The 216,702-nt window shown below is 42.5% G+C and overlaps 2 protein-coding genes across 4 annotated transcripts; one reads left to right on the top strand and one right to left on the bottom strand.

Moving 5' to 3' along the window:
- The first annotated feature begins 13,554 nt into the window (after positions 1-13,554).
- Positions 13,555-26,572, top strand: LOC141415552 (sphingosine 1-phosphate receptor 3). Of its 2 annotated transcripts, XM_074052420.1 has the most exons (3): positions 13,578-13,691; positions 17,671-17,790; positions 23,023-26,572. In XM_074052420.1, exon 3 carries the CDS (start codon positions 23,167-23,169, stop codon positions 24,301-24,303), a length of 1,137 nt encoding a protein of 378 aa, XP_073908521.1. In that variant the 5' UTR covers positions 13,578-13,691; positions 17,671-17,790; positions 23,023-23,166; the 3' UTR covers positions 24,304-26,572. The 2 variants fall into 2 exon arrangements, with proteins under 2 accessions (XP_073908520.1, XP_073908521.1); XM_074052419.1 differs by lacking the exon at positions 17,671-17,790 and having other exon boundaries at positions 13,555-13,691.
- A 269-nt stretch (positions 26,573-26,841) lies between these two features.
- On the bottom strand, positions 26,842-196,763 carry LOC141415550 (SHC-transforming protein 3-like). Of its 2 annotated transcripts, none has more exons than XM_074052417.1 (11): positions 196,632-196,763; positions 106,073-106,136; positions 103,231-103,350; positions 100,279-100,332; positions 95,782-95,833; positions 82,775-82,901; positions 68,561-68,711; positions 67,427-67,514; positions 64,219-64,377; positions 61,054-61,361; positions 26,842-34,415 (listed from the first exon to the last, which is right to left on the bottom strand). In XM_074052417.1, the coding sequence occupies exons 1-11, from the start codon at positions 196,640-196,642 to the stop codon at positions 34,287-34,289; spliced, it is 1,263 nt and encodes a 420-aa protein (XP_073908518.1). In that variant the 5' UTR covers positions 196,643-196,763; the 3' UTR covers positions 26,842-34,286. The 2 variants fall into 2 exon arrangements, with proteins under 2 accessions (XP_073908518.1, XP_073908517.1); XM_074052416.1 differs by lacking the exon at positions 196,632-196,763 and adding an exon at positions 185,463-185,494.
- Positions 196,764-216,702: the final 19,939 nt, after the last annotated feature.

Below are 216,702 nucleotides of genomic sequence, written 5' to 3'. Positions count from 1 at the left end.
GAGTTCAAACCCCAGTACTGAGGAAAAAAAAAAAGAAGAACAAAGGTTTATTTTGGTTGGCAGTTTGGGAGGTTTCAGTCTATGGTTGATTGTCATCATTGCTTTTGGGTTTGTGACAATCACATCATGTCAGAGAGCACATGGTGAAGCAAAGTAACCCACCTCATGGCTCCATCAGGAGTGAAGAAAAGAAGGGCAGCCGAGGTCCCACAATCCTCTTCAAGAGCACCCCGCAACCTTGATCAGAAGACTTCCTACCAGGCCCCTCCTCTTAAAAGTTCCACCATCCAGATTGTGCCGAGCTGGGGACTGAGCCTGTAACTCATGGGCCTTTGGGGGACATTCCAGGACCACACTATAGCACTCAGTGCTGACCCACACTTGAACAAAGAGGCAAAGATCAACCAAGTCTGACAAAAACCTCCAGCCTGAAAGAGAACAAGGCTCACAAATGGCAAGGATGAAAAGCGGCGGGGACCACCGCACAAATAATACAATGCAGAGAAGAGACAGATAGATGATAGATAGATAGCCAGATGACTAGTAAATTAGATAGATAAATGATAGATGATTGGTAGATTAGATAGATAGATGATAGGCAGGCAGATAAATATATATTATACATACACATACACACACTTATGTATCGACACATAAAGTACTGAAATTTAACAAGTGCATCGGATGGGATTCTAAGTTAAAGTTCAAAAAAATATCTCCCAGGAATTAGAGTAAAAAGACAGAGTTTAAATAAGAAATAAGAAAAAATTATAGAATAAATCCAGAAAATCAGCCTTGCACAAGAGAACATAGAAAGTAAGAAATTTCTAAAACTGAAGATCACAAATTTCCAGACTGAAAAGACTCCCAGAGGCCCCCAAATATGACTGACAAAATGATTACCAACACATTTCAGCAGGGAGGGTAAAGGAAACACCCTAAATGGCCAGGCAGAAGAAGGACAGGGAGGTCCATACCAGGAAACAAGCCCTGAGCAGCATGGGCTCTGTCAGGGGTGGAGGCAGCAATGCCTTTACAAGTCCACAGGAAAAGTCTTTCACCCTGGAATTCTACACTAGCCAAACTATCCACCAAGCCTGAGGGTATTACAAAGATGATTTTAGACCATCCAAGGATGGAAAGACTTTACCTTTGATGTCCCTTTCTTGGGAAGTCACTTGAGAATGGGCATCAAAACTGGAGAGCAACTATGGGCCCTGAAGTCAAGAAACCCAAGCCAGGACCCCAGGACCACAAACCCCAGGATGCCTGAGAAGGAGTGAGGATGAGGCCAGTGACCAGCCCTGCTCTCCTCCTCCTTTCCACACCTGAAAAGCCTGTGCTAGGAGAGTGATCTTCCTCCAGCTTCTTGGCCTATGTCCAGTGCCATAATTTATGAACCACATCAAACATTGCTGTTTCCTGGGAACAGGTAAACATTGTAGTTGCTGGGGATGGAAGAAGTGCCACTGGCAGAGGCATGGTGGAGAAGAGGGGTGTAAGACGTAAGAAAGGGAAGAGGAAGGACATGCAGGGGGTCAGGCTGCACAGCCCAAGAATGTCTTAGACGGAACCAAGTGAGATGCCCACCCTCACCTTTTTACCCATTCACGTGGTCGTTGTGTGTAAGTCACGTTAATGAGATGATTACTAAGCAGCACAAAAGGTGTTCTGTGTAAATGTCCTCAGTCTTCCATAAACCAAGCACCGCTCCCTCCTTCCCTGTCCCCCTGGCTCCCTTGCTGTCCCTAACAACACAGGAAGAAGGAAAGTGACCCAAATTCTTCAGTCCCAGGGGTCCACGGTGGCTTCTGATCCCAGCTTCAAAACTGAAACTCTCTAAGTTAGGTAAAGCTACCCAAAACTTCCCAGATGCCTGGTTCTGTCGCCTTAGGCCCTTGCAAATAAAAGCAGAGGTGAGTCATAAACCAGAAAAGAACTACGCCTGCAAAGTTCTGTCAGAAGTCCCACCGGTAGCTAAGACTCCTCTCTATTACCCCAAAAAAGATCCCATTGTGCTAGAAGGACTCCATCTTGATTCGTAGAGTGGATTCCATTTAATGAGGGGCAAGGGGGAGAATTCACCAGGGTTTGATCGACCATAACGGCACACACAGGCTTTGGAACATTATGGTTTCTCATTAGTCGCTCAGGCTAACCAAGAGGAGGTAAGTGGATAAACTCAATTGGGAACCATGCAGTTATCTAAAAGATAGAGTCAAAGGCAACTTGAGAATCAGCAGGAACTGAATCTCAGGAGTCACCTGAACTCCTTAAAGCAGGAAGTGGCTACCCAGTTTGAGCACTGCTCTGTGGCACAGGCGGCCTTCAGTCCCACCAGCTTCCCTCCAGCTGACCTCAAGGTCCTGGGGTTTGCTGACTCAAGGTTTTCAGTTCTATGAAATCTACTGCATTGGCTGGAAGGAGCATACTTGGCAGGAGGGGTTCGTAAACATTTCTCATGGAGACCACAAGTGCCTGGAACAGCAACGTATTTGAAACCAAGTCCCTGGGATTTCCACATGTGGTTTTTAGCCACCCCACTGGCCCCATGAGAGCAACCCAGTTCAGTTCTTTCTCACTGGGGGGTCTACACCCAGTTCTGTACATGGTCATGAGAACACACACAGGCTCCCTTCGAATTTGCCAGTGGAACAGAGCGACATCACTTGTGAAATCTTTTGCCAGGAAAAAAATGGACTTTCTCATTTTTAATTACCTAAAATGTTAACTTTTACTATTATAGATTTATAGGAATTACAAGGAAAGTCTAGTACGGAGAGGACTCAAGTACTTTTCATATCCTATGTATTTTTAGTACATCACAAGCAGGAAATTGATATTTTACCGCGCTTATAGAACCAACCATTCCATGCGTAGATTTGTGCAGACCATGACCACAAAGGTCAGGCTCGTGCTACCTGTATGTTCACACCATCAGTCCCCAATCCGAGCCCCTGGCAGTCATTAATCTGCACTCTGTGTCCATTCGTGTTATAGAAATGGAACCATACAGAGTGTGACCAGTAGAGATTGGCTTTTCTCACTCCACATATCCTTGTGATCCATCCAGGTTGTTGTATTATCAACACGAATTCCTGTTTACTGCTGAGAAAACACCACAGTACCTGTGCCACCATTCCTTCCGTGGTTCACCTGCTGGGAACGTTTTGGTCATTTGCAGTTTGGGGTTATTACAAGCAAAGTTGCTGTGGTCAACCATGCACAGACTTTCTGTGGACATTCCATGGAATTCCACCAGGATGAGTTCAATTTTCAACCTACTGGGATGAGAGCCCAGGAGTGCAATTACTAGGTTGTTTGGTATTGCAAGTATAATTTTTTAAGAAACTATTTTCCAGAGGGACTGTACCATTCCACACACCCATTAGAGTGTTTCAACTTCTCTGCATCCTCATAAGCAGTTGGTTTGTGCCATACTTTTATTGTAGATGTTCTCACAGATGCGTGGTAAAATTTCATTGCGACTTTCTTTGCACTTATGTGATGGCCAGTCACGTATCTGTTCTCCATCACTGTGACTGCTTTCCATCTTCTGCCCCCGTGAGATTTGAATAGTTTGGATCTTTGCTTTTAAGGTTAAGTTTTAAGAGTTTTATATATACTAGCTATGAGCCCTTTGTCAGGTCTGTGATTTGCAAATATTTTACAAATATTTTTTTCCTGTCTCCAGCTTGTCCACTCACCCTCTTACCAGGTTGTTGTCTTTTTCTTTCTTTCTTTCTTTCTTTACTGCTGAGCAAACCTTTCCATTTTGATGAGGTCTTGTTTATTGACAGTTTTCTTTTGTGGATCATGGCTTGCTGTAATGTTGAATTACTCTTCCATCAAGCCCTAGGTTCCAAAGATGCTCTCCTATGTCATCTTATAAAAAGTTTATAGCTTTACACTTTACATTTAATTCTGTGATTTTGAGTTAGTTTTTGCATAGGTGTCAAGACACAGTTCTTGGGGACTGGTGGAGTAGCTCAAGTGGTAGAGTGCCTGCCTAGCAGGTGTGAGGCTCTGAGTTCAAACCCAAATACCACCAACAAAAGACACATTTCTTTGCTTATGGAAATCCAATTGCACCGGCACCACTGGCTAATAGCTGATCATTCTTTTATTGAACTGCTTTTTCAGCACAAAAAAAGACTGTATCCCTCATAAATATAGACATAAACACTTCTAAGAAAATAGTAGCAAATAGAATCTTTTCCAAAGAAACTTTTGTTCATATGATTCTGTCCCATTTCAACTAATTTCTGTTCTCTTTGTCACATCCTTCCTTTTGTTTGCATTGAGTTTATTTTGCTCTACCTTTTCTGATATCTTGAAATGAGACCTTACATTATTGATTTGAGGTTTTTCTTGCTTTTACCTCAGCTTTTAAATGTTTTTCTCATCAAAAACTAAGGGTCATGCATGGTTTCAATTCAACTAATATGGAAGGAAATTTGCATATGCTATAGATTGAGAGTGCTGACCCACAGAGGTTACATGGTTTCTAAGTTAATCAGGAGTGATGTGGGGGAGAACAGCAGTAGCTCAGCCTGTGCCCTTCGATCCTGTGGGTTCTCTTCAGTCTTCCCCAAAACCAATCTATGATGAGGAAATGTTGAGAGGTGGGGAGGAGCAAGATGGAGGGTCTGTAGTGGGTCCATCTTCCTCTTCTGCCCTCTTCACCTCTTTGCAAGTGCTCTAGGTCACCCATGGAGTGGTGTCGCCCAGTGTCTGCCAGGCAAGTTGCACCAACTGAAGATCCTGGCAGACGTTCAAGTAGCCAGGCCCAAACCACAGCTCTGCCACTTGCCAGCTGTGCAACTCCAGGAAAATTGATGAGGATCTCTGTGCCTTCCTTTCTCATCTGAAACACAGGATGGTATTGGTATTGATCGCCTATGGTTGTTCTGAGGGGGAATCACTTCATGCGTGCGGGAAGGAAAGGGAAGCTCCTGTAAGCAGCAGGCCAGTGTTTGCTGACATTTGCTCTTATGACCTCATGAAAGCATCAGTCTTTTCTGCTTGCAATCCCCAGCCTTTGATGTTGGAGGAGGGAGGAAATTGGCGATTACTATTTAGTTAGCCTACACCCTCTGTCTCCACCTCCACCACCAAGCAAACCATTTGGTCACCAAGAAAAAGCAAAGTTATTCAGGAACATTGTAGACACTGGTTCAAACACCCAGGGGCACAGCGGGAATGTACCAAACTAGTCTAAGCAGAATGCAGACAGGTTTTCATCCAGCCACCCTACCCCCATCGTGCTGTTTAGTGAATGAACACGACTGGGCTTTTGTTGTTGTTGTTGAACTACACAGTACGACCTTGCCCTAGGAACAGATTGCAAATGGACAGCACTTCATCAGTACGCCACGATTTCCCATGTGTGGTATCCATAGAGAGAGGACACTTGGGGGCGGGTGTGCGGTAAATCTGACCTGAGGCAACCAGGCTGTGGAAGGCTGCCAGACAGTGGAATTCAAATGCACGTCCCCGCCAGCCCTTAGGCGATTTTCCTGATCTAAACAGTGGAGTGGATCGAGATGGCCTCAGCCAACCGGGTATCCGCCAGCCTCGGTCTCTGCAGCACAGACGCCCACAGGCGGCCCGCGCAGGCGCAGACGCGAGCTCCCGCCTCCCCGCCGCGCGCGGGTCCCTAGCGCTGCCGAACCCCCCTCGCCCGGCCGCGGGGAGCCTCTCTCCCCCAGCCAGAAGTTGTGCCTTCCAAGACCCAAAGTGACGCTACAGTTAGCAAACTGAGCCGACCTGTGTCCCCGAGGGCGCAGCACGAATAAAGATGCTCCACGTGCAGCGATGCGCCATCCCGAGCAAATGGCGCCAGGCAACAATTTGCACCACATTTTGCCCCTCTGCCTTTAATGTGGCGCTGTCACCATCAAGACAGAGAGGAAACGGTCAGTGGGACGATGTGACAGTCCGTGGCTCTCCTACTCACGGCTGTGTAGGCTTTGAGTTCCTCTTTCTGAGCCTGGTTTTCTCATGTGCCAACCACAGTAAAAGGCTTGTTGCAGCAACGCCAGGCAAAATGGACCCAACCCCCAGCGAGCAGGCGCTGCGTGGAGCTCCTCCTCCGCCCCAGATGTCTGAGCCTCTCCCCAAGGCTGTGTCTAAGTTAAAGGGGCTACTGTTTCCTGCGCTTTGGGATCTTTTCCAGAAAACCATTGCCTGTACCAACGTCTCGAGTTTTCCCCCTGTGCCAACACATGTATGAAAAGATCACTATCCTTAACTATCAGGAAATGCAGATCAAAATGCAATGAGACGCCGCCTCGCTCCTGTTGCAATGGCTAGTATCAAAAATAAGTAAGTGTAAATGAGGATGTGGGGAACAGGAACTTTTTTTTTTCTCATTTTTAATAGGATATATCCATTGTTCAAGGGGGAGTCATCGTGACAATTCCGAATAGCCGTACATTGTACATTGGTTAGGTCGCCCCCACCATTCCCCTGGCTAGCCACTCCTCACCTCACTAAAAGCACTTGCAAGAGGGTTCATCATTCTATTTTGTATATGTATCTGAAGCCCATCAACCATATTCCCTCACCTTCATCTCCTCCACATATTTAGTGAGAATGAAAATTAGTGCAGCCACCAGGGAAGACAATATGGAGGTTCCTCAAAAAAGCTAAGAATATATCGAGCATATGATTCAGCTATCCCACTTCTGGGTATATATCCAAAGAGATAACTGCACACTCATGCTTACTGAGGCACTATTCACAATAGCCAAGATATGGATTCAGCCTAGGTGCCTAATGATGTATGAATGGATAAAGAAAATGTGGCATATGGCACAATGAAGTATTATGCAGCCATAAAGAATGAAATTCTGTCATCTGCAGCAAAACGGATGGAACTGAAGGACCATCCATTGTGTTAAGTGAAATAAGACATTCATAGAAAGACAAATACCACATGCTCTCTCTCATATGTGGAAACTTAAAAAGTAAACCTGGAAGTAGAATGGTGACTACCCGTGATGGGGAAGGGTGTGAGAGGGGAGGATGGGAGAAAGAAAAGTGGACCCTGTGTGCATGTGTGGAACTATGATACTGAACCCCATTAATATGCACAGCTAATACCTATTACCAGTAATAAAGAGCTAAGCCTACCATTTTCAGTTATGAAACTCATTTTACAAGGTTCTCCGTACAGTGAATTGTACAGAGATGGATGGATTGATTGTGGATGTGCTGATGTATTTTTGGTTTGGATTTAAATTTGGTGGTGATGTACGTTCTTTCGAGGTGACTTTCATTTCCTGTTTCATAATTGAGGAACACTTCTTCCTACTACATCATGGGTGGAAGTGAAGGGAGCCAAGTGACTCAAGGGATGGTTAATACCCATTCTGTCATCAGTCAGGGCAAAGGGACAATTTCACCCAGAAAAGAGCTGTAATAGGTTGAATTTACCTTTTGGTTATTAAAAGTCTTGATATGCTTTTCACCAACAAGGACTTAGGACCCCCAGAAGTCTGTGGACTTGGATGGAGTATGCACCTCCCGCTCAGATATGCTATTGAACTTGCACCTGACAATAACTCAGATGCTGCCTGGGTACCACGCAGCCCAGGAAAGGAAGAGGGAGAGGGAAGCAGATCAAGCAGAAAGCCACCCCGGGGACCACCAGGAGCCTCAAGCTCCTCCCTCTGCTGCTTGTCTTCTGTGTTCTCACGGTGCCTGGCAGGGGGGGGAAGGTACCATGGAGCATCCGAGGCAGAGAGAGAGTCAGGGCTCTGACCTCACTTTTGAAGATTGCCTTCCTCTGACATAGTTTTGTAGGAGCTCCTCCATCTGTGGCTCTCCCTCCAGCAGGTGACCACATGAATGTGGGTAGAAGCTTTCAGCTAAGGGAAGGCTTATGGTTCTCTGCGCTGCCCTGGTCTTCAGGTCCCTCCAAAGCCATTGAGGCAGAGCTGCTGCATGGAGCAGACCTACGGGGTGCTGGACAGGGTGTGAGCACAGCACAACAAAAATCAGGGAACAGTGTAACCTGAACATCTCTGCCCTGTTCAGAGCATCTGTGATAAGATAAAGCCTTCCAAATCAGTTTTCTTTAAATAAAGATCATATAGATAGACATAAGACAAAAGGGTGAAATTAGAAAGCAAGGAATAAAATAAAAGTGATTGGGCTGACAGAGTGGCTCAAGCAGTAGAGCACTTGCCTAGCAAGCATGAGGCCCTGAGTTCAAACCGTACTACTGCCAAAAAAAAAAAAAGTCATTCTGCCACACCACCTATTTCTAATAACATCCTCTAAATGTGGGCAGTCTTCAGAAACTCTCCTGTGCAGACCTATAGAATGATTTTAACAACTTTCATGAAATACAATTCAGACCGTGCAGTTCACCATGTAAACACTGGGATGGATTTTAGTATCTTCACAGGGGTACAATATCACCACAGTTTTAGATTATTTTTGTCAACCTCCAAAGACCTCTTGTATCCACAGACCTCTTGTATCCCTCTTAACCCACCCACGTCCCACACCTGGGTGTGGGTCTACTGCCTAGGCACTCCTCTACTTTCTGCCTGTCCACATCTGCTTATTTTAGACATTTCACATACAGTAAGCCCTCCATATCAGAGGGATCCCACATCTGCAGATGCAAGCATGAGGTCCTATTCACAATAGCCAAGATATGGATTCAGCCTAATATTTTCCTAGATTGAAAATATTAGGAAAAAATTATGTTCAGGTACAGATGTTTTTCTTCTCATTATTCTCTAAACAATACGGCATAACAACTGTTATTACATTTGCACTGTCTCAGGTACTGTAAGTGATCTGGAGAGGATTTAAAGTGTACAGGAGGGTGCGCTAGGTTATATGCAAGCAATGCTCCCTTTCATCTCAGGGACTCAAGCATCTACACATTGCGGTAACTGAGGGGTTCTGAAAACAATCCCTGTGGACACCGAAGCATCACACTCTATGACAGGTTCACACACATGCCGACACAAATGGGATTGCACCCTTCTTGCTGGTTTCAGTTGAAGGACTATCAAGTCATCTTATCTTGTGAGTATGTACAGAATCTGTCTCGTGGATTAAAATGCCTGCAGACACACTCAGCTCCAGCCAGTGGGTGATCAGATCATTCCTCTTGCCTCACGAGCAATACCTTAATTATCGTACTAAACTTTTTCAAGTATAGCACAAGGGAAATTCATTCCTACTGAAACAGCCAATGGGTGTGCCCAGTAAAAGCTGGGATGGTCACCCTGGAACTGTCCTGCACAAAGGTGCCACATGTTGGAGTCACATCAGGAGCCAGAGACACAAATGCCAAGAGCCAAGGAGGAAATAAGAAGTGGTCAAAGAATTAATGTCACCAAGGACTTTCAGTGAAGCATCCTGCAGATCCCCTCTGACTGACATCCCAGCATGGTAGAGAGGGAAATGGAGGAGCTGAGGCTGGGATGAGAGTGGCAGGCATCCCATGAGAGAAGCTGGATGTTCACTGTCTGCCTGGGACACGGTCTTCTCCTGCTGGCTGCCAGAAACATTTGGGTTGCAGATCCTGGGGCCATAGGGCATCTTTGTGGGCCCAGGTGGTTGTTTCCAACAACACATGCATCCCAACACCAGCCAGTCCTTTGGTTCTTCAAGGCCCTCTGAGTGTCCTACCACACAATTCTGACCCTGACTACCCAGAGTCAATGAGCACCCCACAGGTGAAGGGGTCTGTTGCTCAAGACTGCCCCTACCACTGTTCCCACTTCCACCCAGATAGATGCTAATCCAGGAGTTCTGCACAAAAGCAGAGCCTTCTTAGGTGTGACAATTTTCCTGAACAACTCACGGAACACTTTTTCTTAACTAGACTAGTGGTTGATTACAAGGATAGAATTCAGAAGCAGCCAGATGAAGACATGCATAGGGTAAGGTATGGGGAGGGACATGAAACTCGTGTGCCCTCTCTGGACACCTCCAAGTGCTCACACCTGGAAGCCCTCCACCTGTGACATGGAGGTTTTATGGAGTTTACACAGACGCATCATTGACCACTGATGGCAACTCTTACCTCTAGCCCCTCTCCCCTCTCTGGAGATCAAAGGCTGGAACCAAAAGTTCCAAGTCTCTAATCATACGGATGGCTTTTCTGGCCAGCTCTCCCCAACCTAAAACCAAGAGGGTCCCCAACCACCAGTCATCTCATCAGCATAAGAAAAGAGAAAATCCCAAGTACTTAGGAGATCTGTCAGCAGAACCGAACCCCAAAGGCCAAATATTGATTTCTTATTATACCTTAAGGTACTTGTATACATTTTCCTTGAAGGATCTGACACATTCCCTCCCTCCCCAGCACATACACACCCCACATATAACACACGCATGACAAACACACATCACATGCAACACATAGAGCACACATATCACAGGCATGCCACATGCCACCCTTCACACACACCACGTAAGTATTGGCACACATCACACACTTCTGGACTATACCCACACACGCCCACACTCTACACACACTAGAAACATCCTTATAAAATATGAAGTGTGGCAAGAATAGTTCCTGAAACTATTCTGGCCTCAAGGATGGAGACTGGAGACAGAGCAGGAGTGGGATGATGGGGACCAGGTGGTGTGGTCACTCAGCTTTAATAGACATCTCTGCCACCGAATGAGCTCTCTCCCTTGGAGGATTCTGGCAGTGAGTCACAGGCTTCCTTGGGTCCAAACAGGGCTATCATACATAGGATCAAGTTTCATTCTGCAAGTCCACATCTAGGTCATGATAAAGGTATTTCTCCCAGGGTCTTACAGAGAAAGCCAGCGGAGAGGAAGTGGCTTGGGGTTGTCTATCAAGTTGCAGAGTGACCACAAGACCTAAGTCACTTGCCGAAGGCTGCTTTCTACCACAGCGGCCCAATCTACGAAAAGGTCTGCCCTTTTCCTGGGGCCACTGTGGCAGGGCTCTGCAGAGAAACAGAGCAACAAGAGATACACAGGCATTCGCGCGTGGGCACACACACACACACATCTACTAAGGACTGGTTCACACAATTATGGAGGCTAATGGATCCAACATCTGTAGATCCAGTGCCCCAGCTGGAGTCTGAAGCAATCTACATTTCTGCAGAACCAGGAAGAGCCCCAGTCTGAAGAGAGTCAGCAGAAGAATCTGCTCTTACTGGGGGAGATTTGGCCTTTTGTCTTCACAAAGGTATATTCAGGCCTTTATCTGATTGGGTGAGACCCACTCACTCTGGGGAGGGCTTTCTACTTTACTCAGTCTACCAGTTCAAATGTTCATCTCATCTAAAAATACCTTCACATACACACTCAGAATAATGCTTGACTAAAAATATGGGTACCCTGTAACCCAGGCAAGTTGCTACACAAAAATTAACCATCACACCCACCAGATGTCTCCATGGAGAATGGAAAGCCTTTATCCTTTTCAAGTAAGCACCAGGTGATGAACCTGCACACTTCCACCTAAGGGCTTCACGCCCATGCACAGCCTGACTTGATCATTTCATTGATGGCTGCAGAAGGAGGACTTCCTCATTTCCCTGTTCCTTTTGTGCTTAGGGACTGACATTCATTCATCCAGTTGCTGCTGTCTCTCATGAACTACAGTCTAGCAGAAGTGAAGACTAGGCGTCACTGGGACTGTGAGAGAAGCAATGAGGGATGTCTGTCTTTAGGAGGTCTTTGTGGGCACAGAGCCCAGTTGCTAGGGTCCAGTGTCTGAGCTTTAAAATCCAGAGACAGGAGAGCAGACAGCAGTGGGCAAAGTCAGTGAGAGGTGTGAGGTGGGGATGAGGGTGAGGCAGGCGGGTAGAGGGGGGAGATGACAACTAGGAATTGTTGGGGAAAAGAAGCTTCATTGAAAGGGTTTCAAGGACACGTGGTCAAGGTCATGGGTCAACTCCTTGGTCCGTCTTAGCGGAACCTATAGGTAGGAGTAAAAAGCCCCATTATTTCTCAGGGCTTCTGGGGTGTGATTCCTGAGGCCAGTTTTAGAGCCATCACTGGGGAATTCATGGTCACCTTGTTATTTAAAGGTTACAGAGTTTCTCAGGAATTGGAGACTGGGTATCAGTCAAAACAAACTTTAGCCAATAGCCCAGCAATGACTGTTACATAGTAGGAAGCAACTGAATGAGCAGAATTGTCAATGATCCAACCGAGCGTCTTGGTAGGGTTAGAAACTGCTGTGTGCCACCTGGCCATGATGAGTGGCCACAGGAGCGTGTTCTCACCTCTCCTTTCCTTGACCTGATGCTGTAGAAGTCGAACAAATGAAGACCCAGTGGATCCCATTTGCAATTTGGGACAGAAATGGTTGCTCAGAGCTGTGCAACCACTGACACTCAGCAAATTTACGAGTAACTTTTCTTTTGTTTTGGTGGCTATGGGATTTGAACTCAGAGCTTCATGCTTGCTAGGTGGGGGCTCTACTACCATCCCATGTCACTCTGAGAAAATTTGGAAGGCTAGGCAAATAAGATTAAGTGAAATGACTGGGGACGTCCCGAGGTCAAGGGCACCACACTACCACTGAGGCAGACAGAGTCCTCTTCGTCTGGGCAGGGGTCATGTCCCTGAGAGCCTGAGTTTCTCACAAGGGAACAACACAGTAGGCCAAGGCTTGCACAGGATGCCTTAGTGTATGCCAGATGAATCCAATTCCCTCCTTCTTTTCCTTTTTCTCCTCACTTCTCCCCAAAGCCTATAGGATTGTTTCTGTGTTCAGGCACCAAAGGCCTGTGCTTTCTGACAATTTGGCAATTCTCTCCCAGGGATTCTTGTCTCTGAGGACTTCCCTGGTGTTATCTCATTTATCCTCACATAGGGGCCAATCCTTGAGCCGAGCGCAGGAGGGGGCCGTTCTGGGGAGGAGGGCGGTCTGAGCTCTGACGTGCTTCTCCCAAGCCCAAGGGTGGTCAGCATGCGCCTAGAGGATCCGAGCCCAGAGAAGGACGAGGCAGGCACGCGAGGGGAGAAGGCTGCCCAAGAAGAGAGACGTGCACAGGAAACGCTGGCGTCGCCACACGCTCACCTATAAGTTCTAGCCGGTGGTCAGTCAACTTCAGACGGAAATGGTCACGATCCTGACGCTGACCTTCGTTGCTGCCTGCTCGGCAGGTGCCCTCCCAAGCCCAGCCCGCTGACCCGGTTCAGTGTCTGTCCCTGCTAGGTCCCGGGGCTCACGGAGGCGACACATGGAGTTTGCCCGCCGTTCTGGGGAGTCGAGCGAGCCCCCATGTGGAGTGATGAATGGGGGTAGCATCCACGCGGGGTGAGGATCCTGCCCAGGTAAGATGGGCCGGACTGGGTGCTAGGCGGGCGGGGGCGCCCGGAGACTGGGGAGGGGGGGAAGGGACGGTGGGGAAGTGGGCGGGGCCGGGACGGGCAGAGGGGCGGGGCCGGGGCGGCGGAGGAGGGCGGACGGGGCCCCGCCCCCGCGGGCCGCTGGAAAAGTTTGCGCTGGGACTCGCGCGGGGGCAGAGACTGAGCCGGCCTCGACTCGAGCCCAGAACTGAGCGAGGAGGCAGGACGAGCCCCAAAGGGACCGCAGGCCAGGAGGGACCTCCCGAGCCCCGAGACTGGAGCCTGAGCCGAGGAAGCGGCACCCACCCCGGCACCGCCGTGCGCCCCCTGCCAGGATGCCTGTGGCCCGAATGCCCTTTCCAGACGAGGTGAGCCGGCGAGACTGGTCCTGGGGGTGCGCAAACACCGAGCACGCGTGGAGTGGGCTGGGGGCACCACTGGATCCACTTTTCAGACAAAATTCCAACCGACTCAGGGCGCGATAGTGACCTGGGCGCACGAGCGCGCTGCAGCCGCCAGGGCGCTCCACATCAGCATCCCCCCTCCCCCGCCCCGTCATCCACTCCAGTGACCCAGCCACCGCAGGGGCAGAGGGGCACAATTCCTTTTCAGCTACAACTGGAGATTTTTAAGCGATCTGAATCTGAAAAACCCGAATAATGTTAGATGGCTGGACATGGAGAAGTTCACGTTTTCCTTGGACAGTTAAACACTTAGGTGCCCTCCTAGGAGAAGTGGGACTGGGGGTCGGGGAGGGATGTGGCCTTTCTTCTTTTAGGTTATGTTAGCCACATTCCAGTTTTCTAGCAGTTCTCAAACAAGACAATTAGGGCTGTAAGGATTGGAGCTGGAAGACAAAGTCCCCGCAATTCAATAATGAGGTTCCCAGAGAACTGCTATCTTACAGTCAAAACAGATAAAGCCTAGGAAGGCACTTTGCAGATTGTAACTGCGGGGTCTCTGAACTTCTCCCCACCCCCTCCTCCCCTCTGGCTTCAGACACTCCCAATGGCATATTTCCTTGTGGTGTTTTTATATTTAGATGGAAGAGAGGGACTTCTTGTGGAACTTTAAAGGGAATGCACTTGATTTGAACATTACAATAAGGAAAGATAGTAGCACGAGCAAAGGCTCTCCCCTGTACCAGGTACCCGTCCCTAGCCAGAGCTCTGAGACCTCCTGAGTTCTGCATGTTTCTACAAGACAGACATTAGAAAGCTTGGCTGTTGTAGATAATCATATGCACGTAATTTACCCTTTCAATATTTTTTTTTCATAGATGGAAAAATCTTGCAGATAGGGTTAACAAAGCTATTATTCCTAGAACGTACAGTGGAGGATTATGTTTTGCAGGTAAATGACTGACAAGAATGGCCATAGCCAGAGCTGGTTCTCTAACAGGTATAAGTGGTGGTGGTGGTGATGGTGCATGTTGTGCCTGTGGAGTTGTGGAAGTGTCCAGGTCTATACATTTTCCTACTTGATGCAGAGCTCAATGCTGGGATAAATAATTTTATTGCCTTAGTAGAACCACACATTGGGTTTTCTCAACCGCAAACCAGCCAACATTCATATTGGGCCTACTAAGTGAATTATGGTGTACTTCAAAGAAGCATGTAACTGCTGTTCTAAAAGCAGCTTAGCTTACAAGGCTGAGAACATGGCACCATATTCCACCCTAAGAAGGAACTCTGTGATTGATACATGGCATCTGCTATGAACACTGTTCTCTGACACCAGAGATGTAACCTGCAAGCCAGCCCTTCACAGCTTCTCCTAAGATACAGTGAGAATGATGTCATAGCCAGTTTTCATCTCTGAAAAATACATTTTCCTCTTTACATCTGTGAATTTTTTGAAGTACAGGACTCTCATGATTTTCTACCTTATTTGGATGACAGAAACTCCCATTTCCTGTAAAAGAAGATCTAAGTATTGACATCATGACTGATTTCTCACAACTGAGGAACCAATTTTCCTCTTTCTAGAAATTAAAATACTTAATTCCATGGTATCACTTCCATCTTCTTCAACACCCACAGTTTATTTAAATATTTTTATGACAAAAATAATGAAAATTTGAACATGTCACAAATCTTGAAAAATATGGGGTTGCCTTGTGGTAGGAGCCCTTTTCCTCTGCCAAAGCCCAGGGGCCACTCTTTTTTTTTTTTCTTTTATTATTCATATGTGCATACAAGGCTTGGGTCATTTCTCTCCCCTGCCCCCACCCCTCCCTTACCACCCACTCCGCTCCCTCCTTCTCCCCCCCACCCCCTCAATACCCAGCAGAAACTATTTTGCCCTTATCTCTAATTTTGTTGTAGAGAGAGTATAAGCAATAATAGGAAGGAACAAGGGGTTTTGCTGGTTGAGATAAGGATAGCTATACAGGGCATTGACTCACATTGATTTCCTGTGCGTGTGTGTTACCTTCTAGGTTAATTCTTCTTGATCTCACCTTTTCTCTAGCTCCTGGTCCCCTTTTCCTATTGGCCTCAGTTGCTTTTAAGGTATCTGCTTTAGTTTCTCTCAGGGGCCACTCTTAAGAATTGCCCTACTGTGGTGTGTGTGTGGCCTGAGCCTTTCTGTGTCTTCACATCTAGCTTCATAACTCCTTTCTTAGCAATTTTGGATCCGGTTCATGTGATTCCTTTGCCATGCATTTTCTGTTGAATTGACTGCCTGAACAGATTTTCTATAGCTTTTGGAGATAATGTGATATTTGAAAAACAAAAACAAATATGGTGAATGGAATTCTATCTAACTTTAGTTTGTAATACATTTCAATTATTGGTTTTGTTGCTGCTATGGGGCAGAAAGTCTCCTTCTCTCCCCTCCCTCTGCATTCTTTTTATGAGTCCAGGCAATGGCCCTGGGATCAAGTCAGTGAAAAGTTTGTTCCATGGAGAATGAGGCATTAGTGGTGGGTGTCCCCTGTCCACAAGCTGTGCTGGTGTCAGCTGCACTGAGGCCATCAGTCAGTTGTCCATGCTCCTTGGCTTTGAAGGTTCTACCCCATTTCCCTGGCTTCAGACTTTTCCAAATATTTCAATAAAGCCCCTAGAATGGCATTCTAACATTTTGCTAGCATTGTAGCTAGATGTGATTGGGCTTAGAGCCTATTAGAGAAGCTCTCACCACCTCCTAGTTAAAGGACAAGGAGGAAGGTGACAGCCTGCCCTGATAGGGTGGGCTGGAACCAGATGACCTGGACATCCAGCTCAGCCAGGATTTGCCACTAAGGATGAATGCCCCTCCCCCAGTCTCAGTTTTCTCAGAAGGCATGTGCTGTTGTGGGGACTAGATGTGACCTGAGGGACCACAGATGGGCTTCTTGGGCAAGATGCCTCCTTTTAGCTGTATGTCTTTAACTTCCTTACAAAACCTATTTCTGCACACCCGCATTTGTTTTGTGGAAATCATGGTAGTAATTAAATCTGCCCCTTGCTGAGAGTGGGCAGAGTAGAGAAGGTTTGAAAAGATGCTGGAAAGTGGGGTGTAGGGTGTGGGGGGTGGGTGCAGCAAATTTGGTTGCCTTCCCATGGGTAAGTCTGGAAGACCAGGTGGACATTCGCAGGAAGATAGTTGGATAGATCTGTGCATAGAGCTGTGATGGCATAGATCTGTGATGGCATCTGAGACTTGTTTGCTAAAGAGAAGGACATGGGAAAAAGCCACCAGGATGCTGCAAGCCCCACTAGACAGGCAGGGTCATGTCCATGCTCTGAAGAAGAAAAAGTAAGCTATCAAGTCTCCACCTGACTTCACAGGTTGTCATTCACAGGGCGCTTCACTGAAGTGTCAAGTGCAGGAGGCTGTGCGTGCCAAGCCCTCATTTTGCCACAAACTGTCTCTGGAGGCAAAGCGAGTTCACCCAAGAAAACCAGAGCAGGGAAAAAGACTCATTAGCAAAGGAATTTTGCTGGAGTTGTGAAATGGCCAGCTCACTATTTGTTTTCTAAGTTCTGGTAAATGAATGAAGAAAGAAAAAAAGAAAGGAAGAGAAGAAAACAGAAAGAAGAGAGAGAGAGAGAGAGAGAGAGAGAGAGAGAGAGAGAGAGAGAGAAGGAAGGAAGGAAGGAAAGAAGGAAAGAAAGAGTAAAAGGGAGGAAAAGGACGGAGGGAAATACTTTCCAAGAAATTTTGCTTGTTTGTTGGCAAACATTTAATTTCATTTATTTGAACAGTGAAGTAGTTGGTCTCCCAGGGAGGACATGCCTTTTAAAAATACAGTGTCCTGAATCTGACCAAAGGAAATTTCTTTTTTGGGGAGTGGGGAGTGAAGGGGAAAGGCTATGCTTTGTAGAAATATTTTCTTTTTCCCCCTTTTTCTTCTTTTTATAGTTTGTTTACTTTTTAAACTGATGTGTGGAGAAAGTGAACCGTCAGTGTGGAAAGCACATCTGGAATCCATCTGGCTCCTCCCCACCTCCCCTGGGGATGCTCCTTTTGGCGTGGGGGAAGGTAGGCATCCCTAGCGCTGGCAAGGTCTAACTTGGGGTCATCCACTGTGAAATAATTTTCTAGAAGGCATCTTACTCCTTCTTGACAAAAGAAAACGTCTTGGTGCTAAGATGCCTTGGGGTAGGCTGTGTGACCTGAGCTTAATGAGGCCAACGTGGGTCCTAAGGGAAGTCCAGAAGTGACAGAGGCTCTCACTAAACAGAGTGACTGAGGATGCAGGTGCTGCCAACCATGAAATACTTCAGTCCCTGTCAAAGCCCAGGGAGGAGGGTGAGGAGTCTGCTCGGGCTGTCGGGGACCCATCAGTGCAGGACTTGGAAATGAGTACTGGATCCTTGCTCACCCTCCAGCAAGGATCTGTCAGGGAATCTGCATTGGTTAGACCACTGCGAGTGAGAGAGAGCATCTCTACCCTGGAGCTTGCCTGGACCTCTGCGTCTCCTGGAATGTGTTTCAGCTTTCCGAATGCAAACATCATCAGTCCGCACATAGCTGTATTTCTCAGAACTGGGGTCTCTTTTTAAATGTTCAGGAAGAGCTTAATTAGCAGTCAAACTTACAATGTCACTGCCAGCTCTGGACACTTACTCTTTCAAATAGAGTAAAATACAAGTCTCTCTACCGCATCAGTCTTCCCCTTAGTGGGGACGCTCTTGTCCCTCATGAACATCCATTTTGCAGGATGGACCGGACAAGTACTCACTTCCAGGAAGCCCAGCACCTCTGTGTCATGGTTAAGGCCTGCCTTAGATTCCAGCAGGCCAGTCAGAAAGCAAAGGTGACCTGCAAAAATTCAGGCATGTGATTGCAGAGAGAGTGGCTCAACCAATGCTAGCAGCACTACTCCCTGAGAAGCTGCAGAAGCAATTACCCATGTCCACAAGCTGGAATGAATAGTGGTATATGCAGCCACATGCTGGGTGGGAGAAAAAGGACTTGCTTGCACCCACAGGCATGACTCCCGGGAGCGTCCTGGTTAGAGAAGTGTACTAGGCAGCTGTCTCTGTGGGCTCCATTTATACAAAGGGAAGAAGCAAGCTGACCTCATCTGAGGAGAAGTCCACACCAGTCATCCTCAGGGGTGGTGGTGACCAGGAGAGGCACTAGGTAACCTGAGGAATGGGGCCCATCCTGCTGCTGATCTCACAGGTGTTAAGGTTGTCTGTGTGGCAGGCTGGCCTCCCAGTGTGATGTCCAGAGCTTCAGTGACCAGCAGTGGCAGTACTGAGATGTCCCCACCTTGCCCTTAGCAGATGAGGAGAGTGGCACAGTGAGAGGGGCAGAGCATTCTTCCCACAAACTCAAGGCTGGCACTCCACAAGACAGGAGGGGAGGGGAGAGGAGAACTTCTCCATGACATGATTTGCTTGTGTGCAATAACCACAAGCAAAATCAATCCAAAATCAATCTGGCCTTTGATTTTTAGCCTAGCATTTAACTCTCAGGGTGGGGCCACCTTTGTAAATATTACTAACCAGGGGAAATATACCTTTGGATTCCAAAGACAACCAGATATCTTCCAGTCATAGAGAATTCATATTTAACAAAAGCTATTCTGTAAAAGTAACGCTCCATGAGTGATTAATATTTCATTAAGAGAAACAAGAATTCAAGCATTAATGGGAAAGAATGTCCATGGTCTCAATGCATCTCTGGCACATCTTCCATTATTTTTACTGGGGTTATTGGGTTGCCGGTTACTTGTTTTTATTGTTTGCTTATTCTTCTTTTGCTCCGTTCATCCCTATAAACAGAGATCGGTGGGGGGTGGGGTGGAAAGAAGAAAAAGATAAGCGCTTGCAGAGTCTTGTGCTCTTTGTCCCTAACAGATCCTGTCGGACCTGGTCGATTTAAAGGGACTCACTTCCCTTCTGTTCACACTTTTGGCAACATCCAAGGTGTTCAAAACTTCCAAGGGAGTGATGGGGTGTATAAAGTGGGGTGTGGATTACAGTGGGAGAAAGTGGATACAGGAGACAAGCTGAGTCAGCAGAAGAACAGTCTGAATTATAAGCATACCCGCATCACCTGAAACGCTGAGAACGTGGTGTCATACTGAGTGGGAGGCAGGGCTTTAGGCGTTGACATCGGAGCCACAGTCTGTCTAAGCTTGCCAGCTTCTGGGACAGAAGCCCCTGATGGTGGAGCAGATAGCCCAGGGACATGTTGAGGTAAGCTGGCACAGTGGTGGCATAGATGGCACAGCTGACAGCCTGGCAGGGAGGGGACAGGGCATGGGACAGTCCCTCCAGCATCTATGCAGGTCCATTCAGCATCATGGTGAAAGCTGCAGCCCAACTGCTGTGGGGGGAACAGCGCCCACAGGACATGGCACTGGGTGTGCTCTTTGTCCTAGCAAACCCAGGAGTTGCCCATTTGGACATGGAAATAGTAATTCTCCAGTCACTGATCACAGATAAAGAAACATGTGGACAAGCGATAATAAAGCCACAAGCGTCTCTTGAGCATCTTTTAATGCTGGGACCGAGACTGTGAACTTCAGTGTGTAGGTGAGAGTGTAAAATAAGCTATCAGGCAGAGTCCACATGTTAGTGGGTTCATAGTCAGTGCTCAGAAAATTTCAGCTGCATATTAATTCTACTCTTTAAAAGAGAGCTTGCAATTTTTTTAAGTGACTTGCAGCCTCAGGGGAAATTCCCTGGGGGAGGAGGGCTGGCCTTATAGCAGAATCTGACTTGGGAGTTTGAAGGACAGACAAGAATTAAATAAAAATCAGGAGAGGCGAACATGGGAAGGGGCCAGTAAGAAAGCTGCCCACCAAGCTGTCCTGTCTGGGTCCAGGAAAACCTGCAGAGGCCCAAGGTCCTGGGCTGCTGGAGAGGTGTGCCACAGTACAGTGAGCTCAGAATGGCAGGGGAGGTCTGAGCAGGTGACTCCCTCCATCAGCAACCCAGCTTCAGAGCTGGGCTGCATTCCTTTTTGAAGTTAAAAGAGGACCTTGGCCAACATATAAAGGTTTCTGCCAGCATGTAGCATTCAAGCTGACTTTGACCTAAGCCCTCTGTGATGCCATGCAGACAGCTCTCCTGGAGGGACAGCGTGGGATAGTTCCAGGCAGAACGCAGATGGCACTTCAGACAGCAACCAGGGCTTCCAAAACTACCAGCCCCTCCTAGTTCTAGGACACTGGAAGAAATCTCTGCAAAGAAACCATGTCTGTCTTTTCCTAATCTTGGAAAATCCAAGATCTTCAGAGTGATGTGGGAAGGGAAGGGCTTGGATGGTGTCTGTGGTCTCAAGAGCTTCTCAGTCTCACAGCAAAGCCACCAGCAGGAGCCACTGTTATTCAAAGGCCTCACTGGACCTAAATTTATATGTGGAAAAGCTCATGGACAACAGAGGCCTTCAGATTCTGTTGGAGTTGGAGGCTTCTAGCAAGCACAAGGTCCTGAGTTCAAGCCCCAGTACTACCAGAAACAAAACAAAACAACTTCAGATTCTATTGAACCCCAAAATGCAGACCCCTACTTTGTTGCAGAGCAGTTCATCAGTCTCTGAACCAAATTTAGGGCTGCAGGTTAAACATTATGAGGGTAACCAAATCTTCACTGAATACAAATAGTGGAGTATTTTAAATTAACTTCATTTGGTCTTCATTAGGTATTTAAATATTCAAATAATTTTAATTTTAAAAATGTGAATCTATGGAGGAGATAAAGGTGAAGGAATATGTTTGATGGGTTCACATACTTACATGAAATAGAGTGATGAAACCTCTTGCAAGGGCTTTAGGTGGGATGGGGAGGAGGTTGTGAGGGAGATGGGTGGGCAATCTAACCGATGTACAATGTAAGGCCGTTTGTACTGGCACAATGACTCCCCCCAGTACAACAAATATATCCTAATAAAAATGGAAAAAATGTGAATCTAGAAAGATAGTTTTCAGTCACACATAGAAGCTAAAAAGTTGATTTCACAGAAGTAGAGGGAAGAACAGCGGTGTCTCGAGATTGGGTGGTGGGGAGGGCAGTGGAAGGAGGTTGGGTAAGGTGTGCAGAGTTTCAGTTGGGTACGGAATGAGTTCTAGTGTTCTATAGCAAGATGAGGTGGCTCTATAGCAATTTGTGATATGTCTTATAAAGAACCAGAAAAGAGGAGTTCAGAACTTCCCAATACAAAGAAATGATAAATGTGTAAAAAGGTGGAAATGCTAATTACCCTGATTTCGCCATTAGACATATTTATATATTGAATAACCACTCTGCACCCCACAAATATGTACGTATATTGCGTGGTAGTAAAAGTAAGACAGTCCACTGGAAACAACTTCCACCTTAATCGCTGGGTCAGCATCATCTGTATCACGGGAGGCTGATCAAGATTAGCACTGGGGTCAGGTGGACGCATCCAGGAAGTATCCCAGTCAAGACCCTGTTGACCGGGTGCTGGACTCACTGCCTTCAGGTCTCATAGGGCCCCCAGATACACTGTGTCCTCTGGCCTAGATGCATCGACGCAGTTATACTTAACAGTTAGGCCTCTGGTTTTTTTCATGGTGTTAGGGATAGAACCCAGGACCTTCTGGGCTCCATGCCCAGCCTGGACCTCTGCATTTAATCCATGCTCAAAGCTCAAAACTCACATGGCGTGCTTCACTTTCCTTTTCTTCCATTTGTACGGGTTTGTATTCCTTCCTCACTGAGCTCCAAGCTCAGCTTTGCACAGTGAAGTGGTCACATAGGCCATGCTTAGCCTCAGGCTGTCCTTCCTGCCATGGCTGCATGGTCAGGCCTCAGGGCTCTCTGATAGATAGACCAAAGGCCCATCCAGAGGAAGTATGGGCACCTCCTAGTATATCTCCCCCAAACTCATCAGGGTGGTCTCAGAAGTCCAGTGGGCACCATTCTGACTCTGTCCTGGGTTTTCTTGTTTTGTTTTGTCCTGAGACAATCCTGTTTGTCCCTGGATAACTAAGGGTAATGGTTTACCAGCTCCCTTGTGGTGGATGAGGGCTAACCCGTTAGCATTTCTTGGTGCTTCGAAATATCCAAGTGGAAGCTTTATTTGGGGCTCTGTGTGCCTTGATTACATGAATAAGTAATTCGTGCATTAAAACTCTACCCTGGTCTCTGTCAACCACTTACAAACTTGGCTTGTGTTTAAGATCCTGCTCTGCAGCCCTACCCAACCAATGCTTAAAGCACTGTTTTTTGCACGGCTCCTTATGTGTTCACTTTATCCACGGGTCCCACTCCTTTCATCTTGTTACAGGAGCCTGTTTTCATCATCCTTGCTGGAGTCGGGCCTGCACTTATTCCCAAAGCTACTGTGGCAGCACTGGCTGTCCTCTGAAATGAATGTTCCCTGGGCGCCCTCTTGTGGATTGTGGAGCTAACTGTCCGTCAATGCCAAGGGATGGCAACCACAGTCCGGCCACGCCCCCTGCCCATCTTGGGGAATGAGACTCTGCTGGCACATTACAACTACGTGGGTAAGCTGGAAGGCAGGCTGCGGGACCCCCCCAAGGGCAGCACACTCACCACCATCCTCTTCTTGGTCATCTGCAGCTTCATTGTCTTGGAGAACCTGATGGTTTTGATTGCCATCTGGAAAAATAATAAATTTCACAACCGCATGTACTTTTTCATTGGCAATTTGGCTCTCTGTGACCTGCTGGCAGGCATAGTGTACAAGGTCAACATTCTGATGTCAGGCAAAAAGACGTTTAGCCTGTCTCTGACGGTCTGGTTCCTCAGGGAGGGCAGTATGTTCGTGGCTCTCGGGGCATCCACCTGCAGCTTACTGGCCATCGCCATTGAGCGGCACTTGACAATGATCAAGATGAGACCCTATGACGCCAACAAGAAGCACCGTGTCTTCCTTCTGATTGGGATGTGTTGGCTCTTTGCGTTTTCGCTGGGCGCCCTGCCCATCCTGGGCTGGAATTGCTTGCAGAACTTCTCTGACTGCTCCACCATCTTGCCTCTCTACTCCAAGAAGTACATTGCCTTCTGTATCAGCATCTTTATAGCTATCCTGGTGACCATCGTTATCCTGTATGCACGCATCTATTTCCTGGTCAAGTCCAGCAGCCGCAAGGTGGCCAACCACAACAACTCAGAACGGTCCATGGCCCTGCTGCGAACGGTGGTGATTGTAGTGAGTGTGTTCATCGCTTGCTGGGCCCCCCTTTTCATCCTCTTCCTCATCGACGTGGCCTGCAGGGTGAAGGAGTGCTCTATATTGTTCAAGGATCAGTGGTTCATCATGTTGGCTGTCCTCAACTCTGCCATGAACCCTATCATCTACACGTTGGCTAGCAAGGAGATGCGGCGTGCCTTCTTCCGGCTGGTCTGCAGCTGCCTGGTCAGGAGCCAGGGGGCCCATAACTCGCCCATGCAACCTGCACTCGACCCAAGCAGAAGCAAATCGAGCACCAGCAACAACAGCAGCCACTCCCCAAAGATCAAGGAAGACCTGCCCCGTGCAGCCACCTCTCCCTGCATCACTGACAGAAACAGAATGCTTCAGAACGGGGTCGTGTGCAAGTGAACACCTTCATGAGGCCATCTCTACAGCCACACTCTTATTTATGGCACTTCCCTGTGCGCCCCTAAAGACTTTGACTTGGGGAATCTGCTTGATGTGGCCCAACAGCCTGCCCAGTGTGGATGTCTCCCGAGGAAGGGACACAAGGAGTTGCCATCTACTTTCAATATAGATGTGCCTTGTCTGTTTCCTGCCCCAGCATCTTCAGGATGTACTCAGCTGCTGACATTATCTCCTGCCTTCCACTGAATCCCAGACATCACTTTCCCTTGTTGAAGGAGAGGGAAGGTAGTGATGCAGGATACACATGATGATTTTTGATAACTTCACACTACATTTATTATGCATAGAATTGGTGCTCATATATTTATCCATGACCATATTGTATGGGATTTGTGTTCCAGGCGTTTGCCAAGTGGAGGCCACATAACTATCTATGTAACTGGTTCTACAGATGTGTTCTGACTACAGCACCAGGAACAAGGACATGGCATGATTAAGTGGACATGCCACTCCCTGCCTCCCTGGAGTGATCTGAGATCTCATGCTAGGCAAGGTTTTAAGGCTTCTATATTCATAGAAAGGTTTGTCCGAGGCCAGTTTAGATGTGTGGAGGCTCCACCAAGGAGCTGGGGCCGTGGGCAGTTTTGAGAGCAGACACTGTCCGTGACTGTGAGAGCCGTGAATTGTCAGAAAACATCATCTGCCTGTTGATGCATTACAGTTCAGAGAGCTGAACTGTGATGTTTCCCACATGATACCGAAAGATTTCATTGCAACATCAGCTGAGCCTATGTCACTCCGTTTACAAAGGAACTGCTCAGAAGACATCTTACACGCTCCTCGCCAAGGATTCCACACGCGGTACACAGATGAGGTGTGAACAGGTGTGTGGAGCTCGCATGTACACACCACTGCTGGGTGAAGTGCTTTGTAAAAACACCAACAAACACAATCGTCAAAAGGATTCTCACCTGCGGGAGCCTCATGAGCGTCCCCTAAAGTCTTGTAGGTTCAATGAGAATTGTGCCTTGTTAATAACTGAATGAGCAGTCTTAATGACTTTCTAGAAGAAATTTATGCGGGAATATCACCTGAGGCACGTACTCTTATTCGGGACTTTTCCATTGTCCACATGCTCACCAAAGACTCTTCCTTATAAGACGACATAGAATGTCATCTGAGAAAGGCAGTGCTCTGTGCAGCCATTCTTTTTGTTTTGTTTTGTGTTTTTGCTGTGTTCTCTACATCACTGAAAAATAGCTGGTTCTCTGGTCACATAGCCTGAGAAACTCCAGGGCACTCCAAAAAAAAGGAAATCATTAAGGCACCAGGTTTAGGGGAAAAATAAATAAATAATTGCATCTGGGAGCCAAAATGCATTTTCACATGGAAAATGAAATGACTTTAGGACTTGGTCTGTCCTAATTTTGAGTTGCTTTGGGGGTCTTGGATCTCTTGGGCAAACAACACTTTGCCCGTGATCCTGAGTATAAACGTCAGCTCTCATTCATTAGCCACACCCACTGTTCCCACTAGGAGGTGTCCATGCTTGTGGTGTGACCTAGGGTCCTTAGCGAAAACTCAAAACTTTTAAGCAATCAAAATTTAAAATATACTAAAAAAGTAATTTGCTCGTTTGATATATGCAAAACCCAATCACCTTTGATAGCCATACACACCTTCCTAACTGGCTAGCCAGCTGGAGATAATTTAGAAGCAGGGCATGTCAAAGCCTTCACCCTGAAGGATAGAAACAGGGTTTCAAATGCCATAACACAGAGAACCTATGCATCAGGTCTCATTGCCGTTAACCACCTTTACTATTTCCAATGTGTGTTTGTGAAATAAAACTGAAAGCCTTCATATAAGCCCATTCTTGAGAGTCCACGTGGTAGATTGTGCCCATGCTTTCACACAAGCTCTTCCTAATCACCTGGTACCTTTGTCCTTATTTGGGAAATAAACACTTAGCACCCCCAATCACCTTTTACCTTTATCCCTCCCCACTCTCATAGATGGTGTTTTATTGAAGCTTTGGTGTACTGGGCACTATTTGTACCAGCTTTGGAAGATCCCACTGTTTTGAAGAAAAGGACCAATACACAGCTATTTGATAGGAGGAATTTGTGAGAGCCGTTCCAACAGTACAGCCAAAGTCATGGGATCTCTGGTTCTGCTTCCATGGCTGTGATTTATGCAAGAGTTGTGGACAGGCAGAGCAGACCTTTGCTCTAGATTTCTCCTTCACAAATAAAAGTTTTAGCCTCTCTGTCCTGTGTCCTTTGAAAAGAGCATCTGGTGTTTGGCATAAATATATGTTCTGATGGTAACACTTACTACAACTGATTCACCAAAGAATGCAGCCGCCTGGCTCATCTGTCACTTCTGATCCTTGTCAAGGCCATGAATCCCCAAGGGTCCCTCCAGAGCACTCTACTAAGCTGCCACTTTCCTTCTGGGGAGTGCCTGAGAACACTTATTTTCTAGAAGAAAGTTTCAAACCTCTCTCCTCTGTTTTGTGAGACAGTGCAAGACCCGTTATCCAAATGAACGAGACTTTTCAAGACAGTCTTTATTGCCAACAGACTTACATCTATAGCCACTGAAACAATTAACTATTAAAAAATGGTCGTTTCTCTCAACCACTGAGCCATAGTTATTCTGAGCTGGTAAAGAGCCTTTCACAGAAGTGTAACAAGGTGCATTTTATAGAAAACATCTAATTACATTGCCAGTTCCATGCTTTTAAATTGTATCTAGAAGTGCAAAATCTCAACACCCAAGTGTTTTCAGTATCTAAGTCAAATATCTAAAGGGGGTGCTACGTAATCAGAAATGCACGTACCACTTTTCTGATGATAAAGGCACATTTTCCAATGACCAATTATAATGAGAAGTGCAGCATTACCTAAATAATGGCATCTGTCATTCCTGGGTCACGGTGATGACATGGAGATGCTATGTGCTACCTCCACCGGGCGATCCCAGAAGCACGGGGACGTGCCAGACCCACAGTGAAGGGCCCGCGAGTGGAAAGCACATCATTTCGTGAAGGAGTGAAATGGATTCCCTGAAGGGGCGGAAGGAGACTAAGCCAATTATCTTCACCTGTCTTTTCAGATGAGTCTCCAAGATGTGGCCAAATAAGTCAGCTTTCATCAAAGATAGAAAACTTGAAATCGGTGTTATACATCCACCCGAGGGATGTCCGAGAAGCCATTTCCATTCCAGTATGAAGGTAGAAAGGAGTGTATTGTGTACACCCACACAGACTTCTTCAGTAATTCTTCTGTGTTACAAAAGTCAATGGAAATGAAGCAAACACTTCAATCAGTAATCATTTATCAGTATGTATAATTTGCCACCCAAATGCTTTTAAAAAATTACTAAATATCTCATTATTACATATTTAGTTTTTACATGGCACTATCTCCAAATCCTGGGATTTAAACACCAAATGTTCAATTCTGAATACAAAGAAACAGTCATATACTTAATTTCACAATATTCCGGAACAAGTTATATTCAATAGTCAAATGAACAGAGAACATTCCGCTTGCAACTCACACATAGTTGTTACAAAAAAAAGGAACTCGTGTTCAGAGGTGGGTTTGTTGTTCGTTTCTATATTGTGAACTGTCACGCTTGATTTCAGTGGTTAGAAACTTTGTTGTGGTGAAAGTGTCTACTTGAGTGTCAATTCGTGGCCTCGAAGGCTTCAGGTCAGGCCACCCTCCAGGCATAGTTCTACAATAGCTCAAGGTGAGCCAACAAAATAGACATTTAAAGCTGTGGGGTTTTTTGTTTCCTATGGTTTCCCCTGTGAGGATGGTTCTTCCATCCCAGGGGGAGGAGCCTGTGTGTTTGGGGTCTCAGGGATTCACTTATTCGGGGCATCTGAGACAGCAGAGAGAAGGCTGGGAGCTGCTCCCTTCCCTCTGAGCATCCTACTGACCTGGTGCCTCCCAGGACCAGGTGAGTCCTGAGCCTGCCTCACCCAGTGTCTGTTCTGCCTCCTCTGCTGCTCCACATCACCAGCTACTGTGCAAAACTGGTGCCTAACCTCAGTGGTCGTATTGAACTTGAACACACCAGCACCATAAGGCTTGCCACACTCCAACCCCCTCGTGTGTGTGTGTGTGTGTGTGTGTGTGTGTGTGTGTGTGTTACTAGCTTATAAACTCAAGCAGAATTCTCAAAGTTTCACTGGAATTTTCATCCCAGGAACCCCAGTGCAGGGCCTGCCACATAGTAACTAACACACAAATATGACCAGGAAGGCTGGCTAGAAAAGCAAGAGGCTGTGTGGACCATATGCAGTACACCCAGGAAACACAATCACTAGCCCAAACACACCACAATGGAGACAGCCTCCTTTTCAGCACAAAAGTGCTGTGTGCTACTGGGTAGATAAAAATGTAAGTCTGCAGGTGTTTTCTCTTCCTTCTTCCTTCTTCCCACCTTTATCCTACCTGTAGGCCTTTTTTCCTTGTCTTCCCCTGCTGACTTCCCTCTTGTCCCTCTGTAATGGCCCACAGTGCCCCCTCACTGTCCTTGTGCCCAGTTCCTGCTCCTTTTATGCTGGGGTACTGCAACCTGCAGTATCCAGGGCCCTCCTGCCTATGTCTGCAGGTTCCAGGAGCTGTCAATCCCCAAATTCTCCATGCTTGCTTGAGTCCTACTTGTCCTTGTTAGTTACAAAACCCGAGGAGTCCCAAGGTGCTCAGCACAGAGCCTATCTGTGTGTGGACACACGCACACAGAGATGCATATCGCTCTGATCAATGGAAGTTATATATATATATATATATATATATATATATATATATATATATATATATAAACCACATTCACAAGTCCTGGAATCAAGTTGCAATTTTTTTCTGGCTGCTGTAAAATGTGCCAGTTTTAAAGCTACATTTGTTGCTTGCAAACTTATAAATATGTATAAACCCCATTATAAATAAATCGTGTCTGGCAGATGGCATTTTATTTGCCAGCAATGGGTGCATTGAGTTATAAGTGGTTATTAATCCTCCACTTTTAAATTCACAGATTGGGTCCTGGGATTTCTAACATGAAGTGGTGTGAAAATCACAAAATAGAGGGGAAAGATATCAATAAGAGTCAGGGAAGGGCTGGATACTGTCAGCAGTTGATGGTTCCCAAAGTCAAGACTCCTGACTGACAGCATCAGTATCATCTCAAAATGTTTTTGAAAGGCAAATTTCCAGGCTTCACTCCAAGCCCACTGAGTCAGGACCTCAGGGAACAGAGCCCTGCAATTTTTGGGTGAACCCACAAGAAGCCAGATGGTTCCGGTGGTTGCCCTCCACCTCAAGTCTACTCATTAGAAATGCCTGCCTGTAGCCAAGGAATTCCCAGCTTGCAGAGTATGCTGGGGGGTCCACAGGCAGTGAAAAATTATCCCAGGTCTATAGCTATACCACTCTGAATGCTCTCACGAGGCTAAGTCTGACCTCAAAAGCTAAGCAGGCTGGTCACTGGCTAGCACTTGGATGGGAGAAATTGCCCCTGGAAACAGCCTTCATGGATGATGGGCTTGGTGGAGAGTCCGACATTCTGCCTCAGCCCTGTCTCTCAGGGCTCCAGAGGGAACTGCCCTGGTCAGCAACCTCCTTTCCCAATTCTGGGATTATCACCAAATAACCAACACATGCTAAGATCCTCTTTCGTGTCTTCTTCTGGAAGATCCCCAGCTCGAACAGAGGAACTAGAAGCCCTGCCTCTCCCATCTGAATGACTCAGGCTTCCATGTGTTTTGAGATGGAATATGAATATAAATTTGAGAAGGATGGTGCCCTGTGCTATTTTCATGGGGTGAGCTTCTTGTGCAAGTCCTCAAGGAACTTAGTAAGTCCTGCACTCTTTCCCAGATTCAGCCATTGACCCTTGCCATCCCCTGGCAGGTCACTTGGCTCCAGTTTGCTCATCTGAAAAACAATGGTTCCTCCAGCTGAGGTGCTGTTAGGGTGCCTTGTAAAGCACCCTTCCCTGTTATCCCCTATGAAGACAACAGTTGTAGGTGTTCAGGATGTTCCAAGAAGGGTTTCTCTACTTTGGGTTTCTTAGAAAGCACACTACAAGTTCCACAAGAACCAGTGCTATATTGAAACCCACTGCAAAGACTTGTCTGGGTGCAATGATTTATTTTGTAATCTTTACACACTCCTCCCACCCACTTTCAATCTGGCTGTCACCATCTACAGGAAGGGGTTTACAGATAGCATGCAGTCTCAGAACCAGCGTGTGCTTTTGTGAATGAGGTATCCCAGGAAGTAACTGTTCATGCATTGCACGTGTTCATCATCCCCACCCTGCCCCCCACTGTGGGCATAGAGCAAGCCACAGCTCAAGAGAAACCCAGCAACCAGCCTGGTCACTCTGGCTGTGTTGGAGCTGTGGCTGGACAGAGGAGTCCTGTGCTGCTGGCACTGCCCCCACAGAGATCTGCAGTTCAGGCTTCTGCTCAACTCAGCCCAACAGGAAGAGAACATGGAACTGACCCTCAGGTAGTTTCTGAGGCAGAGGAAATGAGAACTAAAGCCTTACTCAGACAATGGAACAACAAAGTGATGCCACCAGGGAGAAAAACTTCACTTTAGGAGCTCAGGCCAACTTCAGGAGCCCAAGGATTGGCATGGAGCCTGGACACATGACAACTGTGGCCCGAAGCCCTTGGACCCTTTTGTGCCTTCTTCTCTCTGGGCCTATCCTTCCTTCCATGTTAGACCTTTACCCCCACTCATGGCTTATCAGCTTTCTGTCTTCATTCAAAATTGTCCACCACTCTCTCTGCCACTACTCAGGGGGACATTGGTCCATCTACCCAACATAGGAGATGGCCTGAACAAAGAGGTGCCCCTCAAAGCTGAGCAGGCACCCAGCTCCATGGTCCTTCAAATGTTAAAAGCTGCACCCTTGGTAGTTTAACCATAGGATTTAAAAGTGAATCATTTGGTCACGCTGTTTGTCAGACTGTCTACCTCATGCTACGGGAGACAATCAGTTGAACCTGGGTGGTTAAGAACCAAGGCTGACTAGACCACGATAAAAAACCCCAACGGGGTCCCAGCTATCCTCATAGGACACAGATGCCATTTGAAGAGTGGCTAATGTCCCTACAGGATAGAAGCAGGAGGGAGGGGCCATTGGTCAGTAGAGTCACTGTGAAAGGGCAATAAGAGGCTGTTTTAAGACTGCTGGACCCCATCTTATACTCCCAACAGAAGCAGAGTTCTGGATGGAGTGGTGGGGCGCCCACCATGGGAGGGGCAGCAGGGCCTGGGCATGCCCCACAGGCTCAGGGTGGCCCAGCCACTGTGCCCTGGGGATCGGAGCCCCTGAATGCACCTATAGTGCTGCTCTGCCTGGCTTGCTGTTCGGCAGTGCTCTGGCATCCAGCCAAAGATGCAGTCTGAGAGCCTTGGGGCAGCAGCCCAGGCCGGGTAGGAAGGAAGTCCTGTTGGACTTGCTTCCAAATCCTGAGCTGCAGGGTGGCACACGGCAGCACTCAGTTAATGTCGAGGGAGCAGGATAGCTCTGCTGCCAGCTGACCTCGTCACCTGGAGCGAGCCTCATTTTCCCCATATGTAAGTGAGGCTCGGGAGAATGCCCCATTGCGTGGGGCCAGAAGGAAGAGATGAGAGAGCTGTGTGCTCTAACACTTTACCAATAGAAGGGAACAGAGACTAGAAAATGGCTGCCATCTGCTATGTCTGACATCTGCTCTGACAGTGAAAAAGGAATGCCAATCTTTTCACTTGGCACTATTCCAATGTGATCAATCTTGTAATTGGAGATCAAAATGATGTATTTTGAATTAATATTGAAAATTTAAAAAAACTTGACTCAAATTCTCCCAATTTTCTACACTGATTCCCATGCAAAATATTATATAGAGAGAACTTACCAACCTAAAAATCAGCACTGACTTCAGAGCTACTACCACTATGGATTACTACCTCTGAATTTCCCTCAAGAGGAAAACAAGGTAGTGCAAACCTTACAGTGTACATGGTTCTTAACTTCTGCTTCCTACTTCGCCAGTGTTAATGTGAGCACCAGCATTTTGGCCTCACACAAGTGAGGAATCCAAGACTGTTGAAAGGAGGTATTTCATACATTCATATGTGTAGAGAACATCCACACACAAGAGGGTCAGACCTGTGTATATGTGCATGTATGGAGCACAGCCTTCTGGGGACAGGGGAATACAGTGATGCTTGCATGCATGCTGTGCCTGAAACCAACACCACTCAGGAAGCAGCGGGTGTTTACACTAGTGCCAGGCTCTCTTGAGTTTCAGTCCATCACTGAACATTCAAGAAGATATACTCCATTCTCAGCCTGGATTTATCAGAACTTTGAAAACTCCAAAGCAACCTCTGTGTGTGTGTAAAGCCTGGAATCTGCCCCAATCCATCCCTACCTATTAGCTCCACCCTGTCCTCCCAAAACAGGGTAGCCACACTTAGCATTATAACTTTGCAGAACTGTGACTCACTGCTTTTAAAGCATCCAGCTTATCACTATCCAACTCTCAAGTGTGTGCAGAATGTTCTTCTGTTCCACTGACAAGGGGTGCCACAAGCCATGGGATCTCACGGGGACCAGAGCTAAGGTTGCAGCTGTCTGAAGAGGTACCAACCAACAAATGAATCCACCATCTCTGCATCAAAAGCCGTAACATCTGTGTAACATCTGTTAAGTCACAGGGTAATCAAAGCCCAGATTTTTTTTAAAAAGTCATAAACACTGCTAATTTTTAATTCCACGTGATCCATCATGGAATGACAGCTTTTGATTTGAAAGGCAGAGAATGAACACAAAGAGTCTTTTCCATGGAGCACTGGGAAACCTTAGGAGGGGGAGCAAGGGATTCACCACCCCTCACTCCAGGGGCAAAACTTCTAATGATTCCAAAGACTCTAGAGCCAGGAGTATTGGGCAGTGTGTGTGTCTCCAGGACCGAACTCTGCACGACTGCCTGTATCTGCCTTTGCAGGGCTCTTACACGTGCTTTTTTTTGTCTATTGAATACAGGGGGAGGGGGAGAAATTTCAGTGACAGCCCACTGGCTAGAAAGGTACAGACCAAGAACTCACCTTAAGTACATTCTATGGATACTCATTTCATCTTTCAATGGGTGAAAACAGGGAAGCAGTTATCAACTAAGACCTTGATTGAGGAGCCTTATTTTGTGCCATATTTGGCTGCAAACAAATCCCAAAAACCCTCACAGGACTGGGGTGAAGGGTAACAGGTTCTCATGATCAGCATGACCCAGGGGAGGTAGGGTGCCACTTGCTCTTTAGTGAAGCCATGGTGAATTGGTTCAGAGGTGGAATCCTGGGCACAACAGCATGCAATGCAGAGCATAGGAGGATGGCTGAAGGAAGAAGCTGACTCCCCATCAGCCATCAGCAATGCAACCATATCTCAGAACCAGAGTTTACATGGTACTTTAAATGTAGGGCTACACATTGTCTGGCAGCACGCTGCCTTATTTTATCATGATTTATCGTGGCGCCTTTTGCTTTTCTCTTTTCCCCTGGTATTGTGCTTATTAGGTAAAACTTCAGGTTACACCTTCTAAGTGAAATTTTCCCAGTGGAATAGATCAAGTGAGTTAAATTTCTGCCTGGACAACTTCAGCCACACTTTTTTTTTTCATTAAAAACATACATCACAGAACATTAGTCTTACATCTTTCTTAATCTTAAAAAATATAAATATAGAGGGAAATTTTGTACAGGATGTATAGGTATATACACCTTTAATATGCATATGAGAAATCTGGAATAAGTTTATGAAACTTGAACTCGAAGGAAACCTTCCTTTGGGGGTTTTTGAAGAAGGTGCTGAGCCCACAGGCAGTTGCCTCAGTTCCCATAACTGGAGACTAATCAACCCCAGGACCTCCTGACCTGGTGCACAGCTTCAGGAGGAGGTGGGCCGGCTCACTGCTTCCTCTCCACTGGCTGCTGGAGGCAGAGCTCACTCCCAGCAGAGACAATGGGCAGTCTGCTCTCCAGGTGGTGGTTAATGAGATGGCTGATGTTGTCGAAGACCCTGTCCTTCGTCCGGATCTGTGGAGAACATGAAGGGGAGGTTAAGCATGTCCCACAGACAGAAAATAAAGAGAAGATACCATGCTCTACCATCTCAAAGTCAGCTGGATCATCTGAGTTGGCCTCCAAGGGCAAGGGGCCATGGGAGGGCTGTTTTCCTGGGGCCCAAGGGCCCATATCTTATCTCAGAGATGCTTTCTGCACAAACCCTAGCAAGTGACAGCTGTCCAGTTCAGACGTTTCATTTGTCCACACTCTAAGACTGACCCCTGGAATGTTCCATGGACCCACCTTTGTTATTCCTTCCCTCCATGACAACACTGGGACAGGGAACTGGAAGTCCCTGCATACAGTAAGATAAGTAAAGGAATAAAAGATACAAAGATAAAGAAAGAAGAAAAAAAACTGCCATTGTACATAGACTGCATGATTGTCTATGAAGAAAATCTGAATCAATAACAAAATACCTCCTTTAACTGATAAACAATTATGTAAGGTTCCAAGAAACAAAGTTAATAGACAAAATTCATCACTTTCATTTATACCAGCATTGAATACATGGAATTTGAAAGTTAAAACAATGCCAATTATATTAACATCTTCAAAAATTGAGTACTTATATTCAATGAAATACTTAGGTTTAAATCTAACAAAGTATGTAAAGGTCTATGTGAGGAAATCCGCAAAAGTCTGATTAAAAATAACTCAGTAAAAGGAGAAGATATTCCATGTTCATGAATAGGAAGACTCAATATTGTCGAGATGTCAGTTCTTCCCAAACTGATCTCTAGAGTGAAGACAATCCCAATCCTATTCTTTGCAGATTATGTTGTGGGTATCAACAAATGTTCTCTAAAGTTTATATGGAGAAGAAAGAGATACAGAGTAGCCAACATAATATTGAAAAAGGACAAATTTGGAGGTTGGCAACTACTAAACTTAATGACATACCACAAAGTTATAGCAATCAAGATGCTTTGGTATTAGTGGAAGAATAGACAATAGATCAATGCAAGAGAATATGGATTCCAGAAATAGATCCACACAAATACTGTCATCTGAACTTTAACAAGGAGCAATGAAGAGGAGATAACATTTTAACAGATGTTCCTGGAGCAACTGGGCATTCACATGAAAAAAAATCTACACAGAATCTTTATACCCTTTAAAAATTAGCTCAAAATGCATTACAGACTTAAATATAAAACAGGAAACTATAAAACTTTTAGAAAACAATATAGAAAAAAATCTAGACCACCTTGGGTTTGACAATGACTTCTTAGGTACAACACCAAAGGCACAATCCATGAAAGAAAGAATTGTTAACCTGGACTTCATTAAAATTTAAAAATTCTGTGCTGTGAAAGACACTCTCAAAAGAGATTGAGAAGACTAGCCATGGATTGGGAGAAAAATCTTTGTAAAAATACATCTGATAAGACACTGCTATCCAAAATACACAAAGAAATATTCAAACTAAGCAATGACAAAACAAATAATCCAGTAAAAATGACTCAAAGTCCAATACAGGGACCTCCACAAAGAAGATAGCCGTTGGGAAATAAGCATACGTAAAATCTTCTGCATCGTATGTCATCAGGGAAATGCAAATTAAAATCACAGTGGGATGCGAGTATACCACACCTATCAGAATGTCCAAAATCCAGGACACTGACAACACCAAACGCTGGGAAAGAGGCTGAGCAACAGGAAATCTCTCTCACTGCCTGGGGGATGCAAAATGGTATGGCTACGAGAGAGTTTGGTGGTTTTTCTTATAAGTAAACACATTCTTACCATGCAATCTACCTATGACACTCCTTGGTATTTACCTAAAGGAGTTGAAAACTGATGTCTGCGCAAAAACCCGCACACAGATGTTTATAACAGTTTTATTCTTCATCACACAAACTTGGAAGTAACAAAAATGTCTTCAGTAGGTCAACAGATAAAGTGTGGTACACCCAAGTAGTGCTGTAAAGAAAAGAGCCATCAAGCCATGGAAAGCCATGGAAGAAATTTAAATGCATATTACTAAGTGAAAGAAGCCAATCTGAAAGGTCAACATGCTGTTATGACTCCAACTATACCATGCTCTGAATTACAGAGAAAGTAAAAAGATCAATGATGACCAGGGTTTGGCGGGGAAGGAATGGGGAGGATTAGGGGGGTACAGAAGATTTTTAGGGCAATGAAACTACTGCTTGATACTGTAATAGTGGGTGCTTATCATCCACAGGTATGTATATATCCATGTCCAAACCCAAAGGATATATAATAGCAAGAGCAAACTCTACTGTAAACTATGGACTTTGGCTGATGATGCACCATTGTAACCAATAGACCACTTTGGCCGGGGATGTTGATAGTTGCGGGTAGGGAGGAGGTAGGGCATATATGGGAAACCTCTGGCTCTTTCACTCAGTTTTGTTGCAACCCTAACATTTCTCTTAAAAATTAAGTCTATTAAAAACAAAGAATAGACTCAATGAGCAACCTAAGAGTGTTGACTTCAGCTAGAACAGATGGAGGAGGTGGGTAAGATTTTACACAGAAGAGAAAACAATGTCTCCCTTGTTGGAACAAGGCTACTTCAGAGCCTCTGCAAATTTTCATGGTAAGGAATTTCTTCTTTGGTTTGATCTCTGGAGACCATTATTGCTAAAAAAAAAAAAAAATGCTATTATTTTAAATAGACTCCCAAGGTTCCAAAGTGATTAATTGAGCTAGCCTTTTCTGAGGCAGGGGCACACACACACAGCATCATGGACTGCAGTCAGCAGGCTTCTCTCCCAGTGTCACAACTGGGGAGGGCTGAGCTGGGGCTAGGGTCGGGGTGTTGGAGGCAGAAGACAGGCACAGGTTGCATGGCAGGTACATTCCTGTCAAACTCAGGTGTGGAGCCCCTGTGGCCCGCAGACAACCACAATCTGGCTTATCATTTGTGTCCTTCCTCCTGGAAACCTCTTATGGTTCCCCAGATGGCTGGTGAGAAGGCATGGAGTCCTCCTCTGGCCATGACCTATTTCCAGGCCTAAAGCAGGCACTGACAATGCCATGGGATAGAAAGAGGACCCTCACAGAAGTCCTTCCAGGGTTGGAGAAAAACAGCAGTCATGTGAGGTGGGAGGTACCTGTCTGAGAGGGGCACAGTGGACAGCCAACCTCAGGTAGCAGATTTTGTGAGAAGGACATAGAGGTCTAGGGTTGGGGACACAACCCAGACCCCCTCACTAACTCCTGCAGCTCTCCCTCAGCAATGACTAAGTCATGCATGGACACCCGTTGAGCTACATTAATGCATCAGGGTAGAACTCTGCTCTTTGGGCTCTGCACTTGGTGACTGTCAGAATTGCCTGGTGGTGGGAGCCTGAAGGGAAGCCTCCTGCCCTCTTGTTGGTACATCTGAGCCTTCTAGGACACTTGGGAATTGGGAAGATGCAGTGGTCCCTAAGCCACTGTGCTGCAGGCTTCATTGACCTCATATGGTCAGTTTGCACTGAACTTACATGCTCTTGTAAAAGCTGGAGGTGGCTAACCCAGCGCTTTGGAATGCTGGCAGTCCTGGGCTTATGTGCAGCTTTTGTTCTAATCGCATGGGAGGTACAGTCGTCCTTCAGAATCCCAGGGGATTGTTTCCAGGACCCCCTGCAGATACCCAAATCCAGGGATGCTCAATCTCCTTATATAAAATGGCATAGTATTCACATATAACCTACACAATCCTCCTCCTAGACTTTAAATAATCTCTAGATTATTCAATGTAAATGCTGTGTAAATAGTTATTATACTGTATTGTTCAGGGAACAGTGACAAGAAAAAGTCTGTGCATGTTTAGTACAGACATAATTTTCCCCCAGTTGGTTCCATGTCTGTAGGAAGCACAGATTCAGAGGGCTGACTGTCTACCTGTTGTTAGCATGGACTCTCACAGTCAATTCTACCTTCAAAATGATGTCTTAGGAGCTCTGTGGCTGGATAAAATAGCAGAGTCTCACCCCAGGAATATAACTCAGGGACTCCCCCTGTCCCTCAAAGCCCTTCTGTGATCCTAGCCCCACCCTTGGGAGCCTAGGCAATCTTGGAGGTGTGCTATCCCCAGGAGGCCTCCAGGATGCCATTTGAGGAGTCACTAGAAGAAACACAAGGAAATCCTTACTTTACTGCTCAAAGAGGGAGGTGGGGCCACCACACTCAATTTCTTTAATGCCATCTGCCCCAGAAACATCCTCAGTGACCAAGGACACCACCAAATCCATTCACAGAGGGGAACAGGAACGCAGCCTTCCCACAAAACAACCTCATACATTCATAAAACTCCACAAACCCAGAGCAAAGCTGGAGAAAAAGAGGAAGTGCAGGCAGGAAATGAGCAGCTGGCTTTCCCTACAGTCTGCCTGCGCCTAGGTGGGAAGCAGAGGCCCAGATGCTCACCTGCCTTGGGTACTCCTAGGGTGAGGCTCCTCCATCCCTTGTAAGGTGGAAACTGTGTGCTTCCATCGCCACCTTGTGGCCAGAAGAACACAATGGTGGGGAATTTGAATTTTTCCATTCAACGCTGGTGTCTGGAAACATTTTCTTAGTCAGGCAACAACTTGTCACCCAGAGCCCTGTGTGGATGCCCAAAATGTGTAACAGAAAGGAGGCAGGAGGGAGCAAGCTCCAGAGCACTCCCAGAAGTCCACTCTGCCCCTTGGGGTTGCCCAAAGCAGGACTGGAAGATGGTCCTTTCTAGCTAACACCTCCATGTGCTGGGGAAGTCACACAACTACCCAGAGCCATGGGTGACTCGATAATTATGGTCACACCATATTCTCTATTTCCAAGGCCCAGAATAGAAGTTGGCATGTCATCTACTAGACTGAGCAGAAGCCTCTTTCATTCTGCTGGGCAGATAGCCCTGCCTCACCCCACACACCAGTAGGGACCAACCATGATGTTGACAGAATTGGGTCCTCAGCAGAGAAGCTGGCAGGAACCTGCATAGCCTGAGGCACGGCTCAAGAGCATTGGCCATCCCCCAGGGGCCCAGAAGTCTGGAAGAAGATGAAAGGACCTCCAAGATGCAGGGAAAGGAGGAATCCTGCCCCACTGCCCAGCTTAGGACAGGGGGAGGTGGGGATTATGGTGCCCATGGCCTTCTCCAGGCCTGTTGCCCAAGCCTGGCTGCCATTACCTGTGGCACGGTGGGATTCTTGAGGCATGTGGTTGATTCGAGTGCAGAGGCTGCACCTGGCAGCATCTTCTTAGGGCAGGGGCAGGGGCAGGGACAGGCTTTCTCGGTGTGATGCAAACCATCTTAGAGTCAGATTTGCTTGGGGCCTCAGTCACACCCAACTCTGCTCTGTATGATGAGATCTGGTTGGCTGTCAGGTATGACCAACTTGATAAGGCTTATCAGTATGGTCTCTGGGCTGTTCATAATATTTTTATTTTTATTTTTGGTGGTACTTGGGTCTGAACTCGGTCTCACACTTGCTGGACAGTGCTCTACCACTTGAACCACTCCCCTAGCCCTTTTTCGCTGTAGTTGTTTTTCAGATAGGGTCTTGTGCTTTAGTCCAAGACTAGCCTTGAACCATGATCCTCCTACCTATGCCTCTTGCATAGCCGGAATTACAGACGCATGCCATCATGCCCAGTTTGTTGGTTGACATAGGGTTTCACTAGTTATTTGCCCAGGTTGGTCTCAAAGTGTGATCCTCCTGATCTCCAAATCCTGAAACTTACAGTATTTTTAGTCATTTGAGAAAGAGTTTGAAAGTAGAGGAGACTCAGGTCCCATGGACAAAAGGAAGTTCGGTGTAAAGGAAACAAGTTCCAGACATCCAGAAGGACTGGGCTTATGTGGGACCAGGAACGTCTAGGAACCTGAAAAACAACTCAAAAATGGGGTAAGGGGTAATCAAAATAATTAACAAATATGACATTTGTTCTAATTTTCCAAATCCATTATTTAAGATTATAACCATCTCTTTGTTTCTATTCTCCATCACAACCTCCAGAAAATTCGTTTGGTGTGAGGGAGGTAGAAATCCTTCCTGGTAATTTCTCTTTTTACTTTCTGTGTTAGTCAGCTTTCCACCACTGTGACAAAACAACTTAAGACAATCAACTTACAAAGAGGAAAGGTTTGCTGGGTGCTGGTGGCTCATACCTGTAATCCTAGCTACTCAGGAGGCAGAAATCAGGAGGATTGTGGTTTGAAGCCAGCCTGGACAAATAGTTTATGAGACCCTATCTTGTAAATACCCATTGCCAAAAAAAAAAAAAAGGACTGGTGGAGTGGCTTAAGGTATAGGCCCTGAGTTCAAGCCCCAGGACTGAAAAGACAGAAAGAGAGAGAGAGAGGATTATTTTGGCTCACAGTATCGGAGACTTCCATCCATGGTGGGTTGGCCCATACTTGGGAGCTGCTTGTGACAAAACAGCACATCATGGTGGGAGCAGGTAGGGAGCCAGGAAGCAAAAAAGAAAGAACAAAAGGGGCTGGGGTCCTAATATCCCTTTTGTCCCCAGTGATCTAACTTCCTCCCACTAGGCCCCACCTCCTAAAGATTCCACCATCTCTTAACAGTGCCAAGCTGAGGACCAAAGTTTTTAACCCATGGGCCTCTAGAGAACATTCCAGATCCAAACTACAGCACTTCCTGTTCTTATCTACCATGCAGAACTGAGGTAGAAGTTAAATTTTCAAGTTTGATTCACATCTAGATTATTTATTTGTGTTTCAGTGACCATGCAACCAGAACAGCATCAGAGGGAACTATCCAGCGGGGAAAGCTCACTGCTCAAGAAATCACCAGTCTTGGGTTCGAATCCTGCCTCTACTGCTAAGGTGCTGTGTTCTACTGCCAAGTTACCTCACATGTCCTTCCTCATCTTCACAAGATCCTGTGGACTAGACCCATGGATCTCAACTTGAATGGCGTCTAAAGCTCCCAGTGGGTTGATAAAAGCTCCCACTGCTGACCCCTTACCCAGGGTTTCCAACCAGAAGCAGGTAGCCTGAGAACCTGCATTTCTGTCCAAGTTCCAGGCGGTGCTAAGGCTGCTAGACATGGACCCTGAGAACAGCTGGGCTAGAACAAGGCTGGAAGTTGTGTTAGTGTACTTTGCATTGTTAAGTGGAATGAGCCATTTCTTCTCAGTTCCCTCAGCCTCTCCCATGATCCAAACAACAAAGTGATGCTCTCAAGTGGCCCCTTTGATATGTGAACAGCCCAGTGATCTCAAGCCCTTTCTCCCCAGATGCACAAAGCAGTTACCTAGGCCCTTGTACCTTGTTAAGTATTGTCAGGGGTACTGTCGTGCCTTTTACCCATGAAAAGAGAACTGGAGCAGTGACAAGAAGTTGGTTTTGTGCACCTGTCACGTGCCAGTCTGGCCCTCCTAACAGTGTCCCTGATGTCAAGGAACTGACCTCTCTTGTAAATGATCACAAGTCCTACCTCACAGCCCTGTTATTAGAATTAAATGATTAGTTTGCCGGAAGTGGTAAGTGCAGTGCATGGCCCCTTGGAAGGGCTCAGATGCATCACTATTGTGATTTTCTTACCATCCTGGGCTATCTATCCTCTCCCTGGAGGCAGCAGGCATCTGAGAATGATCTGTGCAGAGAAGTGACATCAGCAGAGTCCCCTGATGACAGGCAGGGGGAGTCACTAGAAGTCAGATAGGGAAAAGCAGCAGCTTTCAGAATTATTTTGGGCAGTTTGGTGAATCTTTGGAGAAGCAGGAGCAGTTCCTGAACTGGGCAGTAGAAAGGAACCCAGGAGATGGCTGGAGCCTGGAGGTACAGACCAGGAACTTTGCTGCAAACTATGGTGACTGTGTTGCCTAGGAAACATGTGAGTGGAGTTGCCTTGCATACAATTAGAAACACTGTTTCAAGATTCTTAAAAGTATACTCACCCTGAGGCAGCATAGATGAGAGAAATTGAAGCATGGGAAATAGCAGCCAGGAATTTACAAACAAGCATTGTACTAATGAACAGCTCAATTAAAAACACATAGATAACTGCTTTCTTTGCTCTAAGCCTTACACCTCCTCTAACAAGCTGCAACATTTAGTAAAAAGGGGGAAAAAAAAGGGTGGGGAAGAGCAGCTCTCTCCTCTGGACCTTGTCCCCTTGCCCAAAAATAATTATTGCACTCTAAGAACAGAGTAAGGATATTGTAAAGAAAGATACTCATCCGGGGAAAGAACTCTGAGAAAATGACTCCTCTGAGCATAAAAAGTATCTACTAGAAAAATACTTATCACAAGAATGGACACCTGTCCTGAAGGGAGCACCTGGCAGTACCCATCCTTTGTTCAAAGGGATGTTCAAACACCTATGTCAATAGTGACCCAAATTGAATGAGCAGATCAACCTTGAAATCTGGGCCTAATTGATGAGACCGTGTAGCAGCAAAAATAGTTATTTATACTAGAACAAAGGGGAGCACTTGTCCTAAGGTGAATTATAGCCAAAACCCATAACCCACCTTTCACACCATATACACCCCTGATGTCCAAACTGCTCAGGGGTCTCCTTTGGAGCACCCACACTCTACCTATTAGAGTGAGCCTTTGTTCTCTGTTGCTCGTTAATAAAGCTCTGCCAACTTTTCTTTACTATTATGACTTGTCCAAAATTTTTATTCTGTGATCAAAGTCAAGGACCTACAGCAAAGTTGGGGGTGGAGGGTCCCTAACTTAAAAGGAAATGTTGCAAACACCAGCCACCTGAAGCAAATCAATGATAGGTGATTTCATCTGGCCTTTCTAAAAGGTTATATTGGAATGGGCAAAGCCATCAGCCAAGATAAGTCCTAATTAAAAGTTGGGTTACATGGGAACAGTGTGCTGCTGCCCTTTGTCTACTGACTTCAGCTGGACCACTGGAAGTCCCCAAACCCACCCAAAGGTTCATTCCTGAATCTAACCTAAGCCAGGTGAGATATAAACCCAACCCAGAAATGCTGCCTGAGCTTCCACTAGGTCTGAAATGAAGACGTGATTCAGGTCCTTCTGAGAAGCAATGGTTGGATCACAGGGCTGTTGCTACAATGCCAGGAGCCAAGCTTAGGATTTTTTTATACCCACTGCTCACCCACCCGGAGTCCACCCCTATGCACACATGCACTAGTTTTTCACTCAAATGATGATCTTGACCCTGAATCTCTGCCCAGGTGGGGCCCTGGATATGTTGCCCCTCCCTGCTCCCTTGGTCTCCCTGACCAGCCATGTTCAGAAAAGGGCAAAACTGTAGGGCTCCCTTGGACCCTTTTAGTTCAGCCTCCTGGGCCCCATTCCTGGGTCAAACTTCCTTTCCTTCCTATCGTCAAGATACTGGAAAAACTATCATCCCCAAATTTGCCCAAGAGTAAGCAAAGCCTGTTCCTGAGAAGAGAAGAAAAAGAAAGGTAAAGAATTGACTGTGGTAACCAATAAAGAAATGCCTAGGGAATATCAGCAATCAGCACATTTTCAGAGCCATAGCGGAGTCATGGATACATTGTCTCCCAGTTCCCTGGGGTCAGGTGCTTCTGGCCATCTGCATAACTACAGAGAGAAGGAAGGAACATTCCCCATCCATTACCGAGTGAGGAGGATGCTAAAGAAACATACCTGTATGTTTCCATTTCTTTAATTTTGCTTGATTTTTAAATCGTCATAGAAAATAACTAGAGATGGGTGAAGCACTGATACACAAGGGGAAAAGAAAGAAGAAAAAGGCTATGTATATATGCATATAAGATCTATATCCCTCACATATAGAGAACACAAACTTTGTAACACAATTAAGAAAAACTCCCAGAACATAGAGCAAAAATTTAAAGAATAGGAAACTTGAGGGACTTGGGGGAAAGACAAGAGACAGCAGCTCAGTCCAAGAGGTCAACCTGCTCACCCAGGAATTCTGAAAGGAATGAATACACAAAGCAGGACATTACCAAAGAAGGCATATGTGAAAATTGCTCTGATTAAAGAAAAACACAAGTCTTCTGATTGAAAAAGGCTATCAACTCCCTAGAAAAGTGAGCGGAAAAGATCCACACTTAGATTCATGACTACATCATTGCAGATATAAAGGAAAAAGAAAAAGTTAACCCTTTCCAGAAACACATAACCACAAGGAATGAAGAATCAGACAGCTATACTATAACCAACTATTCTGTGAATGAAAAGTGATTTCAAAGCACATTTTCAAATATGTAAGGATAAGAAAGTTTCTTGCAGAAGCAACCCAGTAAGATGGGAGTGAGCGTCAAGAAAGAAGAAGATATGAGATACACAAAGGCTGAAACCCACGGGAGAGTTCAGTAAAATATGTCCCTAAGAAGATGGGCTTGCTTTAGAAGCCTTAGTCCTCTTCAGAAGCCCACATGTCATCATGTGTGTTCAGATAATAGTTGGAATGACCACAGTACTGAGTAACAGTGATGACATCATAAGGAAAACATAGCTTTTCTTATCTCAAGCTCATTTAGAAACTTCATAATTAATGGATTGAAAAAGCAATTTTATAAAAGAATACATATATGTTGCAATGTTGGATGTAAGGTATAGGAATATAACATATGTATGATATATTGACAACAACACAAAGGAGGTGGTGAGAGAAAAGCTACATTGGCTAAGACAACTTCAGATGTTGAGGTAATAGTTACACCAATGTATCATTGGGTTTATAACATTAGCAGTTATAGTATGTATGGCAATAATATCCCACAAAAGAAGGAAAGGGAACACAGAGTGCTCTATGGGAGTAATATTTCAATGCATCACAAGAATTAAGCTGGTTGTAATAGCTTGTTTTGATTGTCAACTTTGCTGAATTGAGACTTATCTAGGAGATTAGTAAAGCGCAACTCTGGGTATGTCTGGGAAGGTATTTCCAAAGACTACAAAATCATGAGGGCTCTAAGCTAACAAATGCATTACTTTCTTGATGGAGTCAAAATATGATGGTATTGCAGGGTGGTGAAAGATAGAAGGTGGGGCCTCATTGGAGGAAGCAGGTCACTGGAGGCATACCCTTAGAGGTTGTATCTTGCCCTGGCCCCTTTCCTGTGTGCCCATGTTCTGTTTCTTGACTCCATGATGAGAACTGCTCGGTTCTACCATGCCCTCCCTACTATGACGAGTTACATCTCTGAAACCATGAGCCAAAATAAATCCTTCCTCCCTTAAGTTGTTCCTTAAAGTGTTTTGGTCACAGTTACAATAAAACTGACTAATACAGTAGAGTAAATATGAAGCTGATTCTGTCAAATTAAAATACACATGGCAAACTGTGGAGGTACAGGGAAACTTCTCTCTCCTCTTGGCATTCAGTTACATGTGGGTATTCCTTTGTGAGCAGGCATTACAGGAAGACACAAGAAGGATTGGACCCTTTCTTCCTGAATGCTCACCAGAAAAGTCAGAGAGAGGAACATCTGAATCAGGGACCCAGAAAGCTCCACACAAAAACTGGTCTGAACCACCAAGTGTAAGCTGCTTCCTAGCAGAGCAGAGCTCCAGGAAGGGGAGGACTGGAGAATAGAGCATGTGGACTGGAACATTCTCCCTCAGTGGTGAATCTTCATGGCTTCCCCATCATAGGACCAGATAATTAAAAGGTCCAGAGATTCCGGCCTGTGAACAGTTTACAAGTGATCCCATCAACTTCTCTTACCATATCACCTACCTCCTAGTTCCTAGGGAACAACACAAGGAAAACAGGAAGCCAAGACAGTACATGCCTGGTAGCTGACCACTGATTTTAAGTTTCTTTTTGTCATCAGGCAGATCAGTTCTCTCTCTCCCTTTCTCTCCTTCTTCTTCTTTCTCTATTTGCACCTTGTACAATTTGTTTTGGGTAGGTGTTTGTTTGCTAGATATTATTTTCTTTCTCACTATACCTTTAGCTGGATCTTTTCTGTGTATTTACTTCTTGCTTCTCATTCCCTCTTCTATTTACTTTAGCCTCTTATACTTCTATCTTTATTTCTCATTATATCTTGTACTATTCACTAGTGTTATCTCTCCTATTTTTTTTCCACTCTTACCTTTATTAACTGATACCTTCTTGTTCATGTAGTGTTATCTTTGCCTCTTTATTCCTCCAAGGATACTGGCCTTGTGGTGGTAGTTGTTCTTAAATAGTGGTTACTATATTTTCTTAGTGGGTGTGTTTATCAATTGTAATCACTTCTACAACTAGTCTTCTTCATGAGTGGTGCATGTGGTCAGGCCAAGTGTCTTGAGCACATTGGGCAAATGTTTGGCTATTAAGTCATATTCCCTACCCAGTGGCAAGAAACTGCACCACAACCCAGTCACTACTAGTCCTGCCTGACATTAAGAATACTTCATCTTAAAGAACACAGGAGATTAAAACCTCCAACCAAAAGTTTGTCCCCAAATGCATAAATCCCAGTGCAGAAATACAAGAAATATGAAAAACAAAGAAGGACATTTCCTCCAAAAGTCAATGGTTCCACAGCAATAGAACTCAATAATAGTGAAGTAGATGGAATCCTACACAAAGAATTCAAAATAATTATTATAAGAACAAGCTACAAAGTCAGAAGGCATGAACAAATGAATTGTAAATGAACTCAAAGAGTTCATTTCATTCAGCTCAAAGAGGAGCTGAATGAAATATGGAAGACAACAAAGAACATGAAGAGGAATTCAAAAAAGAAATTCTAAAAAAAATTTGAAATTTTGGAAATGAAAACCAAAGTCAAATAAAAATACGGTTGAAAGTTTCATCAACAGACTGGATCAAGAAGACAGAATTCTAGGACTTGGTGATTAGAACATTCAGACAATAATAAAGAAAGAAAACAAAGCATAAAAGATCCCTTGGGCATAATTAAAAGACAAAACCTATAAATTATGGGCATAGAATAAGGATAAGAGGTACAAACTAAAGGCATAGAAAACATATTTGATAAAATATCACAAAATATCCCAAATCAACAGAAGAAGATGGTCATCCAGGTACAGGAAGCCTTTAGAACACCAAACAAGACTAGAAATGACCCTCTCAACAACATATTATGGTCAAAACATCAAGTACTCAGAATAAGGAAAAATAACGAAAGCAGCAAAAGAAAGCATCAAGTCACATATAAAGGCAAACCCTTCAGAATAATAGCAGATTTCTCAACAGAAACTTTAAAATCCAGGAGGGTATGAAATGATGTATTTTAAGTCCTTTAAGAAAATAGCAGTCAACCTAGGTTACTGTACCTACCCGTCAAAGTTATCCCTCATAATTGAAGGAGAAATAAAAACCTTCCATGTAAACAAAAACTAAAGGAATTCATGACCACTAAGTTAGCACCACAGATCATACTTAAAGAAAGCCTACACACAGAAGAGGAAGATAAACAACAACCATAAAAATATGGGAAAGAATAAATCTCACTAGATAAGTAGATAAGCAAATGAGGACTAGGTAGGTGTCAATTAAACACTACAAAATGGCAGGAATTACTACATACCTTTTTTTTTTTTTTGGTGGCACTGGGGTTTGAACTCAGAGCCTCATTCTTGCTAGGCAGGCACTCTTACTGCTTGAGCCACACTTTCAGCCTTTTTGTGATGCATTTTTTTTTCAAGACAGGGTCTCACAAACTATTTGCCTAGTTCTGGCTCTAAACTGTGGTCCTCCTGATACTTGTCTTTTGGGTGGCTATGACTACAGGTGTGAGACACTGGTGCCCAGTACTACACACCTTTTAATAACTCTGAATGCTAATGGACTCAATTCTCTCATTAAAAGACATAGACTGGTGGACTGAATAAGTAAACAAGACCTAACCATATGCTGCAAAATAACCACAGGCTAAGTGAATGGATGGAAAAGGTATCCTAAGCAAAAACAAAACAAAAAACAAACAAAAACAAGCAGGAATAGCTACACTCACAGTTGACAAGCAGACTTCAACCCAAAATTAGTCAGAAGAGACAAAGGAGGTCACTTCACATTGAGAAAGGAGACATTCAATCAAAAGGATATCACAATTGATAAATGCACCAAACATCAGAAACATCAGGGTACCCAATTTCAAAAAACAAACACTGAAGAGCATTAAGGTATGGACAGAACCCATGCCCAACACAGTTGCAGTGTGTGCCTTCAATATTCACTCATACCAATGGATAAGTCATCCAGACCAAAAAAATCAGCAAAGAAACTTCAGAATTAAATGACACTATATCAAAGGGACTAAGCTGACATCTTACAGATCATTCCACCCAACAGCCACAAAATACATATTCTTCTAAGCATCCCATGGAACATTTTCCAAAATATATCACGTTTTAGGACATAAAGAAAATCTCAGGACTGGTGGAGTGGCTTAAGTGGTAGAGGGACCTGTCTGGCAAGTGTGAAACCCTGAGTTCAAACCCCAGTACCATCAAAAAAAAGAAAATCTCAACAAATACAAGAAAAGTGAAATAGCTTGTTGTATTTTATCAGCCCATGATGTAATAAAACTAGAAATCAACAGCAAAAGCAACTACAGAAAATATACAAACACATGGAGACTGAACAATACATTTAAAATTTTTTTATTTAATTGCTTTTACATTTACTCACATGTATATACATTGTTTGTGCCACTCCCGCCCCCTTCCAGGCAAAACCTATTCCACCCTCTTGTTCTCTAATTTTGTTGAGGAAAAAACATAAGAGATAATAAAAAAAAAAAGGCATAGTGTTTTGCTAGTTTGAGATGAAGAGAGCTATATAGAGAGATTCCTAGTGTTGCTTCCATGCACTTGTGTATTGCGACCCACATTGGTTCATCTCTGCCAGACTTCTTCACTACTTTCTGGTCACCTTCCCATGGTGGCCTCTGCCAGTTTAAGACTTTTACTTCTCTACAGTGAGCACATCAACCACAGTCAACTTTTAGGTTTCCTTCTCTTTCCCTATTCCTCCCGTGTGCATTTTCCCCTTAATGTGTGACCCATGTCCAATAATATTACTGCATTTGAACAATGCACTTTTGAATGACCAGTGGATCATCAAAGAAATAATGGGGAGAGGATTAAAAATTCCTAGAAGCAAATGAAAATGAAAATATAACTTAGCAGACCCTGTGGTATACAAAGAAAGCAGTTCTAAGAGGGAAGTTTTATAGTTACAATGCTTACATTAAAAAAATTGGAGATCTCAAATAAATAATGTAACAATGTACCTTAAGATCTTAGAAAAAAACAAGAACAAACTAACCCCAAAATTAGTAGAAGGAAAGAAATTATGAAGAGCTGAAATTAATGAAACAGAAAGTAAAAGAAGATCAATGAAACAAAGTGTTGGTTCTTTGAAAGGATAAACAAGGTAGACAAACCGCTAGCCAAACTCACCAAAAGAAAGAAAGAGAGATGCATATCAGCAAAAGCAAAAATAAAAAGGTGATCTTAAAACAGTTACCACTGAAATCCAGAGGATCATTAGGGAATATTTTGAAAATTTATACCCCAATAACTTGCAAATTCTAGAATAAATGAATAAATTTCTAGACACATAGGACCTGTAAAAAATGAACCAAGAAGATACAAACAACTTAAACAGTTCAATGACAAGCAATGAGTTTGAACAGTATTATAAAAAAAAAATCCTCCCCTCCCAACAAAGAAAAGCCCCAAACTGGATGGATTCTCTACTGAATTCTATAAGCCCTTTAAAGAACTAACACCAATGCTTCTAAAAATATTCTATGAAATACAAAGGGAAGCAACACTTCCAAACTCGTTCTATGAAGCCATTATTACCTGATACCAAAACCAGATAAGGAAACAACAAAGAAAGAAAACTATAGGCCAATTTCCTTGATGAACATAGATGCAAAAGTCCTAAAGAAAATATTTACAAATTGACTTCAACAACACATTAAGGAGACTATACACCATGATCAAGTTGGTTTCATTCCAAGAATGAAATGATGACTCAAAATACGCAAACACATGGAAACTAGCATCCATGTGTTAATATATTTTCTGTAGTTGTTTTTGCTGTTGATGTCTAGTTTTATTCCATCATGGGCTGATAAAATATAACAAGTTATTTCACTTTTCTTGTATTTGTTGAGATTTTCTTCCTTTTTTATCAATTTATTTTTGCTGGTACTGGGGTTTGAACTCATGGCCTCATGCTTGAAAGGATAAATAAATCTAATAAATATAAAGAAGCAAGGATGTTAGTCAAATAATCCCCTCAATAGATGCAGAAAAAGTCCTTGACAAAGTTTAGCATCCTTCATGAAAAAAGTCCTGAGGAAACTAGGAAAAGAAGGAACATACCTCAACATAATAAAGACCATATATGACATAAATATGTATATATATTACACACACATACATATATATATATCACACACACACACACAAAAAAAAATATATATATACATATAAAACCTATAACCAACATTGTACTAAATGGGAAGAAACTAAAAGAATTTCCTGTAAAATCAGGAATGAATAAGGGCGTCCATTATGACCACTTTTATTCAATATAGTGCTTGAATTCTTAGCCAGAGCCAAAAGGCAAGATAAAGAAATAAAAGGAATGCAAATAGGAAAGGAAGAAGTCAACCTATCCCTGTTTGCAGATGGTATGATCCTATACTTAAAAAATCCAAGATTCTTAGATGTGATAAACACTAAGTGGTGGATAAATGGCTTTTCTATACACCAACAATGAACTTACTGAAAAAGCCATCAGGAAAGCAACACCATTCACAGTTGCCGCAAGAAAACCTAGGTGTAAACATAACCAAAGATGATAAAGGTGTTTAATGAAAAGTATAAAGTACTGAAGAAAGAGATTGTAGAAGCCACTAGAAGATGGAAAGACATCTCATATTCATGAATAGGCAGAATAAATATTGCTAAAATGACCATACTACAAAAAGAATATACAAATTCAATGTAATCCCCATAAAATTCCATTGATATTGCTCACAGAAATAGAAAAAAACAATCCTAAAATTCATATGGAAACACAAAACACCCTGAATAGCCAAACCTACCCTGAACAAAACAAACAAAAAATAAAAACTGAAAAACAATCACAAACTTGACTTTATACTATAGAGACATGGTAACAAAACCAGCATGGTAGTGGCACAAAAACAGGCACATAAGCCATAGGAATAAAACAGAAGATCCATGAATAAGCCCAAATGGATTCTGCCATTTGATTTTTTACAAAGCCGCCAGAACATACATGGGAAAAAAATGCCTCTTTAACAAGTGGTGCTAGGAAAATTTGATCCACATGTAGAATACTGAAACTAGATCCCTGTCACTTACTCTGCACAAAAAAACGAACTCAGAATGGATCAAAGACCTTCATGTAGACTGGGACTTTGAAACTATGAGAGAAAAATGTTAGGGAAAGACTTGAAGATAAAATCACAGGTAAGGACTTTCTGAATAGTATTCCAATAGCTCAGGAAATAAGAGTGAGAATTGACAAATGGGATTGTATCAAAATAAAAATCCGCTCCACAATGAAAGAAAAAAAATAAACAGTGAAGAGACACCTGCAGAATAGGAGAAAGTCTTTGCCAAATATTCATCCAACAGGGAATTAATAGGTAGAGCACAAAAAAAAAGAACTCAAAAACTTAAACAGCGTAAAACCAAATAAGCCAATCAATAAACACGCAATGCAACTGAACAGAAACTTTCTAATGAAAAAGTACAAATGGCCAATAAATACATGAAAAATGTTCAACATCCTTACCCATAAAAGAAATGCCAATCAAAACCACATTGAGATTCTATCTTACTCCAATCAGAATGGCTGTCATCAAGAAAACAAACAACAACAAATGCTGGTAAAGATGCAGGGGAAAAGGAAATCTTATCCACTGCTAGTGGGAATGTAAATTAGTCCAGCTACTATGGAAATCAATATGAAGGTTCCTTAAAACTTCTAAAATAGAATTATAGTATGATCTAGCCACATCACTTAAGGTATACACCCAAAAGAATCAAAATCAGCTTACTATAGAGATACCTGAAATTCCCGTTTATTATGGCATTATTCACAATAGCCAAATATTTCCATATCTAGCCAAATATTTCAGCTATATGCCCATGAGTAGATGAATGGAAAAAGAGACCCAAGCCACGTGAGTAGAACGTACCCACCAGATGACAGATGAATAGGGGGTATTAGAGGCCAAGTAGAGTGTCAAGAAAGGCATCATCATCAGGGAGGAGGCTACACAGCCCAGTAGGGGAAGCCAGAGTCTGGGGAGGGGAGTGGACATCTAGGTGACAGGGTGGACCAGTGTGGGGTGTCAGAGCATGAGTAGGGTAAGGTAAGAAGCCATATGGGGATGATCAGCAGAAGGAGTAGGTGCCCAGACAAGGTAAGAAGGGTACCCATGATAGACAAGGAGAAGCAGCCAAGATGGGAGAAGGGTTACGTATGAGTGGTACTGGACAAGTAAGTGAAGATATTAAAGATAGTGGGAGTCAGGCTACTCATCATTGGAGAAGGGAGTTATACACGCCGAAAAGAGGAGACAACCGATAATCAATCTGTGATATTGGATTGGAATTGAAATTCATGGTTCCCAATATATACAGATAGATATGGAAATAAACATAGACAATAATGTATATGTGTGCATTATTGTGTGGAGGTGTGAGTGTGTGTATGTAGAGGCTGGTGTGTGTGTGTGTGTGTGTGTGGTGTGGCAGTGTGTGTGCCTGCTCTAACTAACCATTAAGAGGCCCAGGGACAGCAACACTCTTGTTAAGGTTTGGATAAGTGTCCCCTGAAGGTCCCTGTGTTAAAGGATTTGTCTCCAGCCTGTGATGCTACTGGTGGAATCTTTACAAGGTAGGGCATAGTTGGAAGTTTTCTGGTCCCTTAAGGGCATGCCTTTGAAAGGGATATTGGGACCTTAGCCTCTCTGTCCTTCCCCTTTCTCTCTCAATCTCTCTCTCTCTCTTTTTCTTCTCTTCTTGCTTCCTGGTTGACATGAGGTGAGCAGCTGCCTCCAGCAGTACCAAATGACCATGGACTGAAATATCTAAAAGCATGAGCCAAAAAGAAACTTTTCCTCCTTTCAAGTTGATTATCTCAGGAATTTTGTCACCATGGTAGGGAGCCAACACAATCCCAAAAAGCATAGCTTGTGCATGAGCTTAGTTTCTAGAGACCATTCCCCTTATGAAAGCTCCAGGTGTCCTTGGGAGAAAAGTCAGCTTGCAGGATTAGTGGTAGAGGATGAGGCTGTTACAGGGATGGAGGTGCTCAAAGAATGATGAGAACATATACAAAGGGCACAGAAGCCAGTTGAAGGAGCATCAGGATAAATACACTAACAGATTAGAATCCAATGAGTAAATTTGGGAATTATGAATTCTAACAAAAAGAATCAATATAACTGAAATTTTTACTAGCAACCAGAGTGTTTGGATAGTTCCACATACCTTCCACCCAATGTTTCTTAATTACAAAGGAAAGAGGAGAAAGTCTCCAGTGGGGAAGCCTGACAAATGCCTCCTGAATGAAGCCATCAAAGAGAACACTCAGTCATTTCCACCAGCAGATACCCTATGTCATTTCTGTGAAAGAGCAGCAAGATGCAGACCCAAAGAGTGAGAGTATCAGTCAGTGTTCTGGTGCTGTGACAAAAGTCCTGAGATAAATCAACTTTAAGGAGGGAAAGTTTACTTTGGCTCAAATTTAGAGGCTCCAGTCCATGGTCCTTTGCTCTGTTGCTTTGGACTTGTGACTGCACTGGTACATCATGGTGGAAGTGAGTGGCAGAGGAGGCTATCTACCTCCTGACAGCTGGGAAGCAAAGAGAAAAAAAGGGGCTGGGTTCCCAATATCTCTTTCAAGAGCAGGTACCCAATAACCTAACTTCCTCCCACCAGGCCCCACCTCCTAAAGGCTTGACCATTTCCGAAATAGCACTTAACACCTGGGTTTGGAAGACATTTAAGGATGCATCCGAAGCACCCAGTCCTCCAAATTGAGGACTGCTCCAGGTTGAAGGAGGCAGATGTGACAACAAAATGCACAATTCTGAGCAGGACTCTTGAAATAAAAGGCATTGTTAGATAATTGGAGAAACACAAATGGGCTCAGAAGATTAGACGGTAGCAATTTTGATTTCTTGGTGGTTTGAACAGGTGGACACAGAAGATGGACAGCACCTGGGTCCTGAGCCACCCAATAATCAGATGAGGCTGGGTACACACAGGGACTGGGCATGCGTCAGGACTGAAGTTCTACTGGGTGAAGCGTGAAGGAGTCAGGCTTTATTTGCTCCTGTAACACAGCCCAGACTGACTGATACAAATGAAATCTTACAATAACAAGGCATAGTAAGAGGAGGGGCTCGAGGGCCACCTTTTAAATGGACATACAATACTTGTACAAATGTAGGCCCAATGTGATGTGATACATGTATACATTGTGCAGTGATCAGGTCAGGGTAATTAGCATATCCATCACCTCACACATGTACCATTTCTTTGTGGTGAGAACACTCAATCTTCTCTTCTAGATTTTTGAAATACAGAATGCATTATTTTTAGCTATAATAACCCTACTGTTGACCTACTCTCCCAGTTCCCCTTTTCCCAGCCTCCCTGGCCTCTGATAATCACTATTTTACTCTCTACTTTTATGAAATAACTTTCATAGATTCCATGGTAAATGAGAGTGTGCAATATTTGCCTAGATTATTTCACTTAACCTAATGTTCTGCAGGTTCATGCGATGTTGTGACAAATGACAGGATTCCATCCTTTGGGGGCTAAGTAGTATTCCTGTGTGTGTATGTGTGTGTTAGGTTGATTCTGCTACTGTGACGAGTACTGCAGTAAACATGGGAGTGCAGGTGTATCTGTGACATATTGATTTCATTTTCTTTGGGCAGTGAGATTGATCATACATGTTCTACTTTAAATTTTTTGAAGGAAACTCCATACCGTTTTCCATAGCATCTGTACAATTTACCTTCCCACCCAGAGTGTGTAATGGCTCTCTTTCTGTGTGTTTACCAGTATTCATTATTTTGGTCTTTTTGATAACAGGCACAATAACTTGGTGAGGTGACATCGTGTGGTTTTGATTTGCATCTCCCTGGTGATAAGTGATGTTGAGCATTTTTTCCCAACCTGTTGGTCATTTGTAGGTCTTTTGAAAAATGTCTTTCTAGCTCTTTTGTCTAATTTTTTAATTGGACTTTTTCTATTGATTTGAATTTTTATATATTGTGGACACTATCCTCTTAGCAGATAAACACTTGGCAAATACTTTTTCCGATTCTTAGGTTGTTTCTTCACTCTGCTGATTGTTTCCTTTGCTATGTAGAAGCCTTTAAATTTGATGCAATCTCATTTTTCTATTTTGCCTTTATTGTCACAATTTTAGAGTCTTACCCAATTAAAAAAAGTCCTTTCTTCTTTTTTAAAGTTATTCTCAAGATAAAAGAAATAGCTAAGAAGTGTGGGAATATTGGAGTGTTGTCATTTCTTTGTGATTTAATGGGTAAACGCCCCAGTGTGTGCTCTGAAATGTGCAATAACCAGAGACCACATGAATGAAGGCCAGGGAGAACCCAGCCACTTGTGCAAGCTCACCCCACTGGGATGGTATTACAAAGCCAAATGATGAACCAATGATGAATGACTCAGGGCATAATTTCAAGCACACATAGGCCGACTGAGTGATTCAGAAGATGCTGAAAAGAAAAAACGGGTAGGGAGAGGAGGTTTCAGACTGCCTCTCTGAAGCCTAACTCTCAGACCCAGTCACTGCTCTTTCAGCTGTTATTTTAGGGTCTTTTATTTTCAGCACCTTACCAAGGAAGTGCAGAATCTGTCCCAAGTGGCCTTCTCACCTGGTTTCCAGTGACCTCAGCGCATGGTGGGAGGGCCTCAGAGGCATGCAGACTCTGGATTAAATTTAGATGCAGAACTGTTTTGCATCCTTCTTTCTGTGCGTAATCTGTTCTGCCAAGTTTTCCCCTTTATAGTCAGGGACCAGCCAATTACCATGAAAATCAGATGAATAAATATTGAATAGAATGTGTTCTGCGTCTATTTTGGTGTCCTCACAGCAAGGGAGCAACATACGTTTTTAATTAAGTCTTTCCTTTCCATTTTCTTTTCAGCTAAAGCTATCCTCCATCAGATCAATTAAACCAGATAATCAGATTCAGCTAAAAGCCCCCCAAAAGAATAGTCATTAGTAGGTATGACTTAACAAGTGTTCCCAACTGCACTGCAAATTTCTCCTCCAAACCTGAAATTATATGAACAGCACAGCTTTGGGATTGGCTTGTGTGGACAGAGTTTGACCATATTATTACAACCCTATTACCTCATTTTCTACACCATCTTGATACTGATTTGAATGTACAACATATATATTGTTAGTAGAGTATCTTTCTCTTTCAAAAGCATTCTTTGGTCTAAAAAGACTAAATGAACAGAAATGTAACCATCTTTGTTTTGTATGATGACATATTTAGCTAGATTTAGCCATATCATGTTTTTAAATAGCCCAGATTTCAACTGAAATATTTATATTCTCATAAAATTGCTTGATAATTTTCTCTCCTGTTTTCTTTTTATAAAACTACAAGTGAATTGGTGGACAGCTTATGCAAAGACAGAACTCTGGGCTGGTTCCATTTAGAAAACTTGGTTTGTGGTTCTGCAACTGCACACCACATCGAATGTGCTGCTATACTTAGTAGGGTATGATGTCCCCAGGTCATCTGTTTGGATTCTCAATTCCTAACCTGTAAGAGCCTGGGTTGGTCAAGCACTCATCGGTTGAACACCTCTGTGTGCCAGGTACTGGGCCCAAAGCAGAAAATTACTGCAAAAATAAGATTGCTACTCATACGGAGGTTATATTCTAGTGGAAGGGGGAATCAAATAATCAAATTAACAACTGAGCAAATGCTTGTTTGTGATAAGTGTATTAAAAAATAAGTCAGAATAAAGAAATAGAGTATCCAGGGGATACTCTGGTTTATCAGGGGATTCCCTGACAAGCCTTGTCTGATTTGAAATAAGCCCAGTTCATACTCACACTAAGCAGTGAGTATGACCATATCAACCTGATAGATACTCAAGTCAGATAAGCACTCACAAGCAAAGGCAGACTTCACTTATAACAGAGAGTCCAAAGAATCCTAAAGAAAAGAGTAAGTGTCCAAACCTAACAATTACTATACCAAGACAAAGTAGCATTTATGATGGGATCATGGCATCAGAAAAATCTACCTGTGTCGTTCTCCATATTGAAAGATTTAAGAAAAAATTATTAACTCAAAAGATGCTGAAGAAGCATGTGATAAAGTTCAGAGGCAATATATGATAAAAGTAATAGGTAAACATTCCACCAAAGAGGAGATTTTCTTTTAAAATTGGCTTACAGATGAATACCAGGTGTCCAAAATGATGTTCAGGTTTAGGAGGCACTCGGTGCATATTTACTGAATTAATTAACTAATTAATTAAGTCCCTTAGGTTGAGATGGACCATCTACCAAAAACTTACTGCAAATACTCTTCTTAATGGAACAAAATCTCAAAATAATTCCTTTCAGCGTGGGCCAGGCAATGGCGCCCCCTTCTGGTCAGCGCTCAAAGGCACAGCAGAGTGAGAACAGGTGTAATGATGAGCAGGAGGTGCGTTATCTATCAGTGCGTGCAAAGGTAGGACCCGGTTCCAGTAACACTCTGGATTCACAAAGATCACACCACACTCATCTTTCCATAGCAGTGCTTGTTGAGAAAGGTACCTAGCCACAAAACTTCACTTACAGCGGGGTCTAAACCTAGACACTCTGGGAAACCACCTAACAAAGGAAATGGAAGAACTTTCTGGAGAGAATTTTGAAACTTCACCAAGGATAACTGAGTGAATGGAGAGTTATGTCATGTTTGTGGATGTGATGATCTAAGATTTAAAAATGTTCCTTCTCCACCAAATTAATTTACACATTCAATGTGAGTCCTACCAAAATTCCTGCATGTATTTTTGGGGATCTGATAAACTGATTCAAAAATCAGAATAAATATGGGGTAATATGATCAAAGTGTGTTACGTGCATGCATGGAAATGTCCTAACAAAATCCATTATTTTGTACAATTAACATATGCTAATAAAAAGAAGTGACACAGTAAAAGTTAATCGTATGGTTTATAAAAAAATAAAGTCAGAATAAAGAATGGTAAATGTCTGAGAAGAGCAAATGAAGTTTGCATAAAGGAGAATCAAGAGGAAGGAGTCACATCACTAGATGTTAAGACAATTTTACAGCCATTATGATAAAATGTATAGTACCTACACAAGGAATAAGTAGATCAATAGAACAGAAGTAAGACTCCAGAAACAGATCCCAGCCCAGAATACAGTCAGAAGGAACATTGGTATGGCAGAGAAAATATGAATGATTTGGTAAAAGGTGTCAAAAATGAGCTTACTTTATGGAGGCTTTAAAAATAGGTATCTTCAGCTGGAACTAAAACTTAATTGTGAAAGCTAAAGTTAATAGAAGGAGACATAGAATGCAGTTTGTTTGTAACTTGTGGGTGAGGAAAAAATTTAAACTAAAAAATCATAAACCATAAACTGAAAAACTGATGGATTCAGCTACATTCTAAAGAAAAACCTCTTTTGATGGAGAACATCACAGACAAAATTATCAGATTAAAAAAAAAGAAAAGCAAGGGTTGGTGGCATGGCTTAAGTGGTAGTTTCTTGGCTAGCAAGCACAAGAGGCCCTGAATTCAAATGCCAGTACCATCAAAAAAAAAAAAAAAAAAAAAAGCAAAAGCTTTCACATGGAATTTCTATTGCTAAAAAACTCAACAAGAAAACCCAGTTTTAAAAAAGTCAAGCCTGGCAGAATGACTCAAATGGTAGAGCACCTACCTAGCAAGCATGAGGACCTGAGTTCAATCCCCAATACTGGAAAAAAATGAAGTCAAAAGAAAAATATGGGACAAGATAAAAGCATTAAAAAAATTACAGGAGATACCTGGCAAACTGCTAATGACATGTAATTAAAATTGAAAATTAGACTATGAGGTGTCCTTTTACTCTTTACTCCTACAGACTAGCAAAACTAGGGAGACGTCATCAAGGAAGAGCATGGGGGACCCCTTGCGGTCTGCTAGTGAGCCTCTCAGTGGTCCAGCTAATTGAAGAATGCAAATGCAATCCCTGGTGAAATTAAACACATGCATTTCCTCTGTCTAAAAGTTTCACTCCTGACACTTGCCCCAGAGAGACTCAGAGACTTTGTACCTTAGTACAGAGAAAAACATCCATGATGCTTTGTGGCAGCTTAGGTGCCCTTCTCCAGAGAGCCCAGTAAGTGACGTGCAGAATGTGTGTACGATGGACCCGAGGCAGCCCACCCAAGTATTGAGCCCATATACAGAAAGCACCATCAACATTTCTCAAAAACACCCTGGGATAAAAAATATGAAGGGAAAGGGGATTTATGGAACAGCATCATGTTTGCAAGTTTCTAAAAGGCACAAACATAAAAACTATATTTTCGTAGATGATGTACATGTAAAAAAATAGCTACTGTAGGTGGGCTGGAAGGAAGTGGTCACTTTCATTACAGTCCATCCTTGGGGAAGCGGTGGCCTTAGTGCAGAGGGCAAAGGGACTATGCAAAGACAGATGTTTTGAGAGCACCAGGAGCTGGGATGTGCTGGCATCTCAATCTGACTCCCTCAATCATCTCGGGTAGCCCCTCCCTGCTCCCACCCATGCATCCCATATGGTTAAATTGTGTGCAAGTTCAATGCTATTGATTGATTCAGACCTACTATCAATCATTGAAATAATTCTACTTAAATCATTCTACCTTGTGCTTTTTGTTTTCACAGCCTAAGAAGTTGTAAACAACAATCCTGGGAATACTCAATGGTTAAGTTGATTTAATTGCATTTATTAAACTTAACAATTATTGGGCTATACCGAGGGTAAAGGCAAATATATTCACTGATTGGGAGGTGGGTGATTCAGCCAAATGCACAGAATTTTTTAGACACACTGGTACCAACACCAGGTCACCAGGCATAACTTCTCTGAACAGGAAAACAAGAGACTAATTGGGGTAGGGGCGCCTACTGCTCAGCATTTTTACAGCCTCAGCAACTCAATATTTGAGATAAATATTAAAAATCCAAGAGCCTGTATATCCTTGTCCACTGTGAATGTATTTGGAAGAAAAACTTTCTTTTCATAGATTTATCTCTTCATAGTTCTCTTTACAGCTTTCTAGTTTTATCTTTCACATTTAGGTTTCAATTCCAACTGAAGTTACTTTAGAATATGATATGGAGTAGAGACTCAATGTTTTTTAAGTCTCTATATAGTAAGCTTAAAATTCTGTTTATTTATCTTAAAGGACATGGATTGGGGCTTTTAGCCGGGGCCATGGTAATTTCCCAAGTTCTATTACTCCCACAGGGCACTCACCCTGGACACCTCTCCTTTGGCTCTGACCAGAAGGCCTAAGTCCTCTGTCCCAGCCAGGCATGCACAGGTAGAGGAGACAGTGCGGTGGTTACCCCACCACACTGCTCAAGAAGTAGACATGGTTAAAGGTAGGTATGAGCTCACTGGAAGGCCCTTGCCTCATGCCTCACCGTGCCTTCAGGATCCACCAGCAGCAGGTGCTTGGCCTGGCCATTGTGCATGCCTGTGAGGACAAAGGAGCCAGGGTTGGTGGTACTCTTCCTGACAAGGAAGTCTCCATCTTTCGCCAGCAGTCCCTCTGCCTCCTTCCTGCTCATCTCTCCTTGGTACCAAGGCTCAGCATCCAGCTCTTCCAGCATCTTGGCGTCTGGGGCTCTGGGTGAGACGGGGCTGATGCACTCCACTGAGGCTGCTTTGTTCAACATGGGCCCCAAGGACTGGTTCTTGAGAGCGTCTTCAAAAGGTTCTGTCAACAACATTTTCCAGCAACAAGTCAATCCCAAGAAAGAATGATAAAAACATGGTGTGAGAGATGAAAATGCAAACACAACTTCTTGGGAGAGAGTGACTAGAGAAAAACAACTGGCTGGTAGTATAACAGGATTCATCACAAACGTTTAAAGCACATCCCAATTTTTGGCATGACTCACTCTGGTGAATCTGCTTTCCCCAGATAGCTGGGAGTTGTGCTTTGTGCCAAGGATTTAAGCACACTCTTTGTCTAGCTATTGGGAATGACTTCATTGTTACACGCTATACACATTTCATGCGACCTACTTTCCTTAGAAAATCAGACAGCCTCAACAAATTTGTACAAAAATTTGCCAATACCAAAGGAAAGACAACCTACAAAGCTTTGATTTCATGCAAAACCTAAGCCCAATCCACTGAAGGTTCATTTCAAAATCCTCGGGTGCCACTTGTGTGACCTACTCCAGGCTACAAGTTCTACTTTCCCTTCATTCATTTCTATAGCAAAAAGTTTTTATCTGGTGAGCCTGTCATCCCAAGTTATGTGGGAGGCTGAGCTTGGGAGAATCATAGTTTGAGGACAGCTCAGACAAAAAGTTAGCAAGACCCTATCACAACCGATAGCTGGGTGTGGTGGCATGTGACTATCATTCCAAGCTATGCAAGAGACTGAGATCAGGAGGATTGCAGTTCTAGGCTAGTCCAGGCAAAAAAGTTTGCAAGACCTCATCTCAATGGTAAAAAGTTGGGTGTAGTGGTGCATACCTGCCATCCCAGCAGAGGTGGGAAGCATAAACAGAATCAAGTCAGGTGGCCTGGACAAGAAGCAAGACCCTATCTCCAAAATACCCAGAGCAGAAGGGGCTGGAGGTGTGGCTTAAGTGGTAGAGTGCCTGCCTAGCAAGCATGAAGCTTGTACAAACCCCAGTACTGCCAAAAAATGTTTGTTTTTTATTTTATTTTTATTTTTAATATGGGTACCTGATACCACTCTTGGCTTGGTTTCCTTTGGAACACACTTCTTGCTCTAGAGGGACTGGTAAACTGCTGGTCTACAGCACCAAATACCAGTGCCAAAAGAAGTAGCCAATTAAATTTCAACATTCAGTTTTCCTGTAAAGTGATACGTACAACATCCCCAACATCATCACCATCGCTGCCACCCGTACTATTACTTAGCTCTAATGGTTCATGATCAACACCATACAGTATTGCCTTTACTTCCATCCATCTCAGTAGATACAACCCCCTTTAAGCCCTTTCTTCTTTCTGTCTCCTTCTCTGCCTTTGGGAGTAGGAGTAGAAGTTAACTGGAGAGAAGGATGCTCTGGTTCTCAGTGCTCTCAAAATCCAGCCCCACCTAACTCTCCTCAGGCTCTGAGGCCAGGAGTCACTGTTAAATTGACTAAATTAAACAGTAGAAATGATTTTCCTGGAAGTACAGCACTAGACCACAATAAAGAGAAACTGAAAGAACTGAACAGAGGCTGGAGGCTCTGCTCTGCTTTACAACTTGGGGAAGTGGCTTCATACTTCTCGGGCTGTTTTCACATTTTTTTTAAATGAAGGGATTGGATGGAGTGATCTGTAAGCTATCTTCAGGCAGTGACACTCAATAGTTCTTTGGGTTCAGGTGATTTTTGTCAAAGTGGGAGTTAGACTGGGAAGCCGCAATGGCTGAGGAAGAGTAAAGTGTGGGTATCGTGATGCTGCTTAGTCTTCAGAGCACTTAACCCAATCTTCACCCACATGAGATACCATGAGCAGCAAGTGTTGGACCAGCAAGGCTGTCTTTTACATGTGATGAGGTTACTTAACTTGTAGGATTCTCCATTTCCTCCCGATAAATTAGGGATAGTAACAGTAATAATAAAATCTATCTGTAGGGTAATTGAGAAAAATCAAACAAAATAGCAAGTGCCTAGCACAGAGTAGCAACTCATTCAGCCCTAGTCTCCTTTCCTGTCCTTTTCAGCTTGCTAAGTTCTCAAGGAATTAAAAAAGGAAAACTTTAAAGTATAAAGCTTTTTGTGAGCTTTGGAAACTCTTTCCAAATTCCTCAACAATAATTTCCACTTTCATCCCATCTAGGTTTGTGAATGACTTAGTTTTCCTAACCTGTACGACAAACAGGAAGTCCACATTGCCATGTGTGACAAGTTCCTGCCATTCTCCTCTCCCAGACCTATGGCCTGTAACTTGGGAGCCCTTCTCACCTGGCAATACATGCTTAGTTGTTTTTTAAGCCCCACCAGAGTAGGGGCTGTCTGTTTTGTTTTGTTAGATATCTTTAATAAGTAGAAAAGTATTTTACGTGTGTTAAGAACTCAATAAATTTTCGGAAGGAGTAGTTGGAAAGAAAGAGTGAGAATCAGAAGGATAAATAGGTGAACAAATGAGCAATGGAGAGAGAACACATGTAAGGGAGGCCCATTGCAATTTCTTGTTTGTATGCTGGTCTTGTTTAAAAGACTGAGACCTCTGAGAATGCAGGACATTTAATCTGTGCATCCTGAGTAAATAACACAATAGTTAGCAAAGAATGGCCAATTAATATTGAAATAAATAGATAAATGAACACATTGATTTGTGTATATCATTTGTCTCAATGCATGGACAAGTCTTCAAGAGCAAAGTCAGTTCCAAACAGGGGACAATTGGTTCTGCCTCTTGACTGCAGAAAGATTTTAGAATCCCAAAGTCTTAAAATGAGCCCAATCTGAGCCCAGAAAAGAGCCATTAATCAAAACCCTGCTTGCAGAAAATTCAATGATTAGATGTATAGTGAATAAAAAGCAGTGTAAAAAGCAACCTCAAAAGAGAAGAAAATGAGAGACCAATGGAAAACCTACTCATGTCAAAGAGGTCTTTCCGTGGGCTGCTCTCGGCACTGCTGGCTGCAGCTGGCAGAGCCTGTGGTGGGATGTGCCGGGTGTTGACATAAGTGGGTGCTTCTCCCACAGTGGCCACATGTCCTTTCCCTTCTGGCATGTTGTAAATGTCCAAGGACCCTGCAACAAGAAAATGAGCCCCTTATTTCTTAGGATGGCAACAAGGTTTGTGCCTCTGGTGTTGGGCTCCCCAGTATTCCAGAGAGGAGCTCCTGAAGCCAGTCAATGAGAACATTCTTCCTGCAGATGTCCTTGAGCTAAATTCTCCTCTTCTAAGCCCAATGCTGCTGTGTCCTGGCTAAGATGTCAAAAAGAGACCTGCTAGTCAATGTCAGGATAGGCACCATGATGGTCAGAGGAGGTGCCCCACTTTTCCTCTCCTTCACAAATGCTCTGATAGGAAATGGCTGAGCAGAACCACAAGCCTTAGTTTAACTGCTCTTTTTTTTAAGTGTCGGTGAACACTTTATGGATTATAAAGCTCCTCCTAACAAATAGAGTCCTTCCTTACAAAACAGGTGTTCCAGATCCACTCCTAGCCTGGGTCTATGGAGCAGGATTGAGAAACACTCCCTGCCACACTTCTGAGGCAGTCACACTGCATCAAAGGGACTTCCTAGTAGGCCAAGGGGTGCTGAGGCTGAGGCCAAGCCTGAGGGTCTTGGCTGTTCTGTCACTCAAGAATGCATGCTTGGGTCACTCTTTTCTGTGTATACCAGTCTCCAATCCACTCACACAAACTCATCCACAACAATGCCCTGGCATTCACATTTCTGTCCTATTCTGGGGTAGTGATGTATTAATGTTGGCTCAGTACCACTGGGAAGAGTCGGTTCAGGACTTTTTTTTCTTTTTGAGACAGGGTCTCACTATGTAATCCAGGTTGATCTAGATCTCACTAAGTGGTACATTCTGGTCCCAAATTTGTGATCCTCCTGTCTCTACCTCTTGAGTGCTGGGCTTACAGGTGAGTGCCATCACACCCAGCTCCAGTTCTGGGTTTTTTAAAAAGTTTTCCCAGTAACTGTTGACAGGTATTTTCCAGCACTCCACCATTGCCCAGGCTGTGCACGTGAGGATGCAGTGTTGTGCAAATATACACAAATAAATAATGGTCCTTCACTGGGGAACTGTGCCTGCAAGATCACAAGCCAAATTTCTGGCTTCTTATCCTTGTACATGATTTGTTTAGCAGGCTGTTCTTAGATTATGTATTCTTGCTCAGCAACCACCAAATAAGGTTTATATGATTGAATATATTACAAACAAATCAGTGATTAGAGAAAGAATTCTACAAACTAATTTTCAAAAAGGAAAAGATCAAAAGTTCCATGAATGCCTTCCTGACAGTCTTTCCAACTGCAGGTAACAGTAGTGGCTGAGCTGGGGCAGAGGGAAGCATGCCATAGTGGCATCTGGAATTAATGCTCACTTTGGAGGAATGCCGACTGGCAAATTAGTAAGTGTCATTCCTATTTGTTCTATGGGAAAAATGTGTCTATTATTCCAAATAAGACCTTGAAATTTATCAAGAACATGAGTCTCTGTTCCGATTGGGAGCTTATGTAAGGTTCATTTTTCCCTCATGCACCTGCTGTGTTCTGTACTGCTGTGTTCCTGGCTGGAATAGCAGAATATATTTTTTAAAAGATATATTTTAAAATAAATCTGACATATTTTACCATAAAGTAAATATCTAGAGGAACTAATGTACCTTCTTTAGTCTTTAACAGTTATACTTACAAATGCACATGCTATTTAAATGCATTTGAAATATTTGTGGGACAAAGCTCATAGTGAAAAAGAACCTCTGGCAAAATTACATCTTTGATTTGCTATATTCATTGCATTAGAGGCAGAGTCAGGTTGTTACTTCAGCAGGACTACTGTGTTTGGTTGGCTAGGCTAATACTATGAGTCTTTCTTCAGGTGAGACAGAAATGGAATTCTTACAGGAAAATTTAGAAAACTTATTGTTGCTTGTGCCCTGGCACAAATGGCTAGAATGAAGGGATAAGGCTTAATGTTAAACCAGTAAGTGGCTGAATTTATATTCATAAGGCATCAGTTATGTCCAGCTTCTTCAGACACTCTAGGCTTAGTAACAGGACATATTGAAAGAGTTGTGAAAAATTTTGAGAAGGGAAAAAAGTTAAAGTTGAAAGAAGTCTTTAAAGAATAGATTGGATAGATATATAGATGAGTGGATGGATGGAAGTAAATATAAATAGATAGATAGATAGATAGATATAGACAGAGATAGATTTAGATGAAAGAGATAGATGATAGATAAATAGACAGACAGGATGGAGAGAGAATACATATATATATATATACTATGTATATATAAATAACTATAGAAAGTAAAGATTTTTATGAGTAGTTAGTAGCTAGTTCTTAGTTAATGTAAATTATAGTTATATCTGGATATATCTAAATTAGATATCTACATTAGATATTTAGATATCTAGATTATACATACTTACATTAGATTAGATTTAGTTATAACTAAATTATTTTTAGCATGTGATATAAGCATGTGTTATTAGATTTGCTAAGACACGGACATGTCTTCTCAAAGTACCGGGGGCCTATGAGTGACTTACATCTGCAGTACCTCCTGTGCCATAAACCCCAGCCTCAAGCAGGTACCAACATTGCTCCTGAAGCTGCCCCTGAGTGGGGGGCATGAAGGGGAAGTGAGATGAGGAAGGACAAGAAATCACTGCAGGAGACACGGGCTCTCCCTTGCTGGGGAACACAGAGCTTTTTTGTAAATAAAATACATCTCAGAGGTTCTTCACTGACTACTGTTTGACATTGGTAAAGGTGTTCCTGGAATATCAATTCCTCAGCAGCCCTGGGCAACTAAGCTCTGGCCAGAGGAAGCCTGCCAGTGGCCAGTCTCCAAGGTACATAAAGACAGTGAGTGCTAGTGGGTCTGAGCTGGACCTGGGACTGCAGGGAGGCACCACAGGATTTGTGCCAGTGGACATGGGAGAAAGATGCTGCCCCTCTAAGGGGTCTGTAAGGAATTTGTAGCACTGCTCACAGCAAACCTTTGCAAGGCCTCACCCTGCTACTCCACAGGAAGTGATGACTCACTGGCGAGCCCCTGTTTGTTACCAGTGTGTTTCGTGTTTCTCACCTACCTTGCCCTGCCTCTCACCTTGCCTGATGGGAGTTCGCTGCCAGTCTTCACCAAACGTGTCTCCTAAGTGTCTTCCCTGGTAATAAGTTTGCTCTTTTCCTGAAAACTATAGACACATGTAAATACACAGAATGAAAGAATTATCCTCTCATTCCCCATCTTTGAAAGCCACAATGCAGTGGTAGGACTTTGATGGGTGGACTGCGCCCTCTGTTACATTCAGTTTTTCCTTCATGGCTCATGGATGGCATTTTGACAAATAAGTTTATGTGGGTGGTATACATGCACCCTGCTCATTTTTATGACTCCCACAGCGCACCTCCCCCACCAACTACAACTGTTATAGTGACCTCTTTCATGTGTGGTCATGTCATTCAATGTAACCTAAAATGAATTACAATTGGAGTATCTATGTGACATATACCACTTCCCACTAATTCAGAGGCCCACAATCATTCACATTTGGGGAAGTCTGCTCTGAAAATCAGGAAATTCCTCTGTCTTAGATCTTTGATTTCAATGTTAGATTGCCATTTTTATTGACACCATTCTCATTGACATAAGTAGGTAATGTTAAAATTTTCCAGGGCTGGGAGTGGTGGAGTATGTACTTAGCATTCACAAGGCTCTGGATTCAATCCCCAGCACCATAAAAAAGAGGAAGGGAAGTAATTTCCTATAACAAGATAGAAATATAATAACTCTAAAAAGCAGTTTTAAGTTAAAGGGGAAATTTGGGGCTGAAGGGGGAATGGATAAAATAGAAAATACATTAAAAATCTCATAATTTAAAGGCCTATACTCACTCTTTTTTCAGAGAACCCAGAGCACAATAAGACATTTAAAAAACCTTCAGTTCTGTCTCCTGCTCATTAAGATCACCATATGATGGGATTTGTCCTAGGATGGAGAGGACTCCCAGGCTCACATCTCAGGAATCACAATTTAATTGCAAGGCACTTGGCTAATGCACTGTGATATTAAGCAAAAACCTCTCTTTGTCACATGTTTTGTGAAGTGAAGTGAAAGAGTTCGTGAATGATCATGGCAAAAGCTAAATGCAACATCGATCTGAAATAAAACTGAAGAAAATGAAAAAAAAAAAAAAAAGGTCCAGTGAGCCTCTGTCCAAGGAGAAAGCATGAGACTCACCTGGGCTGTGTCAGGAGCATGGGGTCTGGTTTTCAGTCGTGCATCAACAAACCCTCCTGGAGGAGGCATCTTGCTGGGAATGCTGTTATAGTAAGGGTGGTCTGGACCATCTCCCTCCTCTTCTGTCCACGGCTCATCAAGACTCTGCATTCTGTCAAGAGATTTCCAAGGGCTTTTGCCAACACTTGAGCTTGAATGCAAGGCCAACAGATCTAATGTCAGTACCTACTATGGTTTGGATGTGGTTTAAGTGTGAACGCCCTCACCCAAATTTTTTTGTGTTGAAGGCTTTGTCTCCAGAGTGGTAGTGTTGTGAGGTACTGGGACCTTTAAGAGGCAGAGCCCAGTGGGATGAGGTCCACAGGTAATGGACGGCATGCCCTCCATCAGTGTGTTTCCAGACATTTAAGGAAATCTGTCTTCAATTGTTGGCAAAGTAACATAGGTAACCAAGTGGAGCCATCAGTGGGTATATATGACAAAAAATAGAGTTTTTATAGAATTAGTGAGGAAAAGTCACTAAAACAAACAGCAACAGTAACAAATCCTGAAAAAGAGAGAAATCTGATTACCAAAATTACTACACCATGTCATTTAAATTTCCATTCCAAAAAATATGAGGCATACAAAGAAACAAAAAAGGAAGAGCTCATATATAGGAAAAAATAAATAGTGGAAACTGTCTGTATAGAAACTCAGACTTTGGACTAAGTAAATAAAGACTCTAAATTAACTACTTTCAGTGTGTTCAAAGAACTGAAAGAAATCATGTGTAAAAAACTCAATAACAATGCCTCACAAAATAGGGCATCTCAATATAAATACAGAAATAAAAAAACAACCAAATTTAAAAAACTTGCTTGAAGGTCTTACGGTGGATTTGCACATGCAGAAGAATGACAGAACATAAAGATAGGTCAATTGAGATGAATAGGTCTGAGGAACAGAAACAAAAAAATAATTAAGAAAAATGGACAGAGCCTCAGAGATTTGTAGGACGTGCCATTAAGTATACCAACATATACATAGATAATGGAGTCCCCAAAGAAGAGAAGAGACTGAGAATGACAGAAAAAAAAAAAACTTGAAGACATAATAGTTAAAAATATCCCCAAATGTGGTAAAAGAAAGCATTGATCTATACATCTAAGAAGCTAAAAAAAAAAAAGACCTAAAAACCTCAAATTAAGATAAACTCAAAGAGATTCATACATCATAATCAAGTTATTTAAAGCCAAAGAGAAACAGAATCTTGAAAATCACAAAAGAAATGACTCATCCTATACAAGGGACCATCAGTAACGTCAACAGCTGATTCTTACCAGACCCAACAGAGGCAAGACAGGCAATAGAGTAACTGACTCCATGTGCTAAAAGACTGCCTACCAAGAACTCCATGTTCAATAAGATCAGAATGCAAAAATGTAACAGAAAAGATATTCCCAGCTTTTAAAAATGGAGAAAATTCATTGTTAACAAATCTTCTCTACAAGAAATATTAAAAGTACTTCAGATTGAAATGAAAGGACACTAAATCCATATTTACATAAAAAAGCAGAGAATAATGCAAAGTTAACAGACAAATATAGAAGACAATATAAATGTACTTTTTGCCTATAACTTTTATTCCTCCCCTCTAAAAGAAAACTGTATAAAACAATAATTGTATCTGTGTTGATGGGCCACATAAATAACAATGTAATTGGCATGACTATAACAAGACACTGGAGGGTGGAAAGATGGAGCTACACAGGAGCAAAGCTTCTGTGTACATAAAAATTAAGTTGCTTCATCTGAACTAAATTGTTATAAATTAAGATGCTAATTGAAATTCCTATAGCAACCAATGAGAAAATTACTTTTTTTCCCTTTTTTTGTTATTATTGTACTGGGGGGTGCACTGTGACATTTACAGAAGTTCTTACAATATATCACAGAAAATTACTTTTAAAAAACAGTAAAAGAAATGACAAATTAACAGGATACACTTGAAAAATATTTATTAACATAAAGGAAATAGTAATGGAAGAATAGGGGACAAAAATGACATAAAATGTATAGAATATAAATATCCAAATGTCAGAGGAGAGTTCTGAAATATCAGCAAATTGCATTAAATAAAAATGCATTAAACATTCTAATTAAAATCAGAGATTAGTGCAACTGATAAAAAATTATCTAACTATATGGTTTGTTTTTCTTTTTTGTTATTACAATTATTTTTTCTTTTTTTATTACCATATATTAATTGTACAAGGGATTTCACTGTGATATTTCCATATAATGGAAATACAATATGCATATAATGTATTTTGATCAAATTCGTGCCTTCAACTACTGTTTCTTATCCTCATACTCCCCTCTTTAAATAATTTAAATGGGTATAAGTATTCTGTTTTCATACATGCATACAAATTACTTTGATCATCTTCACCCCCCTTTCACCCTCTTCTTCTATCCTTCCCACTCCTGCTGGATCCCACCCTGACTCTACGTTTTCTATGAGAAACACACTTTAGAAAGAAAAACTGGAGGGGGAAATAGATAATACAACAATAACACTTGAAGCCACAAATATGACACTTTTTATAATAAATAAAACAACTGGACATAAGATTGGGAAATGGAAGTTTAAACAACATAAAATATCAACTTGAGACATCTATAGAACACTCCACTCAACAACACAGATCAAAATTTCTTTTCAAGTGTAAAAGGAACTTTCTCCAAGACAGACCATGTATGTGTTAAGGTAAGAAGTGAACCTCGAATATCTTAAAGGACTGAAAATATGCAAAGTATATTTTCATGTAATAATAGAATCAAAATAGAAATCAATAGCAGAAGGAATTACATAGGATTCACAAAATGTAGAAATTAATGTTCTTATAAACATGGATCAAAAAAGAGATCATAAGGCAAATGAGAAATTTCTTTGAGATTAATGAACAACATGTCAAAATTTTTGGGGTAAAGAAAAAGAAGTGCTTAGAGGGAAATAACTATATTATAAAACACTTAATGATAAAGAAAGATCTCAAATCAGTTACTGATCGTCTATCTTAAGAAACCAGAACAGGAAGAGCAAACTAAGCCCAAAGCAAGCAAAAGGAAGAAAGTATTATTAAGGCAAGCAAAAGGAAGAAAGTATTATTAAGGCAAAAATAAACAATAGAAAAATGATAAAGGAAATTAATGAAACGAAGAGTTAGATCTTGGAAAAATCACCAAAACTGTCAATTCTTTAGCTAGACTGACTAAGAATAAAAAGAGAGAAGACTCAAATGATAAAAATCAAGAACAAAAGAGGGCACGTTACTAAAAAAATGAGTAATTGTAAGGCAACAAATTAAACTACTTGGATAAAATGGAAACAGTCCTTAAAAGACTCCACTACCAAAACTGACTCAAGAAAATATTAAAAATCCGAATATATTTGTAAAAAGTAAAGAAATCGAATTAATCATTAAAAAAATTACTCTCCCAGAAAAGACCAGGATCATACAGCTTCCTAGTGAATTCTAACAATATTTAAAGTAAAATTAACAGCCATTCTTCACAAACTCTTCTGAAAAATAGTAGAGAAGGCAGCACCTCAAAACTCAACCTATGAAGCCAGTAATACCCTAATACAAAAACCATACAAAGATACCAAAAGAAAAGAAAATGGAACATCATTATCTCCTATGACTATGGATGGAAAAACCTCGATTGAATCCTAGCAGACTAAATCCACCAATATAGAAGGGGAATTATACGCCATGACCCAGAGGGATTTATCTTAGAAATATAAACTTGGTTCAACATATAAAAATCAGCTAATGTGATATATCCTATCAACAGAATAAAAACAAATGCCACATTATTACTTCAATATAGACACAAAAATAATTTGAAAAAAACCCAGTACCTTGCATTATAAAAACACTCAAAAAATTGGGAGGTATTTCTGATAAAGGCATCTATGAAAAGCTCACAATTAACAACTTAGATACCAGTGAAAGACAGGATGCTCTTCCCCTAAGATCAGGAACATGCCTCCTGTAGTCATTGTACTGGAGGTTCTAGCCAGAATAATAAGATAATACAAAGAAATCAAGGGCTTCCATATTAGAAACAAAGAAATAAAACTATCTCTATTTGCAGATAGCAGGGTCTTATAAATAGAAAATCCTAAGGTATGCACAAAAAAAAGCTATGAAAGCTAATAAAGAAGTTAAGAAAGGTTGATGGCTATAAGATCAATGTACAAAAATCAACTATATTTTACACATTAATAATGAAGAAATAAAAACAGAATTAACAAAGAAATCCATTTATCTTTGTTAGGAAAAATGCCACTCTCAAAGAAAGCTCACGAGAAAAGTCTCACGTCCATAGAGCAAAGTTTAATGGCAGGCCCAAACTGCCAGGCTGGCCCAGGAAAAGATGGTGCAGCCCTGAGTCTAGGCGAGCAGTGGCTTTTATAGAAGGGGGAGGGTAAGGAAGTTAGTGCATGTGCAGTAGTCTCTGGGTAGGGGTGGGGCTGTCTTAGAGCACAGGAATTTAAGGGCAGGGCTGCCATTTTGGCTGATTCACAAAATGGTGATATTATTGTTCTATCATTCCCCCATTTTTTCTTTAATAATGATGAGGATAGGGGCTGAGGATCAGGAATTGGGGCGAAGCATTGGTCTCTTTAGCTGCTTCCTGCTGGCAGGGGTCATTGTATGGGGCAAGATCCTCAGGCTCCTGTGTCCTGGTGGGGGCCCTCATAGCAGTCCTCTGGATGGTTTTGGAGAGGTTGGTATCTCTGGAGGTACAACTGGTTAAATTTTTTATTAGCAAGAGGGAGAGAGGAAGAGAGAGAGAGAGAGAGAGAGAGAGAGAGAGAGAAAAGTGGTTCATGCTGATTGGAGGTTGGGGCAGAAGGGGAATTCAAGCTAGACTTGAGGCAGGACGGTGACCCTGGGAAACAGAAACTTAAGGGTGCAGTAAGAACTGAAACCTATCGGCACCATTATTGCCAGCATTCCTCCTTTTTTGTTTGTTTAAGGAAGGGGGGCGTTGTGTTCACTCTGACTTCTTCAAGCTGGCAAGGGGCAGTGTAGGGGAAGGGAGGGTTAGTTGACAAACAGTGCTGGGGTGGTGAGTCTCATGATGGTGTACACCCAGGCTCCGTATGGTGGGTATTAACCATCCATCTTCATGTAGGGAGTCAAGGAAATGTAGCAGGCATTCTGTGAGGGGCTCATGATGCTTATAACCCGGTGTCCTGGTAGGGTCCATTGTAGGTGTCCTCTGGTTGTGCTATCAGGGGTTGGTATCCTTAGAGGAGAAGCTGGTTAAGTTTTTGATTGGCAATAGAGACACATAGTATGATACAAGGGAGGAAGATTAAGAATAGGAGAGCAAGAAGAAACACAGGCATTAGGATGGGCATTGGCCAGGAGAACCACTGTGAAATGTTGTTCCCTAGACAATTTCAAGAGTCTTCCAATTCTCTTCTCCATTTTTCTAATTGTTTCTTGAGAGGTGCCGCCATTGGGGGCGCCCATTGAGCTTGACAGCAGTGGGTGTCATGAGAATGACCAGATGAGGGCTGGTTCATTGAAGTCCCAATGGAGAGGGTAGAAGATCCTTTTTGGAGAACAAGATGCCCTGGCTTAACAGAAATTGTTATAGGGTGGGGCAGGATCTGGTTTGCATGCTCTCTGAGAAGTTCCCTGAGAAGGCAAGTAGTCAGCTAGAGGAGCAGAGTCTGTTGGAGGCAAGTTTTCTAAGAAAAATGGGTGACCATACATTATCTAAGACCCAAATAGGAATATTAGGAGGATCATAAAAAGGTGTCTGCTCAGAACTGCATACCTAGGGATCTAAACTCTGCAAAATCCTACAACTGCCAGGAAAGCTGTAAGCTGTCTTATGGTATGGGGGTTGGGAAATGGAAGATTGGGTTGATGCATTTATGACTCAGGGAGTGAGTCTGTCCCTTTAAGGCCACACCTAGGTAGGTGACCTCTGGGAGGCAGGGGCTGTCAGGATTTAAATGTAACAATCTTGGATAAAAGAGCGCTTTAGCTCATTATTTTATATAAATTGACTCTTTTAACTTTTTAAATGTTTGTACCATATTTAGATAAAGTATAACATAACACTGTTACAAGGTGGTCATTTAGGACACATAAGCAAATATGTAAATGAACTCTGATTTAGCAGTACTTAAAGCTTGACAAGATCAGCAGAAAACACAAATAATTTCTTTGATAAAATCTTTCTCTGTAATGGTTTTTTGTAGATGTTACTCAGAGCAGAACAATATTAAGATAACCTTGTTATTTTATAGACATAGAGGATTTGATTTTAGTTTGACATGACCCTAAAAATCTTTTAGGCAACTCTTAGATTATATTCAACTTTAACTTTATCACACACTGGTTTTTTATTATACACTTTTAAAACTTACTTAGACCTTTATATAACATACTAAACCCTTTGATGGCTTGTTTTTTCCCCTTCTATTTGAAACAATCTTTAGGATAAACCCTTTTTTACAAAATCCTTTCTCATCCAAAAACATGTCTTTTTCTTTTAACTTCTCAAAAAATACATTTATTACTTATCTATATCTTTTCCAGTTTACTTTGCAACTTGTATTTTAAAATTAACTTTTATAAGAATTTTAAATTTATTATAGGGGCTGGAGCAACTAATTAGTAGCCCTTGCTGTTTTAAGGAATTTATGATATGCATAAGGCCTCATCATCCCTCAGGCTTGAGGGGATGTTGTTTTGGGTGTAGAAACTGTGAGGGATTTTTGAGTTTTATTTGAATAGGGAGGGCCAGCCTGGCTCATGCTACACTCATCTCATCAGTCCACACTGTGGAATCTATTTGTTCCTGAAGGAGGGGGCAGCAGAGATAGCTGCCTGGGGGGAGGAGACTTTGAGCTTTTAATTGAGATAGTAAATCTTGTCCCAGCAGGGACACTGGAGTTCCAGGAACTATGAGGAAAGAGTGACAGAAGAGGAGGTCTCCCCAGGAGCAGGCCAGAGGCCAGGTAAACTAGCGCTCTAAGGGCTGGCCAGATTTGCCCTGAAAGATAACTTTTGTCATTGGACCGGGGACCAGGAGAAAAAGGTAAAACAGAGAAATAGGCTCCACTGTCTAGGAGGAAAATGATCTTTTGTTTTTCTGCCATTATGGCTCCTCAGCATTGATGCCAAGAAGTGAAGTGTGGACAGGAGGCTGGGACCCATCAATCCACAGGAGGTGGCACCTCGCCTTCCATCTGGTGATGGGGGCACTTAGACCTCCAGTGGTTACCCTTGCAGAGGGCAGGGTCCCGGTTGGGGGCGGGGCTGTCTCCCAGGATGTCCCCCCTTAAGCATTCTCTGCAGAAGTGCCCCTCATGTCCATCATGGTAGCAAGTTCAGGATACAGGACCCAGTTGGGTGGGGCTCTCTCTGAGGGCAGCAATGAGGCCATGGTGTCTCTTATGTTTTCTCTCCTGTTAGGAAGGTCCTGGACATACAGACATAGCTATAAATACAGACATGGCTAGCTGTATTACTTGGCTCAATGACTTCCCTTCAGCCACAGTCTGAGTTTTTTACGAATATCTGGGGCTGACTGTTAGAAATTTATCTTTGAGGAGAACCTCTCTCACCTGTGACTCTGAGTCCACTGTGGTATGCTTTCTGATGGCATCCTTAAGATGCTGTAGAAAGGTAAGAGGATTTTTTTTTAGATTGTTGCTGTAAAGTAAAGTTGTTATTTTACATTGACACCTGACACTCTGGAGAGCAGGTCTCTGAACTGTTCTGGGCCTCAGTTTCCTCACTTGAAAATGAGGGATTTGGTCTATGTTAAACTATGTTTTTCTGCTATGAGATGGCTGAAGTGACATTAATGCCACTTATCTTCTTACAGCTGTTTAGATGTTTTTAAATTTCCCTTAGATCTGTTAACTGGAAGGGGACATATGACTTGCCCTCTTCTTATCATTGCCTATTGAAGAGGGAAGCACTCGTTAGGAGGTTCTGAGTATTGGAGTGGCTTAGAAGGTAGAAATTGTATAGGGGACCTCAGTTTACTTTTTGTACTTTTATAGAAAAGGTCTAATTGGAGTATGGTATTGTAATTTAAGGAACCCTGTGAAGGCCACTTCTCTTGGTCACCCAAGGCTTACTGAGGCCAGGCCTCAGTACAAAGCTTCCAACATCTACAGGCCAGAAGTCTGGAAGCTGCAGGTCCCATCTAGAAAGAACAAAACATTAGGATCCTGTCTTTTAGCTAACAGCAAGCAGCCTCTTTAATAAAGCCTACCTTTTTAACAAAGAAATCATTTGTAAAGTTAGAGAATGGCATTCAGAGGGCATTTCAGGCCAATAACAGTACCATATGGGACAACTAGTGTTTATATTTGGAGGGAAAAATTTATGTTGAGGTATAGAAAATTCTAAGTGAGAAGATTAGAGACCACAGTAATGTCCATTTTGCTATTTCTGGAACTATAACCTTGAGCTAACAATTGGCTTACAAGGGCTGGGTCTGATGCCCCAAGGTGTGAGGTGGGGCTAGGAGCAGGACTTGTGCAAGGCGCCACTCCCTCCACACACACCTGGGACAAATGACCCTGGCTTCCTAGGCCTGATCCTGCGGCCTGTCACCCTTCCCCCCTTCCTGTGTACTCTGCGTGCGTTTATTCTAGGGGAAGTGGCGGAGGGCCACAACCATCACCACATGTGGCTGGTGGCCCAGGATGTACTGGGTCCTCTCTATGGATTTTCTTAGCTATGGCAGGCATTTTTGCTGTGTCCAGAAGCTGGCATCCTGTTCACAGGTGTGCCTGTTTTCTTTCCCTCCTCCCCTTGTGGGGGTGGAGTTATGGCATAAGCATGGCAGCTGCAGTTTTTTGTAAGCGCTTTTTGTAAAGCAGCTGATTTAAAGTTACTTTAGACTGAGAAGCCTGGCAAACTAGTTGGAATAACTTAAGTCATAAGGTACCATGCTACAGGTTTTTCATGGGAGGCAGGGTCCCAGTAAGCCCAGGCAGGGGAAGGCAGACAGAGACAAAGGACATGTGGTGAGACCATGGAGGAGGCAGAAAAGGTGTGCTGACATCTTACGTAAGGGAGGGGAAGGCAGAGCCTGGAGGCATGACACACGCCTATGGGATTAGCCATCACCTGTGTCTCTAGGTTGCTCCCATTGACTGGTACTAGCACTCTTTCAGCAAAACGAAACCTCCACTCTCTGGTCACTGTCTCAGGAAAAAGGGGCATTAGATGGTGGGGGCAGGGGAAGAAAAGCAGTCGTCAGATGCCATAATCAAACAGGACTCCACCAATGTAGCATGAGGCATACCCAAATAAATCCGGGGCTTGGTCTCAGCCCACAGGAAGGGAGCATGAGCTCTCCCAGAGCTGGAACCTCCTTGAGGCCAGAATTGGCAAGGAGTGGCTTGCTTAACTCCATGACGGGGAAAGTTTTTCAGGAAAATAGGAAGAGACAGGCATGGTAAGCAGTGCAAGAAGTCTGTTTACATGGGGAAGGAGGAGGTTTGGGAGAGGAATTGGCTGATTTAGAAACTGGTTTACAGGCTAATAGAATCTGCACAGGGGAACAGAAGGTCCAAAGGGAGGGTTTGAGGGCAAGAAGTACATGTTTTGGCTTGCAAGTGGTGCAGAAGGCTGGATTTAGGCAGAGGTATGAAAAAGCTTGGACATATGGAATCTCTCCCCATCATCCCTATTGCTCACAGTAGTTATAAGTCCCATAAAAGGTTGGGATCTAAAGACCCAAAAAGGGGCCAGTGACTTTGGTTGTCTAAAGGATAAGTGGGCCAGATTTGAGTGCAAAAGCGAATTAAATTTTTTGGTTTTATACCTGGGGTCAAACCCAAGGTGTCTAAATTATTGAGGAGGCATCTCAGTGGGGAGTCAGATGGAAAAGAGGAGGAGGCCCCCATGTTGGGACCTGGTCCCGAAACAAAAAAGGGATTGGGAGGATATTATGAATCGCGGGGCATCCCCATGCAGCTCAAATATCCGAGAATGGTACACGGTGCATGAGAAGCAGTTGCCACTGCATTCTAGTGGCTTGTAGGGTCAAAAGGCCAAGGGGGCTGTGGGTTACCTGGCGCTGGGATTTTCGGACGGGTGGTCTCTGAGACCAAGAACGACAGAAATAGACCCAAGCCAAGGCTGATTGGGAAAGAGGTCTTTCCTCTACCGCCTGAGCCCCAGAGATGATTGGAAAGGGGGGACACTGAAACCCCAGAGACACTGAAGGGAGAGACCGCAAAGGGAGCCCAATAAGGGTATGTGGACTCACCAAAGGATGTCCGGTGTTGGATGCGAGCGAGGGAGATCGGGAGGATGAGTCCTGGCCAGTCATGTCCTCAAGGTGGTCGTGGGGTGAGTCAGAATCGGGGTCCCACCAGGATTACTGGTGAAACCCGATCCGAGTCATGGCACCAAATGTAGGCCCCAAAGTGACCACGTGGAGAGGAACGATCTGGCCAAGAGATTCTTTATTGCTGCATGGGAGAGGGAGAGAGCAGAGAGAGAAAGAAAGAGGGGCAGGGGCTTAAATACCCCTCATGAGACTCGGCATGATCTGATTGGTTAGGATCTTATGGTTCATGCTGATTGGAGGTTGGGGCAGAAGGGGAGTTCAAGCTAGACTTGAGGCAGGACCGTAACCCTGGGAAACAGCAGCTTAAGGGTGCAATAAGAACCGAAACCTATCGGCACCATTATTGCCAACAATCATAGCATCAAAAAGAATAAAATATTTAAGAGAAAAAAATGCTGAAACAAGTAAGAGACTGTACACTGAAAATCACAAAGCATGTTGAAAAAACAGAACCCACAAAATGAGAGGAAACATTTGCCCTTCATATATCTACAAACATGTATCCAGAAAACATAAAGACTCCTATAACTCAATAATAAAAAGACAAATAACCCAATCTTTAAAAATGGGCTAAGTATTTGATGAGACATTTCTCCAATAACCAATAAGCGCATGAAAAGATGTTAAACATCATTAGTCATCAGGAGAGTGCAACTCAAAATCACAACCAGAGGCCACTTCATTTTCAGTAGGGTAGTTATAATCAAATGGACAATAACAAATGTTGATAAAGACATGAAGAAACTAGAACTCTCCTACATTGCTTATAGGAATGTAAAATGGTACAGCCATCTTGGAAAATTGCTTGGCAACTTCTCAAAAAGGCTTAGCATAGCATGAACATTTGACCTATCAATTCTCCTCCTAGGTATATATATATAAGGATGCTGAAACATGTCCACCCAAAAACTTATAAGCATCTTCATAGCAGCATTATTCACAAGAGCTTAAAGTTAGAAACAATTCAAATGTCCATAAATTAAAGAACAGATGAACAAAAGGTGATATATCCATACAATGCAACATTGTTAAGTACCCTAAAAACTATAAAATACTGACAGATTTTACCACACGGATGAATTTTGAAGCATTCTTAAAAGTGAAAGCAGTCAGACACACACGATATAATGCCATTTATAAGAAATGTCCAGAATTGGCAAACTGGGAAGAGGGAGATAGAAAAATTTTTTTAAAATGCTGATGGTGTTGGGTTTCTTTTGGGGCTGATGAAAATTTTCTGGAACTAATGATTATTGTACTAACTCCAAATAAATGAACTATACATTTTGAAAAGACTATACATTTAAAAAGATGAATTAAATCACATATAAATTACAGATCAGTTTTTTAAAACTAGTAAGTGGGACTTTAGTTACATATGATTTGCTTTTAATCATCTTCTCTGATTTGGTGTTGAAATGACCTTGGATTTCTGCAAGGAAAATCAGACCATCACCAAAACCACCATTGATTTAAATGTTCTATTTTTGATTTTCAGTTAAAGAAGAGGATGGATATAGATTAAGAGTAAACAGTTAACACGATGAACAAGAATAATGTATAGTCAAGCAAATATGTACCAGCAGTGAGAGAAGGCAAGGGGTCCCTGGTTCCTCAGACACTGAACACTGAGGCTGCATGGGCATCGAATCTGAATCACCAAATCCCCCTGCCTCCAGCAAATGCATCACAATTTCTAGAGAAATGGCCCAGAGGAGTGAGTAGAAAGACCAAGGAGAACTCCCCTCCGATAGAAGCTCCTGCCTCACTGGACTGCTTAGATCTTCTGATGGCTCAGAAGGAAAACCTGCCAGTGCCACCCACAGTTCAGGTCCCCAGAGATCCAAGAGAGAGGAGGGGCAGCTGGAGGCAGAGTAGGCCCTTTCATCCCCAGGCTGTCGCTAGCTAGAGGAGTGGGACTGGGACTGGGACATAAGGTAGAGCCAGCCCCAGGGAGGCCCCATGGGCTGTGCTCCCAGTGCCTATGAAGTGGACAGAGCTAGCAGCCAGCAGAAAGGAGGGAGGGAGGGAGGGAGGGAGAGAAGGAAAGAAAGAGGGAGGGCAGGAAAGAAGGAAGGGGGCATGGAAGGTGGGAAGGAAGGAGGGTAGAGAGAGGAAAAGATGAAAGGAGGGAGGGAAGGAAGAGGGGAAGGAAGAAAGGAACGAAATGATGGGAGGTGGGAGGGAGGAAAGGAAGGAAGGAAAGAAGAAAGGGAGGAAGGGAGGGAGGGAGGAAGGAAGGGAGGGAGGAAGGAAGAAAGGGAGGGAGGGAGGAAGAAAGGGATGGGAGGAAGGAGGGAAGGAAGGGAGGAAGGAGAGGAAAGAAAAGAAAGAAAATTTGTCACACTTACTTTGCATGGATAAATAGATACGTGTGTGATGTTTATAGAAAAATGTGATACATAAATGTTCACTGTAAAATTCATTGTGTATATTGAAATATTTTCTTTATAAAATGTTAAGGGGCAAATACATTTGCCAAATACCGTTCAAACTCAACCATCATCCCAGCCCCACCAAATCCTCAGATACCCTGTAGTGGGCGTCTATTCTATGTTCCCCATAGTCTTTGTGCACATGTTTTTACTCATAAACTATATATATTTGCAAATTGTTCATATGCTTTTAAAATGTTTGTAAATGGCTCTTATCCTTTGTTATAAATCTTCAGGTTCATACTGAATGAATCCTTTTAACTACCATGTCCCACATCATATACAAATGAAGACATCTGTTGACACACTGTCAGACCAGGAGCCCTCCCTGCCCCAGCTAGCACCTAGCTGAACTTTCTGTCACCTGGGAGAAGCAGTCCTCCACAGGCACCTCTAAATGAATATCTTCAAGGGAGTTTTCCAGGGGATGAGGAAAAGAAACTAAGAGTCTCTTTCCAGAAAGATGAAAAAAGCCTTAATAACAGTGGAGCAAAAGCAGACACCTGACTTCATGACTACATCCCGGAATGTGGCTTTACAAGTTTGAAGAGAGTAAAAAACACAGGGGAGAAATAAAGTTTGCTTACAGTGAGCACACCATTATAATAGATTTTCACTATGAAATTCGTCAAGGACAGAATGCACACAAGATCAAAGACAGCACACTGAACGACCCACATGTCTGTGCCACAGTACTTTTTAAAATGCGTTATACTACATGGAGTATTCTCATATCCTAAGGAAACTCAGTAGTGGACTCTGAGTATGCTATAAAAACTAAATAGGTCATGATTGCTGTTGACATTCACTGTCTCATCTTCATTAAAACAACTACCACCCATTAGTATCCCTAGTTTACAGATTAAGCTACTAAGACTCAGAGAGGTTAGGGAACTTGCCCTGGGCACACAGCAGACAAACAAGCTCCTCATGCCACAGAGCCCATGAGGCAAAACAATGCTGGCTGCCTGTGAGAGCCCCTTTGTGGCAGGGCTTTGGCTAAGTGTGACAACAGGGACAATGGGACATGTAGAATCTGTGGAGACACAGACCCAAGGAGAAGACATAAGGAAAAATCACATGGTTGCAGGTGAAACAGAAAGACAAAATACCCCAGTGAAGTTGCTTTTCGGTAACCTTGGCTACCATTGCTATAGTTTCAAGAAAATGTTTTCTACACAGTCAAAGCATCATCCATATGCTAGCTTCCATCTGTCAGTTCCCTGTGCCACAGCTCAGCACCAACCAGGTGTCTGAGTGCCCAGGACAGCCTGTGATGAGTTGGGTCTGTGCACAGTGCAGCTCTGGGAAATGGTTTTAAAACGAAAGGGCATAGAACACAGAGAAGCTTTGTAAATGGTGTGATAGTACTACTCACCGATCCTGGAGAGCAGGGATCTTGGAAGGACACTGCAAGTATTGCTTAAACCGGAGCTCAAAGGCTTGTCCAATGGAACCGATGACATCTTGAGCCAGCCCGTCACAGCATTCCAGAATGTGACAAGCTGGGAGAGAAACGGGCGACACAGGGGCATTAGAGACAGATGTGGGAGCTCCCCAGGCTCTCAACCGAGAGTCCCTACCCAGGAACAGAGGGACAAGGAGGCTCCTTGTCCTTCATCCTATGTTTTAGTAGACAGACTTGCAGCTTCACCTCTGGGGCCTCCCACAGCAACGGAGGAAGGCATGCACTTCTTAGAGTTGCTTTCTGCAAAATTATAGGTTCTGCTTTCAAATAAAGAATTTTCAAGTTCACATTCAAGTTCTTCGATATTTTTAGAGTTTACAAACCATCGGTTCTGACCTCAATAGGAAAATGGCAACAAAGAGCCTAAGCTTGTACAAACCAGGTCCTTTCTATGAGCCTTAAACCATGACTTTACGCCGGGATCTGCTAATCAATCTTGATCTTTTTGATGTCTTACAGCAAACTATTCAGTTACTCTCATTGAGGGTAAAGTGCTGGCCATCAAATTTGGCTTCTGACAACATTGTAAAGGGCAACTTTTTTTTTTTTTTGAGACAAGATCTTACTATGTAGCCCAGGGCCACTTCAAGCTAGATCCTCCTGCCTGAGTCTCCTGAGTGCTGTGATTATAGGCGTCCACCACCATGCCCGCTCAAGCACAATCTTTTGAAATGAAAGTTAATGGGGGGTATTAATTAGTATGACCATTCCAACAATGTCCCACTGTATCTATATGAAATTGAGACTAGATTTTCACGCAGATTCTCAGAAAGGAAGCTGTGAGAAAGAGTAGATAAAAGCCAGGGGAGTCAGTGGATTAGAACAGGGCCGGTGGGAACAGGGACCTTGGAGAAGGGGAGAGACCTGACAGGGTCCCTAGTTGTTCAAGGGGAGATGGAAGCCATGACAGGAGAACAGGCTGTACTGGAAGAAAGGCTGTGGTACAATCCATGTGAAACCTTGGTCTTATGGGAAAGTGCTACTTATCCAGAATCCTGGAAAGTACTTTCACACACAGAAAGACATCCACAGCACCCAAGAGAAGAGCACAGCACAGAAGAGTCTATCTGCCCCTCCCTTGACAGGACTGTGGACAGGAGCAGGATGTTAAGCATTGTTGGGCTGAGCTCCTGCACTCGACTCAACAGACCAGATTAGTCCAAAATGGAGTCACTTATGCTAAATACCATAGTATCAAGCTAAAACTGTAGGAAGCAGGCAGATCTCAAAACACATCCACTTTTTCAGAAAACAGGAGATTCCAGTCTACCTGAGCCAGAAGCATAAGAGAGGCCCTCTGTTTCAGCTGCTACCAAATAAGGAATCCAAAGTTGGCAGTCAGGTTCTTTTGCTATCTTTCTGCTTCCTCATTCCCACCCTATGAAACCCACTGGTCTTCCATGGCCCCGTGGAAGCTCTTATTCTGTTTCATAAAACAAGGGTGTTCTGGTTCATGAATCACAAATAAAAGCCAAGGAGATCAATGACTAAATTTGTTGTAATCTTTGTCTCTTGACAAACGTAACCAGGTCTTATTATTCATGGGATGAAGGAATTCTCCCTGGAGGAAAGGACAGCTGCCAAACATACTCCATCTTGCTCTTGCCAAGTCACAATGTGACTGTTTTCAAGGAGGGTTCCTCCAGGAGCCCCTGTGAGGACCATGGGTCACTATTCCCCAGCAGGAGCAGTGATGGGGAGACAGGGAGAAGCCAGACACAGCAGGAAGAGGCCTGAGAAAGATGGTGGAACCACCAGGAAGGGGACAGAAACCCCTTCCAATACCTTTCACAATACCAGGTTCTCCACATGCAAAGCTAGTCAAGAACTTGCATTCACTCAGAAGGCAGCTGCCTTCGCCCTGTAGCCATGGGCTCTCCTAGGCTCCAGGTGAACACAGAGAAAAGTATTTCCTTGGAAAAGCACGTGTGAGTGGATTGTTGCTTTGGGCTGCAATGCAACCTGTTGGACACAGCAGGCTTATTTTAACAATAGCCAAGGGATTCATCTACAGGTGTCCTGGTTGACTTTTTATCTTAATTATCGATTTCTTATTTAGTTATGAATACTAGTATTATTAAGCATCACTCTGGACAGTCAAAGCAAGGTGATTTTAAGCAGCTTTCACAGAGATGCAGGTCATTGAGTGATACACATGGAAGCTTCAAGCTCATAAGGAAGTAGGCATTAAGACATAAGGGAGAAAAATCTAGAATGATATCTTGTTCCTTCCCCACCTGTCTGCTGGCTTCCAGCCACACTCTCACCAGTCCCTTGTTGTCAGCACCCTTGTCTGATCAAATCCAAGGGAAAAATTAAATTTCTGTGGTGGGGCTGTACATCTCCAGCCATGTATCCACTGACCTTCTACATATCTGAGAACACGAGGCTTGAGATGGGTCCTCCAGGATGTTTTGAGCAGTGTAGAATCCAGGTGGAAGTGACCACGGTAAGGACCAAGCCTTAAGTGTCAAAGAGGGCAGCAGAGTCTGCCGACAGTGAGAAGACACATGGACTTGGGAATTAAATCGTGACTCTGGCACTGTCCCATGACTGGAGGAAATGTCTGCATCAGTTGCTTTGGTATGAGGGACATGTCTGTAAAACAGCCTCTATATGTCCCAGAAACTCACCCCATCCAAAGCTAACCCTGGACATTGTATCTCCAAGCCTGGAATCTTCTCTGAGAATACTGCCAGTCTTTCAGTGGGAGCCTCCATCTTCCTAGCCTAACCGTGAGATCTGGTATGTGCATCAAATGTTTAGCTCTCCCAGGAGGTCATCAGGCATTATGGCACTGCCAGGGCTTCGCATGTCCATGAGGAAATGACAGAGAAAGGCATAGTTCCCAAGCAAGGAGAAGAAAGAGAGGAGAGAGCCACAGGGTGTTGGTGCCAAGGTTTCAAAATTACTTGAAACCTAACCCATGGCTCAGAGGACCAGCAAAACAGAGGCATGACACACGCTACCTCCTTGGGGAATCTGGCCCTTTCATTGACACCAAAAACCAGCAAAGTGTTATTGACCCATGGGTGGAACTCCTCTGCCAATATTCATCTCTCTTGTTTAGCCCTGCCCAGTAAGAAATGCCAAAGCCACTCTCAGGAAGAGTCACCCATGACATTAGTAAGGGGACTTTGTGGCCACACCAAGGGCTTCCCTATCCCTGATAGGGACCACTGAAGAGCAAACCACTAACCTGTGAATGCACTGTGACTCTTGCGATCATGCAAGAGGACGTGACATGTTTCTTCCATAGTGTAGCCTCCTGATAGGTCAATGCAGACGGCTTCCAGTGCTAAGAGTGGTATCAGTGAACCAGAAGCCAGGGCCCAGCTACAGCCCAATCCAGCAAAATGCAAATTTATAGCTTCCCTGTCTCTTCAAATCGATGCAAAGGCCAGAGGCCACACCTGTCCATCAGAGCTCAAGGCTGTGTCTGGTCATCTGCTCCTTCAGTGGACTATGAGCCAACTGGGAACATCCAGCAACTAGTGTGAGGTTGCTCACCTGGGCATGTTCTCATCCCCTGCCTGGGACATCTCCTCTATTAGTCAGGATGGGCATAGTAGGCCAGAGTTACAAGCAACTCTGACATCTCTGACTGAAAACAACCCTTTCGTTCTTGCTCACTCATTTCTGGGCAACTCTCCAGGGTAGCTGTCCTCTACTGGGCAACTCAGTGATTCAGGATGCTATGATCTTTTAATTCTGGATCTCAATACAAGGCCTCCCCAACAACCTGAGGAAGAAAGAGCCAGCAGAGCCTTGCACCAGGACCAAATGGTCCATTCATTCTGCCCTCAACCCCTGGTACAGCATGGTCTTGTGGCTCCTCCCACACAGGCAAGCTGGCAGGTGCGATCGTCCATAAGTTTGGAAGAGTGGGACACAGCAGCATCCCCCACTTATTCTTGGGTTCACGCTTAATGGTTTGTTACCCATGATCAACTGCAGGCCAAAACATTAAAGGGAAAGTTCTAGGAAAAAACCAGTACGTTTTAAATTGTGCGTTGTTCTGAGTGGCATGCTGAAATCTCCCGCCATCCCACCCTGTCCCGCTAAGAATATGTCCAGCATCTTCATGCTGCTGGCTGTCACAGGGCCTGCAATCATGTGACCCTTCCTTTACCTAAAACTGTCTAGAGTGCAAGAGTTGTGATGCTGGCAATCCCAATGGGCCAAGGAGAAGCAGTAAAGCGCTTCCTTTAAGTGAAAAGGTGAAAGTTCTCGAGTTAAGGAAGAACGACAGTAGGAACCAATCTTCTATTTGTGAAATTGTGAAGGAGGAAGAAGAAATTCAGGTTAGTTTTGCTGTTACACCTTAAACTGTGAAAGCCATAGCCACAGTGCATGATAAGTACTTAACTAAGATGCAAACGACATTAAGCCATTGGGCTCGGTGCTATCCTCAGTTTCAGGCACCCATGGAGGGGTCTTAGAGGATATCTCCCATGGAAAAGGGGGATGACCGTATTAGCCATGCTCATCATGACCACCCAACTCCAATGTCTAGTTCTTGAAGTCAGAGGTATCCATGTTTTTTTCTTTTTATTCATGCCTATAAGTAAAGAATTTTTCGTTACATGTCTGAAATATTGTTTATTTATAAATTACTAATGCATATTCCTGTGTTAATATCATGTTTCTTATGAAAATATTTTAAATATATGCTTTATCTTTAAACAGGATAAGATAAAATATAAACTTAAGATGCCTTGTTATCCCAGAAAACATCATTTCCTTGTTGGTCAGTATCTCAAGGCATGACAAAGACTTTGGGTGTAGGCGGTTACTAGTAACAATGGGTAAAAATTGACTTTCACATCTTTGAGATATTTTTCTTAGTCAGTTTTAACTTGAAGGAGTGATTTTCTTTTCTTTTGGTGGTATTGGTGATTGAACTCAGGGTCTTGTGTTTGTTAGGGAGGCTCTACCACCTGAGTCACTCCGCCAGCCCCTGGAGGAGTGATCTTTTATCTTATGATTACATTATCATTGTTTTTACTTTGAAATGTCACCTATGAGGTGTTCCAAAGGCCAGCGCATGTCATCTGTTAGTTTTCCTGATTGCCTAAGCTCTTTACTATAATATAAGTCCTAATTTATGGTTCCTCACTGAGAGATTTATTCAGTTAAAACCATTTAATAGATTGATGTAACTCCATTTGTATGCATTTGCTTTTGTTGCCTGTTCTTTTCAGGTCTTATTTTTAAAAAAATCCTGCCGGTGACTTACACCTGTAAACCTAGCTACTTGGGAGGCTGAGATTGGGAGGATTGTGGTTTAAGGACAGCCTAGGCAAATAATTCATGAGACCCTCTCCCCAAAATAACCAGAGAAAAATGGACTAGATCCATGGTTCAAGCAGTAGAGTGCCTACTTTGCAGGGGTGAAGCCCTGAGTTCAAACTCTAGTCCCACCCCCCCCAAAAAAAATCCTTACCTAAACCAATGTTATAAAACATTTCCCTTATTTTTCCTTCTTGAAGTATGATAGTCTGGGGCCTTCAATAGTTGATTTTTGCGTATGATGAGAATCTGGTTGTATCTTTCTTCATGTGGATAATAAAATATCTTCAATTATTAAAGAGACTATCCTTTCCCCAGTGTGTGTCTTTGGTCCCTTTGTGGAAAGTCAGTAGGCTGTGATGGCATGGGTTTAATTCTGGGCTCTCTATTCTGTTCCATTGGTCTATATATGTTTTTATGCCCAAACTATGCTGTTTGGTTATTATAGCTTTGCGATATATTTTGAAGTCTTATGCCCAAACTATGCTGTTTGGTTATTATAGCTTTGCGATATATTTTGAAGTCAGGTATTGTGATGCCTCCAGCTTTGTCCTTTTTGGTCTGGACTGCTTTGGCTCTTCAGAGTCTTTCATGGTTCTATACAAACTTTAGAACTATCTTTTCTATTTCTGTGAGGAATTTCATTGGTATTTTGATAGGGGTCATATTAAATCTGTACACAAATCTGAAACAACCCCACCTTAATCTCACAGAAGTAGAGTAGAAGGGCGGCCTCCCTTCTAGGATGGAGTTGGGGTTGGGGAGGGTGGGACGTGCTGATTAAAGGACACAGAGTCACAGTGAGGATGGAGGAACTTCAAGAGCTCAATCATGAAGCACGGGGCCAGAGTTAGCGACAAAACATTGCTTCTTAAAAATGTGAAAAGAGTGCATGTTACATGAGGTGAGACAACAAATTTGTTAATGAGCTACACTTGGCCATTCCACAATGAATACACAGAATGGTCCCTCAGCATTTGTTGGTTCCAGGACCCCACCTCACACCAGGATGCCAAAATCAGTGATGCCCAAGTCCCTTCTATAAAATGAGATGGTATTTGCATATAACCTATGCACATCTTCCTAAATACTTTAAATCATCTGTAGATTACTTAAAATACACTTTACTTGTGTAAATGCTATGTAAACAGTTGTTAGACTGTATTTTTATCTGTATAATTTTTATTGTTGTGTTGTTACCTTTCTGTGTATTTTTGATCTGTTGTAGGTAGAACCTGAGAATGCCTGTGGTTATGGATGGCCAAGAGTACTTCAGAACCTCCTGTGGTACACGATAAAAATCACAGTTTGTCAATTTATAAAACAAAAACAATTTTAAGCTAGTTAATAAAAGGTGTGAATCCACTTCCCTTAGTTATCTAACTTTAGGTCTTCAACACCAACACAGGCTGACAGCAAACATAGTGGCTGAGAGCACCACCTCCCCCATACCCTACACTGAGCCCACTCTTCTGTACACCTTGTGTGGCAGGGCATGGAGAGGCTGTTGTAAAAGTTCTCAGGCATAAGGTTCAACAAGTGCAAAGGTCCTGGGGCAGGAGCTTGCGGGTATATTCAAGGAAGAGCAGAAGTTGGTGCAGCCAGAGTGGTCAGGACAAGGAGATTATGGAAAATGAGACAGGGGATTAATTGAGAGTGGGTTCACAGAGGGACCCCTGGGTGTGGGGAGGGCATAATTTGGGTGAGATGAACAAAGGAAGTACATAATTGCACTACTGTCAAATGATCCTCTGGTTACCATATCGGGGCAAGATGGGGACCATGAGAGGCCTGCATTGACTGAGTCTAGCGGGAGGCAGCTTGAGGAGACTGAGAAGGCCAAAGTCTCAATGACAGGTAGCAGATAGATGGCAGGTAGAACAGAGAAGGCAGAGAAGTGTTGGAGGCCAGAAGGGGTGTTGTGACTGAGGCCAGAGGGTACTTTTTGGAGGGTGTTTTGTCTCACCCAACCAAGAGCTAGAATCACCCAAAAGCAGTGGGTGCCCTAAGTGTCTAGAGATGGGTCTCGTTGGAATTCCAAGCAAAGAAGCTGGGTGATCCGGGCAAAGCATTTATTGGGGGAACCAAAAGGGGCCACATCTTCACCTGACTGCCAACAGGGAGAGGGGCAGAGACATCTCAGTGAGGGACGAGGGTGTGGGCTTTACATGAGGGTTTAAGGAATGTTGGCTCAGAGCTAGGGCAGCTTCTCTCAGTGATTTAGAAAAAAACCTAAACCCCTTGCCCATGCCTGGGAATGCTGAAGGCCCCGGCTGGGCTCTAGATTGCAGGCACACCTGCACCTGGCTGGTGGGAGGCGTGAGACACTCTGATCCTCAGTCAGGACACAAAAGAAAGTGAGGGAGTCAGGGGGTTCTTGAATCTGTGACCTCTGAAGTTGGAGGCTGAGATTCCAAGAGAACATGAAGAGCGGGCTGGTGATGCCTGACTCTAGCTACCTGGGCTAGAAGGGTATGTGTGGGACTCTTATGCACAGGGATGATTCTGAAAGCCAGGGACCAGCTTCATTTGCAAAATCACTGCTCACAATAGCTAAATGTGTGAAGTACATAAACATAAGTCCAACATTAAATAACCCCCCAGACACACCATCAATAAGTGGAATATTTAATTTCATGGTTAAATAAGCATTGCATGTACCTAATATACAGAGATGGTGCTGAATTATTTTCTGGAGATGAGGCCTTATCATTTAAGACCTTTCTTAGAAAATCACCACTTGGGGCCTGCCATGGTCCAACGCCAAAGAAAATGGACTCCTCTTGTTGAAATGACCATCTTATAAAAGAAGGCCAGTATTAATACATTTGGCTGTTTGTGGCAGCATTTCCCACCTATGGGCTTGCCACTCAAGCCCAACTATGAGCTCTCCCAGGGAAAGAGCATAGGCTGTCTTTGAGGCTGTTTAGGCTGAATTATAGCGATTTCTCTCCTGCTGAGTCAGCACCACCTATGTCTGGCCTGTGGCTTTTTGTGGCTCAGTCCAGAGGGCACTAAAGAGTGCCTGACCATGGTGCCATTACAGTTACAAGTTATGCAAATTACGTGCATCTTGTAGGCAACCATGTGTCTAATTTCAGCATCATTTTGTAGTCACTTTTGTGACCCCAAAAGACCATTTGGAACTGTGTAATATATACAGAAGTTTGCAGTGGTAGGAGTCACTGGGTGGTAATGAGAGTTCCCACATGGTGTTTACTCAAGAACCTGAAATAAAATGAAAGTGAAATGAAATGAGAGACATCTGCATTTCCACGTTCGTTGCAGCATTATTCACAACAGCCAAGAAATGCAATCAACCTCAGCGTCAATCACCAGATGAATGAATAAAGAAAGTGTGGTATACACACACAATGGAATACTATTCAGTCATAAAGTGAATGAACTCTTGTCATTTGTGGCAATATGGGTAAATCTGGAAGTAAAATAAGCCAGGCACAGAAAGATGACTTTCTCACCCATACATAGAACAAAAAAAGCTAATGTCATGGAGTGGAGATGGGGACCATAGGCTGGGAAGGGTAGGGAGGAGGAGATGAGGGGAGATTGGTGTACAGGAACAAAATTACAGTTAGGTGGAGGAATACACCCTGGTATTCTATTGCCCAATAGGGTGACTATCATCAACAGCATGTTACATACTTCAAAAAACTGTAAGAAAGAATTTTGAATATTCTCACCTCAAGAAAATGATAAATGAGGTTACAAAAATACTACTTACCCTAATTTGATCATTACACATTGTACACATGTGTTAAAATCCTACAAATATACACAATTGTTGTGTCAATTAAAAATTAAATACAATTTTTAAATTGACTTTAAAAAAATGGGAGAGTAGGATTCAGCAAAGACTGACATGTTGGGAATTTCATCTCTAGGTGTCTTTTTGGTCCTGCTTTTCAACCATAAGGCCCCAAAAGCCTAAAATTTCACTCACGTGTGACCCTTATCTCCTTGAGATGCAAGGTGTCATTCCCATACAATTTAAATGACTAGAGTGAACGACCTCTTGCTCTCCACCAGATTAACTATAGAAGCCAGTCAGAAAAATATAGATTCTCATTAGAAATACTTCTAAATTAATCAGAAACCAATGCAAAAAATGTGTAAGCCAGAATCAGTGAAAACGATAAAGAGTAACAACAGCAAGAAACCATCACCTATTGTTATAGATTTTCGATCTAAGACTTTCTGGGGCCCCATGTGTCCTGAGGAACTGAACTTACAGTCTGAGAAGCACAGCGCCCAAGCACTGCTACTGGAGCACTAGACCTAGAGGCCTTTATGTGAGGGCTTAGATGTTTGAGAGCCAGAATAGGAACCAGAATTTCTCACAAATCTGACCACACAATGGTAGAGGTCACTCACACTAAATTAAACCAGTCACTTGTCCCTACAGGAGAAGGAGGGATAGAAGCAGTAGATAGAAAGGGGAGAAAGCCCTTCCACTGGCTCCTTCCCAGAAGGAGGTGATGCTGAATGGACATGGATAGAATAGACAAATGCTCAGAAATAATGTTCCTACTGGGGGGGTACAGCTAGAACCAGTCCCCCTCCCCTTCCACCCACACTGTCTCCCAGAATGCTGGGCCTTCCCAGCATGGAAAACAGACATGGCGGATAACACCAGTAAAGATTGCAAATTCCTTAACACTCTTCTTCTTGAAGGCTGGGCACAGTTCCCCTGTCCTTGAACCTAAGCCACAATGATGGCTTTGAACAATAAACTCTAGCAGAAGTAAAGCTGTCTTTAAGAGCACTGGAAGCCCCCACTTTCAGTCTTATGGAGCCCAGAACTGCCCTATAGGAAGTCCTACTGCCCTAGTGGGTGGAGGGGTCACTTGGAGAAGCCCTGAGTCTCCATGGAACAGAGAAGAACCTGCTGACATAGACTTCTAGTCATTCCTGCCAGTGGCAACTATGGAGATGAAGCCAATTTAGACCTGTGAGACCAGCCCTGACACCACTTAAAGACCATCAATGGCTCCTACTAATGCCATAGGGAGAGATGAATTGGTCAACTGAACCCTGACTAAATTCCTGACCCATCATAAAATATAATAAAATAGTTCTTGTTAAACCACTAAGCATGGAGTAATAGAACAAAGAATGATCATCTCTCCACTCAGTATCTTAAATAAAAGCCTGTCTTAGCTCAGGCTACTATACCACAATACCATTAACTGGGGAATTTAAACTACAGACATTCATTTCTCACAGTTCTGGAAGCTGGAAGTCCAAGATCAAGGTGCCAGAAGATTTGGTGTCTGGCCAGGGCTCTCTTCCTGGTTTTCAGATGGCACCTTCCTGCTGTGTCCTCACATGGTGAAAACTGGGCAAGAGGGCTCTCTGGGACCTTTTCCATAGGACACAGAGTCCTCTCATGAGGCTCCACCCTTGTAACCTAATCACCTCCCAAAGATTCCATTTCTTAATGCCATCACACTGGGGGTTTGGATTTCAACAAACAAATTTTGGGAGCTACAAACATTCAGCCCATCACAGACACTTTCCTCCAAGATCCCAATAGACTGCATGCGATTCTCAGAGAAAGCCTGGTGTAGGGATCACGGGCATACAGAGGAGCTCCTGATCCCTGTGGCCCTGGAAAGGGACCATAGGCAGAATGACTCTTGGTTAGATCCTGTGAAACAAAATAGGCCTTATATGGCCTGAAGCAAAATGCCAGGGGATCAAACTCCTTCAGGGGTAGCCCTGGCCTTACTTCCCAATCTTGCTGTACAGAGAATCACCCAAAGCATTGCTGACTGCATCCCACTCTCTGGGGCCTCCATATTGAGATTATTAAAGCCTCCCTAGGTGACTATAAAGTGTAGCTCATTTAGAGAACCATTGACCTAGTATAGGTGTCCAGGAAAAGAAAAAATCCAGGATTACTTGAACTTATTTTGAAACAAACTACAATAGAGACAACTTCAATGACTGCTATCTCCAGGCTGAACTTGGGGAATCCTGTGTGTGGTGAGGTGCAGCTTGCCACTCTCCTTTCCTCCACTCCCTCCCCTGACTTGGTGGGACTTGAGAATAGGTAAAGGGACTGGCATCGGTGTTGGGTTGATTGTGTTCCTCTAAAAAAAAAAAAAAAGATTATGTTGATGTCTTTACCCCCAGGACCTCAGAATGTGACCTTGTTTGCAAATAGGGCAGTTGCAAATCTATCCAGTTAACCTGTGGTCTTACTGGGGTAGAGTGGACCCTGACCCAATATGGCTGGCCTTCCCACTACATGTCCACATGAGGACATAGAGACATGGGGAGAACACCATGTGACTACTGAAGGTCATAGTGACTCATCTACAGCCACAGAATGCTACAGATCTCCAGAAACTAACAGAAGCTTGGAAGAAGTGAGGAAGGTCCCTTCAAGGACTCAAAGGGAGCACAGCCTCGCTGACACCTAAATTCTGACTGGCAGCCTCCAGAACTCTGAGGAAACACATTTCTGTTTTCTAAGCCACCCAGTTTGTGGTATTTTGTCACAGAAACCTTAGGAAACTAACAATACAGCCTCTAAATTGACGAGATTGGCTTTTGCACAACTGGCCCAGATGCCAGTCCTAACTGAACAGGTGTGCCGCCTCTGCTCACCTGAGACAAACATTGGCTACTTGCAGTCATTCAAGAAGTTGGGGGCTAGAGTATTATGTTAGCAAGGCATCTTGGCACCATCCTAGGCTCATCAGAACCACCCAGGCTCCTTCCCTTTGTCTCCACCTCTGTTCAGGAGTGACAATGTGACAATTATAGATAAGGAAGCTACCTGTCTTTGAACCTGCATTACCTCATCTACAGAAGCCCTCTTCTCCCAAATTATGCCTTATGATGAAGCTCAAGTTTGCCTGGGAAGAACCAGAGCTAAAACACTTTGTATGACCTTGTTACCTCCAACCTCAGGACACTATTAAAAAAATAGCCCATCAACTTCAGTGTTCCTTAACCCAGGGTTGGTAAAGGCCCAAGTGGAAAAATAAACCCTCACACAATAACATGGAAATGCAAATCTTTATAGCTAGGTTAGGGAGTAGTTTCCAAGGGCCACTGACGTACTAACTGCCTAACTCTCTTGTTCTTCAAATGCCTCTTTTAAGACAAGCCACAAGTCACAAAACATCATGCTGAAGAAAGACTTAAGGATGAAGAAGAAGTCCTCAGGAGTCCCAGCCTGTGCTTAGGCCCTAGAAGCATAAAGGGATATAAGGAGACCACACTCTGAACTGCAACACTAGAGCTAGGGACAGGACAGTGAGCACACACAAAGAATGAAATCCAGGCATCCAGGACAATGGGCAGGTGTAGAGTCTTCCAGGTACAGCCAAGGTCACTGTCAGTGCACCAGTGGGAGCTGCTATGTGTAAGTCAGGTGTGGCGTCTGTAGCCATCTGGATACAGGTGTGAGTTTTATGCTCAGTGTTCCGCAGCCTCCTCACTCAGCCAGGTGATGTGTTACCTCAATTCTTAATAATGCCATATAGCACATGCTTGTTTTGATGATGGGAACTGAGGTAATGAAGAACAGCTGGTATGTACATTAAGTCTGGCTGTACACAGATGAGTGATTACAAAGGTCAAGCATTGCTTACCTCTGCGATTTACAGGGTCCTTAGCCACGTAGGCAACATAGTCTGTTGTGTCCTGTAAGGAAAAAAAATGATGTCCGTATCACTTGTCACACTGAGAGGCAACATCACAAGGACACAGTGCCCAACCACATTCTGGGAAGGACTCATTCATCACACAGCCAAAGAATCAGGGCCGGGAGTATAGCTCATGGTAGAGCACTTGCCTCACAGATGAGAGGCCCTGGGTTTGATCCCTAGCACTAAAAATAAATAAATAAGTTCAAATGCTGCCTACAAATTGCCCAACTAAGGCATTTTCTCAAACTATGATGTAGGCAGGAATTCCCCAGAGTTCCTGTGATACAGATTCTACCAGGGCCCAAGCTTTTGCGTTTCCACATTTGTGGTCTGCGCCCTTACTGACAGCAGCAGGACGAGAGACATTTGTTTTCCCTGCATGGTGGATCCTGGAAGCTTTAAAAACGCAGACTCCTGAGTCCTGTTGCTCATATAATCTGCTTTAACTAGTTTGGATGTGAGGCCTGCCCATTGGACATTTTTAAAAAACTCCCAAGTAATGTTAATGTGAACCTAAGCTGAAAGCTGAAAGCAATGTCTACATGAGGAAACTTCATGTCAAAGTTCCATGCAGAATGTGTTAAAACAGATTGCTGGACTACACCCCAGACTTTCCTATCTGGTGGATCTGGGGCCTCCAGATAAATTTCAGACAAGTTACAGCTGCCGCTGGACTGAGGACCACACTTTGAGAACCCTTGATCTAGAAGAAAACCAGAGTGCATATTCAAAGATTGGTTAACATCCACCCCCCACCTTCATGTGGGAATGAGGTAAATGACTCTTCTTGTCTTGGGTATAGCAATCATTTTAATCCATTAACAGTTTATTTTCTGTTTCTTTTCATCCTCTTGTAGTAAGTTCCTTTATTACTATTCCTCAGAAGTCACTTATGATTAAGTATGTAAACATTTTGTCATGCATTGCAAATGAGAAAAATGTGTTTTCTTTTATTGTGGTATTTTATTTTTTGGTTATACAGAAGTTAGGTATCTAAATACAGTCATGTTCTGTTTTATCGAAAAAAAACCCAGATGCTTACAGCGGCACTATTTATAATAGCTAAGATATGGAACCAGCCTAGCTTGTCCATTGACAGATGAATGAATCAAGAAAATGTGGTAAGTACACACAGCGGAGTATTATTCAGCCATAAAGAAGAATGAAGTCATGTCATTTGCAGGAAACTGGACAGAACATGAGCTCATGATGTTAAGCAAAATAAGTCAGACTCAGAAAGACAGTGTCACATGTTTTCTCTCATATATGGAAACTAAGGAAAAAAAGATAAAAGTTGAAGGGAGACTATTTGGGAAAAAGAAGGAAATGAGGGAGAAGTGAGGGAAGTAAGAGAGGGTAATGGAGGGTGACTATATCAAAGTAAGGTATATGCATCCATGAAATTGTTACCGTGAAACTCATTATTGTGTATAATATTAACATACATGTGTTGATAGAAAGTTTGAAAAAACATGTTTTTTTAAATGAGCTGTATTTAGAAGGCTCACCTTCCAGATAGAATATGAGTTTCCTCACCTGCAATCTTATTGAACTAGTGCATAGAGGAAGACAAGACCCCAAAGCTGTGTCAGAGGCAGCTCTGTATGAGTAGTGCTGTGCACACTAGCTTCTCAACAAGTAATTAGGGAGCCAATCATACTCCCAAATCTTGAAAGCCAAAAAGACTTCTCTGCAAAGTTGATATTTGAAACATTCAAAAAAAATCTCAGAGGGAAACTAGTAAAGTTGCTCTATGTTTGTAGCTACTTCCCAAATCTCATTGCTTTGAAGGGCTCCAAGGTGACAGATTAGCTGTTGTCAGCACCTGCAAGGGTTTCTGTGGCGGCCTCCTCCACTGCTTCTGTCCACGAGCAGAGGAGACAAAAGCACCCCTCTCTCAGCACACTCTGGAAAATGGGGCAAGGAGAAAGGGGCAAGAGTGGGTGTAGATGGGCATGGAGCCCTTTCTGGGCACTGAGCAAGGTGGTGGGTTGGGCTGAGCACTTTCCCCGTGACATTACTGGATCTCACAAGCCTACAAGAGAGGACTCTTCCAGCAGCTGTGCAGACTGGGGAATTGTTACCCAGAGTCCTTCTCCCAGAGGCCCCTCCAACCTGCTTCCTTTTCATGTTCACTGGTGCTTTCACAAACCGACTAGGGAAGGGAGGAGTCAAACCATCAAGTGAACCTCCGGTCATCTCCATAAGGATGAGTGGTGGGGGCTGAAGCTATTGGCGAAAATATATGGGTTGTAGTTCATTACCACAGATTTCCTTCCCACGTTCATGGACGTGACAGTCAGCAGTGTCCTTAGAGCTTCCCAGAGCATCTGAGAGGGCACCGGTGTCTCCCGAACTGAGAACTGTGGGCGTGCTTTCTAGCATTTGAGGTAGCACTGGAATTTGCTTTTCAATTTTGTGTTTTCCTCTCCATAATCTTAAACTAATATGAGGATATCCAGGATCATTTGGACAACCTCTGTGTTACTAGGTCTGCAGGTTCAGTGCCAAGGTTTGCAGCTGGTCTTCCAGCATTAGGGGTGCCAGGTGTTTACAGAATTAGAAAGAAAAGAACAGGGAAAATGATGTACAACTGAAGTTTTTGCTTTAATAGGAGAAATCAGTGGGAGAATTAAACCATCCAGGTGCCTGTGGTAGTAGAGAGATGCTGAACTCAAAAGATTCTGCATGCTGGTGGCCAGTCCAGCAACATGTCAGGGGCATAGAGTCAGTTTCAGCAAACTTTGTAGTCATTGTAAATTAATGTCACTTTGAATGCTAGTGTCTTAACAGTGTTTATTTGTATTTAACTTCCAAATTTTATTGGGGTTTAGAGCTCAATAAAAAGTATAAACGTAAGGGTTCTATATATATTTTGTACATATTTAGTTAACAAAATTAATTTGAGTCAGCATTAGCATATGTGGGGAAATTCCATTTTTTTTCACGTTATTACTCTGAACTAAGAAACTCTGCTCTGGCTCAAAGCTGAGGAAGGAAGGCCAGCAATGAGACATATGCCTCTCGAGATGGTCAACAGCCAAGTCAAGACATGGCTGCTCTCATGTCAGTCTTGATTCCTTCTGGGCACATTTGTGGAGTGTATTAGGATTCAAAACAATGTTCCTGACAAAACAAAACAACATATAAAATGTTGCAGATTACTTTAACTGTCACTGCTACCTAAATATGTACAAAATAAACAATAGAACCTAAATATTAGGTATCAGCACCAACAAGGGCTGTTGGCAGGCCAGGGCCAATGCTCGCTTCGAGCGTTGCTGGGCTCCCTACTTTCCAGCACCCCACCTCAGACCCTGAGCCACAGGCACTCAGCAGAGGAAGGGATTTGACCTTCTGTCACAGCCTAGTTGTCCAAAGATGACCAGAGTGCAGTTCAACAGTGCCATTCCTGTGGTCCTACTGTGTTGTCCATTGGGGATGTGGAGGCTCTGGAATTTTTAGCTATGGCTCTGTCAATTGATTTTCAATGAGCCAACAGCATTTCTCTGAAAGGGTTACCCATGTCCAAGGACTCCTGGTGAAGAGGTAGGAAGGTCATGGGGAAAATCCCTCCTCTAGGTCCCTGACCTTGAGGTAAGGATTAATATAATGTGCCTTATAAGCTATCTTGCGTGGGTACACTTTTGCCTAAAATCTGAGGATTGCCTACTGAAATTTTGACCAAATAATATAACACAACAACCTATAGCCTACCATTGTTTTTAAAAGGCTATTTAACACCAAAAACGGTAAAAAAAAAAAAAAAAGGCTATTTCAGGATATAGAACTTTATTGTTCAATGGAATAAATTTAGCTCAAAGAAAAAGTCCCTCTGTCATACTAATTTAAATTTTTACTAGTAAAAATTTTACCTAGAGCAATGAAAATCAATATGATAATTTTGGAGGCGGGGGAGAAAGCGAAAGGGGAGCCTTTTCCCCCTTCAGTGCTGGAAAAGGCCAGCCCTGTCTCTTCCCCTCCTTCCCTGTCCCCTAGCTCCCTGGTTTCTTTGAAGGACTGGGTGGCAACAGTGAGCAGGCAGTGAGTTTTGGGTTTGGTCCTGTTTTGGAAAGCAGTTTTGGAGATCCAATAGGAAACACACACACACAAAGAAAACCCTCCAAAACCAAGCATGGAGTGCCAATGTTAGAAGACCCAGGCAACTCTGAAAGCGGGGGAGCTATTTGCTACTTCTTGAGAAGATGAAGGTTTCCAGAATTTCTGACAGCTTTTGGCTAATGAAATGAAAGTTAACAGCATGTCTTACTGGTCCCCAAACAATAACAGTCAAAAAAGAGCTTTTGAAATCAAACGGGAAAAATAGTTGGAATCACAGTTACCTGTTTTTACAGTGTCATAAAGTGATGCACTTTTGAGGTAGGAGTCCCTTCTTAGAAGTTTGTAGTAAGAGCGAGAGAAACAAGTCCAGGCACTTACCGGATCTCCCCCGGAAGCAAAGGAGATAGACTGCATGTGATGGTTGGCTATGATCTGCCAGGGCCAAAACAAGAAGAGATGCTCCATTATTATCCCTCCCAAGTCTTGCAAAACCAACTGTTTGTTGACAGGCAACATAAACTGACAAGCTTTCCTGAAAACTGGTACCAGTAGGAAAATAACAAGTGCACATACACCGGATCACCTGTTGCGAACCATCTTAGCCTGATGGCTGCTATCTAGCTGGTTGGCCAGGATCTGTCGTTAAGCCTCCCAAGACACTTTACAGGTGAGGAGCCTGAGGCTAGAGGGGCTGAGTGGCTTGCTCAAAACAAGAAGACAAATAATCACAGGTCTGTGATCATATATAGGCTCTCCAAAGCTAGGATTTTAACAAAAGCCTCTTCAAGAAGGAAAAAATCTCAACCCACACCTAAACGTTGCACCTTATGGTTTCTGTTTGTAAAAACACATCCGGGCATCTGAAGCAGACCCTGTAGCTAGGAAGGAAGGAAAGGTAGCCCATTCCTCTCTTCATTTCATATGTATTATGTGCACATAACTTAGAAAGCTGGTACCCAAGATTCAAAGTGCCATTTAAGCACTCCCATAATTTATCAACTTAAAAACCAGACAGGACATTCCGAGCTAATTTTAAAATGGGAAATTTCCATTGGCTTTATAAGCTGCAGTGTGGAGTGGAATTTAGCAGACACTGAGTAAATTAGAAGCTGTCCTAAATTTTAGGAGCTACATAAGTCTTCCAGGCTATTTTTATCTTTTTAAACACAATGTAATGACGTAGAAATAAATTTTTAGGGGTAGGAAAAGAGCTCAGCTCCATCCCAACATGACTGAGTCTGTATCCACGCAGCTGCCTCAAGCCCCTGCCCTCAGCAGACAGCTGAGTTTCACAGTCATGGTATCTGAGGAATTTTCCCAAACATACTCCTGTAAACTGCAATTAAGATACAACTGAACCATAAGGTAAAATAAAATATTCTAAATGTCTGATTTGGTTGTTGGCATTTGTAAAACTTCAGAAGTGAATATAAAACAATGAAACTGGCTGGGTAGCTTATGCCCTCGATGACTTTAATAATAGTTGCTATTTCTACAATCTTCTCTTTAGACCAGAGGCAGACAGCTCCTAAAGGAACCACAAGGAATAGCAATCCCCAGATCATATGACTGTTTCTAACTCCTTCCAGTAACAGAAATTAAAGGGAGAAAAAGAAAGTTAGTGCTAAGCGACTGTTATAGACAGCATGTGCTTCTGCTATGAAGGTTTCATCTCAATTCTTCTATTTAGAATTCTGTTTGCTCTCTCTGGATGGAGAAGGGAGTGTCTTGCCAGACCACTATTTGCTATGGTTGGGACTTAAAGTCAGCCAAAGGGAGAGCCAGAGCCCTGAGCTCTGCCTCTATCCAACCTGCTGCAGACTGTGCCTTTGTCATCTGGGCAGCCCCTGGGTGTCCAGAACCCAGCACTCAGTTCCCTCCACCAAATGCAAGGGCAGGAAAATGTGAAGTGGACTCACCCAACCAGCACCACATCCCAGGATGGAGCAAGGCCAGTCATCCTCGCATCATCCTTACTGCCCCTTCTCTTTCACTGAATGAAGGAGAAGGAGGGACTCAGGGATAAGACCCCATAGAATGAAGGCTCCTAGAGATAAACCATCCACTAGCCATATAGAAAGAGGATGGATAGGAGAGTAAATGGAAGTGCAGGCCCAAGTGGGCAGGGCTCCACCTGAGACAGCTCAGAGAAAGGCTGAGCCTGCCCAACATCGTGATCTACAACCTCAGGGGTCAGTTAACCCAAACCTTTGGAAGAGTAAGCATGAAAACACAAGGGATTATCTACAGGTCCATGGAAGACAAGAATGGAGTGAGATGTGGTATCCAGTTTAGCCCAAGCAAAGCCTGGATGTTGCTTCTCATTTCACACTGGATCTAAAATTTATTTCTACATCTTGGGTGGGAGGTGGAGGAATAAATGAAGCTGGTGATATTCCTTGCTTACCTGGAGCTAGGGAATCAATAAATAGAAGTATGTGTGTAACATAAAGGTGACCAAGGCATTCCCGGCAACATGGTCAGAATCAGAGAGTGTGTCACACGGAGGCCTCATCCAATTTCCAGCTCACACTACTTGCACTGGAGGTTGGGCCTGGGAGAGCAGAGGATGGCATGCACACTCCACATTCCTCTTTATCATGCACAAACGTCTTCACTTCCCTTGCTTCATTTGACCTTCATTCTGCCTTGCTTCCTTCTGCCCGGTTGGTAGCCAGGACAGTCATTCCTATACCCACTTTTTTTTCCAGCTGAAGAAACTAATGATAGATAAAGAAACCTAAAAGATAGGTACTGCATGAAACACAACCATTGTAATTGAAATTAGCCTTAATAAATGTGGCTGTGCCACCTTGGTCACCTCTGAACTCATTCCACCATGACTTATATTCCATAGACACACCACTTCTCATCAACCCTGCAACACTATGGATTGTAAGATGCTCCAAAATATGGACCCACCAAGGAAGAAAAGATACTGTCAATTAAACTGTGGTGTATTATCCACTATAAAGGTGATAAAATTAAAATGTGTTCTATAAAACCAATAAAATGTGGTCACTAAAGGGCAAGGATATTAAAAGGAGACTTTCACACATGCAGCACCATTTTTTATATTGCAAGTATTACTGTTTAATTATTGGTTAATAATTTCATGTGCTATCTTCAAAAAAAAAAGGTAATTTCAAGCAAAACTACAAAGACCCAACTCATCCATCATTGTGTGGATGACCCTTCAAAGTGGTCAAAGTTCACGGACGGGTCACGATTTTACACAAACATGTTCTATGTGAGCTCAGTAAGCTGCAAGACCATGCGACACCCATCCTTGGGGCTCTGTGGGGGACCAGGAGGACTGAGCAAGCACACCTGTTTGGAGTCGGGCGTCCGCAGGTTCAGGCTGGCAGTGGAGATGGTCAGAGAGATGCTCATCCCTGCAAACTGAAGGTTGCTCTTTCCCAGGATGCTGGACAGCGTTTTGCTTGGAGGCTGTAAAATCAAACAGCATTAGTTTAGCTTTTTCTTTACCGAAGGCCATACTGTCAGGGCCTCTGTTGTTCTTGTCTGAACAGGTAGAGACACAGATGTCAGCACACCCACAAACGCTCACTGACTACTCCCACCCGCTTAGGCACAGGGGACAAGAGTGAAATGGCTGAGCTGGGGTTAGGGGAGCCAACATTAACATGTACTTGCTAGAATATGCCATATAAAAGTTGTAAAAGAATTCAGTGCAAATGCTAAAATGAGGGCAGTCAGCGGTGTCAGTCTTCCTGGCTGCCTCTGGCCATGCATGGGTGTCTCATGGAATTCTCTGGATATAAACCCTGGGAAAACAGCTGCAGCTCTGCAGATGCTGAAAGCTGGCTTCAGAAAACTAAATCAAACTATCTCAGGGAAGACATAAGCTGACCAGCTTTGGGGCTTCTGAGCAATCTCAAAGGGTGGTGAAGATGCTCACCACTAAAGGGAATGGACCACAAGTCTTTTGACACAAACATCTTCCTGGTCAGAGCTCACCTAGTCAGTTCAGTTAAAATCTGATGGCCGGGAGCCAGCACAGAATGGAGACAAAGAGGCTGGCTATGACAGGTGTCTCCTTCACCTGTCAGAAAGCAAAGGGCTATGGCTTCTCACCCACCACTAACCAGGTCCCTGAATGAGCATTGCAACATTCATCTCTCTGTCCTTTGGGACAACCCATTCTTTCAGTTTGGATTAGAACATCATCTCATTGATCAGTCAATTAATTCCTAACCAGGCATGCACTTTCTTAATCTTCTGGGAGACAAAATGAAGTAACTAAGGCTAAGGCTTTCTAAAGTGGAGTCCAGAGATTTTGAGGAGTGCACTCCACCTGCTGAAGGTCAGATTGCAGAATGTTCCAGCAGATTCATCTATTTAAGTTAGTATCCACTGGCTTTCTCTAGCTCTCAGCTGGGAGTACCCTCATTAGAGAACCAATCAGAATGGGTTGGCAGCTTAGGATTTCTGCACAGCCAATGAACTGCAAAAGCAAATTTTTATGGATATCCCTTCCAAAAAAAAAAATTAAAATCCTTCCTACGCTCGCCTTAGGGCATACTATTCATGGCTGCCCTGATTCAGTGTACCCAAATTGTAGCTCTTTGCTTCTCAGATAAAATAGGTACATGCTATTTCCTTTGATCTCTGTGCCAATCCTTTTCTTCTTCTTTTTTTTTTTTAAGTTAACACTCCTAAAAGAGTTCTTTAAAAATAGAGATGCCCTGACCCACCTGTGAGATCCTGGTCAAGTATACTGAGACAAATCCTGGGAACTGGCATTATTTCCTCTTCTTCCCACCAAAAGAGCCATGAGGGTACCCTAAGACTTGTCAGTACCACCCGGCTCTGACAGATGAGGTCACCTATCACTTCTCAAATGCTTCCCCGGTTCCTGTTCTCAAAATTCTGGACCCTTAGTTTGTTCCCCAGGATCCTCAGGGGATTGAACAGAACACAAGCTAGCATACCTGAGGTGTCACTTAGAGTTCTCGTCCTGAAATGCAGTTGCCCTATGGGTCATGAATGTCCTGCAGTTCTAAAGGCAGATACAACCTATAGTATGGGGAATAGCAGAGGCAACCATGCACCTGCCCAAAAGGTGCAGGAATGGAGAGTGCTCAACCTCAGGGCACAGCCAGATCTCCAAGGTATACTTTCCTTATAACTCTGTCTAGGCAGAAAATTTGAGACCATGAGTTTTGAGTTATATATTTGCTAGGCACTTAACTAAAGAAGGGGTGTGTATGTGTGTGCGTGTGTCCTCCTCTTAATTCAGATTTTTTTTTCTTCTAGTCCAACCATGTTCAGGATGAAAGATTGTAAAATCGTTCAATATTCAGCCTCTGGAGCAGGTGGTCTGGCCCTGGCCTCAGTTCACTTCCTACTTGCATTGTAGTTTCTCAACTCTGTGCCTCAGTTTTCATCTCTATAACATGGGAATTTCTGATGTTATTGTAGCGCTAGCTAGTTCCAACTAAAGAGAGCCAATTATTAAGTTTTTAGGAATTGTATGGATTGACCATTAAACACGGCTATTGTTAAATTTTCATTTAACAACAATTTTACAATTTTACAATTAAATTTTAAAAACAGACTACTCCTTGTACCCTAACAGTTTTGCTTCATCGACTATTACGTATGATCTTCAGGTCGAATCTACCGTGCCTGTGTGGTGGGAGCGCTATGTGATGATACTCTGTATCTCTTCCTGACTCTGTCTCCAGGGATATCAGGTTGAGATCAGTCACACAGAAGTATTGGCGCCACAGCAATTGGCAAATGCTACAAATTCAGTGCTTTTGTAACCCCTTCCCAACCCCACGAGCTGATTGTTAAACACTTACCAGCACACTGCTGAGCTATCTACAACAATGACTTGTTATGATTAAGTGAATTAATGTATATAAAGTATCCAAAGAAATGTCTGGCCAGGTATCTGCTATTGTCATTGTCTTCAGGATTAAGCCACAGTGACTAATCACAGTGTCTGCAGTGCCAGCTCACTGTCCTCGGCCACAGAGGAGAGACAGGAATCTCAGCTCTCTTTGCTTTTACAAGTGACGAGAGCCAGGCCACGAGAAGAGGACAACGGATGGCTGCATGACTGAAGATATAAAGTGGTGAAGATATAAAGTGGAGGACTTACAGGAGGAAATAGTAAGACACACGAAACCAATGGCAGTACCTTTCTCTTCTTGAACGCTCCTTTGGCACCTGGTACAGCTTCACAAACACGGCTGATGGCTTCCCTTAGGAGGAAAGGGAGAGAGATTCATTTTATCATATGCCAATGAGAACTATAGAACCCAGAGAGTTTGCACTCAAACATCCAGAATAAAGAACTACCTGCTTACTTCAGGCAAAGAAAATCGGCCTGGCAAGATGGGGAGTCACCCAACCTCTCCTTTAAAAAGTAAAACTAAACAAAACACAGACAGATCATCTTAAAACCCCTCACCAGATGTATTCTAGGTCTTTTTTTAAATTTTGCTAGCCATATACTAATACTGTAATATTATCAATGCCACATTTAAAAAATTTTTTAATATTTGGCTAACATTCCAGTTTTTAAAAATCAGCATCCTAAAATGCACTCTTCCCAGTCTGCATTGTCATGATCCCAGCATGAGGGCCAAACCTAATCAATCACTGCTTTGATCAAGATCCTTCCAAAGTGAGTTAAAATATAATTAGAAGAACTTTGATCTCCAGCTTCTGCAGTGGTAATACAGATTGTTCCTGAGTGATATTGATTCAATATGGTTTTCCAACTTTACTTTAGTGCAAAAACAATTAATATTTGGTAAAAACCATACTTTAAATTTTGAAACCTAATCTTTTTTTAGGTTTCTAGGCTTTCAAAACTCTTATTTTATTTTATTTTTAACTTATTTTTATTGTGCTGGGTGAGGGTACATTGTAGCATTTACAAAAGTTCTTACAATATATCAAATATATCATACTTGAATTCACTCCCTCCATCATCCTTTATCCTCCTCTCCCCTCCATTCCTAGAATAGTTTCAACAGGTATCATTTTCCATTTACATACAGGCGTACATAGGACTTATTTGTGATTAACATGAACTAATGTGTGATATATCAACTCAGGCATAGAATGTGCCCTGATTGAATCCAGTCTCCCTTTGTCTGTACCCATCCCCACCCTCCAACCTCTAGTATTCACTATTCTACATTCAGGTCTGGTTTATTTCACTTAATATAATGTCCTCTGATTTCATCCATTGGACCCTCTCTCTGGATGCTGGGCCACAGAGTCACAAGAGGAAAGAACCAGCATTCTACAGTGTGCTGGGCTCCTGAGCTACCATGCTCCATAGGTTAGGTATAGTCAGTGCACTTTCCACAATACAATATTTTCAACTTTTGAAGGATTTGTTAGTCAAGAGCAGTTGTATGATAAAATCAAGGGTTTCGAGGAAAGGCACTCCCATGCTAAACAAATGAGCCAGAAATGAGGCTCCGTGAAGGGCAGGTTCATGGAACAGCATTACTTGAGCAGCTCCACTGTCCTCAGTATTGAGAGGCACTGGTGGAGGACTAGCTGGGCATGCATAGGTCTGACTACATGCAAAAGGGAAGGCCAGGACAAGTGATGAGTCAGGGAAAGAGGAAGGTTGTGGTGGTCCAGATGCAGGCAGTAGAAGACTACAGTGTGGAGGATGAGGACATCTAAAATCAAACCCTCTCAATATCTTGACAGCTGAGTGAAGACATGTCTAGGAGATGGGCAGAAAGCACTTCAGCATTAGAAGGCCAGGAAGGAGGTGGAAGAACTTCTCCACTCCCACGTAAGTAAGCAGAAAAGATTACAAGAATGTAGAAAAAAAAAACACCCAGAGATTTGGAGAAACACAGAATGCAAAAGAAGAGAATGGGTCCTCAGAAACATTCCACCAACTTTCCAAACTGAATCCTTCCTGTAATTAATTTCTACCACTGAGAAGAAAAATAGTCACCATCACACAGAATGCTCTTAGAGAAATGTGTCCTCGTCAAATGAGGCAACAGACCATGGAGACGGGCTTCCCGTTTGCCACTCAGTTCACTGTAGAAACTGGAGAGAGAAATATATTTCTGAAAGGTCAGATGCCAGGAAACGTGTAGACCACGAGTCATTAGCACTTAGGAAAATTCAAGTGAGAAGCAAATGATTTTGATGTTTATGCTTGGTCCTCTTTGTTTTATAATTAACAGTCTTACTGTGGCTCTATCAAAAATGATCAAATACATATCATCCGAAGTACTATCTAAAAGGAAATTCCTGTTTACCTTCAGAAGGCCGCATTGCCTCTCTCAGAACTATATAAACCTCGCGTCCATATTTAATCTGTTCAATTTTTTAAAGTACCTTAGTGAACTTCTGCACTGTGCTTATTAAATTAAATGATACATTAAGCTCAGCAAAGCAGCTAAATTTCTATTAGAAAAATGCTGTATGTGGAGTCATTCCTTAAATATCCCATACTAATCACCAGATTCTTTTTCTATCCATCAACATGGAGTATAAGAGGAAAAGTAAAATCAATCTTAGCAGTTTTGCAAAAAGGCCCACACCATCAAAGGTCTAACCTACAGGCATGGGACTTCTGTAGGCGATGCTGCACCTGTGTGCTGTGGGGGGAGAGGGGAGGGATGGAGGACACATGGGTATTCCAAAGGGTGGGCACAGCACCGCCATAATGGACCACTCTGCCCAGCAAGTCTTTGCCAAGAAGCACACAAAAGTCTCGGGGCACATTCAGACAACCTTTTATTCTTAAAATATGCAAATGTAAGAAGGTCTAGAAATTTCTCAGAGCTCATGTACTCAAGAGAAGTCCTAAGGATACACTGTGAGCCCTTAGAATTCCCAGAGGTTTTCAAATGAAGCTGCTTTTCAAAAAAAATGTTCTGCCTTCATAACTGACACAAACTCGTTTCTAATGCTCATGTGATGATTTGTGTGCATGAGTCCTCACTTCAACCCAGCTGATGGGATCTATTTCTGCTTGAAATAGAAATGACACAACTATTAAAAAATTGCAATATTTAGATGCCTGAAATTACTTTAACTCCAAAGTCTAATTTTAAATGTAGCTATTCTCAATTTCCTTCCTTGCTGTTTAAGTTCAGCACATCTTAGTGAGCAGTACTGTTACAATTTGTTCATTTAGAAATAATTGTTTAGCCTTGTGTAATTCTGTTTAATCCCTGTTTGAGTCCCAGGTACCAATTTTGCCCTGTTTTTAATAATAGAGACTGCTTCTTAACATTCTGCTCAGTACAACCCCTTTCAGTAAGCCAAATGCTGACCTCAGAGCTCTGCTAATATGAAAATGGGATACTTGGCAACCTCTATGGTCATCTGAAAGTGACCATGGCCAGCCCTGCCACAAACACTGCCTTCATCTCATGACCACACCATCTTCCCCAATTTAGCCTAAAATTCTCATCATAAAAGCCAGTGCCTTCCACAGCTAATATAGATTTTTCTTTGGAATATAGAATTTTAGAACTGGATCCTTTGAAATCACATAGCACCACCTATATTTCTGCCTATTCCCCCAAACATGCACACATGGATGTGCACATACACACACATGCTCTTTTATAGAGCCAAGCAATAAAAAATAGAACAGCTGGGTTTATAGACTAGCAGGAGGAGGACTGAATTCACACCAGGAGTGGTCCATCTGATACATGGAATAAGAATTACCTAAATGATGTTTGAGGGATTGGGCACCATCCAGGAAAAAATTAAGTTGAGCCCTTGTCTCATGCCTGAAATGCAAATAAATTCTAGGAGGATGGCAGATTGAATTTGTTTGTAATGAAACCATAAAAGTATTAAAAGGAAATTGGGAATCGTTTTTAAAATTGTCTTTGAGTTGAATGATGATGCAAAAACCCAGAAACCATAAATGAAAATATTGACACAATCAATGGCATAAAATTTTTAGGCATAAGAAAAACATAGCAACATTGCACAAACAGATGATCATCTTGATATAAGTCAATAAGGAAAATAAGCCCAGTGGAAAACTAAGCAGCAGCTAGGCACAAAGGGTTTAGGGGAAAGGAAATACAAATACCTCTTGGAAATATGAAAAGATTCCCAACTTTGCTCTTAATTGGAGTACAAATTAAAGTCTGCATACTGAAGCCAAAGACTGACACTTGATAGTAGTTCATATGAACAAGGGCACTTCCACATTGGTGAGCACAAGAGGCAATTTGGTCATATCCTCAACAAAACGGAAGATGCACAAGGTCTTTGGTCTAGAAGAATGCTCACTCCAGATAAGGTCAGAGACAAGCCAGAGAACTCCATGGAACAGCTATTGAACGTGGTTGGGGCCACCAACATGGCTACAGCCCCCTGACTGAGAAACAAGAATGTTATTACTCTCAATACCTTTTTAACCTCTAATTGGGCATTTGTTCCCACAAGTTCCTCTTGCAAACTCACCAGCACTCTCCACATTAGAAAATAAGTGAGGAATTTCTATCCTCAGTTGATCCTGTCCTCCAGTCCTATGACCCCTTGATGCACCTCCCATGTGAGTTTCTTGCATACTCCAAGCCCAGGACATCCCTGCCCTGCTCCTCTCTGTCCTGTAGGCCTTGCACCTTGAGCAAATGCAGAGTGCAGAGTGAGCAGGTGCAGATACAGTAAGAACTATCTAATTCCCTGACCCTTTCTGTGTCCATGTGCACAGTGGTCCCAGGTCCTTCCTAGCCCAGGGGAAGCCCCAGGCACGCCCTGTACTTAATGAATGCACTTGCAGACAAGAAAACATCTTTATTTGTTTTGAGTCCCTCATTTTCCTAGTTTCAGTAACAAACTCAGCTAGCCCTAAGAGAATTGTGAAAACTCCCAATTCCATTTAAAGTGAAAGCGCTCCCTTCCCAAAGCCTGCTTATAACTGGAAACCTCCAGGTGGCCAGAGATGAAGGACACCTCCTTGCCTTCCAGCTGCAGCTCCTGACTCCTTACACATTGGGGGGAGGTAAGTGGGGTGGACATAGAGGTCAAGAGTTAGGTGATAACATACACAGCTCTAGCCTTGAGCCCTTTGTCTAGAGCTGAAGTTTGTAGCCAATTCCTTCCAAGATTCTTTGAAGCTCCTCTCACCCTGGAGTACAGTAGTCCCCTCATCCATGGTTTTGATTTCCATGGTTTCAGTTAGCTAAGGTCAAGTGCAGTCCCAAAATATTAAATAGAAAATTTCAGAAGTAATTCTTAAGTTTTAAATTATGTACCATTCTGAGCAGTGTGATGAAATCTCTGCCATTCTCTCCATTCCACCCAAGGTCTGAGTCATCTCTTTATTCAGTGTATCCACACTGTATATGCTGCCCACTCGTTAGTCACTTAGCCCTCCCATTATCAAACTGACTGTCACAGTATATCACAGTGCTTATGTTCAAGGAACACTTATTTTACTTAATAATGGCCCCAAAGCTCAAGAGTAGTGATGCTGGCTATTCAGATACACCAAAGAAAAGCTGCAAGTTAAAAGGTGAAAGCATGATATTTTGAGAGGGAGAGACCACATTCACATAACTTTTATCTCACCCATGGGGTGAAGTTTACAGTGTCTATCTTCATCCTCACACAACCTGCCCTTCTAGGCATTCACAGTGTGGTAGCTCCAGCCTTTTGTGGCTAACGTGGCCTGAATCTTAAGAAGAAAGCCCTCAGAGGGGTCCACACAGGTGGTCCCACCTAGGACCAGCGCCTCTACCAATTGCAACAGGAGGGCAGTTTTTCCCCAAACATAGCTGCTCTTGCCACATGCTCTGCTGATGTGGGTCAGCCATCATCTGTGGGGCTACCCAGACCTGGGGTGACCCACAGAGAGCTGGACCATGGAGTGCTGAACCACAGAGGGCTAAATTATGCTTCACAATCACCTCTAGCAATACTTAGAATCATATAATCCTGAGAAACAGAGTCATACAAGACCATACAGCACCAATTCAAGTGGAGCTGAAGGATGAGTACAACAGGGTCGCAGGGACCAGAAACCAGAGGCCATGGTGTGGATAATCCAACCATGATGGAGAATGGGGTAGGGTTCAGCAGTGGAGACAAGTCAATCAACACACACAGCATGAGAGAGTCCTGGAAGAATCATGCTGGGTACAAGAGGCCAAACTTAGAGCATGCCACACGATTACATGTATGTATAAGACTGCAGGAGCGGCAAGCTAGTCTACAATGATGGTGGGAAAGTAGGAACAGGGAACAGTAATTATGAGGGGCTCTAGGGACCAGCTAGGCAAGTGATTTATCACTGAGCAACACCACACACACACACACACACACACACACACACACACAAACTCTTTCTCTTTGCAAAACTTATCATTTTAGTGATTTGCAAACCAAACAAAATCGGCCTGCTTCATTACCACAAACTCAATTCCTTCATGTCAGAGACCCCAATTCTTCTGATCCATGGTGTTCTATTGCCATTATCTAGCATATAATAGACCCGTCAGCCCCTCACAGCTGCCAATTTTATCAGTGTTTCTTTCCTGATCCTCCAATAAAACCAGTGGATCATGCAAGGCTTGGAATCAGGAACCATTAGTTCACTAGGCCTTATAATGGAGTAGGGGCACCAGAAAAAATAGTTGAAAAGGAAAAATTGACATAAAAATGCCTGACCATGGATGTCACAGTTACCATGTGTAAAATATGAACATAAGGACAACAAGAGGTAGACACCACCTTAGCAAAGTCAGCAGTACTTAGTGCCACCCAAGTCCCAACCATTAGGGCTGGAACTGGAAGTTACCATAGCTGTGAATGAGGTGCCTCGATGAATGCAAAGGACCTGAAGGGAGAGGGAATCAGAGGCACGAGGACCAAGGACTAAGGAGCCCAGGAACATCACAGGAAGGTGTGTGTGCGTCTCACTAGATGGAGATGAACAGTGGGTAGTCCTGATGCTAGAGTGTTGCCATGGAGGCCTTCGCAGACTGGAGGTGCTTGATAGTGGGGGTGGGGGAGGTAACTTTCCTAGGGAGTGTGGGCAGCCATCCTAAACCTGTTTTGAACCAATTCTGAACTGAAACAAGATATGACTGTGGGATAAGGAACTGTTCAACTGGGTGGCACGTAGGTTCTGTGGGTAGAAATGCAGTGGGGAATAGTAAGAGCCTAGAGAGGAAGCATGGATCAGAGTCAGAGACCGTGGGATTCCTAGGGTCCAGGCTGAGGCACGGGGGCTCTGTGGTGGGATGTAATGCTCAGGAAGCCTAAAGTTCAAAGGCAGTGTGGGCGCAAAGAAGACTGAGGAGCCAGAAAGGAGGCTATGCTGTACTACCCCGGGGGGTCTCTGTCCAGGGTGCTGACAGCATCCTGCTATGCTCGGGACTGGTCTCCAGAGAACAAAACTCCCTTTTCCTGAACCACACACACCTAAGAATCTAGTCTCTCCTTCAGTCTCCTGTGCTCACCTCTCTCTGTAAAATGGCAGCTAAATCATTTAGGGGTGTCCATTAGCAAGCAGGGCAGTTGGGACATGTAGGCTTGGCTGGCTCCCATTGTCCTGTGTTCTCTAAGGCACTGAAAGACAGTGTGCATGAGCCCAGGAAGCCTTTCCCTGCAAGATCCCGCAGATGCATGGACACAGGTCCGAGGCTGTTAAAACAGGTCAGATGACAGGAGGATTTCGAATGCAGCCCTGATTTGCAGACCTGAGCCATATAGACATGTTGTACGTAATCGTTCCCCATGGGACCTCACGGGTTTCCATCTGTTCTGTTTAATTTGCCTCGGACAAGGCTTTTCTCAGGCATCAACCCACAGACAGCGATGCTAAACCCACCTCGCAAAGACACACACCAAGTTTTCAAAGAAAGACCCAGCACTTATCCCTTCAGGCCTGAGTGTAAAGACTGCTTCCCAAAGCCTCAACATCCACCCTGGCGATAATCAGAGAAGGGAGTATCCTCCTCAGCAAGACTCTTAGTGCCTTCACCACTTTCCTAGATTTGAAGCAAGAGGGTACCTGCCTCAGCCCCCAGACCTCAGTAACAATCAAGTGTGTCTATGGGCCTTCTGTGAGGGTAAAAATCACATAATCTATGAATCTATATAACTTCTAAACATTAGTAATGCCAGGAAAACACTAATCAACTATGAATGTTACCATCACCAATATCCAAATCAAAGCTGCTTGGGCATGTCATCTTTCAGGACTGGAGAGAAAATAAACATAAACCGTAAGGTCCTGGAAGCTAATTCTGGCCCCAGGCACCACATATATTCACTGGGACCATAATCTGATTCATTTCAGACATATAGTCCCAAGAAATTAATAAAAAACCTTGTGTGAATAGTTTCTCCATCTCCTCCTCCTCCTCTTCCTCCTCCTCCTCTTCCTTCTTCTTCTTCTTATTTGCTGGAGGCATAGCAAGAAGCTGCCCAGTGGTCCTGTGTCCCTCTCTGCCACTGGCTCTACTGTGCACATGCCTCCCACCCCCACACAGGGACATATGTGGATGAACTGAGTGGCTGTAGACATCCTTGGCCGTGTGCTACACAAATCTTTGGCAAGTCTATGGTAGAAATGAAAACTAATTTTCCCACTTCCCAACCAAGTAGAAAGCAACAAATTCACACACATGATGGTCAAATGGTTGTCGATGAGAGAACCCCCTTCACCGAGAGGACCCTAAGTCATAGTTCTCTGGATCCTGGGGTAACTGGTAACATGCACTCCAGCACTGAGTAACTAAAGAGGAAACTGTGTGATGCCCCAACATTGGGAAGGCCCACATGGCCAAGGCAACCCAGATACTCTCCTGGCAGCTGTGGAGCCAACCAGTTGCCTTCTGGGCCCAGCTGGCAGAGAGCAGAGGGAGGTCCTGGGCTGCTACATCACTCACTTGACCTTTTGGTGTCCCACATGGCTCCTCCACATATGTCCTCTTTGGTCAGCATTTTATTAGTCATAAGACAACTACAGATTGCTATTAAAAACTAGCTCTAGAAGACAAGCAATGCACAATATGAGATCAAAGAATAGATTAGAAATAAATGCACCATGGACACAATGGATCTACTTGTTTTTCAACAAAAAATCTTTAATATCATGGAAATGGTACAATGAAATCAGTAGAAAGGCTATGGAATGGGCACCATTGGACACCCAGGAATGGATCAGTAAGATCCATGGGGGAAAGGATGGAGGGAGAAGGGGACCTGCAGAGGGCAGAGACCCAGAAGGGTACAGAGACAAGGTCACAGCTGGAGTGTGAGGACAAAAAGTATAAGAAAAGTCAGAGTGCACCTGGAGTCCACAAATCCTGGGGTTGGACCATGCAGAGGCCCAGTGGAGGCAACGAGACCCTTGGTGGGCAGTGAGCACCTGCAAGGCAAGAGAGAAGACCCTGGTTTATTCTTCACTGTCCATACCCAGTGTCAATCACTGGTCCCAAACTTCCTGTAGGAGGTGTACTGCCTGGCAGTATTTACCATCAACCTTGGGATGCTGTTCTAATTCCCTTTTCTGATGGAGCCACAATGCCAGTCCATCATTCCAGGAAGTTCCACTGGGGACACTGTAGAGCTGTGGGTCCAGCTGGCTCCTCATCTCTGTCCTCTGTCCACATTTGTGTTTTTGTGTGGACTTCATAGAAGGGAAGCCCTACTGGTTAAATTAGGGAGAAAAGGGGCAAGAGGGAGCCTTTAGAAAAGCCTGAGAAGAACTCTAGAAAATGCCAAATGAAATTTCCAAGAACTACAGGATGTAGTGACACATGTCTACATTCCCAGCACTTGGGAGACGAGAGGATTGTGAGTTCGAGGCACGTGTGTTATGTGTGTGTGTGAGAGAGAGAGAGAGAGAGAGAGAGAGAGAGAGAGAGAGAAGAAAGAAGGGGAAGGAAGAGGAGGGAGGGAGGAAAAGGAGAAGAAAGAAATAAAAAGTAAAAGTGTTCCTGTTGAAGCCAGGTGTCCGGGGCTGTGCAGGGTCACAAGGACCTTTGTTGCAGCCTGATGTACAGCCATGGTGAGTCCCCTGCCCACGGGCCTTGCACAGACAGAATTTCATACGGAATTTACTCCCTTCCTTCATTCTGAGCATGATTAAACCTTCAGCACTTCCTGTCAAAATCATCATGATTTTGCGGTGCATTTTTATGCTAGTAGTGGCAGAATCCCCACCTAAAGCTATGAACAATTGAGCTAAGGCACTTTGAGGCCTAAATGGTAAGCTGCTTCTCACGAGACAGCCTTAACAGCCTCCTTCAGCACAGACCATCATCCTCCATGACTATTAAAAGGTTCCATGCATATCTGGCCACACATCAGGAAGCCCTGCCTCCAGTGTGAACAAACCACAGACAGAAAGTCAGAAATAACAGGAACTTACATAGGTACATGCAGAGGGCCCAGTTCTATTCTACTACACACAAGACATTCACATTGGAGTGAAGCAAGAATTCAACCAAACACATAAAAAACGCTGCTGCTAATAAGTAGGCATTAGATGATTCAAGATTCCTGAAAACTGGGAAATCTTTTCCTGCTTGGGACCCTGCTGTTCCAGAGCCCAGAGACTGTAAGGTAGCTCTGTCTGATGTGCCCCCAAGTGAGGTCTGGCCTTCTGGGGCTCTCACCAAATTTGCAAGGCCCAGAAGTGGATTCCATTAACACTAACTGAACAGATCAGAGGGAATGCCAGTGCTAATGTATGCACAAAACACAAGTTTGAATTCATACATGAAGGTGATTGCTTAATATTTCACTTAAGAAGAAAAAAGAGGGTACAAAATTTTGTAGGAAGTGTGATTGCAAATATGCAGAAAATTAAGGGAGAATTCCGCCCCCATTTTTATACTTATGCTTTCTAAAATTTGTCTAGTGAATATGTATGTGTTTCTTTTATAACAAAATAAAAATTTATTTTTAAGACATGTGGGTTGTGTGGAGCAGTATTTTTAACCCCCAGGGGACATTTAGAAAGGTCTGAGGACGGTTTGGGTTGTCACAAACCATGGGGGTTGGTGTGTGCTACTGGCATCTGTGGATGGAGGTTGGGAGGCTACTGAACTCCCTAAAACACACAGGGTAGTCTGTCTCAAAGGCCCACACCCAAAACTAAGGAACCCAAGGACATGCCTGTTGCTTTCCCCCATAAAGGCCCTGCCCAAAATGTCAGGGGCCCCAGCTTCCCAGGCAAACAAAGTTGGCTGAGGTCACTGGTCTTCTGGAGCAGCCCTGAAGCTGTCCTGTGGATATGTGAACTTGCCCTACTCAGGGGGAGAGGAAGGTGTCCCACTGAGGCAGGCTCCTATGGGATACCTGTGTTAGAAATTCCACCAGAGGGGGCAATGTAGAGAGCACCATAAGGCTACCAGCTACCTCTGGGTAGCAGCAGACAGTGTAGGGACCCAGGGCTCATTCTGTATCTCAGTGATGGAATGCTTGACTACTATGCAAGGCCCTGTGTTTGATAAAAAATAAATAAATAAATAAAATGATTTTAAAAGAACACAAGCCCTGGAAGGGGAGGCAGACTCACACTCCTCCAACAATATGTAGCTCTCTTAGCTGGTATCTTAAGTACTGAGATGCATTATCTAAATTATAGGAAATTTCAATTGGCTAATTAGATTTAATTTTCAGTGCTCACAAACTTTACTTCAAAAGAAGTTACAAGCTCTTAATCTTTAAGTTACCCAATGAGTCTCATTTTTCAAGGTTAGTAGTCTATGAAAGCAGGAGAGAAAGGACATTATTCCAAAATATTATGCCAAACAAAGGAAGCTATGTTTTCTAAAATAAGTGACTTCCACAGTGCACTCATTTTCATTAAAAAGGCCCTCGGGGCAGAAAGGAAGGGAAAATGATTTAATATAATTTTCTCCCCAGGCAGTTGGTCTTGTCAATCACGTCCCGTGAGCTGGTGCTCTTAATAAGTTTGCTTTCTCTGCTGCTTCATTTTTGGTTATCTCCCTGAACTCCTAAAACCTTAAGATTTCAGCAAGTGTTGACCGAATACCTACTAGGCGCTCCATGATGACTCCCCGGAAGGTATTTGTGGGAACTACCTGTCACCATAGTGACAGAGCCTATGGAGGAAACGCAAACCCCACATTTACAAGGTCAATGGGCTCCATCCCCGTTGCATTTAGACACACAACTTGGTTTTTCTTCAATAACAGACAATATTAAGAGCATTTAATGAGAAAATGATTTTGATGCTAAGGAAGAAGAGATGAATCCAACCTTTTGTATATAGTATGAACACTATATATATATAGAAATATATATATCAGAAATGCACATGAAAAATACAGCATCTTAACTAAATCATCAAAGTAGGTATCATCACTATTGGGCCAAAGTGACATCATATACTGCCTAAGACGGACACGCATACCCCTGAGACGGACACTAGTTTGAGCTGGGGATGTAACTCAGTGGTGGAGCATCTGCCTAGCAGGCACAAGACCCTGGATTCAATCCCCAGAACCACAAAAAATGTTACAAAGGGCATTTTTATGACAACTGATAGAATTTGGATGTAGACTATGGATTTAGATTTAGGTAACAGTGTTCACTCAGTGTTAAAATTTCTGATTGAATTGAGGATGTGTAAGAAAATACCATTGTTCTCAGGAAGTATACACTTAACTAGTTAGGATTACACCTTAGCAATATCACAACTTACTCTCAAATGGCTCAGAAAAAAATTTAGAAATTTTATTATCGCACACAGGATTCATTTGTCCTATTCATATGCTAGTAGAAAACTAGCATACAGTCATATAAAAAGTTTGTAAATGCATTGGAAAAATAAAGGAAATGCTGATTTAATCAAATCAAAGATACAAGTGATTATAAAATGGATATTTTGTGTTCCATACTAAAGAAAAATGCAGTGTTAAACATAGGACACAATACTTCCTATCACTCACAATGCTTCTTTTACACTTTAGAAAGTGCTTCTAGATTTATGGATGCACAGATTTTTATTACATATCACTCTTCTGCATACATAAAAACAAATAAGTGAAATAAATAAAGTATTCCTCCAATCTCTTCACATTCTGAGTCAACATTTCTGACTCCTTTTTGAATTCGGAGTTGTTCATGTCTGTGCTTTTCTATGCAGCAGCATCCTCTAAGGTGAGGGTTGAGGCTGTAGTTCAGCAGGAGAGCACCTGCCCCAAAGGGAAAAAAAAAAATCTAGGCGATACAGCAGCTTTTCAAAAGAAGGCTCTGTGACTGTTTCCAGTATTTTATTCCAAGTCACTGGAGGTCATTCTATAAGCTTTAATGCTTGGCCAAGGAGACCAGGGTACTCTGGCCAACCGGAAGGACTCTTGTTCCCTTAATGGTTAGCAGCCTAATTGCTAAAGTCCATGATGTAATTAATCACACCTTTGTGAAAAACCACCAAGTGAACACAGGCTCAGGAATAATGGGAATCAGGATTGCTGCAGGCATGGCAGAAAGAGATATGAAGATGTCAATGAATCTGAGAAATATCCAGATTTCAGAGATATATCAAAATGTGAACAGGGTGCTTCTTGGGATCAAAAGACGCTGTTTGGGTTTGTGGATATCCTCTGTCCACTCCAATTTTGTGATTTAGATTTCCTGTGTCTTTTCTAAGTTCATAGGTATTTGCCTGATGCAAGGTTACAAAGACATTGCCCTATGTTTTATTCCAGAGGTTATATAGTTTCAGCATTTGCATTTAGGTCTATCAGCCAGTTCAAATTCACTTTTGTATATGATATGAGATATGGAAGGTTTTTCTTGTTTATTGTTATTCTTGGTTTTACATATAGACATCCCATTGTCTCAGCAGCATTTGTTGAAGACTATCAGTTCCTGGTTGAATTATCTTGGCACTCTATCAAAAATAAATGGACCGTCATGTGTGGGCCTCTTCTGTCCTACTCATCTGTATGTATGCCCTGACACTGATTTATACTTTATTGACTACTGTAACTTTACAGTGTGAGTTCTCCTTATATTTGCTTTTTCAAAATTATTTTGGCTATTCTAGATCCTTGATTATTCTGTATCCATGTAGGAATCAGCTTCTCAATTTCTACAAAAAGCCTTCTGGGTCTTTAATTAAAATTGTGTTAAATGTGTAGATCAATCTGGAAAGATCTGACATTTTAATAATGCTGAGTCTTTTATTTCTCTCATCAAAGTTTGGTCGTATTTAGCATATAAATTCACACATATTTTGTTAAGTTTAGCCTGAAGTGTTTTGTGGATTTTTTTTTTTTTGCTATTGTATGTTCCTTTATAGCAGCACTGTAATGCTGCTAAAGTCACTATTAGCTCCAGTAGCTTCCATGTACTTTTTTCAGGATTTCTATGTAAATGATCAAATCACCTGCAAATGAGGATGGCTTTATTTTTTCTTGTCCAATTTGCATGACTTACATTTTTTTATTGCCTTACTTCACTGACTGGGTTCTCCAGCATAACGTTAAATAAGAGTGGTGAAAGTGGACATCTTTGCCTTATTCCAGATCTTCAGAGGGAAAGTACTGTTTTCACCATTCCTTATGATGTTGGCTGTAGGTTTTGTGGATGTGCTGTTATCACATTGAAGTCTTCTTCTGTTCCTAGTGTTTTGACAGCTTTTATCAGTATTTCTGTTGAGTTTTGTCAAAGATATTTCTGTATCTGTTGAGATTTTTATGTAATTTTTCTTTTTTAGTCTGTCTATACGGAGAATTACATTGATTTTGTAAAAATGTTGAACCAATCTTACATTCTTTGGAAAACACCTCGGTATGTGGTACATTTTTATTTTTTGATGTATAGCTGTATCCAATTTGTAAATATATTGTTAGTTACAGTATCATGTCTGTGTTCCAGAGGTCCCCCCTTGTAATGCCTCTGTGTGGTTTTGGTATCAAGACAGTATTGTCCTCACAAAATGAACCAAAAAGTATCCCTCCCCACTTTTTTTCAGTGTTGGGGTTTGAACTAAGGGCCTACACCTTGAGCCACTCACCCCACCAGCTCTTTTTTGTGGAGGGTTTTTTTTGAGATAGGGTCTCACAAACTATTTGCCTGGTCTGGCTTCGAACCAGGATCCTCCTGATCTCTGTCTCTTGAGCAGCTAGGATTATAGGGGTGAGCCACTGGCGCCTAGCTGATGATCTATTTTGGAATAGATCATAAAGAATTGGTACTATTTCTTTCATAAAGGTTGGAACCTTCTGGTTGTAGACTTTTCTCCATAGGAAGGTTTTGTTTTGGTATGATTTATTTATTCAGATTATCTGTGTTTTCTTTAGTAAACTTTGGAAGTCACGGCTTTCCAGGAACTGGTCCGTACTATCTAAGCTATCAAACCCATTGGCATCCAGCTGTCCCTTAACTCTCTCAGTGCTGTAGCTCTGTGGTCCTGTAGGGTGACACCCCTCCTTCACTCCTGACATTGGACATTTATCTTTTTTTAATGTACCTAACAAGCAGTTTATGGACTTTAGAGGTTTTTTAATCTTTGGTTTCAAATATTTTCTCTATTCTTATTCTAGTACAATTTCATTGATTTCTAACGCTCTTGAAATGGACTAAAAGACAACAAAACAGACAGGAAAACCTAGTTAGCAAGGATTCTGAGTCAAGAAATGATTCAGTATATTCTGGACTCTGGATTTAAAGAAGTTTTTAAGAACACCTTTTTATAATGCTTATATTTTCTTCTTAACAGATGGCCTAGTGTTATAATGACATAAATCCGTGTCTAGAACAATCCAAAATAGCTTTTTCAATATATATAAATTGATTCTGAGTGAGATGAAAGCATTGTGTCATATTTTAGTAGGCAGCATTTTTTTAGTAGTTATAAAATAATGAAAGGGGACTATTAGGGGAGGTGGGAGAGGAAAAGAGAATGTCAGATAATGTGAAGTATTGGAACATTCCCATCTATTTATGAGTGATGGGTAGTTAAAATGATTAAAGCATGACATGTGCATATCTGTACACCCTGGACTATCAATATACACTTTAAAATAAATGAAGGACAGGAGTCCTTCCAGAAGTGGGTGCCAGAGGGTGGGGAGAGGGCATAAGGGTGAATGTGGTGGGTGTATTTTGTATTCATATATGAAAATAAAATAATGACACCTGTTGAAATTGTTCTAAGAAGAGGAGGAGGGAAAGAAGGGAGAACGATGAAGAGGATAAATCTAACTAAGATATATTTTAAGCACATATGTAAATATCACAATGTATCACTTGTACGACTTCTATATGCTAATAAGATAAATTAATGAGCTGGTTTACAGCAGCTGATATTTTAGGATAGATGACAAATGGGTCTGTGTCTTTAAAAACCCCAAATAATAAGCAGTAAGGTAAAAGTCTCTAGATAAAATCAGACTACGTGGTCTTGTAGTTCATAGAACAAGTATATTTGTGGCAAATGTTCAAGCTTGAGAGAATGGGCAGAGGACCAGGAGAATGGGAGCAGGTGTTCAGTTGGGGGCATTCAGTTGCGGGGGGGTAGTTTGCAAAAGAAACAAGTTTGGAAGGAAATTATAGGCAGGTCAAGCAGAGCACTGAGCGCTAAGAACATTTCTTGCATTCTACAGGTAGTGGGTAAATAGGGAAGTTCAACAGGGAGTACCATGTTTCAGGCACACTAGCCTAGTAGCAGAAACAAAGGAAACTAAAGGTGAGAAAGATCAAAAGCCACAAGGAGGCTTCCCAGGGGGGCACCAAGGAGCACTGGTAACTGACCCAGGGGAGAGATGAGATGAACAGACTCCTAGGTTTGGAATCTTGGAAAGTGTGTGGATTGTGGCTACGATGAAGATTCAGAGGAGGTGAGTGGACCCACTCCAGAGATGAAATGAGAAGGGAGAAAATAAACAGAAGAGGCCCCACAGTGACAGGATTATGCCTCGTAACCAGACTGACCATCCCAGAAAGGCAAGCGTCCAGCAGACCACTGTAAATGCAGGCCAGGACTTGAGGAAGTTCACAGATGGAGATACTGACTGGCAACTTCTCACCCACAAGTGTCCTTGATGCAATGAGATTACCAACAGGGTGAAAATAGAAAGAAAATGAAAATACAAATCTTAGCTAACATGTTTGAGACCCTCCTGGTCCTAGACAGGAAGGTAAGTGCTTTTCAGGTGTTAGCTCAATAAATTCTCAAAACTGTAATGAAAAATACACCATTGTGATTTGCATTGCAGAGATAGGGAAGAGACACAGAGAAGTCCTGTGCACAAAGTCACCCAGCTGGAAAGCGCCAGATCCCAGACAAAAGTCTGACTCCAAACCTGCACCATGAGGCTGCCTCTGACACAGCAAAGGGATCCTTATGGAATGATCTATTTGGGGTATAAGTGAGCTCAGAGACAGAAAAGGAGCAGTCAGAGAGGTACACTGTGACACAAACGTGCTTCTGGCATGAGGATCATAAATACACACCCTGCCAGATGGTCCTTACAGATGGTCCTTACAGAGACTATGGGAATGACTGCCACGATTCACTGTGTGGAATCTATTTAAACCATTCTCAGCCACCAAGACATCTATGTTCTCCATTTTTAAAATTTCTGGATGAGTGGGATCAGTTGAAATAAAAATAAAAGGACTTCTTTTCAAAGCTGTGGCTTCATAGATGGCAGGTGCAAATGGTTTCAAAGTTAAAAATAGAACATTAGAACAATGGTTCTCAAAGTGGGGTACCTGGACAGGCAGTAACCTGTCCCCTGAAAACTTGTTAGAAATCGAGTTTTCATGCCCCACCTCAGACCTACTAAATCAGAAAGGCAGCGGTGGGATCTGTGTTGTAACAAGTGCTCCAGGTGATTTGGATGTAAGCTCCAGTTTGACAGCTACTGCTTTAAAAATGAGATGATCTGTGCATGAGCACCAAGTCTTTGGGAACCAAGTCCCAATCAGAGAGCCTGCAGAACACAGACCATCCCTGTGACCCTGCTCTAACCACCCTGCTGGGGTCCTAGAGGTTCACACTCCAGGGGAGACCAAAGTCTTTCCTTCTGGCACCATGTGGCAGGGAAAAGATGGACATCCTTTGATCCTTATTGTCATCATCATGGATCAGGATCCTGCCGGAGGTCTCCCAGGCCTTACCTCAGCACCACTGCTACAATTTAGATCTACAGTATCCCCCAAAGGCCCATGTGTTTGGTCCTCAGTTTGGTGCTATTGGGTAGTGCTGAGGATATTTAGGAGGAGGGGACTTGTGGGAGGTCCTTAGGTCATTTGGGCTGTGAGACCTTCTTCCTCTTTTGCTCCCTGGCTCATGATACAAGTGGTTTTGCACTATTCTTCTGCCATAATATGCTGCCTTGCTACAAGCCCAAAGAAAGGAGCAAACCAATCTTGGATTAAAACCTCCAAAATTGTGAGCCAATATAAACATTTTCTCTTTATAATTATCTCAGGTATTTTGTCATAGTGAGGCAAAGCCTAACACATTTCTGAAGCAGAACCTCCATGAAAGGATGTCATTTCCCCAGCCTTGAACTGGAATGTTCCACCAACTAGAGTGTTCCACCAGGAGGTGGGGCCAGCTTCATAAACTGCCAAGGAAGTCAATAAATAGACAATTAAATAAGTGCCAAGACATTGCATGTAAAGCTCTGCAAAATCCTAAAGGCGCTTTGAAACACTCAGACGTTCTATGTCTAATTCCTGCCTCTGCCCATCTTATCCCCTTTTCTCTGAATCCCAGTAACATCTGAACTGTTCTTGCCACTTGCTCTTCCTTGACAGACATCCTACAAGCTTATGCTTACCTGGCTGCCCTCACTCATGCCAGACCCAGGGGTCTGCCATGCACACACACACGCCCACCCATCAATCACAGGACAGCCACAAGGAGCTTTTCAAGTTTTCCCTGCCCTTGGTAATACCCGTCCTCACCGCTAGAGGCAGCTTCACAGCTTGCACCTGAGCTCCATGCTGGCTGTCCAGAAAATAATGAAGAGCTGGCTACCAGGCTCAGTGTGTTAATCAGCAATTGCATGGTAGGAACAGAATGGAAGAAGGGTGTCTGTGTTTCCCAGTTAGTGGGAGAGGACAGGAAGTCAAGCTGCTTTACTCAGATCTTTGGGTGAGAAAAGGAAGATGGTCTTCCCAACCCCTCCCCACCTATCCATGTGTCCCCATCCCTAGCTATCTATGGTAGTTAGAGCCTCATTCTTTCTGTTGACTATTCACCACAAGTGCTTGATTAAGAAGACTTTTGTTTTGCTACATTTCCTCCTCTCAGAGTTGCTGGATCACAGGAAGAGGGTGTCTGCCATTCTTGGGATGAACGAAGCCAGAAGGAAGGGGCAGGGCAGATCTGCAGAGGCCACACTGCCCTTAGAGCTGAGCCTCTCTATCTGTGGACCTGCCCCCTTCACGCTACCAATGGCAGATGCCCCACACAGGCTGTGCCTTTAGTTGCCTTCACCGCACCTAGCATAAGATTGTCATTCCCCCACGGTCAGGAAGTGCCCTTCAATGGTTTTGTAACTTACAGTTGATTTCCCTTCTCCAAATGGTGTCCACCTGCCTGGGGTCCTTGTGGAGTTGGCCAGGAATCATGTCTTACTCATGGGCAATATATTCTATTGGGCTTCTCGTGGCCATGGACTCTGGATTCACACTGCTTGGGTTCAAACTCAACTCTGTGCCCTCCTAGATATGTGGACAATTTGATCTCTGACCCCTCACCCCCAAGATGCACTGGGGTTACTAAGAAAAGACCACATGATCCCTCATCACTGTCTGAAATTACTAGGTAGAATGATGTAAATTTGCTGGCATTTGATCATTTTCATCTCCAAAAATGCCAAGTTCCTATGATTTGCCTGAATATCCCACTTAGGGAGATGCTTGTATGTTTATTTTTCTTTCTCTCTCTTTCCCCATAATAGAAGGTAAATTCCTATTCTGTACTCTATGCTCAATATCTAAACAGTGACTGGCCGTATGTAGTATGTGCTCAGGAAGTATTTGTTGAATGAATGGGTGATGTACTCAGTGCAGTGTCTGGACCATGGCACATCTTCCACACTTGTTCATTTCACTGTCATTATTAGTAATCAGCACATGAGGGACATAGAATGACACACTAAGTAATACTGGTGCAGGTGAAAATGAATGCTCCATCCCCAAATATTTTTCAATAACTTTAGTTTGTTACATCAAAACAATCCTTCTCTTCAGTTAGACAAAATATCCTGGATAAAGTTGGTTCAGATGATGACAATTCTGTCAGTCAGCAATGGATATTACTCTATGAAGGGTGAATAGCAAACTAAGATGTATGATGATAAACCTATCTGGATTGCTGAACACCTACTATGTGCCAGGTGCAGCCCCAGCACTTGGCAGGTATCATTTCTAAATCTCTCAGTAAGCCTGCAGGTGGGGTGAGGATTCCATTCCTATTCCTTGGACAAGGACGCCAACCCTAGAGAGCTAGATCATGTTGATGGAGCACCTGTTTCTCTATGTGGTAGGTGTGGGCTGGTACCCAGGATCCCTGACCTCACCCACCAGATCAGGAAGTTGGTGACCCAACATCACTAGGCCCTGCTCAGAAAAGGCAGGAGCTAGCTGTCCAGTGACTGGACCAAGACAACTGTCAGAGGAGCCTCAACCCAGAAACCGATTCAGAGAGATAGACATGGGGAGCCCAGTACTTTGGCACTGTGTGGCTTCAGCCAGTGTTGTCACCTGGCAGCCCTAGTCACTCTGAGACACTGGACAGTCCCTTCAATAATATGGCCATGCTCCTTCAAGTGGGGCCTCTGCCATTCTGATGGTGGCTTCTCCAGCTTTCTCAGACAGTTCAGGGTAGCACTGAACAACTGGGATTGTCCATTACATGAGGGAAAAGAGCAATGGGCAGATAGCCCAGATTCTGGCTCCCTAAAAAGGACCCCCCCAGGATGGAACTTACAGCAGGCCCTGTCAGAAGGGCCTGGTGACTACTCTCCCTGCTTTTTGTACCTATTCCTGCTGGAGCTCTCTAGATAGCCTCCCTAATAACCTCACCCCACAGCTCAGGGTCTAGTGGGGGCAGGGAGGAGGGATGCAAATTAAAACTCACATACATACCTTGTGGGTCCCTACCCTCTGCCACAGCTGTACCAGATGTTTCCACAGTGATATCTTGCTTAACCTCACAAACAAAAATGAATCTAGTTGCATGCATTAAAGTTGAGGTACTGCATATGGGAGCAGAACAGGATGAGGCCTGGAGGAGGCAGGGCCTGTGTCCTTCTCCCCCAGGGCTTTTCTGGTATCTTAACTTCAGCAAGGCTCAGGCCAAACTGCCGCAGATGCAGACTGGCCCTGTGGTCCTTCATGGAGCTGGCTCAGGCCCCTACTCCTGGATGCACATTAGAATTGCTACCCAGGGTGGACAGGCAGTGCCACAGAAGGGCTTTCCAGGAGTGACCCTACCCACATTCCAGTTCCAGATACCCTGAGGGTCTTGCTGGAGAGCCCAGCCCAAGTCCAAGCCATCCTCCTGCCCTGTTCCACTAGTATACCATGTGGTTGGGGGAGAAATTCCCAGTTTAGGTGCTCCCTCCTCTGAGAAGACTCCGAGACTCACCCTGGCCCCCAGGGACCCAATTCCAGGTCTCCAAAATAATTTTCTCTTGTCTGCCATGGATGCTTGTCCCAATGCCTTGTGACTCTGGGCTCCTCCCCTGGTCCCCTATAGACCTGCCCCACACTCCTGTGCTGGGCACATTCCTACATGCAAATGCCCATAAAGGAGACTCAAGGGTTGAAATTTTTCTAGCTGGTGTTAAGACTGAAGTAACAATGTAGAAGTGAGTTTTGTTCCAAAGGCAGGATGCATACACGCAGATTTTTTAAAAAGAATAATAAACTGTGAAAACACTAGCTTCCCCCAGCCTGCCAACCTCACCCCTTCTGGGGGGCTGTAAGAAGCTTGAGTTCAAAGCACATTTAGAACAAGTACAATTAGAATGAGCTTGGAAGACTCAGACTCTAAGTCAGCCATTCTGCACTATCCAAATGCACGGAGGCGGAGAGAGGCGATTCATACTGGCGTTCTTCCTTCCTCATTCTGAGACTCGATCAGCCACAAAGAAACTATAAAAATAGATTCGCTCCTTTCCCTGGCATATCTAACTGAAATCAACATGAGAACTGTTTATCTTGTAGTGACAAAGAAATTGTGAAATATAGTGATCAAATAGTTGATTTGTAAAAATCAGATCTACTGATAAGATTCCCTCTCAGATCTCAGGAAGCCCAAGAGCAAAATCAGCTTCATTTTCCATAGCATGGGCCAGGGGTAAAAGTGTACACCTTAGCATGCTTTATGTGGCAGGTCCCCAAAGACAGGCACTTCAGAATTACCTCCCTGGTGTTTCCAAAGTGAGTAAGTTGCAGTAACTTGGTTAAGCCTGCATTCATTATGTCTTCATGAACATAAAGCATTCACAGCAAATTCCTGCCAATTTAGGAGAGTTCATGATGCCACCCACTCTCCAAGAAGAAATAATTACCATGAAACGTGAACAAAAGATGCTCAGAGCCTCACTGCCCTGGATATTGCCATCATTCAACTGGGCAGGTGTCATTAGACCTTCACTGCATTCCCCGGACATGTGAGGTTCCCAGGGTTCCTACCTTTCTTTCTCTATTCCTTTTTCTGTTCCAACCACCCCTGCCCCAGCCAGGGTGATACCCTGAAGATAGTAAATCCTTGACGAGCAACACAAATCTCTTGTTATTAAATGTGGTCTTTCTTAAAACCACACAGTGCAACATTTCGGTCCCCAAATAACTTGTGAGTCAACGTGATTCAACCTCACTCAAAGAAAATTTAACAGGGTGAGCATTCAGTCTGGGGGAAGATGTTCACACACACGACAATAAATGGAGGGAAGCTGGGGTGGGATGCATGTGGATGGGAATGCTCAATGGAGCTAAAGGATTGCATGGTGAAAGTTTTTACCTTGAACTTTTTTGCAACAAGAGCAGAGCTTTCTGGGTCAACTCTTGGAAAAAAAGAGAGGTGGACAGAGTGGTGAGAAGCTCTGAGTCTGATCTGGCTGGTTCTCCTTCTGCTGAAGATGAAACCATCCATGCACAAGGCAGGTATCAAGAGACCACATCCATGCACACAGCGCTGTGATTCTCAGGGATGTCCTCGATTCACACATGTCCCCTTTTCATATCACCAGGGATGGCTTGCTATTCACTCAAATTCAAAGTCCCATACTTACCAAATTCTTAGCCCCTTCAGACCAATAGTACTGGTCACATCCCTACCTTCTAACTCAAGTACCTCAGGTAAACCATTAAGCAGAAAAGTTGCCCTGCACAGCCTACAGCCCACTCATTTGCGGTGGCTGGTCTGTATGTCCACTTGTGCCTCCACCTTGTGACTTTAGTACTATGGGGATGCCAAGAGTAGTGACAGCCCTCTGAACTTCAGCACATGTACTCCAACACCCCTGAGAAAGTCTCCAAAGGTCCCAGAGCACACACTGAACAAGGACGTGTGATTCTGGCTTTTAGACTATGGTGATTTCATGCATACTCCTGAAGATTTCCAGAACCCTCCCATTTGAAGCAGAATCCTCACATTTGTTTATACAAAGTGCAGTGCCACACATGAAGCCCATCCGAGGGGCTGGGTTGGTGGCCCCATGCATAAGTCCAGGTCAAACAAGGGTCTTTGGATCCACTAAAATAAGGGAAGAACTTAAAAACAGATTCTGTTATTCTCTCTTACAGTTTGGAAATAGCAGGTTATGTGCAGCCCTGGACAATGTGTTCTGAATCTATCTGCTGCTCACCTTGGAGGTATAGCAACTTCACACATTGCTGAGTGCTTGTGTCCACTTGACCATGAGTGGAAGCAAACTGGACAGCCACCCCATGCATCCAAGCAGTGCAGGAAGTCATCTGGGATCATTTATAACCAAAAATCCATGTCATGCATTTGCATTTCTTGTTGAAGACAGACAGGCATGTTTGCAATTTTGTTGGAGAAGGGCCACCTCACTGAGTGCCCCAGATTTAATTGTGTATGTATTCATAGTCTTCCATGTTCTAAAACTGCCTTAAAGGAGCTTCCAATGATAGACAGAGTTTAACATAATACATAAAATAAAAACAGATGAGGAAATCAAAGTAAAGGTAAGAGGAGGTCAGGCTGCAATGGCCTAGTGACAAAGGACATGGGGGCTTTTTGACTCTGTCCAGGGCTTAACCAGGCAGGGCTAACCTGAGCAGAGATTCCAAGCCCTAGGGGCTCTGCAGGCCAGGGGAGCAGGACCACTCCATGAGCACTGCACATGCTTAGACTCCAGAGCACATTCTCCTCCCTGGAGCCTTTGCTATATGATGTGGCAAGTGCCATCATGCAGGAAATTCAGCACCCATTTCCTACAGTGTGAGATGAGAGGGTCACAGAAGAATTCTCAGGAAGGTATCCATGAGGTGCGCCATGCAGTTCTCTGAAATCCCGTTCAAGGCCAGGATGATGCCCAGCCTCTGTAGCTGTGGTAGCCACTATGGAAATCCAATGGCCCCACTCAGATAAAAGAAGAGTTCTCTGACTGACCTCCTTCTAGGGAGCCGGGGTCCTCCTCACTTGGGGACTCCTCTCCCATAGGGTGACACCAGCCCAAGTTCCTTCCCTCCAGGTCTTTGGGGGCTGCACAGCAGGCTGAAATATGACACAAATGTTGGGGAGGGAAGTAAGGGGGACCCGCCAGCCAGTTGAGCAAGTTTGGAAAACATTAAAACAGCTAAGTTTCATTGGCCCCTATAGCAAGGTTTCTATATAGTCTTTAATATTCAATATATATTTTGAGTCTACAAAGATGGAAGGCAGGGGATACATTATATGCCACATTCTGTAACTATATTTGACAAGAGCTACTTTTAGGAGACAGCTCAGAGGATTTGTTCTCTGCTAGGTATGGTGACCCTTCGGGAAGTGATTTTCTTCTGCAGAATCTACTTGTACCTCAGAAGTACATCTCTGTCCATGGGGCACCCTTACACAATGCTGGGTTCTCCTGTGGTCTCCATGTGCAAGCTGGTCCTGGGGAAGCAATGGCTACAAAGGGCTGCCATCATCACTACCTTGATTGCCCTGCTGCTTGTGGACACTTGTTTGGGGTCCTGTATCCACTGTGCTGAACACAAGGTAGCAATGAGACTTAGCAAACCTCATCAGCACTTCCTCTTTGCCAGGCACTGTGCTACAGAAACTGTTTGGTTCCTCAGAGCCACTGAGCTGGATGTATTCTGGTACTTTTCTGACTAGACATGCCATCAATGTCATTCTCAATTTTACAGGTAAACTGGCAGAGCTGGGCCCTCCAGCCAGCCCATCTCAACCAAGCAGGCAGTGATTGGAGTGAATGAGTCACCAAGCCACTTGGACCTAGGTGTAGGATCATTTGACAGCTGCACTAAGCACCTAAGCAATGGCAAGTTCAGCAGGTAATTTTTAAAGTCATGTTTTAAGTAGGAAACCAATAATCCATGCTCAGTGTTTATGAAAGGGCCAAAATAAATTTAAACTCAGATGCTAGGAACAGCATATAAACCTACCCTGAAAAAGACACATGGTACAGCTGTCAGAGCCTCCAAATTCTATCTGGATGTAACTTTTAAACTATATCCAAAATGCATTAAAACAGAGAAGTAGGGATTATTTGCTTATAAAAATGGATTTCTAAAATAAAAGGCATGGCTGGAGTGCCTTTGGAAATAAATTTTCCTAGTGTCTCCAACATATAGCTTAATCATAACATTAAATTTCCCTACAATATTCCAAGAATATCATCGGCACATCAGTACACTATGATTACACCCTTAATTACAACTGAGACCTTAAAAGCTCCACACTGTGCCACATGCACAAGACATTTGTGGAGCAGTCTCCTAGCGGATGCAAAGGGCTTCCTTCAGAGGTTGATTTGTCAAATTCTTTCCTTTGAGTGCTCTCCAGCAATTAACTATGGTAAGAAACACGTCACATGATAAAGATGACCCAAGGGACAGAAAGCACCATAGAGACAAGCAAACATGGCTTTCAAAAGTCTAGTAAAACAAAAGGCAATTCTGGTGCAATCAGAATTCAGCACCAAGTGTCCTAAGTCGACGTACAGTGTCCCACCTGCTCCATTATGCTGCTTCACTGTTTCACAAGTCTAAATGGAACAATGCTGGACAAAGACATCCAATGTCCAAACCCACCAATGTCTGTCCCACCAGCTTTCTTCTGCAATATTATTATTGCTTTTGTGCGCTTGGGTTCTACACCAGAGATCCCCAAGAATTAAATCTTCATCAAAGGGAAAAGTAGAATTATTTGCTTATTCTCTTGCCCCACCCATCACCACCCTAGTGGGGCAAGATTTGGTCTGTGTCCTTTAAGTGCCTCCCATTCATTTTCATGTACATCTTTCTCCCCAACACTGGAAAGCTGGGCAAAGTATACATCCCATGTTACCTGGCAGGTTGTATGTACATAGCCAATAGCGTATCTCAATAAAAACATTGGAAGGATTTAAATGGCATGAAACTACCTCACAAATTCCAGCATCTGTAAAGGAAATCAGTAAAAATCGACTCTCATTTCTTTAAAGCAACAGCTTCCACGCAGAAGTACGTAAACAGGTGCATACGGTTCTCATCACCTCCCCCCGCCACCCTCGCACTGGCAAGTGTTCTTCCTACTCCAGTGCACCTGTGTGCCTCTTCATGCGTATGGTGAATGAATGATTTTAAGTGCTCTGGAAGTTTCATAAACCATTTTCTACAAATATGTGGGATGGACTCCTTCCCTAGCATAGATCAGCAGTGTTGGTAGAGTCTCCCCATGTGTCTTGAGTCGCTTTAGGAGAAGAGAAGCGTCAGCTCTGGACCACGAGCTTCTTCAGTGAGGAGGCAGAGGCACTATACAGCGCTCAGAACAGGACTGAAACGTGTACGTTACTGCAGACAATTGCTTTCTTGGCAAGTGCTCAACCACTGAGCTGCAATCCCAGCACAAAGATCGCTCCCAAAGCGCCATCTTTACATTCTAGCTTGCTAACTCAAAGACACACAGCACAATGGTTTGAATCAGGTACAAAAGAGGTATTTTCTGAAGTAATTGTTCAATGAAGCAATTCCACAACTGCCAAAGCAACACGAACTCCTTGGCTACAGAAACACTTTCTTTCATAGACTTTGTCCTCATTCTGCCCTATGAGATGATCTAAATTGGTATTTTTCTGATGGTATAAACCCTACTAGAAAGGATACTAAGCTGTAAAATTTCATAAAAACAGTGCTTAATTCTGGTGGCCCTTAAGAAGTTTAGAATTTTGTTAGTAGCAGAGAATAAATGTATATGTGTGTGTATTTGTACTCACACTCATATCCATAAAAAAACTCATATCTCATATCCTCACATCCTAAGTGTTTAGGATTGGCACTACAGTTGACCTCTTTTTGAGAGAGGTCTTGCTATGTAACCCAGGCTGGCCTTGAACTCTTGATCCTCCTGCCTCAGCTCCCAAGTGCTGGGATTACAGGTATGCACCATCACAACCAGTTTACACTTGAATTTTCTAAAACATACTAGTATTGTCATTTTTTTTGATGTACCTTTTTCAAAGCTTTTGTTGAAGTATAATTTATGCACTGTAAAATCTTAAATGCTTAACTAAATGTTATTTAACCACATATTTGCAATGAAACTACCACCCTGGTCCCAATATCATAATTCTAAGCTTTTTTTTTTTTTTTTTTTTTTGTGGTACAAAGCTCTGTAACTCAGAGCCTGTGCTTGCTACTCAGGTGTTCTACCACTCGAGCCATGCCCAACAGCCCTTAATTCCCTGGTTATTTTTCAGATAGGTTCTTAGGTTTTGTCACAGACTAGCTGGCCTATACTGTGATCCTCTATTTTAAACTTTCCACAATCTTCAGGACGACAGGTGCATGTCAACACACCCAACATTTTTCTCCACTGAGATGGGGTCTCACAATTTTCTTTTGCCTGGGCTGTCCTGAAACTTCAGTCCTCCCAATCTCAGCCTTCCAAGAAGCTAGGGTTACAAGTGTGAGCCACAGGCACCCAATATTATGACTATTCCCCCCACCGTTGCACCACCACCAATATCTAGCTTTGTACAAGACCTCCAAAGCTTCATAAAATGTTAAAGAAGGAATGAAAAAAATGCATGACCAATGGTCTCATGAATGTTAAACTCCATTGTCTAATAAACATATTTTGAGTATATGAATAAATTATGGGTTACTTTGGTTTACCAGAAAGTCCTCTTCTCCATTATTTGCCATAAATTATTTTGAGTTCAAATTTATATATTTCAACGTACAGCTAAATTTTGATCAGTTTCATACATGAAAATGCATATGTAGATATATGGGCCTAACTAAATACTAGATACAGCATTTATGTTCTTAAGCCCTTGGGGAGTTTGAAAGTACAGATGGCTTACACAAATGCCTTTCAGTTTAGACTTAGCAAGCCAACCTCACAGTATGTTATAAAACAGTCTATATTTGAGTTATTAAAAAACCTGAACTTGAGCCTGGCTCTGCCATCTCTTGTTATATGACTTTAAAGTCACACTTCTCTGAGTCTAATTCTCTACAGCCCTAAAGTGTGACTACTCCTCCCACCATTGCACCACCACAATATCACAGTTATTTGAATACCACCACCACCACCCCAGGCATGTGACTTCCATGGCCAATGCCACAGAGATACGTCACGCAGAGTGTGATTACAACACGTAACACCACTAGTTTCTGCAAATAACAGGGCCAGTGTCATAATAAACACCAGCATCAAAGTCACAGAATTATGCAAATAGCACACCCACATTGCAGAGCTATGTGAAACTCATGACCAATGTCACAGACTTATGTGAACAGCACAGCCCACCACAGAGTTGTGTGAGTGCCATGTACACATACGTTAATACCGTGACTACAGCCACAGAGGTATGCAAATATCACCAGCACTGTTGGTTGCAGAGCTCTGTAAGAACCACAACAACCAGTACATCTAAGTTATGTGAATATTCTGACCTGTCGCAGACCTACATGAACACCACCACCATCACCTGCAGTGTCACGTTAGTGACAAATCCACTGTCACTCATAACAGAGTTACAGAAATACCATAACCAAGGCAGAGTTTCATGAATAACACCATCACCATCATCAGCAGATACATGAGTAGCACCACAAATGTTCCACAAGGATGTCAATACGATGAAAAACACAGAGGATTATGTGAACACCACAACAAAAGCCACAGAATATGTGAATTAACCTCCACCAGTGTTTCAGGGTCATGTGAACATATGACTGCCATTACTATTAAATATAGCTATTTAAGTGTCACATCCACCACTCTCACAGTGCTAAGTCAACCATGAATGCTCTCACAGAGTGAGAATAACACTAGAGTTGCATTAATGCAACCATCATAGATGCAGAGTTGTGTGTATACCACAAACAGCACCATCTCAGAGACAGGCGAATACCATGACCAAAATCTCAGAGGACATGAATACCTCTTCCATCAGCTTCACAGTTCTGTGAATACCACGAATAATGTCACAAAGTTATGTGCCTACTGCCCGCAGTGTTGCACTGCCAATGTCACAGATTTACATAAATACAGATGTCACTGTTGTAGTTAAAGGAACATAATCACCATCAGAGATAATTCTTTGGTAGATATCGTGTACGATATCACAGTGTTATGTGAACATTACCACAAATACCACAGAAATATACAAATATCACATACACGACCAATTTCACAGTGTGACGTGTCACAATCAGTATCACTAAGTTGCGTGAGTATCTCCAGCAAAGCCATGTGAGTATCATCCACCACAACATCACACAGGTGTGCATAGCACTGTTGCCATGCTAGGTGAACAGTGCCACCAGTACAGTGATGTCAGTCCCATACAGGTGCTGCCAAGTTATGTGAACACCATGGCAAACTTTGCAGAAGTGTGGTGTCCTGTACACATAGCCAACGTCACAGTTATGTGAGCACCACCCACACCATAGAGTTACATGAATGCACCATCGTGGAGTCTACAGATACAAAGGTCAACAGAGACCTTTTGTCTCCAAGGTCATAGCAATGTGACCACTGGACAGTGTCACTGAATTATGTGAACACCACCACCACCATGACGATACTATGTCAATTCCTCCAACAGTGTCACAGGGCATCTGTTTGGTTTTTGTTGCTGTTGTTGTTGTTTGGGAGAGTTGTTTGTTTTGTCTTTTGAGACGGGGTCTCACTATTAGCCCAGGTTGACCTTAGACTCACCATCCCCCTGCCTCTACCTCCAGGTGCTGGGGTTGCAGCATGTCCCCTATACCCATCCATCACAGGGTGCTCTGAATACTGTCAACAATGCCGCAGAAACATGTGGACACCAGGACAATATCACTGTTACATAAGAGGACAGAGGTCTGTCTGCACTGGAGCCCTCACAGAACGGTGTGACCACGATCACCAGCACATTATTATGTGCACACAGTACCAACACAGTGAAGTTATATGTGCAACTGCCACGGTATTGTCAAAATTCTGCACCTAACCCTGCAGCGTCGTGAAATGACTACCCCCACCACGATGGCAGGTTCGTGTGAATTACATCATGACCAACTGTTTTAGTCCATTTCTTGTTACTGTAATGAAATTCCTGAGGCTGGATCATTTTTTAAAACTAGAAATTTATTTAGCTCACAGTTTCAGAGGATGAAAGTCCAAGAGTGGGTGGCCCTATTGATTCAGTCTCTGGTGAGAGCTTCTTGGTTGGGTTGACACATGGCGGACAGCATCCCCATGGGAGCATGTGAGGGAGAGAGCACATGATGACACAGGAAGCTAGAGAGAGGCTGGAGAGGGGCCAGTCTTGCTCTTTTATAAGAATCCTCTTGTGAGAACTACTTTAATCTCTTGATCCCCCAAATGTCTTGATGACCCCTCAAAAGGCTCCATTTCTGAAAGTTCCTCAACATCCTTATACTAGAGACCAAGTTTCCACCACATGAACCCAGGAGGCACAAGGTACATCTAAGCCACAGATCAGTGTCATAGTTACACGATCACTACATAAGGTGTAACAGAGCTAAAAGAATACAACCAGCATCACAGGGTGACCAGAATCAACATCACAGAGTTTGGGAATGATTTATGCTAAAATCACAACCAGTGTGGAAGATTCATGTGACTGCCATGATGCACATTGAAGAGTTATGTGGTTACAGAATTGTATAAACTGTAACAACCACTCCCTTTGCAGTTTTATGTATACACAGGACTACTTTCTCAGAGTTATGTGGTTATCACCAACGCTACATTTCGAGTATGTGAGTACCAGTACCAATGTCACAGAGGCAAGTTATACTCTTGAGGGCTTATAGCAACACATATGTCTTCTTCATCCTTCATAATACTGTAAGAATAAATATTTTAAAATTTATTAATTTATTTATTAATGGATACATAAAAGTATAAAATAGTACATGTTAATAAGGTACAGCAAATGGATCCCAAAAGCAGGCATGAATAGCTATACTCATATCTGATAAAGTAGTCCAAGAAGGTCACTTCATATTAATAAAGGGAAGAATCTATTAAGAGGAAATAACAATTGTTAACATATATGTGTCAAATCAGTGCACCCAACTTCATAAAACAAACACTACTGAACTGAAAATCATGGATAGACTTCTATACAATGATAATGTGAGACTTCAGTACTACACTATCACCAATAGATAGGTCATCTAGACAAAAAATGAACAAAGAAACTTCCGAATTAAATGTAGACCAAATGGACTAAACAGACATCTACAGAGTATTTCATACACAAGCTGCACATTCTTTTCAGCAGCCCATGGAACTTTCTCCAAAATAGACCTTAATACACAAAGCAAGTCTCAGCCAATTTAAAAAAAATTGAAACAACTCCCTGTATCCTATTAGACCAAAACAGAATAAAATTAGAACTCAATAGCCAAAAAAAAAAAACACTTACAGAAAATATTTAAACACATTTACACCGAACAACACAATGTTGTTCATTAAAGAAATAAGGGGGGAAATCCAAAAATTCTTAGAATCTAATGAAAATGAAAACATTATTTCAGAACCTCTGGGATACAGTAAAGGCAGTTCTAAAAGTGCCTTAACTTAAAAAAAAAGAGATCTCAAATAAATAGTCTAATGATGTACCTCAAGCTTCTTGAAAAACAAGAACAAGCTATACCTTGAATAAGCAGATGGAGAGAAATTATAATAAAGTTTAGAGTAAAAATTAGTGACATAGAAACCAAAGCAGACTACAAAGAATCAAAGAAACAAAAAGTTGGATCTTTGAAAAGATAAAAGATTAATAAACCCTCAGCCAATCTGGCTAAAAGAAAAGAGGAAAGATTCAAATTAATAAAATTAGTAATAAAAAGGGGTCATTATAATAAATACCAATAAAATCCAGAGGATCCTGAAGGAATACCTTGAAAAACCTACATTCACACAAACTGGAAAATCTAGAAGAAATGGATAAATTTTTAGATGCACTTGCCCTACCAAAATTGAACCAAGAGGGTATAAAACATTTAAGTAGATCTATAGCACAATAAGATTGAAGCAGTAATAGTCTCCCAATAAGGAAAATTCAGGACCCAATGGATTCACTTCCAAATTCAACCAGAACTTTAAAGAAGAACTAAGACCAATACTTCTCAAACGTTTCCATGAAATAGAAAGGGAAGGAACACTACCAAGCTCATTCTATTAAGCCAGTATTATACTCATTCCAAAACTGGACAAGGGCAGAACAAAAAAAAGAGAAAATTGTAGAACAATTTCTTTAATGACTATAGATACAAAAATTCTCAATAAATACTTGCAAACCAAATTCTCAACACATTAAAAAGACAATACACCATGTTCAAATTGGTTTCATTGCAAGGATGCCAGGATGACTCAATATATGCAAATCAAGAAACGTAATACAACATACAAACAGAATCAAGGACAAATATCACATGATCATCTCAATTGATGCAGAAAAAACCTTTGACGAATTCAACATCCTTTCATGATAAAAGTTCTGAAGAAACTAGGGATAGAAGAAAGGTACCTCAACATAACAAAGGCTGTATATAAGAAACTTACAGCCAACATCATACTAAGTAGGGAAAAATTGAGATCATTTCCTCCAAAATCAGGAAGAAGACAAGGACATCCACTCTTCCTACTCTTTTCAATATAGTACTGGAATTCCTAGTCAGAGCAATAAGGCAAAAGAAAGAAATAAAGGGAGTAAGAAGTCAAATAAGGGACTGGTGCAGTAGCTCAAGTGGTAGAGCACCTGCCTAGTAAGCATAAGACCCTGAGTTCAAACCCCAGTACTGCCAAAGGAAAAAAAAATCAAAACACAAATTAGAAGTCAAATAAGGAAGTAAGAAGTCAAATTCTCCCTATTTGCAAATAACATGATCCTATACTTAGAAGACATGAAAGATTCTATCAAATAAACTCCTATATCTGATGAACATACAAAAATCAATGACTTTTCTATAAACCAACAATGAACAGGATGAGAAAGAAATCAGGAAAACAGTTTCATTCACAATATCCTCAAAAAAAAAAAAAGAAAGAAAAGAAAGGAACCTAGGTATAAACTTAACCAAGGAAATGAAAGACCTCCTTCATATGGAAGAATAAAAGTTCCTGAAAAACAAAAGTAATTCTGAGCAAAAAAGAGTACCAGTGGCGGTATCACAATACCAGACTTCAAATTATACTACCTAGCCATAGTAACAAAAACAGAATGGCACTGGCACAAAAACAGACATGAAGATCAACAGAGCAAACTAGAAGACCCAGAAATAAAATCACACACTTACTGCCACCTGATCTTTGACAAAGAAGCCAAAAAATATATACACAATATACATTTGTCTTCAAATGGTGCTGGGAAACTGGTTATCTACATGCAGAAGACTGAAACTAGATCCCTATCTCTCATCCTATACAAAAATCAACTCCATATGGGTCAAAGATCTCAATGTAAAACCTAAAACTTTGAAACTATAGCAAAACTCTGGAAGATCTAGGCATAGTTCATTATTTTCAGAATAGGACTCCAATTGCTTAGGATATAAGAACAAAAATGAACAAATGAGACTGCATCAAATTTAAAAGTTTCTGTACACCAAAAGAAACAGTTACCAGAATCAAGAAACAATCCACAGAATGGGAGAATATCTTTACCAGCTATTAAATGGATAAGGAATTAATATCCAGAATATACAAATAACTTTTTTAAAAGCCTAAAAGCAAAAGAACAATAATCCAATTAATAAAAGGGAAAATGAATTGAACAGATACTTCTCAGAAGAAATACAAATGGCTTATAAACACATGAAGAAATATTCAACATCTTAGCCATAAAGGAAATACAAATCAAAGCTACACTGAAATTCCATCTCACTCCAGTCAGAAGGGCCATTGAGAAAACAAATAACAAATGCTGGTGAGGATGTGGAGGAAAAGGAACCTTCTTACATTCTTAGTGGGAATGTAAACTGGAGCAACCACTATGGAAATCAGTATGGAGTTTCCTCACAAAAGACTTTACCTCATGACCCTTCCCTACTACTCTTGGGTATATATTCAAAAGAATATAAATCAATATATAAAAGAGATACTGCACACTCATGTTATGCACTTCTCTTCACAATAGTCAAACTGTGGAATCAGCTGTGGTGCCCAACAACTGATAAAAGGATAAAGAAAATATTATGTATATATATAAATAACTCAGCCATTAAGTGTGAAATTATGCCATTTACAAGAAAAGAGATGGAAATATAGATCATCATGCTGAAAAAAGCCAAGCCTAAAAAGCCAAATACCACATTCTCACTGATTTGTGGAACGGAGATCTAATGTGATAATCATGGTGTTGATGATGATGATGGTGGAACATGAATGTGAAAGAGGGACTGTCTGTGAGGGTCAGCAGAAGAGGAGGGGAAGGAGAAGACAATGAGGGTGAAGAGGATAGATGTACACTGCACATGTACATATGAAGACAGCATAATGAAACACCATGCACTGTTTGAAAAGGGGGGGAAGAAGAAAAATGGGCATATAATGGAGGAGTGAACTTGTTCAAGGGTCACAATGAAATCCCCTTGTGTTATTAATGTATCCTAATTCAAAAATACAATTTAAAAAACTTTACAAAAAGAATTCTAAGCACTGTTCTGGTACTAATATCGAGTTATTTCAATTTACATTAAGCATAGTAAATAAAAAATGGAAGCTAAAAAATAGGAAACTCTGTAATTTTTAATGCATGTGCACATTGTGTAATGCTTAAATCAGGTTAAATATATTTATGTCCTCTAGCATGCATCATCACCTTATGGTGAAAATGTTAAAAATCCTTTCTTCTATCTTTCTGAAACACACAGTACCTTATTGCTCTGTCCAGCACTTTGTCTAGAAACCACAATTCTACTCTCAAGTTCTAGGAAAGCAATGTCATTAGGCTCCATACATGAATGACATGATGCAGTACCTGTCTTTCTGTGCCTGGCTTATTTAATTAACACAATGATCTCCAGTTCCATCCATGCTGCCACAAGTAACAGGATTTCATTCTTTTTTAAGCTGACTACTGTTCCAGTGTGTGTTGTACCACTTTTTCTTTATCCATTCAGTAGTTGATGGGCACTTCAATAGCATCAAACTTTTTTGTGAATTATTGCCAATAAAGGGCACTAGTGTCTCATTTTGTTTTAATTTGCATTCCCTTCATATCTAATTTGGTTATATTCTCGCTTGTTTATTGACCATTTGTATTTTTTTCTATTAACTATTCTTATCTTTTGCCCAGTTTTTTGTTAGGTTCTTTTTCTTACAGATTAATGGAATGTTAATCTCTTTTTAAAAGATCTTTATTTTTAATTTTTTGTGAGAATTAAACTTGAGAGACAGCACTCTACCACTGAGCTGTATCCTGGAACATTAACCTTATTCAATCATTTTTCTTTTGATCATATCTATATTTTATCTAATAAAAAACAATTACTGCAGGAATTACTACAATCACATGCTTTGATCATTTTCTATATGGCTTCTGAGTATCCTGCCTTGCTTAACATTTTCCCGACCCCAAGTTTTTGCACATGCACTCCTGAAATTTATTTTTAAAACACTGGCTTATTTATTTATTCTTAGTTTATTTAAATGTTTCATTTAGCTATTCCACCTACTTGGAGGAATGAGGTATAAGGTTTGAGCCTCCAGAGGGACTGTTATTTATATCAGCACCACTTATTTAGTGATCCCCCATTTCTTCCTGAGATGATTACTATTGTGTGGTATGATGAATTCTGATTTCCGTATGGAAATTTACCCCATCTCTATTCCATTATACTTCATTTGTCAATTCCTACCTCATGTATTTTTCCATAAGATCTTTAAAATCATTTTATGCAAAACCTTTTTGGATTATGATGGCAACTTATATACTACATTTTCACAGTATTCCAATTTTTAAAAATATTTTGGTCACTGCTAGGAATGAGGGTTTGGCTTTTTCATTCAATGCCTGCCTGATTTTTACTTACAGAGAAAATGATTGATTCAGGATATAAATAGAAAACTTAGTCACTAGGCTCAAGAGCCAAAGTGTTAGGAAAACTGGACAGGGAAGCCCAGAGAGACTGAGATAGAAAGGAAAGTGCAAAATCTTGGCATTTAAATCCATCTGCCTCAGAGGAATTCCAGAAAAAGAAAAAAATAGAGGGAGGGAAATATATAAGAATGAATAAAGTAAATTTTTACTGTTAGAGAAAGAAAAGAAGGTTCACATTTCTCTTCTAGAAGAAATGTGCAAAACAAGAACCACTCATGGATACATGATTGCTTAGTTACAGGACAAAAAGATCAAGAAACATTCTCAAAGCATGGGGAAAAGCTGAAGCTTTCTCGCTGAGATCTGCAACAGGGTGGGTGTGGTGACTCATACCTATAATCCTAGCTACTTGGGAGATGGAGATTGATAGGAACACAGTTCCAGGCCAGCTGGGGCAAAGAGTTTGCAGGACCCAATCTCAACCAATGGCTTGGCACGGTGACCTGCGTTGATCATTCTAGCTTTGTGTGTGCAGAAGTAAAAATAGGAGGACCAGGGTCCAGGCCAGCCTGGGCATAAAGTGACCCCTTATCTCAAAAATAACCAACACAACAAGGGTGGCAGAATGGCTCAACTAGTATAACACTGACTAGCAAGAATAAGATCTTAAGTTCAACCCCAAGTACCATGAAAAAAAGAGATGACAAACAGGAAGGAAGGAAAGGAGGGAGGGGAGAAGGGAGGGAGGAAGGAAGGGAGGGAGGGAAGGAGGAAAGAAGGAAGGAAAGAAGGAACAGATTTGGGACAGGACAAGGATGCCCACTGTCACTACTTTTATTCAACAGTCCTAGTATTGGCAGTCTCACCTGGAGCAATCAGGCAAAGAAATATAGGGCATCCAAGTTGGAAAAGAGGAAGTCAAATTGTTACTAGTTGCAGAGGACGTGATTTTATACAGAGAAAATCTCAAAGACCCCCTTCCCCCCCCCACACACAGACATACACACATACACACACACAAACACACATACAGTGTTAGACCTAGTAAGTAAATCCAGCGAATTTTCAAGATACAAAATCAATATACAATTATCAGTAACATTTCTACACATCAACTACCAAAGAAAGCAGTCTTGTTTTCAATACTTACACATAATAAATACTGAGGAATAAATTTAACCAAAGATGTGAAAGACCTCTTAAACGAAAAGCATAAAATAGAAAGAAATTGAAGAGAACATGTAAAAATGAAAAGACATCCCTTGTTCACTGATAAGAATAGTGATTAAAAAGTTCACACCAGTGATCTACAGATTCAATGCATACCCTATCAAAATACCAATGATATTCTTCAGAGATAAAAATAAAAATCTATAATTTGTATGAGACGGAAAATAAAAGCCAATGGTCAAGGTGACCTTGTGTAAAAAGAACAAAGCTGTAGGCATCACATTACCTGGCTTCAAAATCTACTACAAAGCTAGTAATCAAAACAGCATGGGATTAGTGTAAAAATAGACACATAGACCAATGCAACAAAATAGAGAACATTGAAGTAAACTCATACCTCTGTCACCAACTGACCTTCAACAAAGGCACTAAGAGCATGCACTGGAGAAAGGACAGTCTCTTCCATAAGTTGTGCTGGGAAAACACATCCACATCTTAAAAGATGAAACTAGAGGCCTAACTCCTACCATATATAAAAACAACCCAAAATGGATTTAAGGCTGAAATGAAAGACCTGAAACTGCAAAATGCCTACAAGAAAACAGGTCAAATACTTCATGACATTGTTCAGGTCAAGGATTTTGGGGATAAGACACCAAAAGCCCAGGAAACAAAAGCAGAAATATATGAACAAAATTACATCAAACTAAAAAGCTGCCCAGAAAAAGAAAGTGAAGAGATACCCCACATAATGGGTGAAAATATTTTCAAACTATATATCTGATAAGGGGTAATATCCAGAATATATAAGAAATTAAAATAACTCAATAGAAATAAATGATCTGATTTTAATATGGGAAATAGACTTAAATAGAACTTTCTCAAAAGAAGACATACAAATAACAGCCAATGGCTACAGGAAAAAATGTTCAACATCAATAATCATCAGGGAAATGCAGATAAAAGTGCAATTAGTCCACAGAGATATTTGCAAGTCTGGGCTGACTGCAGCACTACTCACAATAGCCAAGTTATAGAATCAGCCTGGGGCCCATCGATGGATGGATGGATGGATAGAGAAAATGTGGCATATGTACACAATGGAATATTATTCAGCCACTTAGAGAATGAAATCCTATCATTTGAATGGAAATGGATGAACTGGAGATCATCATGTTTAATGAAATAAGCCAGACTCAGAAAATACATACTGTATGTTTTCTCTCATAGATGGAATCAAAAAGAGCAAAAAAAAGACAAGAAAATACGATGTGCCTATTATGGGAACTATTAGGGAAGAGGAAGAGAAGGGAGGGAGGACAAGTGTGGGTAATTTAAAGGATAAACATGATCAAGATACCATATATACATGTAAGAAACTATTGTAAAGAACCACACTTTTATTTTATTTATTTATTTATTTATTTTTGTCCCCTTAGTCCTTTAGGCTTTAGTTTTCTTTTGATAGGATCTCCTGCTTTTTCCCACTCCCTCCCCTGTCACCCCTTGGCCTGGGATCTACAATTCTCCTACCCACACCTCCCAAGTAGCTGGAATTACAGGCGCACCCCACCATGCCTGGCCAAGAAACCCACTTTTTTGTGGTACTGGGGTTTGAACTCAGGGCCTACATCTTGAGTCACTCCACCAGCCCTTTTGTGGTGGGTTTTTTCAAGATAGGGTCTCGTGAACTATTTGCTAGGTCTGGCTTTGAACCATGTCCTCTGCCTCCTTAGTAGCTAGGATTACAGACGTGAGCCACTGGCGCCTAGCCCCACTATTTTTTATTAACACATATTAAGTATACAAAGTGAGGGGTTTCATTGTGATATTTCCATACATGCATATAAGGTGCTTTCATCATATTCCTCACCTCTGTTACTCTTTCTTATCCCCTCCCCCAAGTCCCCATTTTTAATTTTCTTGCAAATTTTTAATTGCCAAAAAAACTTCTTTTAAGAAATCACAAATGTTTGTACAAAGTCAACAAACAAACACACTAATCAAGAATTCCTGATGCCCATGTGAGAATGCCCAACTTCTCAGTCATCAGGGAAACAAGCATTAAACCACATGACGGAGCTGAAGCTGTAGCTCAGGAATAGAGCTCTTGCCTGGTGCACACACACTCACACACCACACAACACACCACACACACACACACACCACACACACACACCATACACACACCATACACACCACACACACACACGCCACACACCATACACATAACACACACACACCACACACCACACACACACCATACACATAACACACACACACCACACACCACACACACACCATACACACACACACCCACACCACACACCACACACACCACACACACACCATACACACACACCACACACACACACACACCACACACACACACACCACACACACACACCACACACACACACACACACCACACACACACACCACACACACACACACACACCACACACACAGACACCACACACACACACACACACACACCACACACCACACACCACACACCACACACCACACACACACCACACACTACACACACACACACTGTCGGAGACAAGGCTCCCTTTGTGAGCCATTCTGTCTTGACCTTGCCCTGGAACATTTTGCGGTTGTTTGTCCCAACTTCTCCATCTCCAGCACAAGATGGCGCCGTCCCTGCTTCTCTTCCTGGAGTTTACCTTGCCGCCGGCGCGAACGTGCACCCTATCAGAAGTCCTATAGCAGAACCAGCCAACCAGCCTGCACCTCCTCATACCCCTCACTCCCTCAGCACATAAATACCCCTGTGTGAACAATAAAATTTTGCAGCTTGATCAGAACTCCTGTCTTGCTGTCTCCTTCGTGTCTCTTGTCCCTTCATTCTTCCCCTTCTAGGTTTGCTACCCACGCTGATGTGTCCTGCAGGACGGGACAACACACACACACCACACACCACACACACACCACATACATACCACACATACAGCACACACCACACACACACACGCACCACGCACACACACACACACACACACACACACACCACATATACAGCACACACACCACACACATACCACACAAAACACAAGGAGGACACAAGTGTTATAAAGCCTCCCAGCCCTGGGCTGGGGACATGGCCCACAGGGGACTTGCCCGGCATGACCAAGACACTGGTTTCAAACCCCTAAACGGCAAAAACACATGAAAGTTTTGCCTGGCATGATGGCACACATCTGTAATCCTAGTACTGGTAAGGAAGAGGCAAAAGGATCCCAAGATCCAGGCCAGCCTTGTCTCAAAAGTTCAGAAATGTCCAGGGCCTGACTTGCCCTTGTCTTCAATCCTACCTCTGTCTTGGTCCCCTGATGTCCTGGCAAAGACCAAGAGTTCCTCAAAGAGGTCCAGGGGTGAGAGGAGCAACTTGAAGTCAAGATAATTCAGTGTCTGTGGAGAAGCCCAGAGTGAGGGATACGGAGAAGGGGCGAGCCACAGCTACAGCAGGCAGAACACGCTCCTGGACACCCCACAAAGCCTGACTGAGGCTGAGAAGGTGGGAAGATACCTAGAGGACTGGATAGAGGGATGTAGCAGAAACCTGGGTCCCGGGGAAGACTGGATCCATACTGGCAGGAGCAGGGACTGGTGGGCCCAGCACCAACTCCAAGACAGGTGAGGGCAGCAAGGGCTCCCTGGCCTCTCAGACCAGGGGATCGTTATAGTTCTTCCTGGAGATGTTGCTGATAGATTCTAGCCCCCACAGTTCTTGAACCACGCCTGCATTTGGTGCTCCTTCAGGTAGCCTTTCTGCCAGGGTCACCGATCTTTGTAGGGAAAACTTCTCATTCTTCTCCAATAGTGTCTCCACCTGGACTGCTGCTCTTTACTGTGAACGCTGCCATCCCGCTGTGCCTTGCCCCGGAACCTGGAGGTACTGGGGGCACTAGGGCGTCTGGAGGGACTGGAGGCACTGCAGGGGTGGGGGCATAAATCACTAGGTTCTTGCATCCTGCCTCCTGCTTCATTCTGGTGCCTGAGACTCTGAGCACAAACTTTTAAAATGGGTTTTATTACGACCTTTTCATATGTGCATACAATGTACTATGAGCTATTCCCACCCTCTCTTCCCCCCTTCCATCTCCCACTGGGCCCCATCCCAAGTAGGCCTCCTTTTATATTCATGTCCCTGTTTTCAAGATCTAAATACCACACGTGAGAGAGAACATGAAGTATTTCTTTCTGAGTCTGGTTTATTACACTTAATGTTGTGATCTCTAGTTCCATCCATTTTCCTGCAAACATAATTCCATTCTTCCGGTGTCAGTGATACAAAAGTAATGAACACAGTGTGGAAAGAAAACTTTAATGCTATGATGATAGATAGACAGATAGAGAGACTGATAGGTGACAGATAGATAGATAGACAGATAGATAGACAGACAGATAGACAGACAGATAGATAGAGCTATAGAGATGGATGTAAGCATCTAGGCTGATTCCATACTTGGCCATCACGAATATAGCTGCAGTAGAATGGTCATGTGTGTATCCCTATGGTATGCTAACTTACATATCTTTGAGTATATATCCAAGAATAATCTAGCAAGACATCATGGTAGATCTAGTTTTCATTTTGGGGGGAACATGCATACTATTTATCCTCCATGTCACATATCTGAGTGCTCACCTCAATTTGGAGAAGCTAAAACCTGAACAAAGTAGTTGCCGAAGACTGGGGGAAGTTGTGGGGAGAGAGGATTGATGGGTGGTTGGTCAATGGGTACTAAATTATATTTAGAATAAATCTGGTCTGATATTTCACAGTAGGATGACTATCAGTAATGATAATGTACTATGTATTTTTAAGAAGCTGGAAGAATTTTTCACATTTTTACCACTAAGAAATGATAAATGTTTGAGGAAATACATATGTGTATCTTGATTTGAACATTACACAATGTACACATGTATCAAAATATCACATAGTAGCGCATAAGTGTGTGCAATTTTAGTTGTTTATTTTAAATTTTCTTTTAAAAAGGCATTATATGAGTGAGGGGGGAAAAAAGATAACTAAAAAGGAAGAAAACTTAGAGTAATATTAAAGTTTTCTTTCAACACTGTGTTAGTTACTTGTGCATCACTGCCACCAAAAAGCTAACAGAAACAACTTCAAGGAGGAAAGATTTCTATTAGCTTCAGCCCCAGGGTCACTAGGCCACATGTACTTGGGCAAAGCATCACAGTGGTGGGGGCATGTGGCAGAGGAGGCTGTTCGCCCCATGGCAAACAGGAAGCAGAAGGTGAAGACGAACTGGGAGCCAGGTATGAACTTCCAGGCCACACCACCAGGAACTCATTTCCTCCAGCTAGGACCCACCACCTAATGTTTCTAGCACCTTTAAAATAGCGCCACCAGCTGGGGACCAAGCTTCTAACACGTGAGTCTGTAGGGGACATTTTACATCCAAATCACAACAAATACCAAGCAGAGGAAGGCAAGTCACATAGTCAAAAATCTGAAGCAGAAAGTATTGAGACAGGAATCTTCTTTCCGCCCAAGCCAGCATTCAAGTGGGAGGGAAAAGCAAGGATTTAGAAAGTTAACCACCCACAGACACTCTCTGAAAGAAATATTCCAGAAATATAATGACTACAACAGAGAGGAGGATGTGGGCTCTAAGAAACAATGATGAGACAAAAATCAACAAAGGTCACCAATACACCTTAGGCTTGCATAATTATACAGAAGTTCAAATACGTATTTTTAAAACCATGATCAGGAACTAAAATCTTGGAAGACATCAGCACGGATGTTAGAGAACAGATAAAGAGAAAGTGTTCAAAGAAGTACAGTGCTTCACAGAGGAGAGTCCAGAACAAACTAATTCTAGAAAAATGGGTTTACATGTTTGTGAAAAATTATAAGCCACTATAAAAAAATAAGAAAAGAATGATTACTTTCCAAACCATCAAGAAAGCAAAAGGAAGAAACATACAAAAATTGCCCCATTGGTAAAAAATAAGGCATAAAAATAGAAAATATACAAATGAAAGGCAAGCAAAATATAAACATCAGTGATAGATACAAACACCTTAGTAATCACAATAATTCATGAATGAATAATCATGAATGCTAATTAAAGGTCAAAGCCTTTCACAATGATTTAAAAATGTGTGTATATTAAATAAAGTCACAAAGAAAATACTAAGGAGGTAAAACATCAAGCAAATGCTCACAAAAGAAAACAAGAATATAATGGGGAGGAGAATGTATGGTTGACATGAAAAAAACATACATTTAATCAATATGTAAGCCCAAAGTGAAAAAAACCTTAAGGAAGAATGAATGAATAAAAGAAAACCTACTGCCATAGTCCACTTTGCACTTTACAACAGAGCACATGTTGCTGGGTAACGTGCAAAGACAAGATGTGGCTTTGGCTCATGATTCTGTTTGTTAGAGGATCCAAACAGCATAGTGTCGGTTCTGGTGAAGACCCCTGGCTGTGTCACAACACTGGAGAGAGCTGCATGCAAAATGGACTGAGGCATGAGGAGGTCTCACCTTTTAATGGCCCACTCGTGAGAACGAACTTTCTCTGTAAGATCATCATCAATCCATTCTTAGGGCAGACGGTGTCCCCAACAACCTAATTACCTCCTCCTAGGCCTTATTTCTAAAGGTTCCACCACTTCAACATGGCTACACTGGGGACCAAGCTTCCAGGACATGAGCTTTTGAGGGACACACTCAGACCATATCTAAATCATAACACCTGTGTATGTGGAAAATATGCCACAGTTCTGGACTGGAGGACTTAACATAAAAGCATGCCAAGCCTCTCCCCCTCCAGCATATACAAATGAATCTACAGTTTTACTATGATGATAATTAAAGTCCCAACAGGCCTGTTTCTCCCCAGAACTGGGGAAATCTAAAGCTTATAGAATGAAAGAAGATCCTTAAGAACACAAAGAAATTTCTGGAGAAGATTTAAGATGAAAGGGAACGGGTGGAAATTATATGATTTGTGATATTGACAATGGGAATAAGCAAATCATACAAGCAACCATAATAGGGCCCTGGGGAAAAGCATGTTTATAAGCATATACATGGGTATAGTAGGAATCACTGAAGAAAAGATGAACCAGTCAATAAACGTGATGATGTGATTAGATGCACACTAGAAAAAGAGTATCTGGAGACAGCTTGGACCAGGGCTGCTGTGCATGGTGCTGTAAGGCATGTGATGCACACTGTGGTGTAGAAGTTGCACATGCTTTCCAACACGCCTACCTTACCCTACCCAAATAAAGCCTAAAAGGGTTAAAGAAGCATAATTAAAAAGCAGTACAGAAAAATTAAAATATTTTTATTACAAGACCAAAAACTCAAAGGCCATAAGTGAACTCATGAAAATCCCTAACTTTTGTGAGGATAATTTGAATGATATAAATAACATAGAAAGTCAAGTAAAATTCTGAGAAAATGTAATAGATTTAACAAAAGTTAATATCCAGGGTTCTCAAAGAACTTAGGAGTCATTAAGTATGCCCATCAACTCAATAGAAAAAGACAAAGAATATAAATAAGAAAGTCACAGAACAAGAAAGACAATTGACTAACACACATCTGTAAAGATTAGTGATCAGAGAAATAAAAATTAACACTGAAGGAGATGAAATTTTTCATCAAGCAAAGAAGTCAAATTTGAGGAGGACACAAGAAAAGAGGCCATACTGCATATTCTTGGAGTAAATGTAATTTGGTGAAAACTCTTTGGAAAGACTATTTGGAAGTAAATACAGATATGAAAAATGTGCTTACATTTTGATCCATTAATTTCATATGTGTGTGTAATTCTACTCATGTATAATAAGCATATGAAACTGTATATGTAAAAATATTGCTTTGTTGCCTTTATAAAGTAAGATTGTGAAGTCTCTCCTCAAATGTTTATTAATAAATATATGGTTAAACAGAGGGCATCCAAAGCACGAGACCCAAAGCAGCTACTTTTTAAATGATGCATACTTGTAGCCTCCAAGAAATGCCACCAAACCATCCATATTCTATTAGTTAAAGCAAGTCACTGGGTTAGCTGACACTCAGGAGAAGGGACCACTCAAGAGCGTAACATGACGGGACATGGTTCTCTGAATCCTCCTTTAGGGACATGAAGATAAAGAAAGGATAGGAAGTTATAGCACATTCTGTCAAGGTATGGAGTAGAGGCAAGGGTAAATAGGAATGGAGGAAAGAAGGCATTTTATCTGTGAACACTTGTTTAAATATATTGTGACAAGGATGTGTTCACTTATTACTTGTCCATTTTCAAACTAACAGAAAGCTAAAACTTTTTTCCACCAAAAAAAAAAAGACCATGCTTCATAAAGTTTGACCTCCTTGGTATGGTCAAAATATGACCAACAGATATCTGGTGACTCAACTTACAAAGGATATGGACCTCCCTCCTCATTGAGCCTCTGAAGGGTCATCTCATTCGGACAAAGCCACAGAGGAGTGAGGAGGAGGCATGGAGGGCAGCTGGCCTCTTCCACAGACAATCTCCAATGGGTGAATTGGCTGGTGGTAGTTAGTGAGGGTCAGTGACTGAGCTCCATTCTGGTGGCCCCAGTCATTGGCCAGAGGCAAGTAGGAGATCCCAATCAGGCCAGTGATTATGGTCCTGGAAGTGTTGCTGGTAATGTTTAGAGCATGTGCTGTCTAGGACAGACAGAGTAAAGTCCAGCTTCCCAGACCTGTACAACCAAAGGTAGAAGGCATTAATCCTTCTGCTCCCCCACCAAACTTCCCAGACAGAGGCAGTCAGGAGATTTTATAAATACTTAATCCTGGTGATTTCTTTACCCACAGTGACTATTAGGAACACTTTCCAACATTTATTTGGATTTGATGTGCCCAGGACTTTTATTTTCAAGCATAATCCATAATGGGAATGTCATCTATGCTAACCCTGAATAAAAGTCTATCATAACTTGAACATTTTGTTAGTATACTGAGTAATTTATCTTTTAAGCTTCTGGTACTGGGGCAGGCTAAATTAGGGAAAGTTGAGGACTCATAGAAAAATATTACATCTCAGCTTTGGCTCAGGGACCACCCCCACCTGGCTGGGAACTGCCCATGCCCCGCCCCACTCATTGATGGGAATCACCTGGTTCTGCCCTTCCCATAGGTTAGCATAGGCTTTAAAAGTACATGGGAAAAGGAAGCATGCACTCATGGCCTGCAGATTCCACCTGGGCCCCACCATGCTCCCTTTTGTATTTCCCTTCCCTAACTTTTAATAAACTCCATTTAGACCCACGTGTCCTGCCAAGGATTCTTCTCTTGGGACACAAAGAATTCGGAAGTCTGCACCAGCGCCTGTGACAGCACTGGGTAAAAAGTGGCTCAAGCCTATAATCCTAGCTACATGGAGGCCGAATCAGGAGGAATGCAGTTTGAAACTAGCCCAGGAGGAAAAAAAATCACAAGACCCCATCTCAACAAATGGCTGGCATGACTTGTACCTTCATCCTCAGGTATGCCAAGAAGCACAAATAAGAGGAGTGTAAACCATGCTAGCCAGGGCATAAGCAAAGCCCTATCTCAAAAATAACCAATGCAAGAAAAGGGCTGGCAGAGTGACTAAAGTGGTAGAGCACCTGCCTGGCAAGCAGGTACTGAGTTCAGCCCCCATATTGCTGAAAGAAAAAAAAAAGATACCATGCAGCAAGCAGACAGCAATGAAAGGGCCCCTAGCACTTCAGCTTGCTTTCTGGAGAGTCATCACATGAGAGGTTTTAGTCAAACCTCTCAAATGAGGATATCAGAAGACTCTGCAGTTTAGATTACCAAGCCCCAAAGATGACCCTATACACACACACTGGCTAAGGGAGCAACTACCCCAAGAATCAGTGTGGACCTGACAGCAGACCCAAGGACAAAAACACTGGAGCTGCATCATGAACTCCAAACTCTGGTAAGAGGAGAGAAACGCACGGTCTGTGAATATGAGCCAGGGTGCTAAAATGGAAGGTGAGGCTAGGGCACTCAGGATCAGTGTACTGGGGCCTTGCCCAGCCAGTACAAATTGCTTTGATTGGACTGCTTTCTGTATTTCCAGAGGGCCAGAGAGGTTGAGGGATAGCAGCTGCTGCTTGGATATGTCCCCACACTAAACCAGGACAGACAGTGCACCTCTGGTGCTAGGAGATTCCAACCTGGGGGATCCTCAGTTGTGGGAGCTGTGGGAGGAGTCTGAGAGCAGGTCCTGCAAATGGGAAAACAATGACAGGAATTCAACCCAGCAGGGAAGACAGGACAGGCAGGGCTCAGCCCACAGAGAAGGAAAGCAGCCTGCAGACACACTTTTTTGATCTAACTTATTTGGAGCTCACAAAGAAAACAAAAGCTGTCCACCCACAAAGTAAACTGCAGAAAGACATTATTCAATTATTTCCTGTACCTTAACACCATATATTTTTTCTCTTTCCTGTCTTATTTCGCCTCTCTTTTTTTCCCTTCTCCATCCTTTCTTTTTATTACTCAATTATTAATACCTCTAGCTTTGATAACTTTTTAAAGCATGTATCCTATAAGTATTCCAGTTGGGTGGTTTGTTTTGTTTTATTTTTACTTTTGGTACTGGAGTTTGAACTCAGGGCTTTGTGCTTATTAGGCAGGAGTTTTACCATTTGAGCCAAGGCCTCAGCCCTTTTTTTGCTCTGGTTATTTTGGAGACAGGGTCTTGCTTTTTGCCTAGGCCTGCCTGGACTACCATCTTACTATTTTAGGCTTCCCACCACCACTGAGATGACAGGTACATGCCACCATGCCTAGAGTTTTCCCTTGAGATGGTGTCTCAAAACTTTTTGGCCTGGGCTGGTCTGGAACCATGATCCTCCCGATCTCAGCCTCCTAAGTAGCTAGGATTACAGGTGTAAGCCATCAGCTTAGTACCTTTCTTTTCTAACTTTCTTGGGTGTGTAGATGATGTTTCCATTTGTTTAGTACTAAATTTAAATAGCTGATGTATTTTTGAACCATTGTTTTTACTGCTGCCTGCTTTCTTTCCTTTGAGTAATTGATTCCAAGAGAAGACTCTCTACTAAGATGACTCAAATTAAAAAAAGTATAAAAAGCTGAGACATCTACAACATTTGCAGATCTAAGATTGCAACAGACATTTGCAGATCTGAGATTCTGCAAATCACAATGCAGAAACACAAGAAATATGAAAAAGCAAAGCTCATGACTCCCCAATAACTAAGCCCAAAGACACTGAAATGGCTGAAATGCCAGGTAAGTTAAAAAATTTACTTTTAAAAATGATCAGTGACCTCAAAGAGGATTATAAACAAACAGATGAATGAGGCAAGAAATTCAATTCCAGACTTTGATGAGAAAGTCAGCAACATGGATGAGAAATTCAACAAGGATGTTGATATTCTGGGGGAAAAAACATAAATGTTGGAAACAGAAAAAAAAACCTCAATAAATAAAATAAAAAAGAGTGAAGAATCACCAAAAGAAGAAAAATACCAAGGATTCAATACAGGGTCAAGGAAATACTACATTAAGACAACAATAAAGAAAAAAAAAAAGATCACGAGTATAAATATAACTTCCAAGAACTCTGGGACATGACAAATAGACTGAACCTAAGAATCTATGGAGATGCAAAGAAGCTGAGATACAAACTTAAGGCATAGAAAATCTATTCAATGAAATTACAGCAGAAAATTTCCCAAATGTAGGAAATGATATGGCATCCAAGAACAGGAGGCAACTAGAACCCCAAATAGATATGACCAGAAAAAGAACTTGTCAAGGGGGTCAGTGGCTCACACCTTCAATCCTCGCAAGTTGGGAGGCTGAGATCAGAAGGATTGCAGTTTGATGCCAAGCCAGGCAAAAAGTTTGTGACCCCATCTCAATCAAAGGCTGGACGTGCTGGTGCACACCCATCATCCTTAGCTACATGGGGAAGCACGAATAGGAGTATCACAGTCCAGACTGGCCTGTGCACAAAGTAAGAGCCTATTTCAAAAGTAACCAATGCAGAAAGTGGTTCAAGAGGTAGAGTGCCTGCCTAGCAAACATGAGGCCCTGAGTTCAACTCCCAGTACCACACAAAAAAGAATTTATCCATTTCATATTATAGTAAAAATGCCAAGATTCCAGAACAAAGACAGAATACTGAAAGGTGCAAGAGAAAAATACCAACTTACTTTCAAAGTTAAAACCATCAGAATTATATCAGATCTCTCAGCAGAGACCTTAAAAGTCAGGAAAGCATGAAATAATGTATTTCAAGCCCTAAAGTAGATAACTGCCAACCAAGATTACTATACCCAGCAGTTATCCTTTAAAATCAATGGAGAAATAGACTTTCCAAGATAAGCAAAAACTAAAGGTATTCATGAGCACAAAGCCAGCAATGCAGAAAATACTGGAAAGAATTCTACATACAAAAGAAGAAGAAAGATGAAAGTTCAGGAAAGAATAAAGTTCCTAAGAGAAACAGAAACAAAGGAGAATTAGAAATAAAACATGATCAACTCAGTAAACCAGCAAACCCTCAAGATGAAGAAGGAAGAAAAAAAAGAAAAATAGTACTGAATCAACCAGAAAAAAATTATGGGAATCAGAAAATATGTCACAATAATAACCCTAACTATAAATGATCTTAACTCTCCAACTAAAAGGTGCAAGAAAGCAAATAGCTATACTCATATCAAACAAGATGACAGAGCAAAAATTAGAAGAAATAAAGGTCATTATCTACTAATATAGAGAATAATTCATCAAGAAGATGCAACAATTATAAATTTACCTACACCAAACATTGGTGCACCCATTTCATAAACCAAACACTACTGGGCATGAAGGGACAGATAGTTCCAGATTCAAAAATAGTGGGTCACTTCAATACCCTGCTCTCATCAATGTGTTAATCATCCAGGCAAAAAAATCAACACAAAAAGTTCAGAGTTAAACTGCACCACCTATCAAATGGACTTAACACACATCTACAGAATATTCCATCCAACAGTAGCAGAATGCACATTCTACTCAGCAGCTCATAGAATTTTCTCCAAAATAAATCACATTTTAGGCCACAGAGCAAGTCTTAAATAAAAAAAAATGGAAATAATTTATTGTATCTTATAAGATCATAATGGAATAAAATTAGACATCAATAGCAAAAGAAAAAAACAAACACATAGAGATTGAATAATACACTTTTGGATAATCAGTGAGGTTATTATAAAAATTAGGGAAAAAAAATTAAAAAATTCCTAGAATCAGATGACTATTTTAAAAAACAACTTACCAGATAAAAGGGAAGCTTATGGCTATAAGTGCATATATTAAAAAATCAGAGCAATCTGATTGAACATGCCAAACCCAAAATAGCTAGGTGGAAATAAAAAATAAAAGTCAGGACTGAAATTAATAAGATGAAGATTGAAAGACTAATACAAAGAATCAATGAAATAAAGAGCTGATCCTTTGAAAGTTTAAGCAAGATTAACAAATCCTTAGTCAAACTAAACAAAAGAGAGAGAAGGTCTGTACAATAAAAACTATGGAACACTAAAGAAAGTAAATGAAGACACTAGAAGATTCTACATTCATGGATCACATTAAATATTGTGAAAATGGCTACTGAAAGTGCTCTACAGATTCGATATAATCCCCACCAATATTCCAATGTCATTCTTTACTGAAATAGAAAAAAAATTCCTAAACTTCAGATGAAAGCACAAAAAACCTAAATAGTCAAAGCAATTCTGAACAAAAAGAGCAATATTGCAGGTATTGTAATACCTGACTTGAAGCTACACTACAGAGCTATAGTAACAGAAATAACATGACATTGGCACAAAAACAGACATGTAGACCAGTTGGAATAGAGGATCCAGAAATAAATAAATGCAGTGACAGCAACCTGAATTTCAACAAGGCACCAAAAAAATATATACAATAGAGGAAAAGATAGTCTCCTTAACACCTGGTGCTGGGAAAATTGGATATTCACATGTAGAAGACTAAAATTATATCCCTAGCTCTCACCCTACACAAAAGTCAATTCAAAGTGGATGAAAGACCCTCATATAAGACCTAACACTTAAAACTGCTACAGGAGGACTGGAGTGGCTCAAGTAGTAAAGCACCTGCTTTGCAAGCACAATGCCCTAAGTTCAAATCCCAGTCCCACAGATAGATAGATACATACATACATACATACATAAAACTACTACAGGAAAACATAGGAGAGAACCTTCATGATATAGGTTTAGGCAATGACTTTCTGAATAGGATTCCAATAGCTCAAGGAGCAAGAGCAAAAATTGACAAATGCTATCGCATCAAATTAATAAGCTTCTGCACAGCAAAGGAAACAATTACCAAAATCAAAAGAAAACCTACAGAATGGGAGAAAATCTTTGTCAGTTATTCATCAGATAAAGAATTAATATCCAGGGAAAATAATAAAAGAAACCAAAATATTAAATACCAAAAGAAAAATCAAATTAATAAATGGATAAATGAATCGGACAGTTCTCAAAGAAGTACAATGGCCATAAATACATGAAAACAATATTCAATACCCTTATCCATAAAGATATGCAAATCAAAACAACACTGAAATTCCATCTCGATATTCTAGTCAGAATGGCAAAGAAAAGAAAGAAGAAGAAAAGAAAAGAAGAAGAAGAAAGAAGAAAGAAGGAGGAGGAGGAGGAGGCAAGGATGTGGGGCAGAGGTGGGGAACTCTTATACACTGTTGGTTAGAATTTAAACTAGTCCAGCCACTATGGAAATCAGTATGGAGGATCCTCAAAACACTGAAAATAGAACTACCACATAATTCTGGTTCTGATAGCATTCCTAAAGGAATCAAAGTCAACATACAATCGCGATACTTGAACTCCCTTGTTCCTTGCAGCACTACTCAGAGTAGCCACGCTGTGGAAATCAGTCTAGATGCTCATCAGCATTAACAAGAATGAAATTATGTCATTTGCAGGAAAATGGATGGGATTTAGAAATAAAAACATTACATTTTCTCTTACATGTGGAATTTATATCTAAAAAATGAATAAAAAGACATGACTATAAAAGGGGAACTATTAAGGAAGAAGGACCAGCTGAGGCAGGGTAGACTTAGGGAAAGTTCAGGACTCTTGGAACATATATGATTTAATATTACATTTCAGGGTGTACATTCTTCTCTTTCTCTGAGCCTTCTTTTCAATTGCAAATGTGTGCAGGTTATTCCTGTCCTGCCTCAAGGACAACGCAAACCACCTTCACCTGGTCCAGGATCGCCCATTCCCCTTCCCACACATCCACTATTGGTGGTTAGAAATCACCAGGTTCTTCCCTTCCCATAGGTTAGAATAAATTTTAAAAGCACCTGGAAAAGAGAAAGTCTCTCTCTGCTTTCAGCTTCTACCTGGCCCCACTGTGCTCTTTTGTAATTCCCTTCCCTAACTTGTAATAAACTCCATTGCACCCCTATGTCCTTCCTGGATGCTTCCACTTGGTACACAGAGAATTTGGAAATCTTCTGATCAGAGACGGCTTATGCACTGATAACACAGCAGGATGGGAGGAAGACAAGAGAGGGCAATGGGGGAGAGGTAAATATGATTGAAGTACATTGTGTATACGTATGTATTAATGAAACCCATTATTTTGTAAAAGTTTTAAAAATACTTTGAAATAAACAATCATAAATTCTAGCTATTAATAATATTAGCATTCACTTGCTAATTACATGTAAAACAACTCCTACATTGTTCATCTTCTCAATTAATAAAACACGTCTCCACCTGTGAGATGCTGGAGGGGAATGAAATCAGCCTCATCTTGTCCTCCAAGGACTTCGCATTCCCTCTTCACCCTTAGGAAAGCTATCACAGGGAACAGCAAACCAAATGTGCCACTCCAGGATTAAAGAGAAACTGCTGGGAAATCCAGGAGGGGAAACCATGAAGCCCTAAGTCTGAAACTGGCCAGCAGCATCAGTAGTGCTTGGGAACTTTCTAGAAGTGCAAATTCCTGCATACTCCCCTTATGGTTTTAAAATGGCCACATTTGAGATTTGCCTACATGTAGACCAAATTAACTTTCTAAGCTTTCTTTGTCTAATGAGAGCTATGTTCAGTTACAGATGTTCAGATCTTGGTTCTTCCAGTAAATAGTTTTGCCTTTAGTTTTTTTAGGTGTCTTCTTTTTTTAATTAATTCTCCTTGAGCTTTAGTGTCCTTAAATGAAAAGATGGAAGATGATAGCGGCTTCCAACATTTGTTGTAAATATCAAGAATCTCACAGAATTCCCCGTACACCACATGGCTTGAGATATCATGACTCTTATTATCTGTCCACTCTAGATGGGTTCTCAGGGGCACCTTTATGCACATGGCTAAGGGCTCAGCTACAGATCACACTTAGCCTAAATCTCATTGTGTTTTATTCCTTCAGGCTCAAGATGACCTTGAAGATTCTCGAATATTGTGCCTTTGGTTGCTCCTGTTTTCTAAGTAAGTCCTGGACGTGAAGTTCCCAGTTAAGGTATTAAAAAATTCCCAAGTTTTAGGAAATTGATGATACAATGGTGGGACTTGGACTTTGTAAGAACTCAAGTTCATGATACTAAAAAATAATAATTTCACTCATGTTTTCAAAGTTTTCATTGGGAAATAAATGGAATATGGAGAAATAAAGCTGTTATTAAAAATGATAACTCAAGGGCACAGAATAAAATTGGCTTTCTGAATGAAACACATTAAAAGCAAAAACTGTGGGGTGGAGACAGAGTTTCCACAACTGAAAGGAGAATGTCAATGACAGAATAAACAGGAGCTAGCTGCTAAAGAATTCAAAGAAACAATGGGAGTGTGTAGGCAAGAAATGAGGGCCATCAGAAAAGGAGCTGCAATTTACAAAGACCCTAAAAGAAAACTCAATTCATCAGGAACAAGAGGGAAATAAATGAGAAACAGTTGCTCCTTCCACACAGAAGAAAAGAATGACAACAGCCAATAGCCCAGACAAAAGCCATTATTTTGTAAGAGTTTCTTCCTCTGCAACTGTGAGTCTGAGCAGGCTGTAAATGCAAGGAAAGGGCAGGAAGCCAAACAAGAGTTGGGAAAGATGAGTCATAGCTCTGTCGCTGTCTGCAGACTCAGAGCTCCAGCCTCTCCCTGGAAAGCCATGAACTGCCATCTCTGAGGTCTATGAAGACCTGGGAGACACAAGTCAACTGGAACCATGAGTGGCCTGAGGGCAAGGGTGATAGCAGATTTGTTCTTCCATCCAGGGGTCCCAGAGAGTTCAGGGGTTTGGCGAACTCATTGTTGGACCCAGAATTGCAGAAGCTCCTCTGGGACCTGGGAAGTTAGGGACAGGGAACAGAGTCTAAGGACAACAGACAGTTTCATCATGTTCATGAGTTGCAGGAAAGTTGGAAGGTCAGAGGTGGCTTTGACTGCCTAGAAACTGATACTTTAGGTTCAAGGTTGATCCTACTTTTTCCTATTACTTGGGACCTCCAAGAACCCAAAGCACACAGGCATCTGCAGGGTTAGTGTATAGATGTGCTCTGTAAACTGCAATGCAACACTCCAATTATAAATATGTTCCTCACACTTCAGGGAATGGGAGGGACCACTGAACCCTTAGGCCTTTGGGACTTCTAGACCCTGTCAGCCTCCTGCCCCTCCTTAAGGTTGTATTAGCTCATTTTTCAATATGTTAATGAAATACTTGAGGCAGGCTAATTTAAGAGACAGAGAGAAAGATGTTTATTTAGCTCATGGTTTACAAAACTGTAGTTTTGGAGACCCAAACAGCATGGTGCATGTTCTGGTGAGGGCCTTCCCTTGACTATGTCACCTCATGGAAGATGCTAATGGTGGAAGCACTTATGGGAAGAAGAGATCACATCTCAAAACAGGAAGCCAAAGAGAGAATAGGGTTCCATAACTCTTCTAAAGTCATACCCCCAATTGACCTAAGGATTCCCCCTACTGGGCCCCACCTCTTAAAGGTCTCACAACCAACACTGGACCTTTGAGGTCCAGTCATTGAGGACCAAGCTCCCAACTCATGAACCTTTGCGGGACTCACTTAAAACACATCCAAACTATAGAAGGGTCCCTGAGGTGGCAGTATGGTCTCTTGAGACCTAGTGTTTGACTTTCAAAACCATGACCATGAGTTTTTACAATGAGGATCCATCCATAAAGGATCTTACCTAAACAAAAATGAAGTACATCTTGAAAGTTTATGAACCTGAAAATAGTAGAGGAGGTCTCAAAGAGATGTGTGCACAGGCACCCAACTAGAAACTGTGTGGGCCACTGAGAAAAGCTCTGATGCATTGTGTGAGGAAGGGCTTTTGCTTTTTGATACTATCTGTGTCTTACAGTGTTAACTCTTTACAATAGGAGTGTATCTATTTATTACTTATTATAAATTATTACATCACTAAGGGTAAATACAAGAAACTGATGCTCAGCACCATGGTTCTCAAACTTAAGCCTGCATTAGGATTCCCTGGAGGGCTTGTTAAACTCAATCTGATGGGCACCACCAAGGGCTTTTGACTCAGTAGGTCTGGGGGAGGTGGCGATGCTAATGATATGGTCAAATGGTACTCTTTGAGAACCAGTGCCTTTGAGAGGTAGAATGCTGACCTTCAAATGTCATTGGAGTGCTAGGATTTCAACCTAGACCGCCACATGTGGGGCTCTAACTGGACCTCAAGTATCTGTTGACCAGGGCTACCTCGCTCTGGTGGGACTAAGTGAGATTTGTTTCCTGAACATTTTAGAAAAATATTTTATGATATGTTTATTGGATTTCTAAATATAAAACCAGTTCATCTTGAAAACTCTAAAACCATGCTTTCTATATTTCCAAAGTTGTTAAGTATGTATTGCTTAGTAATTTTTAAAAATTTTTATTAGTATATAATAGTTGTACATGGGGATACAATGTGATATTTACATATGTGCTAATAAATATCTTAGTTAAATTTACCCCCTCCATCATTCTCTCTCATCCCCTTCTCCTCTTCTTGGAACAATTTCATCAGGTTTCATTTTTCTGTGTTCATACATGAAAACAAAATACATTCACCATTTCTTTATGCCTATCCCTCTTCCACTGACACCTACCCTGAAAAAGACCTATTTTATTAAGTCCCCTTTGTCTCAATGATGGGCTTTCCTGAGATAGTGATATCTGGTGAAAATGTAGACAGAATTTGCTTCACAGGCCATAGGGTTACCATCCTTCTCTATACCACACAGGCCTGGCAGGATGTATCCTTTTGTAAGAAGAGCAATGATAGAGGTGACTCTATTTTGGATGAGAGAAGCATTTTAGAAGCAGAATAAAAGGGATGTGGGAAACAACAGATTTCACACAGAAATAACAAGGCTCTAACCAAAATAACAAAATATAGTTACAAGATGTGGGTCCCAAGGCCAGGACAAGATGACCAGACTATCTAGAAATGTTCTGTTCAATAAGGAGAGGAACAGATAGGTGGCCGAGTTCAGCAAGAAGCTGACTCAATGCCAACCAATCACAAATATAATTTCAAGGTAGAATAGTTGGACGAAGCCAGCTAGTGTCTTCTATCATCTCCTAGACTTCAGCCATTGTTTGGCTTAGCTCTTTCCCTAAGTCCCACCATCTTGAAAGGATAGCATTACTATCCTTTCAAGAAACTTTGTGCTTGCTTTAACTCTTAGCCCCTGGTTTTTTCAATCATCAACTACACTGGGACACAAACTTGGGAACAACACTCCAGTATCATACTGGGCCTTGTCTGAGCTATTTCAAGAAAAACTAAGTAGTCCAGGACCTGGATTATATTGCTGTTTTGCCTCTGAAAATAAAACTGAAAAAGGAAATCACGAACACTGCATCCTATAGAAGACTGATGTTGAAGTCCAGAGAGTATCAAGAAGCCCCAGAGGATTGCTAAGAGGATGGCTTGTGCTAGTCACCTTCATCCTGGTTCCTGAATCAATCATTTACAAGGAGGATGTGACTGCAGTGACTTAGAATGATTAAGACAGTCCCTAAAGTTGGTGTGCCAATCACAAAGCATGTTATTACTACACAGAAAAAAGAGGACACAAACCCTAGGGGAGCAAAAGTGGACAACAATTAGCGACGGGTAAAAGGAAATTGAGGAGATGTGAAGGACATATCCAGATATTCTGACGTTCATCAAACATAAGGTGCAGAAGTAAAAACATAGGCTGGCAGAGTGGCTCAAGTGGTAGAGCACCTGCCTAGCAAGCATGAGTCTCTGAGTTCAAACCCTAGTTTGAAAAGAAAAAAAAAAAAAGGAAGAACACATAGGAGAGTAATAATAAGTACAACTCTTCCTGAACTGAAAACCCAAGTCCTCATTTGATAAGTTGCACTGAATACTAAACAAAGTTTAAAAAATACTCAACAAAGTTAAAAAATAAATAAATGATGAACAAAAACCTTTGGTGTTTTGGGGTAATGTCAGTACAACAATGATAAAGAGAAAATTATAACAGCATCCAAGATAAGGGCCAAAACTACTTAAGAAAAAAGAAGACATAAGACACACCTTATGAATGTACTTTATGCTGCTGAACACATTCCACAAAAAAGACTTATGGTAACTTTTCTATTACGTGTATTTTATCACATTTTAAACATATATATATTAATTTAAAAAATAAAGAATGAGTGAAGAACAACTGACTATTCATAAGCATATTCAGGCACAGAAGAAATACAGCAGCATCTTCCAAATTCTGAGAGAAAATAATTTTTGAACCTAGACTCCAACACCTAGCTAAACTCTACTGCAGGAGTAAGGGGAAGGTAGATAACATTTTTAGATATTCATAGATTCAAAACTATCTCCGAGACAACTTAATAGACTGTATTCAAGTAAGAATTAATACAAATCAGAGAGAGAGGGAGACCTCCTACTAAGTCCCACCTCTTAAAGGTTCTATCACCTCCCTCCCAATAGCACCAAGCTGGGGACCCAGTTTCTAACACATGGACCATTGAGGGACATCCCAGATCAAAACTATAGTAAGGCTCTTCAACCACTCATTCTTCAATAACTGATGACTTAGCCTCAATCTGTCAGATGCTTATCTTGACATTGGGTAGGAAATTGGCAAGTGTGTGTGTGTGTGTGTGTATACATAAAGTCCTTCACTTACTGAGGATGCATTCTGGTCAGGAAAGTAGGTCACAAACATGAGTAAGTCATCAGTCTAGACTTCACCTAGCTTTTGCTTTTCTTGTGCCAACTGCCTGCCCATATTACTGCCAAACAAAATTTGTCATCCCTTTCCTGTCCCTTCACACATCTTGTCTCTGCATATGTGATTCCTCCTTCCTGGAATCCTCTCTTCCTTCTCCATTTCAAAGATTCCATCCTATGATCCCTAATGATCCACATCAAATATGCCGACAAAATCCTCCTAAGCCCCCAACTAATAACCTTCCTATCTCACAAGAGAACTCTTTGCATTCCATTAACACTGACCTCTTTGCCTGCTTGTATGATACCCTTTTCCATCCTTATCATACCATAATGCTTGGCACTGCGAATGTAAGAAATTGATGCTGCCAAAACTCGGGCTAGAGAAGCCTTCAAGCTTTCTGGCATTGTCACCTCCTCCCTCCTGCTGACACTCTGACACCCTAGCTTTCCTCCAAAATGCTGTGCCATGTCTCCAGACACCTGGCATAGGTTCCAGCTCCCATTTACAAATTAGTCACTCAGAATCTGCCCAGCTATGATTTATCCTCTGTGTATTCCTAAGACCTCACAATAATGGGTACAAAATAAATGTTTGTTGAACATATTCACCAAAAGCTAATGAAGTTAAAGATATTTTTGCCAATGCCCCTGTGATAAGGACAAGACAGCTATAGCACTTCATTTGCTAATGCAGGGAGCTCATGAATTATAATTTTTCATCAACTTTCTATTTCACTTATTAGACCAATTTGTATTGGTTTATGATAAATACCATACTTGAACATTCTCTGACTGTGTTTCCCTAAAATTATTCTGGAATTTAGGCATATCACTATTGATATATGGACTTCCCTCTAAACTACATTAATCCAATTGAATGACTTAGAGTGTGTATGCTGCAATTAAAGAACAATGAGGGACAAGATGGGTGCTGATCTCAACAAAGGAGTAAAATGGGCTTTGTATTTGTAATTTTCTGTGAATCTTAATTATTTCAAAGTAAAAAGTTAAGGAAAAATAGGGCAATGGGTATAGCTCAGTGGTACAGCACTTGCCTAATGTTAGGGTTTGGAAATGAAATGTCTTCAAGACTCATGTCTTGAAGGCTTGGTCCCCAGCTAGTGGTGTTACTGAGAGGTGAATGGATCCTGAGGGTGCCAACTTTATCAGTGGGCTAACCCATTGATGAGTTCATAGCTGAATGATGTATTAGGAGGTAGAGCCTAGTTGGAGGAAATAGGTCACTGGAGAGCCTCTCCCTCCTTCCCTTCCTCCCCTGCTTCCTTCCTCCCTCTTTCCCTCCCTCCCTCCTTTCTGGCTACCATGATGTGAGCAGCTTTCCTCTTCTGTGCCCTTCCGCCATGGTGTTTCTTCTGTGCCCTTGCCACCAACCTAAAAGGAATGGAGCCAGCTGACCATGGACTGAAACCATGAGCCAAATAAATCTTTCCTTCCTTAAGTTGCAAATCTCACCTATGTTGTCATAGTGATGAGATGTTGGCTACCACACCTAGTATGCAGGAAGCTCTGGGTTCAATCCTCCAGGGGGGTGGGGGGGAGGAAGAAAGGAAGGGAGGGAGGGAAGGAAGGAAGGAAAAAACCAAAAAAAAAACCCATAGCCTATAGCACTACTATTATAAATTCCAACATTTTGTCTCAATTTATGCAGGTACCTAGCCCTTCCTTTCTAGAGTAGTGTCCTGAAAATGAGTACAATACATTAAATTGGAACTATGGATGCATTTCCTAAAAGATCAATAAGTTGACATTTTCCATGTTGAATCACAGGCTTGGAGTTTCCCAATGATTAATTATAACATCAAGATGAATGTATATTCTATGAGATAATTATCTAATATCTAGGTGTAAACATTAACTAAGGTGCACCTTTACACTGAGTTTATCACAATTATACCACTTGCCATTTAGTAAATGCTTTTGTATGCTCAGCACTCAGAAAAGTGAAGAAAAAGCCACTGATGTCAGATTTCACTCTTTCTGTCTTCTGTTCTTTTTAAAGTGTGAGACTTTCCATGAAAAGCATATGTCACTTCCCCTGAGCTGGCAAATGACAAAGCCCTATAAAACTTGCATGTATTTTTGTATCCTGCTACACAGCAAGAGGAGAGTGGACTTTGGAATCATATAGCCCTAGATTAAAGATTTGCTTCATGTGTGTGAACTTCAGCAAATCACTTCATCTTCTTGAGTCTCTGTTTCCTCATCTATAGAATGGGTAACAGTGAGAATTGCACAAGAGGACATGGATTTAGACAGGTGGCCTTACTCAGAGCATAATCAGAGCAAATTATATATATTGTATCCTAGACATTGAATATTTTTATTCAACCATGATGCATTGCTGTGGTACTTTCATAGCTTTTTGCTATGATCTGAATGTCTGTGTCTACCCAAAATTCTTATGTTGAAATCTAATACCATTAGAAGGTGAGACATTTGGTTTGGTTATTTTTTTTTGTGGTACTGGGTTTTGAACTCAGAACCTCATGCTTGCTAGGCAAGTGTTCTATCAATTGAGCCACTCTACCAGCCCTGAGACATTTGGGAAGTGATTAAATTATGGCAGGACAGTTCTCATGAATAGGATTAGTACCCTTATTTAAATTACAAAAAAAATCCAAACCCAGCAAACAAGTCGTAGTTATCCATGCCTATAATCCCAGTACTCAGGAGGCCAAGGCAAGATCAGCCAGTCTGGGCTGAGTTTCACAGTCCTTCAGTAAGCTTCTTTGCATCTCCCATCATGTGAGAACACAGCAAGAAGGCACCATCTATGAGGAATGGACCCTGAATTTCCTGGTGCCTTGATCTTGGACTTCCCGACCTCCAGAACTGTGAGCGATAAATTTCTATTTGTTTATATATCATTCAATCTCAGGCATTTTGTTCTAGCAGCACAAATGGACTAAGAAACTTTTCATAAAACTTGTATCAATTTACACATCTACTCACAGTGTGTGAAGGCTTCTTTCTTCTCCTTTGCCAGCTCTGCAGGATGTGATTGCGGGTGGTTTATTTTTATTTCATTATTTATATATCACATTTTTGCAATATACCTTATTGTTTCGGAAATGAGATTTAATGCAACTTTCAATGCTGAGCCTCTTTCAGCTAATCTATGGGATTATTTGATCTGGGAATATCTTTCCTCTTCTTTTCATCTAGCTAATTACTACACTTCAGACCTTAGAGCCTTGATAAGGCCAGGTCCCCATCCACACCTGATTCATTGTACTTAACAACAATTGTACTTTTTGCAATTTATTGAAACATGTCATAGGTTACATGTGTCTTTCAGGAGTTTATGTGTTGAAAGCTTAATCCCTAGCTGGGCACTAGTGCCTCATACCTGTAATTTTAGCTACTTGGGAATCTGAGATTGGGAGGGTTGCAGTTCAAGGCCAGCCCAGGCAAATACTTCAAGAGACCAATCTCCAAAATAACCAGAGAAAAATGGGTTATTTGCACTTTTGCAAGTGCAAAGCCCTGAGCTCAAACTCCAGTCCCACCAAAACACAAAACAAAACAAAACAAAACCCTTAATCCCTGAATGTGCAGATTGATAGGACCTTTGGGAGGTAATTAGGGTTAGAGTTCTCAGGAGGGTGGGGTTCTCTTAGTGGCATTAGTGACTTTTTAAGAAGAGGAAGAGAAAGTTGAGTTTGCACACTCCCTCTCTCTCACCATATGATGTCCCCTGACATGTTATAATGCAGCAAGAAGACCCTCACAAAATGCACCCCCCCAGCCTCCAAAACTGTGAGAAATAAATTTCTTTTCTTTCTATATAATCCAGTCTCAGGCATTCTGTTGCAGCAATACAAAACTAATTAAAACAACATATAACTCACAAATGTAAAAACTCACACTTTTAAAGTTGAATAATGTTGAACAACCATCACTATTTAATTCCGGAACCTATTCACCAACCCAAAAAAGAAATCTCAGACGCATTAGCAATCACTGCCCATCCTCCCCCCATCCCAGCTCCTGGCAATCACTAATCTACTCCTTGTTTCCACAAATTTGTCCATTACTCCTGTTCGATATAAATGGAATTGTGTAATAAGTGAATTTTCGTGACTGGCTTCTTTCATGTAGCACAACATTGCAAGGTTCATCAGTATTGTTATGCATATCAGACTGCTGAATACAATCCCAACACATAGACCCAAGAAACACCACGTTCTGTTCATCCACCAGCAGCTGATGAGCACTTGGATGTTTCTACATTTTGGCTCTTGTAAATTATGCTGTGGTGAGCATTTGAGTACACATTTTTATGTCAACATACATTTTCAGTTCTCTTGGGTAAACAGCTAACAATGGAATTGCTGGCTTCCATAGGAGCTCTAACAACCTGGGGTTCCACCAGACTGTTTTCAGTACAGCCGCACATGTTACCATTCCCTACAGCAATGTGGGAGGGTCCCAGTTCCTCCACATCCTCACCAACACTTGTCATGGTCCACCTTTAGGACAATGCTATCCCAGAGGATATAAAGCAGCATTTCATTAGGGTTTTGATTAGTGTTGCCCTAACTGTGAACGATACTGAACACCTCTTCACAGACTCATTAGCCATCTGCCTGTCTTTTGGGAGAAAAGCCTTTTCAAATCCTTTGTCCATTTTTTAATCAGTTTTCTTTTTATTATTGAGTATTCAGAGTTCTCTATATGTTCTATATGCTAGTCTCTTACATGATATTTACACAGATTTTCTCCCATTCTTTGGTTTTTCTTTTCAAAAATTGTCTTGGTATTGTTGTTTGAAGCAAAGAAGTTTTTGGCTTCATTCTTTTCAGTTTTCAAAGTTTTTTCTTTAGTGCTGGAGATCAAACCCAGGGACTGACTTATGATAGGCAAGTGCTACACCAACTGAGCTAAATTCTTAGTTCATAGTTTTTAAGTTCAATGAAATTAAATTTATCTGAAGAATGTCGTTTGTAAGCTAGTGGTGGCTCACACCTATAATCCTCGCTACTCAGGAGGCAGAGATCAAGAGAATTGCAGTTCGAGGCCAGCGTAGGAAAATAGTTTGTGAGACACTATCTTAAAAATACCCACCATAAAAAAAGAGCTGGCAGAGTGGCTCAAGTGTTAGAGCCTGTCTAGCAAGCCCTGAGTTCAAATCCCAGTACCACAAAGAATGTCATTTGTGCTTTTGGTATTGTATCTAAGAAACCATTGCCTAATGCAAGGTCACAAAGATTTATTCTTCTGTATTCTATACAGATTTATTCTCTTATATTCTTCTATGAGTTTTATGGAGTTTTCTCTTATATTCAGGTCTTTGGTACATTGAGAGTCAGTTTTTGTATATGACGTGGGAAAAGGTCCAACTTCCTTCTTTTCCATGCGAACATCTTAGGTGTTCCAGCATATGAAAAGACAATTTTGCATTGAATGGTCTTCATGCACAAGTCAAAAATCAATTCATCATAGACATATGGGTCTATTTTGGACACTAAATTCCATTCTATTGATCTATATGTCCATCCTTATCCCACCAGCACGCTGTGTTGAAATCAGGAAGTTGATTTGTATTTCTTTTTAAAGACTATTTTGTCTACTCAGAGCATTTCTGCATTTTCTAAATTAATTGATTAGCTACTTAATTATTTAAATTTCTACTTGATTAGTTCACTTCATTACTTGATTGTTTTCTGACTTCTTCACCAGGGTGTAAGCGTCACAAGGGCAGGGGCCTCTCCTGTTCTTAATCTCCAGTTATATTCCCAGTACCTGTTACAGGGTCTGCCATTAATATAAATTCAATGTAATTTGCTGAATAAATGAATGAATGACAAAATAATCTATTTTTTATGTTGAAAAATATTGGAAACAGCATAATCATTTAAAAATTTTTTTAAATTTCAGGTTAGCGTTCACTGATTAATTTTTCTAATATATTTTATATGGGATTTTGTATCATCAAAGTCATATATTTATATACTTATAAAATTTCCTCTAAATAACAACCTTGAATTTATCTAAAAGTTACTATCCACAGTCAGTTCCATGCTTAACTATACCAATATGACCAATATTGTTAGTGTTTTTTGTTTGAAAAGATCATCACCATAAACTAATCAATGGTGGCAGAATAGTCAGAATATTCTGGAAGGCATAAAAGAAACTTTGGGGGGCAGAAAAATGCTTTAGACCCTCATCTGTTGTGTTTGTGTGGTGTGTTGTGTGTATATATTGTACTCATTGAGCTGAAAGCTTAAGGTTGCCTGGTCTACTGTATATGTCAATAAAGAAAACTTTTGAAAAAAATCATTTCTTTTAAGAGACTCCTTGAAATTATAGAAAAATTTGGAAAATACAAACAAACAATTGAACTCCACACAGAATAACTTGGTAGTATGATGAGTGTTGTCTGAAGTCCTGTGTATAAGGTAGTGGCTGCCAGCAAGCTCTTCACCAATGCCATCAACTTGCCTACCAACATGGAAAGCTGCAGCCACACAGACAACACCCACCCTGGCCACAGTGCCAGTGTTCACTGTGCTGCAAACTCTAGAGGGTTATCATTGTCCTTTGCTCTCCCTACAGGCCTGCCTTTTACTGCTGTGGCCCCAAAACTCAATTGCAGAAGCTGTGAACCTAGAATCCATATTCTGGACCAGGAAGAGCATTAACTACTTACAGTATTCCCCCCATGAGGCCTCAACCTCCTGTCCACCTCGGTGGCATCAGCACCAGCATGCTGTGCAGCCCAGGTTTCAACATGAGTTAGGAGGCTAAGCTGACAAATGGCTGGAGTCACAATCTCATGACATAAAAGTACTCTCTCTTGAATTAAGCAAACATGAATAATCAACCTCTTTGACTAAAGGCAGAGGCTGGCCTGACTCATGGAGTTTTGGAGAGGTGAGCTCTGAATTGAACAATAGGAATCTGGATGGCTCAGAAGTGAACACTCAGGAGCCTCTGTCACTTGCCAGACACTCTGCCAAGTCCCTTTTACAGACCTTCTTTCCCTCATGCCTTCTGAGGATCCTCTAAAGATAGTGCTGGACCTCATTTTATAGATAAGGGACTTGAGACTCGAGACTCAGATATATCTCCGTACTACAAGCCACCAGCCTGGGGACATGAAAGATTAGAGCAAAGAGAAGTTGGTCACATGTTGAGAGGGCCCCAGTACCTGTGGTTGAGGAGGTCTGGCTCCTTCGTGGCTAGAATGTATTTGAGTGCAGCCAAGCACAGAGGCATATAAAAAGGGGATGCCCAGGACAGCCTTGCAGGAATAAAGGGCTGGGTATGGAAAGAGGTGCCAACTCACTGACTCACTTTCAGTGTTCCTGCCTCCTTTGCCAGACTTTGTCCAACTCCCATCCAAACAGTGGGTTCAGGGAAAAACTAGCTGTTTGGCTATATCCTAACCCTATATCTACATTTCCTCAGCGTCAAAACTCTTTTCATCTTTTACCTCACAGAGAAAATTGTGGTAACACAAATGCTGTGTAAGTGTTCATCAAAAGAACTGGAAGCTTTTGTGAATGCAAGCTGGTGGTGTGTGCCATCCATCTCATTACGACAAGGAAGCTGAGTCACAGAGAGGAAGGATGGCTGGGGTTTGGTTAAAAGTAAACCACTGTGCTGGATTCCATCTGAAAATCACAGCAATGCAATAGACCACATCTGATATTCAAAGTCAAAAGAGAAGAGTGAAGAAATATTCCAAATCACAAAGAAAAGAAGTAGTCCCAAACAAAAGCCATATTTTAGCTAATGTGTGAGGAAGGTAAAGCCAAACAGCCGGTTTTATTCTAGGGCTTTTCCATTTACCATTCTCGTCCTCACTCTGACATGAATCTGGCTGATTAGTCTTAGTAAATTCATTCTCTCTTCCCTTGAGCACAGGGTTTCTTTACCCTCTCCAACCAAAAACGATCATTGGCCAACAAGGCCCCTGTACAGTCAGCAGAGCAACTCTCTATGGAGTCGTAGCTGAGGTACCAGCCAGTGTCAGCCCTGTTTCTGGATGGAGGGGGCAGCCTTCTTTGTCTTTCCTGTGGACCCTCTTGGCCTTGGACTTCCATCTCCATACTGATGCCTGGGTCATTGTATTAGACCCCATCTGAAGCCTGGCTTGTGTTGTACAATAAAACACTGGTCCTTAAGCTCACAGCCTTATTCTTTCTCCTTGCTCCTAAGAGTTGACAATTCACCAGGATCTAGATGGAGTGATGGAGAACAGAGTCAACTGTCTCTGAAGACTGGGCCACATCCCCATTCTAGTCCCATCTCACAGGATGGTGTGTCACCCAGACCTCATGGGTCTGCTTTAGGCTACATCTTCTACATGAGTGTCAGCACAGTCTTGAGGTCACCAGCCAATATGTGGAACCTATTCTGAGGTGCCACTGATCCTAAGAGGGCCATCTTATAGAGCCAAGTTGGAGAAGAGACACCGGCTGCTATCTCTGGCCTCAGCTCAACCCTCAACCACATCTGGTTTCCAAATCATCTACCTGCCCTCCACCAGGTCACCTTCACACATACTTCCCTTAACTTGGGTTTTTTCCCTCGTAAATCTCTATTGTCAACCCAGCTCTGGGGAACTCGATTTGGCACCTGAGGGTCCACCTGTCATAGCTGCACAGGAAATTAACCCTTGTGCCAGCCCACCCCATCTACCATCTACCTCTTTGTAGAGGAGAATTGTTTCCAGTAAGCTTTTAAATTCTATCTTTTCTCATGCGACCGATTCTTATTCTTATCAAGGTTTTTGTCTGGTTCTTTCTAGGCTAAAGCCCATGAATCTACTCATGAAAATAACATGTGCATATCTGAGGTTTCCTGGTAGTTATACCTTTATGGATTCACCTCTCCTACAGAACAGGCCTGCCCAGTGTGACCAAAAGAATATTGGGGAAGTGACTTGTGTGACTTCCAAAGATAGGTCATGAAAGATGTCACTGCCTGATCACTAGTCACTTTGGGAGAAGCCATCTACCATGTCACAAAGACACTCAAGTGGCACTGTGGAGAAACCCACCTAGAAAGAGAGACCTCCTGCATATAGCCAGTGCCACTGCCCTGTGAGCTTCAGCTCCAGGTAAGCCTTCAAATGCAGCTGACCTAATGACCTCATGAAGTACCCTGAGCTAGAACTGAGCCAATTCCTAATTCCTGATTAGCAGAAATTGAGAGAGAGATAATAAAAGTTGTAAGCTACAGCACACCAATTTTAATGCAGTAAAAAATAGTTATAGCTTGTTGCTCTATTTTTCTCCATGCTCCTAGAACCCTGCACACATGTAGGTATCCATATACACATATACTTTCTAAATTAACCTTTGAATTTTGAGATAATTGTAGACTTACATGAAGTAGTGAAAAATAATACAGAGAAATCCCTTGTCCTTTCAACCCAGTTTTTCCCAACAGTAACATCTTGCAAAATTATATTACAATATCACCAGGATACCAATGTGGACACATTTACGATACAGACCAGTTCTGTCACCACAAGGATTCCTCACACTGTCCTTTTCAACCATACCACCTTCTCCCTGAATCTCCCATGTTCAATCTCTAACAACCGTTAATCTTGTCTACATTTCTATAATTTCATCATTTCCAAAAAAGGTAAATATATGATGTAATATGGTATGTAATACAGTATGAAATCAGTATGGCTGCCTTTTTTCAGTATAAATCTGTGGAGAATCATACAGATCGTTCTATGTTTCAATAGTTCATTTTTTTAATTGCTGGGACTAACCCACAATATGGATGTATCAACAGTTTGTTTAAACATTTACTCGTTGAAGGACATCTGGGTTATTTCCAGTTTGGAGCTATTATGAATAAAGCTGCTGTGAACACCCATGTACGGGTTTTGTATGAACATAAAGTATCATTTCTCTGAGCTAAATCTCCAAGAGTATAATTTCTGTTCATATCATAGTTGCATTTTTAGTTTTGTATGAATGCCTATAATGATGGATGATGATTTATAAGTAATGCCTGGATGATATTAAAGTCCTAATCTCTGGAACCTTCAGTGTGATTTTAAGTGGCCAAGGGGAATTTATTGATGTGATGAAGTTAAGGATCTTGAAATGGAGTGGTTGTTCTGGAAGATCAGGCTGGACCCTAAATGTAATCACACGTGTTCTTATAAGAGAGAGTCAGAGAAAATCTTGCCTACAGATAAGAAAAGGACAAGGTGACCATAGAAGCAGAGGTTGGAGCAATGTGGCCACAAGGCAAAGAGTGCTTGCAGCCTTAGCCTTAGAAGATGAAAAAGATGAGACACAGATTTTCCTCTACAGCCTGCAGAAGAAATGAGCCCTACAGACAGCTTGACTTTGGCCCTTAAGATGCATTTCAGATTTTCCACCTTTAGAACTATAGGATAGTAAACGTGTGTTGTTCTTAGCAGCTATATGGTAAGTCAGATCAACAACAGGAAACTAAAACATTGCCAATTACTTTGTTGTAGGGCATCATTGAACCCAAAGTTTCAATGCCATGCTGTTTCCATACTGGCTGTGGCTTTTTATATTCTCATCAATAATGCTTGATTTGCTTTCTCCACAGCCTTGCTAGCATTTACTGCTGTTATTCTTTAATTGTAACCTTTCTGATAGGCATGGAATGACATCTCATTGTGGCATTAATTTGCATGTACCCCATGGTTAACAATGGTAACATATTTTCATGTTGATTTGCCCTTGGTGAAATAGCTTGCATGTCTTTGTCCATTTCCTAATTGGATTTTTTATTTCTGTTTTTATTGTTTATTACTTATTGCCTGCTCTTTTATAGTTTCAGACTGCTTAATATTGTTTAGTGCTATTTTTATTACTGAGTATTTGAGTTTTTATAGACTCTAGATAGTACTGTTCCATGGGACCTGTGACTGGCAAAATACTTTCACTCATTTGTAACTTTTCTTTTCATTCACCTAACAGAAGATATTTTTACAGAACATATTTTTTAAATTTTTTGATGGGACCCAATTCATCATTTCCTTGAATGGACTATACCTTGGTGTCAAGTCAAAGGACTTTGCTTAGCCCTAAATCCCAAAGATTTCTTCTTCTGTTTAATTTCTAGTTTTATAACTTATATTTTGCACTTATGTCTGAGATTCATTTTGAGTTAACTTTTGTTTGAGGCATAACATTCAGGTCATGATTTATTTTTTCCCTATGAATGTCCAGTTGCTCCCATCCACTTGCTGAAGACACTAGCCTTCCTCCATTGAATTGCTTTTGCAATTGTCAAATATCAGCTGGCTATATCTGTCTGAATCTATTTGGGGACTCTTTAACATGTTTTTATTTTTCCATTCAGTACTGTCTTGTCTGGTTTTGCCTATAGGGTAATACTACTTTCATAAAATTAATCAGAAGTGTTCCCTCTTCTATTTGCCAGAAGAGATGAAGTAAAAGATGTGTTAATTCTACAAATGTTTAGTTAAATTCTCCAGGGAAACCAACTGGGTCTGGGGGCTTCTAATTGGAGAGCGTTTTACTTGCAAGTTCAATATCTTTAATGGTTATTTATTTGTTAAGGCTGTCTCTTTCATCTTGGCTGATTTTGAGTACTTTATGATTTTAAACATTTCATCCAAGTTTTTGAATTTATGAACATAAAAATGTTTATAGTATCCCTTTATTATCATTTTAATGACTGTGGGATCTGTTGAGATACGTTGTTTCCTTCCTTTTATAAATGATTTGTGTCTTATTTCTTTTTATCTTTGTCAGTCTTGCTAGGTTTATCACTTTAATAGTTTACTATAGAGCCAAATATTGGTTTCATTGATTATTCCCCATGGATTCCCATTTTTAATGTCATTACTTTCTAATTTTATCTTTGCTATTTTTTTGAGATAGGTTGTCGCTATGTAACCAAGACAGGCCTCAAACTCACAATCCTCCTGCCTCCACCTCCTAAGTGCTGGGATTACAGACATGTACCACCATGCCTGGCAAATTTTCTCTCTTCTGATTAAAGCATCTAGAACTATTGTTTTCCCTGTAAGCACTGTTTTAGCTATATCCTACAAATGTTGACATGTTGCAATTTCATTTTCATTCAACTCTGCATTTTTTATTTCCTTGGAAGATTCTCTTTTGTACCACGAATTATTTATAGACATATTTAATTCCCAAGGGTTGAAAGATTTTCTGGTTGTCTATTATTAATTTCTAGTTTAATTCCATTTTTAAATTTAATTCCATTACAATCAGGGCACCTATACTGTATTTAAATTTAAATTTAATTCTTTTAAATTTGATTAGATGTATTCTATGGTCAAAGATAGGGCATAGCTTGGTAAATATTTCATGGCCATATAAAAATAGTGCTTATCTTGATGTGTTTTCATGGGATGTTCTACACGTCATGAGATCCTATTTGTTGATTCTATCGTTCAGGTTTTGTATATCTTTACTGATTTTCTGCCTGCCAACTGCTTAGAATGGGATGTTGAAGTCTCCAACTAGAACACTGGATCTATGCATACATTTCTGTCATTGTTGTGGTACAAGAATAGGTTCATACTCCATATGTTTTGTTGCAGTGCTCTTCTCACTCAACATGGCCTTGTGAAAATCTTTTCAAATCATCTCTAATGTGAACTGTGGATTATGAGAAGTCTATGAGAATTTGACATAAGCACAGCTGTGCCCAATAATCTACAGGCTGAGTTTGGCAGGGCCCCAGGCACAGAAGAGAGCAGAGGGCAAGATGTAGCACAGCTGCTTTTCCTAAGTTGTTTAAGTTCATAAAAGTAGGAAGCAGGTTTCTCTTGTTACAGTGTCACTCCCCTCCCAGAGAATTTTTGCTCCACCTCCTTGTTTACCACTGGATATAAAAGACTCTCTGAAGAAGGATGGGAGGCTTTTGGATGGGGGATTTTGATTGGCTGTCACTCATGCTGGCTGGTGTGTCTCCACCAGGGCAGTTTTCTCTACTGAGAACTTTATACATAGGCTTTAGAAAAGCTAAGCTGAAAAAAAGCTAAAGAGAACATGGAACAGTGCAAGTCTAAGGACCAAGACTTTAAGAGTTATGCTAATGCAGTTTTTAACATGGCTGCTGTTGTTTGCAAGTCTGAGCACCAAGACTTTAAGAAAGCTAAAGAAAGAACATGGGACAGTGCAAGTCTGAAGGCAAAGACTCTAAGAGAGATTATGCTAAAGAAAAGCTAAGAGAAAACATGGGACAGAGTGAGTCTAAGGAAAGAGACTTTAGAGAACAGAAAAGAAGACTTTAGAAGCAAGGTTTTCAAGAAAGACTTTAGAAGCAACGCCTTAAGGAATAAAGATTGAGAAAAGAAGCAGAGTAAAAGAAGAGTTATTAGAGAAAAGAACCAACAAGGCTGTTGTGAGTCTCCATCCAAGCACCCAGCACACCTGGCCCCAACTTTATGCATGTCTGTCTGTCTGCCTATCCTTTGTCCTTTCTGCATCTCCCATCACCCCAGTTAGCCCTGTTAGGTCAGGAGAACAAGGGAGCAAGAAAAAAACTCACTCCAGGATTCTAATGATCTTTGTTAAACAGCTACATATTACTCCATTGTGTAAATGCATCAGAACTTATTCTATTCTACAGTGGGACATTCTCTTCGTTTGCTTGGTGACAGAATTCCCACTGATGATTCCTCTGGTTAGAAACTCACAGTTGTGGAGTGGTTCTTCTTAGGAGATAGGAGGTAAGAAAGAGTAGTGGAAGTGAGTTTATATTGCACTGTTTGATCAAAGAAAGTGTGACTTTGATCCAGGCATGGCATATGACTATAATCCCAGTACTTGGGAGGCTGAGGCAGGAGGATCATGAGTTCCAGACCAGACTGTGTTACATAGCATGACCCTGTCTCAAGAAAAAATGGACAAAAAAGGTTGGACTGCAGAAATCACCAATAGCTGTTCTTGTAGACTATAGTAAATAATCCATAAAGAACATTCTGTGATCCTTCCTTGAAAAGAAAGTCACAGTACCTTCGATAAAGATGAAGCTATCTCTCATTTGTGCAGACATTTGAGCTAAAAGCCAGAATTATTCTTCAGACTGGACAAAACTCTAAAAATAGAATATAATCAACCTTGGCCAAAAGCATAATCCCACCATATTCTTTATTATGAGTAGGTTCTCTTAAATTTATTTCACAGATCAGCATGTAAAGAGCTCAGAAGATCCCAGGTAGAGCAGGGTCATGACTGTTGATGGAGGAAGAAATGTTTACCTTGAGAAGAGAAGGCTGAGGGAAAACATACCATCAGCTTCCTCAAGGACTGCCGTCCGGTGAAGAAGGAACTCAGTCTGTCCAGAGGCCAGACACAGGGAGATCATCAAGTGCAGGGCACAATGACCAGCAATGCACTGGCCACTCTACTCAATTCCAGCCATTGAAGGAATTCGAGCAGGGCCAAGCTTCCCAAGGACTCCAGCCCAGCTACAGTGCATTCCTACTCTAAGAGGCTGCAGCCCATGTTGCCAGCAAGTGACAACTGATATCTAGTGTCAGGCTTCTCTCTGGCTATGGCCTGTATGCAGTAGAAAGTCTTTCCTGTCCCCTCCACAAACACTGTACTCACCTTCAAAGTGTCACCTAGTTCTCCTGCCTGGATACCCTTGACTCCTCCACTTCCTCAGATCCAGGTTGTCTTTTAGGACCCAGAATAAACCCTGCCTTCTGCACCTTTCCTGAGAACTGCAGCCCACCCCTGACCTTTATCATGTAATTAGCACCTTCTGGAACACAGAATTTTTTTGCTTATTAAAATGGGACAGCTTTTCCTGTTCTTCTGGATCATAAGTTCTTAGAATATAGCTCTGCACTCCTTTCACCACCTACCATAGTTTCTACAGGGCAAGATGCATAATTGAGCCCTCAAAAAGTACTTGTTGATCCACTCAGTTCCTTTCTTTTTCATGAATCCATGTGCTCTAATTACAGGTGGGTGCACAAGGAAGCACTGAGCAATTTGGTTTTTTGTTTGGAAACATACGGGCTATGCAGTGTTTTAACTTAATAATGGTCTCTTGTGGCCCTCATTAAAGCAGAGTCTCTTAATGAAACCCTCCTGTGGTTAGCTTTAAAGTGGAAAGACAGGGGATCTGGAATTCATGGGTCTGTTAATTATGCTCCCATCCATGGAACAGCCTGTAAAGACTTTGGGTGGGCATACCAATTCACAGAAGGAACAATGATAAAAAAATTTACAAAGACAACAGCATTCAAAATATGTTCTTAACCCCCTACAGACTAAATAAACCTTAGCTCAACTTTGTCACCAATCACTTTTGATCTATCACATTCCCCAAAGACCTGCTATCACCTCTAGTCTCCTCTTCACATATTACATGTATGTCACAGCCTCTTTACCCAGGGAAGTCTTGGGAAGTGCTGGTTGCTGTGGATTGAATATGGCTTATCCCCTCTGAAACTCATTTGGAGTTTGATTGCTGATGTCACACTGTTGAGAGGTATGTAAATCAGGTGCAGAGCCCTCAGGAGTGGATTAATGCCACCTAGCAAGGGAGTGAGTTCCCGCTCTCACAGACCTGGATCACCTGCCATGAGTGGGCTGTGAAAAAGGACCCCTGTGTGGCTGGCTTGGCCTGCTACTTCCTGCCATGAGTTGAAGCAGCACAAGGCCTTCACCAGATGAGGCCACCAAACATGGGCTTTTCAGCCTCCAGACTGTGAGCCAAAATTAACTTCTTTCCCTTATAAATTGCCCAATCTCAGATCTTCAAAAGAAGACTAAAGCAACTGGCTGACCACCTTTCCCACCATCCATGGCCTTATAGTATATGTACCATAGAATGGTGCTTAAACAACAAATGCTTACTTCTCACAGTTACAGAGGCTGGAAGTCCAGGGTCAAGGTGCTGGCAGATCCAGTGTCTGGTGAGGGCTCACCTCCAAGTGTAGATAACTGTGTTCATGTGATAGAAAGAAGTAAGGGAGCCCTCTGGAGTCCTTTCATGATGGCACTAATCTCCCTTATGCCCTCACAACTAATTACCTCTGAAAGTCCCACCTTCTAATACTAGCACTTCAATATATGAACTTTGGGCAACACAAACATTAGCACCATAATATGTCATATAATTCATGACTTTATATCACACGTGTGTAAGTCTTCTCTAGATTATGATTTCCTTGATAGACCATTTAATTGAACTGGGATTCTCAGGGGCACAGGTGTTAGGTATCTAGCAGATTCTCATCTGAAATGGATTGGACTGGTGACTATAAAGAAAAACCTAAAGCATGGAACCTGGAGCAGTAAGCCACTAATTGCCTATATGAGAGAAGCGGGAGAGAGGGGTAAGCCCTGAAGGAATTGTTCAGGTCAAGTTGGGATAGAGAGAAGAGGCCCAGAGGGGGAAGAGTTTGAGCCCAGAGATGCAACTAGTTTGGTAAAAACCAAGTTGTTCCATGTGTTTTGAATAGTAAAGGGGCAGAAGACAAGAGATGAGGCTCTCTATACTAAACTGAAAGTGCTTCTACTCATAATAAGGAATTTGGATTGAATTCTGTAAGCAAAGAAAAAACAGAGAGCTTTTATTTTAATTAGGAGGATGAGATGACAGACATGGATTTGAGAAAGATAAGTGATTCATCACATTAAGAGAAAAAAGGTAAAAAATATACATATTTATTTTACTAGATGCTGGAGGAAGGGGAAGGGAAGCCCTGGATAAAATCCAGGAATAATTTCAGAATTTTTTTAAATCAAAAACTAGGATCATAGGGAAATTTTTCCTAACTTGAATAATGTATCTAATAGCAATTGTTCTCTTTTACAGTGGAGTACAGATGGAGTCACTTTTTAATCAGGAGCAAGAGGATAACCTTAGCTGGGCACAGTAGCAGAAAGATCAGGATCCAAAAGCAGCCTGGGACACAGGACAAGAACCTGTCTCAAAAAAAAAAAGAAAGAAAGAAAAGAAAAGAAAAAAAGGAAGGGGAAACTGGGAGGATGACAGTTTGAAGCCAGCCCAGGCAAATAATGTGAACCCCCATTTCAACTAATAAGCTGAGTTTGGTGGTACACACCTGTCAGTCCAACTATGCAAGAGGCATGGGTAGAAGGACTATAATGCAAGGGCAGCCATGAGCAAAACTATGAGACCCTGTCCAAAAAAGAAAAAGAAAAAAGGGGGCTAAGAGCATTGTCTCAAGTGGTAGAGCACCTATAGCAAGTGCAAAACCCTGAGTTCAATACCAGTACAGCCAAAAAAGAAAAAAGAAAAGAAGGTAACCTTCACCAATATAACTGGTCTTTGTACCTGAAGCCCTAGCCAAGGCAATAAGAACAGGAAAGGATTGCTGTTAGCTAAAACTTATTGTGTACAGAGGAAAAAATATTTCCCTAAGTGGAAAGATGAATTTAGAAGAATATATTTGTATTATTGTGAGAAATTATGAACTATCTACATGTTTGTTGAGGAAATTGTTGGAATAAATTTAATCCAACTGTAATTGTTTCTCATATGTATGTATATACACATATATGTTGTATAAATGTATGCATATGTATATATTTTTTTCTTTTTTTGCAGTATTGAGCATTGAACCCAGGGCCTTACACTTGCTGGGCAGATACTTTACCACTTGAGCTGCACTCCAGCCTCCAACCATAATTTGAATATTTAGTGAATATTCAAAAGAATAGATCAGAATTATAGGAACTAATATTAAAAGTTCTCCAAGATATATTTAGTGAAAAGAGAATTCACAGAACAACATATGTAGAATGTTTTTGCATTGGGTAACAGGAAGGAAGGAGGAAAGAAAGTAAAAGAAAAAGGTATGACTGTGTGTGTGTGTGTGTGTGTGTACAGTGTGTATAATGGAGGAGACCCTGGAAATGTAAACAGCAAATAGATGTTACAGATTGCCTCTGACAGGAATAAAATTAGCGAGTGATGAGGGGAAACTCACTTTTCACCCCACAGATTTGTCTATTGTTTGAAACATTTCAGGGAGATGATCAAAGGGTCTTCTCTAATAAGAAGACTCTCTCCCAAAGCATTCGTCCGCCAAGACCAGTAGTTTATTTCAATAATCAAGGCAAGGAATGGTGAGGTCATGAATCAGGATGAAAGGGAATCAGGAAAATGTGAAATACTCTTGAGGTGGGAATGAGAGTGTAGTGACTGAGCAGACGTAATGAGCTTGGGGAGAGGAAATGCTAGGATGACTCAGAGGTCTCGGACTTGCGGGAGTAGGCGAATGGCAACACAGATGCAGTAGGGAAAGGTTGTAAATTCAATTTGAGACATGCCACCTTAAGAGGTCCACAGAACAGCTGTCATCATCTCTCCTGATTATCTCTTAATTGCCTCTATGTTTATTCCTACCTGTCCAACTGGCTCTCCAAGCAAAAGACAGAAAGCCAGTGACCTTCCTCTACCTTTGCCAAGGTCCAGAGGGCTATAAGTCTGGCCTGGGCTACTTTGCCTGCCCCAGATCCACACACTCCAGCTACAGGGCCACTCTCTGCCTCTATCTCCACCCCCTCCAATGGCCCCAAATGTGCTCATGCATGAGCACCAATGCATATGTACTCCACCACCTTCCACCCAATGTTCAGGGCTCTATTTCTATATCATCTCCCAGGACAGCCTCCCTTGATTTACACATCGCCATGACCAGCAAAGCCTCTGGTACTTCCCCTCCTGCCTTCCCCATCAGCACCGAAAGGGCAGGAAGTCAGTCCAATCCACCACTTTATTCCCTGCTCCTAGCACAGCATCCCCTGAATGGAGGCTCAATAAATCTCCATTGAATTGAAGAACTGATTCATAAATCCATGGAGGATAGATATAGTGATGAATGGGTGGATGGAGAGGAGAAAACTGCTCAAACACAATCCAAAGCAAAATTGAGAAGACAACAGGGCTGCCTAGGAACTCAACTTCAAGGCAGAGGCCTTTGAATGAGGCTGTGGGTCACTGGTGTCAGGGCTGCAGGGAGGGCAGTCCAGCTGGAAAAGGGGCTGTAGGTTCCACACTGAAAGACCCTACTGAGACTTTTCCAGAACACTGTTCATGGACCAGGAGAAGCCCATCACTGCATGGGGATGTGAATAAGAAGAGAGGTGAAGTGTGGAAGGAGGGATTCCAAAAGGAAAGCTGGAGGCTTAAAGGGGAGGCAAGAAGAAGGGAAGTCTGTTTAGTGTAGAAGAGATCAAAGGAGGATGCCAGTACACTTATATAACAAGCAGAAAAACAAAGGTAATTCATATGAAACACCTAGCACTTCCCAATTATTGTGCCACATTACACTACCGTCTTCACCTTGACCTTGTCCCAGGTGTCTGTACAACTCTGCAAACTACCACTGCAAAGTAGTGGCTGATCACCACCAACACCAGAACACTACAAATCATGATTCGTTGTCCAGCTGTTAACCTCCTGCCAGCACACCCTGCCCAGGGGTCCTAATCGAGATGGTAAACAGAGGCAGCCAGAGGGAGAGAGTAATGCAATGAAGGGTAACCATCTGTGTTCCACGTGGTGACAGCAGAATTCTCCCATCTGGCCATCTTTTGGGGAGTATTATTTTCTTCTCCCACCTCAGTTAATAAGTCATCGTGCAAACAATCTATTACAGGAGTTGTGGCTTCCAAGGGAAAAAAAATCACAGCTTAGTTCTTTGGATAGGGCAGTCATCACCTCCTCCCACATAGCAGATTTTTTCAAAGCAGTTTCTCCATCCTGAACACCAGAGGAGACCTTGGAACCCTTGGCCCTAGGGAGGGGTGGGCAGGCAGAATGTGTCAAGGGCTGCCAAGCATCCGAAGGTGGACAGTCAGAGGATAAGAGTAAGTGTCTCAGAATCTAGAGCAGGAGGGGCTCAGGGTCATAGGCTGCTCAAGCCCCTTGCCCATCTCACCACTGACTTTCCATTTACAGCTAAGCTTTCAGAAAGAGCCTGATCGCTGGCTAGTTCCATTTTTTGACAGGACTTATTTACCATGTGTGTTTTTTTTTTCCAATTTGGTCAATGCCAAATAAAAACATGCATCAAAATATTTTCGAAAAATCCATAAGAGCAAATCTTAAGTGGAGGAAATTGGATCTATAAATTGTTATTTTTATGAATAGTCAATACCTGAACACAGAAGCATGCCTCCCTCCAGGGTACCTGAGAAGATTCTGTCCTGTTACCACACATGGTGGCTGCAAGTGCTGCTGCTAAATTTGCCCCTCTTCCCGGGGTGACCTGAGCAGGACATTTGGGTTTCTCCAGGTGCAGGTAGCCATCTGAGCCACCACACCAAGCAGTCAAGGACCCTTACCACTATTCCTATGAAGACCTACTTACAGCTCTGTTGTGGTGACAAAATACTTAAGATAATCAACTTACATGAAGGAAATGTTCATTTTGGTTCACAGTTCCATCATGGTCACTTGGCCCCAGTACTGTGGGCCTCTGGTGAGGTAGCACATCATGGTGGGAGCAGGTGGCAGGACCAAGCAGCTCACCTCAGGGCAGCCAGGAAGCAAAAGGAGAGAAAGGAAGGGGCAGGTATCACAATAATCCCCTTTAAGGGCACATCCCCAGTGACTTCACTTCCTTCTACTAGGCCTTATCTCCTAAAGGCTCCACCACTTCCCAGCAGTGCCACAGTCTTATGGCCAAGACAATCACAGGGCCTTAAGGACATTCCAGATCCAAACCGTAGCACCTTATGAGCAGAGGACCTAGTTTGTCTGTAGTTCTGTGTCCATTCACAGTAAAACCTCAACAAGTGTTTGAGGAATATTCTAGCGGTTTCTCTAACCAATTCCCATAGGAACAGTAACAAACCAGCGATCCTTCCAGCTGATGTCCCATTGTTATCTCCCATCCTACACCTCAGGGAGGATGAACCTATCTACATGCTTCAGGTCACAGGTGGCCACTCCAGATAAGACTACAACAGGGGATGGGTGTGTATTTGAATGGGCCACTGGGTGCTCAGATATTTGGTTAAACACTATTTGGGTGTGTCTGTGAGGGCAGCTTTGGACAAAATGAACATTTGAATTATCAGACTGAGTGAACACACAGCCCTCCCTAATGTAGGTGGACCTTGTCCAATCAATAGACCTGAATATAATAAAAAGTCTGAACCTTCCCAGAACAAGAGGGAACTCCTCCTGCCTTGCTGCCTTGTTGTGGGATTTGGGGGTTTACCTGCTTTTAATCTCAAACTGAAACATCAGTTCCTCCCGCATCTCAAGTCCACCAGCATCAGGAATGGAGAGCACCCCACCATTTCTCTTGCACCTCCAGCTGGTCTACCCTGCAGACCTCAGAACCAGCCTGTCTACAAGCTTGTGTAAGTCAATTCCTTGTAATCCACCTCTTATATTATAAGAGCCCATCTGATTTTTCTCTGATGAACCCTGACCAATAGAACCATTTGGAAGCGCACCCATTTCCAAGACTGTCTATTTGCTAGAGGAGGTCCTACCAGACACTAAGAAAAGGAGGGCAGATGGTTTGGCTCCCACCTCCATCACCTGGGTCTGCCCACTTCCTCATAGCACTGCTTTGGGGATCATGGAGTTCAAGACAAGGCCATCTGAGCACACTTGGGATAGTAAACATGCTTGACCATATTTGAGGCCACTTGTAGGTCCAAGACTGCAAATGATCAGTCAAGACCTGAAGCACTCCTGAGCACTGCAATAGAGCGCCCGCTCAACCCTGCTCATTTCCAGATCAGCACCAACACTTCCTGTGAGTTCACTTCTGAAAGAAGCTGGCCACGTGCTGGCAGGACTCCTCCCTCAGAACTCTGAGCACCAGGTCACAGATGGACCATGTGGACTCCAGGGAAAAGAGGCCCAAATTACCATGGAGGAGCCGTAGTAAAACCTGGAAGTCTAGAAATGACTCCCAAATAATTCAGGGAGGAGGATGTGGAGATGGCCATGAGCTGATACTTGTAGAAGCCAGGGGTTGGTGACAGGTAGCTGGGACTAATTACAGTTGTTACCCCTAATCCATTGGGGGATAACTTCAAGAGCCTTAATGGATTCCTGAAACCTTACACATGCTATGTGTACTGCTATTCATGCAAATCAATGATAAAATTTATAAACTAGGCATAGTCATAGATTAACAATATCTACAAATAATAAAGAATAATTATAATAGTATACCATAATAAAAGTTATGTGAATGTGATCTTTCTCTTGAAAGAGTCAAGACAAATATTCACATTTTCAAACCAAGGTGGACTGCAGGTAACTGAAACTAGAAAGCAAAGATAAGAGGGGCAACTGTCTATCATCTCTCCATTTGTTATGTTCATATGTTATATATGTGGCATGTATCTTTTAAAGTTCCCATAATAAATGTTTACATTTTATTGAAGAACCATTCACAAGGCAAGTCACAAGGTTATAAGTAACCTCACAAGACACACAGGTCTTCCAGAAAGAGAAGGTGTGGAACAGTGTGAGATGGTGGGAACAGGTGAGAGATGGTGAGAACAGGTGTGAGATGTTGGGGATAGGTGTGGGATGTCAAGAGTAGGTGTGAAATAGTAGGAATGGGTGTGAGATGGTGGGGATTGGTGTGAGATGGAAGAAATTGGTGTGAGATGGTAGGGAACTGGTATGAAAGGGTTGGGGAAGTATGAGATGGTTTAGGACCCATGAAGTTTCTCTAGAGATCTAGGGGGATCTGAAGGTGAGTCTCCTCCTCCTGAAGTGGACATTGTTGTTTACATTTTCCCTCATCATAACCAGATGTGATTTCCCTGTCCTACAGAAATAATTTAGTTCTGTGATAAGTGTCTGTTCCTACACACACACACACACACACATGCACACACACACCTCCTCTAGGGTCAAGGATGGCAGGACAAATGGGATCAGGGCCCTATTTCTCCCACTATCTGCTCTTAAGTGCCTCTTCTGCTTAGCAATCTCTAGGGGCCGTCAGCTGCAGAAGACCAGAAGGGCCCAAATTGAAAGATAGGGATGGAGAGGAAGACAAAAGAGATGTTTCCAATCCCAAGGATCAGAGAGGCTCTTTGGGATCTGTTTAGGGCAGCCCAGTAGTCCAAGCAGGAACTATATGAGTGTTTACCATGGGCCAGTGTGTACCCATCAAGCCAGAGTGTAGCACTAGAGTGAGAGGAGGCAAGAGGGTCTCCTACACCAGGAGAGGGGCTATACTACTCTCTTCAGCCATAGAAATGTGCATGTGCTTGGGAGTTGTGGAATGCCCTGATGCCACCAACATCACCCAAAATGGCTGTCCATTTTGGGACAATGACACATTTCAGGTGATATCTGTTATGGTATGAATCTGAAGTATCCCCTGGGAGCTCATATGTTGAAGGCTTGGCCCCTAATGTCACAGTGATCAGAAGTGGGACCTTTAGATCAGAAGGGCTCTGACCTTCTGGTTAATTTGTTTAAATGGATTAATTGCATTAATCCACTGATGGATTCAGAGCTTCATGGAGGTGGTAGAGACTTTAGGAGGTAGGGCCTAGATGGAGGAGGTGAGTCACTGGCAGGGTGCTCTTGAAGGGTACATTTGGTCCCGGCCCCTTCCTCTTTCCCTTGCTCTGCTTTCCGGCCTCCATGAAGTGAGCAGCCTTCTTCTACCATGCCTTTCTGCCATAATTCTCTGCTTCATCACAGGCTCAGAAACAACAGAGCCAAGTGACCATGGACTGAAAGCTCTAAACCCATGAGCCTAAACAAATATTTCTTCCTTTTAAGTTGTTTACCTCAGGTATTTTGTCACAGTGACAGAAAGCTGACCTGCACAGTGTCCTGGCATGGCTTGAACTTTTTTTTCAGAAAGTTTGGCTTTGAGGGGTTTCAGATATATTCAGATGACTATCAGGGTGTCAGAAACCTGGAAGCTCTAATGGACACATGAGGCACCTGCTCAAAACAACTCCTCAAAATTCCTTTTCTGAGCTCAGCATGCATATAATCCCAGCAGACTCAGTCAGGAGGATCTCAAGTTGGAGACATAGTGAGACCCTGTCTAAAATGAAAACAAAACAAATGAAAAAAATTCCTTTCCTATGGCTTCCAGGTTTTGCTGGAATTCCTTGCAGGAATAGTCACAGCCATCCTAATTTCAGTTACACACACACTATGATCATATCTAGCCTAGGAGCAGTTACACACACACATACACACACACACACAGATTATGGTGAGCATCCACCCACAATAGGTAGTTCCAATGCTCAATGCCTCCCTTTAAAGATATTCCTTATCCAGCATACATTGTAGATATTATGTGGTAAAATACGAGACGTCTTCCTCTTGTCTTTTATCCAGGAAATACAACCAACTGGCCATTTCTTTCCTTTTGTCTATACTGATCTTATTATGAATTCACTGACTCCATGAGGTTTTCTCTTGGGTATTGTCATGAATGTGCTGGCTCCTCCCAGGGCTGTCCTCTTAGCCCCACCGTCCTGACTGGGCCAGCTGGCACCATGGGGTCTGGTCCTGGCCACAGTGTTCCAGCAGGCAGTCACTCAGGAGAGCACAGCTCTAATCACATGCTTCATTTCTGTGGTCCAGATTTTCCGATTATGTTGTATATGGGAGACAAGGAGCCACCCCGTCACAATGCTACCATTTCCACCAAGGCCACCCCCAGCTATCGAACACAACTGTGCCCCAACTCCCCGCGTTCTGATAGGTGGGCTGACACGCAAGCCCGCCCTGAGCTGGAACCTGGTGTCCTGCCGTTCACAGGCCAGGTCTGAGCTGGGTGCACCATCACCCAAGCCAGAGCCTCAGCTGGACAGCCAGTCCCTTCAGCCAGTTTCCATGTTGGCACCCCAGACTTCCTGGCACCCACTTACAGGATATTTATTCTACAGTCATCAAAAGTAAAATGTGGTGGGAGGCAAAAGAACAAAAGCCTGCTCTTTATAGAACCAGAGTTTCACTAGTAGCTTATCTTCAGAATGATTTTGTTCTTAAACATGAATATAATGGAAATGGATGAGATCATTTGGGTATTTCTGGAAAAATGACATCTGCTTTTCTCTAATTACAAAGAAAACAGCCCCATCCAAAGTCATCACAAGTCCGTTAGCTGGGGGTTGTGGAGGGAGTAAAAGGGTACATTCGCAGGTGAGTATGCAGAGTGTGGTGGGTGGGAGGTTTATGTATGTGATGTGTATTGGTATGAGTGTGTAGTATGTGGTGTGTGCATGTGCGTAAATGTGCAGTGTGCATTTAACGCAGCTATGCTTGTATCACAGAAAAAGAGATGACATACTTCCCAATTCATGTTAGTAGCTTTATCGTTAGTATCAAGACAGTTTCTTAAACTCTTTTTCAAACCATTTGGACAATATTTATATGTAAGTCACCCACATATGAGGCTTTCAAACAACTTAACGGGGAAAAATCAACTTTTGAAGTTCAACTCCACATGAAGGAAAAAATTTAATTTAGAACTAACAGAAAATTCAATCAATTCCTCTGTAACAATAAATACATCATGGATATTCTTTTTTTTAATTTTTAATTTGCCATTTTATTTATTTATTTTTCTTTTATTTATATGTGCATACAATGTTTGGGTCATTTCTCCCCCCTTCCCCCCACCCCCTCCCTTACCCCTCCGCCCCCTCCCTCTCTCTCTGCCACCCCCTCGCTACCCGGCAGAAACTATTTTGCCCTTATTTCTAATTTTGTTGTAGAGAGAGTATAAGCAATAATAGGAAGGAACAAGGGTTTTTGCTAGTTGAGATAAGGATAGCCATATAGGGAGTTGACTTGCATTGCTTTCCTGTGCATGTGTGTTACCTTCTAAATTAATTCTTCTTGAACTAACCTTTTCTCTAGTTCCTGGTCCCCTTCTCCTATTCATCATGGATATTCTTTAAATGTCTTTGATAATAGCTGTTTTGTATCTTTGCTCACAATTACCAAAAGAAGAGAGCTCTAAGAAAAAAATCGTTTTAGATATTGAGCCAAGTAAAAAATATTAAAAATAAATTTTCGAATAAATGCAACTTATAAACCCTACCTATAATGATCAATAGAACCTTAATAAAACAGGTGATTTATATCACCTCAAATATCAGAAGATTAATAAGTGAGAAAAATAAAGTAACTTTTTAAGAGTTCTTATAAAGATAAGGCTTTGTTCCAAAAGAAAAATAGTCCAGCATAATAATTCACTCCTTTTTTGATTGTTCAAAACTCCTATAAGTAATTCATCATTTTCACCTTCAGTAAAGAGGAACATTCCACTGAGGCCTGTATGTTCGATGGAGACATCACCAGAATTTATTAATGGCATAACCAATATGCTCAGAAAATGCTGGCCACTGTGTTAAAGTTCTGAGCTCTTAAACTCTTGATTTTGTTAATTTGTCTGTTTATTTGATGTTATTGGGGTTTGAACTCAGGTCTTTGCTCCTGCTAGGCAGGCACTCTACAGCTGGAGACACACCTCTAGTGCTAGTTGTTATGATTATTTTGGAGATAGGATCTTGCCTTTTGCCCATGCTGGCCTGGACTGTAATCCTCCTCTTTTTAGCCTCCTGCCCTGGCTGGGATGACAAGCACACACTACCACACCCAGATTTGTTCTGTTGAGGTCTCACAAACTTTTTCATCCCAGCTGGCCTGGAACCATGATCCTCCTGATTTCAGCCTCTCACATAGCTAAATACTTGGTTTAAATTAGATGTCCTAAATGGGACTACATGAAATTAAAAGGCTTCTGTACAACAAAAGAAATGGTCTCTAAACTGAAGAGACCACCCACAGAGTGGGAGAAAATATTTGCCAGCTACACATCAGACAAAGGACTGATAACCAGAATATATAGGGAACTAAAAAAACTAAACTCCCCCAAAATCAATGAACCAATAAAGAAATGGGCAACTGAACTAAACAGAATTTTTCAAAGGAAGAAGTCCAAATGGCCAAAAACCACATGAAAAAATGCTCACCATCCCTGGCCATAAAGGAAATGCAAATCAAAACCACACTAAGATTCCACCTCACTCCTGTGAGAGTAGCTATTATCAAAAACACCACCAATAACAGGTGTTGGTGAGGATGTGGGGGAAAAAGGAACCCTCCTACACTCCTGGTGGGAATGCAAGCTAGAGCAACCACTCTGGAAAAAAATTTGGAGACTTCTTAAAAATCTAAACAGTGATCTGCCATATGATCCAGCAATCCCACTCTTGGGGATATAACCAAAGGAATGTGACACAGGTTACTCTAGAGGCACCTGCACACCCATGTTTATTGCAGCACTATTCACAATAGCCAAGTTATGGAAACAGCCAAGATGCCCCACTACCGATGAATGGATTAAGAAAATGTGGTATCTATACACAATGGACTTTTACTCAGCCGCATGTAGAATGAAATTTTGTCATTCACAAGTAAATGGATGGAACTGGAGAACATCATCTGAAACAAAATTAGACAGGCTCAGAAGGCCAGAAATTGCATGTTCTCCCTTATATGCAGATTATAGACCTAAAACAAATGCAGTAATATTATTGGACATGGGTCACACACTAAGGGGAGAACACGTACAGGAGGAATAAGGAAAGGGAAGGAAACCTAAAACTTGAAAGTGATTGATGTGGCCACTGTAGAGGAGCGAATATAGTAACCTTAAAATAGCAGAGGTCACTATGGGAAGGTGACCAGGAAGTAGTGAAGAGGTCAGTTAGAGGTGAACCAACGTGGGTTATAATATACTTGTGCATGGAAGCAATGCTAGGAATCTCTCTGTATAGCTATCTTTATCTCAAACTATCAAAAATGCTATGTCTTTCTTATTATCTCTTATATTTTCTCTTCAACAAAATCAGAGAAGAAGAGGGTGGAACAGGTTCTGCCTGGAAGTGAGGCAGGTGAGGGAGATTGGGGGGACAGGGGAGAGAGGTGGCCCAAACAATGTATACACATATGAATAAATGTATAAACAATAAAAAATAGAGGAGAAAGAACCACCTAAAAATTAATATAAAAAATGAATAAATTAGATGTCCTGATTTTGGGGCACTGGGTCTGTCCTATCTTTTTTTGGGGGGGTTGGATTGGAATGTAGGCCCTTGAGCATGCTAAGCATATGCTCTACTACTGAGCTATACTCCCAGATCCCCTTAGCCTTTTTTAGGACTGCAATGTGTTCTAAGGAGGAGCCTCTTTGTGGGGATGTCCTTCAGGCCAAAGGTTGACACCTCCCTGCTCCAGCCTCATCCTGAATGTCAAGGCTTACCTTCAGAAGGCTTGTCTTCAGACAGCTCTTCTGCATCAACCCAGAAGCTCTTTAGGAACTTTCTCTTCCCATGGACTAGCTTGTCTAACTTTCTTCCCTAATGCCTTTGAACCTGCTAAGTACCAACAGCAGCCACAGATGAGCAGGGTCCCAGCCAGCTCTGACTTCAGGGCAATAAAATTTAAAGGCAGAAAGCACCATAATCGATACTCACTTGCACTTCCTAGGCACTCTACCACTTGAGCCGCACCACCAGCCCAATATTCATTGTTTTGATGTTGGATTTTTCTTTCCTGTCTATCCAGGACATGCTTTCTTGTTCCTTCTCTCCTACATTTCCACAAGTGAAAAAACAAGTGTCAGGAATGTTTAGGAGAATACAAAGCTGCTGTCAGGGAGGCCTGGCTGGGTGTGTTATCTGCTGGTATGTGACAGCAAGCTCAGTGGTGGCAAGAAGGACACATTAAACTTGCTGTGAGCTTTGAATTCTGTTGTTGTCCAGAAGCTTTTTCCAGATGTTTTGTTTATGTTTTTTGTGCATGTGTGGTACCAGGGCTTGAACTCGGGGCCTTCATGGTGAGCCACTCCGCCAGCCCTATTCTTGTGAAGGGATTTTCGAGATAGGATCTAGGGAACTATTTGCCCAGGCTGGCTTTGAACTGCAATTCTCCTGATCTCTACCTCCTGAGTAGCTAGGATTATAGGTGTGAGCTACCCGCTCCTGCCTCGGTTTAAATTTTTGAGCCTTGATTAATTAATACTAGGAGCTGCTGCTGAAATGGTTTGATGCTTCCTAAATAATCAAAACCTCCCAGACTTCAGTATTTTATATCTACTTCCCAAGCAAGTAGATGATATTGAAATGGTTGTGAATTATCCTTCTGGTCTGCAATATCTTGATATCACCTATGAGTAGACATTTCTATGAGAAGAGAAAATCTATAATGACCCACTACACAAATTTTCCAGGAAACTGGAAAACATCTGTGGCTTTCTTTAATTTAGAGAAAAATTTTACATCAAAGAGTCCTTTACCAAATTCTAAACCTTCAGATGTTATAACTGATATCCGTTATTATGACAGATTACCCATTTCTATCTACCAGAGATCTTTTAAAGCAAGAATACCAATAGAACTACTCTCAAATCAGTAAATAACATGAAATTAAGGCTTTTTTCAGTTTCATGATGTTTCAATAAAATAATTTTGTGGTTTTAAACTGAACATGGGCAATGTGGAAGTTTGCACATGTGCACCAACAGAGACCCACATGATCATGTGAACCAAACATGCACACGTGAAATGAAATTGGCCTTTAGTGCCTGATTTCTTGCTGCGTGATTTCAAACTTCTCCAGGAAAGCCGGGAGAAAAATCACACCTGATTTATGTTCACGTGACATCACTGTTCACAGATGCTGATAAATAAGAGGTAAACCACCAACAGCACAGAGCACTAATTAATCACGCTGTGTGTCCCCTTGGTCACTGCAGCCCCCAGGATACAGATAGGCAGATAGGCTCTGAGCAGAGTCAGCCAACCCTCCACTCTCAAACACCACTTCTGATGCTGGGGCTGGGGGGCGGTGGGGGGGCGCAACTCACAAAGCCTGTAAGGACAGAATGTTTAAGCAGAGCAGACTTATTTTAGTACATTCGACAGTATTTTCCCACATCTGACCTTTGGTACTGAATATCTGCCTTCTTTCTAAAGCAAAACTGAAGCCCTAAGCAAAGTGACTTTTTAAAGGAAATAGTTTGAGATCTTGGCCAAGATCTGTTTGTCTATTTTAAGTGTAGGCTTTAAAAAAATAGCAATATAATCCTAGCACTCTAGAAGTATTTGATATACACTAGGATCATATTTTGTCTCAAAGGCTTCGGGGTCTTTTGTTTGGTTTTGTTTTTTGGTTTTGGCCCCTAGATATGTAATTTAAACTAGCAATACAAGAAGAATATTCATTTTCCTTTAAGATAAACTCAATGAAATGTGCATATTTTATGCTAATCCTTTTTGGTAAAATATCATGATCCATATTCAGAAGCTAAGAAGCAGGTCAAATTGAAGTGCAGACTCAAAGGGTGACAGGACTCTATTTTTACACCAGTGGTCACTTTATTTATAAGCACTTTTTCCACAGTTAAAGATAACCCAGAAAATTCTTTGGAAATTTGGTTACAGGATTGCCAAGAGACTACACTTTCCCTGCAGATTCCTCTGCTGAATTTTTAAATTGATCTCAGCAAGTATTTACAGAGCAGGCAACCTCCAGGTTCCTCAGTGTTACTAACACAGGCGGGAGGAGAGTTTGTGTCTCATGTCATTTTCAATGAAAAGCCATGCCTTGGGTGGCAAGACTGAAATAATGCCACCTGGACTATCCCGGCTTCTCTAGGGGAAGCATGTCCAGCTATGGAGGCCATGGCTGGCTGGAGCCCGACAGGTACGGGGAAATAAGCACTTGGCAGATCAGTTGAACTCTGCTCCTTAAATATCATGGCACGCTTGCATAAGGGAGGAATTCTACTAACTGCATTATGATTTTATCATTCTTTGTGTTGCAAGAAAAACTCCTTTTCCAGCCTGTGGCACTGGGTGCAGCAACCTTGGCCCCTCTGTGTCCATTAAAGTGGAAGACTACAGTCACTGGAAAATAGTCCTAAATTCTCCTCTCGCTACTGTAAACCAAAACCATTCTTTATGAAATGAAAGACAAACACCTAAGAAAACCTTGCTAGGAAGAAAGTAGAACCTGTCTGGTAAAGAAGCAAGACAGCTTTTGGCCTGCCCTGCCCTGCCAGGAGCCAGGGATTTTTGCAGTGGGGAAAAAGAAATTGCCCCACCACTACCACCACCAGGGGAGGACAAAGTAGAAGTAGTGACATTCCTGCAGCCCCGAGGGGGCTGCTCGGGTCTAACAAGTGTGCTTCATAAACGCTAGCTAGGCCGGACCCGGGTCCCAGGGATGGGCGCCCCATGGCGAAAGGGGCACTGGCCAGACATCTGGTGAAACCAGATGGCAAAGGCATGCCAAAAGGGTGGAACCCAGGAGAAAGCAGGACAGCGGGAGGTCACGCGATTGTTCAACCCTTTCCCAAAGGATGCGGGAAAGACATTTGTACTTCGCTCTTCACCGCTGCCAATCCAGCTGATTGCTAAGGAGTGCGCGTCTCCTGGCCTCTCACGTGACACTCAGGGATTGTTTCCCACACCTTCCTTCAGAGAAGGGAGCTGGCCCGGCACCCCGACCCGGGATCCCCGCCAGGGCGGCCAGCGCCTGTACCCACCTTGACGACATAGGTGACTCCCGGCCCCAGCACCTGATCGCTGGCGTGCGGCGCCCCCCGCGGGGGCCTGGGCAGCGGCTCGTCGCCCGGCCGGCCCTTCCTGGCTGCGCTCATGCTCTCGGCCGGGGCGCGGGGCGCGGGGGGCGCGCTACCGTCCGGGGCGGCCAGGCTGGGCGCGCTGCAGCTGCCCGAGAGCCGCGCGCCCGCCCGCTCCCGGGCGGCCGACGACAGGCCGCGGAGGCCCGAGCTGGAGAGTTTCAGGTGGGACACCTTGTGAAGCAGGTGGCCCAGGCTGCCGGGCCCATCGTCGGGCGCCTTGTGCAGCGCCTCGCCGGACACCAGGTAGGGGGCCGCCGCCGGGGTCGCGCGCGCCGCCGAGACCTTGCCGCCGCCGCCGCTCACCGACAGGCTATGGAGAAGGTCATCGACCGATGTCACCGAGTCATTCCTGAAGCGGTTGTACTTGGTGCGTGGAAGCATGCCCCTCCGTGGGCTCGCCGCATCCGCCCGGGCGCTGCTGGTGCCGGCCCCGGCGCGGGCTGCCGCGCATAGCAGATGAGCCGCGGGCCCCGGAGCGGGACGAAGAGCGGGGGTCCCAGGACAGCCTTCTGGAGACGGAGCGCGGAGTCACAGGACCAAGCCCTCCTACCATTAAAAGCCAGCACGGCCGCGGCCCGGCAGCCCCCGCCCCGGAGCCCGCTGCTTGGGGCTGAACGCTTGCTTTCCAAAAGTCATAGCTGCCTCTGATGGAGCGAGCGCCCAGCTGCTTGGGCTGCACACAGCAAAAGCATGACTCACTCTGAGAGGAGACCCTTCTCAACAAAGGCTCGGTGAGCACTGCAAATCACTTCCTGTATCAGGAAAAAAAAAAAAAAAAGGAAAAAAGAAGAAGAAAAAAAAAAAAAAAACCCGACATCCACCCTCTGACAGCAACTGGAGCCAATCAATTCTCAAATTGCCTTTTTCTACCTTCCCATATATTTCCTTCCAACCTTTGATTTGCATCTCCCCATCCCCCCCTTTTCTAATTTGTGTCAAAGGTAAATTCAGTTCCTTCAAATGATCAAATGAACTTTCAGAAACCCCTTATTCCATGCTAGCTTTTCCTCTTCCCTCAGCTCATCTGGGTGAGCCCTAAAAGTGTCTGACAGCGATGCGTTAAAATGTGACGAAGGCTTTTTAAGAATAAGTCTTCAGCGAATCCTCATGAATTCCTACTTGGAAAGCAGCCATAATTTTTAAATAGGAAAAAAAAGGAATATGCATCCCCAGGTGAACATAACATACCAATATTCTGGTTAGTTTTTTTGGTTTTTGGTTTTTGTTGTTTGTTTTGTTTTGTTTTTCAAATCAACAGAGCAGCCATGACGAGTGTCTTTGTGGCAATGCAGTTCCTCAAAAAAAAAAAAAAAAAAAAAAAAAAAAGCAACAACCACCTTCCACAAGCCTGCGTATGAACTTCTGCCGTTCAAGGGCTCTGCTAATTTACAGCAGTCTCTCAGCCAGGGTTAAGTTGAAAATCTATTTTAAAAAAAAGAAGAGTGCTTTTTTGATGAGTGGCAACAGGCTCCAGAAACCTATTCCAAAAAGGGGGCTGAGTTTTAGGTTTAATTCCAACTGAATGTGTTCCAGCTCTGGAAAAATGCCTAAGAAATGCTACCAATACATTTCAATGTCCCTTCAGGTGCTGCTTACAGCCCTGCAGTCAGAAAGGGAAAAAAATGCACCTGCTGTCATTGCATTTCAAATCCTGAGGAAAAATGCGTTGATTTCAGGAGTCAGGCTCAAGCTTGAAATGAAACACACAGGCCTTCTTCCCCGCAATCAGGAGAACAGAGCATTGGGAGCGCCCCTCCACCTCCAAAAGATCTGCTCGAGACATTGACACCCCCTGATCCCTTCCTCGGTGGTCTCTACCAGTCGGCCTCATGCATTAAAATAACCTACCCACAGTGAAACACTCACTATCAAAGTTTCCCAGCAACTTATGTGCAAGCAAATGAATTCACCTCTAGCACACTATCAGGTCACCCTGAGTCTTCTCACGCCCAGAACTGAACCTGGGTGGTACATGAGGTCCCGAGTTTTGCACAGAGCTCTGTGGAGTGGGTTTAATAAGCGCCACTCATGGCGGGCGCACGAGTGAAGCCGGCTCCTAGAACGCAGGAGCGCAGAGAAGCTGAGACGTCCCCCGCGCAGGAAACGCGTCCCCACCGCTCTCCTCCTGCGCCGCAGCCCTAGCCAAACAGCCACCCAACAATCATTTTTTCCCTTCCCCTAGCTTGCATAGCAACAGCAAATGCACAAGCCATAGACGATTTTGATGGTTATCAGAATCCCCCTCAGACCTAAAGCAGAACAACTCCATCATTCTCAAACCATGATCTTCATTAGAAGCAGACAAAAACAGCAAAATGTGAATGAAATGCTGTTTGTGTGAATGAAAGGGCTAGCGAGCGAGCCAGCGTTTCTGTGAATGAAGCCGGGCCTTGCAGCCGGTGCCAGGCAATCCCCTGGGCTCCAGCGGCCTCAGCCAATGAGCGACCATGCGGATGACTCATTCAACAAAGGCTCGCTCAATAGTGGAAGATTCCATTTCAATCAAGGGCGGGATCTTTTATCCAACGGCAGTGTGGGAAAAAAAAGAAGAGAAAAAAAATCCACCCAGCTTGATCACAAAGATGCTGGAAAGAAGAGGACAGCTGCTATGGAAAGAGGAAAAAATAGTTTTAAAAGGAAATTCAAGATCAACGGGTCAGGTCTGAGTGAGAACAGGACCACTCTCCTGGAGGTGAGCTGTGCCCCAAACTTTCATTCACCCTTTCATCTACATCAAGGAGAAGCCAGGAATGTGCCATTTGGTTCAGCTTTTATTATGAATGTACACTGAATGCACATTCAAAGCCTAGGCTCTTGGCCCTAGATTCTTTTCTAATAAAGGAATAGAGAACACCTATGCAGGCTGACTCTCCAGGGTGGAAAACTCCTAAAACCACACAGTTAACCCCTTAACCAACAGGAGACTTTGAGTTCTTTTATTACGATGAAGCTAATGGAAGGAAATGGGTCATTTAAAAATATGAATACCAGTATAAATTTACGAAATATGAAATGAAGTATAATCAAAGAGGGTGATTAATATTCCAAAACCACAATAGTGCAGTAAAACCTACCAGGAGGATGGAGTGAACATTTTATAGAGGGAAAAAAAGCCCAATGGTGGCTCAGCATCAGAATGGAGCTGCCAAGCCCCTCACTCACAGGAGAGCCCTTTGCTCTTCCAGGAGAGTCGTGAACACTTATTTTAGGCCCTATTCCCTAAAGCCCACATATCTGGCTTATCAGCCTGCAACAACCTAGAGATGGATAAAAGGACAGATGGATGAAAGGTTAGGTAATGACAAAGTTAGATGAAATTTTCATAGTCTGTACTATGGTTTGAATATAGTTTTTTTCTCTCTGAAAACCCATGTTGGAATCCAATCCTCATTGTGAGGAATTAAGAGGATGGAAATTTAATATGACTATGGTGTTTAGAAACCAGGCCTTTGGAGGTATTAGGATTAGACAAGGTCATCAGGGTGGAGCCCCCTGATTGAATCTTGGTTGCTTTATAAGAAGGGATTGGGGAGGCTGGGGATATGGCTCAAGTGGTAGAACACCTGCCTAACAAGCAAGAAGCCCTGAGTTCAAACCCCAGTACTGCCAAAAGAGGACACACACACACACACACACACACACACACACACGCACACAAGCTCCTCACCATGTTATGCCCTGAGCCACCTCAGGATTCTGCCAGCAAGAAGACTATTGCCACATACAATCCCATGACCTTGGATCAGAACCATAAGCCAAAATAAGCACCTTTTTAAAAATAACTCACCTCATCTGTGGGATGGTGTTATTAGCAATAGAAAACAGACTATGAGGCTCTAACAAAATAGAAGAAAACACCCAGCTTCTGAGCCTCTCAGATGGAGCTGACAGTAGAGGTTGCTTATTCCCAGCACCCCCAAACATAAAGGAGTTAGGCAGGGAGTGAAGAAACTTGATGGCTGAGAACAGGGGCTTGGATGTTGATAAGAAATTGTGTCCTGGGTGCTGATTTTATAGAACAAGTTGTGGTGTACAACAGGTCTTACTGACTCCACAGCAGATGGAAAATGATAACCCAGTCTCACCATCCAAGGCCAAGAACTCTCCCACCTAACATGTGGGAGAGCGATGACACATAACCAAGGCTCTGGAAATTAATGACCACCCCCACGTCCACTGCCCCCCACCCCAATAAAAGTTTGAGGTCTTGGCTCCTTCTTGAGCCTGCTCATCCTCCCACCTGGAGGCATACTTTGGCTTGGTTTTGCATTAGTAAATCAGCTCCAGCTTAAGTCTCCTCTTTGTCCATCTTTGAATTCTTTCTCTGACAAGATCCAGAAACTTCTGGCCCCAGCCTGGTAATCCAAATTTGGTAATGCCACAGCCTAGAGTCTCCTACTGAGAGAAGTATAGAGAGAAGTCCACAATTCTTCCAGGGATGATCAGGTTGAGTGGGGTCCAGTCCATTAGGGTGATGAGTTAGGCAGGTCAGAGGTGAAGGCTAGGTGTGAAATGCATGTGAGTGGTGGAGCCTCTTATGTAGAGACAACCAGTGCTGATGAGCAGCCAAGGTTGGAGGTTGAAACTTAAAAATGCCAGAATTTCCAGATGGGCACTACGAAAAAGTGGACAAATGTCAGGCATGGTGGCACATGCCTGGAATCCCAGCACTCAAGAGGAAGAGACAAGAGGATCTCAAGTTTTAGCCCAGCCAAGTCTCTATAGTAAGACCCTCTCTCAAAATAACAACAAAAACGTCAGAATTTGGAGAATAAAATGGAAACCCAGTTTGATGGATGCCGTGGAAGAATAGTTTTCAACAATAATTACTGTGGTTAACAAATGAAGTCATGACTACAGTAACCACCTTGATGAAGTGTCCCCACATGCGAGCAATGCTCACCAGTTATACATAGCTTACATTCCATTTTGCCCAAAGGGAAGCCAAAGGTCCCAGGAGTCATGAAATGTGCCAGGACCACGCTAGCTTAGGAGCTGGCAAAGTGGTCTGACTCTGAAGCCATAGTCATTACTATGAATCACCCTGCTTCAGAGAAGTTGTATAAGGTGTCTGCTGAGACCTCTCTTTTGCAGGTGGTGATTATCCATCATCAGACATCATAGGAAGGAGAATGGTGCCAACTGAATGAGAGACAAAAATGAGTGAAAAGATCATACTTTACAGAAGAAGGAAAGGAATGAAAGGTAAGATAAGACACAATACAACAGATAGAAGTAGAGCTGAGAGAACACAGCCAGGGACAGAAGAGGTAGCATATTTTTAAGAAAGCAGAACAGAATGGGAGAGATTAAGATATGGGAAAGAGAGAGAGTAAAAAACACAGGTAGAGCTCTTGCTTTTTGTGCAGGAAATGGAACACCTTACCCTTGGGAAGGGGCCAAAATTGATAAGCAGACCCTTCAGGGTACATGTAGGACACAGGAGCTTCCACCTCCCCATGGTTCAAATGTAGAGACTTTCATGAAAAGCACTCTTCTAGAGATGGGGTTAAAATCACTTAGAAGGATGGTAGTATATCAAGGATTCATATGAACCAGAAGCCATGTCTGCCTACAGGGTTGAGAGAAAGAAAGGAAACTGGGTCACACTGTGGCCAGTGGAATTCTAGTTGGAATTTTAGAGAAGCTGACAGGGTGAGCTGTAGCTTAAGAAGACAAAAATGACTGACTGATAAAGAGGAGGGAATAGGGAAGAAATACTGAGCCTCTCTTTCCCCACTCCCTGGTCTCCTGTTGGTGCCTCCCAGTGGGAGACCAGGGAATGAGGAAATCCACAGGAAGCCAGAAGTGCAGAGAGCTAGGTGATGGGGTTATGGGGGAGTAGCCCCCAGGCAGAGCTGGCTAGGAAAGGCTGGGGGTACTGGGGAGCCAGCACCATGAGTAGATATACTGGTAGATAAATGGTCTGTGGCTGTGATAGGAGCTCAAAAACATGCTTGATTTGGATGTTTCACTTGATTTTCTCTGTAACCCCAAAGCAAGGTTGTACTTTAAAAGTGATAGGGTCCACTTAAGTATAGAATTTAAGAATGAACGTTTGAATCTGCTTGAGGGGAGTAAAGGATGCTGTCAACGGGTCAAGAGAGGAAAGTGTGTTATAAAGGGCCAGCTATGACCCTGTCATGTCCCAGGGCAGGGGTATGGTTTTCTCTGTAGGTGTTGGTCTGCCTCGGTATGAGCTGGAAGACAGGGAGGGAGTTGTTTTGGAGGGTTCATTTGGAAATGATGGCAGAGAAGGGAGGGTGTAGAGCACACGGGCTAGCAGGAGTCAGGAATGGGCTGTGGGAGAGGAAAGTGGGGGACGTGGCCACTGAAGGGCCAGGCTCAGTCAGGCTCAGAGCTCTTGAGTCCCTAGGGAGACTGCAGCCTAGGGATGCATATTAAGATATATGGACAGATGGGGCAGACGAAGGCCCCTAATGGTGCCTCCTGAGGGACAGGCTGGGAGAGGGAATGTCCTCATAGAATGCTAGGGAGGGTTGTGGAGTCCCGGTTTTGTTAAAGCCAGAAATCGAGGTCCTCGGGGAGGGGGCTGGGGACAGAAGGGAGCTCCTTCCCCACAATCTCGCGGGAAGACGGTGGGATGGCCAAGCACTACAGGCTGTTTAGACAGGGAGAAATGAAAGCCACACCTCAAGTGGATGGTGGAGGGAGAAGTCTTGTACAAGTCCCGTACCGCATCGCTATACAAACTGCTTGACACAGGCTATTTATGAAGGCAAGGAAGACAGGTGTATTTAGCTCACAGGTTTGGAGGCTCAGCAACATGGCACTTGCATCAGCTCAGTTTCAGTGAGAGTCCCATGTTGAATGGCAGCTGGCAGAGCATGTGTGGGAGCAAGCAAGTGCATCTATCTCAAACCAGAAGCAGAGAAAGCTGGGGTTCCACAAACCCTTCTAAGGGCAGCATCTGCAAGGACCTAAGGACTTCAGATAGAACCCATGTCTTAAAGGTACCATCACCTTCCAAAACTGCCACCCTGGTGAATATGATCAAAGTACTTCATACACATGTATGAAAATAGGAGAATGAAATCCATTACAAATTGTTTTAAATGGGGGGGGGTGGATGAGAAAGAGAATAATGGAGGTGGATTTTATCAAAGTTCATTATATGCCTGCGTGGAAACATCACATTGAAACCACTTTGCACGATTAATATATGTCTACAAAAAAAAAAAAGAGAAAAAACCCTGCCACTCTGGGGACAAAGTTCTCAACACATGAACCTTTGGGGGGACCCAAGTCATATCCAAACTATAGGTCCCAAGGTCCAGGTGACAGGTCTGGTCTCTGCAGGGACCTCAGGTGACCATATACTGATTGGCACAACTTGGTGTGGAGCATCTTTGGTGTAAAAATACTGTGACACAGGCCACCCATCAGTGGGACCTGGCATCTCAGCACCAAGGAGAGTGAGTCCCTTAGGACTCCAAACCTGGACCTGAGTCTGTGTCCTGAGAAGTAGGCCTTGTACCCTGGTCAGCTCCAAGGAAGGGTCAGAAAGGCTGGCTTAGCCAGCCTCATCCTTTTCCCAGGTGCTGTTTCTTTATTTCTCACATTCAAAGTATTGTCCCTCCACTTGAGAAGCTCAGTTCCCCACCCACTGAGTGACAGGTGGGGCCACACTTTTTCAGAGACATGAGCTCATCTGATCCTCATGATTCTATCACATCAGCCCTGTTATCCCTCATTTTACATTGAGGCCCAGAGAGGCTAAGGGACTTGCCAGGACAACAAAGCTAGCAGGTGGCAGAGCAGGAATTCCCACTAAAGCCATCCTGACCCCAACAACCCCCACAAAGACAATCCTACAAGGGTAAGTGGAGTCTCCATTCGAGCCCTGCCACTGCTCGGATCTCACTTTCATAGAGGGAGACTATCACCGCATCACACTGTTGCCATGGTGACCAGGCAGCGCACAAGAGCATCAGACTCAGCATGAGGTCATTTCATTATCACTGGAGGGAGATGGACAAGTCACTGCCTACTTCACATACAGAAAGGGGACAAAGTAAGCCCTGGGCAGTCCTCAATATGCTGTCCTACTTACGGGAGATAGGAAAGCAGAGGAAGGCTTTAACACACTTTGGAAACAAAGAGGCCATCAAGCACAGCATCCTAGGAAAATAATCATTTTCTCAAATAGGAAGATCCCTGGAACAGTCCCTCAGAGAAAGGTGAGAGCTTGAACTACAAAGATTTGCACTCTGTGATATAGCCAGGAAGCTACTGTGTGCTTAGAAATAGTTTAAACACTTTCAGTGAGAATTCTCTATTCCCTTCAGAATCTACATAATCTTTTGACTATAAAGTACAAACAATTTCATGTTCCACATTTTTCTTCTAAAATATATATTTTAAGACTTCTCAGTTTATAACATAATCTCCACAAATATGTTTCATGGCTGGATCATTATATTCTGTGGAGTGGAATTCCCTGCAGCCTCCTCCATCACTGGACACTTCCGTTGTTTCTAATGTATCAATACTATAAACACTGCCATAATGAGAACTCTTGCTTTGTAGCCACTGAATACCTCTCAGTATAATCACAAGGGAATGAAAATATCTGTAACTCATGATTAGGGAGGTTGTGTCAGTCAGCTTTCTATCACTATAACAACATACTTGAAATAGTTGGGAGTGGCAGTGCAGGCCTATAATCCTATCACTTGGGAGGTAGAGGCAGGATGAGGTCTAGGCCAGCCTGGGCTGTGGAGAGAGAAAAAAAAAAGCCATGGGTGTTTGCTCTTCTAGCAGAGACTGGCACAGTAATGCTCAAGGCCAGCCTGGGCCAAAAGTTAGCAAGACCCCCATCTCAATCAGTAAGCTGGTCATGGTGGTTCATGCCTATGATCCCTGCCATGTGGAGACATGGGTAGGAAGATCGAGGTCTGTGGCTGCCAGAACAAAAACATAAGACCCTACCTGAAAAATAACTAAAGGACTAGGGTTATGATTCAAGTAGTAGAGCACCTGCCTAGCAAGCACAGGTCATGAGTTCAAACCCCCAAAATGAGCAAAAAATCACCTTAGATACCTAACTTACAAAGAGAAAAGGTTCATTTAGACTTAAAATTTGGAGGTTCCAGTTCAAGATGGAATGAAGTTATTGCTTATGGCCTCTGATACCTGTGCTGTGGCAAAGGCAGGGAGCACATGGTGAAACAACCTACTCACCTCATAGCCAGGAAGCAAAAGAGAAAGAGGAAGGGGAAGGGCCTCACAATACCCTTCCGGGGCACACCCCCAATGACCTTGCAACCACTGCATGGTTGCTGGCACAGCTCAGTGTCAGCAATAATCATCAGGGGCCTATTAACTTGCCTGTAACCTCAGCAACTGGTTTTTGTTATTTTTGCTGTTTTCATAACTGCCAACATTGAATCATACCTTATATTGAATAATTATCAAAATGGCTACAATTGTGATTGGTGAAGTAATTTCAGACTTCTGCCTGCATTCTGACTGATTGGCTCCCAAGATACAGTGCTGAGATCTGCCAGACTCAGCGGGCACAATTCTCTGTGGACTTAACTTTGCAGTCCTTCCCCTCCATTTTCCCAGCAAAAGGGGGCCCTACTGGGAACCTCAGATTCTTAGTTCTGAAGTCACAGTGATGGTTTAGCTACTTTTTGTTTGTTTTGTTTTATGAGACAGGTTCTTACTATGTATCACAGGCAGACCTGGAATTTACTATCCTCCTGCCTCAGCCTCCCAAGTGCTGAAATTACAAGTGTGTACCACTACACCATCCAGCTAGTTTAGCTACTTTTTTTTGGTGGAGTTTGAACTCAGAGCCTCACACTTGCTAGGCAGGTGCTCTACTGCTTGAGCCACTCCATCAGCTTGTTTTAGCTACTTTTAATTAGACTATTTCTATACTAGACACCATATGGGTTTTCCCTATCATTGTTGAATGTTTATCATTTTAACTTTTTGATAAATAGTAAGCACATATTATGTATATTACATTATATATAAAACACATTACATTGCTATATATTTATATGTTGCATAGTATACATTATAATTTACACATAATAATATGTACGAATATACCTATATAATATGCATACACTAATACTTATATTGGCATAAAGTTGTATTAATTATATGTATTACTTCTCTTTCATATAGAAAAAGTATGTTATGACTGATAAATAGTTATATACATGACTATATGCATAATACCTATACTGACATAATTTCTATATACTTCAATTTCTCCTTCATGTGGACATGTTATAATTTATGCATAATTGCAGATACTAATATACTTAGCCAATATTTGTATAATTGTATAAATTGTATATTCTTTTTCTTTCATATGGATGTATAATATCTTATGATTGGTACATAATTATAGATACTAACATATGTATAAGACATGTTGGTATAATACACATATGCATATTACATGTGTTATTTATCTTTAATGTGGATATGAGTTATGATGTATGAACTGGATACTAATATATTTATACAATCTATATTTATATATAATATTTACATACATCATTTGTACTGCTACTTTCATATGGAGGTATTATGTGTTATGCTTCATACATAATTATGTGTAAGTGTGCAAAAGTCTTGTGTTGGTAAAATGTGTACATATAATGTATGCTACTCCTCTTTCATACAGAGAGTCAGTACCAAGTACCTTAGGCCACAAGGACCTTCCCCAGAGGCCTTCCCGACCTCAGAATGCCAAGCCTTTGTGTTTCCCACAACAAGCTAGCAACAGTGGTTCTCCAACCTGAGAGGACTTCTGAGTCCCCTGATGGGCTTGTCGTACACAGACCACTGGTCCCACACAGGGTTTGACTCAGTTGCTTTCCACATAGACAAGGCCTGCTGACCATTCAGCCATGGTGCAAGTCAGCCATCCCACACCGGAAATTCAGTTCCTGCACACATTCCAAGCACAGGGCAAAACACACTGTAGACAGTCAGCCTGCCCAGAATCTGGGGATTGGCAAAATGACCAACCTTGACAGAGCTAGCAAAACAAAATCCTGGCAAAGCTGCCGACATTGTGTCTTGCTAGAACTCAGGAGAACCCTTGAATATAAATCTGTCTACTACAGAGATCCCAGCCCCACCTTCCTAGAACTTCCTGGAGAGTGTCCTAATCAAGAAAGCCAGGATTTTAAAACAGGAGCCCCTCAAAATCATAGTAATAGCCAGGTCCTCTTGTACACACTTTGGATATGCTTTCATCCTAATGGTGTAGCTACTATCATTACTTCTGTTTTACAGATGGAGAAACTGAGGCATGAAGAGATTAAGTTCTCAGGCTAGTTGAGGTGGAGCCTCAAACTCAGATTCTGCCCCTCTGGCTCCAGGTTGAGCTGTGACTTCCAGTTAGCCATGCCAGGTACCAGGAAGAGTGTGCAAAGAGGAGGTGGCTTCATTGAGGAGGCACACTTACAATTCTGCTTTAAAAGTAGTCTAATCCTTGGATCCTCTTCCCACTCTATACATCCAGGCTGTATCTTCTTGCCTGCCCATCAGAAAACGGGATACTTTCACCTAGTAGGCGGTAGGATGAGACATCTGTGCGGGGAGACACCCTGTACAGGTAAGGATGCAAGCATCACTGGCAAACGGGGTTCGCAAAGGTATTACAATGAGCACATACTGAAGACATCCTGGTCCTTCCACACTGGACACTGTTGGGTCCTTCTCTCGGGAAGTGACAGGGCCTAACAGATCTCCACATGAGGTCTACCATAGACAAGCATCTCCAATGTCCAATGTCATTGGACAGCCAGAGTGCAGGAGCTCTTCTGAGAAAACTTCCAACATGAAATCGGAGACCAAAATGGAGAGAGAAGAGCAACTTGAAACCAGACACAGTGTCACACACCTGTAGTCCCAGCTACTCAGGAGGTTGAGGCAGGATCACTCGAGCCTAGGAATTCAAGACCAGACTGGGCCACATAGTGACAGACTGGCTCAAAAGGGAGGGAGGGAAAGAGGGAGGGAGGGAAAGAGGGAGGGAGGGAGGAGGGACACAAAAAAGAATGTTAGGGAAATAAAAAGAAATCTTTGGAAAATTTAAGCTGATAGAAATAATTCATCCCATACCGGGGTGGATGCCAAAGTTGAGAAAAACTAGAAAGCAAAGCAAAAAATGTAAAGCAGTGGAAACAAAATAGGTGAGAAGTCCATCACGCAGATCACAGGAACTGCAGAAGAAAAAAGAAAGAGGAAAGGAAGGTGAAGAGGTGGCCAGTGAGGTGCCACAGATTCCCACAACAGGAGCCCCACATCCAGTCTGGAGGCGCTCACCAGGGGCCTACCCCACTAAAAAGGCATCCAGGTGGTGCTCAGTAGTAGGGCACTTGCCTAGCATGCAGGAGTCCCTTGAGGACCTGGGGACAAGGAGACCATTCCACGCGGGAAGGCTGGAGGCAGGGACACAGAGAGGAGCAGGGAGAAGCAGCTTCCAGATAAAGAAGTAGAAATCTGAAAGGCTGGAAGCTACAGCTTCCTCCAGCCATTACCAGTTTTGGACCCCAAATTAGGTCCCTTTCCACTCACAGAATTGTGACAAGCCTGAGTGCCGATTGAGAGAAAATGAAAGTTTGGCCAACAATAAGAGAAGGGAGAGATAGATTCCTCCATCAACTTCTTTTCATGTTGATGGTGGGGATGTTTTAAATATAGGGCAACAGAAATGAGGGGGAGGGGGAGGCTAATGAAGGGGAGGAATATTCATGTCTTTTCTGGGACTGGGCAGGGATTTTTCTGGGAATTCTTTTCACTCCTTGTATGGTTCTTTCTAGTCATCGCCATGGCTACTGTCAGCTGTCACGGCACTGTAGGAGATGTAGTCATTAAGCATGCAAATGGCATTGTACTGAAGTTAGAGGTTGTCTCCTGGTCACTCTGACTGCCCTCTTAGAACCAACCAGTTTTGGCCAGCTCACCTGAAGAGGCATCAGATCCTCAAAGATAGACAAGATGGAGGAAGGGGGGATAGAAATTCAGCTAGGTGACCTAGGCAGTACAAGATTAGGGTAGGATAACAGTTTACAGATCAAGTGTTATAATAAAAAACTTACCACAATTTTTTTCCTTAAGGTTCTGATTTTGACAGTCCTGTATCTGTGGTCCTACCAGCTGCCTACAAATATATTTCTAGGTATCTAAGAGAATCGACCTATTGGGTAAAATTTCTATGTCTTCATGGTGAATCTGCCCAAACTAATGGCTGTTTCCTGGTAGCAGTTCACACTGCTGGTTCTGTCTGCAGGTGATCAGATGTTAGGACCCTGCTCCCTGGGCATGTCGAAGGTCCTCCATCCCCAGGGCAGAGAGGACATCAGTGTTAACATTTGCTAGGGCAAGAGAGCATCCAGCTCACTCATGGAAAAACCTAACCCAATGGGAATGCAAAACTGTGCAGCCACTCTGGAAAAACTTCTAAGTTTCTTAAGGGGTTAAAAATAGGGTTGGGGTGTAGCTCAGTGGTAGACTGCTGCTTATGAAGCTGGAGCTTTAGGCCCCAAACTCCTCTTATTAGGTCTATCCACTCACCCCAACATGCCAAAAAAGAGATGGGAAAAGACGGGGAAAGGAGATTTATTACATGACACAGGCAGCCACCAGAAGAGGCAAAGGAAACACTTTGGCCCATCTTTAGCCATCTTCAGGGTACAACATGAGCTTTAGGATTAAATTTTTAAAAAAAGAATTAGGGCAGGAGGCAAAAGATAGGCATAGCTAAACAGTCCCAGGCATAAGTATGTCCTGGTTGACCATTATCTCAGTCTGGCTTAGGAGGGGTTCCAGAGCAGTCATTATCTCTGTCATAGCAGCCACCTCATTGTTGCCTGGCAGGTGGCCTGTCCTGAGGAGGCTCTGCTCTTCCCTTCTTTGGGAGCCATTTTCCCCATCCCTCCTTGTAAAGATGTTATAGATCAGTCCTGTCCTTCCTGGATTCCAAAATGATTGCACAGTGACTGCCTAGAGAACAGCTCAGTGCAAAGAACACAGATACAAAATAGAGACAGGGATGCCAAGCTTTCCTGCTTTTAGTTAATTCATGAGCCCAAGTAAGAAGTCAGTGCTTTTCAGAAAAAAGCAGTTTAAGTTCCTGTTACACTTACCTACTATGTACAAGGCCCTGGGTTTGATCCCCAGGAGGGAAAAAAAAAAAAAAAGGTTAAACATAGATTGACTCATCTACCCAACAATTCCACTCCTGGGAATCCGCCCATGATATCCACAAAAAATCTGTGCCAAAATGTTCATAGCATCATTTTTCAAAATAGCCCAAGAGTGGAAACAACCCAATTGTCTGTCAATTGGTTGATGGAATACTACTTGGCAGTAAAAAGGAACAAACTATTAATACATGCTACAATTTAGATGAGGAAAAAAAAATATGCTAAGAAAAAGATACAATAGCCCATCAGCGGACTCCATCTGTGTGAAATGTACACACAAGTCCAGGATAGGGACAGACTACAAATGGACACAAAGGAATTTTATGGCATGGTAGAATTGTCACCAGAAAAGAGACAGGGATGAGGAAGATCTCCAATAAGAAAGGAGGAAATCTTTGACTCAGATCCCTAGTCACTGTTCATATCTACAACTAAAAGCATTTTGAGGGATTTCACAAAAAAAAAAGAAAACTCACAAGATAGAAGGCAAGCAAAGATTTATTTAGCAAAGCAGGATGGTACAGTGGGAGAAGGAGAAGGGGAAGTGAAGCAAGAGGCTAAAAATGAGGTCCTTACCCCAGATGTATTTATATCTTCTAGACCAAGCTTGGGTGTCGAGATTTAATTTTCCTAGATAAGTGGTCATGTCATCTGGCAACCTTTAATCCTTTTGCTAAATTCCTGTTTTAATGCTATTACCCAAATGGAGACCTTGAGTGGCTTTCCTATTACTCAAATGTGGAGATAAAGGGTTAGGATGGGTTTATTATTACCCAAAACTTGGAAACGATGGGTATGACCTCTTCAGGTATTTCTTTCTGGTCAGATGATTACCTTCTATTCTTAGCCCTCTTAGCATTTAAAGAAAGGGAGGGCGATGGAGGGAGTGCAGGTGTACACATTCAATTCCCTGCTGCTCTACTGGTTTTCTGCTTCAGTTCCTGACTTTGGCTTTTCTCAATATACTTTGACTTTTTTTTTATGATTTTCATGTCATCTTATAGCCCCATTTATCCTGCCTCAGAAAGATTTTAGAACTGTATTGTGCTGATTGGTGTACAGCCCTATAAACTTACTAAAAATTATCAAATTGTACTTGATGTAAATTATTCCTAGAAAAGAGTCCATTTTAAGAAAAAGTACTTGGAAATCCTATTTCTTTGAGGTAGGGAAGTACTGGAGTTTGAACTCAACTTGCTAGGCAGGCACTCTACCTCTTGAGCCAGGCCCCAGCACTTTTTGCTTTAGTTATTTTTCAGGCAGGGTCTCACTTTTTTTCCCTGGGGCTGGCCTTAGACTGTGATCCTCCTGCTTCTGCCTACCTTATAGCTGGGATTACAGGTGTGCACCACCACACCCAGCTTGTTCTTCCAGGTAGAATCCTGCCAATGAACTATGACCCTCCCATAACCTCCTGCATAGAAATTCTATTTTTAATTTAAAATATAGAAAGTAAGACATCACTTTGTATAAAACCATTTGCATGCTGATGCTCCCAGTACTATTAAAGGTTGCCCTTGAAACCATTTGTTACTCATACAAGATGATACATCAGGTCAGCTGACATACAGCTTGCTCACACACAGCTGCTTGGAATGGGATGGAGTGAGATGGAGAAGATATGATAAAAATCAATGATCTGAAGCTTTAGAAAAATGTTGTCAGTTTTAAAACTGGAGTGTAGTACTCTACTTTAAGGTTTCTCTGAAGGAGTTATGTCCATGACATTAAATTCTTCAGTAAAAGATCCTTCTTAGAGTACCTCTCTACTTCTTTTTCAAAGGTGGGATTGTTGATTCCCATCTAGGGAGGGTGTTGGAGTCCACAAATGTGGAGTGATAGTCACAGAGGTGCAAATCTGGGGGAAATAATTCACACAATAATTGATAAAAACTGGTGTCCAGTTTTCCTTCCATAGAATGTTGTTTTTAAAAAAATTGTTTAAAAAGTTGGATGATTTTATGCAGCTCTCTCAGACTTACCTGTTTCACTAGTTTGATTTGGCTTTCTTGGTGGATTTTTATCAAACCTACAAAGAATAATATGTTTAAGGAGGTAGGGTAGATTTTAGAGGGGTATGGTTGCCCTAAACTTCTCCTGAGAGCTCCCTTCCAAGCACACTGGGTATCAGAGGTGCTATGTGTGAATTATATAATAATACATGAGTGACCTATAATAATCTAAGGTTATAGTAATCTGTAATACCATAAATGAAGATTATATAATAATCTTTAATGCCATACAGGAACACTTCCATATCTAGAGACTGCAGGCTGCCATTTTATATTTAGTTGTGGTTACAGGTTACTTTGCCTTGTATTTCCCTCTCTGAATCAGACACTTGTTCTAGAAGTGTGACCCAGGAGGAAACAACCATTTCTTGGAAGTGTCTAGCTTTCACACTGTCTATAATGGTACTGTTAACTGGTTTGGTATTATCAGGACAAACTAGGTTATAATATGATAACAAAAGACCACAACATCTCTGTGGCTTATTTACTGCCCTTTCCACACACCCATCTCTTGTCAGATGGGGTCCATTCCCCATTGTCTATTTTTAGGGACTCAGCAGACAGACCAGTCTCCATCTGGGACCCTGTGCACACAATCCCATGCAGAAGGAAAAGTGCTGGCAATGCTTGTGCAGCCCTGCCAAGTTTCCACTAGGACATGACATGAATGAATCACTGTTGCTCACATTTCACCAATCAGGCTAAGTCACATGGCCACAAAATGGGTTTAGCAGAGTGGAGCCACACTGTCCTCACAGGGAGGAGGCAATGGTTGGCATCCCACAGCACCCGTCTACTAATTGGGTCACCACAAGCACCTGCGTATCTTCAGAAACCAGATCTGCCCAGCACGTCACACACTTATTCACTTCTCAGGAAAGACCAGCCCAGTGAATAGTTGGGTCAATAAATGGATGAGGAATAAGTCTGGAACCGACTTCAGAAAGGTCCAGAACTTTCACCATGAAGGAATACCACCTACCATGCTGAAGAACAACATGGCCCCATACCCTGGTGAGAAGAGAAATGGAAGCAAATTATCCTGTGTTGTAGAATGAGAAAGACAGGGCTATGAGGCATTTAAATGGGCTCACAATTCAGACATACAAGAAAAAGAAAACTAAACCAGCAATAACATTCAGTCCACACCTTCAATCTCTGTCTATATTTTTCCAAGTAAATAATATCATTTTGCTTCATCTCCTAATTCTTCCATTTAATGCTATTTTGAGCATCAATCCTTATGAAGGGATATTCTAGGAAAGCAGGGTTCTTAGCCTGGGGTCAATGAAATTCCAGTGGGGAGAAATAAGTTTTGGTTAACTTGGATTTAACATTTCAGTACAGTGTGGATGAAGACAAAAAACACTGTAGGTAAATATCACAGTACAGTTTCTAATACATTTTAAAATATCATTTATGTTTCTTGCTACTCCAAAATTATAAGAATAGTAACTACAAACACTGTATCTGGATATCTTATGAATTAATAAATAAGTAGCTATATAAATATATGACATAAATATGTTTTAAATATTGATTATCGAATTTCTATATAATTTAGCTCCCCTTGTAATACTATGACTTTTATTTTATGCATTTAAAAATATTCTGTCAAATGTATGCTGTTTAAAAGAGACTTGCTTTAAATCTAAGGAAGGCTTAGGTTGAAAGTAAAAGGAAGAAAAAGAAATTCCATCCAAATACCAACCAAAAGAAAGCAGGTGTAGCTATACTAAATCAGACAAAAATAAATCTTAGGTAAAAAATCTATTATAAGAGTCAAAGAAAAGTCAGGCACCAATGGTTCCTACTTATAATCCTATCTAATGAGGAGGCAGAGAGGAGGAGGATTGAGGTTCGAACCTAGCCCAGGGAAATAGTTCACGAGGCCCTATCTTGAAAAAAAATCATAAAAAAATGCTGGTAGAGTATCTCAAGGTGTAGGCCCTAAGTTCAACCCCAGTACAAAAAAAAGAAAAGAAAAGAAAGAAAGACAAAGAAAAACTTTAAATGATAGAAGAGTCAATTCACCAGAAAGATACAATAATTATAAACATATATGGACCAAACACCAAACCTCCCAATTAAATGAAGCAAACATTGACAGAATTGAAGGAGAAGCAGACTGTAATGCAATCACAGTAGGAGACTTTACTATCTGACTTTCAGCAATCATAGAATCAGACAGCAGATCAACAAGGAAAGAGAGGATTTGAACACCATAGACTTAATTGGACTTAACAGACAAATTCAGAACATTCCACCCAACAGCAGGAAAAATACACATTTTTCTCAAGTGCACATTCTCCAGAATAGGCAATAAGTCAGACCACAAAAAAACTTAACAAATTTTAGAACACTGAAATAATTCAAAAATAATCCAAAGCATCTTTTCCAATTATATTGAAATGAAATTAGAAATCAATCACAGATGGAACACTGGGAAATCCACCAATATAGAGGAATCAAGATTTCTTTATATGTTCTTAACCAATGGGTCGAAGAAGAAATTACATGGGAGATAAATTGTTTTAAGACGAAAGGGAAATGAAAACAATATTCCAAGATTCATGGAATGGGGCAAAAACTGTGTGAAGAGGGAAATTTTTAGCTGTAAATGATTCATTAAAAGAAGAATGTTCACAAACCAGCAATCTAAATTTATACCTCTAAGGAACTAGAAAAGGAGGAAAAGAACGATACTCAAAGTTAGCAGAAAATTATTAATAAAGACTAGAACACATTAAATAAAGTAGGAAATAGAAAAATAGATTTTTTAAAGGTTAGTTCTGCAAAAATATCAATAAAATAGACAAAATTTTGGCTATATGAAGAAAAAACAGAACTAAAATTAAACTAGAAAAGAAATGGAAGACATTACAACCAACTTTACACAAATAAACAGGATTCTAAGAAAATACTATGTACAGCTATATGCCAACAAATTTGATAAACTAGATGGAACTAATAAATTTCTAAAAACACACAACTTATCTACACTGAACCATCAAGAAAATTTAGCCAGGTGTGGTATTGCACACCTGTAATCCTAGCACTCAGGAAACTGAGGTAGGAGGATTGCAAGTTCAAGCCAGCCTGGACTACATAGTGAGACCCTGTCTCAAAAAAAAAAAAAGGAAAAATATTAATCCAACTATGATGTTCAGAGGTGGGGGGGGTCTTTAAGAAGTGATTAAGGTTAGGTAAGACCACCAGGGGAAGTCCCCATGATTCAATTCTGGTGACTTTTATAAGGAGAGAGAGAGTAAGAGAGACATAAAGGAGAGAGATATGACAGAGAGAGAGGAAACAAGGCCATCCCAGATGTGGTCCCTCCACCTTGGACCAGAACTGAGCCCAAATAAACATTATTTCTTTATAACTTACCCAGTCTGGGGTATTGTGTTAATAGAATAGAAAATGGGCAAAGGACCAGGCATGGTGGCCCACACCTAGAATCCCAATTACTTAGAAGGTAGAGATGGGGAGGATCATGGTTCAAGGCCAGCTCAAGCAAAAAGTTAGTGAGACTCCCCCCATCTCAACAAATAAGCCATGTGTGATGGTGTGTGCATGTGGTCCCAGCTATGCAGGAGGCAGAGGTAGGAGGATCCTGGTCTAAGGATGGCCAGGCCAATAAAGGAGGTCCTGTCTAAAAACTAATTAAAGCAAAAAGAGCTGGGGGGAGGAGGCATGGTAGAACACTGCCTAGCAAGTACAAGGGAAAGAGTTCAAACCCCAGTACTGCCA

The sequence above is a fragment of the Castor canadensis genome, chromosome 13 (genome assembly GCF_047511655.1).
Source record: "Castor canadensis chromosome 13, mCasCan1.hap1v2, whole genome shotgun sequence".
Classification (NCBI taxonomy): domain Eukaryota; kingdom Metazoa; phylum Chordata; class Mammalia; order Rodentia; family Castoridae; genus Castor; species Castor canadensis.
Note: the sequence above shows the minus strand (reverse complement) of the source record. Positions and strands in the feature narration are given on the sequence as shown.

Excerpts from the sequence above, each read along its gene's own strand:
- LOC141415552 (XM_074052419.1), top strand. The coding sequence starts at position 23,167 with ATGGCAACCACAGTCCGGCCACGCCCCCTGCCCATCTTGGGGAATGAG.
- LOC141415550 (XM_074052416.1), bottom strand. Across the intron at positions 67,515-68,560 it reads ATGCTCCTGACACAGCCCAG|TTTTCAGGAAAAGAGCAAAC; the intron begins GTGAGTCTCATG and ends ATGTGTCTATAG. Across the intron at positions 64,378-67,426 it reads GCGAACTCCCATCAGGCAAG|GGTCCTTGGACATTTACAAC; the intron begins GTGAGAGGCAGG and ends TTCTTGTTGCAG.